This window comes from Triturus cristatus, chromosome 6 (genome assembly GCF_964204655.1).
Source record: "Triturus cristatus chromosome 6, aTriCri1.1, whole genome shotgun sequence".
Lineage (NCBI taxonomy): Eukaryota > Metazoa > Chordata > Amphibia > Caudata > Salamandridae > Triturus > Triturus cristatus.
Genome location: NC_140589.1, coordinates 1,518,813,493 through 1,519,101,850, shown reverse-complemented (window position 1 = coordinate 1,519,101,850; position 288,358 = coordinate 1,518,813,493).

The window sequence follows — 288,358 nt, the reverse complement described above, 5'->3', positions numbered from 1 at the left end:
AGAAAAAAGTGTGGGGGGGCCCAATCCCCCCCACACTGCCCCGGGGACCGCCACCAATCATTAACCGCTTGGTTAATGATTTCCCCGCAGCCCCGGGGACCTCCACCCCCCCGGGGCACTAATTAGTCAAATTAGGGGGTCCGTTACGGACCCCCAAGCCCCGGGGACCCCCCCAGGGCTTTGCATTAAGTGGGAGGGGGGCTGCGGGGCCCCCCTCCTGGAGCCAGTGATGGCCCTGGGGACCGCCACCCCCAGGGCCGGCTCCTGCAGTGTCCCGGGGTGCCCACCCCCGGGACACTGCTGTTTGCAATGACAGGGCGGGAGCTTCGCGGCTCCTGCCCTGTCATTGCAAACTGCTTTGCTTCATTGAAGCGAGAACAGGGAAACCTCTGGCGAGTTGTAAGTTGGGGAATTAATTCCCCTTCAATACTGAGGGTCCCTGGGGGCCACCTAGCCCACCAGGTTCCTCCAGTATGCACCAGGGAGCTGTGTTGCACAGAGGTGTTCAGAGCCCATGCCCCTTTTTACACCTCTGTGCAACGCAGCTCTGTGGCACTTACTGGAGGTACCTAGTGGGTTAGTTGGACCCCACAGACCCGCAGGATTCAAGGGGACTTAATTTCCCAACGTAAAACGGCCACAGGGTGTGTTTGCACACATGTTACCTCAGGACCCCCCTCCCTTCACCACTGTGCAAAAGCACCCCCTGGCACGTTTTAAGAGGTAGTTTTAATCTCCATGCCCTATTATATACTAGGGACTTACAGAGGAGGTCATGCTAATCAAAGGGGTACCCCAAGGCATAGTGTTCCCTAGTGTATGTAGGTGTTTTCACTGTATTCTAAGTTTCTTTTAGCATAGCACTGGCTCTAGGCCAGGTTAGTCAGAGTCAGTTACCATCAGTAGCCATCTGAAAAAGTTGTGGGTACAGGATGATTTTGCAACAAGGCCTCTTTCTGCTCCTCTGTTTGTTCAATCTGGACATGTTTAGCTTCTCCTGCACTTTTCTTTGTCTTTGTGGACTTCGGTTGCCTCTTTCTGCATTTCTTTTGCTTCTTTCTGTGTGTTTTTTCTTCTTTCTTCAGATGTCCAACCTCTGTAGGCATAGTTAGAAACTAGCATTTAAAAAACCTTAGAAATTCACTTAAAAAACCATAGGTTTCAGGCACGTTATAGTTAGAAATTAGCATTTAAAAAACCTTAGAAAGTCACTGAAAAAAACATAGGTTTTAGGGAAAGTTATAGTTAGTTGGACATTTCACTCGTACAAAACCATAGAAATTCCCCCATTATAGTTGTTCAGCTAACTATAACTCGCGCCCCCGCAATGCACTGCTGATGACGTCACATATTACACCACTCATGACATGGTCAGTGACATTACTGATGACATCACTGATGACATCTCAAATGACATCACTGATGACATCACTGATGACATCATCCAGTGACTGTGTGTTTCTGTAAAGTTTAAATATGTTTAATATATATAATGAAAGGCGTATTGAGGAATGAGTGGGTGTGTAAGTGTCTGAATGGATGATTTAGTAGGTGCGTGACGGAGTCTATAAATGAGTGATTAAACGTATCTTACTGAATGCATGGGTTGGTGAGTAAACTGTCTGTTGGTGTGTAAGCGGCTGCATGGGATTGTGATTAGCTACATTAGTGTCAATATGAGTTATTGATTGGTTGTCTGAGCATCTGTATGGGTGCCTGAGTGTTTGTGTGGGTGGGGTGTGTGTGCATAGATGTGTGAGTGGGTGATTCACTGGGTGCATGGTTTCAAGAGTGCATCTGTGATGGACTGCATGGGTGGGTGACTGTGTGTATGGGTGTGTTAGTGAGTGAATGTATATCTCAGTGGTACGTGTGCAAGTAACTACATATGTAAAAGGCAGTATATATGTGTGTTAGAGTATTTAAATGGCTCTAAGTGAGAGTGTGTGATTGTGAGAGTGGCTGTATGGATGAGTGTGTTCTTGTAGCAGTGATTGTATAAGAGCGTAAGAATGTGCTAGTGTTTGTATGTGTAAGTGAGCTGATGTGTGTATAACTGTATAGGTGAGTAAATGGGTGTGTGATTATTTATTTGCATGACTGACTAGATGTGTGAGTACCTCTATGGATGAGTGGCGATGTATGAGTGCATATGATAGTCCTGTACTAATCGACCATAAGTATGAGTGACTGTACGGATGAGTGAGTGGATGTGTGTGTAGACCCAAGAATCAGCGAGTGGGTATGTAGTTATTGCTGTTGGATTGTCTATGGTTTTGTGAATGGCAGTCTGTAATTTAGAGTGGGAGTATCAAAGGTTATATTAGGGTGTGAGAAGATGCATCAATTTATCACATGGATGATGTCTTCAGTGATGTCATTTGAGATGTCATGAGTGATGTCACTGACCATGTCATGAGTGATGTAATATGTGATGTCATCAGCAGTGCATTGCGGGGGCGCGAGTTATAGTTAGCTGAACTAACTATAACAGGGGAATTTCTAGGGTTTTGTACGAGGGAAATGTCCAGCTAACTATAACACCCCTGAAACCTATGGTTTTTTAAGTGAATTGCTAGGGTTTTTTAAATGCCAATTCCTAACTATAACGTGCCTGAAACCTATGTTTTTTTCAGTGAAGTTCAAAGGTTTTTTAAATGCCAATTCCTAACTATAACGTGCATAAAACCTATGTTTTTTTCAGTGATTTTCAAAGGTTTTTTAAATGCTAATTCCTATCTATAACTTATCTCTGAAGATATCATGTTTAATGATTTTGATTGGATTTCTATATTTTTCAAATTCAGTGTGTCAATTTCATTAATAAAATTTTTTTTAAAATACTTTTTTATCACCATTTTTTAAACGTATTATTTCAATTAATTCTTTTAAAAATTAAAAAATATTATTTGAACTTAATAGGTTTTTCAAACATATTTTTTTATATTTTTCAAAATATTTTTTTAACTATATGTGCAAAACTTTATTTTATATATATTTTTTCCATATTTTTGGATCCGCGCACCCTACGCGCACCCTTCTCGATCCCTACGCGATAGCATCCGCGCATGGTATGCGTCGGGGACGTGGTTAGTGCGCGATTCCAATGTGACCGGTACGCGACTCCCAGCCTATACGCGACACGTTCGATGTACGTAACGCGACGATGACGTGCTTCCGCGATGCGTCATCTGCGTCTATGACGCGGTAGGTGCGCGGATCCCGTGAAGTATTTAACATTTAAAAAAACATATTTATGTATTTCATGTGAATATTAGTTGAAGACAAACTCTAAACTAGTCTTAAAAGTAATATATTTTGACATCTAATCCTATATTTCTTTTTAATTCAATTTCACGGATGCGCTCTGGGTGTGTGCTGCGTAAGCGCAGGGTGCGCGGATCCCATGTGACCTGCAAAAAAAGAGATTTGATTGGTTCATTACACTTCCTGTTCTAACTACTGAAAGACCCCACCCATTTCAATCATTCTTCTTTGAGCTTCTTTGGAGAACCATTTCTTTGGAGAGAAGAAGATTTTTTAGACTAAGTTTACACTTAGCTCTAAATATTTTCAACCAAAAATTGCTTCAGGGCAGCAGGCATCACCTGCATCACCTCATAGTTCTGAGGATGAATTTTTGCCGGAGGCACCACTCAAAAAAACGTTTTTCTTCAGTGGTGTGGAAATTTTTTACTTTTCCCGAGGGGCAGAATAAGACCAATGCCACCAGAATATATTGAATTTCACTAGAAATAGTGATTTCAATGGTACTCATCACTTAACAGCGGGCAAAAAAAAAACAATCAGAAGGATTGTTAAAAAAAAAAACAACATACTATTCTCAGTAAAATACCAGAAAATACAAATCATACATATATGAAATGCTTACAGATTACAAAATTTTATAATTTTAACTTGTAAAAACTGTAAATGTTGCCGCATTAAAATAATCACCGAATAAATGACCACCAAAAAGTCCATAATTCAAAAATATACCTTTCCTTGAGGCCAAATGGTATTTTTGCACTTCTTCTTTATGTAAATTGTGCAATGGTAGTCCTATTAAATTATAATAATAAATTCCTCAGAGAGTGAATTATCTTCCTAAAACTTTGGCTTTAAAAATATTAGGTAGGAATTTGGTAATTCACTAGGCAAACGTTGTTTGAAAACCAACTGGGCTTCATTACAAAGTGTCCAGCCTTTGTCACATTTTAGATAGGCAGTGTAATGTCCAGATGTGGTGGAAGGACCATCGTGGAAAATTATTGCAATTGCTACAAAAGTCCTTCCTGATATTGATAGTTGTGCTGCTACAAATTGTTTTATTTGCATCATTAAAATGATGTATTTTCCATATTTTGTCAAGAATAATGTGGATAACATTTCTGATTTACATTGGCTACACTCCATGTTTTGAATTGCACCTTTCACTAATTTATTGAAAGACACTGATTTACAGTCTGGTAATGTTAAATACAGAAATCTCTCAGTGTCTACATTGGTGCTACATGTATACATGCAATTTTCACAATAATGTTCCCATTTGTAAGAAAGGCCAAAAATATTTTCTATTTCTACACCTTCATTTTCAAAAATGGTAAGCATATACATTAAAAATTCCTGAGCATCTTGTTGGATATTTTGTGTAAATTGTGTAGAACCAGAACACACATCCAAAAGACTACGAACATCTGAAACAGATTGCATATTACTTCTATCTGTTGTCAATTTTTCATAAACAGAATGCAACAGAGAACAAAATCTTTTTTCCCGATTCTGCATAATTTGTGCTTGCAAACCTTCCAGATAAAAAACAACATTGACCACTACATTAGCATAGCAGTTGACACCAGAACTATTTTCAAACTGATAACCAACAATCTCTTCAACAGTGTCCAATTTCGTTTTACCTGCAATCACAACATTATCTTGTTCTTTTCTTTTCTTGATACCTTCAGAACAGATAGGGGCAGATTTAAGAGCCCCTTGCGCCTCATTTACGCCGCCGTTGCGTCACTTTTGTGACGCAGCGGCGGCGCAAATCCTGCGCCATGGTGTGGGGTATTTACAACGTGACGCATCTGGCAGATGCGTCACGTTGTAAAGCCCTGCGCCACATGTAGGCGTTCTGGAGCAGGGGGGGGGGCGTTCCGGCGCAGGAATGCCTCCTAAAAGTGGCTGAGTGAAATCTACAAGATTTCACTCAGTCACTTTTAAGACCATGCTGCGTCAAAACCCTTCGCCTTCTTGAAGCAGGCGTAAGGATTGACGCAGCATGTAAGGGATAGGGCACCCCCGAGCCTTGCTGGAGCTGCGTCGCGCTTGCGACGCAACTCCAGCAATGCGCCGCCTTTCCGACTGGAGATGCGTCACGCATCTGCCCATCCGAGTGCCACGGTGCGCCGCATTGTAAATGCGGTGCATCAATGGTGGCGCACGGGTGGGCAGATGCGTCGCAACTCTTCTGGCGCATCTCTGCTGATTAGCAGAGATGCGCCAGACGTCATAAATCTGCCTTATATTCTCTAACCTTCTTTTTCGACCAACCATACGTTTTTCAAATACAGGATATTGACCTAAATTCGGAGCATATACCCTTCTTAACCTATTATACTCTTTTACACAGTTGCATCTGCAGTAACCTTTGTCTCATCAAAATCAATCAAAAACAAACCAGATAATGTTCTGACTCGCGACAAAGCAACATATGCCATACCCTCTTTAAATACAGTGGATCCAATGTTCACCAATGCACTGTCTACACTTAATCCTTGAGATTTATGAATAGTCACTGCATATGCCAGCGACAATGGAAATTGTTTCCTACGGACATATAAATCTTTAACAAGCAAAAAACGAACTGAACAACGACCAATTTCTTTAACTTCATCAATCTGATCAAATTTAATTTTTAAAAATTCAATTCCTTCTTTTTTCTGATAATTCACAAAATCCACCACTTTGCCCATTGCACCATTAACTAAACCTTTCTCTACATCCAAATTACGCCTTAAAATTACCCGACAGTTTACACACGCATACAGTGTCTTTTCCAAACCAGCAGTTTTAGATATTTTTTTTTCAAAACAATCTAGTTTTGATCTCAACTTACCAGTCAAAATAATAGTGATTCCTTCATGTAGTATTTTATCGATGGCTTCCATTTTTACAATGTCTTCATTTTCCAATTTTAATAATTCTTCGTTGAATATTGAACACTCACGCAGTGTCGGGATTAAGCAAATCACTGACTTATTTTTAGCAATTTCCACGTACACTTTTGCAGGAACTGCATTTTCATTTGGAAAGACATTGCAAAGTAATCGACTCTCCAAAGCTTCTTTCCTTTTTTTGAAAGAATTCCAATTCTTATATCTTGAAGAATACTTCCATATTCAACATCATTTGCCTGTTGCATATTTGTTTTCAGTTCTTTGTATTCAAAATTACTCCAAATGTTCACATTACCAACACTGCCAAGAGACTTTCTGGTATCTTCATGGGCAAGTGTTTTAAATACCGGTTGTCCTTTTACCGGTGTCAGTTGTAGTAGATCTCCAAAAACTATGACGTGTTTTCCTCCAAATAACACGTCATACTCTGTTTTAAGAATTTGCTGCATTCTTAAATGCACAAAGGCAAGCATCAAGTTTGAAACCATGCTCACCTCATCAATAATGAGAAGTTTCATTTTCTTCAGCACTCTTGAAATTTCACAACAAGCTTCTCCAGATAGCTTGTGGTATTCCAATTTGTTCTCATGCTCTACTGGCAGCATTAGTAAACGATGTAAAGTAATTCCGTTAATGTTATGTGCTGCCAACCCAGTTGGAGCAGTGACAACACAAGACAAATGCGACTCAGTTGTTTTTTGCAGATAACTTGTAATTACTTTAATTAATAAACTCTTTCCTGTTCCAGCTTGACCACTCACATACATTCGGATAGGTTGAAATGATGTACATGAGCACACTCTTTTTTCATGAAGTAATCCATGGTCAATCTGCTCTTTCACTTGCTGATATATTTGTTTCTGTTCAAAATGTAGTTGCTCTTCAAAGTTTCCTAACTGTATTGCATCTTCTTGTGCTTGATACATTTCTGTTTTCACCTCATTCATTGCAATCGCTGCTTCATTTTCAACAATTGGTTGTCCTAGTGGATCTTGACTCAGTGCAGCAGAACTTTGACTGTCTTGAGAACTGTCTCTAGCAATCTCAGCTGCAATTGTAGCTTCTTGTTCAATTTCATCATTCAACATTTTGACATAATTTGCGAAAGCACTGCATTGTATGCTATCTTTACAAGCATTAAATGAATCTTCATACCTGGAAAAATCTCCAAGTAATTCAAGTTCAGAACGCCATGATTTGAACATTTGCAAAAGGGCTAAATAGTAAAATTCCCTTTTGTCACCTGTGTCGCAACTCAGTTTTCTGTGATTAATTAAATTTCCTTTCCTTTGTTTCACCAGACATCCTTCAGAACCAATCACTCCATATTTTCCATTGTTGATGTTCTCTGTAATATTCCGTTTAAAAGTGTAGTTTTGCAGCACTTCATAGAGACACATGTTCTCAAGATGATGACTTCTCTTTGGATAGTATGTGTCCAACATATTGGTTTTCAAAATATCTGTACTTTCAGGGTCATTTTCTGCTAAAATTTCAATTTCTTGAACAGATTTCAGTACCCGATTTCGCATTCCTGCAAGACCTAGACTCACCCAAATGATTCTTCTACTTTTGGAATATAGACTTGCAGATGATAACCGATCTGAACATTCATATGATCCAATTTCACGATGCGATAACATCTTCAAACTGAAACTGTATAATTTCTTACTTAGAGTGTTCTCGGGAGAAATCTCTTCCCACATTTCTTTCAATTCAGTCTTTTCTGATTTAGTAATGTAAGTCGTTACATATCGAGCAACAGCAATGGAATTGTCCACAACATACTGAATATCCATGTTAGCGTTCCACATGGATAAAATAACTGGATTGTAGTCATTTATGTATTTTGATTCTTCGCTTCTTCTTAAGTTGTAGGTGTTTTTCGGAGACTTTCTTGTGATGGTATGTCGTACAGCTGACATAAAACTGTTCACTCTTCCTTTGGCTAATACAGGACGTGGAAATCCAAAACGACATTTGGTATAGAACTTATCCTTTGACTTGTACTTTCGTCAACAGTATTTTCCACACCTGTGGCTTTGAAATCGTAAGACTTGTTGTTTAAGTTTTTCTCTTCTCTGCTATTTGGAAGAGCACATGTAGCATAATTTTCAATGAATGACAAAACAGTTTCATCTGAATCTGTTCCAAATTTGGGGGCGTCCTTGACCCATAACAACATATGTATGTGAGGAGCACCTCTTGCTTGATACTCCTTTCTCCAAAAGAAATCCACAACTTCTCCAAGAGGAGGATTCTTTTTATTGCAGATGAAAGACATCATAGCTTCAAATCTATGATTGAAATATCTGCATACATTGACAGGATCCAAGGAGCACAATTCTCCAGATGTCTTGTATTCAATATTTTTTATATTGGAATTTGCCTCTCGAAGAAATTCAAGTAAATCATCCCAAGCATACTCAGCACAGCTTAGTGTAACGAACCATGTAGGAGTTCCCAAGTTCCGTAGCATACATTTCAGTTCTCCATATCGACTGTACCAATATTCATTAGTCCCACGCTGACATGCCATTAGATTAATCAACTGAGATTCTAACTGATCATCTCTCTGATGCACTTTATCCATAAAATCCTTTGCAGTTACATTTTGCAGATGAATTCCAGTTTTTAAAATGTGATTTACTGCATATGAAAGTCCAGACAAGTCACTTTCAAACAGAAGATGAAACATATAAGGGATACATTGTCGAAATCTTGGATCTTCTTCATATAATCTTGTTGTCCGATATTCAGATGCAGGAATCTGCACAGGACGTTCATCATATCGTCCACCTTTTCCCTTTGGAAACAACTGCGGGAAACAATGAGCTTCCAAGCTCTCTCCCATACACTCATGGGACTTCCTGTTGCTTTTTTCATTTGGAACAACTCAATTGTATTCCCCATCACCTCTTTGGAATGAAGTGGATGTACACTGTAATGTTCATAGATCTCTTCACATCTGGACATGTACACTTTTTCAATTTGTCCACTTAATGTTTCACTATCTTCTGCTACATCTATTTCTTCTTCTCCAACAAACACATTTCTATTGTTCTCATTATTTTTTAACAGATACAATGATGCCTTTTGCACTTTTCTAACATCCACTAACTCTTGCCAGATTTTCTTATTCATAGTAGGAACACCATTAACTAGAATGACTAGTGGCTCATTTTCTGCATGATCTACACCAATAGTTTCAACATTTTTCCTTAACCCCTTCAGTGCCACGCCCTTTCCCCCTCCTGTGCCGGGCGTTGCATTAGTGGGTTGGGTTCATGACGAGATAGTCTCATCATGGGCACAGCGCAACCGTGCTCCATGACGAGACTATCTCGTCATGGGCACAGAAGAGGTTAAATCTAATGGTAAATACACAACTCTTCCTTTCAATCCTCTTTGCAACTCTGATGGAGGTAATTTACTTGTTTTGGGCTCCATACGAACAATAGCCTGAAACGGGTGAACACATTGTATCAGAATAGACTCATACGTATTTAAATCTATCAGCTCTGGAAGAATAGCAACCAACTCTAGATCATTATGAACAGCTCTAACAGGCATTTTATTCTCATCTAATTTATTATAACAATATTTGCAAATACGATGCTCACATCCCAAATCAAAACAATCCTCTACCAACAAATAAGTTGCAAATTCCATCCACTTATAATTATCTTCTATTTCACTTTCTAAATACAGATTGACACCCCTAGTCTGATTTTTATAGTGACTTCGCCGACAACAAATACAAGAAACATTTGGTCTTTCACCTGAAATTACCTTAAACTTTGTGATTTCATCCTCAAATTTTTCTGTAATTACAGGTTCTACATTGTCTTCAACATTTTGTTCTACTAATGTGTCAGTTTCTTCACTCTCTTGCTGAGGCCCAAAGTAACAAAACTCAATATCCTCACAGACCTGCTTCACATCTGAAACTGACCCACGTAAAAGAGCACTGTTCAACTCACTTAACTTTAGTGCTGGACTTTTTGCATAATACAACCTTCTCACTAACTTCCGCATTTGAGTATGATGTACTGCCAGCATTCTGAAATGGTGAAAAACACTTTCACAAACTTTCCTAGAAAGACAAGCCAGAGAATGACATTGCAAACCAGTATGTTTTCTCACTCTGCAAAGGTCTAGTCCTTGCAACAGCTTAGTCTTTTGTTTTACACTTTTTTTAGAATAGACTCGTGAAAAACGACATAATGTTTCAATAGATTCCTGTCGTACACTACAAACACTGCTGCAATCCCAAGTGTACACAGGGTTTTTAGCACGTCTCCCTAAAACTTCATCAGCTATCACTTCTTCTGCATTTCTTTCAACCATTTTCTCTTTCTCCATTGGACAACCATCACTAACCTCATAACCTCTACCACTGGTGTCAACTGCATACAATATTTTTTCACTTAGTGAATAACTCTCTTCATTAAAAAACAGGCTCTGAACTAGAACTGTGTTTCCATTCTCCCAAAATAAACACAATTTTTTTTTATTAATAACTCTTTTCCTCCTACTTTTGGCCGTCATTACATATATTGGTTTATCTAGTGATCGAATTCTGTTTAACACTAAAATAAACAGTTTCCTTTTTACTTCAAAAGCCTTTTCCACAATGCTTTCAATATGCTTCTTCTTTTTATAAAATAAAGCTCTCTTTTTATATTTCTTCACATCTTTCAGCAATTTATGCACTACTCTCTTGTAAAATATTTTTTCGCGTAATTCCTTATACTGATTTTGTCTTCTTTTACCATACTTTATCTCCTGTGACTGAACATTTGCTTTTTTACTTTTCCTCTTATTTTGATTTTTTTTCTTACTTAAAAAATTCTCTGAAGTTGCAGCATTATCTACATTCTGTTTGCTCCTACAAACATTTTTAATAAATTGCTTCATGATCTTACCAGAAGATTTTTTCCTTTCAGCCACATTATCTTGTTCATTCAATACTTGTGGTTGATGTTTCTTCAAATAATCCTCCTGTCTCTGTTCTTTTCTTTTTCTTTTTTTTCTGGCATAATTTCTCTATTTTAACGTTAAAAAACAGTATCTGCAAAAAAGAATCAGAAATAAATGTATATTAATAACTTTCAAATTTACAGTATTCCATTACTGTACAAACACACTTTATATAAAAACTGACTAAGAAACTATAGCTCTGAACCACAAGTGTGACGATGATTAAAACACTACATACATAGTGCATACTACTTTGAAGCAGTTCATTCCCTAAAGCCTACCTCACTAAAAGACTACATGCTAACTGACTGAATGATTACAGTACTAAAGGGAGACACACTGGGTGAGTAACAGGGTGTTTGCTAGAAGTGTATGAATACTAACTGGGGAATTGAAGTTGTGAAAGACAACTGTGTAGCTGATTAGAGGACTGAATGCATACTGGATAGGCATTTAAAGCAGTCCATGTGCTAATTCCTAGCTCACTGCATGAGTACTTGGGTACTGACTAAATAATTAGACTACAGCAAGGAGACTGCCTGGATGAATTTATAAGTGGTAGGCTTTTCGCACAGGGAATGGATTAGTACTTGGTACTGAATGGGTCACTAGAAGAGTGCAAAGGGAGTGACAGGATGTCTGCTGGACTATATGGATACTGACTAGGAAATTGAAAGTGTAAAAGACAAGTGTCTAGGTGGTTAGAAGACTGTGTGCATAGTGCATAGGGGTTTGAAGCAGTCCATGTGCTAAGGCCTGGCTCAGGGCATGAATACTTAGGCAGTGACTGAATCATTAGAGTACTGAAAAGACAGTGTCTTGGTGAATTTATAAGTGTTTGGGTTTTGGCACAGTGAATGGATTACTACATGCTGCTGAATGGGTCACTAGAAGACTGCAAAGGGAGTAACAGGGTGTTTCCTGGAAGTGTATAGATACTGACTAGGGAATTGAAGGTGTGAAAAACAACTGTGTAGGTGGTTAGAGAACTACATGCATACTGCATAGACATTTGAAGCAGTCTATTTGGTAATGATTGGTTCACAACATAAGTACTTAGAAACTGACTAAATCATCAGACTACTTCTAGGACAGTGCCTGGGTATAACATTTTAAATTTACAGTTCTGGTGCAGTGAAGACAATACTACATGGTACTGCACTTTAGTGTCAAAGCATGGCTCATTTTATCAATGCATAGGCAAACACTGGCTTCTAATGCTACTAAAACTTGAGAACATGACATGTTTTAAAACAGTTATCTGTCAGCAAATACACGACGTTACCAAACGCTTCTCTCACAGTGGTTCCCAATTGCACACAGACTCACAGTGTGATTCTAGACAAGCACCACTATCCCTAGGAGTTTACCAAAACTCATTCACTACAGTGGAAGTGGTAAGGGAACTGCACACAATCTACATATTTCACAACTGCACTTTGCTGTCAATTCCTGACTCATTTAATGAAAGCATAAGCCATAACTGTCTTATAATGCTACTAAAACTTGACAACATGACATGTTTTAAAACAGTTATCTGTCAGCAAATACACAATGTTACCAAACGCTTCTCTCACAGTGGTTCCCAAATGTACACAGACTCACAGTGTGATTCTAGACAAGCACCACTATCCCTAGGAGTTTACCAAAACTCATTCACTACAGTGGAAGAGGTAAGGGAACTGAACACAATCTACATATTTCACAACTGCACTTTACTGTCAATGCCTGACTCATTTAATGAAAGCATAAGCCATAACTGTCTTTTAATGCTACTAAAACTTGACAACATGACATGTTTTAAAACAGTTATCTGTCAGCAAATACACGATGTTACCAAACGCTTCTCTCACAGTGGTTCCCAAATGCACACAGACTCACAGTGTGATTCTAGACAAGCACCACTATCCCTAGGAGTTTACCAAAACTCATTCACTACAGTGGAAGTGGTAAGGGAACTGCACACAATCTACATATTTCACAACTGCACTTTACTGTCAATGCCTGACTCATTTAATGAAAGCATAAGTCATAACTGTCTTCTAATGCTACTAAAACTTGACAACATGACATGTTTTAAAACAGTTATCTGTCAGCAAATACACGATGTTACCAAACGCTTCTCTCACAGTGGTTCCCAAATGCACACAGACTCACAGTGTGATTCTAGACAAACACCACTATCCCTAGGAGTTTACCAAAACTCATTCACTACAGTGCAAGTGGTAAGGGAACTGCACACAATCTACATATTTCACGACTACACTTTAGTGTCAATACCTGACTCATTTAATGAAACATAAGCCATAACTATCTTCTAATGCTACTAAAACTTGAGAACATGACATGTTTTAAAACAGTTATCTGTCAGCAAATACAAAATTTTACCAAACGCTTCTCTCACAGTGGTTCCCAAATGCACACAGACTCACAGTGTGATTCTAGACAAACACCACTATCCCTAGGAGTTTACCAAAACTCATTCACTACAGTGCAAGTGGTAAGGGAACTGCACACAATCTACATATTTCACGACTACACTTTAGTGTCAATACCTGACTCATTTAATGAAACATAAGCCATAACTATCTTCTAATGCTACTAAAACTTGAGAACATGACATGTTTTAAAACAGTTATCTGTCAGCAAATACAAAATTTTACCAAACGCTTCTCTCACAGTGGTTCCCAAATGCACACAGACTCACAGTGTGATTCTAGACAAGCACCACCATCCCTAGGAGTTTACCAAAACTCATTCACTACAGTGGAAGTGGTAAGGGAACTGCACACAATCTACATATTTCACGACTGCACTGTAGTGTCGATGCCTGACTCATTTAATCAACACATAAGCAATGACTGGCTTCTAATGCTACTAAAACTTGACAACATGACAGGATTTAAAATAGTTATCTGTCAGCAAATACACAATGTTACCAAATGCTTCTCTCACATTGGTTCCAAAATGCACACAGACTCACAGTGTGATTCTAGACAACAACCACTATCCCTACGAGTTTACCAGATTTACTACTATGGAAGTGGTAAGGGAACTGCACACAATGTGCATATTTCAAAAGTGCACTTGTGTGTCAAAACCTGACTCATTTAATCAACGCATAAGCAAAGACTGCCTTCTAATGCTACTAAAACTTGACAACATGACAGGTTTTAAAAGAGTTATCTGTCAGCAAATACAAGATGTTACTAAATGCTTCTCTCACAGTGGTTCCAAAATGCACACAGGCTCTCCTTGTCATTCTAGACAAACAACACTATCCCTTGCACTATACCAAAACACATTTCTTCATCTAGAAGGAGTACTACATTTTACTGCAGAAACATAACTCATTTCACAAATTCATAAACAATGACTGGTTTCTAATTCTACCAAAATATAAAAACTGCGTAGTTATCTGTCTACAAACACATGAAAAAAACAAATCCTTATCACAAAATGGTTTCTACATGCACACACACTGTCAATAAGATTGTAGAGAAAAAAAGTACTCCCTACACTTTAGCAGAAGAAATACATTAGTCTGATTAAACTAAAAATAGTCTACATACATCCCCTCACAATTAAATATCTCACCTTTCAAGATGTTTTGTAGATTAAGAAGTATATCAGTCACACACCAGATATCAGTCACACACCAGATTTTCTTATACAGAATCTCTGCACTGTGCACCTGTCAGCTGAACCAAAGAATGGCAAAGTATCCCTCTCATTTTCCACACATATACATGTAAACATCAAATCACATTCCTTCCCCCATAAATTCAAAAGCAAACACTCATTTCTATTGGTTAAACATTTCAACCCTTTCCAAATGACATAAACTTCAACCCTTCCCCCAATCTGCCTTCTGCCTGTTACCATAGAAACAGGTCATGGAACACTGTACTGAGCACACAGGTCACAAGTTCAGCACACACAATGTTGCTAATCAAAACAGCAAGTGTTCTTGACTTCTCAACATATCAGCTTATCATATATAATGTTACTTATAATCAGTTTTTGTTAACCAATAAGAATCATGCGTTTAAAAAACAGACTGGCTGCTAATGCTACTAAAACTTGACAACATGACAGGTTTTAAAACAGTTATCTGTCAGCAAATACACGATGTTACCAAACGCTTCTCTCACAGTGGCTCCCAAATGCACACAGACTCACAGTGTGATTCTAGAGAAGCACCGCTATCCCTAGGAGTTTACCAAAACTCATTCACTACAGTGGAAGTGGTAAGGGAACTGCACACAATCTACATATTTCACGACTGCTCTTTAGTGTCAATGCCTGACTCATTTAATCAACGGATAAGCAATGACTGGCTTCTAATGCTACTAAAACTTGACAACATGACAGGATTTAAAATAGTTATCTGTCAGCAAATACACAATGTTAACAAATGCTTCTCTCACATTGGTTCCCAAATGCACACAGACTCACAGTGTGATTCTAGACAACAACCACTATCCCTACGAATTTACCAAACCTTATTTACTACTATGGAAGTGGTAAGGGACTGCACACAATGTGCATATTTCAAAAGTGCACTTTTGTGTCAAAGCCTGACTCATTTAATCAACGCATAAGCAAAGACTGCCTTCTAATTATACTAAAACTTGACAACATGACAGGTTTTAAAAGAGTTATCTGTCAGCAAATACAAGATGTTACTAAATGCTTCTCTCACAGTGGTTCCCAAATGCACACAGGCTCTCTGTGTGATCCTAGACAAACAACACTATCCCTTGCACTATACCAAAACACATTTCTTCATCTAGAAGGAGTACTACATTTTACTGCAGAAACATAACTCATTTCACAAATTCATAAACAATGACTGGTTTCTAATTCTACCAAAATATAAAAACTGCATAGCTATCTGTCTACAAACACATGAAAAAATACAAATCCTTATCACAAAATGGTTTCTACATGCACACACACTGTCAATAAGATTGTAGAGAAAAGAAAGTACTCCCTACACTTTAGCAGAAGAAATACATTAGTCTGATTAAAATAAAAATAGTCTACATACATCCCCTCACAATTAAATAGCTCACCATTCAAGATGTTTTGTAGATTAAGAAGTATATCAATCACACACCAGATATCAGTCACACACCAGATTTTCTTATACAGAATCTCTGCACTGTGCACCTGTCAGCAGAACCAAAGAATGGCAAAGTGTCCCTCTCATTTTCCACACATATACATGTAAACATCAAATCACATTCCTTCCCACATAAATTCAAAAGCAAACACACATTTCTATTGGTTAAACATTTCAACCCTTTCCAAATGACATAAACTTCAACCCTTCCCCCAATCTGCCTTCTGCCCGTTACCATAGAAACAGGTCATGGAACACTGTACTGAGCACACAGGTCACAAGTTCAGCACACACAATGTTGCTAATCAAAACAGCAAGTGTGCTTGACTTCCCAACATATCAGCTTATCATATATAATGTTCCTTACAATCAGTTTTTGTTAACCAATAAGAATCATGCGTTTAAAAAACAGAAATATGCACCCTACCTTTCAGTGTAGAAGGTTGTCAAACAACCAATGATTTCTTGTCTTTTTTCAAAATTGCATCTTAGCCACCATTTTAGAAACATCTTACTTTCCAAACTGTCATTTCATTTACTGAGACCATCTGAGTGCATCCAGACCTCCTTACAAGATGCTTATAGTGTGGATTGTGAGACACAGCTACATTTTCTGGAGCCAAAGGTATGCAGAAAACAAAGGCATTCACAAAGACCTAGGTTTGCCAAATGTAGACATTAAATGATTGGACAGAGAGGGTTAAAGTGGCACCAATTGATGCCATTGGTGAAATCCTTCATGCCAATCCAACACCCTGTCCTCATAATAGTGCACTGTGGTGGCAATGACCTAGGCACTCTGACTGGGGTCGGTCTAGAACTGATTATGAAGGACACCTTTGCAGAACGGATTTCACTTTTCCCTAAAACTGCCTTTGTGTATTCTAACATATGCCAAAGGCAGAAATGGAGCTGGTCCGATCATTTTTGTCCACAGATTGAGAAAGCTAGGAAACATGTGAATAAATCTGTTTCTGCTTTTCTCCGAGACTACAGAATGGGGTCCATTTACAATAACAATCTGTGCTTTCATATGCAAGAGATGTATAGGAGAGATGGAGTACACTTTACTGATGAAGGAAACAGAGTCTTCCTCAACAACTTTAGACTCTGTATAGGTACTTACTTATAAGTACCAAAAACTCTCAATGAACACAACGGCTCTTTTTAGAGCCACTCAAGAGCAAAACACTTGAGCTTAATCATTATCTCCCAACAATCTCATTTTTTTCCCCTTGGATCCGCGAACAAACCGCAAGAGAATCCGTGCATCCAACGCGATAGGAAGCGCGCACAGTGCGCACAATACGCTGTTTTTTTTTTTTTAAAAAGGGGGGCCCCAGGGGTTCCTCCTAGGACCCCCTAAGCACCTCTAAAGTGTCAGAGTATTTCCACTCTGCCCCCTTTATATATTTTACACACTTTTTCCCCTTGCTTCTTCAGCCTCGCTTCTACCGAGGCAGAAAATGGCCGCCAACAGTTCCTGGTTTCGAATGTAGAGAGACACTCGACAGCCAATTAGAGGGTGCGCGTACGGTGCGTGTACGGTCCGCGGATCCTCCGTGGCCATAGATATTTATGTACTTTTAACTCTAATTTTCTCAGGAACTACTGAACGGATTCACACCATATATGCAAAAGGCACGAGTCCGAACTGAGGACTACCTCTTTGCCAAATTTGGTGTCATTCCGTTCAGCGGTTCGGGCTGTAGCTGCGACAACTGATCCTTTGGGAAATTGCATGGGGAAAACGCGTTTTGGGACCCCCCTTTTTTCTCGGCCCCCGCTTGACGAATCACCGCGAAACTTTCAGGGTAGGAGCAGAGCAAAGCTGCCCAAAAGTTTGGAAAATGTTGCGAAGATTTGTCAATCAGCGCCAAAGATATTCCCAATAGAATATTGCGGATTTCCTATGGAAAATAGGTCCTAACTATAACTATCTACTGGCGACTGCCAGTAGATAATATATATATTTATATATTTATATATTTATATAAATGCTTAGCGTAAACATATGGTGGGCGACAGTCTGCTACCACACAAGACACAGAAAAAAAGGGTACCACTCCTGTCGGAAAAACAAAATCTTGAATACATATATATATATATATATATTTTTTTTTTTATGTGTTCTTCTAAATTAGAGTGTATTCAAGATTTTGTTTTTCCGACAGGAGTGGTACCCTTTTTTTCTGTGTCTAGTGTGGTAGTAGACTGTCGCCCACCATATGTTTACGCTAAGCACGGGACGGTGTCTGACTTAGTTTGATGGTTCCAAACAGGTAGTGGTTGGGGCTGTGCTGTGCCTCCTGTTGCAGCGTGTTCAAGGGAAGAGGTTGTCAGAAGGAGAGGAATAAGGAGCTGCTTTTCACCAGGACCCCATCATTTCAAGCACACCGTGTCACCCCACAGTTTTCAGAGCCCCAAAAACGCCTCTGCCACCGTTAACCCCGAGCTCCATCCTCACTCACATACTGGACAGGGGTGCAGAGTGAAGCCTAAGGAAACAGGAAATTGGTTGTCGTTTTCATTTTGATTATTTATAAAGGCACAATCTATTTTTCCTAACTGGTGTTGAGAATTTTTGTGGTGTTTTCACTGTGTTACTGTTTAATCATTGCCCAAATACATTACACATTGCTCCTTGAGTTAAGCCTGACTGCTGTGTGCCAAGCTACTTAAGGGTTCGCACAGGTTAATTTTTGGTGTGTATCTGACTTACCCTGACTAGGATTGTGGTACCTGTTTGGGCAAGGTGCATACCTCTGCAAACCAGAAACCCAATTTCTAATACAGGGTGATGTCACTGACAAAACCCTGGCACGAGCAGTATTAGTCTGCCCATCAGCACCGGCTGTGTTCAACAGCCCCTCACCACGCTTCCATCCTGCTCAACCGGTGCAGCAGAGTGGCAGTCTTGAAACTGGACCCCAGGGCTCTTTCAGCTGCATACATCTAATGTGGTGCACAGTCCAATCAAAGTAGGCCTAGGAATTTCACTGTGGAAGAGGTATTCGCACTTTGAATAAAAAATACAGAAATGCTTTTTCTGTTTAGGTAATGCGAGAGGTACTTAAGTTAAAAAAAAATCCTTATGAAATGTAGCTTTATTTTAATGATTACATTTAATCATTTAAATGTAGCAGTGTTTCACAGGGATCCTTTTTTAAATAAATTACATTCTACAAAAACCAGAGCCAAGAACTTTATTTACATAAAATTTTGATGCTATAATGGGAGAAATGTAAAACAAAATTCCTGGCTCTAGTTTGTGCCCAGGAATAACTTGCAAGAGGTTCTTAATTTATTTAAAAATAAAATCCCTGCTTTAATTCAATGAAATTATGGGAGGAATTAACATAAGTCTTAACACTTCACTTTCAGTTTATCCCATTAAAAAACACACTCCCTCGCCCCTCCGATATTTGTTGTATTCTGTTGTGAATGTGACTCAGATATAAAATTAACATGGAGAGGTGAACCAACGGTGAGGCTTAATTCTCTGACTGCTTGCACAAGCAGTCATGAAAATGCTTTGTATTTAAAATAATACAAATAGTGAAACTAATGCCATATATACAAAATATTATCTTTTGAATTCAGAAAGTATATTTCTTTAACAAGCTGAAGCATTTCAACTCAGAACATCAGAATATGTCACTGAATTTAGAGGCATTTTTTTAAAGTGATAGTTAAACACCCTGGTCTCCGTCCACCTGATGCCAATGCTACTAATTAAATAAACAACAAAATAGTGCAGCCAGAAACAGAAGAAGAGCCAGCAAAAGGAGTCACTCTTCTTTTTAAAAAAGAACCCTCACTCACCAACCTAGTTGGTGACATGCTTCATCATTGGGTTCCCATCAGAGATGCCGAGTGCCTCCCTGGTGTGCTACGACACCTGACTACAGCGGAGCTGGTTTTTTGGTGATGCAAGTGTGAAAAAAGTGAGTGAAAAAATGATTTTAAAATGCCTTGGTTTCATCCAAAACAATTTTATTAATGGAAAACTAGGCACAGGTGGGCCTAAGGAAGGGAGTATGCAGGTTTCACTGATTTGAGGTACCCCACACTGCAGAAATGTTTGAAGACCTGTATTAACACAGGAAGGAATGAGCAAGAAGTGAAAATGAATTGTCTTCAGTCAGAGTGACAGGAAGTCAGATGATGAGACAGCAATACATTGTTAAATAGAATGTTCTTTGATGGCTTCATACATACATCTATATGGCTATATGTACAGGCATTCATAGATTGATTAGTATTAGAGGATAAAGCCAAAGAACTTCAGACAATTATGCTTCCTACCATTAAGCATCAGCAACCATTATTCCTGTTTTTCCTGGCTATCTACTATGGTTGAAACCATGAAATAATGTACTGATTCTCTAGAAGTCAATGAAGTACTGGAGTCAAGAACTTGATAGTGGTAGATGGAACAGTCTGAGGGTTTGGAAAGGTATTCCCAGAAGTGTCAGATGCCTTTGGTTTCTACAGAAATGTCTGGTATCATGGATCACTGTTGTAGGGACGGATGGTGCCTTTTTCTAGACTGATGAAACTGATAACTGTCCCAGACATTATACTTGAGCTTTACTGTTCTCAAGGCCTAAAAAAGATTAATATCATCTATATATCTTCTTTTAAGGGCTGTTTCTGCTGTTAATTGATCATAAAGCACCCTTTACAATGTGAACCATCTTGGAGTGTAAAGAAAGCTGTGTGTTTCTTTGCTAGACTTTCACAGCTTAGATTTTGTGACTCCAGTTTATGTGGGGATTCATAGTTTATAGTGATAAAACAGTCCCATTGTTGTGGTTAAACTGTCTGGACAGAGTTTATCTCATTATACATTTGGTCATGCATGTTAGCTCTGTTCCATTTAACATTATTTTCTATGACCAATATCTGGTCAAATACTGTAGCTGGGTCATGCATATAAAGTGGCAACAAAATAAAATTAAATAACTAGAAGTCAAGAATATAAGTCTGTAGAGGACTGTAATGCATTTTCCTTTAAAAGTATATTTTCAATGTGCTAAGACAAGTATACTTGAAATAAACAGACGGAACAATTTGATGAAATCTGAAAGGAAATACATGATCGCTATGATTAATGTATTTTCCAGCAAGTGTTCTATGTAATAAAGTACATATTTTGACAATTTGTCTTTACTTTTCCCCTAATGTTTTTGTCTTTCTTTTATTGCTGACTAAAAGGCTCAGGTATGTTTTAACTAGGTAGTTATTACGCGACCGCTTTGAACATCAGACATATACTTTCCCCTAACGAAGGACTATTATTGCCCGAAATGCATCGGGAGATACATCTGAATAACCAGATGTTTTAAAGCATCCTTAGATGAACTATTCTCGATAAGAAGCTACAATGTCGCAAGAATAAAAACAGTTCAACAAACTAATAATTCATTTTGTTTTATTAAACAAATTTTATTAATTTGCGAAAAGACAGTGAAAACACCCCGCAGGGCATTGTGGAAAGCGCGATGTCCATCCCAGGATTCAACACAGTGGGACACAAAAGTACAGAATAACCCCTCAGAATCGATTGCCAGTTCACCTGTTGGGGAAATACAGGAATGCACATCTCAGGCTCGTGCCCGCCCTCAGCTCGGGATCCTGTAGTGGACATTCATACACTCCATGAGCCCCACTGCCCACCTGGTGGCCTTGCACGAGTAACCACTAATAAACCCCCTCCCGCCTCCCCAACTCCCTCCAAACCCCCTCCCTCCCCACCCCCCAGGCATGTCGCTGACACTACAAATCATCTATATTCGAACATCGTTCAGTTCAACCATGTATTTGGGGCTAAATGTCCCATGTCTCTGGCTTGTGACATCATTGGATGGGATGATGATCATGTCAGCCCTACTCAGAGGCGCTCGTAGGGCAACAAGGCAGTCCCAGGATCATTCACTGCTAAAAGGTCCACCCCTCCCCCCCTCCCCCCCCCCCCCCCCCGGGCCATCTGCAGCATCGTCAGTTGGGTGTTTCAACAGATCAAACTATTAATTCATCATAATTTTTTCATCACAACTTTCACTGAGATTCATAAATCCTGCTTCTGCAGGCTCCACGCTGTGCTCAGGGGGACGTCTCCTATGCAGGAGATGCTACCTACTTTAACTAGGTAGTTGCACATCACCTGCAGCTTTTTTTACAAGTGGGACCTCTGAGGGCAACAACGGGCTTTAGCACCACCCATCAGTCATTCGTCCTATCACCTGCTGTAAGCCACTATACCCACTGGCATATAAATTTGGTAGGCCATTTAATGAAACAAAAAACCATCCAAAGTACTTCTCGACACAGACCCTCACCTAACTGCAGTGCAATGCTTGCTGAGGCCCTGAACCGGCACCCACCCACTGTACCATCTGGAATGCTCTTCTCCGTACATAACTGTGTTTGGTGGAGATTTCACACAACTGCATTTATGTTTCCTTGTCAAAGATGTCCTTCGCATCTAGATCCTCCAGTAGGAAATTGTCATCGGAAGTAGGGTATGCATAGTTGACTAAAATGAGGAAATGCCAGTTGCTGCGTGCAGGAAAATGTTTCTTTGTATGTGCTCACCCTCACTTTTTCCTAGATTTTATAGGAGGTTTTTGAACTCTGCATATTGCGAAACTGATGACCAATGCCCAGTGTATGTGCTCTGATCACTAAAAATTAGCTGATTCGGTATTCACCTAATTGGAATATTTAACTTACTGATTAGTCTATAGTATATGGTACAAAGTGTAGCCAAGGTTTATAGCTTTATTGTCACTTGTGGGCTTCAGTACTCATTAAGCCACCCACTTTAGTAAGAGTGCAAACATGAATGCAGGCATACCATTGTAGACTGGCTGTGCAGTTTTAAACCTCCACATTAGACCAGTCAAAATAATCTTTGACAGGACTGAAACTTTCTTTACAATAATAATAATTCACCCATAAGTCAGGGCTTACTGTCTTACACATCCATAAGGCAAGATGCATGGTATTTGCAAGTAAAATGTAATGTTAAAAATGTCCTTGCAGTGAGTAAAGGCACTAAAAGCTATTTTTACTGTAGCAGGGTTGGCTGTTTCATAGTAAAGCTCTGGGAACAATATTACATTTAATAATCTTATCTCTGGCTAGGACATGCCTACAAATGTAATTCTTTGACTTGTTAAAACATTTATTACAAGCCCGATCCACTGATAAAGTCAGATTGATAATAAATATTTTGGAAAAAGGTACTTTTTGAAAGTTACCTTTTCTCTGCCTAATACCTCTGTCGGACCATTCACATGAGCTCACACTGTCACCTGGCAGCTCAATAATCCCCTTGATGAGATATGAAAATTGCTTCCAGAGGAAAACAAAGGCCGTGAGTGCGGGGAGGTGTTCTGTTCCTGCTGTGCGATGTCCATCTGGTCTGTGCCCACGAACTTGATTAACTTCAAACTGGCCTGGCATGTTGCATGCAATGCTAGCTGGGACCTGAGCAGGGCCCTTCTTTGTTCCCCCAGTCAGGTAGGCACAAGCCCCAGTCGGAGATGAGCTGCCCCCAGAACTGGGTTGAACTGATCACAGATGAGGAGTTTCTCATTACCCTGGTCACACCTTTGGCATGGGCACACAGACTCTTGACAAGGGGAGAAAGGGAGAAGGGTTTCACCTGCTTGGATTTGGGAAGATAGGGTCGCTAAGGGGTTAATTGCAGTAGGGCACAAAGGAACTGCTGCAAGTAGGGTTGCTCTTTTTGCTCTGCCAAAGTGTACTCCTCCTAACACTCTGAAAAACATTGAACTTTTTGTTTCAAAAACCCTCTGGAGGACCTGGACGAGCCTGCCAAGTAAATCTAATGAAGGTACACTTCTTATGTGAAATTTACAGACTAAGTGCCTAATTTATATGTTGACAGAGAGGGAACTCTGTTGAAACGGCAATGGTGTTCCCTCCCCGCCAACATAGTGGTCTGCCCGCCCGATGTAAATGCAGGTGGACCAGGAAATCCCTGGATTTACGGAGTAGTGAAAACTGCTAAATGCTCCCCTTGCCATGGTAGAGGACCCTTATGGTGAAGGGAGCATTTTTTTTTTTTTTTTTTTAAAGAAAATCCTGCTTTGGGATTTTCTTTTTGAAAAGAAAAAAGAAAAATTTGATGCAAGGCTCCATCATGTTGACGGAGCCTTGCTCCAAACTGTGAAAAGCATTTACAGGAACAGCTGTGAAGTGAACGTCACTTCTAAATTAGACAGCAGTATTTCAGTCAGTAATTTACTCCTTCGCCTTGATGGAGAAATGGGCCACACATCTACCTTTAAATTAGGCCCTAATTCACAAGATGAAATAAATGAATGAAATTAAATGAATGAATGAATGAATGAATGAAATTAATGAAATGAAATGTATAAAGCGCGATGGCTACCCTGAGGCCTCCCAGCGCTACGGACAGCACAGCCAGAACCGGTGAGATGCATGTTAGAGCCAGTTTTTGTAGAGCCAAGTTTTTAAGAGCCTCAGGAAGATAAGCAAATTGGGTTCCTGTCAAAGGGAAAGAGGGAGGGTGTTCCAGAGAGTTGATGCGTTGTACATGAAGGACCGCCCGCCACTTCTAGCTCTCTTTAGTCTGGGGGAAAGAGAGAGGGAGGCAGTGGTGGATCGGAGAACCCTTCTAGGTTGGTAGGGAATAATCAAAGATTGAGTGATGGAAGGGCCAGTCTTCCAGAAAGCTTTCTGGGAAAGGCACATGGCTTTAAACTGAATCATCTCTTTGATCAGCAGACAGTGTAAGGCCTTGATGGCAGGTTTTGTGGACTGCCGCCGCGGGGTCTGTAAGAGGAGGCGTGCAGCGCAGTTTTGAACAATCTGGAGCTTATTGATGGTTGAATGAGGGGCACCCAGATAAAGAACGTTGTCGTAGTCGAGGCGAGAGGGGATAAGCGCCTGGACCATGATCCTTCTGGCTTGAAAAGGGAGGAGGGGGAGGATCTTTCGTAGCATTCCGAGTATACCAAAGCAGGAGGTGGAGAGTTTTACCACTTGATGGCTAAAGGTGAGAGAGCGGTCTAGCCATACTCCCAGACTCTTAATTTGCTCTTTAGGGACTGGAGCGGGCCCAAGACAATTGGGCCACAACAAAGCTGAGTTAAATACGGGGGCATTGCCCAAAAGCATAAGCTCCGTTTTGTCCCCATTGAGCTTAAGGCACGAGTGGTCCATCCATCTGGCTATCTCTTCTAGACAGAAGTATCTGCCAGTGGTCTCATATAAACATTAAACAAGGTGGGGCTTAGGGAGGAACCCTGGGGAACCCCACAGTTTAACGGCATCTGGTTAGAAACTGCCTCACCTTCAAAGACCCTGAACGATTGTTCAGTCAAGAAGGGCTGCAGCCAGTGGAGAGCTATACCAGACACTCCAAGATCTCTTAGTCTACGAATCAAGATGTTATGGTTTACAGTGTTGAAGGCGGGACTGAGATCAAGGAGGATGATGGCAGCATTACCCCCTTGATCCAAGATCCTCCTCGCCTCCTCCTTTGCTACAAGCAGGGCGGTCTCAGTCCCGAATTGGGGGCGGAAACCGGTCTGGAAAGGATAAAGATGGTTATGTTCCAAAAAGTCCACCATGATGGTGTTTATATGCTTCTCCACAATCTTGCTCACCCAGGGCAGAAGAGAAATTGGGCGGTAATTGAAAAAATCGTCCGGATTTGAGTTCGTTTTTTTCAGCAAGGCTTTGACTTTGCTGCATTTCCATGTTAAAGGAACTATGCCAGAGGCAATGGAAGAGTTCGCCAGGTCAAGGATAATGGGGGAAATGATTTTAGTGGCTAATGAGAGAATCTGAGGAGGGGCGGGATCTGTGGGGGAGCCAGATTTAAGTTTAATTATAATGGAATCCAGAATGGTAGTGTCAATCGGAGGAAATTTAACAAGGGAGGATTGAGTACGGGGTAGAGACTCTGGTGTAAGTGGACTCGGGATGGGGTTAGGTGAATTGGGAAAAGACCGATAAATGTTTTGGATTTTCTGGGCGCCATCCGGTGAGGGTAGTTTAACAGATACTTTAGTAAGGGACTTGACAATACGGAAAATTTCCTTAGAAGAGTTTGCAGAACGCATGATCTTGTCTTCATAAAACGTGGCTTGGGCTGCCCTGAGTTCAGCCTTATAGCTTCTAATAGCTCTTCTATATTCAGTTTTAAGGGTAACCAAGTAGTCTTTCCTCCATTGTCGTTCAAGCCTTCTGCAGGATTGTTTCATCCCTCTTAATTTGGGGGAGAACCAGGGGGCAGTCTTTTGTCTGCTGATTTTATGTTTTAGTCTTTTAGGAAGTACTGCATCCAATGATCCCTGAATTCACAGGTTAAAATTCTCAGAGGCCTGAATAGGATTGGGATCATTAGCAGGTTTGGTACTTTCAAGGACTTGCTTCCATTGGTCCAAGTGAAGTTTCATCCAGTTGTGTTCTTGTACCAAGGTTATCTTAAGAGGAGAAGAGAAACCAGGTGTTTCCCAGAAAAAAGGGTTAAAAAAATGATCGGACCACGGAAGAGGGATGGGGATACCTACCTCAGTTCCATACAATTACTAAAAACAGGGTCCTACAAATGGCCTTTAGTGTGAGTGGGAGTCAGTACTTTCTCCCTTAGCTGAAGCGCCATAAGGTTCTTGGTCAGCTCTTTAGCCGATTTGTCGGAAGGATCGTCTAAATGGAGATTGAGATCACCAAGTGCCGTAAAATTAGAGGAGATCACAGCCAGACTGGCTACCGTAGTAGGGATTGCATCAAGAAATTGTCTAGAATTTCCAGGAGGACCATAGATAAGGAGACCTGAGAGGGTACTGGTCGGGGATACCTCAATGGCAAAGGTAAGACTTTTGCAATCTGGTAGAGGGTCTGCTGTAATACGGCAATTAAGTTTATTATTAACTAAAATAGCTATACCTCCACCTTAAATTCCTGATCAAGACAAACCTGGCTTATGTTTCCGACTCATGCTCCTTCGTGGTCAGCTTTAAATCAAGCCTAGGTTCTGGTGAAGCGCAATCAGATGACCATAGTTGGTGCTTAACCGTTTTTGGTGCTACTTTTATTTGAAACTTTAAAAATTCATATCTCCAGTTCCCCAGATTGGATTGTTGATATGTTGGTGTTTCTTGGTTCATTAAACCGTTCTCTATGTTTATAATTTGGAATGAGATTTTATTGTGTTATTTAAAAAAAAGAAATTGTTAACTCTTTTGACACTTTTAAATGCTTTGCACATTTTCTTAAGTTAAGCCTGTCTGCCCTTTGCCATAGCTATCAGGGGTCGAGATCAGTTCTAAATTACAGAAACCTCTATTGTACCAAATAAGATTAATGACATTATTAGTTGTGGTGGAGTACCATCCATTCCAAATAATAATCCACTTTCTCACTTTATTTATTACTGCAACTTCCAGGTTTCAGTGAACTGCACATGTACAGTTTGTTTATTTACTTACTCCCCCTAATTTGAATGTAGTACTTTATCATAATAATGACCTTTCCTCTATAGGGAAGTTAGTATTGATGTGTATGGTCACTGTCATATTACCAGAGTGTAACCCATTTTTATTTTTGAAAATACATAAAAACTCATGTATTTTAGTTTTCATAAGCAGAATGCAGAGCTAAAGTTCTGTGAATCAATGGGGCAGCCTAATACATATTACTTCTACTTACAATGTACTATTATATTATTGGTCAATAACGCTGTTAGGTTAGCATTGGACTTGGCCCTTTTTGCAGGGTCACCCCTGAACTTTTTGCCTTCCTCCTAGCCTTTTTTCTGACATGGTGTTGGTGGTTTTAGGACTCTGGGCACTTTAACACTGCTGTCCAGTGTAAAGTGAGTGTGCTCTCTGTGGTAAACATGGTAAGATTGGTCTACACCTGTTTGGCGTATTTAATTTACCTGTCAATCCCTTGTAAAGTGGTATCTTAGATACCCAGGGCCAGTAAATTAAATGCTACTGGTGGACTTCCAGCACTGATTGCGCCACCCACCAAAGTAGCCTTTCAAACCTGTCTTAGGCCTCTGCCATTGCAGGGCTTGTGCGCGCAGTGTACTGCTGCTGTGACGTGACACCTAAAGTGAGTGCCACATCTATGACCCCCCTTTTTCTGCATGTCAGTCACCCCTAATGTAGGTCCCAGCTAGCCCTATGGGCAGGGTGCATTGTATGTAAAAGGTAGGACATGTACCTTAAGTGTGTGACATGTCCTAGTTGTGACAAACAGCCATTTTGGTTTCTCACTGCTGTGAGGCTGCCCTCCCATAGGAATGCGTTGGGGATTCCCTGATAATTGTTTCAGTGGTAATTCCTGATATGAGAGGAGCAGTGTGGTCAAGTTTGGTATGGTTGGAATAGTAATAATAAATGCTTCGCAATGGTGTGCGCAGAGTTATTATCACTATTTTAGAAATGCCACTATTAGAAGTTGGCATTTCTGTGTGCTATGTGTCTGCCTGCCTGATGTGGATTGCATGTTTAACTTTGGAGTGACAGGGGCTGGTGAGGTGTGTGTGGCTCCAGGGAGGGCAGGGTGAGTTAGCATAGGCTGAATAGGGGATCTGCATTAGGAGTAGTGGGGGGAGTAGTCCCCTGACCCTGAATAGGTCTGTGCCTGCCTGGGTGAATGCTGACTCTGCCCCTCTGTGGTGGTCTGATGACCAAGCTCCCACCTGACAATGGGGAAGAGGAGCCCTGTGAACAGAGTGCTCCAAAAAACCCCAGAACCAGTTAAGGCTGGTTCCCCAAGCCCTATGCCAAGGGCAGAACAAAGGAAAATGTGTATATATACTGGGGCTGTGATCCCATGAGTTTGACTTGTACCTGTTTTTGGAGGCTGAAGGACTGCTGGGCAAGGAGGATCCGCCTTGGGACCCAGCTGCAGCTTCCTGGGGGTCCCTACATGCTGGCCTGCCTGTGCCCAGCTCCGCCCCTCTGCATTTTGGACCTAGCACCTCATGAGGGCTACCTTTCTTATCCCCAGGACAGGGAGTGCTGGGGCTTCGCAGAGCTGAGCTGCACATCGCTTCAGAGGGAATTCTCGGTGTAGGGATTCCCCTGTGCAGCTGGTGGACGGCGGGAGCCTACCCCGCATGGTGGGTGCTTCTGCAGCAGAGCGGGAACCCACCCCACACTGCCGCTGCTAATGAAAGCGGGAGCCCACCCCGCATGTATGCCTGATGTCAGCGGTAGTCCACCCCGCTGTTTGTTCATCTCCTGTAGCGGGAGCCCACCCTGCAATTTCCAGTCTGGTGAGCGGGAGCCCACCACGCATTGGCAAAGAGCCACCGGGATCGCTATCTAGGAATTGCCAGCCTGGAATACAGGCGAGGCGCGCCTGACTCGGGGCATTGACAGGAAGAGATAGTCCCAAAGTGGAAGACAGGCGTCGGAAGCCTAACCGTGGGTGGGGCTCCTCGTACGACGGAGGAGAGCCCCGCATATTGCTGAGTCCGGAGGAGACCCACGGGACTATGTTCCCGAAAGTGAGCCTGTTTTGAGAAGAGACGCCCAGAGCCTCCCCAGCGTGGAAGGAGTCCCTAGAAGGAGACCGGAGGAGGCACGTAGCCGGCATGGTGGTGAGGAGTCCTGGGGCTGTTCTTCTTTGTTTTGGCATTTTTTGTGTTGTCGGCAGGGTGGCCTGAGGTGGTCGCCCCGCCAGAGAAGACAGTGCATGTCCAGCATGCCCTGAGGAGTATCGGCACCAGGGAACTGGCAGGAGAGCACTAGGGAAGGAAGCCCCAGGACGGAGGGGCTCCCAGAGGCTTTAAGTAGCGCCCAAGGTTTGTGTGCCTGATTCCTGCACCGTAAGGAGTTCCAGTGAGAGGGACTTGTAAGAGGCACAGGTGGTGCCTAAAGGGTTGCCGTTTTCTTCTCCAGAGGCGCAGTGGTGCCAAGGCCCATTTTCACAGCTGCCCGCAGGAGAGCAGTCAGCTGCAAAGTTGGGTGAATATTTGGTTCCCTGAGTGGGAGCTGAGAGGCACAGTAGTGCCAGTGCTTAATATACCCAGCTGCACTGCGAGAGCGCAGGCAGCTGCAGCGGAAGGGGTCACTTCTTTTAATAATAAGGAGGGGGTGAGTTGAGCCCCACGCCCCCAGTGCATTTTGCACTCTGCTTTTGCTGCATTGGCAGCCAGAGGGACACTTGGAAGGCTCTAGAATTGCGCCCTGACATTCTGGACAATGGGCATTGGGCCCCCTAGACAGGCCAGTTGGCCTTGGGTCATTTCCATGGGTGGTACCTGTGTGTACTGGTAGGGCGCAAGGCCCTAAGGGATTGCATAATATGTTTATGCCCAGTGTTTATGCTTTTGAGGTTTATGCAAAATGTGTTTTATGCATAATGTGATGCAGACATAATGCGTTTATGTTGCTAGATATAATGCTAAGTACAGTATTGTACCAGTAGTTACTGGTTGTGTTTTACAATTGCTACTTGTGCTTTCTAAAGGTTCTGACAGTGGTCCGATTGGCCCTGTCATGTGTATATAATCCCCTGTGAATTTCTGTCTGGTGCCAGTTGGCACAGTGTATATGTGTGATTATGATTCTAATGTGTTTTGGATGATACAAAGGCTATTCTTTTGATATAACCTTGTGTGGAGTCTCTTTTGTGGTGTGCCTAGTGTGTTGCTACTGAGTGTGTGTGTTGTGCAAACGCTTTAAACATTGCCTCTGGGATAAGCCTGACTGCTAGTGCAAAGCTACCAAGGGGGTGAGCAGGGGTTATCTTCAGCATGTAACTCCCTTGCATTGGCTAGAGTGGTGTTCTCTGCCTGGCTTAGGTGCATGCCCTAGCCAACCAGAAATCCCATTTCTGAAAGTTAGTCTATAAGTTCATCTGCATGCCAGCTATTTAATGCTCAGAAAATTATGGTTATCTGGGAAAATTGAGCTTTTCATACATTATATAGCTGTACAAGATGCAAGAGCATCACAGTAATTTACAAAAGAGAAAATGTTCCGGAAATAACAATTGATAAGGAAGTGAATTACCAAGGTTCGGCAGCAAATAGTAACTGAAACATACTTAGTTGTTAAACAATTACATATATATATCTTCTTCTTGATTTAATGTATATGATGTGATTATTACTTTTTAATGTTAAGTACAATAGGACCCACTTGTTCATTTAATGTATGCTGTAACTTGTGTGTCTGTTTTATGAACTTTAATGGTTACGAAAGCCGAAATACATTTTTGAAATAAAATAATTAAATGAAAACTAAATGATTACATATAAAGGCATGTAAGACAATGATATGGAAAAAACAAGTTTTAAATTCATCTGTATTCATATTAAAAACATAGCCTTTGTATAGATGGGTGGAGCACGATTACCGCCAAGTTTGATTATGATGAAACATTCCGTTGGCCTTTTTGCATCTGCTTATGGTCGAATAGTAAGGGAGAGTGGCTGGAAGTAATGATCAAGGGAGATGTCGTTTTAGCTCCTTTTTGAAAGAAAATAAAGAGGCAATTAAATATTTAATAGAGATAATAGAGTTCCCGACGTTGAGCGCCATCTTGAGAATGACTGGTTTAAAGTCAATCGGCCCGATTCACAAAAGTAATCTGAGGCAAAATCCTACCTTTACGACTTTCGGTATTCACAAAAGGCATTTAGTAGTAAAGTTAGGATTCCTAACTTTTAGGAGTAGTAAAGTTAGGATTCCTAACTTTACTACTCCTAAATGACGTTTTGTAAACACCGAAAATCGTAAAGTTAGGATTTTATCTCAGATTACTTTTGTGAATCGGGCATCTGGTATTCAAGAAGAAGTGTGTCTGAGCTCCAAGGGTATGCATTATGTTAGCGCAAGGCAAAGCAACATAGTAAAATTAGCAGCAGTGATTGGTACCCTTTTCAAGGTGCCAGATCTAACACTGGTCTTTTAGTGGAAATCCAGCACCTAAACGAAGCAGGTTCAATTAAAGGGGAATCCATTGGTTTCTCTCATAAAGAGATGCACTGCATGTGTCCTGCAATGCACACCACAAATCTAATACGTCTGACCCTCTTATGGATGTCTATGCATAGAAATTGTTACTGAAAGGATATGTTTCTAGTACAAATGCTACAGTGAGCAGTGCACACTCGTATTTCTCTACTATGGTGCAAGGCTGTGGATGTGCGTCTCACAAGGCAGCCTTTTTGTGGATTGAGAGGACACCTGAAACCGGCTAACACTTGTAGACATGACTATGCAGTGTATTCCGCTTATTACAGCACAGCAAATCTGAATGCTCAGCTGCATTGTGTGAAGTCTAAGTAAAACCGGGCCATAGTTTTGAGAACATTTAAGCTAGTGGGCACTTAAAAGAGTGTGAAAACAATGGCCAAGCAATCAAGAGGCATATTATCAAGAGCTTGCGATAACATTATTGCTGCTTTAGCGTCCGTTTTCGGGCATAAATCGGCGATAATTTTATCGCTTTATTAAGAAGGACACGCTAGCGCGTTTCCTTGCCTTAGCGCCCGTTTTCTTTCCGCCTCACATTGCTAATGAGATGCAAGGTAGGCGTGCCTCGTAAAATTCAGTGTAAAATATCGCTCACGGGGCTTTGCGATATTTACAACAAGGCCGCGTCTGGTGTAGCGCTGATCTTTTTCGCTCTAACTCGGCCTTAACGCAGGAATTTAACATATGTTAAATTCCTGACTAAGGCGTACCTAACGTGGGAGGTCGATTGTGGGGCTAAGACCACAGGGCCCTATCATCAACCATATCGTTGTTTTCCACGGAACATCGCTGGAAAACCAGCGTTGTTCTATGGAAAACGGCGATATCCCCGCTATCGCTGGAATTTTTATCGCCTCGTGATACGCGTTGTTAATAGCGCACTAACTGGGCAATAAATTACAGCGATAGACGGCGATAAATAAAAAAGCACTAAGCGCTCTTTGCTATATTTATCGCCGTCTATTGATAGTATGCCCCCCAGTTTGAAATTAGATTAACACGAACGTTCTTGTAATTTTGGGGATTTCCACAAATATTTATGTAACGACTTTGCTAGGTTTATCTGCACATCTAAACTACATCTGAAAAGGCTATAGCATACGTCCAACGCAGAAAGTCTGTGAAAGTGCACCAAAGTGTACATTTAAGAGAATCTTTATTGGAGGGGAGGTCTTTTTAGAGCACAAAGATTAGCAGTGACAGGTGAAAATTTCAGTTACAAAGTAAAAACAAGACCATAATTTTGCTAATTTCTTACATGCGAATACCATATTATTCATATGTGTATTAAGATATGCCTAGGTTTGCATCCAGCGAGAGGGGCTTTACAACGACTACTTGAAACACTACAAGCTAACGACAATGCATAGGTGCGAAGGATGCATACTGTATTTCACTAATGTTTTTCTTCCCGCTTCTGAATTGTCCCCATGATTTTCATCGACATTATTATAAAGGTGAGACTAATGGGAGTTTTTATTTCAAACAATAAACTTGTCATTTTCTTACCTGTGTGGTCATTGCACTCCTGTTTCATTAAGCTTGAATATGGGGATTGTATATGAAAGGAAACAGGAGATTATTTTTAATATTTAGAAATGAAAAAATAAATGTGAGCATGTTAAGTTTTCTAAGCCAACAGAAAGGTTAAAAAATTATCTGATGGGGGTGAACTCTCCAAAGTTATTACCCCCAGCCGCCAGCCTAGATTTAATTATTCTATCACTTAATCCACGGAAGGTCCTGACTCCCTTCTAATTATAGACTCATCACACTTATCTTTTCAGACAGTAGCGTTTTAGTTAGTGTGCCAGCAAATATATTAGACATTTATAAATTCATACATTCAAATTAGGCAGACATCATTAGAGAATAAATTGGTTGCAGTTTCAGCAGAACGGATCCTAAACCCAGCTGGCAGCAGCAGGGGGGATTCACTTTTTCCATGCGCATTACAGCAAAAGTGTCAGGACCTGATTTTTAGGTCTGGCTTGATAGGTCCCTGTCTGCACGATGACCTGTTCATACCAATTCCTTTAAATATTCAAAGAGTGGTATTTAGCTCTTAGCTTAGCTCTGAGGAGTACCTCCTCATACTGTTTGGTTTATAATCTGCCTCCTTTGGAGTGCTTGTATTGTAATGTATGAGGGAATCAAAAGTACACTGAAGCATCACACATTGTTGGCCAAATGTACTATTTTTTCATGCAATGCAGAGCAGTAACTAAAGATTTGGCATTGCTGCTTCTTTCCCCGGAACTAGTACAGATAAGGACCTCCGCACCATAAATCGGAGGTATCTGTGTGAGTCTAGCTTAGGTTCTCTACTGGAGGGGTACCCTTGCATACAAAATACTATTCTTGCACTTACCTTTAAACAATATTTATGAACTGTCTAGTACTGCACATATGCTTAGCTGTGATGTATTTTCATTGGATTTGTATAGCTCTTACTTGTGCTGAGAAGGCGTTGAAGCACTTTATTAGTGGAGTGTTAGACCTAGGGTTGTCTTCCCCGAAACATTTTGCCTTCATTCCTCCTGTTTTGATGAGTTCATTTCTGTTGGCAGTAGGACTCTGTGGACTTTACCACTGCTAACCAGTGCTAGAGTACTTGTGACATCTCCTTTAAACATGGCAAAATTGGTTTACACTCAATTGTCACATTTACTTGTAAGTCCCAAGTACAGTGGTATTACAATTACCAAAGGCATGTAATTTAAATGCTACTAGTGGGCCTACAGCACTTATTGTGCCACCCACTTAATTGGCCTCTTAAACATGTCTCAGGCCTGCCATTTCTAGCCTCTATGCATGTCTCTTCGATGTGGCAAAATAAACCTTTTACCAGGTCTAAACCTTCCTTTTTAATACATATATGGCACCCCTAGGCTAGGCCCTAGCCAGTGTGCGTTGTATTTAAAGTTGGACATGCACTTTTAGATTTTACATGTCCTGATAGTGAAAAAATCTCAAATTCATTTTTTGGTCTTACAAGGTCTACCTCTCCCATTGTATAACATTGGGTTACCTTCTTACAATTAGTAACGGATAACTTTTGGTAATAAGCACATAGGAAAATCATGTTTGGTGTCTGAAGAATTGTAATTTAAAACCGTTTTTAATGCTGAAGTTACATTTTAAGTCACAAGTATGAAAATGACACTTTTAGGCATTGGCTTTTTCTTGTCCAAACCTTTTGTTGCCGTCAACATGTTCCTGTTTCCTGGTGTAGATTGGAGTGGCATAGAGTGGAGTCGCCTAGAGTGAAGTGGCATAAAGTGTCATAGAATGGAGTGGTGCAAAGTGGCATAGAGTGGAGTAGAGGTTTATAGAGTTGAGTGGTGTAGAGTGGAGGAGCAGAGTGCCTTAGAGTGGAGTAGAGTGGCCTAGAGTGAAGTGGCATAGAGTTTCATAGAGTGGAGTGGTGTAGAGTGGCATAGAGTAAAATCGAGTGGCATAGAGTGGAGCAGAGTGGGGTAAAGTGGAGGAGAATAGAGTGGAAGGGTGTTGTGTTTAGAGTGGCATGCCATGGAGAGGAGTATTATATCGCAAACTAGAAGAGGGACAAGAAATCTTGATAATGGAAAGTTTGTGTGGGGGAAATACACAAAGGTGATTAAAACTGTCCTCACACACAGCAAGCTGTGTCAAGCTTCATCATAGGGCTGCTAACACACCTCCGCGCAGACCAACGCTGGAGGTGGAGCAATAGGGAGGGGGAAGACAATACAACATAAATTCAGAAAACTGGGATCACACGTGAAAAAATGTGCAGATGTAGTGGTTTAAAACTGGTACCAGGGAGTCCCTATTACAATTTTAATACTGGGTACCCTGTCCAGATTAAGAATTGGCTTGTGGATGCTGGGTTGGGGAGCTTATAATGAGATACTCTGCAAAACCATCGACATGTTTCAGGCGGCAAAATGTACTACCCTGGCTTTCATTAGGACTCTCACCAATATTACCCCTATGATACTGACCCTACCTCCTTAAGATCCAGGAGTAAAGGACAAGTCACCCTACTGAGACACTGCTCAGTATCAATGTGATAGAGCACCTTGCTCTCTGAGAGGAACCTGTAAAAGAATTAAAATAAAAACAGATAAAGTACAAAGTGATGTGCCCTTCGTGCAACACTTAATGACAAAACTCACAATGTTTCACCCCCACACACATTAAATAAATCATTTGATTTGTAACACTCTCAGCTCAAGTCCTAGAAAAAGGTACCCGGCGGTGTGTTACTGTAAAGTCAATCGCTCCTAACGTTTGTAAAAAGAAATTTAAAAGCACAAAGTGTTCAGATCACATCATGTTGTTTAAAAATGAAGGTATGTAAATTGTGGGTATCAATGCTAGGAGACACATAGTTAACCATCATTAGTCCATCATGTTGCGCTTACCGAGTTCATTTAAAATCTAGACTTGACCTGGCGGGGGAGTGAGGACAGCTCCCTATGGCCACACTCTTGTACATTGGGGAACGAGAGATGATTAAAAAGAGAAAAAGGTTAAGCAGAGCAAATCCTAATGAAGCAGCATGTGATTGATTCACAGGTAAGGATAAACCGTAGGCGGCTTCCTATTTCTTGAGTCATAAATGCCCCATCGGTACACATTGCCCAGAGGACCCCCGGAAAAGGAATGGATACCGCCGTGTAATTTAAAAATCACCTGTGTCAATCGTATGCAAGTTTTAGCCTTGTCTACCACAATATATTTTAAAAAGCATGAAAAACCTGCCTTGAGCAGTGCCCCCAATCCCTCACTTACTTCATCAAGGGTAGCCGTGGCCACACACAGTTTGACTCTCTCAGTGTCGCGTAGAAGGGCATCGCGATGCTGCCGGGACTCCTGTTATCTGAATCTGGCTACGCCCATGTTAGCGTGAATACCCACGTGACCGTCGTTACCCGGAAGAGGGTTTGAACAAGAACGTCAACTTTAGTTGTGATAAACCTTGATGTTTGGGGCATTCATCTTCAGTTAGTGACAATCCCCGTCTCCCCGCAGTGGCCCATGTGTCGGGAGAGTGAATATAGGGATAATTATAAGAGTCGGTAGTTGATATACATGGAACTACATGGTATGTCTCCTCGTCTGTCCCAGCTGTCTTTGGCTCTGCCCACTGGCGTGTCAACACCCCACATGATCGCTGACCCACAGTAAATGCTAGAAACATTGCTGAGATCCTTGCAGCGATTTCCAAAACCAAGCAGCATATAATATGAGCATCGAGAGTACATAAGGGTCTAATTTCAGGCGGGATTAATTTAGAGGAGCTGATTCCCTTGTTTGTGGCTATGCTATGTCAATCTATATAAAGTTACTCAGTCTATGTGGTCATGGGTGTCAGGTTATCACTATCAACTAGAAGAGCAACCAAGGTAAGGATATACCGATGTATTTGCTTCTCATGAGTGGGTAAAGAGTGGTAAGTGGGGACCCATCCCCATAAGGTTTATCCTTTTTAGAAGATAGAAAGTATGTTGGGATCGGTAGTCAGTCCATCATGTGTACTCTTATGAGACACATATGGGTTAAGAGTTATGGAGACTGTTCTAGGGGATGTCGTCATTTAACCCCTTTGAGTGGCTGCTAACTCAGTAAATCCATTTTTTCTCCCTTATGAAGAGGGCCCTCTCTGGGTTTCCCCTGTTCATGTTCAGGTTGGGTTTGTCTATAACAGTCCAGAAGAAATCCTCAGCCGAGTGATTCTTCTCTTTGTAGTGATTGGTGAGTCGGCATAGGGGGGAGCGCCTGAGAGTGGTGTACAGCGTCCTAGAGTGAAGTAAGTGCAGTAGGGTGTCACAGAGTAGAGTGGCATAGAGTGGCATAGGGAGGAGTAGAGTAACATAGAGTGGAGGAGACTAGAGTGGAGGGTTGTAGAGTGGAGTGGTGTACAGTGGTGAGAGTGGAGTGCCATGGAGTGGAGTGGAGAGGAGTGGCATAGTGTAGAGTGGAGTAAAGGACAATAGAGAGGCATAGCATGAATTTGCGTAGAGTAGAATAAAGTGGCATGGAGTGTCATTGGGTGGAGTGGCATAGAGTGACATAGACTGTCAGAGTGTAATGCTGTAGAGTGGAGCGTCGTAAAGTGAAATGGCATAGAGTGAAGTGTCGTAGAGTGGAGTGGCATAGAGTGGTGTGGTGTGTTTTAGAGTGTAGTGTCATAAGGTCATAGTGTGGAGTGTTGCTGAGTGCCGTAGAGTGAAGTAGAGCCATGGCATAGAGTGGAGCGGCGCAGCCTTGGGTAGAGCTGAGTGGCCTAGAGTGAAGTGGCATAGAGTGTCATAAAGTGGAGTGGCATAGAGTGGAGTACAGTGTCCTACAGATGCCTAGAGTGGAGTGGCGTGGAGTGAACTGTCATGGAGTGTATTGATTTGTTTTGATCATAATTAAATATTTATTTCCACCACACCTCAGAATTACAGAAAAATGTGCTTCATTTGTATTTTCCAGATTCTGACATATTCTGAAAGATTTGTACACTTCCTTTTCAGACATTTAAATTTTGTTATGTACATAAATCCTCTTACTTTGAAGGCAGCGAAAAAAAGGTAAACACCAAACTCCCTTGGAAGACAGAGCCTGATATTTAACCTCTGTCTTTGAATGCAAAACAAATGTGACAGAGAACATAATTCAAAGGCAAGTTTACAGAAACCCAGCACTCATGGAAGAATACAATGTATGATAGTAAACAGGCTATACTCAACGTCACAAAGACATGATGGGCAGCCTAAAAGAAGTAAAGCCAGCAAATTTAAAGTAAGCAAATGTGAGTTATGAACTTTTGGAAATGGCCCTGTCTGTCCGGTCACCCACTGACGTTTTGCCTTCCTCCTCCCCTTTTTGCTGAATTCGTATTTGTTGGCTTTAGGACTCTGGGCACTTTACCACTGCTAACCAGTGCTAAAGTGCATGTGCTCTCTGCTAAAGGCATGGTAACATTAGTTTATTCCCTGAGCACTGCGCGAGACCCGCCTAGCGGGATATAAGGAGTCTGTGAAAAGATCATACGAAAAATAGATAAAATCTCAAATAGTAGCGGTAAATTTGTGAAGATTTTATTAGTAGTTCGATATTAGTTTCTCATATCGCTGAATAATGATATTAACTTAGATGAGGCCATCACAAATTCCAATCGTCTCTCCCGATGCATTTCGGGCAATATAAGCCCTTCGTCAGTGGAAAATATCTACATACTAATAGAGTGGGATGACGATATAATGACAATTGATAAAGTGGGCACTTTGACATAGAGGGAGTAATATTACTGAGGACAACATCAGGTGTGTGAAAAGGTGAGGGTAGACCCATAGCATTGTGAAGTGGCACAGTGATGCCAGTGCAGAATTGTTGAGTAAAAAATTACGAACCTCCCTGTGAACCACAATAGACAAATCCAACTGTTCATTACATTGCCTTGCAGTACTACCATAATGATAAATATTGATATTTCAAGGCCATTTGAGAAATTGGCAATGTCTTCTTCCTGACAGGCAAGATTCAACAGCATTATTAACCATCAAGCAGTTAATATAAAGTGTGTTACTTGTCATCCCCAAAAATTATTTCATTGGGCTCTGCGAAGTAACTAGGAATACAGTATTTCCAATTAGTAGATTCAAGTCAATAAGTCAAAAAAGGTCCAAGAACAAGTTTGGAATACGTCTGGATGTTTGCAAGCATGCAATGGTCTCAAATGTTTTAATATGGTCATGCAAAAAGTATCAGAAAACCATGGAAAATTATGTGTCCATTTGTAGGTCTACGGTCTTCGTTGAATTTATTGATTTTACTACAGCTTTTGATAGGGTAGATCGCCCAAACTTCTGGAGAAAATGGAAGAAATTAGATATGCCTGAAATCCTCCTTACATTAGTAATGTTCCTTCATTCTTCTACCTGGGTGACAGGTGTTATGGGTGGTGATCGAGGCCTTTCTTCCATAATTCCAACCTAAAATGCAACAAGGCTGTTTACTGGCCCCTCTTCTTTTTCTCATTGTAAGCATCAGACCTTCCAGAAAGTTTTTTGAATAGTAAGGAGGATTCTACTAGTATTGATGGGCGATCTTTCCCACATCTGGTGTATGCTGGTGACATTATCATTATGGACCTCACTCCCAAGGAACAAAATTATCGGTTAGCCTCACTTAAGCAGTTTGCTTTCTGTCACTTTTTGAAAATCAATATTTCAAAAAGTAAAGTTTTGGTTTTCAAGCAAAAGTAGGAAGTATGGCTGGTATTTGGGTTCAGAGAAATTTGAGGTTGTAAAATCATACCAGTATTTGGGAAAAAATATGTCAAGCAGCTTGATTGAAAAGGACCATATCAATAATTGTTCCTCTAAGGTCTTATCTCATGTTGGTGATCTAAAATCATTTTATAACTCACGGGATCTGCGGCCCTTTTTACACCTGCTCTCTGGTTATATAAGGTAAAGGTTCCCCTGTCGCCACTGTATGTCATAGAGTCAATTAACCAGTCTAGAGGAGATTCTTTAGAGAGGATGGCAGGTCAAATTTTGAGGAAGTTGTGCAATTTTAACTTGTCTGTCCCTGTTCCCACTTTAAGACTTGAAATTGGATTAATAAGCTGTTATGTTCAAGGCCTTGCCAATGTGATCCGATAGGACCACCAGCTCAAGGAGGGTAGGGGGGATTTTTGTGTGCTTAGACATTTTTTGTTCAGAATCAGGAAAATATTAGTTTTTTAGAGATTTAAAATATGCTGTATGTCAATTTGATCTAAAGCAGAATATACTGGACTCACTTTCTTATACCCAACATAAAAGTTTTTTAAAGCACTCATCAAGTGTAATAAGCAAAAGGTTGGACATAAAATACTGTGAATCAGAATAGATGCGATGTGATAATAGCCTAATGCTTGTTACTGGAAGCGGCAACATCTGCGGTGAAATTTGGGTAGTGGAATTTGTCACTTTTGGACACTATTACGCATAGATTTACTCCCTCTAAATACGTTGATAGCAAAATTGAATAATTCTAAAGATAAGGTGAAAATGTGCAATTTAAGTAAAGTAGGTACCCAAGATTTTAGTCATGTGATATTTGTTTGCCCTACATTACACCTTCCCCGTCGACTAATTTTAAGACCAATGTTTGTAAATTGGAATATTAAGACTGTAGCGTAAGCTGGCAGGTGCTTTTCTCCCCTAAGAATGAAGTCATTTTTCTCGTCCCCCATAAGAATTACCAGAGGCACAAGGCAGGGCTGCCGGCTCTCATCCCTCCTCTATGCCTTAACAGCAGAACCACAGGCATGTGCTCTCAGGGAGCACCACGGGCATCGAGGTTTAAGATTCCCACAATACTCAATAATATTATTTGCCTATGCTGACGACACCTTATTATATGTGCGCAACCCAGAACAGAACTTAACGTCCATACTACAGGAGGTGGTAAGATTCGGTCAACCCTCAGAACTAAGAATAAACTGGAACAAGCCATTAGTATATCCATGAACTGAAAATACCCCTCCCCCCGCACCAGGTAGACTACCCAATATTATGGACCACAGAACCCATTCGGTATCTGGGTGCACAGGTCCATGCAGACCCAGATGTGGTGATTAGAGAAAACCATGGCAGGGCCATACAGAAACTTACTGAAGCTATAGAGAGATGGATCCGGCAGCTATTGTCGATTCTGGGGCGCATATCAATCCCGAAAATGATTGTTCTCCCAAGACTGCTGTTCTTTTTTGTCAATATCCCAATTCCATTACCATTTTTTTGCACGTTGCGTACAATAATGATTAGATCAGCGTGGGCTGGGAAACAGCCGCGGGTACAGTGGGAGACATTGATTAAATCATATTCGGCTGAAGGGCTAAATGCACCAGACTTTGAAACATATTACTGTGCAGCGCAACACATGCATGCCCTACATTGGAGACTCCACACTTATACATTGAAAGAGAAGAAGTGAGCCCGTTAACACTTACGCAATATCTGATGAAGAAGGCACAAAGGAAATATCATGCCATAGACCCAGTTGGGACTTCAAGAGCTCAATTTCACAGGGCGGCCCGATTGCAGCAAACTCGATTAATATACTTCCCGAAACTGCTAAAAATAAGTACAGTGGGAGGCTACTTCACGGAGGGTGTGGTAAAAACTTGGGACCAACTGAAAGACTCTGCATTGGAAGCCACCCAACTCGAGAGATGCCACTTTCAAAGAGCAAGGCACGCGCTACGAGAGATGCTGGGAGAGACTATGCAAAAGCCAAGGGAGTATGCCATATTGACATATCTATTACAAGCACGCTCAGCACGCTCGGCACAGGGGGCAATAACTGCACTATATACACAAATAAGATCGAGCAGCAACTCCTAGGGGCATATCAACAACAACCGGCGATAATTATCGCTGAGCGCACTTAGCGCTCGGATAATTATCGCCGGCTTGCGCCAATTTTTATCGCTGAGATAGCGTGCTATTAGCAACACTTATCTCGTCGGCGATAAAAATCCTAGCGCTAACTGGCTAACGTGAGATTATCGCTGGAAACCCAGCGATAATCTCACGTTAGCTAGTTGATAGGGACTCACAAACTTAGCCATGATATCCACCTTCCATAGGATATCATGGCTAAGTCAGTCCTGAAGCAGGCGTAAGGAAAGTAGCGATAACAGGGGTTATCGCTACTTTTCCTGACGCTATGCTTCATAGCGTTAGGCTTGCTGATAGGAGAAATGTCGCTTAGCGACATTTCTCCTGTCATGCCAGGTCAGGAACGCCCACTTTGCATCTCATTAGAGATGCACAGCTGGGCGTTAGGAATCCTGACGCTAAAGCAAGGTTTCACGCGTTAGCGTGACCTTGCTGATTAGGCAATAAAATTATCGCCGCTTTTTAGCCGAAAACGGCCGCAAAAGCGGCGATAATTTTTTATCGCCTGCTTGTTGATATGCCCCCAAATTTCCAAAAGCCTTGCAGGAATGGCGAGACGAATTGGGGGTAGAAATAACAGAGAAACAATGGCTGTACTGCTGCGCCAGCACTAAAATTGTATCACAGAATGGCAGGCACCGGCTCATCCATTTTTAAATTCTTGCAGAGAGCGTACTACACACCTACCAGGTTGCATAGATATGGACTGAGAACCGACGATAAATGTGATCGATGTGGGCCTGCAGGGGCACATTTCACACACCTGGCCTGGGACTGCCCAACACTCAGGAAGTACTGGAACGAGGTTATAGGGGCACTACGGGACATGACGGAGACACGCATACCCATGACGCCACTGGTGGCACTACTAGAATATGTCAGGACTCTACCCAAAAGCGTTAGGAAATTGACAGCGCTGGGATTACTGATAGCCAAAAGAAGGATATCCTTGAGATGGATGAAAGGACCAGGGCCTACACTGGCAGAATGGTGTTCAGAGCTAGCATATTGTAACAAGCAGTCTAATTGCTACAATGCTCTCATGCCGGCAAGATGTAGACCGAAGAACATTTGGGAACCGTTTCAAGCTTACTTGACACGGAAATCAGCTGCAGAAGCGGACTCGGAGAGTCAGGATAGAACAGGAATTTGTTAGACAGCCGGGCGCTGGTCGTCCTGGAGAGGAGTGTTATCATGTAAGGGATATATAAATCCGACAGGACATAATTAAGAACAAAGGGGCATATTTACAAGCTGGCGATAAAAAATTATCGCCGCTTTTGCGGCCGTTTTCGGCCGAAAAGCGGCGATAATTTTATCGCCTAATTAGCAAGGCCACGCTAACGCGTGAACCCTGGCTTTAGCGTGGGGATTCCTAACGCCCAGTTTTGCATCTCTAATGAGATGCAAAGTGGGCGTTCCTGACCAGACATGACAGGAGAAATGTCGCTAAGCGACATTTCTCCTATCATCAAGCCCCACGCTATGAAGCATAGCGGCAGGAAAAGTAGCGATAACCCCTGTTATCGCTACTTTCCTTACGCCTGCTTCAGGACTGACTTCGCCATGATATCCTATGGATATGGATATCATGGCTAAGTTTGTGAGTCCCTATCAGCAAGCTAACGTCACACTACTTGAGATTATCGCTGGGTTTCCAGCGATAATCTCACGTTAGGCAGTTAGCTGAGGATTTTTATCGCTGAGGAGATAAGCGTTGCTAATAGCACGCTATCTCAGCGATAAAAATCCACGTTACCCGGCGATAATTATCCTCACGCTAAGAGCGCTGAGCGATAATTATCACCGGGTGTTGCTGATATGCCCCAAAATGTGCAATGTTGCGGGTAAGGATGGGGACGGCTGGATGGGGGCTGCACTGTGAACGATTTCACAAGTGTATTATGTTCAGACGGAATGTACTGTTTTTCTTTATATATATAATATTCGTATGGCATTCTCTCAAATGTAATAACACATTGCTGTATGCTGTTTATAACATAAGAAGATGGATCGTGGGCTACTGAAATGCTGTTGAATTGAACATTTTAAAAAAAGTTTAAAAAAAGAATGATGTCATTTGTCAAAATATTTGTACATTTTTCAATGCTTTTTAAATGTATATTAATGTGATCATTTTATTGATACGTGCTAAATTGTTCGATTTTATGTGAATCTCATCTGAGTTCCAAACCCTGAATAAAATTTGAAATGAAATTGCGTTGTCTTCTTCCTAACAGGCAAGATTCAATATCATAATTAACCATACCTTAATTAATATAAAGTGTGTTACTTGTCACCCCCCAAAAAATTATTTCATTGGGGTCTACGGAGTAAATGGGAAAACAATATATCTATTAAGTAGATCTAAATTGTTAAAAATGGGGGTCTCTAGTTGGCAGAGGTAGGTACCTTAAATAGGGGCCCTTGCTTTTAGTCAGGGTAAGGGGGATGCACTTCTAAAATAAACCCTGCTCACCCCCTTGGTAGCTTGGCACAGGCAGGCAGGCTTATCTCAGAGGCAGTGTGTAAAGCATTTGTGAATACATATAGTAATACAGTGAAAACACTACAAATGGACAACACACCAGTTTAGAAAAATAAGTGATCTTTATCTAAACCTAAACAAGACCAAACGACAAAAATCCACAATACAATTATCAAGATATCCTTAAAAATAGGTTAATCACTCAAATATAGCTCTTGTAGCAACAAATAACTGCACCTGGAGTTATAACGACGTTGTGACAGATGAAAATCCCAAAGTATGGCGCCGACCGCGAGGTGCGCAGGGTCGGGCCCAGAGTTAAGCAGACCCACAAAGAACAGTACCTTGGAATTGATGAAAGCAAAGACGGTGCATGGCATTGGGGAGGTGATGCTTCATTGGCGCCTGTGGCGTCGGTTCCTTACGACTCCAGGGGAGGTGATGCCTCTGTTCCTTACTGCAAAAACAACAGTTGATGAACAGAATGCAGAGCAATGTCATACATTCACCCCAGTACAGAGATCTGGGCCTAAATCCATCGTTTTTTTGCTCACCATGCCATTCCAGTTTGAACCCAGCCATAAGCAATTCAGTCTGCCAAGCAAGGTCCTCCCTGAACTGGAAACAAGCATCCTAGGACCGGTTTCGGGGTTTCACCCCTCTTCAGCCAGGATAGCTTGATTCCAGTGGCATGGAGAGCACGGGACTCACGTCTGAGCATACCCGTCCCACTCGGGGTGACAAATGCAAAAACAACAGTTGATGGACAGAATGCAGAACAATGTCATACATTCAAACCAGTACAGAGATCAAAGTTCCATCAATTGTGTGTCTTTTGCTTTCTCGCCCTAAGTGCGCCAGGTATGCTCAGACGTGAGTCCTGGGCTCACTGTGCCACTGGAATCAAGCTATCCTGGCTGAAGAGGGGTGAAACCCCGAAACCGGTCCTAGGATGCTTGTTTCCTGTCCAGGGAGGACCTGGCTTGGCAATTCGGGCTGGACTGTTCCCATGAGACACAGGGTCTAGACTGATTTGCATATAGCCAGGTCTAAACTGTGGTGGCATGGTGAGCAAAAGAATGATGGATTTAACCCAGATCTCTTGACTGGGGGTGAATGTTTTGATTTTTTCTGCATTCCGTCCATCAATTGAGTGTCTTTTGCTTTCTTGTCCTAAGTGCGCCAGGTATGCTCATACGTGAGTCCTGAGCTCACTGTGCCACTGGAATCAAGCTATCCTGGCTGAAGAGGGGTGAAACCCCGAAACTGGTCCTTGGATGCTTGTTTCTGGTCCAGGGAGGACCTGGCTTGGCAGTTCGGGCTGGACTGTTCCCATGAGGCACAGGGTCAAGACTGATTTGCATATAGCCAGGTCTAAACTGGGGTGGCATGGTGAGCAAAAGAATGATGGATTGAACCCAGATCTCTTGACTGGGGTGAATGTTTTGATTTGTTCTGCATTCCGTCCATCAAGTGTGTGTCTTTTGCTTTCTCGCCCTAAGTGCGCCAGTTATGCTCAGGCGTGAGTCCTGGGCTCACTGTGCCACTGGAATTAAGTTATCCTGGCTGAAGAGGGGTGAAACCACGAAACCGGTCCTAGGATGCTTGTTTCTGGTCCAGGGAGGACCTGGCTTGGCAGTCCAGGCTGGACTGTTCCCATGAGGCACAGGGTCAAGACTGATTTGCATATAGCCAGGTCTAAACTGGGGTGGCATGGTGAAGAAAAGAATGATGGATTTAACCCAGTTTTGACTGGGGGTGAATGTTTTGATTTGTTCTACATTCCATCCATCAATTGTGTGTCTTTTGCTTTCTTGCCCTAAGTGCGCCAGGTATGCTCAGACGTGAGTCCTGGGCTCACTGTGCCACTGGAATCAAGCTATCCTGCCTGAAGAGGGGTGAAATCCCGAAACCGATCCTAGGATGCTTGTTTCCGGTCCAGGGTGGACCTGGCTTGGCTGTTCGGGCTGGACTGTTCCCATGAGGCACAGGGTCAAGACTGATTTGCATATAGCCAGGTCTAAACTGGGGAGGCATGGTGAGCAAAAGAATGATGGATTTAACCCAAATCTCTTGACTGGGGGTGAATGTCTTGATTTGTTCTGCATTCCGTCCATCAATTGTGTGTCTTTTGCTTTCTGTTTCTTACTGCAGCGCAGGGGAGGTGAGACCTCAGTTCCTGAAAGTGTCAGGGAGGTGACGTCACGAATGGTGGTGAGGCGTCAATTTCTTATGACGGTGCGATGTTGATGGATTCGGGAGTCACAGACGTCGAGGATCGGCTCCGCGTTGATGAAGCACCAGCGTTGCTGAAGTCGGGGCTGCAGTGCGAGTGGGGGCGGTGAGTCGTGGACATCACGCGCGGTGTACTTGGCTCCGGAGCAGGCAGAGGCCTCAATGACGGCTTCAGAGTCGATGCGGCAAGACGTCAGCAGGCGTCGGGCCTACGGTGCAAATCAGGGCGGTGCGTCGTGCTCTTCATGAGCAGTGTCCATGGTTTCGGTGCAGGTTACGGCGTCACTCGCAGGCATCGGTGTTGCAATTTCCTTCTGTAGCAGCTGAAACAGCAGCTCCAGACACAGAGAGACAGAAGGGATTAAGTCTTTGTGTCCCTGAGACTTCAGAACAGGAGGCAAGCTCAGTTTCAAGCCCTTGGAGATCTTCCTCAAGGTGACAAAGCAAAAAGTAAAGTCCTGTCCTCCTTTCCTTGGCAGCAAGCAGCCACTGCAGGCCAACCCCAGACAGCAAACAGCACAGGGGCAGTATTCCCCCTCAGCTTCTCCGGCTCTTCTCCTTGGCAAAGGTGTTCTTGATTCTCAGAAGTGATCTAAAAGTCTGGGTTCTGGGCCCCATTTTTTATACACACAAATCCTTTGTTCTCTGAAGGCAGAGAGTGTTTGTACCCAGTCATAACCAGTTCTGTCCTCACTTGTGCAGCTTCCTGGCAGGAGGTGGAGACAGCATTGTTGAAGGCAGACCAGGCCCATTCAGGTGAAAAGAAATCTCCTCCCCCTTCTCTAAATGCAGCTCAGGTCTATTCAGTCCAGCCCTGACTCATCAGTCTCCTGGAGCCGCAGCTCCTCTCCAGCCCCTGTCATCCAAAAGCCAGACATGCAATACACAAATCTAGCAGAGGCACACTGGATGGTTAGGCAAGAAAATACCAACTTTCTAAAAGTGGTATTTTCAAACACAAAATGTAAAAATCACCCTCACTAAAAGATGCATTTTAGCATTCTGAGTTCAGGCATACTAAACTTTATTTTTCTACCTTGTTCCCAGGGCCAGTTATGTTTATAAGATGTTATAAACAAACTCCCTATTCTGTCCTATGGGAACTGGTAGCCTTGCAATCGCGAAAAACGAAATTGGCAGTAATTCACTATAAGGACATGCCACACACATCAAGGCATGTCCTACCTTTAACATACAATGCACCGTGCCCACAGGGGTACCCTGGGCCTACCTTGGGGGTGACTAATATGTAGAAAAGGGAAGGTTTAGGGACTGGCAAGAGTGTGCATTTGCCAAGTCGACATGGCAGTCCCAGACTGCACACAGACTCTGCAATGGCAGGCCAGAGTTACATTTTACAGGCTGCTTTTGTGGGTGGCACATTCAGTGCTGCAGCCCATTAGCAGCATTTGATTTCCAGGCCCTGGGCAAACACAGTGCATTATACTGGGTTCTGACAAGTAAATCAAAGATGCCAATCATGGAATCACTAATCCATAACATCAATTTTCAAAGGGAGCACTTGCGCTTTGGCACTGAACAGCAGTGGGAAAGTGCCCAAAGCATCTAGACCAACAAAACGGAATCCAACACACAACAAAAACATAAGAGGCAAAAGCAAAAAATGGAAGGGAGACCCACTCCAATTGGCACCAGGTCTAACATATATCAATAAGTCGTAAATGATCCAAGAACAGGTGCGGAACAATTATAGATGCGTCCCAGCGTCCAATGGTCTAAGATGCTGTAAACATGGTCATTGCATAGTATCAGAAACACATGACATTGGAAAAAGTACAGAGATAAAATACAGATAGGCAATTTCACACAACTTTCACCCTGGTTCGCTCTATATAAAAACGAAACACAAAACAAAAAAGACGAGCTGTCAAAAACTCATATAGAGCAGTACGCAAAAGGGAAATATTGTTAGACAGATTTTAACAAATTTGCACTGTTTGTTCGTATTTTGAGAAAAACCTGTGTGATGCAGCAACGGCATCAGAGCACATAAAATATGATAAAGCTGATAACATCAAGAAAAAAAACGAAGTTGAGCAAAGAGGTTAGGACTTGTAGGGGCATATCAGCAAGGCAGCGCCATGAAATTATCGCCGCATTTGCGTCTGTTTTTGGGCGAAAAGCGGCGATAATTTCATCGCCTTATCAGCAAAGACACGCTATTGCATGTTTTGCTGATTTAGCGCCCGTCACAACAACGCCCCGCTTTGCATCTCTAATGAGATGCAAAGTGGGCGTTCTGTCCCAAAATAACTGGAGAAATGTCGCTAACCGACATTTCTCCAATTATCAATGGGCACGCTATCAAGCATAGCGATAAGAAAAGTAGCGCTAACCGCGGTTATCACTACTTTCCTTACGCCTGCTTTTAGGTTGATTTAGCCATGATATCCAATGGAAGGTGGATATATGGTTAAGCCTGCCCTGCCCTATCAGCAAGGTATCGCCAAACGTTGTGCAATTACCGCTGGATTTCCAGCGATAATCGCATATTTGGCAGCTTGCGCCTGGAATTTTATAGCTTTTGAGATAAGCGTTGCTGATAGCACGCTATCTCAGCGATAAAATTCAGCGCTAGCCGGCGATAATTATCCTCGCGCTAAGAGCGCTGAGCGATAATTATCGCCGGCCCTTGCTGAAATGCCCCCTAATTACTCATAGTATGTGCGAAAGGTAACATCATGAGACAAGACTCAGGTCCCATTCCAAGTTGACCATAAAAGTGGAGTTAGGGTTTTGTACTCAAATCTGCCTCACAATTTGTTCGAAATTATGTCAGATCTAAGAATTGTCTTGATACTTCTGTTGTCTGTAACCATCTTACATTGGGTGTGATTCTAAAGCAGCCCGTCAGCTGATTGCACAATGTCGTGACAGGCACTACAATTGTGAATAAGATAAATAGCGCCAAACCTTTTCTGCCTTCAGTCTCCATTGATTTAATGATGTTGGGGCATATTAACAAGCGGCAGCGATAATTATCGCTGGCCGCTCTTAGCAAGAACATTTTTATTGCTGGCTATCGCAGGAAATTATCGCCATGCTAGCGTTGTATTAACAACGCATAGCGCAATGGCGATAATTTCCCAGCGATAGCGATGTTTTCCATGGAACATCGCTGGTTTTCCAGCGATGTTCCATGGAAAACGGCGATAACCTTGCAGATACGACCCTGTGGTCGTATCAGCATAATCCACCCCCAATGGTAAGTATAACTAAGTCTGCATTTTAGCAGAAGTTAGTTTTTGGAGAAAACAGCTGTTTTCTCCAAAAACTAACGTCTGCTAAAATGCGTGGGCAGCCTTGTAAATATCGCGATGTGTACATCAGCGATATTTACAAGGTTGTACTGCCCAGTGACGCCCACTTTGCATCTCATTAGAGATGCAAAGGGAGGCATCGGGTAAAAGGGTGCTAACATGCGCTAATGCATGTTATCACCCTCTTGTAAATAGGGCGATATTTTTATCTCCGCTCTTTTAAAAGCCAAAAAAGCGGAGATTTGGCCCTTGTAAATATTCCCCGTTGTTCTTTGAAAAATACGATTATTCTCAGATGCAAAAAGAACAGCACATCTTATCCTTTACAAATAATACGACTCCATCCTGTACATTTCCCAGATGCGCTCAGAACAGCAGAGAAAAGACTGGTCTAAATACCAGCATAAATTGAGTTAAAATGCTTCGGATAATCAATATGCCGAAAGGACTGGTTTTAATGAGTATTTTTCACGTGTTTTTTCACACCTTTCATAGCTCCAGCCTTGGACCTGCTTCACTTATTAAACTTGTTTACTTCGTTTACAATAGTTTCCTGTTGCTTTGCAGGTGTTAATTGGTGAAAACAGAGCACCTGTCACGACTAAATTGCTGGCAGAGGTTACAGGTCGTATTTGCTCTCACCTCAATTATTCCATGCGGGCTCCTTAAAGTGGGTATGTCGAATCTACCAATTACTGCATGTGCACAAACTTCTCAGGCGGTCACTCTTCTCAGAATATATGGCTAACAAAATTGCATGGTGTAAGCATAGGAATTTATTTAAAAAACTGGTCAAATATGAAAATATAAGTGTGAAAAATGTAGACAGTTTTCAAACAGAGTGAATATATAGGCAACAAACGAATATACAATTAAAAGAAACATCCTCAAATATTTGACATTCACAATTTCTTGTCAAAAGCAAGACTTTGTTTTTGTAGGGCCAGGGCTAAATTACTATTCTGAATATGCATAGATTTACCCTGATTGGATCTTACTCTAGTGGTGACTCCCGATGTGCTGTATTATCAGCACAAGTCTCCTCTGACCCATAGTTTCTTGCCTCTCCTGATCTGTGTATTTCTCCATGAAGCTGCCTTTCTCCCTGCTCGAACCAACAGATGATCAATAATGGCTTTGGCAGTGTTATTATCCACAAATGGCTCCCAACTTCGATCCTGAGTTTCACTCTCTGGCAGAGGCGTAGCTAGAGCTTGTGGCGCCCGGGGCTATCCCTCAGATTGCCGCCCCTGGGGGGTGGGGGCTTGCTGGGGAAAAAGGACGGCAAGCACTTGAAAGAGGACCGATAGACACGTAGCATCGCCGCTAATAGTTACCTCGATCATGCAAGTTACATGCACATACATGACACGGTCCAAGGCTACACAGTTGAATACACCGGTGACTGGCAGTACAAAAGAGAACACACAGACTGCATGATCTATCTGGGGACTCAGAAAAACCGCATGTGACATCCATCAGAGAGCTGCGTGAACAATTACCTGGTAATCCCCTCAGCACAATGCAAACATGCACATACATGACACTGTTCAGGGATCCATCATCTACAGCTGACATCAAATGACCATTCATCATGGTCCCCCCATTAAAGCAGTGCACTTTGTGATCTGCATAGTACATGTTCTTTGCAGCAGGCATATTAACCCTCTGTGCTACCTTTCCAGGAGTCAACCCTTCCACTAGACAAAACTCGGATCTCTCTCTAGGAAGAACATTAATCACCGAAGTTAACATGACATTTTTATTGTTTCTGAAAATTGCTGGAGGCCAGGAAGGTGGCAGCAAGTTTTTTTTAGACCATAATATACTTGCAAACACTACACACCCACCCGAAATAGGTACCCAGTGTGGTCACACCGTTTGCACCGCCCTAACCTGCTCAAGGTTCATGTGACCTCAGTGACAGAGTCACAGTGACTGGATCACTGTTGCTCTAGGATGTGCTGCTTCGTAGGCCTGCCCGCAAGACTGGAGATGAACTTCAGTATCGATTATGGTGGACAGGCATTCAAGGTTAACACACAATTGACACCACTATGGTACACCTGCTTGTGCTAAGACATCAATCCTTCTAAGGTCTAGCATGGGAATATGATCCCTCAGTAGAGTGGTCTGGTGGACTGGTCATGAAGGCTGAACCCAGTTCCCCAGTTCCAAATTCGACAGCTCTGGCCATAGTGCCACATCCTCTCCCCCACTGAACACTATACTGCCCCACTGAGAGAAACTCGCACTGCCTTCAGCTACAACCTAATTGTGCCCGCTATAAGCACTTGGATGTGGCTCAATTCAAATTATGCACTTGATAAGAGTAATATGCTGCCTAAAATAAAAAAGTAAAAGCAAACACTCATAGGGAATGCAAGATTAAGTAAAGCATGTGAAATGTAAGCAGAAACAACATGGTTACCTTAACGATCTCTCACTCACTATTCAGAAATCAGCGAGAGGTTTTACCTGAAAAGTTAAGGACATGACTACAGGGCCCTCAAGGGAACCGTTTCAATGTCCATTGCTTATATCCTTAATAAATGTAAGCAGTATGGTTTAACCCCTTCCCCGCTCATGACGGAACCACTCCGTCATGAGCCACGGGTGCCGTGTGCTCATGACGGAGTGGTTTCGTCATGCTGCAGCCGTTGGCCACCGCTCCGCCCACGCGGCGCTAATTCCCCGCCTGTGCGGGCGATTAGCGCAGTGGGCGGAGTCGTGACGGAACAACTCCGTCATGAGCACAGCTCAACCGTGACTCATGACGGAGTGGCTCCGTCATGAGCACAGCCCCACTGCGCTGCCCCCAAACCCCCCCCCCAGCGCTGCGGCGGAATTCCTGCCCCAGCCAAGGGGTTAAAAAGACCACATCCATAAACACAGAGCCATGGTGCACATTTTGTTTTCCAATCCATCCATCAACCAGGTATTGCAGTACCTCCAGGAATGGTTGCACTTCCCCACCTGGGGACAACAATGCTGTTCAAAGAAAGACGAGAAAACGAAAGTAGCGCTTCACTGCAAAGTCTGTAAAGTGAGGCTGATGTGTTTGGATGTGAATAAAACCAATCTGGCCACTTTGCAACCACTCTGTCCTGCTTTATTTAGTTATGTATTTATTTTTCATATTTAAAACCTCCTATGTCTCTCCATCCCGCCGCACATTGGAATAGAAAAATGTCAGAAAAAGGGCATTTCCCGCAAGAGTGTTTTTCTTTTTTGGATCCATTTCACAGGGAAGCAACTAAATGAAAGAAGGAAAGAGGTTGTGAACCGTTTCTTCAAATTACGGTTTCCAGTAAGTGAGGAGCAAGACAGAAAGAGAGGGAATAATAGGAAGAGGGGGGGGGGGCAGCTGCCAGCACAAAAAAGAAGAGGACATTGCCCGAGTCCTATTCCTTCTCTGCCCGTCCCCGAACGTCCACGAAAGCAAGCCGAGCCTTATCTGAATGCCTTTATCCGCCCCCAAAATAGTGCCGCCTGGGGCGGACCGCCCCCACCGCCCCCCCCTTGCTACGCCACTGCTCTCTGGGTGTTTTCCACAAAGGTAACTTACATTTCTGGGTAATTTACACGTGTAATTTACTCCTATATTATAGAGTAACTTTACTACTTTTGGCTGCTCAAAAAGTCGAAGTGTAACATTACTCAAAAGTGTAGAATTACATGACTACACCACCTGAGAAAGGAGTGGGGTAAAATGTAAGAGTGTGGGTTACTACTGCCAAAAAAGAAACAGTAATAAATCTAGCACCAAACATGGCCAGCCACTGGTACTTCAACACTCTCTCAAAGAAAATAACTGACTAGGAACTTAAAATGAAAACCCATTGAAAATAATGTTAAATTAATGTCAAATATTTATAACAGTTAAAAATGTAAATGAATATATTTTAATGTTAAAACATCTAAAAATATTTTATTTAATTATAACATATTGTCACACCTTATTTGAAATTATAAATTAATGTAACATGAATTTTTATTAAAAAGTTATTAAGTTACACTTAAATAATGTTATAGATCACTTTAAATAAGTCATAATTCATGATAAAAATATAGTTTACTAGGTGGGATTTCTTTTTTTTTATCTTCAGAAAAAAAAGTAGTATTTAATTTAATATATTTAAATGAATGAAAGATGTATTTCAAGATTATGTTAATAGCTGTAGACATTTTTAAAAGTTTGCTCTACAGTAGGTCAAAGATGCTGGAATTTAATGTGGAAAAAGTGCACGGAATTACCTGGACAAGCCGATTTTAGTGTGTTAAGCAACAAAATCTGAACGTTGTTCCCCATTTTTGTGGAAGAACTTGTAATAGGTGCCAGGGATCACAACAATGCCTCATTAATTGTTACTTATTGCACCCGGTATGTAAAAATCCCTGGGGTATTGTTATTTATCATTCAAAAGATGTCGTACCAAACAGCATTCCACTCATACAGAGGACATCAGCATCATTCCATTTGTGGCAGTGCTCAATTCATCTCAGACTTTCCAAAGACTATAGATCTGGACTTGAGTCTCTGCCCTCTTGTGGCTGTGGCCTTCCAAAAAGTGTTTCCAATCATGGTCTTATGCCAACTCTATAGCACGCTGTTGGAACCAATCATCATGAGTAACTTCATCAACTTCATCAGTGAATAGGCTGACAGGGCATGGGCTTTGGTGAAAAGGTAGGCAGGCTTTTTTGTGTTCTCCACTGCACCCTTTCTGTTTGAAGTAATCTGCCATAGATTGTGAGAAAGATATTGTGTAGAATTGTCCAGCCCATGTATGTAGTGTAGAGCAGATGCCCTAGGGGCAACCCATTCATCACAATAGGGTGCAGTTTCCCTGTGTGTGCCCAGCACACCTGTTTAAACATGTGCCATGACGCAAACAGGGAACGTGCACTCTATTGGTAATACAGGCCCTGGTGTGCATGAGTGTTTGACATGCCTATGCAATCGAGGGCCAGATATTTCCTCTTTGTTGTTCAGGCATGACGACACCCAACCCGGAGAGGCTTGTATCCACACCTAGTTCTGTGTTTTCATTAGGTACTTTATAACTGCACCATGGAACACAGCACCCTTTAGGGTTTGAAATGCTGTTCTGCATAGCTCAATCACTGACCAATCAGCAAAGTATCTCTATTATAATATCTGTGATTGTATTCCGGTTCATAATGAATCAGCCATTTGCATGTGGCCATGTCAAGGAATCTTATTAGGAACACATACATTTTGAGATGGTGCTGCTGTTTTAATGTCTTATACTTTCTTTAGGTTCACTTGGACCTCTTACCCCAAGAAGATGCATCCAAAGAGCTCAATATAATTTTATTAACTCACATCTGTTTTGATGCCATGTGAGACCACATTCAGAGATCAGTTGAAGGTCACATAGATAACAATACGGCCATTCATTTTCATACATCATCCAGTCCCATTTGTGCTTCATGAATGGCTATTTAAAACATTTTGACAGTGGATGAGAATCCAAAAGTTCAAGCTGTTGTGTCTACAAAGTCTGTCAAGTGCTCTGAAAATGTGATGTATTGATTGATTTTAGCTTGCTAAAGTTGGTGAAGACCCTATTCAGGACAAGCTTCAAGACTAATTTTGTCCCATTCGGGTATGCCAAATGTAATGTATTGTGGGAATTAGTTGCAGTTCATGTTTGTTTGAGTGTTTTGAGAGTGGCATATCAATGCAGGTGTGAATGACCCATAGTTGTTTACATTTGCTTGTTACCACCATCGGTGAGACCCATTGGGCGGTGGTCAGTCACTTTTTAAATCATGCTTAAGTCTTTAAGTTCCGTAGCTCCTCTTTGATTTTTGGCCTGATATGGAAAGGCAATGTAAAGCTGGACCTTGGCCAAAGAACAGGTTCTGGTATTGGCAAATTATGTTATTCAGTTTCAAAGCACTGAGAGTCGTGACGGTAGATGAATTTGAGGACCTCCACTGCCTAGCCGCTGAGTGAAGTTCCTGTGCAATATTCAATTACAAAAACTTGGCCTTGATTACCTTGCCTTCTTGTTGTATGGTTGTGATAAAAAGTTCTGTCCCTGAGACAGGCAGTGTATCATTTCTCTCAAAAACATATATTCTCATGGTAGAGAAAAAGAGGATACGAGGATGATTTTGATGTTTCATTTGTTACTTTTCCATTACAGTCACATATATGTCAAGCAATGCCTGCATTTGGTGGCTGAATGGGTGATGTCGCACCAGTGAGGGCAAGAATACTTTGATGTCGCTAACACTGGTGTAGTGAAGTTTCAGCAGTCTAGACATTGACACTGTATGCAATGTTTCTCACAGTCTTGATGCTAAGGGGTTCTCAAGGCTGGGCCGGTCAAGTTGTATGCCACAACATGCCTTGGATAAACGGCTGATATTTTCCATATTCAGCATGTTCTTGCTAGTGTCTGACTTTCATTGCATTAATACATTTCATTGCTGCATACTCACACATTCAACTGAGTTGTGTAAAATCAGGGGAAATTGTGTTGTGGCTTCCATGCTTTTAAGTTGCTTACACAAGTCTACATGCTGTTTTTTCAGTCATGCCTACCAGCATAGATTCCACCGTGAGAGTCAATGCATTTCTAAGTTTACATCTAGGCAAATATGGATCCCGTAGAGATTCAGCTTGCGCAGGATAATAGATTAGCTCCCTTGGAAAAGGTGCAAAGCCACCTGTTTGATGTGGCCATTATCCACAAGTGTGCTGGCTAGCTCTTTGAGACATGCAGGTAAGCTGCACACGGCTATACCTTCTTTCTGCTGTGCTTACCGTAGGGCAATTTTTTGCAATGTAGATTGAGCTGTGGGATAAAGTGTTGCTCCAATAGCTCTGTCAAACTCTGAATCACCTGTGTTGGGTACATTTTTAAGAAGCTTTTACATTTCTTCTGCAGCATAACTGTGAGCATCAACAGAGAGGGCTTTGGCTCCACCCATATATTGGGAGCCAGGAGTACATGTTTTAACTGGGTAGAAGTTGTATGTTTCCCCAAATAAGAACTTGTCCGCCTGAACCTGTGATCATTTGTTTCTTAATCCAGCTATTTAAGCTTGAAATTTTAGGGTCACACACACATGACACTGGAATTCTATTAAAGTGTCTTAGATAACTAGATAATTTATGTTGTTTTTTCTGGCAGCAGCTTAGATGGGAGAAGGGCAGTTTTTAACCTATGTGGATTTTTAGGTCTAGCTTGAAAGTACAACTGTCACCTGACCTTTTAACCTACACCAATATTATTCTACAGTTCTTTGCTTCCACACAAATACATTTTCATTCTCATGCTATTTACCTGTAATGCTTCACATTACCATATAACATTCTTTTAAAGCTAGACCTATTAGCATTGCCAATGCTTGTTACTGTTTGGTGGCAGCATGGGTAGAGCTAAGGTAATTGTTCAGGCACCTAACCAATACTTTCCAGTTGAAGTCAGTGTGTCGGACTGCGAGTTAATTGAAAGGGGATGATGGCTATGGGATGCAATACAACCTTCACTGATTTTTACGTTGATTGTGACCTCTTCATTGCCATTTGGACTTCATGTCTGTTTGGTCTTCTTGTGAGCTTGAGATGCCACCACTCATCAGCAATGATATACTGAGATCTTGATCTCTAGTGTACTTGCGAGTCTGTACTATGACTAGTAACAAAGAGGACATATTTGATCTGAACTTGCACTGGAATGTGCTGAACCCCTTTATTGTCCAGCATAATTGTGCCTCACTGCAGGGGTGTGTGCATGTACAAAGGAGGGGTCTAAGTCTTCATGGGAGACCCAAGCACCCTCTACTAGACACAACAGTATTTCCGGCATTTTGTAGTGTAGGGATCGCTCCAGCAAGAACATTTCTATTCCATCAGAATCACTGAGATTCCTTGCACTTTTCCTGTGTGTTATAAATTGGAATGCAAATTAGGCTAGGAGATCTGAAGTTTCTCATTGGTTCTTACTTAAACCTAAGGAGGAGTGAGAAGCCTCTTGCAGTGGGTATGCCGTAATCTTCCCAATTTTCAATGGTATATCCACAACAAGAGGGGAAACCACACTATTCATGGGGTGCAAGTGTTAAGTGTATCCGAGATTGGTAAGTCATCGCATCCAGATAAATCGGTGCTCACCTCACAATTTCTCCGATTTTCAGTATTGTGTGGTTGTAAGTAATTACCTTTTGTACCAGTATTTATGTGCATATAAATATCTAACTTTATATATTTATATTTTTAGGGTTCTCACCCACAGGTACCACCCATGGCATGCTTCATCATTGGACCCTTACCCAAACACTGAATGTGAATGGGTGGATTCAACGCATTTGTAAGTGGAGTTCTTTGGATGGTAGAAGTGAGTGAAGGAAGTGGATTAAAATAGCCTCTGAATCCTGATTAGCTAACTTTAATAATATGGGATTTAGGACTAGGTTAAAAGAATAGTTTGACGTTCTTAGGATATAATGTACCCGGCTGTTAATTTAGGTCGACATGTTTCAGCCATTGGTTTACCCCGAAGGGTCATTTGGCTTTCCTCAGAACCATGTGTAACCCTGCGTGATATCAATATTAATAACAACAAGAACCCTGAGGTCTGAAGTCACCAAAAAAGAAAAAAGAAGGACGAGAAGGTGGTGTGTAAATGACAAACAAAAAGCCCAATTCAATTAATGAAAGGGCAATCCCTTTTAAGGACGTAATCCCTCACTCACCCTGGGTGACATGCTTCATCATATGGGATTCTCCTCCCAGAGAAAAAACCTAGTTTCTCTGGGGGCTACGACCCCCTCTATGAGAGGGAGGAGCTCAGGGATGTTTTGATTGTGCACTAAAGGATAGACTAAATCCACATATGATGAGCTACGTATGAGTGAGGGGTGCAGTGCTGACCAATTGATAGTGCAGTGAAAGTGTATTAAAACTAGTCACGGGACGGCAAGGAAGATTCTCTTGACACAACCGTGCCGAAGCTAGATTAAAAACATGAACACCACTAGTCGAATGTAGGCCATGGTGTTTAACAATGAAAAAAGGTCGACATGTTTCAGCCTAAACGCCTAAATGGGCTCGGCTTTCATCAGGACCACAAGCTACTGCAAAATGAAAAAAACTGTGTGCTAACTACACAGAAAAAGGATACTGTGAACACCCAATAGTTGCTAGAAGGGTGTACGTCGCTTAGTCATCTCAAACATCACCTAAACAAAGAGAACTCAGTGTAAGAACAAGTTGGTTCGAAATGCAGAGTTAAACAAACATAAAAATAGAAATAATAGCTAATTGCATGAACCACTCACCCGTGAGCACTAGGTGCGACTCTAACCTCCACCTGGCATCCGCTCAGGAAGGGAACACCGCTCTGAAAAGTGATGTAAGAAGCTCAGAATTTGGTACCTACATCTCAGGAGCGAATGTTCAAAAATGTGGACTGATAAACTAAAAAACAAGGGAGACCGGTATCTTCACTAAATGCACAAAGTGCTGTATGCGTGAAGAACCAAAGACAATGCCAAGTTCTTCAAAATGTATGCGCTATAAACAAATCTCGCTGTATTGGACACTCAAATAGAACAAATCCAAGAAAACTATGTTAATTTAAGTTCAAAGGATGAATGAACTCAATGTACTTGCACTCGAGTGCGTGGTACATAAAACGAGTGACCACAAATGCTTAAAAGGTCAAAAGCCGCCTGAGAGACGACTAAGTATAAACTAACACAAGAAATGTTGAATGTGCAGTATATTAAAAAGTAACGAAGAGCTAATTCCAAACGCTTACCTATCCGTCGGGGGACCGAGGCTGAAATGAGCCTGAAGCCGGAGGTCCCGCGGGACGGGTAAACGTGTAATATGAAGCGTCGATGTCTTCGATCAGTGGCCAATGGAGAAGCTCGTTACAAAATAAGCGAAAATGAAGAGACCATTCAGAGCTGTTCTACCGCGCTGTGCTCGTAGTCTTGGCAACGGTAAATGCAGCCATAGAAGTGGTTTCGTCTTAAAGGGACTATACACAAAGAACACAGGTGCTAGCTTGTGTTACTAGGCTCAGGACTAAAGTAAATGCCTAAAACGGAGGGATCCTAGTTATAAAAACACTGGCTCCGTTAAAAATGCAACGAAGAAAAAGCTCGGGCATTAGCTCATGCTATTGAGCTTAACGTCAGCTCCTGAGGCGGAAACGGAGGAAATCCAATTTATAAAAGCATTCGCTCCGTGATTGACGCGCGAACGCTCGTCATAGAACTAACATGAATACCGCCAAAAAGGATATGCAAAGCATAAAAAACCAAACAAAAACGTTCTATTGTGCATGAAAAAAAAAAAAAAAAAAAACAGCGAGACAATGAAAATGTTCAATTAACCCAGAGTGTCAGATTTAATGGTTCCAAAGGGGCAAGCACTAGATAGCACTAGCCGAAACCGGGGTAGAAAACATGGTATATGAGAGCCCAAAGTAAATCGGACCTGCACATAGCTTACTCTCTTAACTAATCCCATATGCATGGTGTGTTGTGATGCGGGACTCGGAATAGACAAAATTTATGAATATCATAGTGACAACCACGGAATGTCGTCATTCAGTCCTTTGACATGCGTGTTAAGTGTGTAAACCCACCGCTGTTCTCGTTTAAATAGAAAGGAAGAGCAGTCTGTCAGATGGGAAGGTATGAAAGGTTTGTCAAGGACCGTCCAGTGTAAGTCATTTGGAGCATGATTAACTGCTAGAAAGTGGTTGGTGAGTTTAGTTGCAGAACGGCCACACCGTATGGTGCTTTTATGTTCCAAAATTCGGGTTTTTACCCGGCGGGTGGTCATTCCAACATATCGTAACCCACACGGACATGTTATTAAGTAAATCAAGTTGGAGCTGTTACAGTTACTGTGACTTTTAAGGGTCCACGGCCTACCAGTGCCAATATCGATCTCTTTAGTCACAGAAGTGTGGCAACAAGCCGCGCAGGAACCACATGGGTAGTGTCCTACGACTGGTGGTAAAACCCACAGGGTATGTTGAGTGCCTGTTTGATGAGTCCGTGGGCGGGTGTGTACCAATTGGTCCCTGATATTACTACTGCGTTTGAAAGCAAAAAGAGGTCTTGGCAACTTGACCTCTCCTATGTTCAAAATTTTCCAATTCGTCAAGATGATTTTTTTGATTTGATTGGAAAACTTGCAGTAAGTGTGTACACAGGTGAGCCTGTTATCAGAGGATTTGGGGACCTTAGGTTCCAGTAGAGCCTCACGATTGTTATTTGCTGCGCGTTTAGAAGCTCTACGGATCAGTTGCTTGGGATATTGTCTGGCCAGTAATTGTTTAGATAAATTGCTCGCATGTTCTTTATACTTATCAACTGAGGAGCAATTTCTTTTTAAGCGCAAAAACTGACCAAAAGGCAGATTATCCCGCAATGCCCGTGGGTGAAAACTGTCATATTTCAAAAGGGCATTCACCGCCATAGGTTTTCTGTACAGTTCGGTACTCAAGCCACCCTCAGAGGGGGTTATCAATATGTCCAGAAAAGGGAGTTGGGTCTTGGAGTACTCGCAGGTGAATTTTAAGAAGGTATCACAATTGTTTAGCCAGTTCTTAAAAGCCAACAATGAAGCCAGTGATCCGTGCCATAGTACGAACACGTCGTCTATGTACCTCTTCCATATCCTTATTTGATCTTTATAAGGATTATTGGTGCCGAACACATGTTGTTCCTCAAAGACATGAACATACAGGTTAGCCAGGCTGGGAGCAAAAATGCTCCCCATCGAAGTGCCTGACACCTGTAGGAACAACTGTTCTTCAAATTGAAAAAAGTTCTCTTTCATGGCTAACTTGGCACATGACATGATGAACGAGACTGGAGTGATGGAGTCCGGTGGATTAGCCAACAGGAGAGTTTCGATGACATCCAATGTCTCATCCTGTGGAATACATGTATAAAGTGACTCTACATCAAATGAGACTAAACATTCTGTCTCACCATCAAAGGGTAGATCTTTGAGTAGGATCAAAATGTCCTTGGTGTCCTTTAGGTACGTGGGCATTTTGGCGACCAAGGGACGTAAAAAATGATCTGCAAATGCCGACAAAGGTTCCAAGAGAGACCCAAGTCCGGAGATAATCGGACGACCAGGAGGGGGACTCACATTCTTGTGCACCTTAGGCAGAATATAAAAGTAAGGCACGATGGGGGAAGATTTAACCAAATACTGAGCTTCATTTGTAGTGATCCAACCATTGGTGCTGGCTTCATTTACCATGATCTGAATGGTCTGTTGTAATCTTTTATTGGGATCCTCAGTGAGAGGTCGGTAAAAATGTACATTTTGCAATTGTCTCAAGCATTCGGTGCGATAGGCGGTGGTGTCCATGATAACCGTGGCACCACCTTTATCCGCCGGCTTGATCATGATTGTTTCATCAGAAGTGAGAGATTTTAAGGCCTGCCGCTCAGACTTAGTAAGATTTTGATATTGACGGCTTTCCGCTGTACAAGTGGTTAACACCTGTGCAGTCACCGCTTTCTCATATGTAAGTACCTGTGAAGGAACTTGACTAGGCAAGGGATTGAATGTTGATTTGTTCCGCAAGCCCGTGTTGAGGTCTTGATCATCAGAACAGGTATCGAGATCTGTTCAGAAAAAGAAATTCAAACGGATCTTTCTGAAAAATAGAGCAAGTTCTTGATTTATAGAGAACAGATCGCCTCTGAAGGAAGGAACAAACCCTAAACCTTTGTTTAAGAGGGACATCTCTTCTTGTGTAAGAACTTTCTTAGACAGATTGATGACTAAGTTGTGCTCGTGCTCGGGACCACTGGAGTCTCTCTCGCAACCGAGGCCGGGGTTGCTGGTTGTTGATCTGCCCAATGGACCTGGTTCCGTCTTCTTCCCCTTGACCGTCCTCGGCCAAACCCTAAAAAAGGCTGGTTGGAGTACATTTGTGGAGGTGGGGGATAAGGACAAGGTTGACCGAAAGGAGGAAAGGGTGGATAGTTGTATGGACCAGGAGGCCACCACTGAGGAGGATACATGGTATTGGGTGCACCTCGCAGGTTTCTCCTGTTACCCCTGCCTCTCTTTTTGTTGCCTCTAAATGAGGAATCTTCACCTGAGGCAGTGTCTGACCCACTAGACCATTCATCACTCCCTGATGTAGAGTAGTCGGACCCATACCTACGACCCTGTCGATTTAATTGTGGGGGCACATAGTCAGCACTAGTGTATGGATACACTCTCTCTAGGGAAAAACGGGCCAAATCCTTTTTAAATTTATTGATCTTAGCCATCAATACTGAATCCTTGAATTCTTTGTTGTGCTTGTTTGATTCCTCTTGTTGTTTTTTAAACAGAGCGCCTGTGAGTGTCACTTTGATTTGAGATTCTAAAGCCTGAATCTCGATCAAAACAGCATCAGCAACCCGTTTGGCAGTGCTGATGATAAGGATCAACCAATCTCTGGTACACTTCCAAGCGATTAGGGACCAATCATTGAGGAAAGTTTTGTCATCAAGGAACAGTCATGGTGCATTAGTCACAATGAGTCCTGTGGGAGCACAATTGGCTCTCAAATACTCAGTCATGATTGCTCCATGGATGAACACTCGTGAATGTGATTTCTTTAAAGTCTGAACCCTGGTCCAATCAACCTCTGCATTGGTGGAAGGACTTTGAAACGTGTCCATAATACTTGGTGTATCTAAAATGGCTTGTGCTATGGTGTCATCAAAGTTTAGACCCAGGCGTTCCGCCATAATGAGAAAAGAAGAAGAAGTCAGTCTCAACCTCAAAATCAGAAAAAGTAAGCCCACGAATCTATGTATATGTGTGTGAAGAAGAACACTGGAAGAAAATTCAACCTGCAGACAATCCTTATTCCGCAATGCAGTTTAGACACTATTATTGTGTCGAATGTGAGACCCACAGCTAACAGCTGTTCATTAAACATACAAAGACGGTTCAAGACCGGAGGGTCAAAGGGAACAAGTTTTAAGACCACACAGGGTTAGATCCCCAATTAAAGTATCTATAACAACAAGAACCCTGAGGTCTGAAGTCACCAAAAAAGAAAAAAGAAGGACGAGAAGGTGGTGTGTAAATGACAAACAAAAAGCCCAATTCAATTAATGAAAGGGCAATCCCTTTTAAGGACGTAATCCCTCACTCACCCTGGGTGACATGCTTCATCAAATGGGATTCTCCTCCCAGAGAAAAAACCTAGTTTCTCTGGGGGCTACGACCTCCTCTATGAGAGGGAGGAGCTCAGGGATGTTTTGATTGTGCACTAAAGGATAGACTAAATCCACATATGATGAGCTACGTATGAGTGAGGGGTGCAGTGCTGACCAATTGATAGTGCAGTGAAAGTGTATTAAAACTAGTCACGGGACGGCAAGGAAGATTCTCTTGACACAACCGTGCCGAAGCTAGATTAAAAACATGAACACCACTAGTCGAATGTAGGCCATGGTGTTTAACAATGAAAAAAAGTCGACATGTTTCAGCCTAAACGCCTAAATGGGCTCGGCTTTCATCAGGACCACAAGCTACTGCAAAATGAAAAAAACTGTGTGCTAACTACACAGAAAAAGGATACTGTGAACACCCAATAGTTGCTAGAAGGGTGTACGTTGCTTAGTCATCTCAAACATCACCTAAACAAAGAGAACTCAGTGTAAGAACAAGTTGGTTCGAAATGCAGAGTTAAACAAACATAAAAATAGAAATAATAGCTAATTGCATGAACCACTCACCCGTGAGCACTGGGTGCGACTCTAACCTCCACCTGGCATCCGCTCAGGAAGGGAACACCGCTCTGAAAAGTGATGTAAGAAGCTCAGAATTTGGTACCTACATCTCAGGAGCGAATGTTCAAAAATGTGGACTGATAAACTAAAAAACAAGGGAGACCGGTATCTTCACTAAATGCACAAAGTGCTGTATGCGTGAAGAACCAAAGACAATGCCAAGTTCTTCAAAATGTATGCGCTATAAACAAATCTCGCTGTATTGGACACTGATCGAAGACATTGACGCTTCATATTACACGTTTACCCGTCCCGCGGGACCTCCGGCTTCAGGCTCATTTCAGCCTCGGTCCCCCGACGGATAGGTAAGCGTTTGGAATTAGCTCTTCGTTACTTTTTAATATACTGCACATTCAACATTTCTTGTGTTAGTTTATACTTAGTCGTCTCTCAGGCGGCTTTTGACCTTTTAAGCATTTGTGGTCACTCGTTTTATGTACCACGCACTCGAGTGCAAGTACATTGAGTTCATTCATCCTTTGAACTTAAATTAACATAGTTTTCTTGGATTTGTTCTATTTGAGTGTCCAATACAGCGAGATTTGTTTATAGCGCATACATTTTGAAGAACTTGGCATTGTCTTTGGTTCTTCACGCATACAGCACTTTGTGCATTTAGTGAAGATACCGATCTCCCTTGTTTTTTAGTTTATCAGTCCACATTTTTGAACATTCGCTCCTGAGATGTAGGTACCAAATTCTGAGCTTCTTACATCACTTTTCAGAGCGGTGTTCCCTTCCTGAGCGGATGCCAGGTGGAGGTTAGAGTCGCACCCAGTGCTCACGGGTGAGTGGTTCATGCAATTAGCTATTATTTCTATTTTTATGTTTGTTTAACTCTGAATTTCGAACCAACTTGTTCTTACACTGAGTTCTCTTTGTTTAGGTGATGTTTGAGATGACTAAGCGACCTACACCCTTCTAGCAACTATTGGGTGTTCACAGTATCCTTTTTCTGTGTAGTTAGCACACAGTTTTTTTCATTTTGCAGTAGCTTGTGGTCCTGATGAAAGCCGAGCCCATTTAGGTGTTTAGGCTGAAACATGTCGACCTTTTTTCATTGTTAAACACCATGGCCTACATTCGACTAGTGGTGTTCATGTTTTTAATCTAGCTTCGGCACGGTTGTGTCAAGAGAATCTTCCTTGCCGTCCCGTGACTAGTTTTAATACACTTTCACTGCACTATCAATTGGTCAGCACTGCACCCCTCACTCATACGTAGCTCATCATATGTGGATTTAGTCTATCCTTTAGTGCACAATCAAAACATCCCTGAGCTCCTCCCTCTCATAGAGGGGGTCGTAGCCCCCAGAGAAACTAGGTTTTTTCTCTGGGAGGAGAATCCCATATGATGAAGCATGTCACCCAGGGTGAGTGAGGGATTACGTCCTTAAAAGGGATTGCCCTTTCATTAATTGAATTGGGCTTTTTGTTTGTCATTTACACACCACCTTCTCGTCCTTCTTTTTTCTTTTTTGGTGACTTCAGACCTCAGGGTTCTTGTTGTTATAGATACTTTAATTGGGGATCTAACCCTGTGTGGTCTTAAAACTTGTTCCCTTTGACCCTCCGGTCTTGAACCGTCTTTGTATGATATCAATATTAGCCTTTTGCTTGTGCAATTAAGTGTGTAGAAAATATACACAATACCTGTATCAAAAGTTGCTGTTGTATTTGAAAGCACCCTACCTCTAAATCCAGACTTATTTCATGCATGATAGAAATGGATCAGTGCTCCTTTTATAATGTAGCCACATATAAAGACAGTAGTGGACACCAACAAACACCAATAGACTTTTAAAGACTCATGACATGCACACTACCTACATGTCTAGTTATTTACAAAGACATCATAGGGAATTTTGGGGGTGGGCCATCCCCGTAGTCAAACACTAGGAAGTAAAAAACATACAACTCCGCTCACAAACGTGTTTAGTCCACCCATTCACATTCAGTGTTTGGGTGAGGGTCCAATGATAAAGCATGTCAGGGTGGTACCCTACAAATGTAAATATATATATTTATATGCAGAGGAATACTGATACAAAAGGTAATTACTTACAACCACACATTACTGAAAAAATGACAAATTGTGAGGGAAGCACCGATTTACCTGGGTGCCTTGACTCTCGGGCTACACTTAACACATGCACCCCATGAATAGTGGGTTTCCCCTCTTTTTGTGCATATACTATTGAAAATTGGGAAGATGAGGGCATACCTGCTGCAAAGATGTATCACTCCTCCTTATTTGTCAAATATCTTTGAATGCAACGGTGACCTACCGGCTGTCCGGAGAATATATACTAACACACTTTAATTAAGTTCTAATAGAAAATAAGATAAAGATAGCAGAAGAAGGACCCAAGTGAGACACAAGACAAATGCAGTCACTACCATATACACACACTCTCTGTTCCCAACATGTCGGAAAATCTGAGATTGACTTTTACAGATTAGGATGTAAATCAAATCTTGGCAGGACCATCATTACTTATGGACATAAATGTAGCACAAATCATTGCCCAAACACATGACTGGGAGTCAATAACAGAAAAATAGAAACATAGTACAATAGTGATACTAAACAGAGTCATTATGACTGAAAAGGTAAGAACCCATGCTGCCCCTAGAGGCTTAATAGTCAACAATGCTTTAGAAGACACATCATTTCGTAAAGAGTGGGCCCAAATAACCTGGCACTGCACCAGGGACTAGTTAATCTTGATCATAAAAACGACACAGAGGTTGTCAGACAAGATCCTGATTGAAATTCAAACCAGTGAAGGAGAGATGAAGGCCACTGCCTTAAAAAAGAGACTGGATGAAATAAATAAAGAGACCAATGAATACAAAGAATATTTGACACAGTCCAAAATTAAAAAATTCCAGAAATATGTCACCCGTTTTGCATTTTGTAAAAGATATCCATTCTCTAATGTAGACTACAGAGTCCCAACAGGCTACAAATCTGACATGTCTGATAATAATTCCTTAGATGGGAGATTAAGGGGAAGTGACAATGACCACAAATGGACCAATAAAAATAGAAATAGGAAAAGACTATGGACCCAATCGTGGCTAGGATACAACTATCCGACACAACCTCCATTTCCCACAAAACAATTTTATCAACCACCTTTTAACCCACAAGGCCCATGCATGCCACCATGGGCACCTCCCTTTAACACAATGTTTCCTGCTAATTTCCAAACCACTCATCACCCCCCTTTTTCAAGGAAGGTCAGAAACGAAGGGGAGGGAGGAGAAAAGACAACAAGGTACATCGGGAAGAGGAAGATACACAAATGCACACCTGGAGCATGTCACCACATCAGGGTGCAAGCACATCCACAACCTAATCACAAACCTATCAGAAAAACCTTCACCAATCCAAATACAAGTACTGAACCAAGGACTAGGTTTTGTTCCCGTCCCGGTTATGACAAGTTTAGTTTACATTGTGAATTAGCGGGCTTCTTTCTTAAATTACGCTTAAAGGCACATTTTGGCAAACAAGACCATTTTGAAGACCCTTCAAATACAGCCTACGAAAGCAATCCACATACTATCCACCTATACACACAACACCAGTAGAATTGTTGACATTTGAAAAGGCAGTTTATACAGAAGCTGAGAACTTAGATCCAAACAAAATGAAGACCTTTCAGAACTTAAGCGAACAGGAAAGGATAGCTCTGACACAAATAGAGAATGACACATGAATAAAACAACACCAAAGACTGACACAGACAATACAATCAATATTTGGGCTTCCCCTGCTCACAGGGCACTATCTATGTGGCCAGTACAGTGTGTGCCACCTGACATCAGAAGCAAAAACTATAGACCTAGGATTGACCAACCCATGGGAACTGAAAAAGCACACAAACTGTAACATCAAACAAGTAATTGATCTCATTAAGTGTCCATGCAACCTTAAGTACATAGGTGTGACAGCTAGGAAAGTAAGCATATCATCGTAGAACAAAGAAGCACAATAAGATGTAAACTAAACACCACCAAAATGGCAGATCATTTCATAACCAAAAATCATACTCCTAATGACATGAGGTGGACAGTTTTGGAACATGTGACTGTGAGACCAGAAATATTGAGATAATCCTCTTTGAGAAAGAGCAGAGATGGGCTTATAAATTATCCACATACACAAAATGGTTTAACAATGAAATCCCATGGAGTAATATATTGTGATCCACCTCCACTTGAAGTATATACCCTTTAAATATGAGGTTCACCAATTTTTGCTTAAGTAAGAAAATCCTATATGCCAAAATAAGCATCGCTGGAAGACTAATATTGTGTCATAATGTTTTATGAAACACAGAACCTCTCCTTGAAATAGGCTTCGAATTTAATATGAGGCGAACATTCTAAGACTCAATGCCCCATAATGCATCTGGACTCCTGTAATCAGTGAGAAAAGACATACATTAACGATACCTATGAAACCATGGTACGTATGAAACCGAAACCGTGAGTTTGTAGATTGGAAACATAAAAATCCCTAAAACTCAGATAGGGGGCAGAGAAATAATGGAGGACACACACTGAACTATTATTCAGAGATCCGATCACGTGACTTATGTACCAAGCCCACAATTGACGCCGAACTAGAGGTGTCCTCAGAAACAGAACAAATAGGCACAGATGCAGGAAAAACACTAAGCACCATTTGATTATTGTGTCTTATTACAGTGTTTGATCTATGGCAAAAAAGATAAATTTCAAGAATGCGGCAAAAAAGAAGCCATGGGGTCAACTCTAGCATGTGACACTACATCATGTGAGGAGAAACGCCTCGCTGCAGTTGGTTTAAAATTCTGAAGTTTACCGAGATGAACTCAAGATGCAGGGAGACAGAGACACTCCTTGAGTGAGTGTGGACACGAACCCTTGACGAAGTAAGGTTATTTCCTGTTAATGCGTTTCCTGAATGCTTGGAAGCACTTTGCAATTAAATTCAGTGTAAATTGTGGGTAACAAACCTGCAGAAAATACGTATTGTTTTTACTTCCTAGTGTTTGACTACAGGGACGATCCACCAATAAAATTCCCTATGATGTATTTGTAAATAACTAGACATGCAGGTAGTGTGTGGACAAGGAAAAGGTCCGTATGGTATAGTGCATGTTTTCTTCAAATTTAATTGCACAAGCAAAAGGCTAATATTGATATCACACAGGGTAATACAAGGTCCTGAGGAAAGCCGAATTACGCTTTGGGGCAACCCAATGGCTGAAACTGGTCGACCTAAATTGACACCTGGGTACATTATATCCTAAGAGCATCAAACTGTTCTTTTAACCTAGCTCGAAATCCCATATTATTAAAGATTGGAAATCAGGATTCAGAGGCTATTTTGATCCACTAACACCCCCTGCCTTGACTCACTTCTACCATCCGAAGAACACCGCTTACAAAAGCGTTTAGTCCACCCATTCACATTCAGTGTTTGGGTGAGGGTCCAATGATGAAGCATGCCATGGGTGGTACCTGTGGGTGAGGACCCTAAAAATATAAATATAGATATATTTATATGCACATAAATACTGGTCCAAAAGGTAATTACTTACAACCACACAATACTGAAAATCTGAGAAATTGTGAGAAGAGCCTTGACTTACCAATCTTGGATACAATTAACACATGCTCCCCATGAATAGTGGGTTTCCCCTCTTTTTGTACAGTTTCTCATTGGTGCGCAGGAATAGGTATCAAATCATAAAGCAACTTTTTGAAACAATGCAAAATTATTAAAGAAAATATAGTTTTCAGATATCTAAGTGAAACACACTTGGTTCCAGTATTTCAATTAAACTCGTTTTGAAACCTTTAAGTTCTTGATAAGCCAATACACGTCAATGAATTGTAGTGATTCCATCGATTATGGTATATTTAATATATCACTTCTTGCTGTGGATTTTCAACGGCATTCTTAATCTGGCTGACAGCCTTGGATTTCCCTTGATTATCACCAGAAAGTCAGTCTGTATTCCCATGCCCAGGCTCACACCTGATTAGCACCTCTTACTTTCTTTTTATTCTTACATTAGGTAGAAACCGGTTCCGCAGAAATCTGCTTCCAGTTTTAGCCAAAATTAATTTCCATTAAGTGATAAGTAATCAATATAAATTCAATATTCTATCAATGTACAGCTCTGTGTGAATTCTGGCTGTTGCTAAGGAATGGTGTGTTAAATTAACATTTTGGGAAAATTATAAAGGACTTTGGGACATTTTACTATCTAAATTCACTATCAAAACTTGAATGAGTAAGAATTAATTTTGAAATGGATAAAATGTACTAGCATTGTGCATCATGTTCCCTGGTGTTTACAACCTAAAGCCATAAGTAAGGAAAGCTAGCATTTCATACAATTCCAAAATATATGTGCTAGATAGGGCACGGTACCAAAGCAATATGCACAATGCAGACAAGACTGAAAGGATGCACACGATTGAACACCCTTGATTACGTGTCCTTGTTTTTTTGCCTGGGTTGTAAAAAGACAACATCCTATATATTTCAAGCAGAAGGGTCTCCTTTGTTTTTGTGGTAACACCGCCTGGGTCTGCATCCACTGCAATCTTTCTCATGTTGACATAAGTAAAGTCAGAAGACTCAGCCCAGCCAGCATTGATAACGCTGAAGTTGTTGTCTGTATGGGACAGGGACAATGAGTTATACTGTACATGTCTTATCACTCAGATGAATGTGAAGGGTAAGTAAAGGGTTCAGCATGGTGCAATGTATAATAATTATATTGCACAGTATAAAGAGGATATAAAATACAGTCTGCATCTTATATTCTACAAGCAGAGACACTCTGATGAGGGAGCTGGGTTTTCTATATACACTGGTTGTATGGACCTTTGTTCGTTGATAAATAGAAATAAGGAGAAATCGTCTACATAATAATAAATCATTAAAGTCTTTAAATCTTGTCAATAAAGAGAGTTAGTGTGAGTTAAAGGGTTTCATATCCAGATTTTTTAGTCTTTATCTATTTATTCATCAGGCATTAATCTTTAGATTTCAGTATTAGAAGTTAATATAGTCGATCATTCGATACTTTATTACAAAATAGAAACAAATATTCATTAATATAACAGTCAAATTAGTAATAATACAACAAACGTGTTCCATAATGAAAATTCTCAATTTTCTCATCAGAGCTTAATAAACTTTCAGACATTAGTCCTTGAAAAGTTACAACATTGTTTTCTTGCAGTCCAAACACTCCTTCCCATGAATCATTCTTCCTGTCGCTTAGTTTCCTCTCCCTGCGAACCTTACTGTCAATTGTCTAATACACAACAAGTGTCTATTCACTATCTAACAGAAGGCTTCTGAAGTAGAAGCATATGCAGTAAAGAGAGGAAAAACATCTTGCGCAAACAACCATTCAAAGTGAAAAACAGGCCGTCCAGTGTTAACGCATTATTTTCAGTTAACATTGGCATCAACAGTTAGGCTAACCTAATTCAGCGCTATATTCTATTTGAAGGTCTACAACATTTAAGCATTATTACCTACCACATTGTTTGCATTTAGCATATGTCTTATCTGAATTTAAGCTTGTGCAAATTATAAAAAAATGTAATTTAGTACCGTGCAGCAGCACTGGTCAATTCAGAAAGGCCATTTCTGTCAGTAGATAATAAGCAATACTTCAACATACATAGTCCCTGGTATCTTAATTCAATAACCATTACAATATATTTCTCTGCCATTCCTGATATGTAACCACGTGCTGATGAAAATGATTCAAACAGTTGTAGAGTACTTGATTACTCTAAAGGGTGCACTTGTCCTAATGGAGGAAAATGGAGAAGTGAACTTTAAAAAAGTTAGATAGAAAGCTAAATTTTATTACATGCAACCTACTTTACAGGCATGGGGGCACATTGTCTCCTGTAAAACTGTAAGGGGCACATGAATCAACATCATGGACTGATCCCTGACACGTGATCATGCATCCGTGCGCACACAACATTATGGATGCGAATGGGTAATAACTGTCAACATTTGTATCACAGGCAAACCCTCCATCTAGATTCGAGGCAACAGTGATATAGTGCATGCACATAGGCTGCAAGGATGAAACTCCTTGATACTTCAGAGATTACGGAAAATACAGACCAGACTAGGGTACACTTTCAAAGATTGCTGGCTTCCCAAAATGAATGATTCCAAAGAGAAGGACAATGGGGCAAGTTTAAAGAAGTCCAACTTACGAGCCACAACAAGGTTGTATACAAGAAGTGTATGGAGTTCCTCTGAGTCCAAGTAAAAGAGCAGGGAGATACTAGAGGTGGGGGTAAGCCATGGGTAGACCCACACAGAAGAGAAAGGAAGGGGAATTCCCCTTTTCGGAACTAGGGCTCTCACACACCTAGCAAGCTTGGTGTCATGCTTCATCATATGAGCCTACCCCTCGTCAGGTCGGCGCTGCAATACCTGATGGGCACCCACTACGGGGCTCTTGGGCAGAGATATTTTGTTCCTGTCGTTGGGTGCAGTGGGGATGAGGGGCCTAGTGTGTGTAGATGTGGGAGGGAAGTGAGTTAAAACAGGTCAGTTAGTCCTAGCAGTCATTTATTCAAAAGGTAAACTGCCTGATTAAAAGTATAGAGAGTGGCAGTGAACTAGAGGCAATGTATCTAGCTGTATGTGCCCTACTCTCGGTCGGTCAACATGTTTCGTGCCATGAGTGTCAGGAGGATCTGGGCACTTCTTCAGGACCAAAGTGAACGCTATCTACACAACGTGGTAAGTGAAAACTACATACCACGTTCTCAGGTCAATAACCTCTACTGTTGTCTATTGATGACTGCAACAGTATCCGGCGGTCAAAATGGATACCAATTTGGGTCCAGCGTCCAAGAGTGCTTCGTCTGCGACCTACCCTGCCGCCAGAAACCTTGGTCCTGAAGAAGTGCCCAGATCCTCCTGACACTACCATAGATTTAATGGACAGAAACATTCCATGGTAGAAGGTGGCCATTGGACAGAGAAGGCTCTTAATCATGGGTGTCTATTTTCAGACATATCACTGACATAAGTATATGTCACAAAGACAATACATTGAGTTTATGCAGTGTTTTTTGTGCAAATGATGCACACTACACAAAAAGATTGTGCTGATGATGCCAGGTTAGAGATCGTCTAAGTGATAGTACAATATTATACATAAATAGGTCCAAAATCTAATTTAAAATGGTCTTGGTCTTCTTAAAGCACTGTTCATGTGTCCACACATGAAGTAGTGGTGCTTTGATTAATATTCCAGAATATTTTTTGAGATGTAGTAAAAATATGCCTCGTTTTGCAAACCAAAGCCCTTCACCATCATCTGACACTGCCTTCAGATGCTGAAGTAGATGCTCATTGTGACATGAAGCAGAAGCAGATTCATAAAGAAGGGAACCACATACAACTAGTTTTAAGGTGTGGAAGAGTCACACTATTTGCGGTAAGACTGCGGTCCCTTTACAGATAATAATATATATTATTCTTCTGAAAACTCGTGGCAACTGATTGATGCCCATTAATTTCTTTCTTTCTAACATTGCAGCTCACATCCAAAATAATAAGGACAATATATGACATGTGTGTATGACACTGATAATAAATACCATAAGTACATGGAACTCTGTTTTCGGGTCATAATGTAGTCCGAAAAATTGGGACTGATGTTGATCCAGGAAGGAAAGTTCATTTTATTCGCTGTCACATCTAACTTCAATTGTTAGCCATGCCAACTCAACTGATACTGATGCTGTGCTTGTCCACTGTGCTGGAGAACTACCACCCGTTGTTTTCACCATTTCTACAGGAAGCAATGGACTTCCAAGAGTTGTATGTTCTATCCCAAGAGTTTCTGTATGTTCTATCCCAGACACTTGCCTTTGTGTGCTATCCATATTTAATGTCACCCATCAATCCAGTATATAGATGAGCTCTTTACAATTCCCTTATGCGGGAAGCCAGGGAATTTTGTAGAGAAGTTGAAGGAGCATAAGTTGTTTTTCATCCTATGACCAGATTCAGGTACACTTCAAGATGTCAGGTCAAGGTGAATACAAGCAGTGCCTTATATAACGCTTATTTTTATTTATTTATGTATTTTTTGGGACATATTTTATTAAGCCTTTATAATATCAGTACATTTTTGTGGCGAATCTTGGCACTATATTGGCGCCGTTGGTTAGATTTGCTGAAATCCAGAAAAGCAAGAATTGATAAATGAGGACTTTAAAAAAAATGAATATTAGTAATAACAATAATAATATCAGCACATTTGAATAATGCAGGTTTGATCTGATAACGTAAGCTATACAGGATTTTATGCTGTAAATATCGTCCATGCTGTTCATTTAGTCTACAAGCTATAACAATCTAACACCCAACATCCTTTCCCTTCCACCCCGCGAGGTCTCCACAGCAACATTGATGGGAGAACGTATGGGCCTGCACATATTTCTCAGCTAGTATGCGATGTCAAGGGTTATGTATTAGTGGGTCAGCATCTATATGATTTAGATCTAGTAGTAGCTATAAGGGCAATCTCTGCTTTATCATCGTGTTCATGGAATGATATCATGCTCTAACCATCTACCTCCCCCGCTTCCTGATTCTCCTGGTCCATGTGTATTAGGTCATGTACAGGGGTCTTCCAGGCTCTGGCTATGCCAATATGCCTTAGTCCTCTCTTTGCTTCCCTCATCAGGATTCTTCCCTCACATTCTACCCATTTTAGGAGCTCCGCCCTCCGAGCATTCACTTTCGGGCCCCTCACTGATTTCCAGTTACTGGTTATTTTACGTTTCGTTAGTATCAAAGCCAAGTCCTGGAAATTGCTAGTAACTTTGTTTTTGGCTGTGTGGGGGGACCACCCTAGGAGACAATGAGCTGGGGAGCAAGGTATCTCCTTGTCAATGACCTCTTCCACTATGCGTGTTACCCCTTCCCAGTATTCCCATAGGTGCGAGCATGCCCATAGCATGTGTAGTACCTGTGCTTGTTCTTCTCCCCAAAGGTAACAAGCAGCTCCTTCTACTTAAAAGTATCTGCTTATGCATTCAGGGGTCAAATAGGCCCTATGTAGAACGCAATATTTTATTAGCCTGAAGCGTGCGTTTCTGGATACTTTAGGTATCCCCATTAATCTGGTGTCCCAGTCCTTTGCTTGTATCAGGGTGCCCAAATCCTCCTCCCACTGGAGACGGAGCGCCTCTAGCAGGTGCAGACCATCTGTAAGTAATGCTCTATAGAGGCAGGAAACTGCTTTAAAGGTGCCCGCCGCCTATGTAGTAACAGGTCTGTTGGGATGTGGTTTCTGTGGTGCCCACCTTCCAGTGTTTTTGTATTGCTGCTGTAAGTGCTCTGTGCAGTACGAAATGTCCTTGTGGTAATCCAAATTAGGTGTGGAACTCCTCGAACGGTAGAAGCTCGTTATCTCATTAAAGGTCACCCACCTTTGTCACCCCAGCTTCCATCCAGCTTCCCAGGGCCCTCCAGTTACCCCCATGTGGTAGTGCATGTAAACATGTCTAATGGTATATCTGGCGAGTATGGAGTTCTTACTCCTATTTTTTGTAGACCTCGACTCCAGCATCTGGTCTGTACTTTAAGTGCCAGGGGTCTGCCCCAGAGGGTCTACTCACCCTGAGGAATATTTACAGTAGTCCACATAATACTGAACCAGGAGCTTCAGATTGGTCCGCTTGTTGCCCCTCTAGAGCTATGTGTTGTACCAGCCACTGTAGATGTGTGCACTATAGTAAAGCTGAAAATCAGGGGCCACCATGCCCCTGGCTTCTGTAGTCCGTTGCATTGGCACTAGGGAAACTCTGCTTCACCCCAAACCCCAGATAAAAGACCGCATCCTGGAGCTCCGGTCGCTAAAAATGGCAACAGGAATCCATAGTGGCAGGGCACTAAAGAAGTATAGGAGGTGGGGGAGGACCACCATTTTAAATAGCGCAATCCTGACGGCTACTGAGAGTGGCAAGGTCCGCCAAAAGTCTATAGATGTCCTCAAGCTCCGTATGGCCCTCCCTTTATTGCCCTCATAGAGATCCACCCAAGTGTGATAAATGTGAACTCCCAGATATGGCAGGCATCGCAGGTTCCCGAGGTCTCCCGTGGGGCATCCCATACACGTCACTGGGAAGAGTCAGGACTTTTTCCAGCTCACATTAAGCCCCAAGACAGTCCAAAATCTCTCCAACAGGGTCCATCCCCACGCAAGTCCTCCTCTCTCCCAGCCAGGATCAATAACAGGTCATCCACGTAGAGCGCGGTGTGGTGGCATACTTGTCCTACAGTCAGCCCTTGATACGATTGTTCCATTCTAGCAGCCAACGCAATGGGCTCCATGGCTAGGACAAATAGCAGAGGGGATAGAAGGCACCCCTGCCTGGTACCTTGCTTCCCCGGCCAACCCTGTAATATGGTCTGCCCCGTATGCAATCTGGCCGTAAGGTCAGTATATATTAGCCTTGTCCATTTTATAAAAGTTTCTCCCAGGCTTGTCAACACTTTGTAGAGGTATGCCCACTCCAAGATGTTAAACGCTTTCTCTATGTCGACAGCAAAAATCGATGCCGTCTCCCGATTTTCCCTATTTGCCTCCAGGACAGTAAGCTGTGCTACAAGTTGGTATAAACCCAGCTTGATCCTCTGCTTGTTACCCTTCATGACTAGCATTGTCGTGAAGGGTAACAGCAGGGTGGTGAGGATTCGGCTCAAAATTTTATAATCAAAGTTCAACATTGAGAGTGGGCGGTAAGCTGTCTTATCATACGCCTGTTTGTTTGGCTTCAGTATAGGGACCACAACAGCCTCTCTTGTAGTGGTTGGGAGTAAACCTGATTCGCCAGCCACCTGATACATCTTTGCAATGTGAGGGATCAATTTGGCAGAATATGTGGCATAAAACTCTACTGGGAGTCTATCCGTGCCCGGGGTTTTGTTACGCGCCATAAATTTAATAGCGCCATCTATTGCCTGGGTCGTTATGCCCCCCTCCCCAGTGTATCTGCATCTTCCTCTGTGATTCGCGGTATCTGGAGGTCGGCCAGAAACTCTTGTATTTCCTGTGGTCCCATAAAGGATTAACTAGTGTATAAGGCTGAATAGTACCTCATAAATGTCCCATTAATCCCTTGCTGTGTATATACTCTGTTGTCATCTTCAGTTTCTACCTCTAATATGTGGGAGTCTCTTTTAGCTGGGTTAGCCAGCCCCGCCAGCAAAGATTTTGATCTCTCTCAGAGTGCATTTTATCAATGTACCTTTTTTAGTTGAAGCAGCGCAGCCTCTCTACCCTCATCGCCACCTCTTCCTTTGCCTCTAGGAGTTCCTGCTGGACCTCCGTGTAATTTGGTAGCCTATGTTCTATGCTCCTTAGGCACCCCTCTGCTTTTTAAATGTCAGTCAATAAGGTCTGTCTAATTCCTTTAGATGCAGCAATGGAGTAGCCCTGTACAACAGCATTAAAGACGTCCCATTCTATTTGGGGAGTTGGCGCTGTTCCGGCATTATCAAGAAAATATTGAGTGATTTTAGTTTTGATTGTTTCTTGGAAGACCTGGCCCTCCAATGCCTTCGGCCTAGGTGTCCATGTCAGTATTGAGGGTCTAGGAAGTGCCCATCTCAGATGAAGTAGTACTGGGTTATGATCCAAGATAGTTCGTGGTAAATATTCAACTGTGCTGACCGCACCATGCTCATCCCGTGAGGAGAGGAACAGATCTAGCCTAACATGTACCTCATGGAGACCCGAGAAAAAGGAATAATCCCAGCTCTGTGGGTTTAGGCGCCTCCAGGAGTCTATCAAACCCTATTGTTTTTGACAATTAGTGAACATTTTAGCCGTGAAGGTTGTTTGGGAATCCCGCATGGGAGGATGTGAGCGGTCTAGCATGGTGTCAGCAACGCAATTAAAGTCCCCACCCAATTATTGTCGTATAGAATGCATTTTGGTCAATATTTGGAAAGTATATATTTATCAGGGTGACCTCCCTACCCTCTAGTCAACCCCTCACTGCTATGTATCTCCCCTCCGTGTCTATTACAGTGTCTCTAAGTTGGAAGCAGACACCAGCTCGTATCCAAATGAGTACTCCCCTGGCATACACTGAGTATGTAGAGAAATATACCTGACCCCTCCATCTTTTCCTCAGTGCCTGCCCTTATTTATCTGTGATGTGTGTCTCCTGCAATAGTGCAAAGTGTGCCCCTCGCCTCTGTACGTAGGAGAACACCTTGTATTGTTTTTTCATAGTACGCATACCTCTGACATTCTATGTCAGGTACTTATATCCCTGAGTACTAGTCATATGCATATAGGTTATGGGGGAAGGACCTCCCTCACCCCCAATGTGCAGATGTGCTTGACCCTCTACAAATGGTCCAATTACGTTTGTGTGTGTTACTGTGTGACTCGCTATGCTCTATTCCCAAAAAACATAAAGCAACTGCCCCAACTCCCCTACCCCAGGACCACTAGCAACAGGCCACCCTCCCAAACCACATTTATGTGCAATATAGTTTGTGGAAGAACTTCAGCGAAGTACTGCAGCATAGAGGGGCATCCCATACAGCTCCTCAGTGACCAAGCCCCCATCCGGCTTGAATAGTCCAGAGTGTGGGACAGTGCCCGAAATCTATGCTCACATCTCATCTTTGGCTCTTGCGGATGGGCTGTTTAACTATATTCACGGTCCTGGTCCTACAGTCCTCTCTGGCCGAGTCTTCAGCACCCTATATGATGTTGTCCACTGTGCCCAGTGTGACTGTGGGCATCTCAAAGGATGTACTTTCAGAGGCATTCGATTCCAGGTCTGATTCAGTTACCTGAGGGAGGGAAACCCGTTCCGATGCCTCCCAGTCTGCCTGGCCTCCACTTAGTTGTGCTATCGTCTCCATGACTCTCTTGTACCCTAGGCTAACATCAGCTTTAGATGGTGCAGCTTGACTACATCGCTCTCGATTCTTGCGAGCCCTCTGTCACCACATCCCCCATTCTCCCCCTTCTGCTTCTGATGCTGGTTCTTTCCAGTTCTCCAACCAGTCCCATGTCTCTAACAGAGACTGAAAAAACTGTACTCCTTCAGGAGATACTACTCTTAATTTTGCTGGAAAGATCACTGAGTAGTGAAGTCCAAGCTGTCGCAACTTCTGCTTTATCTCCTGCTAGGATGGATTGCGTTTCTGAACCTCCCTGTAGAAATCAGGGAAGATGAGCACTGTAGCATTATTGATTCTCAGTTCTTGTTTCTTTCGCGCCTGGGTTAGGATACAGTCCAGATCCCTGAAATGCAGAGGTCTTGCTATTATTGGTCGTGGAGGAGCATTTGGCGGAGGGAGTCTTACTGGGATCCGATGAGCCCTTTCCAGGGCAAAGAACGCTGAGCGGTCCTCTGGGGCCACAACCGTTCTCAGCCATTGCTCCATAAATTGCACTGTTTCGGTACCTTCCAATTTTTTTTAGCATACCCTTGATCCAGACGTTATTGCGGTGTGATCTATTTTCAGCTGCCTGGCTGCCCTCTGTTTTCTTAGTTTCCGGCTATTTGGTGGGAACTCTCACACGTGATTCTATCTGTTTCCCCTAGTTGACTATACCATCTGGACCTCTGTAGAGTCGCCCCATGCGATGTCCGTTCTGCATCCTTTCCTGACTGGGTGCAACAGTTCTCAGGTCCACGGGCCCCCTCATCAGTAGGCGGCAACAGCAAGTGTATTAGTCCTGGCGAATCACTGTTTTTTAGGCAAACAATGTGAGGGAGGTGGTCCGACCCTAGATCCCCTCCTTCAGCTGCCGGCAGGTACCCAGGGTCCCTTAACAGAAACCTCACCAGCACTGGGCTTCACACAGCCGGGGCTCCTCTTTCCCCTGTCTTATCCCAATTGCCACTCGCGTGGTCTCAGCTGGGAGTTGGCAGTCATTGACTGTGTCTCTCTCAAGGACCAGCCACCATGTCACCAGGGTCTTTCTCATCAAGCCCGCTGTGAAGTTCAGGGTGTTCCCCAGTCACTCTGATATTAGCGCGGTGCCTGCAGGCTCCGCAGCAGTCACTGTGTCACTGCTTGCGCTCCTACCTTCAAGTGGGTTCTGTTTGAGGTTTCATGCCACTGCTTCTTCCCCCTAACCCCTCGAGGACAGCCGCCCTGCCAGGCTCCCGTCTCCGGCCACTGTCATCAGTTTGCGCCCAAAACTCCTCTCAGGGTCTACCATTGGACAGCAATCCAGGAACCTCTTCCATCGGTCCGCAGTTATCAGGGGCAGCACCGCAGCTAGCCACCCCCATCTCAACGAGTCACTTTCAAGCTCTTGGTTCATCCAAGTCACGGGATCTCGCTCTGCCCGCTCAAAGCTTTTTCGTTCTCGCTCTCACCGCCCACTCTTCGCCGCAGCCAGCACCTCATGTCTCTGAGCATACCTTTCCCAGGGAAGATCACACCGCCTGCTCAAGTCGGTTCGGTGCTCACCGACTGTCTTTGGGCCTCACTTGCTGTTTGTGATGGCCACCATCTTAGCACTCAGAGCATCGGCCAGGCTCTTCGTCGCCAGCAATCGAAAATCCTGCCGTCACCAGAGTGATTCTCAGCGAGTGTCTGTGGGCCTCACTTGCCGTTTGTGATGGCTGCCATCTTAGCACTCAGAGCATCGGCCAGGCTCTTCGTCGCCAGCAATCGCAAATCCTGCCGTCACCAGAGTGATTCTCAGCTGGTAAGCTTCTTCTCCTCCGATAGGGCACCGCAAGGTTTTAGGGCTCTTGCAGGGCTACAAAAAATCAGGATAACATTAGGCTGCAGTTTCCGGTTGCCGCTATCTTGATGCAGAGGCCGCCTTCCAGGTCCTCCGTCGTCATTAAATTTACAGCTTGCAAGCGTCAGAACTCCCCCTGCCTTATAGAACGCTTATGATAATAAGAAACTATATTGCAGGGTTGACAGCATGGCATTGAGGGCCCATGCACTTCTGTAGAATGAGATGTACAGAGAGTGGCATTCTACATTCACAGATGAGTGGTTTAATTAATGGTTATACATATTTACTAACAATAGTCTGCCCCGTACTGTTGATGTGGTTGCACTCTCATAAGTGGGCATGTTGTTGTCATGGAATGTCTATAAAGGAACATCTGGTAAAAATTGTTCTTGATGTTGAGAGGACTATCTGTTTATCGATACCATCTCAGCATTATTAATTATTTTATGTACGAAGTGTCCTGCTGTGTTGCATGGAATCTGTGAATTGGTGTTGCATTGTAAATTCAATAATGATTCTGCACCAATGATAACTGTTGATAATTATTGCCCCTTAAACAATACATCATTTACCTTGGAAGCAGCATAAACGTTCATGATGCAATTTCGATTAAGTTCATTTTGCTAGAAAGGAAGTTTATTTGGTTTTTATTTAGTTGAATAATGTGTTTTTATGGGTTATTCAAATCATACAAATCTAATAAAATTACAAAATAAATAAATATACACCACAACATAAAAATGGAATTTTCAACGTTATTATACAGTAACTTTAAAACATTTGAAAATGTAACCAGAGCTTCATTTTTTAACCTTGAGCTGCAAATTATTCCTATATTACCGGTGCGAAATGTAGTTATTGGAACATTATAGCAGATAGGTGTGTAAATCCGATATCTAACCCTCAGTTGAACTCTATCACCCTCTCTGGTAATTTAAAGCCACATGAGTTCAGTGCAAATATCTTACTTTATCCCATTTCAAACTTTCAAAACAAAATGCTGATAGTTTTCTATATGTTTTATCTGTGTCTTTGTCATAGTTTAGTTAGTGTCGGAACATTGCCAATTCTTTCCTCATATATATTTGCAACATACGCTGCATTGTTAAACCGGCATATACCCGTCTACCGGTTTTATTATGTTGTGGCCTGACCTGTTATGTTATTTTACATCACAGCAGAAAGTGAGCGACCATAAATGAGCATGGCTATGGTGCACATTTTCAACTGTCTGGTTTAGACAGCCCGTCCTTGTTGGGTCTCGCTTTGCAGTGAAAATGTTCATAGTGGTCCCAACTGACCGTTATCCCTATTTAAAAAAAAAAGGTTCTAAGGAAAACCCGCAGTGCTATCGCTCAATATCACTGATTAATTCAACTGCCAAAATAACGGGAAGAATTTTGCTGGAGCGTTCGCAAACTTGGGCAAGTGAGCATAATGTGCTCTCTGAGCTCCAGTTTGCTTTCCGCCCCGGCTTAGGCACAGTTGAGCAGTGTCTCAACATATATATCCTAATTAGCAAATATACCATGGCCAAGGAGGGTAAGCTGTTTCTAGCATTCAAGGATCTGAGTTCAGCTTTTGATTCTCTAAACAGGACAAAGTAATGGAGCATCATGCTTGGTCTTAGGGTAGAGCTGAATATAGTTCATTTTTGAAAGAATTACATATAGAGGTGACTGCCAATGAGAGGTATGGCCCGGAGTAGGGGGGGGAGACAACTGACCCTACTAAATGTGCCAGAGGCCTACACCAGGGGTGTGATTGGCACTCTTTATTTTTTTTTTGTATGTAAATGGTCCAGATGAGCAACGTTTGGAACTTAAGGGTTGACTGTCCCCGAATTGGCAATCTCAGTGGTCTGCCATTGATTTATGCCAAAGATCCACTCTTAGGGGCTCATTTATGAGCCCCTGCGTCACTTTTGCGCCACCGGTGCGTCACTTTTTGTGACGCACCAGTGGCGTAAAACATGCGCCATGATGCGCCATATTTACAAAGTGACGCATCTACCTAGATGCGTCACTTTGTAAACCCCTGCGCTACATTATACCTGCGTCAGGTATAATGTATGCAGGGTGGGCGTTCCCACGTAAGTAAGCATCGTAGAAGTGACGCAGTGAAATCTACGAGATTTCACTGCGCCACTTCTAGGGTGCAAGTGCGTCAATATCTTGCGCCTGCCTCACAGCAGGCGTAAGACTGACGCAGGCCCTTTCACATGGGGCTTGCCCCATGTGAAAGGACACATTGCTGGAGTTGCGTCACATTTGTGACACACTCCAGCAATGCGTCACTTTTGCGCCTACAGATACGTCAGAAATACTGACGTATCTGTGACTCCTTGCGACATGATGCGTCATACTGTAAATATGACGCATCATTGGAGTCGCAGGGAGGGCGCAGTGAAAAGTGACGCATCACTGTTTTCACGCAGTGATGCGTCACTTTTCATAAATGAGGCCCTTAATATCCAAGATGGCGATTGGCCAACAGCAATTGCTTGATCAGTTTTGTACATTTATGGCCAGTCTGGATCTCATGGTCAGCCAGGCAAAAACTCATGTAATGGTTTTTGGACCCCAAAAGAAGAAATGCTTTGTTCTTAGAGTGAATAACAATAACGTTTGCACTGTCCTCACATTTTCTAATCTTGGGATACAATTTAGCATATGTATTTGTAAAGCGCATGTTCACCCAGAAGGGTATCTTGGCACTGATAAACAGATGTTTATTGTTACCAAACAGTACTTGTTTTATCAACCCCAGAAGGATGAAAGGCTGAGTGAACCCACCAGTATTTGAACCTATGACCATAAGGTGAAACTCATGCCCCTACAGTAGACGCATTAGACCACTAAGCCACCAGACCTGGTAGCTTGATGAGAAACAAACCTGGGGTCTACTAAAGACTATCAGGGCTGCCGCTTTTGCCAAACCATAGGCGTCTTTAGTTTTGCCTCTACTTTAGGAAATAAGCCCATTAGAGAGCTTACCATTATATACAAAGCAAAATGTTGCACAAGTGCCATTTATGGGGCTGGTCTTTGGGCATTTAGTGACCAAATTGGGATAGGGTATATCAGGGATACTATCGAGATGCAGCCACTTCTCCTATGGTTTAAGATCTGGACAAAGAACCAAATCTTTTTTAATCGGGCGGCTCTTACAGACTGCCTAAAGCTGGGCCATTGTTTACAAATACCCTGAGTCTGGTATATTTACAATACTTGCACCAGCTTGAATCTGATTGGTCTTTTTAAACACCCAGGAACATTTGAGACTAGTTTCCTGAGCACACTGAAGACTATGTTTTTATCTAACAGCAACAATAAGAGATTGATTGTGGGTAAAAGTCACCAAGTCCACTGCTCTGGCAGATCTGCACTAGTAATGGCAGTGAGCCATATTTAACTTGGGTGAGTCATTTGCATTACTGTTTCCAGCTAGTAAGGTTAACATTGGATAATGCATATTTCTTAGAAAGCCTATCCATTGCAAGGTACCTATTTTGAAAATGTACTACCATGCCCTTGTGATGGCTGCTGTGCACAGTGCACTTTACACTTTATGCTTTTCTGTAAATGTTATCTGCTGCTAAGAAAGTTGTAAATTTTACCTCTTTTAAGACAGGCAAAAATCAGATATCGCTGGTCCGCTTTGACTTTTCTGCAGTCATTGTCAATGGCGAGGACCTGTGTTTTTTTAACTGCATCCTATATTCAACATGCTGTACGACAGAGGGCATTAGTGTCATTGTCACTTAAAAATTTTCTTTTATCCATGCTTCTTTTACTGTATTGTTTTTATTTGTTTTATGCTACTGGTTTGATGATTCTTTTATGATCACATGTTGACCGAATAAAGATTCTTAATTCTTAACTCGAATGCACTAAATGACAATCTTCTGGTATGCACATATCTGTGTTGTAAAGGATATATGAATGCCTTGTCTGAGGAAGAAGAAATGCCAAGCCCTTTTGGTAGTCAATATGCCTCCTGATGCTTTTTTTGTCCCCGTCCTGTCACCTGCTCCCATATTTCTCCCGCTCTGCTGGTCACATCCGCTCACTTCTACTACACCATCAGGCTGCTCAAATGATGGAGTGAGCCGGCACCCCTGGCCCTATCACTGCGGGTGGCCAATGTCTGCTTTTCTCAGACTCCCGTGCCTTGCTTGGGGCTTTGCAGAGGTGGCATTCAATCCCTGCCTGGTTTTAATCCAGCTCTCTGTTCCCAGGTGATGTTGGGGACACAATGAAGACCCATCGTGGTCCTGCCACTAGAGTCCCAGAAGGCCACTACCAGGCTTAGAGTTGCAGTAATAGACAAGGATTTTTCTTCATTAGGATTTCATTTTCATGCAGATGAAATCATCGGCCACCAGTTTGGCCTCTTACTTTTTGTCTTTTGATAGAACAAACTGTATATACTTTCTTCAAGAGACTGAATTTAGTGTGAAGTCCACTTATATTGGGTTGAGCCATGTCATGCCTGCTTGACTGAAAATGATTAAACACCGTGGGGTCCATGCACAAAAAGTCATAAAAGTGTTGGCAGAGATCTATTCTTGTGCCCGAACTTATCTTTAAGACTTTGTCCTATTCGCTGTCTTTCGCAGAAGTTCAATTTGAAAGCGGCGCTAGGTGCACGTTTCCATGTGTCCTCCTGGGAGGATCATGTGACTTTCCCAGTAGGCTCCTATTCCAGCTCTGTGGAGTTCTTCACAGCAGAGTCCACAAAGGAGGAATTTGATCTCCGGAGCAAACACACTTTTGTTAGTTTTGTTTTCCTCATAGGAAAAATGTTTTCCCCATGGAGAATGCCCTTCCCTTATATCCCTCCAACTCGGGGGATGACATGTTTCCCCCTCAAGGCAAGAAGTGGAATTCCTCCAACTCTGTATTCATATCTCATCGTTTCTAGGGTGGCAATGCCCACAAATGCACGTTTGTGAGTGTGCCCAAACTTCCAAGGCAAACAATGCCTTGGAACGCCCACTTCCCACCCATTGAGTGGGATTGACAGGTGCAGAAATCGCTGCTCTTGTAAAAGTCTTTACACCTGCCAGGAATCCTTTTGGGAATTCCTGTGAGGTATAAAAAAAGTAAAAGGGGCTGTAAAAAGTATGAATTTTCCTTTGTGATTAGGCCATCGGGTTTTAAGCATGTTATATGTGTTTCCTTATATGCCAATTTCACGTTAAACATCTTTGGGGCATATTATCAAGACAGGCGATAAAATGATCGCCGCTTTAGCGGCAGAAAACTGCCGCTAAAATGGCGATAATGGGCTTGATTATATGCTCTATGGAATTCCAATTGAAGCCCATGTTAAATGTGAAGGACGTCTAACATGGGCTTCAATTGGAATTCCATAGTACATATTATCAAGCCCATTATCGCCGTTTTAGCGGCAGCTTTCTGCCGCTAAAGCGGCAATAATTTTATCGCCTGTCTTGATAATATGCCCCTTAGTTCATGACTTGAGAAATATCACTATTAATAGCACTCGTTTCCTGGGAATGAGTTGTATACCTAGGACCATGATATCAGAAACATTGCCTAGTCATTCCTGGGTGGTGTGTAAGCCACACAGATGGAACGCTTTGCTTTTTCTCCATTTAAGGGTAGCTTCAATTGCAGAGCAGCAACGCAAGCGACTGAAAGCCACAGCTCAACAACTTAAATTGTCCCAACAATGGAAGGTGGAAAATCAGCTGCATTCAGATGTTGGTGAGATACAGCTCACCCTTATAAGTCAATGTTTAGTTAACAAAAATGTGGATTTGGTACATTGCACAGCTTATCAGATCTAAAAAAAAAAAAAAGATTTACAGAATGTTCGCCCTGTCGCTATGGGCGCACATTTAATGTGATGACATGCGTGCTAAACAGCCAATTGCCTCAGGTATTCACGGAAGTGATTCGATTCGTCACGCAAGCGGGCTAAAGCGAGGCAACCCTGGCCTCCGAAATAGCAAGCTGCTTTCCAAATAGCATGATTTGCGAACTTTGAGCAAACCCTTCTTCCCGCTCAGTGGGACACCCAACAAAAGGGGAATGGTACGTGGTCGAAATCACAACCATAAGACATGATTCATGAAATTAACTGAGTAATAATTCCAGTCGGATGGTGGTAAATGATAACAGTTCTGGATGACGTGCTAATCAGATTCTAAAATGATTTCCCTGTTTTAAATATATGTCAAAATTTTCTCATATTTCTTATATTATGCCTTTGATATACAATGGTATTGTTGTTATAATTCATATTTTTTTAATTAATTAGTAGTATTATTTCTACATACATTGATTAGTAGTATTAATTAGTAGTATTATTTCTACACACATCTACATTGTGTATGGTAATAATAGGAGAGGATATATATTACCCTATAATTATAGATTTGACAAATTTACCACTTAATGTGCCATATATCTGGCCTTCACCATAGTCCACTGTTGTTATGCATGAAAGATTATTTTTTTTAAAACGCTAAGCATTTTACTTTCAATTAGTATTTATTGTTAGCTGCAATTTGAATGAAATAGCTTTTTGAAGCTAACTTCCCCATGGTAAACATGTCATTTCAAAACATAATGGGTAATGTCTAGAACACCTTGCTAGAAATAATGTACAATAGTTCACAGCACCTGCTATCTATCCTCTTCCATCTATCTTTCTTCATCTCTCTCTACATATATATATATATATATATATATATATATATATATCCATACAAGAACCTCCGGCATGGAGTCCCTGACCCTTCAGGGCGGCTTCTTAGGCGGGCACGGAGGGGTCCCGTCAAATCCTCACTCAAAAGAAACAAGAAGAAGCCCAATACTGAGGAGAGAGGCTTTATTCAGGGTCATGCGGCATACAAAAGCTTCCTAAATTCCAACATGTTTCGGCGGTTGAGCCTTGGTCACGGAAGGAAGTTGACCGCCAAGTGCGTTAATGCACGCATTTAAATGCAAAGTCACGTGACTATCTGTGAGCCTGCATGTTCCATAATGCACTCGGGACAATGTTGTATATATATACACTAAACTCATCCACAAACTTCAGAAACATACAGAAGTTATTATTAATAAAGCAGATAAGGGCGGTAATATTGTCCTGTGGCCTAGATCTCTCTATCTGGAGGAAGCAGGGCATCATCTCAATGATGCCATGTGTTATAGGAAAGCTAACTTCCAGGAATTGCGCCAAATCAAAGACAAAGTATTTGCCGATTTATTGCAATGGAAACGAGTGGGATTATTGACTAAAAATGAATACGACTTTTTAAAGAATGACCATCCCATGACTCCCATTTTATACTTTATTCCTAAAGTGCATAAAAATATAACACCAGTTCCAGGCAGACCCATCATATCTGCGCAAAAAAGTCTACTAGAAGCTATGTCAAAATATGTAGACTACTTTTTACATCAATTTGTGGAAGATCTGTCTTCTTACATAAAGGATACTGGACACTTTTTAACCAAACTGAAAAAGGTCAAATGGGAGAATGATTGTTATCTTATAGTGATGGACATCTGTTCACTGTATACCAGTATTAACCATAGTGATGGTATAAATGCAGTCCAATTTTATCTTGACAAAAGAAGTATACATATGTATGAACATAACAAAATGATCGTAAAAATGATTACCACCTGCTTAACAAATAATTACTTTCTATTTAATAAGGAAGTTTTCCAGCAGCTTCGCGGCGTGGCCATGGGAGCATGCTTCTCCCCCAGCTACGCATGCTTGCATGTAGGCTGGTGGGAGGAGCATGTTCTAAAGGTCGCCCACAAGGTTATGTTTAAACAAAATGTTCTCCATTGGTGGCGATTTATTGATGATGTTTGTCTAATTTGGAAAGGGACAAAGGAGTCAGCTCATAACTTTGTGGAAGAAATTAACAAGAATATATTAAATCTTAAATTTACTTCAGATATTAGCAACACAAAAGTGCAATTCCTGGATGTAGAAATTTTTATTAGGGATGGCACAATAAAGACAAAACTACATAGAAAAGTAACAGCAGGGAACTCTGTATTACATGCTAAGAGTTCCCATCCTCGCCACCTCATTCGCAGCATCCCTTTTGGGGAATTTTTAAGAATTAAGCGTATCTGTAGTCATGAAGATGATCTCATTAACTGCCAAAAAGAAGCATTTGAAAGATTTTTAAGCAGAGGCTATGTGGCTTCCGATTTGCGGATAGCTCTAGAAAAAGCTAACAACATAACTTCAGTTGCCCAGAGGGAACTTGATCATGAGCCCCATAAATCATCAAGGCAGAGTACTAATGAGACCGATACAACTATTGTAGAATCTATAAACAACATTAGATTAATAACAAACTTCAGTATACAAGAGAGACAGATTCGTAGAATTTTATATAAAAATTGGCCAATAATTCGAACAGACATCACTATGTCGCAAATATTGCCAGAACTCCCCCTATTGACATTCAGAAGGGCTCCCTCCATGAGGGATGCCCTAGTAAAAAATAGTCCTGAGGTGTTGAGTTCCAGTACATGGCTAACAGCCAGACATGGTTTTTTTAAATGTAACTCATGCCGCGCGTGCAAATTTGGGAAGAATGTATCTGAGTATGCCACAGCTTTCAGTTCTGATCCAGTTAAGATTAAAGGACATTTTACTTGCAGAACTGAATATGCAATTTACGTTTTAGAATGCACTTGCCAGCTATTATATGTTGGCAGTACTAAGTTGCAAGTTTTTATTAGGATTTTACAACACCTTAGAGCAGTGGTTAATTCTGATCCCACATACCCTGTAGCGCGGCATTTGAAGTTAGTTCACAACAACAATTTAAATGACCTCAGTTACTATGTCATTAGTGCGATACCCAAAAACATCAGAGGGGGCAATAGGGAAAAAAGGCTGAGACAGGTGGAGTCTGAATTCATTATGTTATTAGATACCAAAATGCCAAATGGGCTTAATAACAATGAAGATTTGCACAACTTTTTATGAATTATCTCATCTCTGATTTTATGGTGATGTTGGTGGGTGAAGTCCAGTTTTGCTTTTAGACTGGCGCTTTTATCCCTACGTTTGCCAGTTTTTATCTAGGTTTTCTAGATTTTATCTGGTTTTATGAGGGATTGGTCGTTGGTTTTGGGCTCATGGATTTTGCTCATTTTAACATCATTATATTAATATTTGTGCAATTGTGTAATTTTTTGGCTGTTATTTATTGTTTTTATCTAGACCTATATGTTGATATTTGTAAAATTAACGGGTATTAACATTTTAGGTCTATAATTCTTAACATATAAAATTTGAATGTTCTTTGCCTCTTTAGATGCTACCTTTACGAAAGAACTCTGAAGAAGATGTTATGTATACATATATGAATGCTTCACTCTCAAAATTGAAACATGGGAAAACCGTTGTAAGCGTCTATCACAAGCTGCTATGTATTGTTTATTATATTGTGTGTATATATATAAGTTCACCACGATGATGCACTTTATGCTTAGCACTTTATTTGCACTATTGCACTATTTTTGATAATAACCGCAGATTTTAATAATTAGTTCTTTGGACTTGTGCATGTATAAAAATATCTCATAATTACAATTATATAACAGCAAATTTTGCCAGCAACATTATATCGATATATAAGCACTATGCTGGAATATATAACGATTGATAGATGATATGTGCTATCTATATATGCGAGGTTTTGAATCGTGAAACATTATCAATGAACACTATGTTCTAATGTAATTGTTAGATTTTCACATTCAATTCCACACTATTATGCAGTGTATGATAAGTGTTAAAGGATATGACCCAATCATGGGTAAAACAATTCATAGGAACACTATGTTCCTATTATCCTTTTTCTTTCTTTCTTTCTATCTGTACTCAGATTTATTTAAATCTACATACCTTCAATTGTGCAATACGACCGCTATGCATGCATTGACTGATAATTGTAAAATTGCTGGTAACAAAGAGAGACAATATGTTTATATGCAATGTGCAAGCTTTGTCCTATGTCTATATCCATTTGGAAACTTTATTGACAAATCTGTAAGCGGTACTGTGATTGGGCACCTTATATATAGTCACTCATTGGTCCTGCGCGTCATGTGATCAAGACTGCCGAGAGGCAGTCGAAACGCGTCAGGCTGAGCACTTGCGAGTGAATTTTAGGCACCATGCACTTTAAATCTGCAAACTAAATAAAGAAAAATTTTGAACCCCACGCTGTGGTCCGTACCTGCTTTTGGGTTCTATCTAAACCCGTTCCAGGACTTTTGGTTTTCCATATATATATATATATGTATATATTACCCACTGGCGGTCGCTAGTAAGTAGTTATAGTTAGGACCTCGTTTCTATAGGAAAAGCTTTCTTTTACTTGCCTTTATCTTTGACACTGTTTGACAAATCTTAACGACATTTTCCCCAAAACGTGGCATAGTGAGTCTTGTTGTGCCTGGAAAGTTTCAGGGTGATCTGTCAAGCGAATGCCGAGAAAAAGGGGGTAAAAACAAATAGGATTTCCCACATTAATTCCCACATGAGCTTTGAACACGACTACAGCCTGAACCGCAGGACGGAATTACACCAAATTTGGCAGGAAGATAGATTTTGGTTTCAGCAGTTGTGGAGAAATTTAAGGGGAAGCAAATAAGGATATCTGGGCAGAGTCTAAGCACAGATCTCATGGTGAGATCTGATTGGCTGTCAGCACTTCAACCAGTAAGTGATGGCAGCCATCTTGGGACCAATATCCATGATAGCACCCCATTTAAATGCATTGTGGTGAATGGCAGGTTTAGAGGGTCACAAAAAGGAGAAGATATAGATGGTGATAACAGATTTTAGTTACAAAATAAATCATGTGTTGCTAAGGTGATTTTACCCTGTGAAAAGATTTTTGATGGGATTTCAAGAATAATGTTTGAGAGAAAACGGTTTTCTCATCATTTTCCCATAGAGGTTATAGAAGGTGCTCCAGAAGCTCAAATGAGAGCATGTTTTCTGGAAATTCATACAATGGGCATATTTACAAGGAACTGGCAGAGTGCGGTGTCATGCCAAAATGAGTAACGCCATGCTCCAGCTGTTTCAAAATGTAGGGATGCACTGAATTCACAAGAATGCAGCGCACCTCTGCGTTACCACTAGTGCTGGTGCTAAAAAAGCTGCCTAGCACCAGTGCAGGCACCTTAGCGACATTTTGCTAGGGTATCTGTGCTGCAGGGGTAATTGTTTATGTGCAGAAAGGGACACCTTCCTGCATTTAAACAATCTTTATAGGCAATTTGCTGTATCTATTTGTGCTGTAGAATGCAGCACAAGTGGAAAGAACAAAATACGAGGAGAAATAAAACATTTCTCCTCATATCACTTGCTTAATGCCAGGTAATCCCTGGCAGTATTTTTGGTGCAGCCCCATACTTTGTAAATATAAGGCAGCATCTAAAAGCAATAAGTGTTGTGGCAGAATGCCCACTGCAACACCCACTGCATGCCCCTTTCACACTAAGTACTGCATGAATAGGGGCATTATTTACAAGTTGGTGTTAAGCCATGTTAAGTGTCTTAAAACCGCTTTGTAAATAAGGCGAAGGAAGCAACACCAACAGAATATCGGAAGAAGTGACGTTCTGGTGATGTTAACTCCCTGTAAATATGCCCCTATGTTACTCAGCCATTTGAGAATGAAGTCTGACATTCTCAGTAAAACATGTACTTCCAACAGGAGAAGCCTGTTAGCTGATTACCTTGTGGTCTAGGGCTGCCTCCCAGAGTGTTCTTAAAAACAACTAGAGCACTTGCACTCTTACTTATGACAAAAGTGAGGAACACCTGAATCCATCTTGAGTGAATCAAACTGGTAAAACTTTAAAATATTTAATTTAGAAAGGAACACAATGAGGGGTTTCATTTTGTCATAGAAATTACAGTTAGTGCTGTAGAAAGAAAAATGAGGACACGTTTTAAATGAGATCTTAAATATCTTCCTGTTGTACTTTAACAGGACCAGCCTGTCATTCCCTTGTGTTCTACTGCAGCCTCCCAGAGGGTTAAGAGACTGCAGTAGAATCTTCCTTATGACAAAAGTGGCACACCTGAAGCCATCTTGATTGAATCAAACTGCTAAGACTTAAAACATCACAGAAAGAAAAATTAGGACACATTTTAAGGGGGTTCTCAAAATATCTTCCTCTTCTATTTCATTAAACATTCTGACATGTAGGACGAAACATTCACTTTCAACAACAGCAGCACACTGACAGTTGACTCTCTGGTAATCAGCAGTTTACTACAGTGTTCTGATGAGCAACTAGAGTGCTAATATTCTTCATTTATTGCCAAAAGTGTGCCATATCTGACCGGTATCTTGATGTAATCGAAGTGGAAAACTGGAAGCATTTTCTACTGAGGAAACAGCAGCAAATGAGGAGATTAGGGAGCTTCATACAAAATATGTCTCCCAAGATGGCCACCAGAGAGAAAACATCCCAAATGTAGAACAAATATCACCCAAATGTAGCCCAAGTATAGACCTGTGTCAGAAGTTTGCAAAACACTCAAATGTTTTGGTTTTTTGCAGTTTTATATAATGCAGACTTGACCCGAAGGTATTGAGTGCTTTACACAACCATCAGTTGCATTACACAAGGACATATTCCATTGGGCTTTAGGCATGGGGAAATTAAGTGATTTGCCCAGAATCACACGATGTCAAGCTGACGCTGAAACTCGAACTTAGTTCCCCAGTTGCAAAGTCTGCAGCTTTGGCCATGATGCCATGTTCTCTCCCCTAAGTGCAACCTATAATTAAGTGATCAACTGGATGAAAAAAAATAAAGATAGCAAATAATTTAAAAATGCTTTGTCGTTTTTTGAGAACTCCGAAAATATATCCTAATTTAAGTTTTTTAGAGCACTAACCATAATTTCTATGGTAATAACATCCTCTCATTTTTACCATGTCTAAAGGAAAAGCTTTAGGTATTACAGTTTTGATTACATCAAGATGATGTCAGGGGTGCCACACTTTTATTAATCTAGTTGTTCATTAGAATACTCTGGGGAGTAAGTTGTCAGGGGCACAGACTTGGATAATTGAGGGCAGGGAGGAAGGTGTAGAGGCAACAAGTTGATCACGCTGGGCAGGCAAGAGGGGCAGTGGCAGCACAACAGACCATGGAGGCTGTGAGAAGATAACAGACCTTTGAGGGCAGAATGAAGAGGCAGTGGCAGTACAAGCATGCATGCCAACAGACCTGATTCAGGCAAGAGACTCCCGATTTATTTAAACCCAAAACGGATTTATTTGATCTGTCTCCTGCCTAATATCTACTCTTTTTTAATGAAAGTCAATGGGGAAAATCAATTCCCCAGGTTTGAATTTTTTCAAAATCTCCCTCTTACCAAGTTTAAAATGTTGGCAAATATGGTACATTGGATCACTGAGGGCAGGAGAAATGGGGTAGGGACATGGAGGGAGATGTGCAGGGGAACCAAACTGACCTAACAGGGCAGGCACTAGTGATGGAGCAGCACAATACACCACACAGGGTAAGCAGACTGGCAGTGCAGAACAACGGATAATGGAAAGCAATAGGCAAGGGACAGGACCATTCGCATTGACAACAGAGAGCATAGGGGAAAGAGGCAAAGGCAGCAAGCTGACCATACTGAACAGACAGAAGGGACAGTTGCAGCAGAACAGACCATGAAGGGCAGGAGGGAGGAGGGAGGGACATGACAACAGTCCAGGCAAGGCAAGAGGGAGGGGATAAGGGCCTGCACATGGAAAACAGATGGCAATGGGCAAGGGGGAAGGGCTGGAGCCACAAGCCAACCATGGAGGGCAGGCAAAATGGGCACTTGAAGCACAACACACCATGGAGGGTACCAGTGAGATTATAATGGCATCGACACAGACAATGGAGGGAAGGTGGAAGAGTAGGAGGGAGTCAGGGGCAGCAAGCTGACCACACATGGCAGGTGGAAGTGGCTGTGGCTGTGGCAGCATAGATGGCCATTCATGGCAAGCAGAAGGGTTAATGACAGCACAATGGCCATGGTAGCCCAGAGGGAGGGGGTAGGGGCATGCACAAAGGACCATGGAGGGCAGAAGGAATGGTTAGGGGCTGAACACAGGCAAGAGAGAGCAGAGGAAGGGGCTTCACAACAGACCACGTGGGGTAAGCAGGAGAAGAAGTTGCAGCAGAAGAGAGCATGGAGGGCAGAAGGGAGTGATAGCAAAATGAAACATGGCGGACACAAGGGATAGGATAGGGGCATGGACCTTGGATAGTAAGGGTGGCAGGGGCAGACGACAGTCATCTGACTGTGCTTAGCAGGTGGGAAGGGCAGTGGCAGCTTAACCCCTTCAGTGCCACGCCCTTTCCCCGCCCTGTGCCGGGCGTTGCATTAGCGGGCGGGGTTCATGACGAGATAGTCTCGTCATGGGCACAGCGCAACCGCGCTCCATGACGAGACCATCTCGTCATGGGCACTGAAGCGGTTAACAGAATTCTCAGAGTAGTAAGGAGGGGCAGTGGCAGGTACATGGTGAGCAAAAATGAGAGAGCAGGGGCAAGCAAACAGACATCGGAGGACAGGGGAAGAAGGGTAGGGGCGCAAAGCTAAGCTCAGAGGCTAACCAGGAGGGCAATGATGAGGCATATAATTGGGGAAAGGTGGGCAGAAGGAGTGGGCAGGTACATCAAGCTAAATGGAGGGCAGTGGCAGCACATTGGCCCATGCAGGGCAGGAGAGACAGGGCTGCTGCATGGACTCAGACAACAGAGGGTAAGGAGGAGGTAGATGGGGCAGCAAGCTAACTGTTCATGGCAGGTGGTAAGGGCAGTGGCAGAACAACAACCAAACAATGTAATGAGGGAGTAGGTGCATGAACTTGGACAATGGATAGTACGTAGGAGGGGCCCGATGCAGCAAGCTTGGTTGGGGGCAGCACAATGCCAGGCCAGGCCCTGCATCCAACGCCACTCCCTAGTGTGCATTTGCGATGGGCATTTTGCTTAACATTAAAAAAGACCTTAGAAATTCACTAAACGAACCAAAGGATACAGGGACACTGTAGTTAGGTTCAGAATTCACACACACAAACCCATAGAAATTCAGCTGTGATAATTAAAGTTATTTCAAGTAACTGTAACTCATGCCTTAGGGTAACTATAACTCGTGCCCTCACCACGCACTGCTAATTACCACAGATTTTGAATCACTCATGACATTCTCTATAACATCATTGATAATATCATTGTAACATTTGCAGTAAAATAATTGATGAGAAAACTGTGCAGACCAAATCCTGAACCCAAAAAAATACATTACCACCCAAAAACCAATATCCACCCTAAACTCTAAATAATCCCTTATCACTTAAAAACCCATACCCTTCCCAAACTCAAAAGATTCCTAAGCTACACAAAAACCAACACCCACCCTAAACCTTAAAAAGCCCCTTGCCACCCAGAAATCCATACTCACCCTATACCCTGGAAAATCCCTTGCCACCCAAAAACCAATACCCACTCTAAATCTTAAAAAAATCCTTATCACTCATAAAACCCAAACCCACCCTAAAACCTAGAAATTCATTTGCCACGCAAAAACCCATACCCACCCTAACCCCTAAACTTTTTCTTGCTTCCCAAAAACCCATACCCACCCTAAACCCTAAAAACCTCTTGTCACTCAAAAATCCATACCCACCCTAAGCCCTAAGAAATCCCTTACCACTCTAAAATCCACACCCACCCTAATCTCTAAAAATTACCTTGCCACCCAATAATGTATACCCACCCTAAACTCTACTAGTCCCTTACCACTCAAAAACCCATTCCACCTAAAACCTTATAAATACCTTACCACCCAAACACCCGTACCCACCCTAAACCCTAAAACTTCCACTGCCACCCAAAAGCCAATACCCACCCTAAACAATAAAAATTCCCTTACCACACAAAAACAAATATCCCCCTTAAACACTAAAAAGCTCTTGCCACCCAACAACCCATACGCACCCTAAACCCCCCTTCCCATCCAAAAACCCATTCCCACACTAAACCCTAAAAGGCCATTATCACTCAGAAACTCATTCCACCTGAAACCTTAAAACCAACTACCTTACCACCCAAAAACCCATACCCACCCTAAACCCTAAAAATTCCATTGCCACCCATATACCAATACCCACCATAAACCCCCAAAAAATCTTACCACTCAATTACCCATACCCACCCTAAACCCTAAAAATCCCTTGCCATCCAAAAACCCATACCCACCCTAAACCCAAAATATCCCTTACCACTCAAAAACAAATATACCCCTAAACACTAAAAAAGCCCTTGCCACCCAAACACCCATCCCCAACCTAAACCCTAGAAATCCCTTGCCATCCAAAAACACATACCCACCCTAAATCCTAAATCTCCCTTATCACTGAGAATCTCAAGCCACCTGACACCCTAAAAACTACCTTACCACCCAAAACCCATACTCACCCTAAACCCTAAAAAATCAATTGCTAACCAAAACCAATACCCACCCTAAACCCTAAAAAACTTCCTTACCACCCAAAAACCCATACCCCCCTAAACCCTAAAAATGTAATTGCCACCCAAAAAACAATACCCACCCTAAACCCTAAAAAATCTCTTACCACTTAATAACCCATTCCCACCCTAAACCCCAAAATCCCTTACCACTTAAAAACCCATTCCACCCAAAACCCCCCAAAATAATTATGCCTGAAAAACACATACTTACCCCAAAATCTTAAAAATGTCATTGCCACCCGAAGCCCATAAGATAATATAACGTGTATTAGTAAAGCGCACGTTCACCCCAGCAACGGGGCATCTTGGTGCTGAATAACAGATGTTTGTTGTTACCCAACTCAATGGTACTCATTTTATCGACCTCAAATGGATGAAAGGCTGAGTGGACCCGCCGGGGTTCGAATCTGTGACCATGAGGTCGAACACAGGACCCTGCAGTGGATGTATTAGTCCCCTAAGCCACCAGACCCACCCGAAACCCTAGAAGTCCCTTATCACTCAATGACCCATACCCACCGTCAGCCCTAAAAATTCCCTTACCACCCACAAATCAATACTCACACTAAAGACCAAAAAAGACCTTCCCACCCAAAAACCGATACCCACCCTAAACTCAAAAAATCCCTTACCAGTCAAAAACCCATTCCACCCAGAACCCTAAAGAAAATTATGCCTGAAAAAACCCATACCTACCCTTAACCTTAAAAAGTCCATTGCCACCCAAAGCCAATACCCACCCTAAATCCTAAAAATTCCCCTGCCAACCAAAAACCTGAACCCACCGTAAACCCTAAAAATCCCTTGCCATCCAAAAACCCATACCCACCCTAAACCCAAAAAATCCCTTGCCACCCAAAAAACAATATCCACACTAAACTCTAAACATTCCCTTGCCACCCAGAAATCCATATTCACCCTAAACCCAGAAAAATCCCTTGCCACCCAAAAACCAATACCCACTCTAAACCCTAAAAAAATCCTTACCACTCAAAAACCCCACACCCACCCTAAAACCTAGAAATTCACTTGTCACCCAAAAACCCATACCCACCCTAACCCCTAACTTTTTTTGCCACCCAAAAACCCATACCCACCCTAAACCCTAATAAACCCTTGTCACCCAAAAATCCATACACACCCTAAGAAATCCCTTACCACTCTAAAACCCACATCCTCCCTAAACTCTAAACATCTAAAGAGTGGCTCTATGCTTTTGTGAACATATATGTCAATTGTTTTAGGAATGGTATACTCTATGTAATTCTTGATATAGAGGCCTGCAAGCGCACAAGTTATTTATTCAACTCAAAAGGACATCTGCCAATGTCTTAAACACAAAACAGCGTCCTTTTTGGCATACCTACAGCAGATCTTAGAAGTGTATTATGTGCACGAAAATTTGGGTTAGAGTTTGGGGGTGATGCGTGCAGTGGAGACCAAGAATTTGGGGTGCGAAATAAGGTTGCGTTTGTAATGTGAATTCCCATAGGAACCTTTAGCCACACCTACAGCCCGAACCGCTGAATGGACTTACACTAAATTTGGCAGGGAGGTAGATTTTGGTTCAAGGAAGTGCCTTTTGCGTATTTGGTATCAATTCATTCAGTAGTTGTTGAGAAATGCAAGTTTAAATTAATAGCGATTTCTCTGGCACCATATATTTAGCTGTGTTTAAACACCTTAGAAATTCACTGAAAGAAACCAAAGGCCACAGGGATGTTATAGTTATTCATAGTTTTCACTGGTACAAACCAGAGAAATTCTGCAGTTATAGTTAGCTAACTATAACTCCTATTGGGTCTCACCAATCCTGCTGTGTGGGACTTACTGGCAGTAATAGGAGGGGCAGTTCACCCCCAAGGACATCCTTGGGGGCCAGCTACCCTACTTGTATACATACACCCACTCCAAATATGATTCTCATACCCATTCACACACCCATACCAGTACTTACACAGCTACTCACTGATTCATAGATCAACACACACATCCACTCACTCACCCATACAGCCACTCATACACCCACTCACTCACTAATACAGCCACTGATATATCCACTCATACACCCATAAAGCCACTCACACACTGAGTCAGTCACCCATAGAGCTACTCACACACCTACTCACTCACCCATATGGTCAATCACATAGCCACTTGTACAGTACTCACCCTATACTGTAAAAATTCCATTGCCAACCAAAAACCCATACCCCACCCAAACCCCCCAAAAAACCTTGCCACCAAAAAACCCATACCCATGCTAAACCCTAAAAAATCACTTACCACTCAAAAATCTACACTCACCCAAAACACTAAACAAACCATTGCCACCCAAAATCCCATACCCACCCTAAACCCTAATAAGTGCTTCTATCGCTGTCTCTGTAACTGAAAGAGTGGCTATATGCTTTTGTGAACATCAATTGTTTTCGGAATGGCATAATTTTTTATATAGAGGCCTACAAGCGCACACATTATTTATTCAACTCAAAAGGACATCTGTCAATGTCTTAAGCACAAAACAGCATTGGACCCCCCAAATCTTGGGGACCACCACCTCCCCGGGGCGATGTAATGTTGGGAGGTGGGCCATGCTACCCCCCTCCTGGGATCCCTCCATGGCCCTGGGGATCGCCACCCCCAGGGCCGGCTCCAGCAATGTCCCGGGGTGCCCACCCCCGTATATTGCAGTTTGCAATGGCAGGGCAGGAGAAGAGCTCCTGCCATGTCATTGCAAACACTGCTTCCCTGTATGGGGGTGGGCACCCAGGGACACCCAAGTGAAAGCAGGAAACCGGGTCTCGCTTCCATGAAGCGAAGCAGATTGCTTTTGGACAAGGGGAGCTGCAAGTCAGCAGCTCTCCTTGTCCAAAAGCAATACCGGCTCCTGCAGGAGGTGGGGAGCGGGCTGGGACTGCGGGGCATTTGGGCTTTGCCCGCAGTCCCCAATGTGAGGGCCATCCCCAGGGGATGAGGTCCCCGGGACCAATAGTGGCCCGGGAAGGGGCCACTCAGCCCCTTCCCTTTTAATTTATTTTTATGGTTTTTTTTAATGGAAAGCTTGCCTTGGGGGATGGGGTCCCAGGGGCCATAATTGGCCTCTAAAAATACAAATAAAGGCTGGCCAGACCCTGGGGAATGGGGTCCCCAGGGCCAGAAGTGGCCCCGTGATAAAAAAATAACGAGAGAAAAAAACGAGGGCAGGCCCCGGGGTGAAAAGTGGCCATGCGCCCCCTCCAATAATTAGTAAAAATGTTTAAAAAAAGGTAAAGAGGCAAAGCTCCTGGGGATGGGGCACTGCTGGTGGGGAGATGAGCTCCTCATGTTCTGAGTACTTCATGACAGAAGTGGACTTCATCCCCCGAGCAGCAGTGCACCAGGAGGTGCATTTGCAGAGTGGTGTAAAAAGGGGGCGTGGCCTCGGACCACTCTCACCAATCCAGCTGTGCGGGGCTTACTGGAGGTACCTGGTGGGCTGGTTGGCCCCCAGGGACCCTCAGGTGGCAAGGGGACTTCATCCCCCAACCAAGAGCATGCCAGGAGGCACATTTGCAGAGTGGTGGAGAAAGGAGGCGTGGCCTGTGTCCACCTCTCAACAATCACACTATCTGGGGCTTACTGGAGGTGTCAGGTAGGCTAGTTGGCCCCTAGGGACCCCCAGCAGCGAAGTGGATTTTAATCCCCGTACAAGAGCACACCATGGAGTGCATTTGCAGACTGGTGGTCAAAGGGGGCATGGCCAGCTATGAGTACTTACCAATGCTGCTGGGTGGGACTTACTGGAGGTAATAAAAGGGGTAGTTGGCCGTCAAGGACGTCCTTTGGGGCCAACTACCACTCCTGTTACCTACAGTAAGTCCCACACAGTGGTATTGCTAAAAGGTCTTCGGAGGCCACGCCCCCTTTCTTCACCACTCTGCAAACGGCCCTCCTGGCACACTATGGGTTGGGGATGAAGTCCACTTTACTCCTGAGGGACTTTGGTGACCAAGATGCCCTCCTGGTACCTCCTGTAAGTCCTAACAGCTGAATTCCTGAGCGCTGGTTGGAGGCCCAGCCCCCTTTCTCCTCCACTCTGCAAACGCGCCTACCAGTTAAAGAAGCATTTGTAATGTAATAGGTCTCACATTTGCAACAGTTAGAGCTATTGGCGTTGTAAATGTAAACGTTGTTTACTACAATTTTTGGGCGTGGAGAGGATGTACATTGTGTGTAGTAGAATTATGTGGTATGCTGTGCAGTGAAATTATGTGGATAGAAAGTATGTGGTATTTAGTGTATAGGAATTCTATAGAGTGGATTATGTGTTAAGGAGAGTAATTATGTGGTATGGTAGTCTGTGTTGTGGAGTAGTAACCTCAGGTTTAGTCTTCCTCGTTTCCATAGAAGCTAAACTACGAACTCAATGAGACAAAAAAAGAAGGAATACGAAGGAGCACTTCTGGACCTCGTCAGAGGTATGAGCAGGGCCACTGGAATTATGCGACTGTTTGGCTGCATCGACTTTCGCACAATTATACATTTTTGCATTAGGCACATAATCCATCATCTGCTGCCTAATCTGCAGATTTGAACAAAAAAAGCCTTGTTTCTAACTTAAACGGTACCAAAAATGCAGCGACAAGTGTTACAGAATGGTGGCAGGTCCTTTGCAAACCTAGAATGGTCACCTGTTACATATTGCTATATATGGGTGTTAAATTGGTATTAATGGTGTGCAAGCCACTCTTGCTTCTTTCTGCGCCTCTCTTGCCTCTTTTTGCATTTCTGTTGCTTCTTTCTGCACCTTTCATTCTTTTTCTACACCTCAGTTGCCTCTTTCTGCAACTCACTTGCTTCTTTGTGCACCGCTCTTGCCTCTTTCTGCACTTCTCCTGCCTCTTTGTGCACCTCTCCTGCCTCTTTCTACACCTCTCCTGCCTCTTTTTGCACCTCTGTTCCTTCTTTCTGAACTTCTTTTGTTTCTTTCTGCACCTCTCTTGCTTCTTTCTGCACCATCTTGCCTCTTTCTCCACCCCTCTTCCTCTTTTCTGCATCTCTGTTGCTTCTTTCTGCACCTCTTGCTTCTTTCTGCACCCCTTTTGCCTCTTTCTGCACCCCTCTTCCCTCTTTCTGCATCTCTGTTCCTTCTTTCAGCACTTCTTTTGTTTCTTTCTGCAACTCTCCACCCCACTTCTCCATTTCTACATCTCTGTTGCTTCTTTCTGCACTTCTCATACTTCTTTCTGCACCTCTCTTGCTTCTTTCTGCACCCCTCATGCCTCTTTCTGCACCCCTCTTTCTGCACTTGTCTTGCCTCTTTCTGCACCTCTGTTGCTTCTTTCTGCACATCTTTTTTCTTTCTGAACCTCTCTTGCTTCTTTCTGTACCCCTCTTGCCTCTTTCTCCACCCCTCTTCCCCCTTTTTTCATCTCTGTCGCTTCTTTCTGCACTTCGCTTGCCTCTTTCTCCACCCCTCATCCATCTTTCTGCACCTCTGTTGCTTCTTTCTGCACTTCTCTTGCTGATTTCTACACCTGTCTTGATTCTTTCTGCACCCCTTGTGCCACGTTCTTCACCCCTCTTGCCTCTTTCTTCACCTCTGTTTCATCTTTCTGTACTTCTTTTGTTTCTTTTAGCATGTCTCCAGCTTCTTTCTGAACCCCTAGTACCTCTTTCTGCACCCCTCTTGCCTCTTTCTGCACCCCTGTTGCTTCTTTCTGCACTCCTCTTGCTTCTTTCTACACCTCTCTTGCTTCTTTCTGCACCACTCTTCCCTATTTCTGTACCCCTCTTGCTTCTTCCTGCACCTCTGTTCATTCTTTCTGCACTTCTTGTGTTTCTTTCTGCACCTCGCTTGCCATTTTCTCTACCCCTGTTCCCCCTTTTTGCATCTCTGTTGCTTCTTTCTGCACTTCACTTGTCTCTTTCTCCGCTCATCATCTCTCTTTCTGCAGCCTTCTTCAACTTTCTGGACTTCTTTTGCCTTTTTCTGCACTTTTCTTGCTTCTTTCTGTGCATTTCTTCCTCTTTCTGCACAGGCCCTACCTATGCAGGCATATTTAGAAATTAGCATTTAGAAAACCTTAGAAATTCACTGAAAAAACCACAGGTTCCAGGGACGTTATAGTTAGGAATTAGCATTTAAAAAGCCTTTGAAATTCACTGAAAAAAACATAGGTTTCAGGGACGTAATAGTTAGAAACTAGCATTTAAAAAAACCTTAGAAATTCACTAAAAAAAACACAGGTTTCAGGGGCGTTATAGTTAGTTGGACATTTCACTCATACAAAACCAGAGGAATTTGGCCGTTCTAGTTAGTTGAGCTAACTATAACTCGTGCTCCCGCAATGCACTGCTGATGACATCACATATGACATCACTCATGACATGCGGTGGGTTCGCAAACCCTCCTGAGCACCAGCTTCACTGTGATTGGCTGCCAACACTCCAAACCAGGAAGTGTTGGCAGCCATCTTGTGACTCTGTAGAACCGAGTCACAAGAAAACAGTAGAAAAAAGATTTAAAAAGTAGAGAAGGGGGCAGGGTAGAAACACCCTGACCCCCTAGGCCTGCTGCTCAGGGGATCCCACAAGGACCCCCAGGGCCAAGAAAAGCATATTTTTTTTTATAATTTCAGCGGGAATCATGCTGGGGTCACGAATCCCGCCGACATTATTAAAAAAATTAAGCGCGGTCTCCCGCGCTTCATTTTAATGAGGCCCCCGGGTGAGCCAGGTCCCGGGGGCATTGCCAAAAATCAATAGCGGGCGCCCGCGGGTATCCCCACAGCCCCGGGGACCGCCACCTCCTCGGGGGTTTTCAAAAAATATTTTGTGTTTCTTTTCTGCCTGCCCCTTTTGATCTCTTTAATTATTTTATCTTTGCTTTTAATTCTGTCTTTCCCATTCTGTCTCTGTTTGAATCATGTTATAGTTCTCTTTCCCTATTTCATTTCTCCTGTCTGTGTTCCGCTCTCCCTCCACTCGTACATCTGCTGCACACGATGCTTCATGCCACGGTGCGCCACTCGCTTCACACCCTGGGATTGTTCCTGTCATCCGCGCTCCCAGTGCCCACAGTCCCTTCCAACCTTCTCTGTCTCGCTCTTGATCACATCGTAAACACTGATACGTTTTAAACACACATTAAGCGGCTTCTCTGGGGAAGAATTACACAGGGTTTTGGACTCTTTTTGAAAGAGTTATGAACAAGCTTACAACTTTTCGCGAGCAGAAGGCTGCTGGGGGGAATCTCTCCTGGATCCGGTTGCTGAACTTTTCAAAGGCTGGCTCTTAAAAATGCCATTAAAACAATTAGTGCCCCACGGAAGCCTAAACGTGCTGCTTTCAACAAGTGATTCCCTTTGTCAGGGCAGTAAAAAAAATAAAAAGTAAGAAAGAAAAAAGAAAACACTAGTCGCGAGCAGAGCCGAAGCAGCAGAACCGGCCCTTCGTCTCAGGGCACGGACAGGAGCCTTACTTACAATTATTCATATTTCATTTTCTTCGGCTCTGTGGCTCCTCCCCCCTCTGTGACGTTTCTGGAGCTGCCTGGCCAGGAATGTGTTGTATCCAGCGAGTGACTCCGCTAATGATAGGTTCAGGAGGCAGTTATGTGCAGTCTGGCTGCTGCGCGCGCTTTAATAATGTTTGCAAGGAATTTCATATTAATTGAAAAGCTGGCATCAATCAACCCCCCTAAAAAGAATGCAAGGCTGATTTACTACCGCCCGCGTGTGCACTTATAACCCCTGTTTATTCATGTAGAACTGCACAACATGTAAAATGACTGAATATCTAGCGCTACACAAAACCTTAACTCACCATGAGTGCTGTTGTGTGATGTGCTGCGGCGTTATGGTGTTTATTCAGGGTGACTTAAGGGTTTTGTACAGCGCTATGAGGGAGTGTTTTTTTATACATACATTAAGTAGTATGGAGCATATTATCTAGGGACGGTGATAAATAACGCAAAGCGTGCTTGGCGCTTTATTATTCATCACTGGGCTTTATCGCCTGGGTAGCGCATTATTAACAACGCGTTTCTCCAGGGCGATAAAAACAGCGATAACCTTGCTGATACGACCCAGTGGTCGTATCATCATAATCCACCCCAATGTTAGGGATAGGTAAGTCTGCATTTTAGCAGACGTTAGTTTTGGGTGAAAACAGCGGTTTTCTCCAAAAACTAACGTCTGCTTAAATGCAGGGACAACCTTGTAAATATTGCGATGTGCACATCAGCGATATTTGCAAGGTTGTACTGCCCAGTGACGCCCACTTTGCATCTCATTAGAGATCCAAAGCGAGGCGCCGATAACAAGGCTGCTAACATGCACTAATGCATGTTAGCACTGTCTTGTTAATAGGACTTTTAAAGCCAAAAAAAGCGGAGAAAAGGCCCTTGATAATATGCCCCTACATTCTTCAAAGTCTTGAAGAGACTTGCCTTCTCTTTCTAACCTTGCTGGTAATGCTCTGGAGAGGTTAAGATGACCAGACCGGGCATTTTTTCTACTCCGAAGCATTACAAACAGCTCCTGTCACGTCACTTCCTGATGCGGTAATACCATGAAGAATAACGGTAATACTGCGCACCTTCCAGAAACGGTGGGGAGCACGTATGGGTTTTTTCCTGTTTGAGAAGTCTTGAAGAAATCACTAGTGGGACCAGTGTCAGTCACCAAAACTTGAGGCAAATGCCAAAATATTGCGGAAATTCCTGCTGCTATCCTGCCAATTCCACGTTATAAAATGGAGGCAGTGGACCTACATGTAAAATATTCTTGTAATGCTCTGGCAATTTCTGGCATGGGATGCTGCGACACTAGGGGTGAACCGACATCCTTGCAGTAACACCGCGCACTAATTTTCTGAAGTGACTGGCAAGTTTTATCATCTGGAGGGGATTTACAGAAATGTTCCACAGAGGCAGTGTTTCAAGTCGGCAGTCCTAAAACACGCATGCATTATTCAGAATACTGCAGAGATGCCTGCATGTGGCATTGAACCCAGATCTCTCACTTCCAGACTCATTTGAGGAGCTCTTCTGCTTTGAGGCCTAGAACTTACAGTGTCAATGTTGTGGAAATGGCTGGCGTGGTATCAACAATAGTGACAACTATAGGTGGGAACAGTTTTTCTGGCAGTCTCTGAGAGCCCCACTGACAACATTGTAACTTCCGGCGCTTGGGCTGTATTACTGAGACTGTTATCGCCCCAGTACATTCATATAAGTGTTTAAAAGGTCTGGAGAGGAAATAAAAGACCAAGGGGCATATCAACAACAACCGGCGATAATTATCGCTGAGCGCACTTAGCGCCAGGATAATTATCGCCGGCTAGCGCCGATTTTTATCGCTGAGATAGCGTGCTATTAGCAACGCTTATCTCCTCAGCGATAAAAACCCTGGCGCTAACTGGCTAACGTGAGATTATCGCTGGAAGCCCAGTGATAATCTCACGTTAGCTTGTTGATAGGGACTCACAAACTTAGCCATGATATCCTCCTTCCATAGGATATCATGGCTAAGTCAGTCCTGAAGCAGGTGTTAGGAAAGTAGCGATAACAGGTGTTATCGCTACTTTTCCTGAAGCTATGCTTCATAGCGTTAGGCTTGCTGATAGGAGAAATGTCGCTTAGCGACATTTCTCCTCTCATGCCAGGTCAGGAACGCCCACTTTGCATCTCATTAGAGATGCAAAGCTGGGCATTAGAAATCCTGACGCTAAAGCAAAGATTCACACGTTAGCGTGACCTTGCTGATTTCGGCTTTTCGGCCGAAAACGGCCGCAAAAGCGGCGATAATTTTTTATCGCCTGCTTGTTGATATGCCCCCAAATCAATATATAACCCGCAATATTTATTTTCCGGAGCATAACCAGCAAACTTGAGGGATTATTTTTCCACGTAGTGTTCTTCACTTACTGTAACTTTAGCGCCAACATTTTTTCTTTTAATTAATGTTCTTTTTGGAAGTGAATGACATTGACTATGCAGAGGTGTGAGGTACCCAGGAACAAAGGTGCATATTATCAAGCACGGCGTTAAAAGTATCGCCGCTTTAGCGGCAGAAAACTGCCGCTAGAGCGGCGATAATGGGCTTGATAATATGCCGCAGAGAATTCCAATAGAAGCCCATGTTGACACCAGAACATGGGCTTCTATTGGAATTCTCTGCGGCATATTATCAAGCCCATTATCGCCGCTTTAGCGGCAGTTTTCTGCCGCTAAAGCGACGATAATTTTAACGCCGTTTCTTGATAATATGCCCCAATGTTGTTCAGTCTGGGTATGTGTTTTCTCCACATGCCTTTAACACTATGAATGCCAATGTGGAAATTACATTTTTCATGACAAATTACCTCTTTTTTGCGTTTCACTTCATAAGAGTTTAGTTTACCGATTAACCCTGTGAAAGCTACTCTGTACCAATGTTCGTGCTATTTGATGGATGCTCATATTTTGCCTTGATTGTACATTCAACAGCGCAAAACTACGTTCATTATCACAAATATACTCTGGTGTTTCCAAATGTACACTAATTTCAGCAAGTGTACTTTTATGGAAAATGCCATGGGTTCCAGGTAGGTAACAAAGTGGCTTTGTTCACTGATAAGCACAACAGTGGGGCATGTTAGCAAGGGCTGGCGACATAATTATCGCTGCTTTAGCGTCCGTTTTTGGGCGAAAAGCTGCGATAATTATATCGCAATATCATCAAGGACACGCTAGCGCGTGTTTCCTTGATGTAGAGCCCATTTTTTCACAGCCTCGCCTCGCATCGCTAATGAGATGCAAAGAAGACGTGGCTGTGAAAACAACACATGTTAATATCGTGAAGGCAGCTTCGCGATATAAACAAGGAGGTCCAGCGATAAAAAAAATCGCGCTACCTCAGCCTTAACTCAGGAATTTAACGTCTGTTAAATTCCTGACTAAGGCATACTTTTAATGGGAGATGGATTATGCTGATAGGACCACAGGGTCCTATCAGCAATGTTATCGCTGTTTTCAATGGAACATCGCTGGAAAACCAGCGATGTTCCATTGAAAACACCGCTATCGCTAAAATATTATCGCCATAGCGCTATGCGTTGTAAATATAGCGTTATTATGGCAATAATATTCAGCGATAGCCGGCGATAATATTTCTATCGCTATGTACGGCCAGCGATAATTATCGCTGGCCGTTGATAATATGCCCAAGTGTTTTCTTGGTCGTAACTGGCCAAACATTAGAGTGCTTTTTAGGTCTTGCACATAGAGAGCTATTGCTATCTGTTGTTAAAGACCTACTGTGAACAAAACAATACAATACACAGAGTGGGCTTGGGGATCGCCCCTCGCTCACGAGTGAATGGCTTTTTCATTCATTTCATATACGTGCTCTTGATTCAATTGTTTTTCCCCTTATTTATTTTTTGTCCCACACCTGACGCATAGCTGCTTTAATTTCCTTTTGAGTGGGCGAGATTTATACTTACATCGCTGACAAGGAGGACCTAACTTTTCACTTTATTTTGGATTATCTTTTCCTTTTATCACTGCAAACAAGCATTGGCAAAATCAACTTATTAACAGTCATCCTTTAAAGGCAATACCTATTTGCTTTGTCAGAGCTTGTTCTGTAAAGATGTTTGATCACTTCTATCTAATTCAGAAGTGTACAACTTTTTGTGGCACGTTACACGAACACGTCAAAGTAAGTGCAGTTTCATGTATTTTAAGTTGACTGTGTTGATATGTATTCTATGGAAAATAAATTATCAAAAAGTGCTTAAAACATGTTTTAAACTATGGGTTTTTGACGAGTGTCCACCAAATGTTACATAGGTAAGAAAATGTGTATTCCAGGATATTATTTAAAATGTGTGGAACTGAAGTTAAAGAATTCAAAATATGCAGGAAGGTATGGATTTAAAATCCTCTCTGGAAAGTGCTGTGCAGTAGAAGAAGAGAACATGTTAAAATATTGAGCTTAGAAGTTGAGGTTTTAGTGAAAACCATGGTTTGGCTTGCTAAAAAAATAACACTGTGTATCTGCAGAAGTGAGAGGTATCTGAAGCTGCTCTCTGTAAAGGACAGCTAACACTGGGCCCTGATTGTAAACAAAAATGGTCATGTTTTGCTGCTTACACCAAAGGCAATGGGGAAGTTCAGCAGAGTGGTATTGAGCCTCCAGTACCTGTACACTTTGCCCTGCTTAAATTCTAATTAACTTGGTGGAAGGTCATTAGACTGCGACTAGATGAAGCCAGTATCCCATGGAATAAAATCCAAACCTCTTGGGGATTGTGTCATGCACCCGGATTTGGACATATTAATGGGAAACCCATTATCCTCGTTAAATATGATCAAGACAGCCAGACACCCATGGAATATATATTTATATGTGCATTACACTTTTTTATAATCGTACAAACAGTGGTGTATCCAAAACCCTAATCCGCAGTAATAGTGTCCCCCAATTAAAATGGTTGGCATCATTTTCAGGAGTAGTATAATTTTAATGCTTTTGTGATTTCAACCAATGGCAGGATTAGAAAGAAAAATTACATTTTCGGAACATAATATGAAACATAGTCAGAGTTATGTTAGTATACTGTTCTTCTCTAGGGATGACCCACACACATACATGCTGCCAAATCTCTTGCTGTCAGTGCGTTTTCTCTCACGGTTCAATCTTTCTTCCCGACGCCCATATTTCATCGTTTACTTTCACTGTCGTTCTTTTCTCTGTCCGGCTTATACACTTTCTGTTCTCAAACTCAATTTTTTTTTTCATTTCATTCAACCTCTCGTCACACACCCTTCCACCTGAGCACACCTTTTTCTCTGACATTTCACCCTTTCAGCTTTCACACTTCTCAATTCCCTCAGAACCCTGCTCTCTCTCTCACGCGCGTGCGCAACACACACACACATGTACTATAAAACAAATCTTGCCATCTCTATGACCCACAATTATCTCTTCTCCTTCTCACACATGCTCTCTCCATCCTCTCTACCCTTTCACGCATTATCGGGCTCTCTGACATCCTGACCTTGACTCGATCTCGGCTGCTCATGCAGCAGCTCTCATGTGTGATACACGGCATGTCAGTCGGGCAACAATACGGACATCGCGTTCATCTAACAAAGCAGACAACTATTGTTTACTTCGACCAGGAGCGCTTCTCTATGGTCTGGGACTACCGAACTTCCCCCTCCCCCGCCCTGCGCATAACCACATTTACTAATGATGGACATGAGAAGGGAGTTTCTTTGGAGGCGGGGGTCGTACAACCCCCGGCCGTATTTATTAAAATATGAAAACAAAATTAAAATTGAAATAAACAATATTTACACAATTTACGCAGAAACATAACACGACATTTGATTACAATTCATATGCACAGATATCAGATGGCTAACCTTAACATATTTCTAATACATAGTTTTCCTATCCAAATCTAATATCTGGATCATAATCATACATTAATTACTTTCTGCGTATCCTATTTGGGCCTACGGCAAGGTCGCTAACCGGTGTCAGATCCTTATCAATTAGCCACGCCCTCCGGTAGGAGTTGCGCATGCGCAGAGGGCCCGGTTACCGACAGGGTACTTCCCCCCCCGGTTGCCCCAATACGTTCCCTGAACTCCATTAAATTTGGGGGCTCTTGCACTCTGCGCCATTTAGTGACGTCCATGCCAGTGCGGGGTGGCCAACCAGGCTAAAGAAAGCGTGACTCCCCCCTTTCCCCGCACCCATCCAGCCAACCGGATGTACTGCCTCTGGAGTTATAGGAGAGACCCCTTGTCCCTCCCCCTGGGCGACCCCATCCGAGGATGGCGCCGCCCCCTAAGGACCTTAAATTTACTGCTCACCAGTCATGACCTTACCGCCACAGGCCAGCGTAGTTGCCCGATTATCTGGCCCCCCCTTCCTGTCACCCTGAAAGGTCATGCCCCGCCCTTACACTCCCTAGCCAAGTTATGAAATTTTACAACATTATTTCATTACCTAACCTAGTCAAGTGGACCCCGTCTTTTAAGAAGCATGGTTCTCCCCTGACACACCCATGTGCAATGTTCTGTAATTGAGGGGATCTGAGCAGTTTCCCTATTTTATTGTTGACCCTCTGTTCTGCTTGGGTTTTCGGATCAGATAGAACCCGCTCAGCAGAGCCTCTCTAACCCAAACCAGAACGTTACCCCCTCCCTAGGGCCTATTCACACCTAAATAACCACATATATGTACCACCTAAGGACAGGGAATTCCTACTATATATATATACCAAGACCTACAAGTCACAGCCTCGCGGTCCCAAACGGACCCAGGACTTCCTGCCCAGACGGCAGCCACAGACTTCCTGCCCAGACGGCAGTCACAGCCTCGCGGTCCCAAATGGACCCAGGACTTCCTGCCCAGACGGCAGCCACAGCCTCGCGGTCCCAAACGGACCCAGGACTTCCTGCCCAGACGGCAGCCACAGCCTCGCGGTCCCAAACGGACCCAGGACTTCCTGCCCAGACGGCAGCCACAGCCTCGCGGTCCCAAACGGACCCAGGACTTCCTGCCCAGACGGCAGCCTTAGACAAGTCACAGCCTCGCGGTCCCAAACGGACCCAGGACTTCCTGCCCAGACGGCAGCCACAGACTTCCTGCCCAGACGGCAGTCACAGCCTCGCGGTCCCAAACGGACCCAGGACTTCCTGCTCAGACGGCAGCCTTAGACAAGTCACAGCCTCGCGGTCCCAAACGGACCCAGGACTTCCTGCCCAGACGGCAGCCACAGACTTCCTGCCCAGACGGCAGTCACAGCCTCGCGGTCCCAAACGGACCCAGGACTTCCTGCCCAGACGGCAGCCTTAACACGAGTTCATCCTATAATTACCACGACATAATCAGTGTTACTATATATCAGATCACACAAAGACAGCTAGTTGAGCACAACTTGTTCCCCAGTTTGAAGGGCTCCTTTCTCCCTTATTCAGTTACCACCTACCTGATCAGGATTAACATCTGTCCATGTCAAGTCACAGCTGACTAGAAGAATAGGTTACCCTCTTACACAAGAACACGTAGCACATATTGCTTTACTACTTTATATAGTTATTACATACACACTCACGGAACATAATACATATCACATAACCTGCAAAGAAAAGTGAAAGATTGAGTTGTACACTCTAATAGTAAGGGGTTGACATCACCTTGGTCGTATGTAGCCTGCACTCAATGGTCATCTAGGTTCCCTTCTCGTCTGCGCCTCGGCTTCGCCTGGAAGTCACACCTCCGCAATCACGGGTTTACTCCCGTCTCCCTCTCCGAGTCACTGGGACCTCTTCCTCATCGGCTACTCTCTTCTCTTTGGAATATCTATTTCTCGGTTTTTCTCCACCTCCAAGTTTGTCATCTGTCTTCCCTGGAATAAGTAGCAGCTTTACTACTAACGGCCAGGTGCCGCCCATGGACTAGAAGCAAGTGCCAAGTATCTGCCTCAAACTTTTACTAATATAGACGTGCATTTCCTCATGGAAAATTCCAGCCCGTAACCTGCCGCCCACCAAATTCTTGTACCTCCCCGTGCCAAGGACACGTTCCCAGCCGGCCGGCCTGATGTAGTGTCTTCGGCATGAAGAAAAATACAATCCTTCGATAAGGGCCGGCCTGAACCGGTTCTCTCCAAGCGAATAACACCTCCTAACTAAAACACTGCCTATGACCTAGAAACATCCCGAGCTGCCAGAGCAGGAGGAAAGATGGAGTCTCTCCCGTTTAAGGCCTACCAGGCCTGAATTCAGCACGGCTCCATGAAATACCCTCACTACAGAACAGATTACCCCTAATACTAACGAATCTATCCCCTAGGATGTATATGCAAACCCTGATCTATGGGGAAGAACACAGGATCATGTCGAAGTGCCTAATAAATAGGCTCTATACACTACTCTAACCCTTAGACTTGAATGGGAAGAGACTGAAGTCACCTAAATCACCCTTCAACACAATAAGTCCGGAAAAATCGAGCAGTACACCCTCCTTACCGAGTGATTCAACGCTTTCACAGAATTTTCCCCCCATCATTTAAATCTGGGTATCATCTGCGACCAAACTATGGTGCAGCCCTGGCACGCCTTAGCTAACCAGCCGACTTCGGAGATTATGTCCTCTATCAAGACCCTTCTGCCTAATGTTACCAAGTCATTCCCACCCAAATGCAAAATAACTATTGTGGGCGGAGGACTGTGTCTATTCAGAAGACCCGTCATAAAACCCCTAAACTGACTGAGGCAAAGGCCCCCTTTTCCATGGAAAGATACTTTGAAACCATCCTGCTCAGCTCTTTGTCTGTAATTACCTGAAAGGAAAACAGATTTCATACGCCGTATATAAGAATGACCTACGACTCACACATTCCGTGTTTCTTTGCCCTGCAGTTTTGACAGCCGTTGAGAAGAGTCTTGCTGTTGTGGCAACGGGAGTTTCCCCCCTGTGTGACAGGTTCGAGAAACTGAAAGCAAACAAACAAACAAGACAGGCATCAGTCCACAATTGTATTGTGTATTCACAACATGTGCAGCCGCACATAACGCTTATAACTATTGGAAGCTCATCGTCCAATCCTCTTTACACTACTGCAATGCAACCCCCTAGCCGTTGCCTCAGTGGCAGCCCCTATCCTGAATGAATGCGTCCCAAAATCCTTTGGATTCAGACCTGCTTTGCTGATTGCCATTGCCTATACCTTTTTAAACTGGAACATGGTAAGTGGGGTACTGTCCGCATGTAGTAACAATGTCCCACCTAACGCACTGCTCCTCTGTCTGAGGTAAGTTTCTAGGTGCATCACCGGGCAACATGGATTGTTTTGCACCCTGTGAAGTACCACCCCCTCCCCCTGAGCTTCCTGATCGTTTTTTGATTTTTTAATGGTTAGTAGCAAAGCGTCACCCTGTATCTTCACGTGCTCCAGTAGGAGCCCACCCTGCACATCCAACTTGTTGCGTGCCACCAATTCCCCTACCCTGAATACCCCATAGAAAGCTAATGCAAAGGCAGCTCTGAATAGTAATGTCTCCCCAATTGAACTGCAGATGACGCCCACTGCCGTCAGCAAAGCACTCAGCTGCTCCAACCCAATCGGCTGCCTGGTGTCAGGAGCCGCCCCCTGGATGCGTCGCCACCCCTTCAATGCCTTCCTTACAATTAAACTGTTCGTGGGGTCTTTCGTGTCCCTGATCTGTGCAAAGAAAGAAACTGCTGCTACATGTCGCCTGGCTGCCGCCGCGGAGCGCCCCTCCCTATGCAAATTGTCTAAAAACAAGAGGAATGCACTCGACGTATGCCAGCTATCCTCCCAGTCCTGCCCCAAAAAAGTGCAGTAAGACCAAAACGCCCCTTCGTAAGCTTTCCTGGTCCTGGGTGCTAGGCTAGCAGCCATGAGGTTCTGTAGTTGGGGGCACCAATCTGCCAAAGTACTTCGGGGAAGTGTGCTGATGCTGTCTCTGCAGATGGTAGATTTTCCCTGAAAACCTGCATCTTGAAGCGAGAGAGTGCGTCAGCAGCATTATTCAGCACCCCCGGGACATGTTTAGCCTTAAACTGTATGTTCAGCTTCATACATAACAGCACTATCTCTTTCAACAGGCAGGGAATCATTTTACACCTTGCCGCCTGTTGATTGATGGATTCGACCACTGTCATGTTATCCGACCAGAAAATTACCAACTGATTCTGCAGATGATGGGGCCAAACTGTCAATGCCACCCAAATGGGGAACAGTTCCAAAAAACCTATGTTGGCTGTTAAACCACTCTCGACCCACCAAGCCGGCCACTGTTGGGCCACCCACTGGTTCCCGAGTATGGCACCAAATCCCACACTGCCCGCTGCGTCAGTCCATAACCCCAACTCAGCAGAAGTAGTGGGGGTACCGGGCCACACTACCCTGCCATTGAAACCCTCCAGAAATGCGATCCAAATCCGCATGTCCTGGCGAACCTCAGATGACAGTCTTGTCTGATGATGTTTTTCGTGCAGGCCTGTCATGGCCTGTGAGATGGAACGTGAGAATGGTTGTGCCATAGGTATTACCCGTAGCGCAAAGTTCAACTGTCCCACTGCCTGCTGCAGCTGGTGTAAGGTTACTTTATCCTTTGACAGACACTTTTGCAAAGCTGCACGAAATTTCATTATTTTTTGTTCAGGTAACCTAAAACACCCTTGTACTGAATCCAATTCAATGCCTAAAAATTCAATTGTGGTTGCTGGCCCTACTGTCTTCCCTGGTGCCAGTGGGACCCCAAATTACGCATGAGCACACACAATTCCTCCAATGCCCCTGCACATTCCTGGGAGCCCGCCGACCCCAGAAAGAGAAAGTCATCAAGATAATGCATGACAAATTGGTGTCCAGTCACCTGCCGGAAAACCCATTCCAAAAATAAACTAAATTTTTCAAAGTAAGCACAGGAAACATAACAACCTATGTGCATGCACCTATCCATGTAGTATTTCCCTTGAAATGAAAAACCTAGCAGGTGATGATCTAAAGGATGAACCGGCAGCAGCCGGAATGCAGATTCAACATCCGATTTGGCCAGCAAGGCCCCTGGTCCCAAAACCCTTAACATCTCCACAGCCTGATGAAAGGAAGCATATTTCACACTGCAGAGTTCCTCATTGATGGCGTCATTCAATGAATTGCCTCTAGGGGCTGATAGATTATGAATCAACCTGAACTCCCCCTCTTCCTTTTTTGCGACCACCCCCAGGGGGGAGCAGACAAAGTTTGGCACAGGGACGAAGTCAAATGGACTCGCTATTCTACCCAAGCGCAATTCCTTATTAATTTTTTGCGCTGCCACCCCAGGGTTTGATCTTACCGACAGCTGATTTTTGCACTCTGGTGTCCCTGTGTAATTCCCAACTGGGATCCTGAAACCATACAAAAACCCCATCTGTAACATCATAGCTGTGGCATGATCTGGGTACCTATTTCACCAGGGGGTCATAGCAAATAAGCCAATGGGTGACCTGCATTGCCCGGCTGTCCTGGGCCAAACTGGTCAAACCATGAGATAGAGTCCACCCGGTCCCATGTGAGTGAAGGATCAAATTCTTTTGCCTTCTTGAAATTCATGTCGTATTCTTTCCAACCTACGCCACCATATTTATCATGTGTCATCGTTACCCTGCTCTGATAACATGCCATTTCTGCTTGCAAATTAGGTGACCGTTCAGCTATTATGGCCATAAACACTGAAAAAGCCCTTATCCAGTTGGTCAATGTCTCCTCTACCCTGAATCTTGACATTTCTACCCACCACTCACTGGGAAGCATCCAATCTTTTTGCTTCTTAGCATACTCCATTTCCCTGTTGTCAACCAGTAAAGAAAACATGTTGACATACGCACCAGACCAAATCAATTCCCTCACTTCGCGTGTTACATGCCGTGCTAAATTTTCCCTCCTGGAGGGTAACACCCCTGCGCCCAACAATGGCAAAGCCAGCTCCTTACCTATTGCCCCAACTCCCGCTGGCTCCGCCGTCTTGTCTTTTCCACTGTCGCTCTCCTGCAGTGCTGGTTGGGGTTGACTGGCCTTATTCGTGCCCGGGCTCAACTCCCCGCTCGGGGCAGCCATAATCATTGCCACCATTCATTGTGCCTCTGCCAGTGGGTCATCCCCGACTTCTTTGGCGCCCACGGACAGTGGTAACATCCCCCCCTTACCTAACCAAGGAAGGACTGCCGCTATCTGTGAAGCTAATTCCAGCGGGACTTGCCCACCCCCTGTAATCGCTAAAACCGGGACCGGGGCAGCAGGGTTCAGGACCGGGACACTTGGGCATGATGTGGGCAACACTGGTATGACACTTGGTACCACCGGGTCAGCTGCTGGAGGCACCGGAATTGGTGCAGGTACTGGCACAGGTGTCACTGGGACATTTGGCGCTATATCAGGAATTACTTTAGGGGTCTCTGGCGTAACCGGAAGACCGGAGGGACCACCCCCAGCAGGTGTCTCTAAAGGTTGCCCTGTTTTTGGGTCCTGATTCCTCCCCTTCTTGCTTCTAACCCACTTGGGGAGTGCTTCTAATTTCACCCTGGGCTTTGGGGGCACTATTGTCCGCTTGGGCTTGCCTGAAGGCCTGCCCTGATCCTCCACTTTCTGCCTGAGCTCAGCTAAGCTGTGCCCCATTTGTTCTACCTTTCCCCATCTCCTATCCATTGTCGCCATCCTGCGCATCATGGCCTCCAGCATATGCGGGAACGCTTGGCCCCCCATTTACCCGACATGTTTTTTCTGAGCCCCAAAATGTCAGATAACCCACACACTGATCACTCAATATCCTGCAAATACAATGCTACTCGTCACTTTACCGGGACCCAACAGGCCCTTACCTTACGTTGGGAGTACACAAACTGGCCACAAGCACCACGCAACCGGGACCGCACCACACCAGCTAACCAGGGCGGTAAGGCAAGCGAACTCTTAGCCCCGAGGCCCACAGAAACAGTGAAGTGCAGGCCTGCCTGTGTACCCTCGCTGCGACGCCGTCAGGCACACCCACAGTATTCCTACGGTGAAAATCAAGTTAGCATATTCTTTGTTGCAATATTAAACCACAGTTTGACGATGTGAATAACTTACACTGCCCCCCAGGACCAAAGGTGCTGGCTGGCTACACTGGGACAAGAACCCTGACTCCCCAGACCTTATCTGTTATTCCCACACCTTAAAAGCGATCAAACTGAATAGAATCAATAGAGATTGAACCTGTAACCCTGCGAATAAAGATCAAACTGAAGAGAATCAATGAAAATGAAAATTGCAACTGTAACACCACTATCCGGATGTATGTCGTTACAACGCACACTTTTACAACGCATGCACTTACAACGCATTTTTTACAACGCAAAATCCATTACAACGCACTACACTTACAACGCATGACACTACAACGCATTTTTAAAAACTACCTTTACAACGCATACCATTACAACGCATAATAGTAAATTGCATTTAAGGTAAGTATTAGATAGTATAGGGGTAAAAATTGCTATTCTAACTCCAGGGGGTGCAACAGTAGGGAAAGTGTTGGATAGTATAGGGGTAAAAATTACTATTCTAACTCCAGGGGGTGCAACAGTAGGGTAAGTGTTGGATAGTATAGGGGTAAAAATTACTATTCTAACTCCAGGGGGTGCAACAGTAGGGTAAGTGTTGGATAGTATAGGGGTAAAAATTACTATTCTAACTCCAGGGGGTGCAACAGTAGGGTAAGTGTTGGATAGTATAGGGGTAAAAATTACTATTCTAACTCCAGGGGGTGCAACAGTAGGGTAAGTGTTGGATAGTATAGGGGTAAAAATTACTATTCTAACTCCAGGGGGTGCAACAGTAGGGTAAGTGTTGGATAGTATAGGGGTAAAAATTACTATTCTAACTCCAGGGGGTGCAACAGTAGGGTAAGTGTTGGATAGTGTAGTGTAATATTATGCGTTGTAATGGTAGGCGTTGTAATGGAATGCGTTGTAAAGGTAGTTTTAAAAAATGCGTTGTAGTGTCATGCGTTGTAAGTGTAGTGCGTTGTAATGGATTTTGCGTTGTAAAAAATGCGTTGTAAGTGTAGTGCGTTGTAAAAGTTGCGTTGTAAAGGTTGTTCCCCCCCTATCCACAGTGACTCTCTATTATTTTTATAGGTGCCTGTACTCTTGAATACACAATTAGCATCAACGGAGATTGAACCTGTATGTCCAAACCCCCAGCGCTCTCAATGAACAGAATCAATGGGGATTGAACCGGTATCCTTCGCGTAAGAGTCTCAGACCTTACCGTTAGGCCACAGTGACTCGCTACACATGCCCCGGTCCCCCCTCCTCGGTACCTTATTGGCGCGTGCGCGCGCCTTACATGATACCCCCGGGGCTCTCTGGCCGACGATCCGCTCAAATTGCCTCGCGCCACTGCCTCGCTCGATGCTTCACAGAGCTGCAGATGCCAGGAATTTCTCGCACACAGTCGCTGCAAAACTCTCGAGCTGTGGGGGAAAAAACACCTCCGTGCCGTCTTCGCTTCTCCACGAATCCGCCGCAAACAGCAAACAGCAAACACGAAGACCTGTAATAGAAAAACAAACAAAAGTTAGCAGCCTCCTAGAGGCTGCGTGCAGTATGCCTGAGAGCGCGGGACAAAGAGTCTGAGTCCCGCGCTCACCGGCCTTTTATTCTTACTACTGTGGGCAGGCCAGTTCTAACCGGCCTGCCCCCTGCCCCCCCTCGACCCGGAAGCGGCTTAATCGCTTACGGGCCGACGGATCGCCCCCGCCAGCAAATCCCTGCCGCGGCGCACCGACCGCGTCAGGGATGGTGGAACGCGCCGGGCGAGCAGGCGAGGGGCAGGAGGGGGTCGGTGCTCCGCTATATCTGCGGCAGGGCCGATACCGGCCCCGCCTTTCCCTTATGTGGCATATTTCAAACCCATTGACGTCATAAAAGACGGCATTACTCTTTTTCGAGCTAAAAACTTTTCCAATTACTCCGTCATCTTTAAAAAATACAAACCCATGTTGACACAATTCTACAGTATTGTCTGGGCTGTACTCAACAAGGCATCAGCCAGAACTGTATTTTATTTCGATGCCCCAATGCTAACTAATGTGTTTTGTTAAAAAATCTTCAGGTGCGGCTAATTTCACTGTTCGGAGTACAGCGTTTTTTACACTCGGCCCCCTTCCCGTTTATTTTTTTATTTCTAAAAAAAATAGGGGTCAGGCTCTGGGGATGGGGTCCCCAGCAGGCCCTGCTCCAGGAATTTTTATTTGGGACTGCCAAGGGTGCATTTTGGTGGGCCACTGTGGGCTTGTTTTGTCACATATATGTCTAGGCAGGCCTGCTTCAGGGCCCTCCTTTATCTCTTCTTAGTCTTACAAAGCCCAGTAAAACGCACTCTTTACCAAATCTCTTTCTAAATATTATCACTCTCAAAAAGTGTTTTACCATGTTCCTTTGATGGGAAGAGGAGGTTTCTGAGGTGGGAGTATAAGGCTCACTCTGTGCGAGCCTTCAGGGAGAATCCCTCTTCATTACTACCTCCACCTGACCCCGTATGCTGCAACGCACTCCCATACAGGCTTGATTATCCACTACTCCTCTCCAGTGCACCTTATCTCACAGCTGACCTTGGGTCCCAGCCCCATATCAGGCACCATCGGGCTCCACTTTCATTTTTCCCGGTAAAAACATTAGTAAAATCACCTTCAAACCTAAAACATTGAATATAGCAGTAAATATAATTAGCACGCACTTTAAAGTAAGTTCCACAGTAGCCCTTATGACCCAACTGCTAATTAAATAAACAAAAACAGAAAGACCATGACAGGGCCGGCTTCAGCGCTGATGCGAAAGTCTTTTTTGGTGCCGTACCAATAACCTAATTCTTCGTAAATACCTTTACTACCACCTTCCAACAGTGCCCCTCATCCCTCCATGGCCCCCCTATTGACCTCCTCCTCGGATTCCCTCACTGCCACACGCCACAAAAGCCCCTCATCTCCCCATAGCCCCTCCCCCCTATGACCTCCTCCTCGGATTCCCTCACTGCCACCCTCCACCAGTGCCCCTCATCTCTATGTAGCCCCTCCCCCTCATGACCTCCTCCTCAGACTCCCTCACTACCACCCTCCACCAGTCCCCCTCATCTCACTCCAGCTCCCTCCTCCACCCCATGACCTCTTCTTCAGATTCCCTCACTGCCACCCTCCAACAGTGCCCCTCATCGCTCCATAGCCCCTCCTACTACCTCCTTCTCGGATTCCCTCACTGCCACCCCCTAACAGTGCCCCTCATCTTTACGTAGCCCCTCTCCCATATGCATTTCATTTGTTGTAGAGCGCTACTCATATCAGTGTAGTGTGTGTCAGTACTTAACACCACGCACACATTATACATTATACAGGGACAATGAATCATACAAGTATGTAAATCAGTCTACAGGGAATGTCATATAAGCCAATGAGGATTACAAGGTGTATGAATCACATGGCATCCATACTGGTGGGCATTTTAAGAGGGATTGGTCTGGAGAAGCACAAACTCAGGATTTAAAGAGTATTCCATGGGGGTCAGCTTTACTGCCAAAAATGTATATTTGCCCAAACATACTTATTTTAGCAACATTAGAATAATGAAAGACTGGGGAAGTTCTAACTATATCACAAAACAAAAAAAGCGAAGTTCTAACTATACCATTCATGTTTGTATGGAGCTCTTTGATGACAGTTCATTGGTCACTGTCCTATGCTAGGATTGTAACTTCTGAACTGCAAGTAACACAAGGCTCTCTGCGACAAAGGCAGTAACCTACTGAGCTTCCACATAAAATACAGTTCATCTGCATTTAAAAACTACTAACAGACAAATGATTGCTCTCCAGCGGATCATTAATCACCAGCGTTGTCTGGGCATCTTTTATTGTCTTACTGTTATCCTGCATCGGCCATAATAATGATAAAAACTGTTCAAATGAAGCACACACGAAGTATGTGTCCCGCTGGGCCTGTGCAGATTCAGAAACAACTAGTAACACATTCTCTTACCTACTCCATTAGTCAAACTTTGTGTCACAGCCTGATGTGACAAGCTGCAACAGGGGTCAGGAAAGGTGAATAGGAATAAACAAACTTATTTTCTCCTGCGCTGCATAGAAAAAGAAATATCCAGACAGCAGGACAGTAGGCAAAGGTTACCAGTGCCAAAGAAAGGATTTGTCGCCTTTCGCCATGTGGAGATGAAGGGGTAGAAAAATAAACAAAGCCTCGTTAACATGTAAATGGTCTTTTAAAGACCAGTAAAGTACTCGGGTGCAGCTGCGATAATCTCTAAAGCTGTCTGTGTGTGTGTGCGCCCGGGAAGCTGTCTCAGCCGGGCTGACACACACGAAGGGGGGGGGGGTGGGACGGGTGTTTGAAGCACTTTGAGCCCAATGGCGTTGCACGCCAACCTTCAAGCCCTCACTGCAAGGGCCATGGCTCCTGTTTGGGTGGGCCAGGCTCATGTTTGGGTGGGCCTGGCCCACCCAGCCCACCTGCTAGAACCGGGCCTGGTCCCCAGGGCCCCAAAAATGAGAAAAAAAGGGGGGCTACATAACCCACCTTCTAAAAAAAAGCCTGCATCGCGCCGTAGTCCCTGCCCCCTCCCTGCAGCACTCTGCAAACGCGTCCCCTGCAGGCCCGGCTCCAGGAATTTTTATTTGGGTGGGCCAAGGGTACATTTTAATACATATGTAGGTACCTCAATACCGGTCGGTAACGGCCGAAAATCGGTAAATATCCCGTTACCGACCGGTATTGAGGCACTTGAGATGTAGGTGGCTGATTTCTGGATTCGGAATTTACCGAATCGGAATTTTTAGAAATCAGTAAAATACCGATTCGGTAAATTACCGAATCCAGAAATGCTATGTAGGGGGCACTCAAGTGAGTGCATTATTGGTGTCTGGATTCGTTATTTACCACAAACTAAAAGTTGATGGTAAATGACGAATACCTTTCAAAAAGCATTTTTGTGCTATTTGTAAAGTGCCATGTGGCAGACATACATGCCCTTAGGGCATGTATGTGCGCCACATGTGCACACATGCACGAATCAGGGGTGCAACAGGGTGTCAATGTGACACCCTGCCAGCCATGATACTGCCTCCCCTATTACCGATTCGGTATTTACCGAATCGGTAATAGTAACTGGCTTCCCATTCATTCCTATGGGCCTCCAGGCCCATAGGAATGAATGGGAAGGGATGCATTATTACCGATTCGGTAAAAGCCAATTCATAAATACCGATATTTACCGAATCGGTAATAATTACCGATTATTTACCTACATACTATTTACCGATTCATAAATACCGAATCGGTAAAATTCGGTATTTATGAATCGGTAAATAGTATGTTACCTACATATGGCCCTTTGTCTCTTATGTCTAGCCAGTCCTGCTTCAGAGCCCTCCTTTATCTCTTCTTAGTCTTACAAGGCCCAGTAAAACACATTCTTTTCCAAATCTCTTTCTAAATGTTATCACTCTCAAAAAGTGTTTTTTTCCATGTAATGTCCCTTTGATGGGAAGAGGAGGTTTCTGAGGTGGGAGTATCAGGCAAGTGACACTACTGTGTGAGCCTTCATGTAGAATGCCTCTTCATTACTACCTCCACCTGACCCCAGACTCTGCAGCGCACTCCCTTCCAGGCTTGATTATCCACTTTTCTACCACGCCTCTCCATTGCACCTTATTTCACAGATGACCTTGGGCCCCAGCCCCATATCAGCACCATCCGGCTCAAATTTCATTGTTCCCAGAAAAAAACATCAGTAAAATCACCTTCAAACTTGAAACATTGAATATAGCAGTAGATGTAATTAGCATGTACTTTAAAGTATGTTCCACAGTTGCCATAATGACCCGACTGTTAATTAAATAGCCCAAAACAGAAAGGCCATGACGGGGCCAGCTTTAGCAATGGTGCGAAAGTCTTTTTTGGCGCCCCACCAATGACCTCTTTCTCCGTAGATACCTTTACTACCATCCTCTAACACTGCCCTTCATCTCTTCATAGCCCCTCCCCCTCATGACCTCCTCCTCGGATTCCCTCACTGACACCCTCCACTAGTGCCCCTCATCTCTCCATAGCTCCCCCTCTCCCCATGACCCCCTCCTCGGATTCCCTCACTGCCACCCTCCACTAGTGCCCCTCATCTCTCTGCAGCTCACCCCCACCCCATGACATTCTCCTCAGATTCCCTCTTTGCCACCCTCCAACAATGCCCCTCATCTCTCCATAGCCCCTCCCCCTATTGACCTCCTCCTCAGATTCCCTCACTGCCACCCTCCACCAGTTCCCCTCATCTCTCCGTAGCTCCCCCCTCTCCCTCCCTCCATCCCATGACCTCTTCCTTGGATTCCTCTTTGCCACCCATCAACAATGCCCCTCATCGCTCCATAGCCCCATTCCTATTATCCTCCTCCTCGGATTCCCTCAATACTACCCTCCACCGGTGCCCCTCATCTCTCTGTAGCTCCCCCCCTCCACCCCACGACCTCCTTCTCGGATTCCCTCACTGCCACGCTCCAACAGTGTCCCTCATCTCTCCGTAGCCCCTCTCTCATATATTTTTCAATTGCTGTATATCGCTACTCATATCAGTGTGGGGTGTTACAGTACTTTACATCATGCACACATTATACAGAGACAATAAATCAGTCTACAGGGAATGCCACATAAATTAATGAGGATTACAAGGTGTAGGAATCACGTCATCTGGACTGGTGGGCAATATATTTTAAGAGGGTTTGGTCTGGAGAAACACAAAGAGGATTTAAAGAGTACTCTAGTGGTTGTGGGTTGGCTTTACTGATAAAAATTGATATCTGCCCGAATAAACTCCTTTTAGCAACATTAGAATAATTTAAGGCTGGGGAAGTTCTATCTATATCACAACACAAAAAAGCGAAGTTTGTAGGCAGCTCTTTGATGACAGTTTAGAGGTCAATGTCCTATTTTAGGATTGTATCTTCTGAACTGCAAGTAACACACGGATCTCTGTGACAAAAGCAGCAACCCACTGAGCTATCCCTATAAAACACAGTTTATCTGCATTTAAAAACTACCAACAGACAAATGACTACTCTCCTGCAGGATCATAAATCACCAGTTGTCCGAACATTTTTTATTGTTGTACATTGGTGGCAGATTCATGTTTGGGAGGGCCAGGCTCATCTTTGGGTGGGCCTGGCCCACCTGGTCCACCAACTAAAACTGGGCTTGGTCCCCTGGTGCGTTGTAAGTTGGGGAATTAATTCCCCTTGAATACTGAGGGTTCCTGTGGGCCAATTAGCCCAGCAGGTACCTCCAGTATGCACCAGGGAGCTATGTTGCAGAGAGGTGTTCCGAGGCCACGCCCCTTTTTACACCTCTCTGCAACGCAGCTCTGTGGTGCTTACTGGAGGTACCTGGTGGGCTAATTGGCTTCCAAGTACCCTCAGGACTCCAGGGGAATTAATCCCCCAATTTGCAACGCACCAGGGGGTGCGTTTGCACAGTGGTGCATGGAAGGGGTGGGGCCTAACAAAACAAGTGTGCAAATGTGTCCCCTGGAACGTTGTAAATTGGGGGATTAAGTCCCTGAGGGCCAACTAGCCCACCAGGTACCTCCAGAAAGTACCACAGAGCTGCTTTGAAGAGAGGTGGTCCGAGGCCACGCCCCTTTTTACACCACTCTGCAAACGCGGCTTCTGGCGCACTGTTGGTGGGGCGATGAGGTCTTCTCGTCTCCTGAGGACCCCAGGACACAAGTTGACTTCATCCTACGAGCAGCAGTGTGCCTGAAGCTGCGTTTGCAGCGTGGTATAAAAAGGGGCGTGGCCTCGGAACACCTCTGTGCAATACAGCTCTGTGGTGCTTACTGGAGGTACCTGGTGGGCTAGTTGGCCCCCAGGTTCCCTCAGGATTCAAGGGGACTTAATCCCTTAACTTACAACACGTGAGGGGGCGCGTTTGCACAGTGGTGCAGGGAGGGGGCGGGGCCTGATATAACAAGTTAGCAATCTTGCTGTGTGAGACTTACTGGAGATAACAAAAGGGGTATTTGGCCCCCAGGTTGACGTTGGGGGCTAACTACCCCTCCTGTTACCTCCAGTATATCCCACACAGTGGGATTGCTAAAAGGTGTTTGGAGGCTACGCTCACCTTTGTCCACCACTCTGAAAACAAGACTGCTATGTTATAGTTAGAAATTAGCATTTAAAAAAACCTTTGAAATTCATTAAAAAAAAACATAGGTTTCAGGGACATTATAGTTAGAAATTAGCATTGAAAAAACCATTGAAATTCACTGAAAAAAACATAGGTTTTATGTACGTCATAGTTAGAAATTAGCATTTAAAACACCTTAGAAATTCACTGAAAAAAACATAGTTTTCAGGGACGTTATAGTTAGTTGGACGTTTCACTCGTACAAAACCAGAGAAATTCCGCTGTTATAGTTAGTTCAGCTAACTATAACTCTCGCCCCTGCAAAGCACTGCTGATGATGTCACATATTACATCATTCATGACATGGTCAGTGACATCACTGATGACACCTCAAATGACATCACTGATGACATCACTGATGACATTATCCAGTGACTGTGTGTTTGTTTAAAGTTTAAATATGTTTTATATATATGCCAAGTTGTATTGAAGAATGAATGTGTGTATAAGTGTCTGGATGGAGGATTTAGTAGGTGCGTGACTGACTCTTTAAGTGAGTGATTAAATGTGCGTTACTGAATGCATGGGTTTGTGACTAAATTGTGTGAATGTCTGTATCAGTCTGTCTGTTGTTGTATAAGCTGCTGCATGGGTTGGTCAGTAGCTATATAAATATTAGGAACAGGAAAAGGGTGTCAGGCACATCGGCATCTGCAGCTACCTGATGCGTTTCGGGCATACGCCCTTCTTCATAGGAATACGCTGCTACCACATAGTGTTCACCCTTTTATTGAAAAATTCAATCAGCCAATGACACACAGGTGAGTCACAGTACTGCATTCTGGGACTAGAAGTCCATTCAAATTATTCCCAAGTGGGGCTGCTGGCAATTTGTGGTAATTACCAAATATAATGTCCTCGGTGTGCCCCCAGCACCTTTTCAAATACTGTCAATTGCCTGTTGGTCCGCTCTGCTCCTCGGTTGAAAAGCAGCAGAGCCGCTCCTCTCAGTGGTGGTGCGCCTCTCGACCAGACCGGCCGAATTAGATTCAAACTCACAGTTGCCCAAGGCGAGGCGCACTCCCCGTATGGGTGCCTGAGTGTCTGGGTGGGGGAGTGTGTGACCACCTCCATGGATGTGTGTCAGTGATTCAGTGGGTGTATGGGTTCAAGAATGCATCTGTGAGGCAAAAGATGATCACTAATAGAGGAACTCAGATGGAAAAAAACATTGGGGCTCTAACTAAGTTTATAAAAAAAACTGGCTTAAAACCAATAGATCTCATAAAAACAGTGTACCAAGCCAAGACTGTATCTACTGCTACCTATGGGGCAGCTGTCTGGGGCATGAAAGACTGCACAAAACTGCAGATTATTGAAGACAATTTACTAAAAAGGATCCTTTCATTACCACAGTCTTGTGCTAATTATAAGTGTCACATGGAATTAGGTGCCCCTTATATAACTGATACAATTGCAATGGCCCCTATCCTAATGTGGCACTCAATATGGCGAAAGAAGTCCCTAGCCTTGACAAGAGAGATCATCAAAGATGTCCTGAAACTAGATGGAGTAGGTAATATTGCTTGGCTAACTTATGTCGAAATAACATTGAAGGCGGCTGGGCTTCATTACCTCTTTTTGGAACCTTCTAACTGCAGTACTATGTCCAAAATTGACCTAAAATTTCGACTGCTCTCGAATCGCCAGATAAGAAGGCAGATTAAAAATATTAATCTCCCAACAGTTAAATCTTACCTGGCGTGCCCGACCATAGATTTAACGAACCCATATAGAACATAACTAACCTTCGTTACTAATCTGCAACATAGGTATGTCTTGGTGAGGTTTCGATTAAATTATATACCGTTAATGCTGGGTACTCCTCGCAATGTTTATGTCGTCTCTGAACTCCCATTTTGTACCTGTAATAATCAATCTATGCAGGATGATATACATTTTTTGTTTTTCTGTAAATTTTATTATAACAAAAGGAAACGTTTTATTATCCCTATTATGCGAAAAATGAATTTTAAACAGTGTCGTGTAGCACTTTATTATCTTCAGCTACTACCTGATCCTTTTATCTGTTTCTCTTTAGCATACTTTTTTTTATTGGCACTAAAAAAGAGATCAATAACCATTTGAAATTATATTCCTACAAAATGAAATGATTTTACTATTGTGGAAATGAACATGAATTTATATCTATATTTTTAAAAGTAATGACCTTTTTTATGTGTGTTGTAATGTTGTGAATTGTTTTTATATGTAGTATACTTTTTATGCCTACATTGTGTTGGCGAAATAAAGTTTTCTGACTGACTGGCATCTGTGAGGGGCTGTATGGGTTAGTGAGTGTGCGTATGGCTGTGTTGGTGAGTAAATGGATGTCTCAGTGGCATATGTGTGAGTAACTACATATGTGAAAGGCAGTATATGTGAATGTTGGAGTATATAAGTGACTGAGAGTGAGTGATTGTGAGAGTGGCTGTACGGATGAGTGTGTGCTTGTGTCAGTGATTGTATAAGAGAGTACGTATGTGTTAGTATCTGTATGAATAAGTGAGGTAACTGTATCGGTGAGTAAATGGGAGTGTGATCGAGTATTGGGGTGACTGACTATGGTGTAAGTTTCTCTGTGTATGAGTGGCAGTATGTGAGTGTCTGTCTGGGTGTATGAGTGCATACATCAAAGGTTGTATTGATGAGTGTCTTCCTGTATGAGTGACTGTATCGGTGAGTGAGTGGATGTGTGTAGACCTATGAATCAGTGAGTGGGTATGTACTAACTGGTATTGGTGTGTCTATGGATTCGAGAATCGTAGTCTGTATTTTAGAGTGGGTGTATGAAAGGTTATATTAGGGTGTGAGGAGGTACGTCAGATATTAAGTGGATGATTTCATCAGTGATGTCCTTTGAGATGTCAACAGTGATGTCATCAGTGATGTCACTGACCATGTCATGAGTGATGTAATATGTGATGTCATCAGCAGTGCATTGCGGGGCTCGAGTTATAGTTAGCTCAACTAACTATAACGTCTGAATTTCTCTGGTTTTGTACGAGTGAAATGTCAAACTAACTATAACGTCCCTGAAACCTGTGTTAAATTTTTTTTATAATATATATATTATATATATATATATTTATATATATGTATGTTGTATGTATGTACACATATGTATATATATGTATGTATGTGTGTATATATAAATATATCAAATCAAATCATATCAAACAACACTTTTATTCAAATATTTTCACCCATAAAAGTAAAATATACACAGCAAACATGAACCTACATGTAAACAGATTTCTGTATCAGATAATTGCAAACCAAGTGAAAATACAGCTCTACACTATGTAAAGTTATAATACTTATTTTTAATAAGAGGGATTGAATACTGGCTGGTTTAAAATCAATGAAATTTGCAAAACAGCACAAAATGTATTATTTCTTGGCTGGTTTTGCCATTGCATAGGCACGGAATAGCAGCAAGGTTTGTCTGATATCCAAGCAGGAAACACAGTAATTATTTAACAGATTTAGCTTTAAACCTAAATAACAACAAATGCACCCATTGCCCACATGGCTGCCACAAGTAAACAGGGGGGTAATCTGGAAGTGTCAGAGACAACTATGACATAATCTGAGTTTTCCCTTCTATACATCTACGACGCCTTTCCTTTGCAGGTAACTAGTGCTCCTTTCTTTTTATTAAAACTTGAACATGAATCTGGCTCAACAAAAGCCCTCTGCATGCCAATTCTTCCCATTTCTGATTCAACACATGTCACAAGAGAGACAATTGAATATTATATTACTAGTTAGGAGTAGAATGGACTTCATTCCCAACAAGTAGTGTGCCAAGAGGCACATTTTCAGAGTGGTGAAGAAAGGGGGCATGGCCTCAAAAGACCTCTTAGCAATCCCGCTGTGTGGGACTTTCTGGAGGTAACAGAAGAGGTTCCCGGCCCCAAAGAACCCGCAGCATCCAAGGGGACTTCATCCCCCAACCAGTAGTGCACCAGGAGGCATGTTTGCAGAGTGGTGCAGAAAGGACGTGAAGCCTTCATTCACCTCTCAACAATTCCCTTGTGTATGATTTACTGGCGGTAGCAGGAGTGGTTGTTGGCCACCAAGGGCCCTCTGCAGCCATCAGCACTTAATCCCACAACCAGTTGTCCACCAGGAGGTGCATTTGCAGAGTGGTGGTGGTGAAAGGTGATGAGGCTTCTGGTGACTTGCCGGTCCAGCTTTTTTCTTTAAAATGTTTGGATTAGGGGAGGGGGCGTGTGTCCCCCCTTCCCTGGGCTGATTTTGGGCCCAGGGACCCCACCCCCTGGGACCTGGCCTTTTTATATTGATTGTTTTTTTTAAATTAAAAGGACGGGGCAGAGTGCCCCCATCCTGAGCTGATTTTGACCACGGGGACCCCACAGCCCATGATCCAGCCTTTTTGTTCTTATTTTATAAAAATTTAAGGAAAGGGCCGAGTGGTCCCCCTCCTGGGAGGATTACGGCCCTTAGAAACCCATCCCCCTGTGCCCAGCTTTTTAAAAATGTTATTAAAAATAAGGGGAGGGGCCACATGGCCCCCTACCTGAGCCAGTTTCAGCCCTGGGGACCACATTCCCGGGGCCCGGCCTCTATTCTGGGTGCCCTGGTCCCACCCAAGGCTCCAACTCACAACTGTATGGGAGCACAGGCGGGAGCCTCTAGATACCTGTTGTCCCTGCTGGCACCCCCCTCCTGCAGGAGCCGACATTGCTTTTACAGAGAGGGAGCTGCTAAACATGCAGCCCCCTCTCTGTGAAAGCAATTCTGCTATGCTTCCAGCTAGCAATAGCATGTTTAATGTTCTTGCTTGCTGGTAGCAGAACATCTGCTGTGGCTTGCTGGGAGCGGTAAAGCTCCCACCAAACCACAGAAAACAGCTATGTCCCAGGGGTGGGCACCCTGGGACATAGCAGGAGCTGGCCCAGTGGGGTGGTAATCCCCAGGGCCATCTATGGCTCCGGGGGGATATGTTACCCCTCCCTTCTTCTGTATAGGGCTCTGGTGGGGCCATATTTTTTTCTACGTGGTTGGAGTTGTGGGCCTGTCGCAACGCTCAGCAAGGCCCCCCAATGTAGCATCGCTAGCGCATCACAAACCTAGCCGAAAAAAAATATATATATATACATTCACATATTCAGTCACACATTAATGTATGTACTCACAGACCCACACAAAATCACCCACCCTCTCACAGACCCACTCAGACAGTTATGCACCCACTCACAAACCCACTCAAAGACTCATGCATTCACTCACAGACCAACTCAGGCACTCGTACACCCACTCAGAGACCCATGTACTCACTCAAAGACCCACTCAGAGACTTTCACACCCACCTACAGACCCACTAAGAGACTCACACATCCATTCACAGTCCCACTCAGAGACTCATACACCCACTTACAGACCTACACAGAGACTCAGGTACCCACTCACAGACCCACTCAGACACTCACACACCCACTCATAGACCTACTCAGAGATTGATGCAACCACTCAAAGGCTTACTCAGACAATCATACACCCACTCACAAACCCTATCAGAGACTCATGCACACAAAAACAGACCCACTCAGAGACTCATGTGCCCGCTCACAGGCCCACTTAGACACTCATGCATCTGCTTACAGACCCACTCAGAGACACAAGCACCCACACACAGACCTAGTTAGACACGCACACACCCACAGATTGACCAACTCAGAAACTCACACACTCACTCACAGACCCACTCAGACAATCATGCTCTCACTCACAAACCCACTCAGACACTCATGCACACACTCACAAACCCACTCACTCATGCTTCCACTCACAAGCCAACTCAGAGAATCACATACTCACTCACAGACTCAGTCGGAGTCTCAGGCCTACTCAGAGACTCACACACTCACTCAGAGACCCACTCAGGCACTCATGCACAGACCTACTCAGAGACTCATGTACCCACTCACAGACCCACTCACTCATGTACACACTCATATATCCACTCAGACACTGATGCACACTTACAGACCCAGTCAGAGACTCACATACCCACTTACAGACCCACTCAGTGACTGATGCACCCTTCACTGATCCACTCAAACGTTCATGCATTGAAAATTATTTAGTGTTTGCTAATGGGGTGGCTCTTAGAAGAGTCTTTGGGTTTATTGTTTGTAGATGTTAACTACACATGAAGCAGGATTCAGTCTTTCATGTTGTTAAAAAAATATCCTCTTGCCTTGGCAGAGAAATGTACTCAAAGTGCAAGTTGTTGCAGATGGAGCTCATGCTGTGATCTATAAAGTATGCAGAGCCCTTAATTGGCTAAAGGTCTCCTTCATTGCTATTTCAAATCCTACCCCAGTAAGAGTGCCTAGTTCATCGCCACTGCAGTGCACAATTAAGATGTCTGGATGTTGGCAATCTGCAATGCTCTCAGCCAAAGGCAGCAATTGCTGGCACTTTGACTCTCTCTTTTGGAGCAGCTTGCTCCTTGGTCACAACATGCCAAATATTTAAATTGAACTGCTGTTGAGTGCGTCTTCGTTGAGGATAAAGTTTACTGATAATAAAGATGGCCTTTCCAGCTGTGAAGTATGCACCACTGCGGAAAAGTAAGAAAGTCTGCTATGATAAGTATTGGATTCACAAGCGGAAACAGCAGAGGAAAGTAAGTTTCTGCAGCAAACTGGCTTGAGGTGGCACAAGCAAGCCCACTGGGGTAATTCAATTTTAATATTTGGCATGTTGTGCTACATCGAACCCACTGAAGGGCCGGATTAATTTTCTATGAGACTATACTTACCAGGATGCATTGTGAATCACTGGAGGCCCACTTGGGGGTGGACATGTTATTAAACATATCAACCAGTGCCCGGCATTATCCTCACTGTTTCCACATGCTGGTTAGTGAACAAGGGTTGGGAAGCCCGAAACACGTTTGGCCTCATGTGGTTGGTGGCCATTTGCTGTGTTTGCTGCAGTATTAATAAAGAATTGAACCTGCTGTTGAGTGCATCATCGATCGAGGCTAAAGTATATATATATATATATATATATATATATATATATATATATATATATATATATATATATATATATATATATATATATATATTCAATGAAAAAACCAGAGGTTTCACACATGTTATAGTTAGCTGGACATTTCACTCGTACAAAACCATTACAATTTCCCCGTTATAGTTAGTTCAGCTAACTATAACTCGCGCGCCCGCAATCCACTGCTGATGACATCACATATTACATCACTCATGACATGGTCAGTGACATCACTCATGACATCACTGATGACATCTCAAATGACATCTCACGTACGCGCATGCGTACTTTTACCATGCGCGTACGGTAAGCGTACGGAGCGCGCACGGTAGGTCATGTGATCCAGAAACAACACTTTTCATTGGTTTAAACTTGTTTCATTTCCAGAAACTTCCAACACCACACCCATTCCCCTCATTACTGCTTGTGATTCCTTAGGAGAAGGAGCTGAATTGTCTTTGGGATACAATGGCAGAGCAGCAGTCCTCTTCTGAGAGTGAGCAGGGCAGCAGCATCATTAGACAGAGAAGGAGGAAACAGAAGAATTCTTTTGTTTGGGAGTATTTCACATTTCCTGAGGGGCAGAAAAAGGTAAATGCTCCATTAGTCACCTGCTCACTTTGTGAGCGTGTCTTATCTAGAGGTAATCCAAGGAATAAGTATTCCTTTGGTAATTACACTATGTTTAGACACATTAGGGATGTACATCCCAGGACTTTTGCTCGACATACTGAAGCAAACCCTTCAGTAAGTCACCCGAGCACATCCGCAGAAGCTCAGCCGAGTACATCTTCGGCAGCTGAGCCGAGCACTTCCTCTGTGGTGGGAGCATCACCCTCTTCTGCTCCTCTGGACATCTACCCTCAGTTTCAGAGGGTACAAATAAGGTGCACCACTTGTTACTCTCTTATTGCTATGGGGGAATCTAGTATTCCTCTAATAGATAATAAGATTGAGCAGCACAAGTGCGATCCCTTCTAATATTCCCATTCTTTCTTTCCTCTGTCCCTGTATTAACACAAGGGCTCTTTTAAGAGCCACCCTACCTCCCAATTTTTTTTTTATTTAATTGATCAGTTTTTTTTAAAAAAAATGTTTACGGTGCGCGTACGGTACGCGCACCTTTTTAAAAAAAAAATATTATTTATTACACCCTTTAATGTACTTGAGGGACCACAAGGGAAATGACAAAAGCAGAGTGAGGAGAACTGAAAACAAGGGACTACGAAAGTAAATGTGTGATAAATACAGATATTTCAAACTTACCTGAGCAACTTAATTTTCATTAAATGTTTTTTTTAAATTGCTAGAAAAAAGGATTAATTTTCCTAAAATGTCTTTCTCAATCTGTAACAAAAGAAAAAAAGTATTAATATTTAACAATACATTTTACAATACAGTACACATATTTTCATATTTAACAAAGACATGTTTTGCCCTTTTTTTGCTGTTTTCAGAATATATTGAATTTCACTGCAAATTGTGAAACCAATTGCATTCATCACTTAACAGCGGGCAAAACAATTAACAATCTGAAAGATTGTTTAAAAAAAGCCCTGAATCTCTTCTCAGTAAAACATACCTTGATAGAAATATAATATATATAATAAAAATATCATCTAGCAACAATAACTATTTGTAATAAATAACGTTTGTAAATCTTGTTGCTTAAGCTCATACACCCAAATAATATCTGTCAAAGAAGTCCACAAGAGAAATTTTTACCTTTCCATGAGGCCAAATGGTAATTTTTAAATTCTTTTTTGATGAAATATCCAATGGTAATCCAATAAAATCGCAAAAAATGATTTGTTCAGATGTTGCAATTTGTATCTAAAATTTTGGTTTTAGAAAAAATAAATAGGAATTTGGTAATTCTGCAGGCAAACATTGCTTGAAAATCAATTGAGAATCATTACACAGTGTCCAGCCTTTTTCACATTTAAGATAAACTGTGTAATGACCAGAAGTTATCGAAGGTCCATCATGGAAAATTATTGCAACTGCAACAAAAGTTTTTCCTGATATTGATAATTGTTTTCCTACAAACTTCTTTATAGAAGTGTCCAATTTTGTTCCATCAGCTCTACAACGTTGCATCATTAAAATTACATACTGTCCATATTTCTTTAAAAATGACGTTGAAAACATGTCTGATTTACATTTAGAACATTCCATGCTGTGATTGGCATCTTTAACTAATTTACTAAAAGTGACTGATTGACTCTCTGGTAATGTTAAATATATGAACCTTTCAGAATCAACATTAGAGCTGCATGTGTTGAAACAGTTTTCACAACTATGTTCCCATTTATAAGAAAGACCAAACATATTTTCAATTTCTACCCCTTCTTCTTCCAGTACCATAAGACTATACACCAAGAATTCCTGTGCATCTTGCTGGACATTTTGAGTAAACTGTGTACTTCCTGAACATACATCTAAAGGTTTTCTAACATCAGAAGCACTTTCTATTTTAGTTTTATCATTACTCAGCTTCTCAAAAAGAAAACTCAGTATAGAACAGAATCTTTTTTCATGATTTAGTATTATCTGCTCTTGCAAACTTTCAAGATAAAATACAATATTCAGCACTACATTAGCGTAGCAGTTGACACCAGAGCTATTTTCAAAATGACAACCAACAACCTCTTTAACACTGTCCTTTTTCTTTTTGCTTGCAGTCACATCACTCTCCTTTTGTTTTCTCTTCTGTACATCCTCATTACAGATATTCTCAATTCTCCTTTTCCGACAAACAACACGTTTTTCAAACACAGGATACTGACCTAAATGAGGAGCATAGCTTCTTCTTAATCTATTATATTCCTTTACACAGTTTGCATCAGCACTAACTTTTGAGTCATCAAAGTCTATCATGAATAGACCAGATAATGTTTTCACTCGTGACAAAGCAACATATGCCATACCTTCTTTGAACACAGTTGAACCAATGTTTACAAAAGCACTATCTACAGTTAATCCTTGAGATTTGTGAATAGTTACAGCATATGTAGAGAAAATGGAAACTGCTTCCTACGTACATATAAGTTTTTCACAAGCAAGAAACGAACTGAACAACGACAAATGTCTTTAACCTTTTCAATCTGATCAAATTTTATTTTTAAAAATTCAATTCCATCTTTTTTCTGGTATTTCACAAAACCCACAATGTTAACTATAGCTCCATTCACTAAACCTTTTTCTACATCAAAATTTCTTCTTAAAAATACTCGACAGTTCATACAAACATAAAGATTTTTTTTTAATCCAGCTGTTTTCGAAATATTCTTCTCTAGAGAATCCAATTTATTTTTCAGTTTGCCTGTTAATGTAATAGTAATTCCTTCATGCTGAATTTTGTCCACTGCTTCCATTTTCTTAATCTCTTCCTTTTCCAATTTCAAAAGTTCCTCATTGAATATCGAGCATTCACGTAGTGTTGGCATTAAGCAGATTACAGTATTTTTTTCTGCAATGTTCTGGTATATTTTCTCTGCAACTATTTCTTCATTTGGAAATAAATTATGTACCAACCGACTCTGTAATGCTTCTCTGCCAACTTCTGTGAGTAGTCCAATTCTGATATCTTTCAGAATACTTGCATAATCTTCATCGTTTGCTTGCCTCATATTGGTAGTGAGTTCTTTGTACTCAAAGAATGACCAAATATTCACATTACCAATACTTCCTAATGACTTCTTTGTGTCTTCATGTGTCACAGTATTAAACACTGGTTGTCCTTTAACTGGAGTGAGCTGCAGAAGATCCCCAAAAACTATAACATGTTTTCCTCCAAATAACACGTCATAGTCTCTCTTTAGAATTTGCTGCATTCTTAAATGCACAAAGGCAAGCATTAAGTTTGATACCATGCTTACCTCATCAATAATGAGAACTTGCATCTTCTTCAACACTCTTGAAACTTCGAAGCATGCTTCTCCTGTTAACTTGTGATATTCTATTTTGTTCTCATGCTCCACTGGTAACATTAGCAAGAGATGTAAGGTAATTCCTTTTATGTTATATGCAGCTAACCCAGTTGGAGCAGTAACAACACAAGACAAAGTTGAATCTGTTTTTTGCTGTAGGTAGCTTCGGATGACTTTAATTAAGAAACTTTTTCCAGTTCCAGCTTGTCCACTCACATACATCCTGATTGGTTCAAATGATGCACATGAGCACTCTTTCTTTTCATGTAGTAATCCATGATCAATTTTTTTTGTGACTTCTTCATAAATTTGTTTTTGTTCTTCATTCAGTTGCTGTTCCAAATATGTTAAGTCTACTAAATCTTCCTGAGCTTGATTCATAGCTGTTTCCACTTCAGTCATTGCTATTGCAGCTTCATTTTCTACGATTGGTTGTCCTAGGGGATCTTGACTGAGTGTTCCAGAACTTTGGCTGTCTTGAGAACTGTCTCTAGCTACTTCAGCTGCAATTCTAGCTTCCTGTTCAATTTCTTCATTTAACATTTGCACATAATTTGTGAAAGTACTGCATTCAATAGTATCTTTACATGCATTAAAGGAATCTTCATAGCTGTGAAAATCTCCAAGTAATTCATCCTCTGAACGCCATGGTTTAAACAGCTGTAAAAGTGCTAAGTAGTAAAATTCCTTTTTGTCAGGAGTGTCGCAACTCAGCTTCCTGTGATTAATCAAGCTTCCTTTTGTTTGCTTCACCAAACATCCTTCCTCACCAATGACTTTATATTTTCCATTGTTGATGTCTTCTGTAGCTTTCCGTGTAAAAATGTAGTTCTGCAGCACTTCATAGAGACACATGTTCTCAAGATGACGACTTCTTTTTGGATGATATGTGTCCAACATGTTTGATTTCAAAATATCTGTACTTTCCGGGTCATTCTCTGCCAAATATTCAATTTCTCCAACAGATTTCAGTACCCGATTTCGCATTCCTGCAGGGCCTAAACTTACCCAAATTATTCTTCTGGATTTGGAGTACAGACTTGCAGATGATAACCTATCTGAGCATTCGTAGGATCCAATTTCTCGATGCGATAACATCTTTAAACTGAAACTGTATAGCTTTTTACTGACAGTCTTCTCGTGAGAAATCTCTTCCCACATTTCCTTCAATTCCGTTTTCTCAGATTTAGTGATGTAAGATGTGACATACTGAGCAACAGCAATAGAATTGTCAGCTATATACTGAATATCCATGTTAGCATTCCACATGGATAAAATGATTGGGTTGTAGTCATTTATATATTTTGACTCTTCTTTTCTTCTTAGGTTGTAGGTATTGTTAGGCGATTTTCTTGTAATAGTATGTCGCACAGCTGACATAAAACTGTTGACTCTTCCTTTTGAAAGAACAGGTCGTGGAAATCCAAATCGACATTTTGTGTAGAATTTTTCTTTACTCTTGTACTCTCGTCGACAGTATTTTCCACACCGATGACTTTGGAAACGTAAAACTTGCTCTTTTAAGTGTTTCTCTTCTGTGCTTTTAGGTATAGCACATGTTGCATATCCTTTGATGAAACTTAAAACTGCATTATCAGAATCTGTTCCAAATTTTGGGGCATCCTTGATCCACAACAGCATATGAATATGAGGAGCACCTCTTGCTTGGTACTCTTTTCTCCAAAAGAAATTCACAACTTCTCCAAGAGGTGGATTTTTTTTATTGCAGATGAAGGACATCATAGCCTCAAATCTATGATTGAAATATCTGCAAACATTAACCGGATCCAATGAGCACAATTCTCCTGCTGTCTTGTATTGGATGTTTTCAATATTTGAATTTGCCTCTCGAAGCAAATCCAGAAGATCATCCCAGGCGTACTCAGCACAGTTTAGGGTGAGAAACCATGTAGGAGTTCCTAAATTCCGTAACATACACTTCAATTCTCCATGGCGTCGATACCAATATTCATTTGTCCCACGCTGACAAGCCATTAGATAAATCAATTGAGATTCCAAATGATCATCTCGCTGTTGCACTTTGTTCATAAAATCCTTTGCAGACACATTACGTAGATGTACTCCAGTTTTCAAAATGTGATTTACTGCATAAGATAGTGCTGACAAGTCACTTTCAAATAAAAGATGGAACAAATAAGGAATACTTTGACGAAATCTGGGATCTTCTGCATATAATCTTGTAGTCCGATACTCAGAAGCAGGAATCTGTACTGGACGTTCATCATATCGTCCACCTTTTCCTGTAGGAAACAGCTGGGGAAAACAACGAGCTTCCAATCTCTCCTCCCATACACTCACTGGAGTTCCTTGTGCTTTCTTCATCTGAAACAGATCAATAGTGTTTGCCATAACTTCTTTTGAATGAAGAGGATGTATGCTGAAATGTTCATAAATTTCTTCTTCTTTTGACTTATCCACTTTTTCAATTTGCCCAGCTGATATTCCTGAGTCTGGTAGTAAAACTTCTTCATCTTCATCCATATAAATTGTTTCATACCATTTATTATTTCTTTTCAAATATAAGTTTGCTCTTTGTACTTTTTGTACATCTACCAGCTCCTGCCACATTTTCTTGTTCTTTGTTGGTACTCCATTAACCAAAATAACTAATGGTTTAGTTTCCAATGTATCTGCATCAATAATTTCCATATATTTTTTCAAATCCAATGGCAAATAGACAACTCTTCCTTTTAAACCTCTTTGTATATCCGAAGGAGGTAATTTGCCTGTTTTGGGCTCCATACGAACTATAGTCTGGAACGGATGGACACATTGAATGAGTATAGACTCATACGTATTTAAATCACTAAGTTCTGCAGGAATTTCACCCAATTCTAAATTATTATGTACAGCTCTTGCTGGCATTTTATTTTCTTCTAACTTGTTATAACAGTATTTACAAATACGGTGATATTCACCCAAATCAAAACAATTTTCCAGAAATAAATATGTAGCAAAATCCAACCACTTAGTATTATTTTCTTTTTCACTTTTTTATAGAGATCAACATACCTTGTTTGTTTTTTATAATGGCTTCTCCGGCAACAAATACAAGTAATATTTGGTCTTTTATTAGAGATGATAGTAAATTTTGTCATTTGATCTTCAAAATTTTTACTAATAGTAGGTTCTACATTGTCTTCCACATTTTCTTCAATTGCTGTGTCATTATCTGCACTTTCTTGTTCCGGACCAAAGTAACAAAACTGAATTTCATCAGTAACCTTCTCTACATCTGATACAGATCCACGGAACAGAGCCCTATTCAACTCATTTAACTTTAGTGCTGGACTTTTAGCAAAATACAATCTTCTCACAAACTTTCTCATTTCAGTATGATGAACCACCAGCATCCTAAAATGGTGAAAAACACTTTGGCAAACTTTCCTAGAAAGACAAGCCAGAGAATGTCCTTGCAAACCAGTATTCTCTCTCACTCTACATGGATCTAGTCTTTGAAGCACCTTAATCTTCTGTTTAACACTTTTTTTACTATATTCTCTTAGAAATTCACGTAATTTATCAATAGATTCCAGTCGTACAGTACAAATACTACTACAATTCCAAGTGTACACTGGGGCTTTAGGACGTCTCCCCATAACCTCATCAGCTATCACTTCTTCCTCATTTCTTGAAACCATTTTCTCCTTTTCCATTATACAACCATCTTTAACTTCATAAGCTCGGCCACTGGTGTCAACTGCATGCAGCAAACTATTACTTTGAAGATAACTCTCTTCATTAAAAAATGGTTCAGTACCTGAACTATGCATCCATTCTCCTAAAAACACTTTACAAAAGTTATTTCTTTTCACTACTCTTTTCGTTTTGCTTTGTGACTTCATTACATTGACCATTTTATCTAATGTACGGATCCTGTTCAAAATTAAAATGAATAGTTTTCTTTTTAAATCTAAAGCCTTAGCTACAATTGATTCAATATCTTTTTTTCGCTTATAAAATTTCACTTTCTTCTTATATTTTTTCACATCCTTTAGCAAATTGGACATCACTCTTCTCTGAAACATTTTTCTACGAATGTCTTTAAATGCTGTTTTTCTTTTTAAGTCAATATTTATTGCTTCTAATTGTACATTAGCATTTTCTAATTTCTCACTTTTGTCCTGTTCTTTTCTACTTGAAACTCTATTTGCAGTGGGGACATTTTTCAAATTTTTTTTTTTTTTTTGAAGATATTTAAAAAAAAATCCTTGGTTTGCTTACCAGAAGACTTTTACTTTTTTCCAACATGAGGATCTTCAACTAATTTGGGTCCTTCAGTTGTCTTCAAATATAAATGTTTTTTCTGTTCTTTTCTCTTCCTTGATTTTATAGGCATCTTTAACTTATTTCACTGTTGTTCAGCAATACCTGAAAGAAACTAAAAAAAAAATACCTTTATGTAATTTAAATTTATTACTATTTTTTTTTGTGCTTTTCAAATCTTATAATACTATCTACCCCTTTCCTACCAGTGAAAAACACAATAAACCCAACACGAATTAAAGCTTCCCCTTTCCTATGAATGCAATTCTAAAAGAACCAGAGTACCACAAATGTAATCTCTGACAACAATTCCTGTGTGCGCACAGACTCATGGTGTGATTCTAGGCAGAAAACAAAATTTGATTTGCAATTTGAAAGCACACTTACTGCTGTGGTAGAGCAAGCGATAATTACTCTAACAGTCTGACACATTTTCATTATTTTTTTTCAGAAACAGAAAAGAGCACATGCCCAAACTGCTTTTTGAGACCATGAACATGTGCAACCTGAATGACGTACTACACTCTAGCAAAGGAAATGAGCCTTGGTGCGGTTCAATGTATTAGCGTTACTCACTGCTATCTGAAACGCCACACAGCGCTGAATAGTAAGCTCTACTGTACATGAGAAACAGCTTGCTCTCTGCTAAGAGTGTGCTTCTGGAGACTGTCTACTGTCAAGTGAAAAAGAGATCTGCATTGATCCTTGCGCAACTGCATAAACATTGGAGACATGTATGTAACACTACATGTGTGGTAAGGGTTAATTTGACTTCTGAACATGTACAAACTACATGACCCATTGCAGGAGTGTAAGGAAAATCTACCATGTTGATGTCAAATGTGTTTGCATTGCCCTCTCATTTGTGACATATTAATTTGGGCTCAATGCTAGCAATCACAGTTCAATAATACAAGCTGCCCCTTTCCCACGAATGCAATTCTGAAAGAACCAGAGTAACACGAATTGAATCTCTGACAACAATTCCTGTGTGTGCACAGACTCATGGTGTGATTCTAGGCAGAAAACGAAATTTGATTTGCAATTTGAAAGCACACTTACGACTGTGGTAGAGCAAGTGATAATTACTGTAACAGTCTGACACATTTTCATTATATTTTTCAGAAACAGAAAACAGCACATGCCCAAACTGCTTTTTGAGACCATGAACATGTGCAACCTGAATGACATACTACACTCTAGCACAGAAAATGAGCCTTGGTGAGGTTCAATGTATTAGCGTTACTCACTGCTATCTGAAACACCACACAGCACTGAATAGTAAGCTTGACTGTACATGAGAAACAGCTTGCTCTCTGCTAAGAGTGTGCTTCTGGAGACTGTCTACTGTCAAGTGCAACAGAGATCTGCATTGACCCTTGCGCAACTGCATAAACATTAGAGACATGTATGTAACAGTACATGTGTGATAAGGGTTAATTTGACTTCTGAACATGTACAAACTACATGACCCATTGCAGGAGTGTAAGGAAAATCTACCATGTTGATGTCAAATGTGTTTGCATTGCCCTCTCATTTGTGATATATTAATTTGGGCTCAATGCTAGCCATCACAGTTCAATAAAACAAGCTGCCCCTTTCCTACGAATGCAATTCTGAAAGAACCAGAGTAACACGAATTGAATCTCTGACAACAATTCCTGTGTGCGCACAGACTCATGGTGTGATTCTAGGCAGAAAACAAAATTTAATTTGCAATTTGAAAGCACACTTACTACTGTGGTAGAGCAAGTGATAATTACTGTAACAGTTTGACACATTTTCATTTTATTTTTCAGAAACAGAAAATAGCACATGCCCAAACTGCTTTTTTATGCTGAATACAAACCATCACAGTTCCAAAAAACAATCTGCCCCTTTCCTGCGAGTGCAAGGCTAACAGAGCAAGAGCAACACAAATTAAATCTCTGATAACAATTCCTGTGTGCACACTGTCTCATGGTGTGATTCTAGGCAGAAAACAGTATTCCTGGGTGATACCAGTACACCTTAACTTATGGTGAAGACATACTCAATAATATCTCACAACTTCAAGACAGTTAAATATCTCCCAAAACACAAAATGAGAAAAACAACTTTAAAAGAAGAATCACATTTCTATTATTTATATCAAAATGCTCCACATACATTCCCTCTCAAATTCATAACTCACCTTTAAAAGTAGTTAGTTCAGAAATAAATGTGCCACTCAAACAGCAGATTATCAGAGCCAGAATCTCTGAGCTGTACACCTCTCTCCTCTCACCAGAACCAGTTAATGGCAATGTTTCCCTCTCTTTTTCCACACATATACATGTTAACTACAAATCACAGTCCTTCCCACAATTTTTTCAAATGGAAACACACATTTCTATTGGTTGCAAATTTCATCCTTTTCCAAATGATCCCTTCCCCCAACATGACTTCTGACTGCTACCATAGCAACAGATCATGGAACACTGGTGTGAGCAGAGAGGTCAGAAGTTCAGCACACAATGTTTCTAATCCAAAGAGCAAGAGTGCTTGACTTTTCAAACCTAACAGCAAATCCAAAGTAATGTTCTGTGTAAACACATTTTTCTGAACCAATACAAAACATGCTTGTAAAAATCTAAACATACAGCCTAGTTTTGACTGTAAAATGGTTTGAATCAGCCAATCAGTTCTTAAAAAAAAAAAAAGTATGTTAGCCTCCATTTTACATCTATCTTTCTTTTCATATTGCCATTCTATTGAAAGACACCTTCTGAGTGCATCCAGATCTCCTTGAAAGATGTTCACAGTGTGTATTGTAGGTCACAGCTATGTCTTCTGGAGTGAAAAGTTTGCAGAAAAAAGAGGTATTGTGAAAGACCTTGCTTTGCCAAATGTAGACATTAAATGGATTGGTCAGAGAGGGTTAAAGTGGCACCAATTAATGCCTTTGGTGAAAACCTTTCTACATCTCCCACAGCCTAACCTTATTATTGTGCACTGTGGTGGAAATGACCTAGGCACTTTAACTGGCGTAGGTCTGGAAATGCTTATTAAGGACACCTTTGTGCAATTGTTGTCACTCTTTCCACAAACTGCCTTTGTATATTCTAATATATGCCAAAGGCAAAAGTGGAACTGGTCCAACCAATTTTGTCCGCAGATTGACAAAGCAAGAAAGCACGTCAATAAGTCTGTTTCTGCTTTCCTCAGAGACTATGGTATGGGTTCTATATACCACAACAACTTGCGTTACAACATGCAAGACATTTATAGAGGAGACGGTGTACATTTCAATGATGAAGGGAACAGAGTCTTCCTCTTGAACTTTAGACTCTGCATCGGTACTTACTTATAGGTACAAAAAACACTCCATGAACACAACGGCTCTTTTTAGAGCCAACCAACATCCAAACATTTCATTTTGATTTTTAATTCTATTTTTTTTATTTATTTTTTTCCGCCGTATGCTTACCGTACGCGCACGGTACACGTACCCCGTGATTTAAAAAAACAAACAAACTGTATTTTGCACACTTCTGAGTCCTTTTTGGACCCCCTGACAAAGGCTAGAGGGTCTGCAACTCTGTACCTTGCCCCCTTTTCACGTTCTCCACCTTTGTTTTTTAGTGTGAGACACACAAAATGGCGGCCGACACTTCCTGATTTCGACCGACTGGAATGTTTACTGTCATGTAACAACCAATCAGAATTACGCTCGCGCACGGCAGCATGCGCGTACGGTATGCTTACCGTACGCGCACGATGCGCGCCTATAGATATATATGTACTTTTAACTGAAATATTCTCAGGAACTACAGAACAGATTTACTTCAGATATTCAAAAGGCACACCCCTGACCTGAGGACTACCTCTCTGCCAAATTTCAAATAATTCTGTTCAGCCGTTCGGGCTGTACCTTGGACTAAAGGTCCCTATGGAAAAATGCATGGGGAAAACGCGTTTTGGGACCCCCCTTTTTTCTCGGCCCCCGCTTGACTAATCACCCCGAGACTTTCAGGGTAAGAGCGGAGCGTCCCACCTATTTTGAAAAATTCGCGAGGATTCGTCAACCGGCGCCAAAGTTATTCAAAATAGAATTTTCAGATAGGACCGTGTTTCCATAGGAAATCTCAAAATTCTATTTTGTATAACTTTGGCGCCGGTTGACAAATCTTCGCGAAATTTTCAAAACTAATGGGGCGCTCCGCTCAGCTCCTACCCTGAAAGTCTCGGGGGGATTCGTCAAGCGGGGGCCGAGAAAAAAGGGGGTCCCAAAACGCATTTTCCCCATGCATTTTCCCATAGGACCTTAAGTCGAAGGTACAGCCCGAACAGCTGAACAGAATTACTTGAAATTTGGCAGAGAGGTAGTCCTCAGGTCAGGGATGTGCCTTTTGCATATATGGAGTCAATCTGTTCAGTAGTTCCTGAGAAAATTGTAGTTAAAGCACATAAATATCTATAGCCGCGCACCGTGCGCGCACCCTAACGTGTGCGAGCGTAATTCTGATTGGTGGTTACATGTCAGTCAACGTTCGAATCGGTCGAAATCAGGAAGTGTCAGCCGCCATTTTGTTTGTTTTCAGTGCGAGAGTGAAACAGGAAGGTGGCGAACGTGAAAAGGAGGCAGGGTAGAGAGTTCCTGACCCCCTAGCCTTTGTCAGGGGGTCCCTGAAGGACCCCGAAGGCAGGAAAAAACATTGCAATATTGTAATTTTTTTTTTTAAATCGCGGGTGTGCGCGCACGGTGAAAAACCATAAAAAAAAAAAAATTAATACGTAGTTTATTCAAAAATAAATATATAAACAAGATAATAATACATAACTTAGCATTTTAAAAAACCGTACAAATTCCCTGAAAAAACCATAGGTTTCACACACGTTATAGTTAGGAATTAGCATTTAAAAAACCTTGCAAATTCACTTAAAAAACCATAGGTTTCACACATGTTATAGTTAGGTGGATATTTCACTCGGAAAAAACCAATGAAATTCTCCCGTTATAGTTAGTTCAGATAACTATAACTCGCGCGACCGCCACTCTATCACAAGGATGATGTCATGAGTGATGTCATGAGTGATGCCACTGACCATGTCATGAGTGATGTAATATGTGACGTCATGAGCAGGATTGCGGGCGCGCGAGGATGCAGGCACGTCTAATCGAACGCGAAAAGGAGAAAGAGACCCCGAACACGTCATATCCAACGCGACAGGGAGCAAGAGAACGCGATCATGTCATTTTCGACACGCCATCGACATCCGGCGGAAGTAATGTGAAGCTCGAGAACTCAAACATGTAACATTTTCAATTTGGAGAGGAATATCAGCTCTAGCAGCATGAAACCTTCTGCAAATGCTGATTTTGGATAAAAACAACTCCTCACATTGACATTTGGCTGTCCTTTTTTGTGCAAGGAGTCCTTTTTTAAAAAGGTGGGGAGAGGGAGGAAGTGACACAGAATCTCCAACTTCCTGTTCCTGTCCAGCAGGCTCCTCCCAGTGCTTTGTCCATCTCCTGCTCATTCTGCCTTTGGATTTGGAGCTGAAAAGATCACTCTTTTTGTCTGCTGCATCATTGCAATTGGATTTGAGGATTTTTGGAATAGGATATTTTACAAGTAAGTGGTTGTTGTGTCTGTTTGATTGTGGGCATTGCAGTTGTTGTAACTACAATTTATTTTTCATAACTATCATCATTCCTTTTTTTTAAAAATGTTGTGGGTAGTAGTAGTAGGCCCGAGCTAGTCATGGCCATGGCCTCATGGGTGTGTGCATGATGAAGCAACTGTTCCTTTTGGTGTTTTTTGAATGTATTTCATTTTCAAGCATCATTTAGGGCATGGATGGCATTGGATTGAGTTGGGGAAGTGTGCTTTTTGGGGGTGGCCTTTCTGATGTTGTTGGGCCTGGCCATGTGGCTGGTGGCCATTTTGAAGCCTAGGCCTGCAAGCTTGCCTGGCCTTGTCCACCAACAGGCCTGCTTTCATCCACTAGGATCAGAGCAGGTAGCCACAGCTTTATTAATCAAGTGTTTTCTGTGTGGTCTGTTGAATTTAGACTTCATTTAGGGCATGGATGGCATTGGATTGAGTTGGGGAAGTGTGCTTTTTGGGGGTGGCCTTTCTGATGTTGTTGGGCCTGGCCATGTGGCTGGTGGCCATTTTGAAGCCTAGGCCTGCAAGCTTGCTGGCCTTGTCCGCCAACAGGCCTGCTTTCATCCACTAGGATCAGAGCAGGTAGCCACAGCTTTATTATTCAAGTGTTTTCTGTGTGGTCTGTTGAATTTAGACTTCATTTAGGGCATGGATGGCATTGGATTGAGTTGGGGAAGTGTGCTTTTTGGGGGTGGCCTTTCTGATGTTGTTGGGCCTGGCCATGTGGCTGGTGGCCATTTTGAAGCCTAGGCCTGCAAGCTTGCCTGGCCTTGTCTGCCAACAGGCCTGCTTTCATCCACTAGGATCAGAGCAGGTAGCCACAGCTTTATTAATCAAGTGTTTTCTGTGTGGTCTGTTGAATTTAGACTTCATTTAGGGCATGGATGGCATTGGATTGAGTTGGGGACGTGTGCTTTTTGGGGGTGGCCTTTCTGATGTTGTTGGGCCTGGCCATGTGGCTGGTGGCCATTTTGAAGCCTAGGCCTGCAAGCTTGCCTGGCCTTGTCTGCCAACAGGCCTGCTTTCATCCACTAGGATCAGAGCAGGTAGCCACAGCTTTATTAATCAAGTGTTTTCTGTGTGGTGTGTTGAATTTAGACTTCATTTAGGGCATGGATGGCATTGGATTGAGTTGGGGAAGTGTGCTTTTTGGGGGTGGCCTTTCTGATGTTGTTGGGCCTGGCCATGTGGCTGGTGGCCATTTTGAAGCCTAGGCCTGCAAGCTTGCCTGGCCTTGTCCGCCAACAGGCCTGCTTTCATCCACTAGGATCAGAGCAGGTAGCCACAGCTTTATTAATCAAGTGTTTTCTGTGTGGTCTGTTGAATTTAGACTTCATTTAGGGCATGGATGGCATTGGATTGAGTTGGGGAAGTGTGCTTTTTGGGGGTGGCCTTTCTGATGTTGTTGGGCCTGGCCATGTGGCTGGTGGCCATTTTGAAGCCTAGGCCTGCAAGCTTGCCTGGCCTTGTCCGCCAACAGGCCTGCTTTCATCCACTAGGATCAGAGCAGGTAGCCACAGCTTTATTAATCAAGTGTTTTCTGTGTGGTCTGTTGAATTTAGACTTCATTTAGGGCATGGATGGCATTGGATTGAGTTGGGGAAGTGTGCTTTTTGGGGGTGGCCTTTCTGATGTTGTTGGGCCTGGCCATGTGGCTGGTGTCCATTTTGAAGCCTAGGCCTGCAAGCTTGCCTGGCCTTGTCCGCCAACAGGCCTGCTTTCATCTACTAGGATCAGAGCAGGTAGCCACAGCTTTATTAATAAATTGTTTTCTGTGTGGTCTGTTGAATTTAGACTTCATTTAGGGCATGGATGGCATTGGATTGAGTTGGGGAACTGTGCTTTTTGGGGGTGGCCTTTCTGATGTTGTTGGGCCTGGCCATGTGGCTGGTGGCCATTTTGAAGCCTAGGCCTGCAAGCTTGCCTGGCCTTGTCCGCCAACAGGCCTGCTTTCATCCACTAGGATCAGAGCAGGGAGCCACAGCTTTATTAATCAAGTGTTTTCTGTGTGGTCTGTTGAATTTAGACTTCATTTAGGGCATGGATGGCATTGGATTGAGTTGGGGAAGTGTGCTTTTTGGGGGTGGCCTTTCTGATGTTGTTGGGCCTGGCCATGTGGCTGGTGGCCATTTTGAAGCCTAGGCCTGCAAGCTTGCCTGGCCTTGTCCACCAACAGGCCTGCTTTCATCCACTAGGATCAGAGCAGGTAGCCACAGCTTTATTAATCATGTGTTTTCTGTGTGGTCTGTTGAATTTAGACTTCATTTAGGGCATGGATGGCATTGGATTGATATTGGGGAAGTGTGCTTTTTGGAGGTGGCCTTTCTGATGTTGGTTGTCTTAAAGACATGCTTTTGTTGTATGTGTCTGGTCACTGGTGTGTTGTTGGTGTGCAATGCATGCACCCCGCAGACCTTTTTGGGGCCTTGAATGTTCGTATTTACATTTTGTTGCATTAAAAAGGCAGAGCAGTGTGCTTTAGCATGCATCCTTTACCTGGCTTTTATAGGCCTTTTGTCAGCTCCTGGTGTTCTCCAGTCCCCCGGCTTGTTTGTGATTTGTGAGTGTCCATGTGGGTGGTGGCCTTTTTTTGTGTTTGGACTGGGAGTTATTAGTGTCCTGCTTTTCCCATAGGCCTGCATGGTTTTCCTATTGGCTATTTGGCTTACTGCTTCCATCCATCCACCCCCTTTGCCAGCAGCAGCTCCATGGATGCTGAGATGCTCAAATAATTTAATGGCAAATAGGGTCCACCCCACTTCCATCACATTTGTATTTTGGTGGTTATTATTAACTTTGCTATCCTTACTGAGAGTGTAGTGTGTGGTTGTACACAGTAGTATAACATAGCCCTAGTTAAAAAAAAAAGTCATAAATGGCTAGACTATCTTTTGTTTGCACTAGTACAGTACTAAGTAACTGAACCACAACAACAAATGCAACATTTCACTGATGTTCTTCTCCTGGCTTATTTGCTTTTAGGTGCACAAAAGACAGAGTAGGAGGTGTCATCAGCATCACCCGGCTAACCGTTGTACTGCCAGCCAGACAGAAGTCCTGCTGCGCATCACGTCCACGTGTGACCAGAACTTGTTGTGCATCTGCATCCTGCCTGACATCTGAAGAAGATGGCCCCAAAGAAAGGTACCAAGTCCAGTACCAAGAAAGTTGCCGGTGAGAAGAAGGAACAGAAAAAGGAAGTGCCATTAACCACGACTGGTGGTGTGCCGGCCAATGTTTTTTTGGCCCCAAAAAAGTTACTCCTGCAGCAGCGTTGTCCGGGAACCAAGCTGGGAGCAGCACAGCGGTCCAACCACACCAACCTTGGCCCAAGGGCTTTAGTGTCGCAGAGGTAGCCAGTCTACTAACGAGCAGCGATGTTGAAAAAATGTCATTACCGCAAAGTAGTACACAATCAAGTTCAACGCAGGCGCAAACTCAGCAGATCAGTGTGCAGCCGCAACAAGAACAGCAGTAGCTGCCACAACAAGAACAGCAGCAGCCGCCGCAACAAGAACAGCAGCAGCCACCACAACAAGAGCAGCAGCAGCCGCCACAACAAGAGCAGCAGCAGCTGCCGCAACAAGAGCAGCAGCAGCCGCCGCAACAAGAGCAGCAGCAGCCGCCGCAACAAGAGCAGCAGCAGCCGCCGCAACAAGAGCAGCAGCAGCCGCCGCAACAAGAGCAGCAGCAGCCGCCGCAACAAGAACAGCAGCAGCTGCCGCAGCCCACCATAGTAGTTGTTGCTCCTGACGTAGGGGCATTTCAGGAAATCGAGCTTCCTGCAGACAAAGTGGAGCAAAGTGAAACCACTGTTTCAGAAGATCTATTGTCTTCCAGACCACCAGCAAGGAAAAGGCGGCTTAGTCCATCATCTTCTTCTTCAAGCCCCGCTTCTGATGATCGTGATGCCACTTGGCTCCCACCAGCTCAGTCTGAGAGTGATATACGCCACAAGACAATGCTTCTGAAAAGGAAGGTCCCAGAAAAACTTAGAGTTATGGAGGTAGATGTAGAAGAGGGGGGTGATGATGTTGATGAAGACGAGCCAGTCATCACGCACATTACTCCCACCCCAAAGGGATTGGACACCAACATTCTCACCCTATCCAGAAAGGCTGCTACTGAGCGGGATGTAGTACGGATATCACCAACACAGGTTACACCACCACTACCTCCAGCTGCCATATTTTCCTAGGCCCGGCAGGGACCTACATCTAGCTCAACCATCTCAGTAGGTAGTGGTAGTAAAAGTCACAGTCTAGGTGCACAGGGTTACATTTCAAGCACCCCCTCCAGTTCATCTGGTGTTGGAAGTGGCACATCCAGCAGTGCCAGAAAGTTCTCCTCCCCAGTTTGGGACTTCTTTTCTGTTAGCGCCAAGGAGGAGAACATTGCTATATGCTCAATTTGTCGGCAAGGTGTTCGCGTGGTAAGCTTGGTACAAACTATGGTACCGGAGGACAAGCAAGTCATCTAAGAATACACCACACTATCGTGTGGGATGATCACCTACTTAAGTTAAAAGAAAGTAGAAAAACTCAACCCATTGAAGTTGGTCAGGATGAATCAGAGAGCGATATTATTGCGGTGGCAGGTGAAGAAGAGGGAGGCATTTCTAGCCCTGTCCCCAGTAGTGCAGTGGCAACGCCCACATCCTCCTCAGTAACATCAGAGTGGCACCGCAGTAAGAGCCATACTCAGAGTCAGGGTGAGACACCAAGGCGACCGAGTACCTCAATGAGACAATCTGTGTCGTTGAGCCTTAGTGGGTTAATGAAAACAGCACCACTAAGGAAAGTAAGCCAGCCAACCATTGAGAGCATGTTTAGGTTGGAGGGCAGTTCCAACGCAACCACCCAACGGCACGATTGTACAATGCGAAGCTGGCTAAAATGTTAGCGCTGGACCTTCTTCCTTTTTCATTTGTGGAAGGGGTGGGTTTCCTTGAATTTGTGTCTGCCATCTGCCCGAAATGGAAAGTTCCCAGCCGGTCCTATTTCGCAAGAATTGCTGTTCCGGCACTACATCATGATGTGCTGGAATTGGTTGCACAAGCTTTGCAGCAGAGTGCTGTGCACAATATCCACCTGACAACAGACATGTGGAGCAGTTGCCAAGCCACAGATTACATGTGCATCACTGCACACTGGATCTCTTTTGTGGGGGTTAGAGATAAGCTATCTGCACGAGGTGTTGTTGACACAGCTGCGATTTTTGAAGGTACTCGGAAACATGCAACTGTAGCCATGTTCGCCATGGAGAAATCTCATACGGCTGAAAACATTTTACACGAGTTTCGCAGCAAGGTTTTGGAATGGCTGCGGCCCAGAGGGCTTGGTATTGGTTTGGTTGCCACAGACAATGGCAGTAATGTACTTAAGGCAATGGAACTTGGTTCCTATTTCAGGGTTTCGTGTTTGGCGCACTGCATAAACATTATAGTTCAAGACTTTCTGAAAAAAGAACCCATAGTCAGCAATTTACTGGCCATCTGCCGAAGAATATGCACTCATTTCAGCCATTCTTTTAAAGCTCGGAAGCAGCTGAGGATCATCCAACGTGAACTTAGGATGCCAGTCAAGGCACTCATCCAGGAGGTGGCAACACGTTGGAACTCAACGTATTACATGCTTGATCGTCTGTACGAACAGCACAGGTCACTCCATGAATATGTCTGGTACAGAAGCAGGGATGCTAGTGTTAAAGGCATGAACCTTGAGAGGGATCAATGGACCCTAATTAAATGCCTGACTGAGATGCTGTCTCCTTTTGAGGTCTTCACACGTGAAGTCAGCAAGGAGGACTGTACAATGGGCCAAGCTATGCCATTATTGCAAATGCTAGAGCATGAGCTGAATAATGTGTCTGAATCATACAAAGGTGTAGAGGACAGAAGGCAAGCCCATGACTTGGTGGAGAGCTTATCCCGGCGCTCAGCTGAAAATGTAAGGATACAAAATAAAATTTTGTCACAAGAACATTACATTTGTGCCACAATTCTGGATCCACGTGCAAAATTAGCACTGAAGACATTCTTTGCTTTTTCCGACATTGATGTTGCCCGCTACAAAAGTTGTATAGCTGAAGCAGCCAGTAAGTTGGAAAACGAACGGCAGCTAATTAAAAGCCCGCAAGATCAACCCACAAGAAGTACTGAAGCAGGCCATGCAGGATCAAGTGCAACTTCGTCGGCTAAGGGCAGTGCGTTTGGATCACAATCACAACACTCACCATCACTATCGACCACAGAAACAATAACTGGATCATTAGGCCGAGTACAATCATTATCATTACAGGATTGGTATCTAATTAGGCTTTAATAAGCACAGTGCTGATGCACAGAAAAAACAGCACGAAAGCTTACCAGCAGCAACCCTGAACATTGAGCGGATGGTCCAGGCCTATCTGGACGACCCAACAGAGGTGTACATTGATCAAAACCCATTGCAGTATGGGTATAGGAAAAGGTCTGAATGGCCACAGCTCAGCAGGCTGGCGATAAGCTATCTGGCTTGCCCTGTCGCAAGTGTCTCTTCCGAACGTGTTTTCAGTGCTGCTGGTTACATTGTAACATTGAGAAGGGCCAGTCTATCGCCAAAAAACGTGGAGAGGTTAACAATGATCAAAATGAATCAGCACTTCATACCACCGAATTACACAATACATGAAGCAATGGAGGAAGATGAGGACAGCGGCTCAGGTGACGGAAGTATTGTGTCAGATGATTACCTACTACTGGCTGAACCACCAGAGTTTGAGGACGAGCTATACTTCCCTGACAATTAAGCTCGCACTTACTGTCTTCCTCCCTTTTTTCCCCCTTTGTTTATTTGTCTGTTGTTCCGGTTATAAACTTGTGAATCACAACAAATCCATTACCACCGTCTTCTACTCTTCTAATTTAATATACAAATTTCAGGTGTCTGCTATTTGACAGTACAGTCCTCCGAATCCAGCTCCTCCGCTCCATCATACTGAATCTCCTGCTCAATTCCATTTCCCTCATGATTGATAATTGGATGATGGTAACAACAAATTCAAACTTTCCTAGTCCTTCCAAAAGAAGTGGAGCATGAATCAGATGACTACTATAGCTATCCTCCTTTCAAAGCCGAGAGAGACTGGCCATTAACTGAAAATAAGATGGAACAGGTAATGATTGATGCCATGCATTGGACGCAGAGTCGCAGACTGAATGATTTAGATTTTGTTGTGTTTGTTGTGCATGAATTTATGTAATTGTGCACTGCCACTAATCGACTTTCTACAGAACACACTAAACTTAACGCAAGGTAAATTCAATTGTCCCCTTATTGCAAATATTACATTTGTACTTCTCCTACAGCTAGGTGAGACATTGCTTTTAATTCAATACAGGAAGGGGACTCACTCAATCTGCGCAATGAGTATGATTGACACAACAGACCCGTCCATCATGATGATGGCGAAATAGACGGCCCGTTAACTTAAGATGAGAAGGAACAGGTAATGACAATTAATGGCATGCATTGGACACCTGACTCTGAGCGATTGGTCTTTGTGTTTCCGTTGTTTGTTTGTTGTGCACAAAGTGAAGTCAAAGTGTACTAGTAATCTATCTTTCTGTACACAATAAAGAATGACTCAAGTCAGTAATATTTATATTTCTTCTCTTGTTGTGTCATCAAAATTTTGCTTATACTGCAGGCCGATCTTCACAGTCAGTCAGTAAAAGTATCGGAGATGATGATGAAGTCAGGAGGACGTTTCATGAGTGGCATAAAACGGAACAGCATAAAGGTAAACACGTCAACAACAACCACAGCAGACACAAATGTCTGTGTAGAAGTGGAATAGAGTGTAGCGGTGGGATGACTGCAGTGCATTGATTTTACTAACTGAAACTGTAAAAGCAATGTTTGGAATGGATAATGTGCTTTGCGTTTGTCCAACTCTTTGAGAAAAAAAAAAAAGGACTCTAAAGTATCTGTTAAAGTAGGATGTGCTACTGCTAAGCACTGTGGGCCTGCTCTCTCCTGTTACTGTTGAAGGTTAATGCTGGAAACAGACTAGATTAGTAGAGATGATGCATACATGCCACCTCGGAAAGTGTTCTTGTTGCACTACACCATAACTTGTGCATTTGTTTTAACTTTCTTTCTCAATATCCCCTTTGGTTTTCCATCTACAATTACAGGCCGGGCCTTGCCCTAAACTTTGTAAAACATTACAATGCATAATTACCTTACCAATAAATCACTTTTTTTTTTCCAGCCGGGCAGTGGCGAGTGGCGAGTGGCGAGGCGACACACCCAAGATTGATGGACGAGAGGAGCAAGAGGAATGCCGAGATGCAAATCCAGTCCACATTTTTGACCAGGATAACACAGTAACAGTATCCACTTTTATCTTCTTTTAAACAATTTGATTAATATTTTGTAAACAATCTTTACAACAGTGTGTTCTTGGAGTTGTTATTATCATCATTAGGTTTGCTCTGTGTTTACGATTCTTCCCTAACAATATTTAAAATTTCTATTTGCTATCTGTAAAAGTATTAAGACCGGAACAGAACCATAACTAGAAGTGTATGTTATCCGGGTCTCTCATCATCATGCATGCATTGCCTTTTTCTCCCTTAACATATGGATATGGTAGTCTTCAATGATTGTCGTTTGTTTGTCTATGTATGCATACTGTTTTTCTATGTCAAACCTTTCCCAAAAACCCCCTTCCCATCCATTCAACAAACCCTAACCCTCTTCCCCCAGGCTGTGTGACTTATTGTCGAGGTGTAACTAAATTAAATGTACACACTTGCTGGGGTGGATGTGGTGAAAGCAACACTAATTCAATTTCAAGGCAGAGCGATGATCTTCTTCTGCTTGCCCACCCATGAGTAGGATATTTCAGAGGGTATTTTATTTAACAAAGGAACATATACCTCAGCATGAATTGCCGGCATTGATTGGATTTGTTTGTTGTCATTCCTCATATACAGCACTAACTGTTAGGCTGTAGGCCTAGTCAAGTGACTCGACACAACTATAGATTGTAACTCTGTCTAGTAGGCTATCCCAACCACCATTCTGTTTTTTTGCAAATATTTGAGCATATTATTGTTGCTCGGTAAGTTCTGTACTGTACTTCATTCTACTACTCCTCTAACAGTCTCTCAAAGGCGATTGACGGTCTCCTTTCCTTTTTTTGCAAATGCTGCCGCCCTGCCAGTGTCTACTACTACTACTATGTCACCACCACCCCAATCATGGCAAGTATGAACAAGCATTTGCAATGCAATAGGTCTCGCATTTTCGAGAGTTTGAGCTTTTGGCATTGTAAATGATAATGCTTTTTTAATATGTTTTGAAAAGTTGCAAGCGGTGCGTAAACACGCGCTTTGTACTTATAGTCCTTGCTTTCGAGAAGCAAGGCTAACAGTCAAAAAGGACAACTTTGCTTCTCATAAGCAACGACTACAAGTACAAAGTGTGTGTTTACGCACCACTTGCAGGTTTTGAAAACACAAATAAAGACCTATTGCATTGAAAATGCTTGTTAAATGCTATGCAACCTGCCTTATGTGACTATAGATCATGCATTAGGGTGACTAATATGCATTAAAAAGGATAGGTTTAGGGCTGGCAAAAGGTTTAGTTTGTCAGGTTGAAATGGCAGTTTAAAACTGCAATAAAGGCTGCAGCAGCAGGCCTCGGTGATAGCTACGTTTGTGGGTGGTACAATGAGTGCTGCAGGGCATGGGTAAAGGTAGTACCAGTTTTCTAAAGACTTACAAGTAATTACATTTGCTAAGGCATTGTTACCATGTTTGAAGGAAAGAGCATAAGCCTTTAGTAGTGGTTCGCATTGGTAAAGTGTGCACAGTCCTAAAGCCAACAAAAAACAAATTCACCAAAACTGACAGTATGAAGGCAAAACATTTAGGGAAATACCAGACCACGGATGTCAGATGTAATTGCCTGCCCTCCTAATGTTCCACTATGCACCATCTGATCCATTATAGGAATGCGGACAGTTTCAGCATACTGCTTGTAAAGCTTTCCAGACAGGTGTACTGTTTAAAATGTTAACAAGTATTTGTGTTTCTTGATTTCATATCCACATTTGCCCAGTTTCCTGCCACTTGTCTATTCCAAGATTGATGACAGGTAATTTTAATGGCTGCACTAAAAGGGACTTTGCAAGTTTCTTCCTTGAATGTTTGAACTAACACCTAGTAACTCATTAGGAGCTGAAGACGAATGCAAGCACTTGCACAGCTTTATAATGGCTCATCACTAACAACACTGAAAGAGTCTTGAGTTATGCAGCCATGAATATGGGAAAACAGAAAAATGTAAGATGGAGGTCAGGGGTGAAATGGTTTATTCTGCTTTACCTATCTTTAGTGTGACCTTTCCCATCAGTGCCATTTGCATTCCTAGGGTTAAATTATGAGATCTAAGTAACTAATAAGGAGAAGCAAATCATATTTCAGGCTTACTTTTGAATTAGAACTTGGAAATATCATGACTTTTATTACAAGGAGCACAACAATCTCTTAAGCACAGACAAAGGCCCACAGACCGGAAGTACATTTTACACACACAAGAGGGAGCGGGAGATTAAGCTGAGGCATGCAGCTGATGTTTTGAAGAAATTGTGCACCTTTCAAAATATTTCACGCTGTAGTGGGCATGGTTTATCTCGAGCCAGCACACGTGGAGGAAAACACAATCCTTTAAACGCCAATGCCAGTCACTGGCGATGCTGAAAAGAACCTACAAATTGCCCTACAAATGTACCCTATTTGTAAATGAAGAATTCCTTGAGCACGTAGTGGAAGCTGGTATTCAAAATAGAGCAGGATACCAAAGTGACGCAGCATGTTTGGGGGCCTCTCTGCAAATAGGGAAATGCTGCGTTTATGTGGAAGGGCGCATCAAAGGGCTAAAATAAATCAAATAAAAACCCACTGCTGCAGGGGTTGTGTGCGCTCGGATGGTGGGTGGAGGGCTTATAATGAAGCAGAAGGGGAGTCAAAACGACCAGTGATGGGCCAAATCATAAACATACTGGCATCACGGTGCGAGGAATTCACACTGGAGAAACAAAGGCAAGCTCTCCGACCGTGTTTGTCAATCCAGAATTCCCTGAGAATGTAGCGGAAGTTATTATTCAAAATAGAGCAGGATACCAAAGCGATGCAGAATGCAGCGACCTCTCGTCAAACAAGGAAATGCAGTGTTTGTGTGGAAGGGCGCATCGACGGGCTAAAATAAACAATTACATTAAGTATTAAAGCACTATCATTGCTCAGTGGAGTACTGTGCAGAAGGCATATTATACAGGGCAAACCAACTTAAGCGTCTGGAATGTATTAAAATAATACACGGAAATAATTCACGGAAAGAGCGGAGGGGGCGGGGAGGAGAGATTAAAAAAAGGTTGCTTTCGCTAGGGAGGGGGAGGTTTGAGGTAGCTGCAGTTATCTCTAAATCTGTGGGAAAGAAATGCGTGCATAGTGGGAGAGCAGTGGAGGAGGGGTGGCAGCTGCTCGTGCACTGCAAGCCTGGGACGGAATATTGCCTCACACACAGAAAGCACAAGTCTTGAATACAGGGAAAGTAGCAGCGCCGGCAGTGCTGCTTACAGTGTGTGTTTGCGCGCAATGTGCTGGGGGGACTGGAGCAGAAAATGCGCCGAAAACATTGCTGGGAAGCGCATGGGAGAGGGCACAGCAAAAGTTGCTACTTTTAATGATGCCCAACCCAGAAGGTGCTGGTCACGGTTTCTCCAACAAAACGTTGATTTTTAAATGAATACCGAGCCATAGCCCAGCATCGCGAGGGAGCAGTTACGTACATTTCCCCACCATGTAAATACACTGTCGCCTGAACACGTAATAATTGCTAAGCTTTAAAGACAGCTCTGAATGGGTAATATTGAGCCTACTGCTATGTGTATGAGTTCTCCTCAGCAACACATCAACCATGCCAGCGGACGAAAACTGTAGTTGGGCGGTGCTGCTTCCGTAAATAACGGAAGTGACACATCGGATCTACAGCAAATAATAAGACCGCTAAGAAAAGCAATGCCAGATTTTACGAATGGCAAGTGGCAGGAGAAATTCCCCGGCAAGAGGCGGAGTTTCACCCCTGATACACATTAATTGAAGTCTCGGAGAGACAGCGCATGCGCGCTGCCTTGCGAGACCTAAAAAGGAAACCATCTTCACCATGCAGCCAGTGCTGTGCCACAGTTGGACATAAACATCAAGCACCGGTAAGAGAGAAGTTTGGGGGAGGCAGAATTAATAATGGACATGTTGTCAATGATTTCATTTTCACACACCAGTACAAAGAATGCATAGACTAGAGGACAGACTGAAAGTACTAGAAGGACAAGTCAATGAGTGAGGTGTGTCACATCTATCTGTTTGTGTCTTATACAGTCAGCCAATTATTTAAATCAAACACAGACTATGGGCGGCCATGCACCAGCAAGGAAACAGTGTGATGTAAAACAGTTACCCCACCTACAAAACATTAACAACATTGCATGTAACATAGAAAAATATATTTAATTTACCCTAACAAAAATAAAGTAAACACACAAAAGCTGACCCACCCCCCTCCCTAACCCCAATCAATGTCCATAGGAGAAAAAAGTCTGTAACGCCCAAACAAGTTCCCACCCACCCACCCAAACAAGAATTAAAAAAGGGGCAGAACTGGATGACAGGGACTAAGTGGTGGGGCGGCACTCGAGGAGGACACGCATCTGGCCCTCTAAACGGGCGACGCGGCGTCTAAGGGCGCGGCAGTTGCAGCCACAGTGGGGGGGCACCGGAGATGGCACGGTGGCGGCAGGCAGCCGCCAGACGGTGGCGCCGTACCGCTGGAGGGCGGTGGCTGGGGCCCGGGCCACTGGAGGAGGCTTCAACAATTGCAGCCGCAGTCTCCTCCTCCTCCTCGGCTAAGACCACCAGCCGCCGGTATTCTCGCTGGATTGCCTCCAGCTTTCGGCGCCGTGCCTTGGCGGCCAACTCCTTCCGATTTTGTTTCGGAGTAGCTGTGTATCAAAAAGAAAAAAACAAGACAATTGTAAAATATACTCTTAGTAAAACAGTAAGACAAGTTAATTATTTATACACATAGTGGCATGGTAGAGTAGCACTATAAAATAAAGCACAGTAGTACATAACATTTTAAATGTCGCCCGTCCTTCTTCCTTCCACCCGTCTTTCACTTTTTAGTTGAACAGTGCACCAGGTGCTCTTCTCCATGAAACTTTCAAAGCGGAGTTGAAATCAGATAGATGAGGCCATTGGTTACTCAATACTCCCGCTCCTATGCCAATTAAAGGGAATTCTAGTCTTCTAGTTCACTCTTCAAACGTCCCCAACAACTCATACTTACTCATGACATTAAGATAGCGGGCGGACTTTGTGCAATTAATTAGGATGATGCGCCCGGCACAGTGGCGGGCGCATCCTGTTTTTTTTTACATTCTGGTTGGCGTTGCCGAAAGCAATGCTAAAATGTTGTGCTGCTTTTCCAAGCACAACATGACGGGCCCCGCACGGAACCTGTCACGTTTTGCTTTGAAAGGCGGGGGGGTACCATAGCATAGGTAGGTACCCTCCATGGGGGCCCCCAAGCATACTCTGCAATGTCTGCATGCCTTTCCGTGGCGGACGGCAATGCCGCCACGCAAAGGCATTCCAAAATGCAGATTATATGGCTGGCGGTGTGTTCAGAGAGACACCACCGCCATATTGAACCCTTTTCCGCCTGGTCGACATGTGGGGGGGTCTGAATATTTTCTACAGGGATGGCGGGAGGTTTGCCCCTGCGGTGTCGGCAGTGAATTCCAGCCAACCCGGCGGGGGCAATACGCCCACCATCCTAATGGGGCCCTAAGTCACAACTGTACATTATACAAATACATACAGTACACCCTTGCAGTGAGTGTACTGTCAAGTTCAACAATAGTTAAGGATTATGAATCTAACTTACCACCGCCTGCCACTGGTGCTGCCACTCCCCCTACCGCTCCATCGTCGGTATCGGCAGCAACTGCCGCATCCTCGCCCTCCGCGTCGCCTTGTTCGCTGGCCCCGGCAATGGTGGTCGGTAGTGCGCCTGGAAAAAATTACACATTTATTAGGCGTCATATACACCTCCCCCCTATTGATCAGTAGCAAGGTTGAAAAATGAGTTAATACTAACATACATCACTAGTACAAATCAGGTAGTAGTAGAGTAGACACTAATAGTTATATATGATCATTGAAGCCTTTGCTTAATTAGCCCTAGCCATGCTACCATTTTACCTTTGTGTCTTTTATTTTTGCACATGTGACGTTACCTTGCAGCTTCTTAAGACACCTTTGAGCCCACATGACCTGCCTCACACTGCTACTGTCTAGTCTACGCGCTGCGTACAAGCGGTCAACAAAAACATTAACAAGCCATTTTTTTAGGAAGTACTGGTGTACTACTGTTACTGTTAGTCCATATTGCTTATCCATAAATGCTACACTTTTTGGCACGGCTGAGAAATGCTTGCAAGTTGCAATATACTAACGCACACCATTTCATTTTTCTCATTACAGACGCAAGATTCCCTTCTACGAACCAGAGCTTCTGAATGATGCAACACCTACCAGTACTAGTTTCTTCTAAGGTGAGGGGTCCCTTCACTCACATCTTCATTTATAAATTTATATAAACTAAATTCCTAGGGGATGGTGGTGCTGCCTTCCACCACTGTTCAGTTATCATGATTTAATTCCCAACTGTATAAGTGTAACAATGTATATTGTTTTAATGTTATTGATTTTCCGGTTGGTGCTGCATTTTATAATAAAACAGTGTACAGACCTTCTCAAATTGAAATAAACATTTTGAACTTACATAGACTTGGTGGTATTTGGTGTGGACTAACTTACACGAGTGAGCAAATTAAAGTAAGGGTGTGCATGTGCATTGCTTCCACGACTGAGAGGTTGGATGTGTTATGTTCTGGGTTGTCTACTTGTTGGGTATCTTGGGGGGAGGGTTCCGAGACCTAATAGTTATGACAAGACAGTACTATAGTCAAGCAGTGGAATTGTGGTGGGTGCGGAATTTCTGATTGAGGTGTGTGAGGAAGGTCCAACTTACCATCACCAACATCCTATTTTCTGGTGCAAATGTCTGTGTATGTGCAAGATCCCTACAACAGTAATAAGTCCTATAGGGTATCATATCAAAATAGTAATAAATCTGGTAGGGCTGTTGTTGCTGTGAATTTTCAAAGCCTCAAGATCAATAAGAGTAAAAGTAGTACAAGACGACGACCCAATGGATTGGACTCAATGGCTCGAGCTACTGGTGAATATGAGTTTTATATTACAACCTTTCACAAAGAGTGGCGCTGGCCAACTGGGCAAGACTAGCTACTACAGTACAGACAGACTGATAGTATGTAGTAGTAGTAGTACTGAGAGTCATCATAGCGGAGGCAGGGATAAGATTTTTGAAACCGTTCAGATCGAAGGATAATTGGTGGTAAAAAAATAGCATTTTGAAACAAACAATAGTTCGTGAAAAATATGGGGCAGTAAAAGTTATGGAATAAGAAATATTATTAAAAACAAGAAGACTTACTGGGGCCAGCAGAGGAGCCCTCAGCGGTGTCCTCCTGGTGGTGTTCTGACTGTCCCGCCGACTGCCCAGTCCCTGTCGGTCTGCCCCTGGGTGCTGATGAACAGGAAAGATATAAGAAAGAGACAAACATTGATGGATGGTGCCAAACAAATACAATATTTTTCAACAACGGTCAAAAAACACTTATGTAAACAACAATTGCAATAACTAAATTGACCGATCTCATCTGGTCAACAAGTAATATCGGGGATTCGCAGTTCGACTACTTAAGTTACTATTTATCAACAGTAATCCAGTCTTCCATTCTGATTCCAGAATACTAAGTTACAACTAAGCCTAAGTACAACGTACCACCAAACCTAGCCCACCTATTCCAGGCATGCCAATTGTACATTAAGTATGCATTTCCACTGTATTCCTCAAAAATGCATATGGTCAAATCATGGAGGACACATGAACATGACTACATTTTTTGTATACACCAAATTTTGGCTTGATTGATTGATGCTGATCTGCTAGTGCTAAGTAACTGCTAAGCCTACCACCACTCATTGAACAAACTAGAAAAGGTTCTAATAAAGACTGCCGTACTAGCAGCACGTCACGTAACTGAGTGAGGGGGCATCACGCATACCACTAACAAATTAGAAGCTCATACAAAGTACCTAAACCTAAGTATCAATCCGCCCCTATCTATTAGTGACAGGACAAAGTAAGGAGTGGACTAGAGTCACTGTAGCATTACGTAACTTAATTTCTCTAAAATAAACTCGTAAAGAATCCCGCTAAGCAAGCGCAAACGCAAAGCTGCAAACAAGTAAGATTAGTAGTAGCGCAGAAGAGCACCTGTGTCACAAAAAATCACAGACTTTTAAACGTAATTAACCTGGAATGTAAGCAGCAACATTCTAGCTGGTAGGAAGAAAAAAAAGATATTCGCAATATATAACACAGAGCAGAAGAACAGACACAAAGTAGTAATAAATAATTAAATGGGTACTCACCAAGCCCCGGGACCTCCACGCCTAGCAGGTCCAGCAGGTCCTGCTCACGATCTAAGATGTCGGACCACTGGTGCGTCAGCTGCGCCTGGGTGCGCCGGACACCAGAGAAGCGTGACACTGCCCGGCGCACCTTCCCCCACCGCTGCCGACGCTCCCGGAGGCCGTACCCAGACCCAGGCCTGCCACCTGCTGCCAGGGTTGAGGGGAGGTGGCGCTGCACAAAGAAAATTAGTGCAGCCAACTCCACCTCCCCAAATAAGGCCCGTGCCTGCACCCCTTGTGGGCGCCGCCTTCCGCAAGGAAGGCGGTCGCGGCTCTGGCTGCACCGGCGAACAGCCCTACCCTTAGACATGGTTCTGGGGACGGGACGGGAAAGAAAAGGTAAAATAAATAAAGGAGTAAAGGAAATAAATAGCAGGCAATAGAAAGAGAAAAAGTAGCTAAAAAACAAAAAAAAATAGACAAAAACCAAAAATATAGAAGCAGGAAAATAGTTAGAGAAATAATAAGTAATAAAGATCCAAAAAAAGTGGCTATAAACAAAGGATTGAAAAGATTTTGGGAGGATTCAAAATCAGGCCCCAGAACCATGCAATAGAGTGAAAAACAAGATGGCCGTGCCCATTGCGACCACGTGCGCAAGTTCGCGCAATATTTTCTCCCCGAGCAAGCAAAAAGCAACGCGATCAAGTAAAAGCGGTCACGAACAGGAAATATCGACCACGAACGGGCGCGAACATGCATTGCGTGACCCGGAACAGGAAGTAAGCATCGCGAGAGGGCGGGACAAGTGAAAACAAGATGGCCGCGCCCGTGAGCAACCGCATGGGTAAGTTGGCGACCCGCGATCAAGCAAAAAATACCGCGAACAGGCGGGGAAAAAACGTCCGCGTCTTCACGATATTTCCGGCATGTTTGCGATAATTGTTAACATTTTCGCGATAAATTGCGATAGTTAATATCGCAAATTCCGCCCACCCCTAGTCACAGCCCACTCCCACTCCTTCTCTGAGAGAGAACATGGGACCCTCCGCCACTCCCACTACACCGGGGTGTCACTGGGCTATGAAAAACCACCCCTACCTCACTTGGATGGGGCAAACCTGACCCACCCCCTTCAGAATCACTTCCAATAGCTTCTTCAGACCCTCTAGAATCCACCATAAGGTCTCCCTCCAGTGCAAGCTCCCTGTGGTCAGAGAACTCCCGCTCCACTGGGTGTTGGCATAGTTCTGGAAAACAGGGACTTAAAATATGCTCTCCAACAATTGAATCACACAGCCCCAAACAAATGTTAATCAAGCTATTCTTCACTTCACCATTCAGTGCTTCGCAAAAGTACCTCACATCACCCTCCTGATACTGGTAAGACAGTGCCTGACTGATTCTGTCACTCAACCCACACTCTTGTGGGCGGTCGCCACACACACGTACCAGGGCTTCTACCATGGGGGAACCCCTCTACCTGCAACTCTCATTTAGAGTCAGTAAAGTATCCCTCCCACCACTAGGCATATGATCCCCTGTGCCAGTTCCCCAATCCAACTCAGGGACACTGCATAATGTGAAGTCCCTGGTGTATGTCAAACCCCTCCTTCAAGTCAGGTGCCACATTTCTGAGTGTGTGTACTTCTCCCTCAGCACTAGACACCACATTTTTATTTCCCTCTGCACCCCCTCCCATGTGGTCCGCTCAATATGAGATGGGATTCCAGGACACTAGGAGGAAAAGGTTTAAGACTTCATAGCATTGATGTCATCATAGGGCAGGCTGTAACTGGAATGGCTACTGCTGCTTAAATAATTACTTCACTAACTCAGAGCTATTCATCTTAATGTATCTCCCCTCACCGTTTCTGTTCTTCGAGTTACTTGAGTTGAAGGTCAGACTAGTCAGTTCAGGTTAGGTTTTGGTTCTTAGTTTAGAGTGGAAGACAGGTGCATCTTTAGAGATTTACGTCAGTGCACATGCCGGTGTCGTGCATCAGTATTTTCTTCCCATGTGTCGGGTTGTCTGCTAAATTATATACTGTGTGGGCTGTATCGTTGTTTACACTTAGGGGCCGATTCCGATCCGGGTCGGAAGGGCACCAAACGCGATCCGGCAGGAAAAACTACGAGCCGTACACGTGTTTTCCGGCCGACTCGTACAGCTGTACAAGCGAGCCAGTACGATGCGAGCTACATGATATTCACCGACCGAGTCGTTTCCGGGTCCGAACCGCTCTGTACGTCTCGGTCGTAAGCTAACCATGGCGTGCAATGGATGCGATTCATGACCGAGCCAGTACGATGCACGCGTCGGATAGCCTGTGCGAGCCGGAGTGTCCGGCTCGCAAAAGCTCCTAGAGTCGGACTTCGGGGGTCCGCATCGGACCCCCCGACACCCGCAGCCATACGACTCGCACACAGGGGGAGACCTATGGGTCTCCCCAACACAGGCATGTACGGTGTGGATGGCACCAACGCGTACCCACTGTAGGGGGTGCACTTGTTCGAGACGTACCCATTCAGTCAATGGGAGCGCATGTACGCGTCGTACAACTGGCTCCCATTGACTTCTATGGGAGTCCTACCGAACCGAGTCCGACAGCATACGTGCGTATCGTACTCGCTCGGTCGGACTGTAGGGGTCCGGCTCGGTCGGAAAACACTCCGGATCCGACTCGTCGGAGTGCTTTCCGACCCAGATCGGAATCGGCCCTCAGTGTTTCAAATGGTAAAGCACTATGTCACTAACAAATTACAAGTAACAGTGTGCAGTACATTCTTAAGTACTGGTATCATGCGTGTCATCTATACCTCAGATACTATCAGTTTTACACCTCAGTGTGCGCCTTAAACCCAAATTCTCAGTTCTATAAATGAGCTCTTGAGGTACCTACCACAAGCCCTCTAGTACTGCCTTTTTGGATGGCACTTAACAGGAACCCTGTTGTGTGAGGCCCTTACTGTACCAAGAATACAATACACATACACATGCACAATTTAGTCTTTGCCTGCAAGACTTCTCAGTAAATACGGAAATGCTTACTTAGAAGCGCATCTGTTTTCCTCTGTGAGTACCGTGTCTGCGCCATGATAGCAGAAACTCTACTGTCGTGCTTTTGCTATTTTGACGCACATTTCACACTGTGTGGGAGTCATGGCCTTTTATATTGGGTGGAGCGGAACTCCGCTGAATTCCATTGAGTTTTTATTCAACTCTGCAGAATTCTGTGTAGGTCAACTCCGCAATCTCTGCCCACCCGTACTCCAAAGTTTGATTGAGTTATATGCACACTACCAGACTCTAAGTTCCAGTTGTAGATGCTCTCTTCTACCTCTACTGGAACTCGCATACCTATATATACGTCACTCCTGAGACAGGTTGTACATAGGCGATAGGACAGTGAGCTATGAACTTAAAAGATAAGAGAAGCTTTCCAAGTTTGATTCAGTTATATGCACACTACCAGACCCATATGTATAGTTATAGATGCAGTTTCCTACCTATACTGGGACACACATACTTACTGTTAGACCTGGCATAATTGGCTTGGGTTTTCCCTTTATTTTTGCCTTCACCTCGTTATTTTTGCTGTGTGTTGGACTTTGTTTTTCTGGTCTAGATGCTTTGGGCACTTTGACACTATGATTCAGTGACAAAGTGCAAGTGCTCCCTTTGTCAATTATTTTTATGGATTAGTGTTTCCATGATTGGTTTATTTGGTTTACTGTTAAGTCCCTAGTACAGTGCACTGTGTCCGCCCAGGGCCTGTAAACCAAATCCTGCTTGTAGGCTCGCAGCACTGATGGTGCCACCTACACAAGCAGCCTTGCAACAAGCTCTCAGGCCTGCCATTGCAGTACCTGTGTGCAGTTTAGTAATGCAAAACACACAAGATGATGGACGTAATGTTGCACAATGGCAAAACACTCACCCCCAGTCACAGATCTGGGTTTAATCCATCGTTATTTTGCTCACCACACCACCCCAGTTCAGACAAGGCCATATGCAAATCAGTCTTGACCCTGTGCCTCATGGGAACAGTCCAGCCCGAACTGCCAAGCCATGTCTTCCCTGGACCGGAATCAAGCATCCTAGGACCGGTTTCTGGCTATCAGCCGTCATCAGCCAGGATAGCTTGACTCCAGTGGCGTAGTGAGCACGGGACCCACGTCTGGGCATACCCTTCCCACATAGGGTGAACAGCAAAACACACAAGATGATGGACGTAATGTTGCACAATGGCAAAACACTCACCCCCAGTCACAGATCTGGGTTTAATCCATCGTTATTTTGCTCACCACACCACCCCAGTTCAGACAAGGCCATATGCAAATCAGTCTTGACCCTGTGCCTCATGGGAACAGTCCAGCCCGAACTGCCAAGCCATGTCTTCCCTGGACCGGAATCAAGCATCCTAGGACCGGTTTCTGGCTATCAGCCGTCATCAGCCAGGATAGCTTGACTCCAGTGGCGTAGTGAGCACGGGACCCACGTCTGGGCATACCCTTCCCACATAGGGTGAACAGCAAAACACACAAGATGATGGACGTAATGTTGCACAATGGCAAAACACTCACCCCCAGTCACAGATCTGGGTTTAATCCATCGTTATTTTGCTCACCACACCACCCCAGTTCAGACTAGGCCATATGCAAATCAGTCTTGACCCTGTGCCTCATGGGAACAGTCCAGCCCGAACTGCCAAGCCATGTCTTCCCTGGACCGGAATCAAGCATCCTAGGACCGGTTTCTGGCTATCAGCCGTCATCAGCCAGGATAGCTTGACTCCAGTGGCGTAGTGAGCACGGGACCCACGTCTGGGCATACCCTTCCCACATAGGGTGAACAGCAAAACACACAAGATGATGGACGTAATGTTGCACAATGGCAAAACACTCACCCCCAGTCACAGATCTGGGTTTAATCCATCGTTATTTTGCTCACCACACCACCCCAGTTCAGACAAGGCCATATGCAAATCAGTCTTGACCCTGTGCCTCATGGGAACAGTCCAGCCCGAACTGCCAAGCCATGTCTTCCCTGGACCGGAATCAAGCATCCTAGGACCGGTTTCTGGCTATCAGCCGTCATCAGCCAGGATAGCTTGACTCCAGTGGCGTAGTGAGCACGGGACCCACGTCTGGGCATACCCTTCCCACATAGGGTGAACAGCAAAACACACAAGATGATGGACGTAATGTTGCACAATGGCAAAACACTCACCCCCAGTCACAGATCTGGGTTTAATCCATCGTTATTTTGCTCACCACACCACCCCAGTTCAGACAAGGCCATATGCAAATCAGTCTTGACCCTGTGCCTCATGGGAACAGTCCAGCCCGAACTGCCAAGCCATGTCTTCCCTGGACCGGAATCAAGCATCCTAGGACCGGTTTCTGGCTATCAGCCGTCATCAGCCAGGATAGCTTGACTCCAGTGGCGTAGTGAGCACGGGACCCACGTCTGGGCATACCCTTCCCACATAGGGTGAACAGCAAAACACACAAGATGATGGACGTAATGTTGCACAATGGCAAAACACTCACCCCCAGTCACAGATCTGGGTTTAATCCATCGTTATTTTGCTCACCACACCACCCCAGTTCAGACAAGGCCATATGCAAATCAGTCTTGACCCTGTGCCTCATGGGAACAGTCCAGCCCGAACTGCCAAGCCATGTCTTCCCTGGACCGGAATCAAGCATCCTAGGACCGGTTTCTGGCTATCAGCCGTCATCAGCCAGGATAGCTTGACTCCAGTGGCGTAGTGAGCACGGGACCCACGTCTGGGCATACCCTTCCCACATAGGGTGAACAGCAAAACACACAAGATGATGGACGTAATGTTGCACAATGGCAAAACACTCACCCCCAGTCACAGATCTGGGTTTAATCCATCGTTATTTTGCTCACCACACCACCCCAGTTCAGACAAGGCCATATGCAAATCAGTCTTGACCCTGTGCCTCATGGGAACAGTCCAGCCCGAACTGCCAAGCCATGTCTTCCCTGGACCGGAATCAAGCATCCTAGGACCGGTTTCTGGCTATCAGCCGTCATCAGCCAGGATAGCTTGACTCCAGTGGCGTAGTGAGCACGGGACCCACGTCTGGGCATACCCTTCCCACATAGGGTGAACAGCAAAACACACAAGATGATGGACGTAATGTTGCACAATGGCAAAACACTCACCCCCAGTCACAGATCTGGGTTTAATCCATCGTTATTTTGCTCACCACACCACCCCAGTTCAGACAAGGCCATATGCAAATCAGTCTTGACCCTGTGCCTCATGGGAACAGTCCAGCCCGAACTGCCAAGCCATGTCTTCCCTGGACCGGAATCAAGCATCCTAGGACCGGTTTCTGGCTATCAGCCGTCATCAGCCAGGATAGCTTGACTCCAGTGGCGTAGTGAGCACGGGACCCACGTCTGGGCATACCCTTCCCACATAGGGTGAACAGCAAAACACACAAGATGATGGACGTAATGTTGCACAATGGAAAAACACTCACCCCCAGTCACAGATCTGGGTTTAATCCATCGTTATTTTGCTCACCACACCACCCCAGTTCAGACAAGGCCATATGCAAATCAGTCTTGACCCTGTGCCTCATGGGAACAGTCCAGCCCGAACTGCCAGGCCATGTCTTCCCTGGACCGGAATCAAGCATCCTAGGACCGGTTTCTGGCTATCAGCCGTCATCAACCAGGATAGCTTGACTCCAGTGGCGTAGTGAGCACGGGACCCACGTCTGGGCATACCCTTCCCACATAGGGTGAACAGCAAAACACACAAGATGATGGACGTAATGTTGCACAATGGCAAAACACTCACCCCCAGTCACAGATCTGGGTTTAATCCATCGTTATTTTGCTCACCACACCACCCCAGTTCAGACAAGGCCATATGCAAATCAGTCTTGACCCTGTGCCTCATGGGAACAGTCCAGCCCGAACTGCCAAGCCATGTCTTCCCTGGACCGGAATCAAGCATCCTAGGACCGGTTTCTGGCTATCAGCCGTCATCAGCCAGGATAGCTTGACTCCAGTGGCGTAGTGAGCACGGGACCCACGTCTGGGCATACCCTTCCCACATAGGGTGAACAGCAAAACACACAAGATGATGGACGTAATGTTGCACAATGGCAAAACACTCACCCCCAGTCACAGATCTGGGTTTAATCCATCGTTATTTTGCTCACCACACCACCCCAGTTCAGACAAGGCCATATGCAAATCAGTCTTGACCCTGTGCCTCATGGGAACAGTCCAGCCCGAACTGCCAAGCCATGTCTTCCCTGGACCGGAATCAAGCATCCTAGGACCGGTTTCTGGCTATCAGCCGTCATCAGCCAGGATAGCTTGACTCCAGTGGCGTAGTGAGCACGGGACCCACGTCTGGGCATACCCTTCCCACATAGGGTGAACAGCAAAACACACAAGATGATGGACGTAATGTTGCACAATGGCAAAACACTCACCCCCAGTCACAGATCTGGGTTTAATCCATCGTTATTTTGCTCACCACACCACCCCAGTTCAGACAAGGCCATATGCAAATCAGTCTTGACCCTGTGCCTCATGGGAACAGTCCAGCCCGAACTGCCAAGCCATGTCTTCCCTGGACCGGAATCAAGCATCCTAGGACCGGTTTCTGGCTATCAGCCGTCATCAGCCAGGATAGCTTGACTCCAGTGGCGTAGTGAGCACGGGACCCACGTCTGGGCATACCCTTCCCACATAGGGTGAACAGCAAAACACACAAGATGATGGACGTAATGTTGCACAATGGCAAAACACTCACCCCCAGTCACAGATCTGGGTTTAATCCATCGTTATTTTGCTCACCACACCACCCCAGTTCAGACAAGGCCATATGCAAATCAGTCTTGACCCTGTGCCTCATGGGAACAGTCCAGCCCGAACTGCCAAGCCATGTCTTCCCTGGACCGGAATCAAGCATCCTAGGACCGGTTTCTGGCTATCAGCCGTCATCAGCCAGGATAGCTTGACTCCAGTGGCGTAGTGAGCACGGGACCCACGTCTGGGCATACCCTTCCCACATAGGGTGAACAGCAAAACACACAAGATGATGGACGTAATGTTGCACAATGGCAAAACACTCACCCCCAGTCACAGATCTGGGTTTAATCCATCGTTATTTTGCTCACCACACCACCCCAGTTCAGACAAGGCCATATGCAAATCAGTCTTGACCCTGTGCCTCATGGGAACAGTCCAGCCCGAACTGCCAAGCCATGTCTTCCCTGGACCGGAATCAAGCATCCTAGGACCGGTTTCTGGCTATCAGCCGTCATCAGCCAGGATAGCTTGACTCCAGTGGCGTAGTGAGCACGGGACCCACGTCTGGGCATACCCTTCCCACATAGGGTGAACAGCAAAACACACAAGATGTTTAGTACTGCCATGTCGACCTAGCAAGTGCACCCACTTGCCAGGCACTAACCCTTTTCTTACATGTTAAGGTAGGCCAAAGGTACCCCTTTGGCAAGGGTGCAATGTATGTGAAAGGTAGGGCATGCCCTGATGTATGTGGCATGTCCTGATTGTGAAATGCTGCCAATTTTGTTTTTCACTATTATAAGGCTATCAGTCCCCCCCCATAGGAAATAATTGGGAGTTTGCCCATAACATCGTTTGAGCATTTCTGCACATGGGAACAAGATAGGAAAATAAAGTTTGGTATGCCTGAACTCAGAATGTTAAGATGCATCTTTTAGTGAGGGTGATTTTTACATTCTGAGTTTGAAAACACCACTTTTAGAATGTAGGTATTTTCTTGCCTAACCATCCGGTGTGCCTCTGCTAGGTTGTGTATTGCCTGTATGACTTTGGAGTGGAAGGGGCTGGGGATGTGCATTCTGCTTAGACAGCCACTTGGGGGGTTGAGGTGTTTCCTGCATTTCCAGGGTGAGTCAGGGCTGAGCTGAAAATACCTTGGCTGCATTCAGAGTAGCGGTAGGAGATTTCTTTCACATCTGAATGGGCCTGGTCTGCCAAGGACAATGCTGTCTCCACCTCCTGCCAGGAAGCTGCACCAGAGAGGACAGAACTGTTTTTGGCTGGGCTAAGAGCTTCTGTGCCACATAGATCAAAGGGTTTTAGATTATAAAAAGAGGGGCCCAGACCCCAGACTTTTAAATCACTTCTGGGAATCAAGAGAAACCTTTGCCAAGGAGAAGAGCTGGAGAAACTGAGGAGGAATGCTGCCCCTGTGCTGTTTGCTGTCTGGGGTTGGCCTGCAGTGGCTACTTTCTGCCAAGGAAAGGGAAAAAGACTTTGCTGTTTGCTATGTTGCCTGCTTGAGGAAGATCTCCAAGGGCTTGAGGAAGAGCTTGCCTCCTGTTCTGAAGTCTCAGGGGCACAAAGACTTCACCCCCATCTCCCCTGAACTTCCTTGCTGGGAGTTCTGACCTGCCAAGAGGTGCCTGTCGCTGTTCTGGGCCTTTGGGCCTCTCGAGGTTGTTCTGGCATCACTTTCCCTTTGTGTAAGGAACCAACGCATCACCTTCCCTTTTTATTTGTGTGTGCAGTGCAAGGTGTGAAAAGTGTTGCATCTGCAATTTGCTTTGAACCAAACTATTTCTACCATTTGAAAGTCATATTTTTATTACTGTATTGTGGATTTTTGTTGTTTTGGTCTTGTTTGGTTTAGATAAAGATTACTTATTTTTCTAAACTGTTGTGGTGTCCATTTGTAGTGTTTTCAGTGTATTACTGAATGTGATCACAAATGCTTTACACACTGCCTCTGAGATAAGCCTGTCCGCTCATACCGAGCTACCAAGGGGGTGAGCAAGAGTTAATTTAGAAATGTATCCCCCTTACCTTGACTAGGAAAAAGGGTCCCTACTTGGACAAAGTAACTACCTCTGCCAACTGGAGACCCCCATTTCTAACACTTACATATACAAAGATAGAGTCACTAATATACCTATTCACACAAAGATAGACACTTAAACATTCTCTTACACACACGTAAAGTGTCTATGTATCCAGCAGAAAAGCAAAACGTTGCACACACAGTGAAATACCTCAGTACTTATTAACGCAGCCAGCAAGGGATCCGTGCAGCCCCAAACATACAGCTTTATAGATCCTTAGACTAACTAAGAGGTAGGCATGTACCAATATACTTACTTACATATCCAATTACACACCCTCATAGGAACTGAGACACTCAGTTAGGTATGTACTGGGAAACTGGCACTAACAAGTCATCCATCCACACAAGCAGGTTTCAGGCCTGCTGTAGTAGAGTGTGTATTTACAGTTATCCTGCTAGTCTGCGTTCAAAATCAAAACATGTTGTAAGCTTTCAAGTCCTCTTCTAGTATATATCGGTTACTGCTGAGGTTGGCTGTAGAGCAGGGACCTATCGGCTTAAAATATAAGAGATGCCTACCAAGTTTGATTGAAATATAGCCACACTACCAGACCCATATGTCCAGTTATAGATGCACTCTCCTTCCTATACTGGAACTCACATGCCTACATAAAAAATGCCTGAAATACACCTAATCACACAGCGACAGCAGCACTTAAACATTGACACACACAAAAAGCAATTATGCAATCAGCAGTATGGGAGGCAGTTGCACACAGAGTTAAATATCCCAGTACCAACTTACCCAGCCAGCAAGGGATCCATGAAGGAGGGGGCATACGCATTTACAAATCCTTAGACTAACTAAGAGAGGCTGGCATGCATCAACATACTTTCTTACATATCCAATAACATATCATCATAGGCACTCAGACACTCAGTTGAGTATGTACTGGGAAATTGGCACTCACAAGTTATCCATCCAGACATGTAGGCATTTATACATGTTTCAGGCCTGCTACAGTAGATTGTGTACATGCAGTTGTCCTGGTAGGTTGAGTTACCAATCAAAACATTTTGCTAAGCCTTCAAGTACTACATATAGGATACTCCTAAGATAGCCCAAAGGTAGACTGTAGGGCAGGGACCTACAAGCTTAAAAGATAAGAGATGCTTCCCAAGTTGGATTCAGTTATATGCACACTACCAGACCAATATGTCCAGTTATAGATGCATTCTCCTACCTATACTGGGACTCACATTCCTACACATACAAGGTTAGAGTCACTAATATACCTAGTCAAACACTGACTGAGACACTTAGCATTCTCTTACAAACACACATACACAGCTCGTATGTATCCAGCACTATAGCAAGCAGTTACAGACACAGTTAAATAACCCAGTACTACTTTAGACAGCCAGACGACTGGAAGCATGCAGAAGTCAGACCTCTGCTCAAGAAGCCCACAGCTGACCCCACTGACCTCAAGAACTATTGGACCATCTCGCTCCTCCCCTTCGCAGCCAAAGTTGCAGAGAAAACAGTCAACAGGAAACTGACACGATTCATTGAAGAGAACGCCGTCCTCAACCTGTCCCAATCCGGATTCCAAAGCAACCACAGCACAGAGACCTCCCTACTCGCCACCACAGATGATATCCGCACCCTCCTGGACCAAGGCCACTCCGCAGCCCTCATCCTACTCGACCTATCAGTGGCCTTCAACACCGTCTCCCACCGCACACTAGTCGCCAGACTACACGACGCAGGCATACAAGGAACTGCCCTGGACTGGATCCGATCATTCCTCATCGGGAAGAAGCCAAAGGATCAGACTCCCACTCTTCCTCTCCAACCCCACGAAAATCACCTGCGGAGTCCCACAGGGTTCATCACTGAGCCCCACCCACTTCAACATCTACATGACACCCCTCTAAGCCATCGTCTGACAACACAGTCTCAACATCGTATCCTACGCCGACAACACCCAGCTCATCCTCTCCCTCACCAATGACCCCACCACTGCTAAACTCAACTTCTAGAAAGGAATGCAAGACATTGCAGTCTGGATGACCAACAGCTGCCTGAAGCTCAACGCCGAGAAGACAGAAGTCCTCGTCCTCGGTACCACACCTTCTGCATGTGACAGCACCTGGTGGCCGACTGCACTCGGAAGCCCACCTACCCCCTCAGACCACGCAAAGAACCTCGGCCTAGTACTCGACTTATCATTCACCATTAACCGGCAGGTCAACACCATCACCTCCAGCTGCTTCAACACCCTCCGCATTCTCCGCAAGACCTTCAAGTGGATCTCCCCTGAGTCAAGGAATACAGTCACCCACGTACTCATCACCAGCAGACTGGACTATGGAAGCACACTCTACGCCGGCATCAACAAGTCCCTACTCCGCAAACTCCAGACAATACAGAACACCGCCGCCAGACTCGTCCTCGGCATCCCCTGACATGAACATATCAGTCAACACCTACGAAGTCTCCACTGGCTCCCCGTGGAGAAAAGAGTCACTTTCAAAATGCTCACTCATGCCTCCAAATGCCTACACAACAACGGACCCAAATACCTCAACGACAGAATCAACTTCCACGTAGCCAAAAGAAACCTCCGATCTTCCAACCTCGCACTGGCCGAAACCCCGTGCATCCACAGAGCCAGAGCAGGTGGAAGATCCTTCTCTCACATTGCAGCCAAGACCTGGATTGAGCTACCGGCAAACATCAGACGCGCCCCCTCCCTGAACACCTTCAGGAAGACCCTCAAGACCTGGCTCTTCGGCTAAACAGATCTGTGCCCCCCCTTAGCGCCTTGAGACCCTCACGGGTGAGTAGCGTGCTTACAATTCCCTGATTAATTGAGCAAGAGATCCGTGCAGCCCCATACATACAGATTTAAAGATCCCTAGACTAACTAAGAGAGGCAGGCATGTACCAAAATACTTACTGACATATCCAATAACTCACCCTAATAGGCACTGATAGACACTCAGGGCCTCATGTAGGTAGCGAAATACCGGTCGGTAACGGCCCAATTTCGGTAAATATTCCGTTACCGACCGGTATTCAGACAAGTGAGATGTAGGAGACCAAAAACCACTTTTCGGTAAATATGAGGCGGTAAATACCGATTCATATTCACCGAATACATAATTAACGAATCGGTAAACATGAAGTGGTAAATATGAAGTGGTAAAAAGTTAAAATGACATGTAGGAGCACTCGGTAATTAAGAAATCCAAGAAAATCGGTAAATAAGAGTCGGTAATTAACACGGATTGAAAGCAGGTGGTAACCAACAACAGTGCAGCTAAGCAATCCCAAAATGCAACAGCGTGGACACCCTGGCAGCTATGTACGTCATTGCAATGCGCCTACGTCTACAGGCAGCAGGACTGAGGGTTTGGCGACGGAAGGAACGCATCCACAGACAGCGCATCACACTATTCCAGCTGACTGATGCAGAGATACATGAGAGGTACAGGCTACACCCCGAAACCATCATGGACTCAATCAGGGACCCGCACCCACTCCTGGACCAGCCAATGAGAAGGGCGCACGCCATACCCCCACATGTGCAGGTGCTCTGCAGCCCACATCTGCTGGCATCCGGCATTTCTCAGGTGGTGACAGCTGCGGTGGGTGGTGTATCCCAGAGTTGCCTGTCCCGTTCCTTCAGGAATTACTTCCCCCATTATATTGGCTGCATTGATGGGACACACATCCCACTCTGTCCACCAGCTGACACAGAGCACATCTACAGGATCAGGAAGTCCACCCACTCCATCAATGTGCATACCGAATGGAATGATATTGTGAATGGTCCCGTGGGTGGCAGAACCAAAAGGTGCGCGTATGCTATTGACAACGAGGTCTGCAAGTTGTCGCACAATGAGGCGGCTTCCAGACTGAGAGCTATTGACCAAGCAAACATGGAGAAGGCCTAAGCCGATATAGATATTAGCTCTAGCACTCTCACTTCTAGGATTCATACATGAGACAATAGGCACATGCAAGTACACGGCGCATGCAATGTACAAGCCCCGATTTTGGCGTGCGTCCTACGAGGTATCCCAGTGCCTGTGATTACACCTTCTTTCACTGTGCTTGCAAACGGTATTCATTTAATAATGATTGATGAAGTTTGCTGCGGGATGTGAGTGGTAATCCCGTACATAACTGTCTCGCATGAAGTTGTCTGCTGCAATACTGTTCTTTTTCCACCCCCGCATGGGCGGCGGGATGTTTCCATCTGGCCTTCGATTCCAACCTTGAAAGCAGAGTCCAACAAGTTGAGCAGAATAGAGCGCCATTGTCCCACAAAGAGGTGCCTTTGACTTCCTCTCGTTAAAATATTTGTCCTTCACGTTGCTACTACGCGCACTGAGGAACAGGCGCCTCTGAATACTGACCTCCCCCTGCATTTCGGCTCTTTGATCCAAAGTATTATCAATGCCTCGTCCACGACCGGCCTGGCTCAATTTTTTCTAACATGTGGGGCTCGGGTCTCGTGACCTCTTTCCAAACAATTTGTGGTGTAATTCCGGCATTTGTTCATTCACTGTTCTCGAGCATCTTTGGAGGTGTTCCGCTGCTTCTGGCGCTGGTGGCAGGTGTGCTGCTTGTACTTTTCATACTACGGAATGGCTGCTCCTTCTGTGCCACACGAGCACCTGTCCCGTCTGCATCTTCTTCGTGATAGGATGCTTGACTTCTATGGTACTTTGCCATTGGCGACTTTGAGCCTGGCTTATGGATTATCCTTCAGGTATTCCTACTTCACCTGCGTACAACCTGTATTGCACTGCCTGGATTGTCCCTTTGAATGGCCTGTGGATTTGTGCTTGACCAACATGGTGTCTCCGGTGCCGGATTTCGATCGACTGATGAGGCCCTTAGTGTCTCACGAGTTGTCCTGTTCTGGTGTCCGGATCATGGCGTGTGGAGCGGCGCATGGTATCCTGGGTAATTGGGACATCTCAGCGGCAGCCTACGACTTCTTGTCCATGAGCTATTTGGAGGAACATTCCGGGTGCCCTCTGATTGTGCTAGAGGCTCCGTTGGTTGGAGAACACGTATGTTCCTTTTCTTTACTCAATTGGATGGCTGAGACTTTTAGTGGCCCTGAAAACGATTGCTTGTTGGAAGCCGTGGCCACATATGCTGCCTATACATTCATGGATTAACTGGATTGTCGCAACATTTATTTCTTTTAGTTCTCGTTTTTCTCTTCCTGATGGTCTGCTTGAGTTTTTTACTATACTTGCATTGTGTTTTTGGAATTGTATGCTGCAATTAATTGGACTGTAGGACTTTGGCGCTGCATTGGTTACGCCCTGTTCTGCTCTGACGAAACTGAACTCTGCGTTCTCTCTTTTCTTGCCTATTGCATATTGCTTCGCTCAAGGGGGCGTGTAGTGAGTTCTCCCTGAATACGTACATGCATTGTTCAGTTGGCATTACCACGTTGAATGTTATGTAGCCATGTTTGTGTCTTTGCACACGACACTGCGTTTACATGTTCTTTCTTGAATAAACTGCTGACTCGAGACTTCCTTCAGACGAGTGCATTCTGTTGTTCCCATCCCAAGCTCTGCGCAGCGACCTTGGTCTGTACATGCTGTGACACACAGTCTGGAATTTTACACAATGCATGTTTTCCACTCCAGGTTGTTCGACCCACGATTTAGCCATGGCACACGCGCAGCTGCACATACCTGACAGTTGGTGCTTTTCATATCTCAGACGTCATGTTTATTATTCAGACCGAAGACGAGCCTTCCTGCGAGGAGACTCCTGATGCTCCTGTGATGTGATTTCACTAAGCTGATCTTTGAGGTATGGGGTCCCCTATTCAAGCCTGATAGACCTTCTATGATGACATGATTGTGATATTGGCTACTTAGTTAAGGGAAGGTGGTAGTGTCCTCGGTATTTTCCGATTCGCTAAATGCCACCTCGGTATTTTCCGATTCGCTAAATACCACCTCGGTATTTACCGATTCGGTGGATACCACCTCGGTATTTACCGATTCGGTGACTTCCGATTCGTATTTACCGAATGTTACCGAATCGGTAACTGTTACCGAATTTTTACCTACATATAACTTACCGGTTCTAATTTACCGATTCGGTACGGCTCGGTATTTATGAACCGGTAAAATTTATTTACCTACATGAGGCCCTCAGTGAGGTATGTAGTGGCAAATTGGCACTAACAAGTCATCCATCCAGACAAGCAGGCCTTGTTCAGACCTGATTTAGTAGAGTGTGAATATGCAATTGTCCTGGTAGGCTGAGTTCACAATGAAAACATTTTACCAAACCTTCAAGTCCTCTTCTCCTACATATAAGTTACTCCTGCGATCGACTGTAGATAGGCTGTAGAGCAGGCACCTATCACCATAAAAGATAAGAGAAGCTGCCCAAGTTTGATTGAGTCCATGCACACTACTAGACTCACATGTTCAGTTATAGATGCACTCTCCTATCTATACTGGAACTCACATACCTGCATATTAAAAATATTAAAGTCAGTAATACACATAGCCAAACACTGACAGGGGCACTTAAACATTCACTCACACACATACAGCTTTTATGTATCCAGTGATATGGGAGGCAGTTGCACACAGAGTTAAATACACCAGTACTAACTTATGCAGCCAGCAAGGTATCCATGTAGGCCCTTGTGTACACATTTACAGATCCTTAGACTGACTAAGAGAGGCAGGCAGGTACCATCAAACTTACTTACTTATCCAATAACACACACTCATCAACACTGAAATGCTCAGTTAGGTATGTACTGGGAAACTGGCACTTGCAAGTCATCCATCCAGACAAGAAGGTCTTTAAACATCTTTCAGGCCTGCTACAATAGAGTGTGTATCTGCAGTTGTCATGGTAGGTTAAGTTTACAAACAAAACATGTTGTTGATCCTTCAAGTCCTCTTCTACTACATATAAGTTACTCCTGAGATAGGCTATAGGTAGGCCTATAGGACAAAGAAATATGAGCTTAAAAGATAAAATATTCTTCCAAGGTTTTATTGACTTATATGCACTCTACCAGACCCATACGTCTAGTTATATATGCAGTCTCCTTGCTATACTGTAACTCACAAATATATATGTAAAAGGATGGAGACACTAATACACCCAGTCAGATAGTAACAGATGCAATGAAACATTCACTTGCACACACATACAGATCTTATGTACCCAGCAGTAATGGAGGCAGTTGCACACATATTTAAATATCCCAGTACTAGCTTACAGAGCCAGCAAGGGATCCATGTAACTCCTTACATCCAGATTGAGACTCCCATAAAGTAACTAACGGGCATATTATCAAGCCAGATGTGAAGTACATCTAACATGGGCTTCAATTGGAATTCCATAGAGCATATTATCAAGCCTATTATCGCCGTTTTAGCGGCAGTTTTGTGCCGCTAAAGCGGCGATAATTTTATCGCCTGGCTTGAAAATATGGCCCTTAGAGACTCAGACATATATCAACATATTTACTTACATATCCAATGAGACACTCACATACACTGAGACACTCGGATACATATGTACTGAAGAACTGGCGCTAAGAAGTCATCTCAGTGGGCCTTTAAACATGTTTCACTCATTATGCAGTAGAGAGTGTGTAATCAGTTTGGCTGGTAGTCCGACTTGACATTCAAAACTCTTTGGTAAGCTTTGAACTCCCCCTTTTCTACATATAAGTGTAGGTGTAAGGTAGGCTGTAGGTTGTCCTTATGACAGGATGTTATGTTTTTAGAAGGTAAAACAAGTAGGCGTCTTATATTTGCATAATGGAATAAACTACTGACATTATTAATTATTTATGTATTTAGTTATTTTTAGAATGGAACATAAAATAAATACTATAATTTATTTTCATGTATCTAATTCTGTTGTAAGAGAAAAATGTAAGATGACAAAAAAGGAGCAGAGGACAACAGCACAAAAGAAACAGTACTATGTCCAAGATTTTCTTAAAACAGTGTTAAAAAGAATGATTTTTTTTGTAACCACTTTCATTGCATTTCTAGATACAGCAAGCATTTCCCACACATCCCAATAAATAAGAGAGAAGGAAGAGAAGGATGTGGTTATGTCAGATCAGCAGTAACATTGACAACAGCCCACACAGGGGCCGGTCCCCCCACACAGACAGACCACCATTTCTCCTACACTTTTTCATGTTTTTGAGGACATCAATGGGGGAACAACCTTTACAACGCAACTTTTACAACGCACTACCATTACAACGCATTTTTTACAACGCATAATCCATTACAACGCATGACATTACAACGCATGACACTACAACGCATTTTTAAAAACTACCTTTACAACGCATTCCATTACAACGCATACTACCATTACAACGCATACCATTACAACGCATAATATTACACTATACTATCCAACACTTACCCTACTGATGCACCCCCTGGAGTTAGAATAGTAATTTTTACCCCTATACTATCCAACACTTACCCTACTGATGCACCCCCTGGAGTTAGAATAGTAATTTTTACCCCTATACTATCCAACACTTACCCTACTGATGCACCCCCTGGAGTTAGAATAGTAATTTATACCCCTATACTATCCAACACTTACCCTACTGATGCACCCCCTGGAGTTAGAATAGTAATTTTTACCCCTATACTATCCAACACTTACCCTACTGTTGCACCCCCTGGAGTTAGAATAGTAATTTTTACCCCTACACTATCCAACACTTACCCTACTGTTGCACCCCCTGGAGTTAGAATAGTAATTTTTACCCCTACACTATCCAACACTTACCCTACTGATGCACCCCCTGGAGTTAGAATAGTATTTTTTACCCCTATACTATCCAACACTTACCCTACTGATGCACCCCCTGGAGTTAGAATAGTAATTTTTACCCCTATACTATCCAACACTTACCCTACTGTTGCACCCCCTGGAGTTAGAATAGTAATTTTACCCCTATACTATCCAACACTTACCCTACTGTTGCACCCCCTGGAGTTAGAATAGTAATTTTTACCCCTATACTATCCAACACTTACCCTACTGATGCACCCCCTGGAGTTAGAATAGTAATTTTTACCCCTATACTATCCAACACTTACCCTACTGTTGCACCCCCTGGAGTTAGAATAGTAATTTTTACCCCTACACTATCCAACACTTACCCTACTGTTGCACCCCCTGGAGTTAGAATAGTAATTTTTACCCCTACACTATCCAACACTTACCCTACTGTTGCACCCCCTGGAGTTAGAATAGTAATTTTTACCCCTACACTATCCAACACTTACCCTACTGTTGCACCCCCTGGAGTTAGAATAGTAATTTTTACCCCTACACTATCCAAAACTTACCCTACTGTTGCACCCCCTGGAGTTAGAATAGTAATTTTTACCCCTATACTATCTAATACTTACCTTAAATGTAATTTAATATTATGCGTTGTAATGGTATGCGTTGTAAAGGTAGTATGCGTTGTAATGGTAGTGCGTTGTAAAGGTATTTTTTAAAAATGCGTTGTAGTGTCATGCGTTGTAATGTCATGCGTTGTAATGGATTATGCGTTGTAAAAAATGCGTTGTAAGTGCATGCGTTGTAAAAGTGTGCGTTGTAACGTCATACATCCCATCAATGAGTCTTGAATATGAGCTTTTCTGGCTGCACACATCAGTCCATCCCTGGATGCCAGACTGATATTTCCTGGTAGCAGAGATTGATGGTTTTTGATGATTGTCTTGATTAGATAAGATTGTTTTATTGATTATTGATTATTGGTTCATGTTGATATATGTACTAATACTATATGTTGGAGTCGTAATGTTGAGTTATATGTAGTGCTTCTGGAACTTGGAAGCTGTAGCAGTTCCGTAGTAGGGCAGAGGGAAGTATATGCTGCTCTCGGGAAAGACGGAATTGGGGAATAACGTGTGACAATTGAAGTTGCGCGTCACATTGTCTGGGTTCGGAATTAGTGACATCGTCGTATGTTACTATTAGATATTTCTGGTATATAAGGAGTGTGTATGATAGTGAAGGTTATCTGTGAAACTCTGGTCTTAAGTCCCAGGGATCCGTAAGGATTTCCGTTAAAGCTTATCGCGGGAGGAGTAATAGGTATTCTCTGAGCCTATTTGAGGAACTGGGCAAAGAAAGCTTGCTTAGTTAATGTGTGTAATAATTCTGTAGTGGAGCAGATTGTCTGTTCTCGGGAAGCAGGATTCTGTGCGTATGTACTATATTTCCTTTGTATGAATGTGCGTGAATGTTTGTACATTTAGTTGATTGTAAGACTCTTTGGACAAGTCCTAGAGGAAACAGTTAATGAATGTATGTTAGTAGGGCAGAGTAGTAGAAGTGTTACTGTGTCAATGAAAGGTTTCTTATGAAATAGACTCTCTTTTACTATTCTGTGGTTAGCGAAGCAGACAATGGAGATGTTTTTATGTTGTAACTAATAGATTTTGTAGAAATTTTGACACGAAGTCTACTGAAAAGATTTTGTAAAGGAGGGGTAGACGAGTGACAGAAGACAGGAGACAAACTGCAGCGACTGTTGACGTCAGAAAGACCGCGCTCTGATTGGATGGTAGATCAGAATAGTGCTCGCGCTAGGATTGGTGCGTTAGTGTGAGTCGCGCTGCAATTGGTTGAAAAATCGTATTGTATATTTATAATACGGAAAGAGTAGAGAGTTCTTTGTAAACGCTAAAATGTATTACCAAGAAGAGAAAAAGAAGAAAACATTTTTTGGTAAAGTTAAAAAGTGGTTTAGCAAGGATAAAGATGTTAAAACAAGAGAGGGTGAGTTGTTACCTCCACCGAAAACACCTGCATCCTTCATGGCTGCGAGACATGGGTTTCATACCTGTATATGGTTGGAGAATTGGGTTAGGTATACTAAAGAAGATGGTGTTCTAGCATTTCCAGAACATGGTTCATTTAATCTGGCCGTGTTGAGAAATTTACGGGAAAAGATGCTATGTCTTGACCCGAAACCGAGACCTACACAGTTTGAGGCTTTAGTGGAATGGGAAGAAGAACTACATGAGAGAGAAAAACAAAGATCTGGAGGGTATTATAGGTATATGTTTGGGAGGAGACATGATCGTGAGACTCATCATGATCGAATGAAAAGGTGGCGAGATGTTAGTATGTCAGAGGGATTATATCCGATGAGAACAGTTGAAGGAGGAGCAGAAAGGGTTCCTGAGTCAGAAATAAGAAAATATGGAGTTAATGAGTATGAGGATGAGGTCTTGAATGACATGATTTACAAGAGACCACCTCCATATAGACCAGAACCGGACAAAAGTACACCAGTTGTTTCTCCGATAAGAGATACAGTTTGTGTTAGTGAGACGGAAAATGAGACGCCTGAGGTAAGGAGTGATCATTACCTTGATGAGAATGCCAGACAATTAGCCAGAACTACAACAGAGTTGACAGAGAAGATTAGGGAGTTAACGAAGAATCTAGAAGCTGTTACAGTGCCTGTAACAATAGGTCCAGTTATGCCTGTGTTTGACAAACAGAGGACAGGTGAGAATGGACTGGTGATTCCATATGTTGGGAATAATCTGACAAATTCAGTTGGTCCTTCAGGAGATTCAGGCAAAAGAGCAGAAAGAAATGACCTGAGACAATCAAGACATAACACATGTAGTGAAATATTGGATGCTAGTGAAGCTAGTTGTTCAGGGATGCCAATTTTAGAACCGCAAAAGAGAGTGGTTCCAGTGAGAAAAACTGCTGAAATAACAGTTGATGATTTGAATGATTGGATGAAGGTTCTACAGAAAAAGGATAAAGATTCACAAGTAATTGATGTAGCTAAGTTACGTATAGAACTAGAAGAGCTTGTCACAGGAACAGTTCCAACAGAGATTCTGAAGAGTCATCATGATGGTGAACTAATGTTTATGTGCAAAAGTGTTACCTGGAGAGCAAGAAATACACATGATAGGCTAAGAGCAATAGCAAATGAACAGGGAGTTGACATTGATAAAGTGAAAGCTTTACAAAGAACTTACAGGATGGATTTTACAGAGAAGGACATAGAAAATTTGAATGCTACTGGTAGAACAGGACAGATTAAGGAAATGGTAGCATTATTGCGAAGATGGGGTGATGTAGAAAAGTGGAAGGATAGGTGGTACAAGAAAAGAGATGAGGCTGAAGATAGAACAACTTATTCAGCATTTCCAGTGAGAGAAAAGGAGAAACCAGTGTATAATTATCCTATGAGAGAAATACCTGGAGGAGGATATGTACATGTTCCATGGACCAGACAGGATATTTTATCATTTACGAATGATTTCCCTCGATTGAGAGAAAAGCCCGTCGAGTGGTATAGGCAGGTAGATAGATTTGTGAAATTGTCAAAAGTGCTGTGGGTTGACCTGAATAGTCTGTTTGATATAATTGTTCCAGCAGACTTGTGGACTGAGTGTAAAATAGTTGTGAGTTGGCCTACTGAGGAATATCCAAGAGACCCAAGAACAGGGGCACCAGATCCAGAGGTAATGAGGAAGTATGATCAGGTGATGGTATACCTGAAGAGTAAAGTACCTGCAAAAGAGACAGACTGGGTAAAGATAGATCGAACACAACAGGAAGCGAAAGAATCAGTTCATGCTTTTTACGAGAGGCTGATACTGGCATTTAAACAATTCAGTGGAGATGAACACCTGGGTGACAAAGATTTGAGTCATTTTGTATACAGATTTGTATATGGCCTTAGACCTGAAATTGGTGAGAGAATTCGTGAGCACACAGTGGATTGGCAGAGTAAGAAAGTAGATGAGATCCTGAGACATGCAAAATACTTCAGTGATGAAATTGAAGCAAAACAAAGAAAGCTGAAAGAGAAAGCAATGTGGGCACAAGTGAAAGTTGCGGAGAGACAGGAAGCACAGTTAGTGGAACAGGCAAATAATCCAGGAAATAATGCAGGGAATAGACCTAGATATACAGGAAAAGGAAAAGGAAGTCTTGAGGAAGCGAAGAAAATGTTCCCTTGTCACAACTGTGGCCAATTGGGGCATTGGAGATCGGAGTGTCCTAATCCACCATTAGTGAGTAATGAGAATAAAACTTTAAATCAACAGGTGCAGAACGAAGGAAATAATCAACAGCAGCAACAACAGAAAGTTGTGAGACAGCAGAGTCAAGAGCCAAAACCGCCCTTGCCGCAGAATAGAGGGTTACAAAAGTATAATCAGGATTCAGGATTCTACAATGATGAGCAGGTAAACAAACCAAGACGTTCTAACAAAGTACAGCAGTACTTGTTAAAGAGTGAAGGGAGTGAGTCTGAGGGTGATTATTGACGGTGCCGAGGAGAGGAAGAAGAGTGCATACTTGGTGCAACTCTAGAAATAGACCAGGCAGGACCATTTGTGGATGGGAAAATAAATGAGGAGAGTGTTACTTTTTTGGTAGACACAGGTGCGACAAGATCAACTGTCAGGTCAACAGATGTTAGAAATCTTCCTCTCTCGGATGAAGCAATCCAAGTAGTTGGTGTAGCCAATACACAAATCAAAACACGTCTTACTGAACCTGTAAGAGTACAGATAGGGAAATTTTCAGACATGCACAGATTTATTGTCTGTGACACGAGTCCAGTGAACCTGTTGGGTAGGGACTTGTTGTGCAAAATGAACTGCACAATTTTTTGTACACCGGATGGAATAGCCTTTGAGACACCAGATGAAGATGTTTTGTACCGAGTGACTCTAGAAAATAGAGAAAGTGAGTTAATTGGTGCATTTGCTGTGTTTAATCCGGAGGATTTGCCTCAAGAGCTGAGAGACACAGTGAAAAGGGCAGTTTGGGATTTTACTGGAGAAGATGTGGGATTGATGAATAATGTAGATCCAGTGAAAATTGCAGTAAAAGAGGGAATTACATATCCTAACATTCCTCAATACAAAATGACACCAGAAATAATTGAAGGGATAACTCCTATAATTGAGAAAATGATTCAGCAAGGAGTCCTGAGAGAACTACTGAGTAGTCCGTGTAATTCACCGATAATGGGACTAAAAAAGCCCAATGGGAAATTTAGGATCGTACAGGATTTGAGAAAAGTTAATCAAATTGTGGTGGCATGTTGTCCTATTGTGCCAAATCCATCAGTGATCCTGTATCAAATTCCACATGATGCTGAGTGGTATACAGTGATTGATTTGTGTCATGCGTTCTTTTCAATTCCATTGCATCATGATAGCCAGCCGATTTTTGCATTTAGGTTTGGCCAGCGTATCTTAGCATGGTGTCGAATCCCACAGGGGTATACGGAGAGTCCTTCGATATTCAATCAGTTATTGAAGAAATCGTTGGAAAGTTTGATCATGCCCGAGAGTTCAGTGCTAGTGCAGTACATTGATGACCTATTGGTGGCATCAAAGACACGTGAAGCTTGTGAAGTAGATACCATAGCTTTACTGAATCATCTGGCAGATGGAGGGTTAAAGGTATCTCCAGCCAAATTACAGTTTTGCAAGAAAGAGGTGCATTATCTTGGACACAATATTGAAAAGGGTCTGAGAAAAGTGACTACTGACAGGATCAGAATAATCAGAGAAATGAAAGCTCCAAAAACCCAGAGAGAAGTGAGAATGTTCCTGGGTATGGTGGGTTATTGTCGTCAGTGGATAATTAATTTTTCCTTGATAGCAAAGCCACTGATTAAACTGACAAAAAGTGAAATGACGGATCCATTGGATCTAGATGCAGAACAAATGGCAGCATTTGAAGAGCTCAAAAGTAAAATGTGTGAGGCTCCAGCTTTGGGTATGCCTGACTATGAAAAAGAATTCGAGCTGTACTGCAGTGAAAGAAATGGATGTGCACTTTCAGTGTTAATTCAGAAACATGGATTACTGAGAAGGCCTATTGCGTACTTCTCATCGACACTTGACCCTGTAGCTGTGGGTTTACCAGGTTGTCTAAAATCTGTGGCTGCAACATGCAGGAGTCTGGAACAGAGTGAGGGAATCATAATGGGATATCCTGTAAGGGTATTCGTACCTCACAATGTGGCAATTCTTTTGACAAGAAGCAGGACTCAGTACATGTCACATAGTCGATTGACTAAATATGAAAAAGTGATTCTGGGAGCATCAAATGTGACGCTTGAGAGATGTGTAAATGTGAATCCAGCGACACTTTTACCAGATATTGAAAATCTGGGTGTGAAAATGGAAGATGATCATGATTGTTTGGATGTGCTTGAGTACTGTACAAAACCAAGACCAGACATAAGGGATCTACCCTTGAATGAGAGTGATCATGTGTTGTTTGTGGATGGATCATGCCTGAGAAATGATGATGGTGTGCTATGTGCAGCATATGCGGTATGCAAAGTTTCAGAGCTCATGGAAGCATCACCATTGAAAGGGGTGAAATCTGCGCAAGTTGCTGAATTGATAGCATTGACAAAAGCTTGCGAAATTGGGAAAGATTTGAGGACGACTGTATTGACTGATAGTCAGTATGGATTTGGAGTGGTGCATGATTTTGGCCAACTTTGGCTACAAAGAGGTTTCTTGACATCGAGTGGAACTCCAATAAAGAATGCTGAAATGATTGGTAAATTGCTTGAGGCGATACAGCTGCCTAAGGAGTTAGCAGTTGTAAAATGTGCTGCCCATGGACTAGGGGAGGATTTTATAACGGTCGGAAACCGTTATGCCAACGATGTTGCACAATATTGTGCCAAAACAAATCAATCCATCAACAGGGACAGAGAAGGGGAAATGTCTTTACTCTCTGTGATGTTTACTAATGTCTTAGAGACCTGGGATGAAGTGAAACAGTTGCAAGATGAGGCAGGAGAGGAAGAGAAAAAAGATTGGATTAAGGCAGGATGTGCTCCAAGAGAAACAGACCATGTTTGGGTCTACAGAGATGGCAGACCAGTGATGCCCAACTCCATCTTGTCGTCAATGGCAAGGATGTATCATGGCCAGGGACATTTGGGGAGGGACGCGATGGTTAGGTCGTTCAAGCAAACCTGGTACAATGCAAAGTTCAGGACAATTGCAGAAAGCATCTGTCAGAGGTGTTTAGTTTGTCAGCAATTTAACACTGGGAAAAAGACAGTGGTGAGTCTGGGAACAATAGGCAGAGAAGGAGGTCCTTTTACAAGAATGCAGATTGATTTCATTGAGATGGCCCAAGTAAACAGACTGAGGTATGTTCTAGTGGTAGTCTGTTTGTTTTCGAGGTGGGTGGAAGCTTACCCGACTAGAAGAAATGATGGATTAACAGTGGCAAAGTTACTGTTAAGGGAGTTGATTCCTAGGTACGGGTTTCCAGTAACAGTTGAGTCTGATAGAGGTGGACATTTTCAAAATGAGCTCATGGCTTTGATTTGTGAAGCATTGAAAATACAGCAGAAGCTATATTGTGCATACAGACCAGAGGCTTCTGGTGTGGTTGAGCAGATTAATGGCACAATCAAGAATAGAATTGGAAAAATGTGCTTAGCCACTGGCATGAAATGGCCAGATGTTTTACCTCTAGTTCTGATGACTATGAGATCTACTCCAGATAGAACTACTGGTTTGAGTCCGCACGAGATAATCATGGGACGTGCAATGCGCCATGCATTCGTGCCTGTCAATAAATTGGTGACAATAACTGATGACATGATTTTGGATTACTGTAAAGGCCTGGCTGACGCAGTTCATTCTGTGTTTCACCAGGTTGGAGAAGAAGCTACCACACTTGAGAAGAAGCAAGCCCATGATCTGAGTCCAGGAGACTGGGTGAGGATAAAAGTTCACAGAAGAAGAAATTGCTTGATTCCAAGGTGGGGAAGGCCGAGACAAGTTATTCTGACTACGACGACTGCAGTAAAGTGTGCTGGAGTGAAGCACTGGGTACATGCAAGTCATACTCTGAGAGTTCCAAACCCAAAAGAAGGGACTGGTAAAGAGTATTTTGAAGAGTCAGATTCCAGTGATGATGAAGATACAGAATCAGTGGGGAAAGAAGTAGGAAGAGCTTCGAATGAACCACTGCGAGTATCAGAGAAGAGATCGAATTCTGTAAAAGAGCCTGAAGTTTCAAACAGCAGTGAAGGAAAAAGAAAGGAAAAAAGAAATCACACAGAGATTACTCCTGAATCAGAAGAGGAGGAGATTGAAGAACCACTTGAGATTATACTTGAAGAAGTAGGGTCAGAAGAAGATAGAGAGGGACAGATTGCGGAAGACCCCCGAGGAGGTGTAGGGAATATTCTTGATGAGCCAGGTGAAGGGACAAGTAGACAGCAAGAAGATTGCGTGTCGGAGATCCGAGGAGGGACAGGAGTAGGGAAGTCTCAAACAGTGGTGAAAAAATCTGTGGAAAAGAAGAGAGCTGCTGGAAAACGGAAACAAGAGGCACTTGAAACAGATGATGAAGATGAACAAACAGAGGGTCGAGTTCTGAGAAAGAGAACTTGGATTGGAGAAAGAAGTAATAAAGAAATAAAGCCGAAAAAGGTGTTAAGAGGAGATCGTTGGCCTAACAACAGAGTTAAGAGGCTGAGATACAAAATAATAAGAGCAAATACATCGAAAGCTGAACAAGTGAATGAAGTTTCAAGTCAAAGTTCAAAAGCTGAAGGAGAAGAATCAAAGGAGTCAAACGAACCAGTGGAAATAAAAAGAGTAAGAAGACCCAACCAAAAGTACAGATCACCGGAATGGTCTTATGTGGCACTGTCTGAAGGAGGAAAAGAAGAAGCAGTGACTCGAGATAATCCGGAAGAGATCTTGAGAGAAGTGGTTGAGGAAGATACTGGTGAAATTCTGAAAGTACTCTTGACTGACATTGGAGAAGAGTCGAGTACTGAGGATTTTGATGTTGGAGATCTAATACAATTTGATGTTGAAGAAATTGAAGTGAAGAATGACAAGTATCCAAACTGAATAAAGGAAGGATTCACTTGGATTAAGTGAACGAAGAGATCATTTGGATAAACTGAAAGCTGAAGAATTGCTGAAAAATTGAAATTGAAAAAGTTCAAACAGTAGTGGAGTAGTAGAGGCTAAACTAAAATGGCTAACATAGAGGATAATAGAAATAGATGTGCCTTTTTTAAAAGGTGGTGTAGGATGTGCTGCTGCTGTACTGGATTATTAATGCTTCTATGGGGTGTTTTAGTTTTATTAGTTACTTTTAAAGTAGAGTTTGAGATGCATACAGAGAATGTGACAAATGTAGAGAAGAATTCACAAAAAGTACTTCCAATTAGAATTAGAAATACTTACATACACAAAGATAGGTCAATTAATAACTTTTCTAGTAATGTTTTTTCAAAACTGTTATATGAATATGTGAAGACAATGGAAGTAAGGGATTGCTACGTCTGTATGCAATTACCTGCATCCGTTTCAGAGGGTGTTACTTATCATCATTTACCAGCTACATATGGTATTTCCTGTAGTATTTTAAGTAGTGTTTTTTATTTGTTAGGGAAGGTAGATTATAAGATGTCTAACAGAGATAGTATTTTTGGGCACTTGCCAATGAACAAAGAGCTGAATCCAGCTAAAGAAGCTAACACTTTTGGTGAGATTTTTATTGAAGAAAAAGGATTAACATTAGATTACATTTTTAAGAATAATTTAACTTGCAGTTTGAAAGGAGAGGAGAAAGCTTTCCTGGATATGGTAGAAGAAAGGAGATTGAACATGCATGAGAAAGCAGGAAAATATAAAGTGAGTGAGACAATTTGGGACATTGAGATGGGAAAGGAGTTGAAGAATGGGGCTAGTCCAACTTTAGCTCTAGATGCACCACAGAAGGGTAAACTTTGTATTACAAGAAAGAAATCCCAATATGATACATATTTTGTCGGGACTAGTGAGTGCCATGATACATACTTCATTGCAACAGGTTGGGGTTTCAGAGGTGGAGAAGATACAATTTTTCCAGGAGTATATTATGTTTGTGGGAATAAGGCTTATTACAAGTTGCCTGACCATTGGTATGGCACATGTTATGTGGGCCTAGTTTTTCCAAAGATTTTTCATATAGATAAAATAACAGATGTAGAACATATTAACTTACTAATGCGTTTTAAGAGAGAAACTTGGTCTGAAATAGTGGGTGATATTTTTGGGGTTTTGATTCCAGCAGTGGGAATTTCTTTGAATGCTTATGGAATTCGGAAACTGTCCACAGTGGTTGATCGCTTTTCGACAAATACCGCTGGAGGGTTTCTTTTGGTGAATACGGAATTAAGTGCCGTACGTGCCATGTCTATGCAAAATCGACTTGCCCTTGATATTCTATTGGCCAAGGAGGGTGGAGTCTGTGGAATGCTGAAAGTTCAACATTGTTGCACTTACATTCCAGACGAAAGCAAAGACCTGAAGGTCTATATCAAAAATATTACTGATTTGCATGAAGAATTATTACCACTTGAAGCTGAGAGTTTATGGACTAAAATAGCTAATAAAATGATAGCTGTTAAGGATTTTATTGCAAAAATAGGTAGTACTATTATAGGTAGAATTTTGTTTCCCTTAACTTGTATAATTGTTGCTTTATTAATAATAAGATTGGTGTGTGTGTGTTGTAAAAACAGGGGAGGGAGGAAGAAATTGAATAAAGAAAAGAAAAACAAGAAGTTGAAAAGAGAACCTCAAGAAATTGAACTAGAAGAATTGAGGGAGAGTGTTTACTTAGAGACAAAAAGGGATGATGAAAGAGTGACTGGTGTCTAATGATGTGTATAGGGGAAAAGACATTTCCGATTTCTCCTAAAATAGGGACTAAATTTTCATTAATTTTTTTTTTTTTGGGTTTATTTGGTGATAAAATCACCAAAGGGGGGATTGCTGGAGCAGAGTTTTCAGTTTGAAAATTCTGGGGCTTTTGAAGCTCTGGCATGTCTATTCGTTGTATTAATTTATTAATAATTAATAATTAATTATTTGTCTTGTGCAAGTGTGTTTATATTAATCAATCCGTTTGTCCTAACAAGAGAGAGTTACACGTGGGTGTGCATAAATATGCTGTTTAAAAAATAACGTGCGTGTTTTCATGTTTAAACGTTGCTATGTGCTGTTTATTTTTGAGCACAAAACGCTTTCTGAATTAATGCTTTTCTATGTTGCAAGTGCTAGATAAATGCATACACATAAGGGTATTAGTGGGGTTAACACTGTTTAATCACTATGCTGTGGTAACGTTGTTTTGTCTCTTTTAATTAAGATGGTCTATTGAGGCCTATGTTGGCCTAAGAAAAGATGGCCGAATTGTGAGCCTGGCTGTGATTTGTAATATGAAAACTGTGACGAGGGAGACCCCTGCTGGAAATGGTCCTGAAGCTAACTGACCATGGTCCTTGCTTGAAAAACTTTCCATGAGGACAGCAGCAGTTTTTGGGAGATCTCCAAGTGAAGTGAAAGTGTCCTTGGCAGCCTTGGGAAACAAAGGAGCCTTAGAGAGAAGCTCTGAACTGTGGCTCGATAGCCGAGGAGAAGCAGGATTATTATGATACATGTTTTATTTTCTTGGTTCCTGTTCCGTAGTCTTCATTATGTGTACTTTTCCTGAGCCGAGATTCTCAAATGTAGCGATGTTACATCCTTTCCTTCTCGCTCTGCTCAGCAAGTCCGGCGGACATTATAGTTTTTTCTATGTTCCCAATGTATCTTTCTATTGTTTAGAAACTATAAGATGTTAGCCTAGAGAGGGTTCTTTGCCACTTGCCATTTTGCCTTTGCCGCGTACCGAATCTGCGTTGCTGAGGATTGATGCTGAAGGGACTTCGTCTTGAGAGACATTTACCGAGAGACTTGTCCTGACCCGTTCTGACATTTAGCTAGAATAGGTAACTATGAGAAATGATTTACTCTAATTGATTTCCTTTGACTAATTTTAGATAAAGCAATATAATTTTAAACATGGTGTTGGATATTCTTTCTTGTCAATTATTGGGTTTACGTTATTGATTATTGTTGTATATATTGTATAGATTATGCTTAGGGACAGTCACAAAAACCAGGTCTTATCGACCTCGGTATAGATGCAGGGTGTTTAGGAGTGTTTCCTTCCACAGGTTTATTGGTGGTAGAGTATTTGAGCGTATGTTAGTGAAATGGGCCCTAGCGTATGATGTATGCATGTGCGTGTAACTGTGAGATTACTCTATCCGTAGTAGTGGGAATATTGTACACACCCTGATCTCTATCACCTCCATAAACGCATTATATCATGTTTAGCCACCAGGCAAGCCAGGCTCTTGAACAGTCGCACATTGCAGGGACCCCCCCCCCCCCAGTTCCTCCACCAGCCCCAATAACGCCTCTCTAGGTGTTAATTCGACTGGGTGGCCCAGGATCTCAGCAATTTCCTTCTCCACCCCGGTCTAGAATGCCTTCACCCCAGGGTAGTGTGTGCTAAGGCGTATTGTTCCTGCAACTCTTGGAAGGACATAAGCATAGTCCCTTTGTAAATATCGCCTAAATATGTGATACCTATATGGTCCCATTGATGGAATCCTTTCAGGGCAGAGAGCTGATGGAGCCACGTGCCACACCATAGAGGGCTGCGCTCAGTTAGCCTACGGTCTCAGTGAATTAAGCTCTCCAGAAGTATATCACCACTAAGGCGCAGGAGTGCATCTCCTGGACATCGGGTTTCTATAAAGTGTGCCGAGTAGGCCCTCCAATATCAGTGCATGGAGTTCCGGGCGATATGCCGTGTCATCCCACCCTTCCGTAAACCATTCATCAATGGGCTCTAACTATGCAGTCCAATAGTATATGTAGATATCGGAGCTTCCCAGTCCCCCATCAAAGGGTAAGAAGACCACCATGTGGCACTTCCCAGCCCAGATATAGGAGGTCAGTTTGGAGGTTAGAGAGCAGAACCATTGCCTGGGTAAGGGGTATGGGAAATTTGCTAATACAGAGAGGTACTGAGGAGGGCACATCATCTTAAAGTGCACGCTGCACCCCATCTGGTTGAGTGGCAGCCACTGCCAGTGATGGATGCTCTGTCAAGAGAAGCAGCTAGGCCCTGTAAATTAAGCTTCTACGCCAGGTCTGGGAGGTGGGATATGTGGACCCCCAGGTATTTAAATGTGTTATGCTGCAGTGGAATAGTTGAGCACCAGCAATGACCCTCTGCATCCCCCCTCACCTCCACCAGTACAGATTTGGCCAAGAATAATATGGAGGCCGGAAGCTTCTCCATGGAGGTGAATAATTTAAAAACAATGTGGGTATCGGATCTCAGAGGGTGTCTGCGAAACAACAAGATGTCATCGTCATAGAGTTCTACTCAGTCTTCAAACTCCGCTCTCCACCCACTGACCTGCACATTGCAGCATATGAGGCGTGCCAACGACTTGATGGCTAAATCGAACAACAGAGGAGAGAATTGGCACCCTGGGCATGTCCCCCGTTGGCTTGGGAAGGGAGCCGGTAGCATGCCGTTAACTCCGACTTTGGCCCTGGGGTTGTGGCAGAGGAGGTGGACAATTGATTGAAATCCTGGTCCCAGGCACGCTAGCACGAGGATGGTTTCCAAGAATTCTCAGGAGAGTGTATCAAATGCTTTAGTGAAGTCTACAAACAGGAAGGCTAATTTACCTTTCCACTTCTGCGTTTGGGAGAGAGATACTTGTACTCACCAGATGCAATGAAGTTTGCTTCTACCCGGCATAAACCCACACAGGTCAGGGTGAATGAGATGGGTGAGGGTGCACGTCAAATGAGCAACCAGGATTTTGGCAAAATGTAATGTCTGCATTGATGAGAGAGATTGGCTGGTAGGAGGTACACTGGTCAGGAGGCATACCCTTCTTGGGGATGACCAGAATGGTTGCACAGTCTAAGACCGCAGGAGAGGAGCCAAAGTGTATCACTTTGGTGTAAAAGTTTAACAGGTGGGTGCAATAATGGAGTGAAATCTCTTATAGTGTTCAATGGGGTACCTATCAGGCGCTAAGGTTTTACCTGACTGGAGCGCAGAAATGGCGGAGTCTAACACCTCCTCCATCAGGGGTTTATCTAGGTCCAGGACCAGAGACTTAGGGATAAAGATCAGCAGGATGTCCAGCAGGATGCGGTTTCCCACCTCCAGGGGGGGTGCTGGAGGGCATCCATATAGGTCCTGATAGTATGTCACAAAAGCTTGGGTGATCGCAGGCAACTCCTCCCTAAGACTAACCATTTAATCTTGAATAGCCGGTACCACTCTAGAGGATACTTCGCGAGTCGCCAGCCAATATAGCAGCTTACCTGGTTTGTCCCCCAGTTCATAGACTCTTTGAGTGGAGGCTCTCCAGTACTGTTTTGCTTCTACAAACGAGACCTGCCATAGCTCAGTACACGCAAGGTCTAGTAGACTCTGTGCTTTCCCTTTGTCAGGCCTATGGGTCCGCCACTCCAGGTGTCATATTTGCACTTCTAGGTCAGTCATTCATTGCTGCGACATCACTTATTGTCTCTGAATGTAGCTTTTAAGCAATCCTCTCATGGAGGGCTTGCAGGCTGTGAGAGAATCATGTTTTATGATAATGTGCCCTCGTTAGTTTGGAAGTAATTTTAGAGTTCACAGGAGGCACATTTAGGGACCTTCGGGTACCATGCACTTAAGCGTTATATGGGGCTTAGCGTCACAGGCTGAGTGCCCCATTCCGTCAGAAGGGGTGTGTGATCTGATATACCACATGGGAAAAGTTGGACAGAGCGCAATGCAAGGAGATCTGTCGCCGGCAGCCACAGCAGGTCAATACGGGCTTTAGTGTTATGGCCTGCTGACCGGTGAGTGTAAGCTCATGTCGAGGGGTGCAGGAACTGCAGGCATCGCATAGGCCCATGGAGTCAGCCCAAGCTGTAAAGCATGCAGTTCTAGACTTCCTGCCAGGGTTCGGTTTGGTGGATGTATAGCATTCAGGGTCTGGGACAGCATTAACGTCTCCTCCCACCACAGTGGTCCCCGGGGTCAGTGTCATCAGTAAGGAGCACAGTGCCTGAAGTGTGGGCTGTAGCAATTGCGGAGGGGCATAGCAGGAGATGAACTATATTGTCTAGCAACCATGCAGCACTCAAACCCAATGTATCTCCCCTGTGTATCAGTGTGTACCCTAGTTACCATCAGAGAAAGGGTTCTATGAAGGAGGAGGGCTACCCCCGGAGCCCTGAGCGAAACCCTAGTGAAATACTCTATAGCATCTAAATCGGCCACGAACGGGGCAATGTGATACCATCAGGTGTGTTACTTGTAGGAGGACTGCAGTTGGCTTGCACCTTTTGATATAGCACAAGACAGACAACCGCTTGATATGGTTTAAGATGCCCTTAGCGTTCCATGAAAGAACTGTGATCATGTGGGAAAGTTGTGCAAAAATGTGTTGGCGAGTCAGACCGGTAATGGCTAGAATTATCCATGGGTAGAGTCCTCACTCGCAAGTCTTTACCGCTGTATTGCAATATGAGAAAACCCGCTGACTCAAAACTTGAGGAAAAAAAACATTAGCAGCATCGAAAAACATTTCTATAAACATCAGCAAAAAAAACAACTCCCCCTACACCATACTTCTCCCTATAAAGCATCTGTCACCCTGATTCAAAATGTGGTGAACCTGGAGAGGCAAGGAGAGAAAGAGAAGAAAGAGAAGGGGACACAACGAATAGTAAATTGGGAGTAGTCCAACAGCAGTAGTTACACTTCTGAAGATGGTGCTACGCCTGACGGCACATGTATGATAAAGCATTATTTACAGTCAACCACTGTGGTGTACTCAGTCATATAACATACAACTTACGAAGGGTTTTTAAAACCAGGAGGCTCCGGACGTGGGCTGGTGCAGTCCTCCCCACTCAGAAGATGCAATATGAACACCAGCACCTCCATGGCTACCACTGCATGCCCCTGAAGTAGCTCATGATGCCTCTTGCAGTGGAAAGTCAGTCAGAAATGGTGTGGATCATTTGGATGAGTCTGGGGTAATCTCAAGCAGGCTGGTGAGCTGCAGGGTGGCCACAAGGTCAAAATTCAATGTCTCAGCCGTCTGTGCCTCCATCGCCAAGAGGGCATCCAAGTGCTTGGTCATCGCCCACTGGGTTCTCCTGGAATTCCAGGACCTAGATTGCTTGTTCCATTGTCCACTCAAGGGGGGCGATGAATGGGATCGCCGGGAGTCCTTCGCTCATCGCCTCTCATAGTTCAGGGCATGTAGATTGTTGTCTGCAGCCAACTCCCAGGCCTGCTCTGGGGTATCAAAGAAACAGGTGGAGGATTGGAAGATGACCTTATGGCGGTCTGGGAAAAGGAGCATGTAATGTAGGTTGAGGGCACTGAACTTCTGTTTTACTTTCTCAAGGACCGCCGTCTCTGCTGTACCTCCCTGGTGTAATCCAGGAAAATATTTAATCTTGAGTTCTGGTACCGGAGGTCTGGCTGACTGCAAGCCTCACTCACGATAGCTTCCTGGTCATGGAAGTTCAGAATGCTCAGTATCACTGGGTGAGTGGGTGCCCCGGCATGTGGGTTGGGAGCCATGCAGCGATGCATCCTCTTGATGAAGCAGATACTGGACAATTTGTTCACCGGGACCCAAGTGCAGCACCAGGTTTCAAGGGTTGTACGCAGCACATGATTGTCAAGGCTTTCAGGAAGGCTCAACAGGGGGAAGTTGTTGTGCCTGGAGCGGTTTTAAGCATCTTCAGCCCTTTCGATGAGCACCGCAGTTGGGGTCATCATTTTAGATACTTGACGCTTGAGTGTATTTATCTCATCTTCAGTAGTGGAGATTCAGGTCTCCACTTCGGTCAGACGGTCGACAACCTTTCTCAGATCCTGCCTCATCAGAAAGAGATCAACTTGCAGCCCACCATCTTTGGTCTTAACTGCATCATGGGAGTCCTGTATCACCCTAAAGTCGTTGTGAGATCTGGTAGTGGTGGAGATGTGGCCGTTGGCTCCTAGGTTCCTGTCACATCCCCGGCTCCAGTCTCAGAAGTGGTAAATTGGCCCATCTTAGTTTGATCAGATAGCGGCAGCAGGGGTTTTCCTCTACCCATCATCAGGTGTTCTCAAGCCTTTGAGCAAAGTGCGTGCGACAGGGCCAGTTCTGCTTGCTACTAGGGCAGCCCCTCACTTTCACCATTAGGATACTGCTACCTTTCCATGCCAAATGGGGGTCCCGGAGGCAGGATTTCATTGATGGATAGGAGAGCCAACCTCCCAAAAAGCGCAGGTCCATCATTGGCAAGGGGGGACACCCCACCACAAGTCTCCCAGTTCACCACTGTGTCCTCTCAGATGTAGGCTGGCAGTGTATGTCACACAGTGTTTGTGTCCCCCTGGGTGGCTCAAAAGGGGTCATTTCGGAAGATGGCACAGCCCCATTTTCCAGCACTCCCAACGGTATAGCCCAGACACCTCCGTTCACACCGTTCTGGGCCACGATTTTCAGGGCAGGCGAAGCAGCACAAAAACAGGCAGCACCAGGTAGGACAATGAAGGATGAGGGAGCAGGCCCCTGAGGGTGCCAACCAGGTACAGCACCACGCAGGGTTTGGGCCACTGTCCTGGTCTCATGGTAGCACGCTGCGGGTGGGGAGTGTGCTGCAGGATCTTGCACCAACTGCACAGTGATGGTCTCTCTTCAGTTAGGGGAGTAGGCCTCCAGGCCCAGCCTTAGGGCATCACATGCACTTTTCAGGGCCCTGTTGGGCCTCCTTGCACCAGTCTCGCAGTAGCCATCACCTCCAAGGCAGACACAGACCAAGTGTAGAGCCTCGCAGGTTGCCACGCACCTCACCTGGAATGTCAGTAGCTCAACAGCAGAGCCACAGAGTTGTGCTCCTCCAGGGAGTGAAGTGAAAAGCCAGCAGCAGGGGGAGAGGGGATGAAGGGGGGATAAAGGGGGCACTAAGTTTGGTCTCCCTCCACAGTCCAAGTACAGTAATGCAATATTAGGCCTCCTGGCCCGCCTTGGAGTACACCCTCCGGCAAGCGCCTGATTTGTCCAGACTCACCGGCAGCCACAAGGTACACAGGTTTGGCCCCAGCAGCACCTGACTTGCCCAGCTACATTCCGATTTCAGTGCCGGCTCCCAGAGACAGGCCCCTCGGTGATCACTGCCCAATCCCAACCGACTTAAGAGGGCACCGGGACGTACGTTCGAGGACAAAATAATGTTTATTATAAAAATGTTGATGTTGTTCGAGATGTAACATATGTAGAGGATGAGACAATACCATCAAGTGGACAGATTGAAAAAGATTTACTAACACTGCAGCATTCATCCTTGCCATTCTAAAGAATTCATTGGTGATGCTATTGATATCTTTCAAATGAAGCAAGCAAAATAAGCTCCCATGAGTGTGGGGGAAAATGTTTAGAAGCTCGCTGATTTCCACAATTGTTTCCCACTGGAGAAAGTGGCCGCTTTGATGACCGCCCTGTAAAGATACCAGCAGCTGAATACCGATCAACAAGATTATACTCAGAAGATCCAAGAATTCAACAGTGCATTCCCTACATATTCTATTTTCTAGTTGAGAGTGATTTGTCTGGACTTTTGAATGCTGTTAACCATATCCTGAAAACAGAAGTTAATCTTCAAAATGTCTGCAAAGCAATTCATTGACAAAGTTCATGAGAAGGACGAAAACTTGGAGTACAACTTGATTAATTTATGGCGCGCCAACGTAGTACTAACGAATATTGGTATTATTGTCATTGAGAACTGAAATGTATGCTGAAGAATCTAGGTGTACCTACTTGATTTCTGACACTTAGGTCCTCATTACGATGTCGGTCGGAGTTGCCTTCAACCGACACTGTTGTGGTTTGGGATCCGACAGACCTCAGGTCGACGGTTCTGACCGCCTCATTTGGAAATCACTGCAGCAGAAGCCCCAATTGAAAAAATGGAAGTTTGTATACATCCCTCCACTGTGTGACAGGCACCTCACGGTGCCTGACACACAGTGCAGGAATGTTGGGGCGGCACCATAGGTGCCAAGCCAGCCCAAATTCGGAGGCTATGGATGGCCGATATGGAATGGCTGTCAGAAACCGACATCATAATCCCAACGGGGGAAACGGCGTCTGTAAGGGATTTCTGACCAACAGACGGAACCACAGCAGATTCTCCGGCCGGTTTAAACTCTGACCGCCACCATCATAACACGGTGGTCAGACTTTAATCCGACCATCTCGGTTGGAAAGCCACCAACTGCTGGTCAGAGGCTTTCCATCCGACATCGTAATCAGGCCCTTAGTTGTGCTGAGTACAACTGGGATGACCTGCTAGAAGTTTTGCGAGAAGCAAACACAAATAGAAAGGACATCAAAGTAAAGACAGCAGGCGAACTTTGCTCGTTGTATCCAGCAAATGTTTGCTGATATTTTAACCACACGTTTCAAGCTATGATGTCTTTAATCTGCATAAAACTAATTCTCCTCTTGGTGAAGTAACAGATCTCTTTGGTGATAAGAGTACCAAGCAAGAAGTGCTTCTCAAATTCACATACTGTTATGGATAAAGGATGCATTGAAATTTGGAATAGACAGTGATGAGTCTGTGATGCTTTTTATACAACAGTATGTGACATGTGCCATTCCAAAAGACTGTGGTGAAAAGCAGTTGAAAGAACAAGTTTTAAGGCTTCAAACTCATAGATGTCGGAAATACTGTCATTGGAAATACAGATGCAAAGGGAAATTTTACACAAGATGTCGATTTTGATTCCCACATGTAATTTCACAAGGAAGAGTGAACAGTTTTATGTCTGCAGTAAAACATACATTAACACGGAAATCACCAAAAAAACACATACAAACTGAGAAGAAGAGAGCGCTCTAAATACATTAATGACTACAACTCTGTGATTCTAAAGATGTGGAATGCAAATATCGAGCTACAGTTTGTTGCAGACAACTCCATCGCTGTTGCTCAGTACGTCACTTCATACATAACAAAATCAGAGAAGACAGAGATGAACGAGATTTAGGAGAAATATTCTGCAGAAAAAAGTGCATGTAAGAAATTGTACAGCTTCGGCTTGAAAATTCTTTCCCATAGAGAGATGGACACCTACGAGTCTTGTGACAGGCTGAGCTCAGCTAGTTTCTTCTCAAAGTCAAGGGGAGATGTTTGGGTAAGTGTAAGCCTAGCAAGTACACGGAATATAGTGTTACAATCTTTCCCAGAAATTCAGTATCTAGCAGAGTTTGATCAAGAAAGTACAGACATTGCGACGACAAACATATTGGATACGTACTATCCAAGAAGGAGTCCATATCTAGAACACATGTGCCTTTGTGAAGCACTTGAACACTACAGATACAAAAGGAATGAGCCAGAAAACATAGAAGAAGGAAAATATGCGGTAGTTGGATGTGACGGTTGTTTAGTGAGACACAGAAAAGGAAATCCAATTAACCACAGGAAACTGAGTTGCCAAAATGCAGAGAAAAGAGAGTTTTTCTATTTGGCACTTCTGCAACAGTTCAAGCCTTGGAATGATGAATCAGAGCTTCGTGGAGACTACGACTGCTATGAAGACTCTTTCAATGCTGTGAAAGACACCATTCAGTTTCCAGTCTTTTCAAACTATTTGGAAATGTTGAAAGATGAGATTGAACAAGAAGAAACCATTGCTGCTGAAGTAGCTAAGGAGAGTTCACAAAGCAGTCAAAATTCTGCCCAATTATTCAAAATGAAGCATCCATAGCCACGAGTGAGGTGGAGAATGCAATGCAATAAGAAAGATACGAAAGAGTGGCTTCAAACACCTAGTAGCACAAATAAATAACAAACAGAAAGGAATTAATATCGAAGTAAAAGAAAATAAACCATGGATTTCTCCACATCAAGAAAAATTATGAATGCGCATAATTTATGTTTATTCTACTGTACATCAGTGGTCAAGCTGGGACTGGGAAAAGTTTTTAAATTAAAGTACTCACTGCTTATCTACAGTGGACGACAGAATCAAATTCATCATGAGTAGCCACAGAATCAGCTGGATTAGCTGCACACAGCATTAAAGGAATTACTTTACACCGACTACTTGTGCTACCTGTTGAACATGACAACACGCTGAAATTCCAGAAGTTATCTTATGAAGCTTGACATGAGGTATTAGGAGTTTTGAAGAACTGAAGCTTTTGGTCAAGAATGAGGTGAGCATGTATTCGAACTTAATGCTTGCCTTCGTAACACTTAAGAATGCAGCACCTTTTCAAAACAGAGTATGACATGCTCTTTTGAGGAAGCATTTCATTGTCTTCTGTGATTTACTGCAACTCAGCCCCATGAAAGGGCAGCCTGTTTTCAAGACACTTCTCCATCATGAAAAACGAAAGTCCTTGGGAAGTATTAGCAATGTAAATATTTGGTTAAACTTTGAATACAAGGAACTAGTGAAGGATATGCGTCAAATATCTGATGTGGAATATGGAGATATACGGAAGGGCATAGGAGTAGGAGTCGGAGGGTAAACGTGCTTTGGAAAGCTGGCTTACCAACAATCTATTTTCATCTGAAAACACAGCAGCAAAATTAATGTACAATTTCATTGAAAAAGTGAAATCCATATTCTGTTTACTGCCTACACTTCAAGAGTGCTTGAATTTCAATGAACAATTGCTGAAGCTGGAGAAAGAAGATGTTTTGGAAATTATAGCTATCAATAAAATGGAACACCAGGGAATAGCAATACTACTAACTAAGAAACTACAAGCAAAATGGGATGCTTTGGAGGAGTCTGTGTTGAAGACTGCAGGATTAGAAAAGTGTTTACATGTATTTAAAAAGTCTAGAATAATTTTGCGGCGTAATTTAAATGTAGAGGTAGGCTTAGTAAATGGTGCTATAGGGAAAGTGATTGATTTAATTAATTTTTCAAATAGGGATGAGGTTGAGTACTTAGCCATAAATTTGATCAGATTGATGACATTGAATGACTCATTGATGTATTGTACATTTTTTGCTTGTGAAGGACTTATCTGAGTGACGGCAACAGTTCCTAGTCTCTCTAGCATATGCTGTAACTATCCACAAATCTCAAGGTTTAAGTGTAAGCGCAGTCTTTATTAATATTGGAATTACAGTACGTAAATAACATATGTCATATGTACTTTGCAGCATTATCCCGAGTTAGAACATTGTCTGGTTTGTTTTAGTTGAATTTGATTATAAGAAAGTTACTTCTGATGTAAGCTGTGTCAGAGAGTACAATCGGTTAAGAAGTCCATACGCTTCTCATTTAGGTCAGTACCATATTTATGACAAACAGGTAATCTGTCCAAAGCAGAAGCTTACAGAACAGTTGACTGATGATCAAGAGAAGAAAACAAACCGGCACAAGCTAGAAGGCGTTTAGAAGAAAAGACTGGACAATGAGGAAGATTTTGTAGGACATCAGTTTAAAAACAGTTCAGGTGTCAACTGTTATGGAAATATTGTTCTCAATGCAATGTTTCAATTACCACACCTTGTACATGAAATTGAAGGAAAACCAGATAAGAGGTTATGTTCTGCACAGTATCAGTTGCTCCAACATTTACTCAGTGACAGAATTGTAATAAGATGCACAAGAAATTACAATGGTCGTGCTTGGAGTTTCAGAAGAAGGAAGAGTACATATGGATGACTTATTTGGACTGAGTTATAAATGAACCCATTACTGTGAAGATTGCTCATTTACATCCTCCACTGAAGTATATTCTTAGCGATTTGTGTACACTACCAAATTGCAAAGCTGTGCCTTTTGACAGATTGATTAAAAACGCAAAGCAAAATATGCCATGCCCAATTTGTAGATCAAATTTAATGTCTACATTGCATGTTCAAAGAAATGGGAAATACTTTATATTAATGTTACAACGATGCAGAGCCAATGGATCTAAACTGGAAATCGAAATTACAAACTTCAAAGGTATGTAAATATCAATTTCTGGAAGAACTTATAGTACACTAGCTGTTATCTTTCATGAAGGAGTTAACATACCTTCTGGATACTACACTGTCTATTTAAAGCCTAAAAGTGGATGGGCTGAATGCACTGACAGCAACCTTAAATTGAAACCATAATTGCCTTTCAAACTACCCAATTCATACCTCTTATTTCTTCAACCAACGTTCAAAGGAGTATTTTTTTGAAAAATAATATGCGATCTTTCTTGTACATGGATTGCCAAAGTTTTAGACATCATTCCGCCTATTAGGGATGATGTCTTCAAAAAGTTGTCCAATGTATTACAAAAAAGAGTTAATGTACCAAGTGGATACTACACTCTCTAATAATAAGCTGCAATGGAACACAATGACACAATACAGAAAATGGAATCACAGCAGTCTTCAATTGATACCAAAACTACCTTTCAAGCTTCAAATTTGCCACTTGATGTGTCATCAACCAAACTTCTATGAAGTATATCTGTATAAAAAAATAATGTTATATATTTATTCTACGTGGTTAATCATAATTCTTCATAATACTCGGCCTACTAGGGTTCATATTTTGAAAAGGATCTCCAAAACTCAAGTGTGGATTACATTTATGAGTAGTTGCGTACCAGGTATAATCAGAAAGGGAAACGTTTAAGGTACATTTCTCTATATGACTGTAGTAAGTGTGGGTACAACAGTTTAACAAATTGTAATGAGTTCTATGCATAGTGTAACTTATTTACAAAGGTGTACTGTGCATATATGGCTTCTTTTCTACAATCCATATGATTGTTTTCTTCCTACTGTTCAAGGATAAAGCTTCATATAGTACATCATTCATGGTGTAAAAGTATGAAAGCTGAGAACAGTAAAAATGGAAAATAAATATTTTAGTATATTGTGATATACTGTTACAGCATAAGCAATGTATACTATTATGTTTATTGAATTTTGCAAAACAAATACTAATAGTTGTATTATTTTTATTTTACAACAGGTTTTGGAGTGATATGTGTTTAGATGTATCATCATATGTCTACTGCTCCAGGCATATTTCTTTGACATAGGAATGCAGAGGGTGTCATGTAAAAATAATCAGTAGATGCCCCTTCACACCAGTTTCTATCACCAGGTAGGGATCCTAGAAAACTTCCATGCACTTGAGTACTACTTTTAGGACCTTCAGAAATGGGTTCTACTCACCCATATAGGTACTCACTCATGCACCTACTCTTTATCATTATATATTCACTCATGCAACCTATCACTCACTCATACAACTACTAACACAACCACTTACTCTTCCATACAATCACTCAACACCCACTCACTCACCCATACAGGAACTAATGCACCATCTCACTCATCCATATACCAATCATACTGCCACACACTCATGCATATACCTACTTACACAGCTACTCACTCGCCAATACAGTTACTCACTCACTCACTCAAAACCCACAGACACACAAATTCAGTGACCCATATAGGCACTTAACATCCACTCACTCACCCATGCATACACTTATGCACCCATTCACCTACCCACACAGATAAAGATACAGCCACTCACCCATATAGCCATTCATAAAAGCTCTCACTCACTCATGCACTCACACCCACTCTTTCACATCAACTCATCCACTTGCTTACTCACCCATACAGTCAGCCCCCATACACTCACACAGGCACTCATGCACAGACTTACTCACACATGCTGCACATCACACATATACTCGATCTCCTATATAGACACTCATAAAACCTCCAACTCACTTATACATTCACTCACACACCCATTCATTGACCCATACAGCCACTTAGGCACCCTCTCCCTCACCCATACAGGCATTCAACAGCCATGCACTCACCCATAGAGCCCCTCATACATTGTCTCACTTACACATATAGCCAGTCATGCAGTCACTCACTCACCCATATAACCTCTAATACAACCTCTCACTAACCCATACACTCACTCACATACCCAGTCACTCACACATATAGCCACTCATGCAACCTCTCACTCACATCCCCACACACTCATTCATACAGCCACTCACACACCCACTCACTCATCCATAGAAACAGCCAATACATATACACTCACTCATACAGGCACTAATACACAGCCTTACTCATACATACAGCCATTCATGCAGTCATTCACTCACTCACCCATACAACCACTCATATACCCTTTCACACACTCATACAGATACTCACCTACCCACTCATTTACCCTTACAGCCACTCTTCCACCCTTTCACTCACACATATAGCCACCCATACAACCTATCACTCAGTCATACACTCACTCACATTCCTACTCACTCATGCATACAGCCACTCACTCATCAACTCACTCACTGATACAGCCACTCAACAGCCACACTTACCCATACAGGCACACCCTCACTCACACACATAGCCAGTCACACAGACACTTAAAACATACTTATGGCATATAATTATTTTTTCTTTAACCAGAATAGGTGGTTCTAACAAGAACCCTTTTTAAACCTTTTGAATTTTTTTGTATTTTTGGAACACATTTTAGTTTTTTGGGGTGTTTTTTTAAAAGTCAAACAGAAAAACAAAACAGAGTGCTTTCAAACCTAAAGCACAAAACTTGTGGCAATATTTTTGAGGAAAAACAATACTAACACTGGTTTCTGATGATAGAAGACAATAGGGCAGGGGTGTACTGCTCTCTCATTGTTAGGATAGTACAGCATCTTAAGTAGAAGTATCCAAGAGCCACAAATTTAGGGAGGGACCGTGGTTGGAGCAGGACTAGCAAATGTCAAACCTGCTGATGTACTTGGCAGAGCACCATCTGAAGAAGATGGTGATTATCCCTCTTCTCTTTCCCCATCAGTGCTCTTGATAAGGGGGCGGAATGAATGGTCCGTAGATGCTTTAGCACTCATGGTTCCACGAGTATATTTGTGGTCGGACCCACTAGACAAGACTTTGTTGCACAGCGTGCAAGTCACCTTACGAGCATTGACTGTTTTTTTCTCCACTAGGGATGGTAAAAAGTCTGAGACAATGCTCTGCTTCTTGGGAGGTGTTAACACCTCTTCATCTGAAAAACTGCTGTTGCTGTCCTCAGGTGGTGGTACTGGCACAGATGCCATTTTCCTCTTTAAAAAAACATCAAAACCAAACCAGACTTGAGATCTGGAAGAAAGCTCTCTAAAACACATCCACAGGCCGAAAAAGATAGAAGAAACTGGTTTGGCTCACTGTATTATCTACGTAATGCCTTTTAATCAATGAAATCCATTTATTTCTGAGCCACATGGGGTGCAAGACTCCTTCGCGCTCATGACAGGCAGCCACAAAATACATTAAAATGAAGTTTAAAATTCATTTCCACTAGAATGACAGTAGTTTTGGTATTGTACTATTAAACATCTTACTTTAGCTAAAACTTTAAAGGGGACTATACAATTGTTTTACTACAAAACAAATTGCAAGGGAGTCACACAAACAGCGCCAGTCCAGAAGTAAATGCTGGTATGGTACGCAGAGGAGTCGCGATGCCCTTTAAAGTGCTAAAATGCTTTTTAAGTGGTTTCTCTTAGACATATAGTGTATATATATATATATATTATGTTTCACCAAGTACTTGAAGTACATATGCACTCTTATCAGGAACCAATAACTGCTTCAGAATCCATCCATCATTGATAGTTCATTTTATTTTATAAAGCCACAGCCAGAAAAATTACCCTACGCGTTTCGGCGACACTCGCCTTGGTCACGGGTAAACTACATCAAAGAATACACACGTTTAATACTACTCGTTACGTGCAACGTAACAAAAATAAACAGCAGACTTTGACATCGAAAGCTGTATCCTGATAGTGGCGGCCATCTTGGCACAGTATTGTCATTCAATAAAGATTTTTGACGATTTTACATACAATAAAGTTTGTGTTTGAAACACGCTTATATATTCACAATAAATTTGTAATACATTATTCACAGTCATGTATATGCAACAAAGAACCTCCAAAAAGTTCATTTACATATGATTTACAAATGATTTTCAAAACAATCTGATAAGAGTGCATATGTACTTCAAGTACTTGGTGAAACATAATTGATTATGTGGGTTGCCTCGGACCCACAGTTGCACCGACGCACGAAGTGAACTGGCGTTTTCCGAGGAAGTGAAAAGGTTATATATATATATATATATATATATATATATATATATATATATATATTAACAGAAAAAACCATAGGTTTCAGGCACGTTATAGTTAGGAATTAGCATTTAAAAAACCTCAGAAATTCACTGAAAAAACCATAGGTTTCAGGGGTGTTATAGTTAGCTGGACTTTTCACTTGTACAAAACCATTGAAATTCCCCCGTTATAGTTAGTTCAGCTAACTATAACTCGCGCGCCCGCAATGCACTGCTGATGACGTCACATATTACATCACTCATGACATGGTCAGTGACATCACTCATGACATCACTGATGACATCTCAAATGACATCACTGATGACATCACTGATGACATCATCCAGTGAATGTGTGTTATTCTGAAAATTAAATATGTTTTATATATGTATATCTCAAGGTCGATGGAAGAATAAATGGGTATATAAGTGTCTAAATGGATGATTTGTTTTTGAAAAATTGATTGTGTAACTGACTGATTAAGTGTATCATAGTGAATACATGGCTTAGTGAGTAATGTTTAAAATATGTAAATATCTGTATCAGTCTCTCACTTTGTGTATAAGTGGCTGCATGGGTTGGTGAGTAGCTACATGGGTGTCTATATAGGTTATTAGTTGGTTTTTTGAGTATCAGTCTGAGTGTCTGCATGGTTCGGTGGGGGTATTACGTAGTGCATAGGTGCATGAATGAGTGACTCACTGTTTGTATGTGTTGAACACAGTATGTGTGCAGGACTGTATGGGTGGATGAGTGTGTGTATGGGTGTGTTAGTGAGTGAATGACTGTCTCAATAGTGTCTTTATGAGTAACTACATATGTTTTAAACTAGTATATGTGACTATTGGTGTATATATGTGAGTATATGTGAGAGTGAGAGATTGAAAGAGTTCCTGTATGAATAAGTATGTGTTTCTATAAGTGATTGTTTAAAAGACTAAGTATGTGTAAGTTTCCGTAGAAGTAAGTGTGGTGGTGTGTGTATAACTGTATATGCAAGTAAATGTATGTTTGATTCTTTATTAGCATGAGTGACTATGTGTGTGAGTAACTCTATGGATGAGTGGCATTGTGTAACAGGATGTATAGGTGTATGAGTACATATGATGAGTGAGTACATGTATGAGTGACTGTATTGGACTGTTGGTGAATGAGTGGATGTGTATGTGGATCTTAGAATTACTGAAGAGGTTGTTGTAACTGGTATTGGTATGTCCATTGTTTTGAAAATTTTAGTCTCTATTTTTGAATGTGTGTATCAAAGGTTATATTAGGGTGAGAGGAGGTCTGCCACTCTATCACAAGGATGATGTCATCAGTGATGTCATCAGTGATGTCATTTGAGATGTCATCAGTGATGTCATGAGTGATGTCACTGACCATGTCATGAGTGATGTAATATGTGACGTCATCAGCAGTGCATTGCGGGCGCGCGAGTTATAGTTAGCTGAACTAACTATAACGGGGGAATTTCAATGGTTTTGTACAAGTGAAAAGTCCAGCTAACTATAACACCCCTGAAACCTATGGTTTTTTCAGTGAATTTCTGAGGTTTTTTAAATGCTAATTCCTAACTATAACGTGCCTGAAACCTATGGTTTTTTCTGTTAATTTCAAAGGTTTTTTAAATGCTAATTTCTAACTATGCCTACAGAGATAGGACATGTGAAGAAAGAAGAAAAAATGCACAGAAAGAAACAAAAGAAGTGCAGAAAGAAGCAACAGAAGTCCTCAAATACGAAGATAAGTGCAGGAAGAAGGATAACGTGCAGAAAGAACAAAAAGAAGAGCAGAAAGAAGCCTTGTTGCAAAATCATCCTGTACCCTCAACTTTTTCAGACGGATACTGGTGGTAACTGAGTCTGACTAACTAGTCCTAGAGCCAGTGCTATGTTAAAAGACACTTAGAATACAGTGAAAACACCTACATACACTAGGGAACATTATGCGTTGGGGTCCCCCTGTGATTAGCCTTACCTCCTCTATAAGCCCCTAGTATATAATAGGGCATGGGGATTAAAACTACCTCTTAAAACAGGCCACAGGGCGTTTTTGCACACGTTAACTCAGGCCCCGTCCCCTCCTTTCACCATTGTGTAAACACGCCCTGTGTCCGTTTTTAGTTGGGAGATTAAGTTCATTTGAGTCCTGAGGGTCCCTAGGGTCCAACTAGCCCACTAGGTACCTCCAGTAAGTGCCACAGAGCTGCGTTGCAGAGAGGTGTAAAAAGTGGCACGGCCTGGACCACCTCTCTGCAATGCAGCTCAGTGGCGCTTACTGGAAGCACTTGGTGGGCTAGTTAGCCCCCAGGGGCCCTCAGTATTGAAGGGAAATTATATCCCCAATTTAAAACGTGCCATGGTGCGTGTTTGCACACGTCACCTCAGGCCCCGTCCCCTCCCTTCACCACTGTGTAAACGCGCCCTGTGGCTGTTCTAAGTTGAGAGATTAAGTCCCCTTGAATCCTAAGGGTCCCTAGGGTCACACTAGACCACTAGGTACCTCCAGTAAGCGCCACAGAGCTGCGTTGCAGAGAGGTGTAAAAAGGGGCTTGGCCTCAGAACACCTGTCTGCAGCGCAGCTCCCTGGCGCATACTGGAGATGCCTGTTGGGGGCGAGTTTGCAGAGTGCTGCATGGAGGGGGCATGGCCTCCGGCACGATGCCAGTCTTTTATTTATTTTATTTTTTTAAGAAGGGGGGCTGTGTGGTTCCCCTTCTTATTCTAATTTATTGGCCCTGATGACCCCATCCCCCAGGGCCTGTCTCCTAATTATATTTTTTTGACCCCAATCCCCAGGGCCGGCCACTGTTTTTTATTATTTTTAAAAAATATATATTTATAGACACACCTAGGACATGCTGGACAAACCGTACGTACCTATCACCATGACGATTTGCGTGATATTCATTAAAAGGCGACTATGCATGCAATTAATCCACGTGGAATGTATTTACACCACTAGTGAAGCTCTGACATGTCTGATGCTCTACCGTGCCTAATCCCGGTAGACACCCTTGTCGTTTATTTATACAAACATGGGTAGCTATTGACGGGCACATTTAATACACATGCACACCAAGCCATTCAAAGGGGATTCGACAAAAATTCGACCAAAACTATGCAAGAAACCGCCCTCACAGTTAATAAAACACACATCCACTGCCGGATGTGTAATACTTTTTATTTTACTCTCTGGAAAGGGGACGAACATCACTTGCGAGTCACAGCGCGCTCCTGACAGAGCCCAATGCTGTGTTACACCCACCATTGCCTGCCGAGTGCCACATACCTCTGTATTGTATTCCACTAGCTAGTGCATATGCTATGACACTCTCTAGCCCATGTGCACTGTAACACCACCCCGTGAAAATGTCATGCCACACTTGTCTTCGCACGGGTTATATTGCCCCATCTAACGTGCCTTCCTCGATGCCTATGTTATAACACACAGTGCTATGCCATACATATTACAATTTGGGATCCATATCTTTGTCACAGTGCATATGCAACGTTACACTCCCCAGCACATATTTTATATTACAACTTTAGAGACTAGTTAGGTTACACAACACTGCCCTGTGCATATTACACTCCAAGGCGCATATCGCATAGCACGCACTAGTGCCTGTGCTATCTCGCGCTCTCCAATGAATCTGTCATTGCGCACAATGTATTGCATATTATATTTCACGCCTGGTTCATCTTATATCACACTTTTTGGTGCATAGTTTATACCATACACTATATCTAGTTTTCATTTTCAATCGTGCTCTCAGGACTATGTTCTATATAACACTGTGTTCACCTACCCTTTTCACGGGCATTACATTTTGCGATAGGGGGTGGAGGGTCAGGGGGTGTTTTTGCCAAGTGAGCCCGGAGTCACAGTCACTAACGTCTTCTTCTTCCTGAATAAAAGTGAGATTATGCTGCATACTTGTTCATATTTTAAGTAGTTTGCACAGACAAAATGTTTTAAAAACAATAAAGTTTCTAATACCCGCCTTCTCTGAACAGTTAGCTTGCTGCCCCATCCCCCTCCTCCCTATCCTCTGTTGTGTGAATCCATGGACTAGCCTCCTCCCTCCTGCCATGCATGGTCTGATGTGCTGCCACTGCCCTCAATTTAGTATGATGTACCAGTCCACTCCTCCTGCCCTCCATTGCCCAATTCTATGCCCCATCATTGACCTCCTGCTTAAACTCTGTGCTTAGCTTGCTGCCCCTATTCTCCTTCCCCCTGCCCTCCGATGTCTATGTGCATGCCCCTGCTCCATCCTTTTTGCCCACCATGTCCCATGGACCTGCCACTCCTATCTACTCTGAGTGTTCTGTTGAGCTGCCACTCCCCTCCCACCTGCCTAGCATTGTCAGATGACTGTAACCTGTCCCTGCCACCTCCACCCTGCCTGTCCACATGCCATGCCTCTATCCTCTTCCTCCTGTCCTACATGGTCCATTGTACTGCCACACCCTTCTGCCCTCCCTGGTCTGTTGTGCTGCAACTGCTCCTCCTGCCTGCCCTGTGTGGTCTGTTGTGAGGCCCCTTCCCCTGAACTTTCTTGTCTGTGCACAGGTCCTGACCCTCCCTTCTATCCTCCATCGTCCTTTGTGCATGCCCCTGCACCCTCCTTCTTGCCCATCATAGCCATTGTGCTGCCACTAACCCTCCCACTTGCCATGCATGGTCTTCTGTGCTGCCATGGCCCCTCCCACCTTCCCTGTGTGGTCAGTTAGCTGCCCCTGACCCCCTCCCACCTTCCCTCCATGGTCTGTGTGTATGCCATCACAGTCTCACTGTTGCTCTTCATGTTGTGTCTTGCTTCTAGTGCCCCTCCTGCCTGACCTCCATGGCTATCTTGCTGCTCCTGCCCTGCCCCCAGCCCTCTGTTTACATGTGCAGACCCCTACTCCCTCCCTCCTGGCTTGTCTGTTCCATTGTAATGCCCCTGATCCGTCCCTCCTGCCCTTTATGGTCTGTTATGCTGCAGCCTTCTCTCCTGTCTGTCCATTATGGTCAGCTAGCTACCATTGCCTCTTGCCCCTCTGTTCTCTGTTGTCCATGTGCATGGTCCTGTCCCCTCCCTCTTGCTTTCTATGGATTGTTGTGCTGCACTCCCGTCCTGCATGCCCTGTGTGGTGTATTGTGCTGCTGCAAACCCTGATGCCTGCCCTGCAGGGTCAGTTTGGTGCACCTCTCCATGTCTCTCCTGTCCTCTGTTATCCAAGTCCATGTCCCTATCCCATTTCCTTCCATGATCCAATGTACCATACTTGCGAACATTTTTAACTTGGTAAGAGGGAGATTTTGAAAAAAAACTGGGGTATTGATTTTCCCCTTTGAGTTACATTGAAAAAGAGGATATTGTAGACAGGAGACAGATCAAATAAAGCCCATTTGAGCTTAAAAACATTGGACGTTTCCTGGCTGAATCGGGTCTGTTGGCATGCATGGTTGTACTACCATTGCCTCTTCCTTCTGCCCACAATGGTCTATTACATTGCCACAGCCTTGAAGGAGGGTAGATTTTGTATCACAGGGGGCCCCTGGCCCGTTCTGTCCACACCTGAAGTATGAGACCCTTGTCCTTGCCCTGCCAGCCGCATTTGTTGGCCGTATTAAATTGACCAGCGGGTCCTGTGTTGCTATATAATTATCCTGAGACATCCTTACCACTCAGCCAGCATAAAACCCCTGTGTAGGCCCTTCTGTTCAATATGTAGGCCTCTTTGTTAAATTGACCATAGCTCTGCAATTTTAGTGTATAGCAGTCTGAAGGCAGGTCTGCGAGGCCTTCTGCTCCAAACTAGTAGCCCCCACCCTACCCGAGTGCTCCGTGCTCGGTATCAAAGTTCAACATCCCCCTGAAGCTGTCGACATACAGTAGGCTGCATCCTGGACTGGTACTTGCTTCCTGGGCAGGTTTCCCGCTTTTAAGGAAGTGGCAACCGCAGAGCGTCAAGTTAGGAGAACTGAGGAGATTTTATACATGAATATATTGAATTCCTGTACAATACCCATTATTTTCTGCTTGCTCTATGGAACTTACGATAAGCGATTGGCCTGAGAGACTGACCTTTTCACCCAGTCCATTGTCAGCATTAAGTGGGTAAATGACGAAATGTCTGGTAAAATCTGCAGACAAAGCTTTTGGGTAGCATACGTAGGTAGATGTAGCGTGCAAAGGAGCCCACAAAATGATATAAAAAGGGAGCACCCACAGATATCGACGGACAACCTCGCCGTCTGTATGTAGGTTAACAGGCTGTGCAGGTTTTCCCCAAGAACTGGGAGCTGTCTTCCTTTGCTTAAAATGTCTTGCTCTGCTTTGCTTGAAGTATCTTATTCTATTTTACCTATATGAAATGTCATGTTATGTTTAACCATTGTTCTCTTTACTTTTGCATTTAAAAGATGTTGTATTGTAATTGCAGGAATGCTTGCTCTAAGAGTAAATGTGAGTGTCCCTAGGTAACATTTTCCTTGGTGTAACTTGTTTCTCATGATGCATTTATAGATGTGTTTTCTCGCTCTCTCTGTCAGTCCATTAATTGAGATACAGAGAATATCATGACAGCTGTATGATTATCTGGATTCTGTATTTTGTACTTTATGTCTCTATTCTGCGGTTTCTTTGAAGTTGCATCTTCTCATTAAACTGCCATTGTATTCTGCCTCCAATTCCATGTCTCATATGTCTGTTTTCTTCATTTTTGGAGCAAGCGTTCCTAGGCACCCCGGCTCAAATTAAGGTGCCCCTTTTGTCCCTGACTCACTCTCCTGCTCAGTTCTGTGGTGGCTCCCGGGGCTCTGGGGACCGCCCCTAGCTTCCTTGACCCGTAATAGATCTTCCCTCCAACAGCCTCTCTTGCAAGTCCTGTATTGTTGGTTTGTTGCCCCTGCCCCCCTTTCCACTGCCCTCCATAGTCTGTTGTGCTTCCACGGCCCTTCCTGCCTGCTCAGTGTGGTTAAATTGTTGCCTTTGCACCCTCCTACCTGCCTTCAATTTTCAGAGTCCGTGCCCCTGGCCTCTGCCTCTCAACAGTATCCTAATGAACAACTAGATTGCTAACATTCTATATTTATTACAAAAGTGTGGAACGCCTGACATCATCTTGATGTAAACAAAAGTGTAATACCTAGAGCATTCCTTTAGAAATTACATATATGAGAGGGTCTTATTGGCATCAAAATTATGGTTAGTGCTCTAAAAGACTAAAATAAGGACATATTTTCTGAGTTTTCAAATAGCGACAAAGCACTTTTAAATTATTTGTTATCTTTATGTTTTTTTATCTAGTTGACAACTTGATTAAATGTTGCACTTAGGGGAGAGGATGTGGTGTTACTTCCAGAACTGCAGACTTTGCAACTGGGGAACCAGGTTGAAGTTTCTGCTTCAGCTCGACATTCTGTGATTCTGGTCAAATCACTTAGTCTCCCCATGTCTACAACCAAAATGAATTTGTTCTTGTGTGATGTAACCAATGCTCATGTAAAGCACTCCAATACCTGACAAGTCTGCACTATATAACACTGCAAAAACACAAAATAATAAGTGTTTTGCACACTTCTATCATTGGGCTATATTTGGGCTATATCTGGGTGATTTTGGGCTACATTTGGGCTCTTTTGTCTCCGGTGGCCATCTTGGGAGATTTATTTGTTATGAAGTTTCCTAATTTCCTCATGTACTGCAGTCTCCTCAGTCGGAAATGCTTTCAGTTTTTTACTTTGATTCCATCATGAAGGTATTCAGATATGTCACACATTTGCCATGAATTCTGAATGTTAGCACTCTAGTTGCTCATTAGATCACTGTAGTAAAACTACTGTTCACCATGGAAGTCTGCTCCTGGTATTAAAAGTGCATGTTTCAGTCTGCATGTCAGAATTTTTTAATGAAATAGAAGAGGATTTGAGAAGTCACTCAAAATGTGCCCTCATTTTCTTTCTTCAGCATTAATCATAATTTCTATGGCAAAATGAACCCCCTCATTGTGTTCCTTTTTAAATTAAATGTTTTAAGTGTTACCAGTTTATTCCAATCAAGATGGCTTCAGGTGTGCCATACTTTTGTCATAATGAAGACAGTAAGTGCTCTAGTTGTTTTTAAGAACATTCTTGGACATTCTGTCATTGGGCTATACTTGGGCTACATCTGGGTGATATTTGGGCTACATTTGGGCTCTTTTGTCTCTGGTGGCCATCTTGGGAGACTTATTTGTTAAGAAGTTTCCTAATTTCCTCATTTACTGCAGTCTCCTCAGTAGGAAATACTTTCAGTTTTTTACTTTGATTCCATCAAGAAGGCATTCAAATGTGTCACACATTTGCCATAAAATCAGAATGTTAGCACTCTTTTTGCTCATTAGATCACTGTAGTAAAGCTACTGCTCACCAGGGAAAACTGCTGCTGGTATTGAAAGTGCATGTTTCAGTCTGCATGTCAGGATTTGAGAAGTCACTCAAAATGTGCCCTAATTTTTCTTTCTGCAGCACTAATCATACTTTTTATGGAAAAATGAACCCCCTCATTTTGTTCCTTTTTAAATTAAATGTTTTAAGAGTTACCACTTTAATCCAAGCAAGATGGCTTCAGGTGTGCCATACATTTATCATAAGTAGGACGGTTAGCGCTCTAGTAGTTCTTTGGAACACTCTGGAAAGCTGCAGTAGAACACAAAGGAATCAACTGACAGTCTCTGCCCTTGTTGGATGTACATGTTTTACTGAGAATGTCAGACTTCATTCTCACATGACTGAGAAAGATAATGTGAATTTACAGAAAATAAGCTCTCAGTTTAGCTTATAGATCACCTTCCAAACCTCTGTGGTAAAAGCATGAGAAAATATTTTTCTCTCAATCATGATATCCCAGCAGAAGGCTTTTTCACATGGTGAAATCACCTTAGAACATACCACAATTCCTAAAATGAGTATGGTACCATCAACAAATGATTTATAATGTAACTAAAGTCTTAAAATCTTCTATTAACTGCAATGCTTTTTAATGAGGTGCTATCATGTATATTGGTCCCAAGATGGCTGCCAACACTTCTTGGATGAAGTGCTGACAGCCAATCAGATCTCAGGATGAGATGTGTGGTTAGGCTCCGCCCACATATATATATTGATTTAAATGCTATTTTCTCAGGAACTACTGAACAGATTTACACCAGACCTACAAAAGGCACTTCCTTGACCTGAGGACTACCTCTCTGCCAAATTTCAAGTAACTCTGTTCAGCCGTTCGGGCTGTAGCTGTGTCTAAAGGTCCTATGGAAAAATGCATGGGAAAAAAGCGTTTTGGGACCCCCCTTTTTTCTCAGCCCCCGCTTGACGAATCCCCCCGAGACTTTCAGGGTAGGAGCGGAGCGTAGCGCCCCACCTATTTTGAAATTTTCGCGAGGATTCATCGACCGGCGCCAAAGTTATTCCAAATAGAATGTTGCGGATTTCCTATGGAAACAGGGTCCTAACTATAACTATCTACTGGCGACCGCCAGTAGATAATATATATATATATATAAAATCCACAGAGAAGGGTCATTCTGGGAACAAGCCCGTAGTCAGTCAGGTGGTGCGTAAAGCCGGTATGCCCAAAGCTGGCTATATTAATTCAACAACTTTCCAAATGAACGCACTCTCAAAGTTCTTGGTGCTAAACAGGAAACTCTATTGCTCGTTACGCGTTTCGACAACTTAATGTCTTGATCACATATATATATTTGAATATATATGTATATATATATTCAATGAAAAAACCAAAGGTTTCACACACGTTATAGTTAGCTGGACATTTTACTCGTAAAAAACCATTGAAATTCCCCCGTTATAGTTAGTTAAGCTAACTATAACTCGCGCGCCCGCAATGCACTGCTGATGACGTCACATATTACATCACTCATGACATGGTCAGTGACATCACTCATGACATCACTGATGACATCTCAAATGACATCACTGATGACATCACTGATGACATCATCCTTGTGATAGAGTGGCAGACCTCCTCTCACCCTAATATAACCTTTGATACACACATTCATAAATAGAGACTAAACTTTTCAAAACAATGGACATACCAATACCAGTTACAACAACCTCTTCAGTAATTCTAAGATCCACATACACATCCACTCATTCACCAACAGTCCTATACAGTCACTCATACATGTACTCACTCATCATATGTACTCATACACCTATACATCCTGTTACACAATGCCACTCATCCGTAGAGTTACTCACACACATAGTCACTCATGCTAATAAAGAATCAAACATCCATTTACTTGCATATACAGTTATACACACACCACCACACTTACTTCTACAGAAACTTGCACATACTTAGTCTTTTAAACAATCACTTATAGAAACACATACTTATTCATACAGGAACTCTTTCAATCTCTCACTCTCACATATACTCACTTATATACACCAATAGTCACATATACTAGTTAAAAACATATGTAGTTACTCATAAAGACACTGTAGAGACAGTCATTCATTCACTAACACACCCATACACACACTCATCCACCCATGCAGTCCTGCACACATACTATCTTCAACACATACAAACAGTGAGTCACTCATTCATGCACCTATGCACTACGTAATACCCCCCATCGAACCATACAGACATCAGACACTTATACTGATACTCAAAAAACCAACTAATAACCTATATAGACACTCAAGTAGCTACTCACCAACCCATGCAGCCACTTATACACAAAGTGAGAGACTGATACAGATATTTACATATTTAAACATTACTCACTAAGCCATGTATTCACTAAGATACACTTAATCAGTCAGTTACACAATCAATTTTTCAAAAACAAATCATCCATTTAGACACTTATATACCCATTTATTCTTCCATCGACCTTGAGATATACATATATAAAACATATTTAATTTTCAGAAAAACACACATTCACGGGATGATGTCATCAGTGATGTCATCAGTGATGTCATTTGAGATGTCATCAGTGATGTCATGAGTGATGTCACTGACCATGTCATGAGTGATGTAATATGTGACGTCATCAGCAGTGCATTGCGGGCGCGCGAGTTATAGTTAGCTTAACTAACTATAACGGGGGAATTTCAATGGTTTTTTACGAGTAAAATGTCCAGCTAACTATAACGTGTGTGAAACCTTTGGTTTTTTCATTGAATTTCTAAGGTTTTTTAAATGCTAATTCCTTACTATAACGTGTGTGAAACCTATGGTTTTTTCATTGAATTAGCAAGGTTTTTTAAATGCTAATTCCTAACTATAACGTGTGTGAAACCCATGGTTTTTTCAGTGAATTTGCAAGGTTTTTTAAATGCTAATTTTTTTTTTCTTCTATTTTTTTAATCATATTTTTAATTTAATGTTCTAACCTTTTAAAAAGACTATGATTACATTTTTAAAATTCTTTAATATGTTTTTTTAAATATATTTCATAAAATAAACATGTTATAATTTTTTCCAGTACATTTTTTCCTTTTTTTTTTAGTACGCGTACCGTAAGCTTACGGTAAGCGTACGGTTTACGCAACGCCCGCAATTTATGTACGCTGTTTGCGTATAGTTACGCAATTTGCGTAGCCGCGCGTACTCCGCGTGGGACGCGTACGCGTGTACGCTACACGCGCACGTTACGCGGAAGTGTCGGGTAGTGACTGTTATGCGCATGCGCGCAAGCGCGTGTCTTTTTTACGCGCATGCGCACTTTTGCCGTAAGCGCACCGTAAGCGTACCGTAAGCGTACGGTAGGTCATGTGATCATGAAACACAACTTTTGATTGGATGAAACTACTTTCAGTTCTAGAACTCTCCTACACCACACCCATTCCCCTCATTTCTGCTTGTGATCCCTTAGGAGAAGGAGCTGGGTTGTCTTTGTGATACGATGGCAGAACAGCAGAGCCCTTCTGAGAGTGAGGCTAGCACTAGCAGCACTACCTTGAGGCAGAGAGCGAGGAAACAAAAGACCTCTTATGTATGGGATTATTTTACTTTTCCTGAAGGCCAGCTAAAGGTAAATGCACCCTTAGTGACTTGCAAGCTGTGTCAGCGTGTACTTTCAAGAGGTAATCCTGACAGGAAGTATTCCTTTGGGAATCATACCATGATGAGGCACCTCAAGGATGTACACAAAAGGACACATGCTCGACTTTTTGGAGGTAACCCTTCAGAAAGTCAACCAAGCACTTCCACAGCAGCTCAGCCTGGACCATCATCTGCAGGGCTGACTCCTTCTTCTGCAGGTCAGGTGAGCCCTTCATCTGTGGGGGGAGCATCTCCTTTTGCTGGCCCTCTGGAAATTAACCCTCGATTTCTGAGGGTTGATATTCGATGTGCCTCTTGTCATGATCTAATTTGTCATAGGGAGACCAGTGTTTCCCTAGTGAACCTCAAAATAGATCAGCACACTTGTCACAGAGACTAATTTTCCCATTCTTTCTTTCCTCTCTCCCTGCATGAACACAACGGCTCTTTTAAGAGCCAACCTTATCTTTCATCTTTTTTTATATATTTTTTAAAAAACTTTTTTTTTTTTTTTGTTACCGTGCGCGCAATTTTTTTTTTTTTTTTTTTTTTATAACACTAAAAATCAATAATCACATTACAAGGACTTTGAAACACTACAATTATTATTATTGACTTACCATACCCACTCAAAAAAATATTTATTCATTTGTTTTTTTTTTTTAAAAATTGCTTTAAAAATGGTTCTAGTTTTCGAAAATTTTCTATATCAATCTGAAAAAAATGAAAAAAGTATTAATATTTTTTAAACATTTTAAAATACAGTACACGTATTTACATATTTACCCAAAAATATTTTGGCCTTATTTTTGCTGTTTTCAGAATATATTGCACACTTACTGCTCTTTTTTTTTGGCAAGTGAAAATCACTTTTACAGACTGACACATTATGAAACCACTTTTCAGATTTTTAAAAAAAAACCCATGTCCAGACTGCTTTTTCAGACCACCACCATGTGTATCCTCGGTGACTGCCTTCACTCCAGCAAGGGCAACCAGCCTTAGTGATGCTGAATGTATTTGCATTACAGACTGAAACCTCAAAACCCCACTCGCTTCTAAATACTGTGCATGATTATACATAGAAAGGAGCTGGGTGTGTGCTAAGAGTCTGCTTCTTCCCCCAAAAAATCGCTCCACCTTTTTCCTACTAATGCAACTGTGAAATCACCAGAGCAAAACGCAATAAATCTCTGCCTGTAATTCCTATTTGCACACAGAGTCATGTTTTCACATTAGTCCCAAAACGAAATTTCTTTGCCAATTTAAATGCACACTTACTGCTCTTTTTTTTGGCAAGTGAAAATCACTTTTACAGACTGACACATTATGAATCCACATTTTAGATTTTTTTAATTGCACATGTCCAGACTGCTTTTTCAGACCACCACCATGTGTATCCTCGGTGACTGCCTACACTCCAGCAAGGGCAACCAGCCTTAGTGATGCTGAATGTATTTGCATTACAGACTGAAACCTCAAAACCCCACTCGCTTCTAAATACTGTGCATGATTATACATGGAAAGGAGCTGGGTGTGTGCTAAGAGTCTGCTTCTGCACCAAAAAATCGCTCCCCCTTTTTCCTACTAATGCAACTGTGAAATCACCAGAGCAAAACGCAATAAATCTCTGCCTGTAATTCCTATTTGCACACAGAGTCATGTTTTCACATTAGTCCCAAAACAAAATTTCTTTGCCAATTTAAATGCACACTTACTGCTCTTTTTTTTGGCAAGTGAAAATCACTTTTACAGACTGACACATTATGAATCCACTTTTTAGATTTTTTTAAAAAGCCCATGTCCAAACTGCTTTTTCAGACCACCACCATGTGTATCCTCGGTGACTGCCTACACTCCAGCAAGGGCAACCAGCCTTAGTGATGCTGAATGTATTTGCATTACTGACTGCAACCTCAAACCCTTAAAGTATTCCTTATTTTTACCAGTACACCTTAATTTATCATGAAAAAATAGTATATTATTTTACATGTTCCTCACATTTAAATTTCTCCCAAAACAGAAAATAATAAACACAACTTCTACAAAAGGAATTCCAATTCTATTATTCATTTCTTAATTTACCATATACATCCCCTCTCAAACTCATAACTCACCTTTAAAATTAGTTAGTTGTGAAAGAAATGTGGCACTCAAACAGCAGATTATCAGAGCCAGGATCTCTGTTCTCTACACCTCTCTCCTCTCAGCAGAACCAGAAAATGGCAAAGTTTCCCTCTATTTTTCCACACATATACATGTAAGTTTAAAATCTCAGTGCTTCCCCCTTTTTTTCAAATGTAATCACACATTTCTATTGGTTGAAAACCAACCCTTTTCTTAAAGTACCCTTCCCCCAACTTGACTTCTGCCTGCTACCATAGCAACACCTCATGGAACACTGCTGTGTGGAGTTAGGTCAGAAGTTCGCCCAACAATGTTTCAATTCCACAGAGCAAGAGTGCTTGACTTTTCAAACCTTACAGCAAATCCATAGTACTGTTCTATGGTAACACATTTTTCTGTACCAATACAAAACATGCTTCTATCAATTTACACATACAGCCTAGTTTTTAGTGTAGAATGGTATGAAACAGCCAATCAGTTCTTTTTTAAAAAAAAAAATATGTATGCCTCCATTTCCAAACTGTTTTTCCTTTCTTTTTCCCATTCTACTGAATTACACCTCCTGAGTGCATCCAGATCTCCTTTGAAGATGTTCACAGTGTGGATTGTAGGGCACAGCTATGTCTTCTGGAGTGAAAAGTTTGCAGAGAAAACAGGTATGGTGAGAGACCTTGCTTTGCCAAATGTAGACATTAAATGGATTGGTCAGAGAGGGTTAAAGTGGCACCAATTGATGCCATTGGTGAAATCCTTCATGCAAATCCAACACCCTGACCTCATAATAGTGCACTGTGGTGGCAATGACCTAGGCACTTTGACTGGGGTAGGTCTGGAAATGCTTATGAAGGACACCTTTGCACAACTGTTTTCACTTTTCCCCAAAACTGCCTTTGTGTTTTCCAACATATGCCAAAGGCAAAAATGGAACTGGTCCAATCATTTCTGTCCGCAAATTGACAAAGCAAGGAAGCACGTCAACAAATCTGTTTCTGCTTTCCTCCGTGACTATGGTATGGGTGCCATTTACCACAACAACTTGCGTTATGACATGCAAGACATTTATAGAGGAGATGGTGTGCACTTCAATGATGAAGGGAACAGAGTCTTCCTCTTGAACCTTAGACTCTGCATCGGTACTTACTTGTAGGTACCACTTAAAAAATCACTTCATAAACACAACGGCTCTTTTTAGAGCCCCCTAATATCTAAACTCTTAAATCTGCATTTCATTTCTTTTTTTATTTCTTTTTTCTTCCGTACGCTTACCGTAAGCTTACCGTACGCGTACCCCGTGATTTTTTTAAAAATCAATAAATGTTTTCTTTGTACTTTTCTGTCCTTCTTTGACCCCCTCACAAATGTAAGGGGGTCTGTAACTCTCCTCCTTGCCCCCTTTTCTTGTTTTCACTCTTTTTTTTCTGAGTGAAACACACAAAATGGCGGCCGCCGCTTCCTGGTTTCGACCCATTCGAATGTTTACTAAGATCTAACAACCAATCAGAATCGCGCTCGCGCACGCCACCGTACGCGTACCGTAAGCTTACGGTAAGCGTACCGTAAGCTGGCTCAGATATATATATTGATTTAAAGGCTATTTTCTCAGAATCTACTGAACAGATTTACACCAAACCTACAAAAGGCACTTCCTTGACCTGAGGACTACCTCTCTGCCAAATTTCTAGTAATTCTGTTCAGCCGTTCAGGCTGTAGCCCTGTCTAAAGGTCCTATGGAAAAATGCATGGGAAAAATGCGTTTTGGGACCCCCCTTTTATCTCAGCCCCCGCTTGACGAATCCCCCCGAGACTTTCAGGGTAGGACCGGAGCGTAGCGCCCCACCTATTTTGAGAAATTCGCGAGGATTCGTCGACCGGCGCCAAAGTTATTCAAAATAGAATGTTGCGGATTTCCTATGGAAAAGGGGTCCTAACTATAACTACCTACTGGCGACCGCCAGTAGGTAATATATGTATATATATATATGTATATATGTACATTACCTACTGGCGGTCGCCAGTAGGTAGTTATAGTTAGGACCAAGTTTCCATAGGAAGAGCATTTTGTGTTTTGCTTATAACTTTGGCGTCGTATGATGAATCTTCATGAAACTTCCCAAACTAATTCCTTGTTCATATCAGCTCCTATGTTGAAAGATTGGGAGTGATTCATCAAGGGGGGGCCGAGAAAAAAGGGGGGTCCCAAAACATGTTTTCGCTATGCAATTTCCATAGGAAACTTTAGTCAAGGCTACAGGTCGAACGGGTATTACCCCAAATTTGGCTGGGAGAAGGGTCTTGGTGTAGAAAGCATGCTTTTGTTTATTTGGTGTAAATCCGTTCAGTAGTTTTGGAGAAATATGAGAATTTACAGATATCGATATTTGGGAATTCTGCCATCTGATTGGCTGAGGTGTTACGAGCACGAGCTTGCTGCTTATTGGCTGCGAGCTGTTGCAAATAGGAAGTGTTTCCAGCAATTTTGTGATTCTGTTGAAACGAGGAAGGGGGAAAAAGGGCAAAAGGAGTAGGAAACAAGAGGATAGGGGCACTGTAACCTCTGTGGGGGAGTGTGAAGCGAAGTAGTCACTCCTACCAATCTGAAAGTGCGTTGTTACTCAGAGTGACATGGTGCTGAGATGAGATGCTGCTACACTCGGGTATGAAACCGAGAGCCTAACTTGTGAGGTCATTGCTGTAAAGTGATGAGCTCTGGTCTTTGTAGCATACCTGTGGAAGTAGTGTTAGTAGGCGTTTATACCATACAGGGATTGGGAAGCGAACTACTGACCTCTACCGTGCGTTTATACTATACCAGAAGTGGGAAGCGAAGTACTCATGCCTACCGGTTTGAAGACTCGGAGATCAAACTGAGCTGATTGTTGTAAAATGATGAGATCTGGGCACTGTAGCATACTGGCCGCTGTAGTATAACTGTGTAATCAGTATGCATTTATACTATACAGGGAGTGGGAAGTGAACTACTCACCCCTACTGGTCTGAAGACTCGGGGATTAAACCGTGAGCGCATTGCTGTAAAGTGATGTGCTCTGGGCGCTGTAGCATAAGTGTGGAAGTAGTGTTAGTTTGCGTTTATACAATACAGGGAGTGGGAAGCGAACTACTCATCCCTAGCGGTCTCAAGACTCGTGGTTGAAACCATGAGCTCATTGCTGTAAAGTCATGTGCTCTGTGTATTATTCCATTGTAAGTCATAGTGGAATGTTAGTATGTAATGCTACTAGAATGTAAGTATGTAATGTTAGAATGTAGGGCTGTCATGAGGGGAAATCTCCGGGAGTTTGTACACGGTGCTGGAGAAGACGATTGCCTTGCTGTCTGCTCGTGTTGGTGGCTGTTTAAGCTGTCTTCTTTTCCTGCAATAAATCTACTTATCGGATCCACTGCTGTCTTCCTCTTCACTACATAAATTTGGCGACGAGCGGGAGAAGGTAAAAAGAAGGTAGCACTCACCAATATTTTGAGCTTCCTTGCATTCTGCTGAAGACCTGTTTTCTTGGGGAAGCTGTTTCTACTCATCCCAGGGTCGTCGGCTCATCGAACTATGTGATCTACCTCTGGTAGAATTTATATTTTTTGATTTTGGACTTCCTCTGCCTCTTCACTACACTCTGGTCGCTGTACTACACGTGTGCAAGTAGTGTTAGTATGCGTTTATACTAATTCTGTAGTTATGCAGTAACCAATGCATCATGGCCCTATGGCGCACCACCTCCCAGGCGCAGCTCATACAATGTCCCGGGGTGTGCATCTGCGGGACATTTATGTTTGCTATTACAGAACGGGCGAATGGCTTCCACCCTGTGATAGCAAATCCTTAAAAAGAAAACAGAAAAAGAGGTCCTGCGCACACGTTTCAGGATAATACTTTCATTAGAAACTGATAGAGGAATGAAAAGGCTCAAAGGTTGTAGGATTTCAAAATAATGAAGGTCGACATCAGAAGTCTCAGTGCAAAGCATTCTTTATGTATGTCATTACCTGACCAATACATAATACACAACAAATCAGCCGACACGTGTTTCGTCACACCGTGTAAAGATGTGACTCTTCAGGACTAAGAAGGACATAAAGCAAAGATCGAATGAGTAAGAAATGTAAATACTAAGCAAAAAACTAAAACAATGAGCGGGTCCGAAGTGTGGAAAGTGCTCACATTGCGAAGTGAGACATACGTGCACCAGAATAAGCCAAAACAGAAGACATGGAAAAAAGAAGTAATTAAAACCAGGAAAACACCCTATTGTAACTGGAGTAGCTAAGGACTGGTCCAAATGGGAGAAAGAGAAACGGATTGTGTAGAGAACAAATAAAAAGACCCATTAAGAAATGTGTGTCATTTAAGGGACGCGAGTTGCGTGTCAAAATAAACACCAAACATGCAGGCATAGAGATAACACTAGTCAACATATTGCAATCGATAGTTGGCCAGGAAAGCGCACGGAAGACATAAAAGAGAGACAGAAAATGTAGAAGGATATAGAACAAAACGCCAGCCAAGAACATGACAGAGCTAACAAGAGCAAGAGAAAGAACTGAACAGAAAACAAAAGCATGATGAATTCTAAAAGTATAAGGGGTAGGTAAAGCCACGTGATGATTACAAAAATAATAAATGCAAGAACACAGTAACAAAAGCATGATGAATTCTAAAAGTATAAGGGGTAGGTAAAGCCACGTGATGATTACAAAAAGAAAAATGCAAGAACACAGTATCAATTCAACATGTAGTGAAACGAACAATATAGCAACGTAATGACTGTTGACACCAACCTCCCGGCAGAGCATTATGTCAGTTGTATTCGAAGTAATTAATAAATATTAATGCAATATTACAAACTCACGAGGCAAAAGAAAATCGAAAAGCAGAAGGATAACAAAATAAGGGAACACGCGTTCGATTAATGAATACGTGATAGAAGCAGTCATACGATAAAAAAGACAACATAATAACAAGACAGCCGTTCAGTGCTTATCAGGGGGGATAGGGGGAGCGGGACCGAGCTCTCAGTAAGGGGGAGCAGTGAGAAAAGGGTGGTGTGAAACAAGGGGAGAAAAAGTGTAAAATGAAGCAAGTACCTGGTTGCGCAGATGAGTATGTGCATGGAGACCGATCCTGAGCACGAGAAGGCAAAGGGTGCGGTGCGTTAGGACCGACCTCCCAACGCGGTGAAGTGGGGGGCCATGTGTACCAACCACATGGGTAAATGGCTGCACATTCTATGGATGAATAAAGGCAAAGTGAGCCTAGTGCTTGTCTTATTGTGAAAATGGGTCTAGCGGGGAAGATGCTTACCGAGTATGTGGAGGATCGCGGGTACAGGATCCACCGATTTCCATGATGTGGGAACAGAATAGTCAGGGAACCGGAAGTTTAAGTAGGAGGTACGCGTGTGCCGGAATTGACAACTAGAACGTGCAGTGCACACGGAATCATGACATAGCGGAAGTGAGGACGTGAGTGACCTTGTCGTCATGGTGACGCGTGATTGGGTCGAAATTGGCTCGTGGGGGTGAGCGCGCAAAAGAGACAGCGGTAACAGAAGCACAAAAGCACAAATAAAGTTTGGATAGAAAACAGTCTGTAGTAGGCAAAAATGAGTATCAGGATAGAATTTTTTTTTAAAAATATCAGAAAAGTGAGGGAATAAAGCTCAGATAAACAGATAAGAGCCAAAAGGGAGGCAGGCGCTCTATCGGTCGGTTGAGACAGCAATGAGGTGGAGCAAGTAAAAACATATTAAGTAAATATGAGAGCAAATTGAGAAAATACAGTATACAAGTAACCAACTGGTAATAGTCTCTCTACAGTAAAATAAATATGAGAAAAACAGTGATAAGACATTCGAGTGATAAAGTCAAATTTTAGACAGCTGAAAGAAAACACAATAGAATATTACTTTCATAGAGGTACAAGACTGTGAGTCCTGAGTTGAGAACAAGCATGAATGATAACACTGACTGGGTGATCGGGGTTACAGGAAAGGATTCAAAGTGAAAAAGACCAAGTTGAGGTTCTTAGGTTCCTAGAAAATATTGCAGTTCATGGTCGATGTTAAGACCGTGTTTCACCGACTGTAGACGCATGATCCAAGTCGTCTCTTGTCTCCTTAGTCTTAGTTCACGGTTGCCACCTCTGACATTGCTCTTGGTGATGTCTATTCCAAAGAAGGAGAGGCTTTTACGCAGGCCCTGAGTTTTACATGTTGCTATGTGAGAAGCCATCGGGTATTTAGCATCTTCATTGTGCATGGCACGGACATGCTCGCTGATGCGTTCCTTCAAAGACCTGATCGTGCTCCCAACGTATTGCAGTTTACACGTGCATTGTAGGATATATACAACAAAGGAAGAGTTACAGTTGATGTTACAGGTTATTCTGTGTTTCTTGCCATTTCAACTGCTGAATTCTTTGGTGCCATTCATGGCCCACTTGCAGATGCCACAACAACCACATTTGAAGAAGCCAATAGTGTGAGGTTTGAGCCAAGTAGAGGAGACAGATGCAGGGTGTGGAATTGTCGGACAGATCCTTGTTTGCCTCGTTGAAGCGAGAGGAGGAAAACCTTGTATCGCTTCAATAAAGCGGATCCGGATGGTAAAAATGGAGGAAAAAAAAGAAGCGGGTCTCACCCATTCATTTAAATAAGCCCCCTGGTGGGTAATGTTCCGGGGCCAATCCTAATATTATATTGCGGGGTCTCTGCAGCACTGGAGACCTTAATCTCACATGTAAATTAGGCGCAGGAGGGCACAGAGACGTTTCGCAGCCTAGGGGATCGCCACCTCCCCGGGTATTGTTTACTAATAGCTCGGGGGCTTTGAGGCCAACTCAAGTCCGGGGGTCGGCAACCTCCGGGGCTTTAATTAAATATGCAGGGTGGGCCTCGCCAGTCCCTGAAGCCTCGGTGGCCCTAGGCAGTGCCTTATTGGTTCTGTAATCACATGGGAAGTACTCATGGTGTTATAAAGTGATACTTATGTAATAGTCTGTTGGTTTATATTTGGTAGGTGCACCGCAAAATTACAAATGTTTTCCCTCATAACCTCCTATCAACCGCCGATTTTCACATAAACTACAGACAAGTGTTGTCAGAAAAAGAAGACCCATACACTCACTTATTTATTGGTAAAAAACAAATAACTTTTATTAAAACAACACAAACAAATGGAAACGTAACTTTATTCGAACAAACAACAGTAAAACATGAAATAAGTGGGTGGGACTCCTCCGGAAGCAGTGTACAAAACTTGCAAGAGAAAAAAGAAACATAAGTATGTTTGCCATGTCCAAGAGAAAAAGAAAGGTAGTCAGAATGAAAGGAAGAAAGTGAGAATGGGACAGAGAGCGAGTGGGTTGAAGGGCGAAGGGGAGGGAGAGTCAAAAGAACAGAGGGAGGAGAAGGCAGAGCGGAGGCCTACTGCACCCAGCCCTCACTGCTCACCTCCCGTCACCCGTGTGTCTGGGATGCTGGGGTCCGTGAGAAAGAGCGCGGTCCAGCAAGTCTTTAAAATGAAACAGAGATATGAATGAGGCCAGAGATTACATTATTATCTACGGCAACACCGCTTGCCTGCACCTGTACACCCAGGCTGCTGCACCCCAGTCATTCCCCCGCACTGTGCTCAATTGCAGCTCCTGCGCACCGAGGCTTCACTGCTCACCTGCCACAACTGGTGTGTCCAACGCCGTGCCGGTGGGAGCTCCAACTCCGGGGTGCCGCTCTTAGGGTGGCACAGCAGGTCTCCCATCAGGGACGGTGTCTTGATACCACGATAGAAGGTGTCAGAATGCCCAGGGCCTCATCATGGGCTGAACATCCGCTCCGCCGATTATGGTGCCACTAACTCAGTGTCTGAAAAGGGAGAAATAATATAATGGAAACGTCTTGAGTTAAAGGAAGGTTTATTTCAAGCTTAATAGAGAACACCAGTTGAGTGCATCCTTCCTTCTTGAAGTACGATCTTGGAGTGCACGAGAATACACACGGTTAAATAATAATATATTATGCCAACTTTCACATACAAAGGAACAGAGCGCATGCTAGAAGCATAATGTGCGCGTGCAATGCAGTGGCGCAAGCCTGTGTGCATGTACACTTAGTAGTCAGCTCACTACAGTGCCCCAAAAGCCAACGTCACGTGTCTGTAGGGCAGCGCTGCCCGCTGGCTCAGGCCTACAGTACGGTCCAGCAGGTCCTTAAAATGAGACAGAGATGTGACTGAATGAGGTCAGAGATCACATCATTACACACGGCAACATCGCTTGTTTGCACCTGCGCACCCAGGCTGATGCACACCATCCCATCCGCAGCAACGCGCTAAATTGCAGCCCCTGTGCACCCAGGCCTCATTGCTCACCTGCTATCATTGGTGTGTGTCCAAACACGACGGCCAGCAGGGTTCACAATTCAGATGTAGTTTTGATTGCCAGGATGGTGTACACCTCATGGATCCCTTTTTTTTTATTGTGCATTGTGATGTACAAGGTGGATGCAGCCATATCACCTGAGGCAGTGTGGAAGAGGTGGGACATGTGTCGTCGTCGTTATCCTATTAATACTAATGCAAAGTGGGCTGGGCTTGCGTACGCCAGGCCAGCGTATGGGTGTGAATAATTATTCTGGGGATCTGGGCATTGTTCAGTTCCTGCCTGGGCAGGAAGTGTACGTATGTGTGTGTCCCTGTTGCAGTTTTGACGTTGCACAATCCGCAATTTACATTAATGTAGCATGTACTGGGAGGACGGCAACTATCGCTAATGAGATGCTGTCCGAAAACATTGAATGGACAACATCACATGTCGTTGTCAAGCTGGTGGAGATGCGCAGACACGCATGTCAATGGTGTGCGGTATTATTGAAAGTGTTGCTATCTCGAAGCGCACACATGTGAATGTGTTCGGATGGAGGGAGGATCAGCAGTGAGGTTACATTATACACAGTGATAAAGCTCATTATAGTCAAGCAATGCATGTCTAACGTGAATCTGAAAGTGTCACATATGACACACTACTATACTGGTGAAGCCTGACAACAGAGCATACTGCAACACAAATCTACATATTACTCTCTACTGTTTGTCACATGTGATCTAGTATGTGCACTCTGCCCGTGGCTGATGATAACCCTTTGAGCCACCAATACCCAGGCCGAAAGGCAGCACAATAATGCGCACACACACACACCAGGGGCATCGTGTAACATACATTTTTTTTTTAAATAATTTTTTATTGAGCAGATTCGAGAAATACAAAAGAGAAGTATAGCATTGTACACAAGGGGAAAAAAAGCGATATTCATAGCTTTGAGGTGGCAAAACAGACAACAAGTTCTAAACAATCAAGTAATAAGGTCAGCATAAATTACAATCCGATTTCATTTCTTGGAAAAAAAAAACAAAATAAGCCATTTTGAAAAATGGCATTGAGTGAGTGAAATTCTCTTCGAGTACAATAGAGCAGTTAAACTGAAGAAATCCTTTATATATACATATGTTAACAAGAGGATCTAATTAGTCCCTCAGCTGCTCATACCAATTAGCTATTGGTGTCCAAACTTGTTCCCCATATAACCGGGATTTTTTCCCTCTAGTTCCATAAATAGCTATTTCTTGTTTGTATATTGCTAATAGTCTATTTAGCCATCCTTGGAAAGTTGGTGCTTCAGGATCTTTCCATCTTGCTGCTAAAGTTATTCTATAGACCGCAGTACCTATATAAATAGCAGGAATTTCTAGGTTGGTGAGGCCAAGGGAGTCATCATATCCTAGTAAAAACAGAGTGGTTGATGTTTTTATTTCGTGTCCGAAAATGTCGGCCCAATACTTCGTGATGGCATTTTTAAGCTGTTCTAGTTTAGGGCAATCCGAAAACATATGTATAAGATTAGCAGATCCCAGAGTACATCTGGGACACTTATCATGTGCTATCTTACCCCAAGAGAACAGTTTGAAGGGTGTGTAATATAAGTTGAATATAGTTTTATAGATTTGGGCCTTTAAATTGGAGGCAAGTAGGACTTTAGAGGATAGATGTAGAATCATGTCTATATCAACATTAACATTATTCAATTTATAAGCCCAGCTAGTTTCTGTATATTCAAGGTCATCGGGGTGATTTTTGATAAAGATGTCATATAAATTACTTATTCTGGTAGAATGTTTTCCTATAAGGTCTAGGAGTGGTATGGGTTTTAATTCTATGTCTGATTTAATTTGTCTAAGACTTGTGTAAATTTGAATGAATTTTAGATAGTCTGTGGAATGGATTTGATATTTGACGTATAGTTCGTCAAATGTTATTTTGCCCTCCCTATCCAGAAAATCACCAACGGTTATGATACCTAGCTTCGCCCACCGCCTGGTTATATTATCATTGAGGTAGTGTGGTATGACTGCGCTATACCATAACGGTGTATATTTGGTATATTTTGAAATTGACAGTGTTTTAATGATTCTATTCCAGGTTTTACGGGCATCTATAAAGGTCTTAAATTTAATTTTTTTAAAGTAAGAAGGTTCTACTTGTCTCAGTAGCAGGCCTCTTGCTTTGCTGCCCAACATTATCTCATAGATTGATGGTATGTGTTGACCATGATCGTTGTTATTGTTGGGACCGGGTGTGAGCAGAACCATCATTTGTTGTAGAAAGGCTGCCCATAGATAGTATGTTAGATTTGGGATTGCTAAGCCACCTCTAGAAGATGGTAATGTTAACTTGGCTAGGGCTCTCCTTATCTTCCCGTAGCTCCAGATAAAGGATGATATTGTAAGGTCTAGTGTTTTGATTGTGTCATTGCTAGAAAGAAGGGGAATAGCTCGAAATAAATAGAGGATCTTTGGGAACACCACCATTTTAACATAATTTCCTCTAACAATTATGGAGATATAAAGGTTATTTACTCTGAGTAAATCTGCTTTTATTTTTTTAATTAGACGGTCATAGTTTATTTCATTAATTTCGCTAATTTTTGGCGAGATGTTCACTCCAAGGTATTTTGCTTTATTAGCTCTATATTGGCTTATGAAGGGTGTGTTTACAGTGCATAAAACCATTGTTTTGTCTTGATTCAGTGAGTACCCAGAGTATAGACCAAAAGATCGGCTGGTTTCTTCAATATCAATTATGGCCTCTGTGGGATTAGTTGTTACAACTGCAACGTCATCGGCGTAAGCAAGAACTTTAGTGCTATAAATGCCAACTTCAATAGGTTTGATCACTGGTGATGTTATTAATTTGAGAATTAGAGGGTTAATATATAGTGCGAATAATAATGGAGAGCACGGGCAGCCTTGTCGTGTACCTCTTTGGATATTGATAGTTTCAGACTCACACCCGCCAGTCATTACTTTTGCCTCGGGGTCAGCATAGAGGGCTTTTATAGATTTTATGAAGACCGGACCAATGTTGTTGATGGCTAATATTTCCCAGAGAAACTGCCAAGAGACCCGGTCAAAGGCTTTCTCGGCGTCTAGCAAGATCAACGACATCTGGCCCCCCCCTACTCCCATGATGTCAAAGAGGGAGATCACTCTGCGTGTATGATCTGTGGTACTCTTGCCAGGTACGAAACCATGTTGCCAGGGAGAGACCAGATGTTCGACAATCTTGCTCAAACGATTGGCAAAAATTTTAGCATATGTTTTTGAGTCTGAGTTAATCAGGGATATTGGCCGGTATGATGTTGTTAATTCTGAAGGTTTATCTTTTTTCCTGAAGATGGCTATGTTCGTTTGCTTCCAGGATTGGGGGGGTTTACCATGCCATTGTATCCCAAGGAAAAGATCATGCAGGAATGGGATAATTAAGTTACCCAGTATTTTATAGAGATCGATGGGTATTTTATCTGGTCCCGCCGCTTTTCCTGCTGCTAATTCGGATAAGGCGAGTTCTACTTCTGTTCTGGATATTTCTTTATCGAGCTCTTTTTTTGTATCTTCATCTATGCTGTTAGCCAGATTAGTCTCTCCAAGCCAGTTCTCTAGGAACTCTTTAGTATCAGCTGCTGACCGCTGATCTTCATTTTGATATAATTTTTGATAGTAATCATGGAAACATGTAGCTATATCCTTTTTGTTTTTTGATGTAACGTTTCAGATGCATGGCCATCACACGTGGATGGCTACTGTACAGAGCATGATTATTGATCAAGATGATCGTTGCATGTTGTGTGTACTATAAGATATGTGTACACAGGAAAAAAACTTTTCAAAAAAGCTCTCTAAGCAGAAGAGGTGTCTCTCATCAAACGCTGTGGAGAGAATGATTAAAATGTGTGGGTTCCTCCAACTGTTACAATGGGAAATGTTATGAACCAATCAAATGCTTTTTTTTAAGGTCTCATGGCAATCACGCACCGAGCGCGCAAGGAGGCCGCACCCGACGTGATTTTGAGAAAATATATTTACATTAAAATAAGTTTATTACAGTTAGAAATATATAAATGTTTAAAATATTTTAGATTATCGCTTGCTCTCATATACACTTTTAACTTATTTAGATATAGTTTTGAGACATAAAAAAAGAAACTGAGGGAATGGCGTACCCGGCGCGATACCATACGTCTATGACGTGACACAGGGCTGGCAGTGTGAACTCGTCACATACGGAACGCGCAGCCGGCGCGACCCCATACGTATATGACGTAATGCGTGGTTTGGTACCTCGCACCCGTCGCATACCAAACTAGGAGCTGGCGCGACCTTATACATATATGATGTTAGGCAGGACGCAGTGCTACGAAGCTGTCGGATACAAAATGCACATCCTTTACGAGTTTAGCAATATGGCGGATAGGATTCGCATGGTGATGGAGCTTGGTTCACTACCGGTACGGGAGTCTAGTTTTCTCCCCCCAAAAAATATATACATACTTTTTTTTGAAGATATAAAAAATGACATCATTTTTCAAATAAAAAAAAAGGATAATAGAGTTCCAAAATATTACAAAAAAAGTAGAAAAACATAGGTTTTATAAATATTAAAATATGAAATTAACATTTAAAAAACCCTCGAAATTCACTGAAAAATCCATAGGTTTTACAGACGTTATAGTTAGGAATTGGCATTTAAAAAACCTTAAAAATTCACTAAAAAAACATAGGTTTCAGGGACGTTATAGTTAGTTGGACATTTGACTCATATAAAACCAGAGAAATTCTCCCGTTATAGTTAGTTGAGCTAACTATAACTCGCGCACCCGCAATGCACTGGTGAGGACGTCACATATTACATCACTCATGACATGGTCAGTGACATCACTGATGACATCACTGATGACATCTCAAATGACATCACTGATGACATCATCCACCTGATAATCTGATGCACATACTCTAAAAATACAGGCTACTATTTTTGAAACCATACACACAACAATGCCAGATATTACATACCACCCACTATTTCCTAGGTCTACACTCACATCCACTCACTTATACATGCAGTTACTCATCAATACCATACTATAATATGCACTCATACACCTATACATATAGTCACAGTCCGCCACTCATCCATAGAGTTACTCACACACCTAGTCAGTCATGCAAAGAATCCATCACATACCCATTTACTCATGTATACAGTTATACACACCAACTCCGTTATTTATACACACACCACATCACTTATTTATGCAGATACTAACACATACTTACTGTCTTATACAATCACTGATACAAGCAGACACTCATTTATACACCCACTCTTCAAATAACTTACTCTCACGTATAGTCATTTATATACTCCAACACTCACATATACTGCCTTAAAACATATGTAGTTACTCACACATATACCACTGAGACATTAATTCACTCACCAACACACCCATACACACTTTAAATTACCCATACAGCCCTTCCCAGATGCACTTTTTAATCCATACAACCAGTGAATCACCCACTCAAACATCTATGCACATAGTCACACACCCCCCCACCCACCCACACAGACACTCAGGCACCCATACAGATACTCAGACAACAAATCAATAACCCATATAGACACTTATGTAGATACTCACCAACCCATGCATCCGCTTATACACCAACTGAGACCCTAATACAGACTTTCACACAGTTTAGTCACTAACCTATACATTCAGTAACACATGTTCAATCACTCACTTATACAGTCAGTCACACACCTACTAAATAAGCCATTCAGGCACTTGTTAATCCACTCATTCTTCAATACACCTTGGCATAGATATATATGAAAAATATTTAAACTTTACAGAAATACATATTCACTGGACGATGTCATCAGTGATGTCATCAGTGATGTCATATGAGATGTCATCAGTGATGTCATCAGTAATGTCACTGACCATGTCATAAGTGATGTAATATGTGACATCATCACCAGTGCATTGCGGGCGCGCAAGTTATAGTTAGCTCAACTAACTATAACCGACGAATTTCTCTGGTTTTATATGAGTCACATGTCGAACTAACTATAACGTCCCTGAAACCTATGGTTTTTTAGTGAATTTCGAAGGTTTTTTAAATGCTAATTCCTAACAATATCGTCTGTAAAACCTATGGTTTGTTCAGTGAATATATGTATATATATATATATATATATATATATATATATTTTTTTGTTTTTTTTTACGCAAGTAGGTGCCTCCAGCAATCTAGAAATAAAATCGCGATTCATTCCACAAATGGCATATGATACAATAGATGCCTTCCATGACTCGATGATCAGTGATCTAAAGAAACTACAAACGAAGGGACCTAACTTAAGCAAAGAGAACATTACACAAGCTCAATGGAAGATAATAACGGATTTGAAAAATGATGAGAATTTGATCATTAAACCCTCAGACAAGGGAGGCAACATCGTACTGATGGACAGGAAGCTATATCAAAAGGAAGCATGGAGACAACTCTCAGATAAAGAGTGCTACAACATTGTTACTCGGTCAACATATGAGCAAAGTATAACTGATTTTCATGTGATCTTGAAAAAATGGCATGACAAAGGGATTCTAAGAGACACAGATTACAAATTTATTTTGTGCGAAGCACCGGAAATTCCCACTTTCTATCACCTGCCGAAGGTGCACAAATGCAACAAAAATCCGCCAGGGAGACCGATAGTGTCTTCTTTGAATAGCCTACTGGAGAATGTATCCATTTATATCGATTGCTTTCTTAATCCGTTAGTCCGAGACTTGAGTTCTTATATCAAAGACACAAAAGATTTTCTCCGTGCAATCTCGAACATTCAATGGGAGCAGGACATGTGGCTTGTGACCCTAGATGTCACCAGCCTGTATACGAGTATCGAACATCATAAGGGACTGAAGGCAATTGAGTTCTTTCTAAAAAAACGACATGCGAAGTATTACGAGCATAATGCAATGATTATGGAATTTGCAGAATTTTGTTTGAAAAATAACATTTTCATTTTTGCAGGAGAATTGTACCACCAAGAGCAGGGGACTGCGATGGGCACGTGCTTCGCCCCCAGCTATGCAAATCTTTTCGTAGGCTGGTGGGAGAAGCACGTGGCCTGGGCAGGAGAGAACGAAAAATGGCTAGACAAAATTGCATTATGGGTCCGTTACATAGATGACCTCTTTATTATATGGAAGGGGACATACGAGGAGGTGACTCTCTATGTGGCGGCCCTGAATAAAAATGAGTGCAATTTAAGGTTCACTGAATGCATCAGCAAAACCCAGGTACCCTATCTAGATTTATTAGTCTATATTGAAGACGAAAAGATCCAGACAACACTATATCGGAAACCTACAGCTGGAAACAGTACGCTCCATGCAAAAAGTTTCCATCCGAATAGTGTAATAGAAGGGGTCCCATATGGGGAACTTGTCAGGATAAGAAGGAATTGTACCATTGACAAGGATTTCATCAAAGCGAAAGATGAGGCATTCAATAGATTAAGAGAAAGAGGGTACAAAGAAAGAACACTTAACAGGGCAGAGAAGAAAGGGGAACACCTGAAAAGACAGGAGTTGATAATGGGAGAACGTAAGCCCCGGAGCACAGACAAAAGCAATGTAGTGAGGATGATAACTGAATATTCGGCCCAGTCCTCGGAAGTTGTACAGATTTTCCGAAGAAATTGGAAAATATTAAAAACAGATGTAGTTATAGGGCCACATATCCCTAAGACCCCCCAGATTACATACAGAAAAGGCCCTGCCCTTAAGGATCACCTCGTAAGGAGTCATTTCCCGAAGAACCCCAAAAGAAAGGATTTAATAACTGGGTTTTTCCCGTGCATGAACTGTAAGGCCTGCAAGAATGGAACCAAGGTGAAAGAATTTTCAATTCCTGGCAGAACCACAAAAAGAAAAATTAACAAATTAATGAATTGTAACACCGAATTTGTTGTATACTGCCTGTCCTGTCCCTGCGATCTGAAATACATAGGGAGCACAATCCATCCCACCAAAAAGAGAATTTTAGAGCACATGCGTGCTATAAAAAATTATGATGTCAACTATCCAGTGGCACGCCACTTTAAGGAGTTTCATAAGTCCAATCCGAACCTCTTGAGGTTCTTTTGCCTGGATCACGTCCCAAAAGATGAGAGGGGTGGGGACAGGATTAAGAAACTTAGAAGACTCGAATCAAAATATATATTGGAGATGCAAACAAAGAGCCCCTCTGGGTTAAATAACGAAGAGGAGCTCTGGGTGCATATCACATAAGAATTTGAAGAAATTGAAGATTTGCATCATCGGTACTAACCTTACTTCATTTCTGTGAAAGGTTTGGAGGGTAACAAAGGGGATAGAGCAGGGGAGACATTAAATAACAGAGAAATTAGTTTAGACAACAGGGGTTTTATCCACATCATATAACGTTTTTTCAATACCTGACAATAAGGAACATAGATAGAAGTAGTGATGAAAACCTACTGGTTGCGTATGCCCATTTAGGGCTGAAATTACATAGAGAACATGTACAGTAGGAGATTGGGAATATATATGTATTTTTAACATTAAAATGAATAGCGATGAATGAATTCATTAAGAAATGTACAAATATATGTGCAGTGTCATGGTATGAAATGTCTCCCCCAAAAAAGAAGGGGAGTTAGCCCATGCAGGGCGAAAGTACCTAATAATGAATTCACTAAAAACTGTGCAAATGTACATAATAATGTATGGTGAAACAGCACGCTACAAAATGTCTGCCCTAAAGGAGATCTCTAAGAGTGATACAATGTTTCCCTCCTCTATTTCATTGATTGACAGCGAGCGATCCCCTCTCTCGATGTCGATGGAACTTTATTGTTTGATTTAAAATGACAAAAAAATGTAAACCCTACCGACATTGACAAAGGCGTGTAGCCGAAACGCGTCTGTCGGGTGTTTTCTTGCTCTGTTGCTGAATAAATCTTATGAAGATATTTCCCATGGAGTGCGCCTCATTCATGATCCGAGATTGGATCAACGACTAGGAATATATATATATATATATATATATATATATATATATATATATTCAAGCTCAAGTCTCACCCTTTAACTTAACTGCTGCACTCGGGCGGGTGCTTTCGTCCGCTATAACGTGAAGGGTGAAATCACGAAAAATATTCAGGCTTCAAAGGCAGAGCACTCACGGGACATTTTCAGGATGATTTATAAAAGCAAATGCATTTCGGCATTTTATGCCTTCCTCAGTGCTTATCAATCGGCACTCGCGCATTGTATGTTTAAATTTATCTGTGAATAATCTGATTGGAGGGGCACACAGTCACCGCAAGTAAGGAAGGACTGTAGCGATTCAAGGTCTTTAAGTTTATTTTCTGACTGCCATGTCTGCGTGTGTTAAATTCCGAGCAGCCAGATGAAAACATATCATTTAGCTTTTGAAAAGTCACAGTCTTTCATAGACGATTTTCAAAGTGTAATTACACTCACACGCTGCGTTGCTCAATCAGCCCTTTGAAATTGCTTCGATCGTGGTGCCTCCAGATGTAAGTGCCGTGATGTTATATTGGAGTCCCTCGCCTGCCAAAGTCCAAAGTGTTACATAATCCTACAGGTATCAGTATAAAATTACTTCAATCCTCCAATGTATGATTGTCAGCAAAGCTGGAAGGATGTTATCACATTCTTTCTTTCGGTGGTTCTGGCAGTGTTATAGACTCAAGCTCAAGTCGCACCCTTTAACTGCTGAAAATGTCCCGTGAGTGATTTGCCTTTGAAGCCTGAATATTTTTCGTTTTTTCACCCTTCACGTTATAGCGGACGAAAGCACCCGCCCGAGTGCAGCAGTTAAAGGGTGAGGGCCCGATTCACAGAATTAACTTAAGACTAAATCCTAAACTTACTACATTGTGGTATTCACAAAATGCACTTACTACTTTTGGTATTCACAGACTGCACTTACTACTTTTGGTATTCACAGAATGGATTTACGACTACTAACTTTACGTCCGCACTCGGGCCAGAAATTCCGGCCCGGAGGCGGAGCTTCCGGGCCGGAGGTCGGGATTCTGGCCGGTGGCGGAAATTTAGCCATGGCCGAAATCTCCACCTCCGGCCCATCTAGCGTAACGTGAGCACGCGGTGCGCGTAGTGCACCGCGTGCCCACCGTGCGTGCATGGCACTAACTGCGTAAAGTGGGCGCGCGGTGCGCGAAGCGCACCGTGCGCGCACGGAACGAACTGCGTTAAGTGGGCGCGCACGCCACGAATGGCGTAAAGTAACTTAGCATTTAAAAAACCGTACAAATTCACTGAAAAAACCATAGGTTTCACACACGTTATAGTTAGGAATTAGCATTTAAAAAACCTTGCAAATTCAGTGAAAAAACCATAGGTTTCACACATGTTATAGTTAGCTGGAAATTTTACTGATAAAAAACCAATGAAATTCCCCCGTTCTAGTTAGTGCAGGCAACTATAACTCACGCGACCGCAATCCTCTGCTGATGACATATGTGTCTTTATGAAAAAAAAATATTTGTAATATATGTATAGCTAAAATTTAATGGAAGAAGACATGGGCAAATAAGTGTCTAAATACAGTATTAGCATCAGCAGAAGATTGCGGTCGCGTGAGTTATAGTTGCCTGCACTAACTAGAACGGGGGAATTTCATTGGTTTTTTTATCAGTAAAATTTCCAGCTAACTATAACATGTGTGAAACCTATGGTTTTTTCACTGAATTTGCAAGGTTTTTTAAATGCTAATTCCTAACTATAACGTGTGTGAAACCTATGGTTTTTTCAGTGAATATATATATATATATATATATTACTGCACACACCTCACAAACACCCCACTGACAATACTCTTTCAACTTGTACGCTCTTCTGCAATAAACAAGCAAGTGAGATTCCATTATAACCTTTATGCACGTTCTACAAAAAAAATCAATTGAAACACCCACTCGGACACTCATGCACCCACTCATAGACCCACTCAGACACTTATGCTTCCATTGACATTGACATTCAGGGACTCATGCACTCACTCACATATCCATTGAGACATTTATGCAACTACTAACAGACTTATGCACTCACTCACAGACCCACTCAGACACTCAACCACCAACAGAGACTCATTCAGAGACTCATACGCCTACTCACATACCGAGTCAGACACTCATGCACCCACTGACATACACACTCAGAGTCTCATGCAGCCACTGAAAGACACACTAAGACACTAAGTCACCCACTTACATACCCACCCAGACATTCATGCACCCAGTCATATACCCACTCAGACTCATTCACTCACTTACATATCCATTCAGACATTTACATACCCACCCACAAATACTCATAGACTAATGCACCTAGTCACAGACCTGCTCAGACACTCATCCACCCTCTCAAAATCTCATTCAGAGACTCGTGCACCCATTCACATACCAAGTCGGGCACTCATGTGCCTACTTACACCCCCACTCATACTTTCTCACACCCACTTATAAACTTACTGAGACACTTATGCACCCACTGAGACACTCATGCACTCACTCACACACTCAGTGTCAAGGGTTAGTGGTTAAAATTAGGAAATGAAATTCAAAAAACCTTAGAAATTGACTTAAAAAAACAAAAGTTACAGGGACTTTATAATTAGGAAATAGAATTTTTGTAAAAATTTAAATTCACTGAAAAAAACAAAGTTACAGGGATGTTATAGTTAGGCTAATTTTTCACTCATACAAAACCATAGCAATTAAGCAGTTATAGTTACCTGAGCTTACTATAACTCACGGCCCCGCAATGCAATGTGTGTTCAACAGGAATGCATGGCAGGGGCGTACATTATAGTTAGCTCTGTTAACTACAACTGGTGAATTTCTGTATTTTTACGTTAAATTTCAAAGGGTGTCTTTAAAAACAAAACCAGATCTTTTAATCACACCTAACTATAATGTTACTTTAACCTTTGTTTTTTGTGTGGGAATTTCTAGGTTTTTTTTAACGTAAGGTATTATTTTATTATTATATGTAGAGCCAAACCACTGACACTCATGGCCTTTGGCCGTGCATGACAGGGGTTGTGCTGCTTGACCTGGTGTGGGAAATCCCCTAAGGCAGCCAACCCCACGTTGCATCTGGCATTTTGCCGTGCACAGCAGGGGATTGGCAATAGTAGTCAACCTCATACTGCACACGGCCTTTTGGCACATGTGACATGAGGATGCTGCCAGGTCCTGCACCCAACTCCCCAGAGTCAGCCACATGGAGGCAGCCATCCCTATACCACACACAGTTTTTGGTTGTGTGTGGCATTGGCTGCAGGGCATGTCTTACAGCCAGACCCTTCTTCCAACTTCCTGCAAGCAGCCAACTCCACACTGCACACACCCTTTTGCATAGGGTTGGCCTACAAAGTAGTCAATTTTAAAAATAAAAGTTGTGGTATTTGGGGGAGAAGGTATTTATACTTTAATATATAAACAATAACAAAATATTGGAGATAACTTGAACCTTGGGATTCAGGAATGGAAATTGGATATTGGATTTCTTATTTAGAAACGGATTGGAAATTTTATTTAAAGTTCCCCTAATAACAGTCGGAAAATGGCAGTTTCAATGATCTAAGCTAAGAAACATATAAAAATGTGGATCATCAACCATGCAACTGTACATTTTAAGCATGAACCTCTTTAAGGCTTTTATACAAAGTACTAATACTGAATGCATCCATTTTTTAAAAAGACAAAAACAATGGAAAGACATCATAATACATGTTCGATACCGTACACCATTTTTAAACTGAGTATACACACACTACATAAACAAATTATTAACAATTATTACGTGACCAAAACTACATTGCATAATACGGAATTTGTGTCCAGGAGACAATTTAAAATTCAACCATCTTTGTCACACCTTTAAAGAGCATAAACACAAAACTAGTACTGATATTTATAGACTGATATAAAAGAAAGACACTTACTGGAGAAGCAGGAGAGCATAAACAAGAAACATACTCTATGCTATATACAACATCCCAGTTAGTGGTGGTTGGCATCCACCAAAGAGCAATCAGTACACAATTTGGCTTTTTCATTTTAAATGAAAGCATTCCAGATGCTTGTCTTCGTTATCTATTCAGAAAAGCGACTGATGACATCAGTTCTTCATATTTAGGAGAGAGATCTTGGTCTCTGAGAAAAATCATGTTAACGCTAAGGTAATGCGCAACTATATTTCACCATGTGGCACATCCAATGTACAGTGCATTTTCAACTTCCAATTAATCATCATCAATTTTATAAGCATGCCAGTATAAATATTTATACGTTACCAGTTATATTCCTGCTGTAAACGTGTCATACCCTAAATGACACGTTTATTGGCCACAATGAAAGTAACATCAAACCTCTGCTATTGTGGTAATGGTTTTCCTGCCAAAAATCCATAATGGCATTACAAGAGAACAACATGTGCTTCTTAATTCCAAAGTTGGATTAGGAGTGCTAATAAAGATCAGATAAATACTTAATCACTTTACGTTCTTTCGAAAAAGTTTTAAAAAACCTGTTCATGAGTGAGAAGAGATTCTGAGTGATAGTCGCTTAGATATAAATCTTTAACTTCTGCTTCCAGACTGTCTACTATGCGGCGACATAAAATACAATAGCAGTTTTTCTTCTTGAAATGAGTTTCTTTTTTTCATGAGCTTCTTATAGGATGTTGGAGCATCGGTACGGGGTTGGGGCAAGATGGCAGCTGTGTGATCACTGCTGAAGCCGCTCGTCCAGCGCTCCACAATGGACTAAAACCTCCACTCTAGATGGATAAGCTGAATCGGATTCTGATCGCAACTGTCAACAAACGCGGCGCGACAGGGAAAGTTAAAATACGAATCTTTTACCGACTTACCTGGCCGTTTGTGTGTACACCTCTGAGGGCAGTCCTGAAGGCGTTCGCGGTGTCGGTGGTGCTCGCGGAGTGCTCTGGTGAAAGACGCTGATCTTGGCTCCCTGACCGAAACATGCCGCCAAAACAACCAAAGCCCCCGCAGGATCGTGGTGAGAAAAGCGCTGTGGCTGGTGGTCTACCAGAGGTGGTAGGGGGGCTCGGTGGTCCGCTGCCTCCACAGAGGCAATTGAGCGGAAGAAAATCCAGGGACGCTACTCCCGCAGGAACGAACGAAGGGGAAGTAGTGAAGCCCAAGGTGCGTGAGCAGCGTCTAGCTGAAATGACTGGTGCCGGCTCTGTAAAACAGTGGGTGATACTCGGGATATTTTCTGGTCAGAGCAAACCTGCAGCAAAACCGAAGAGTACTGAGAAGGAGTTGCTCACAGTGCGGTCTAAAGGGTTACTAGAGGAAATAGAGACCCAGGAGACAATAGAGGACACTGTGAGTACCAGTATGAATATTAATAAAGGTGATATCAGTGTGGTGGATGTAGGGGACCCCTGCTCAGTTCCGGTAGATGTGGGGATTCACGAAGCCCTGGTTAGCAGTGGGGCAGATGGTGTCACTGATAAGGATGGAAACGCGGGGGAAACTGCGCATATGAAAGGGAATCCAATTAATAACTCTAACTTTATGCCCATTGTTACACTGGAGGAGTGCGCGCGAACACCGGAATATGGAGAGAATTATTTTTCTCTTAAGGAAGAATCAGAACTGTCTAATCCCAGTGATCTAACTGATCTTGACAACTCAGGGACGGATTCTGACAGCCCTCTCTCTAACCCCAGTACACAAAAGCGACTCCCATCTTTAACCAAATACAGGAAAAAAACTAAAAGTGGCGGAGTATTGAAAGAGTCTGGGCAATCGGGATCCGATCATAGTAAGCTCAAATGGGACTACTCAACCACTCACCTTCTTAGTGAGAATGGCGGGCATGATAACCGAGACACTGATAGCGAATCTATTAAACCGACCGATAAGCTTGAAAATGCAATAGTGCCCCCCTCAATGACTCTGATATATGCAACCCTTAAATAGATACAAGGTGAAGCAAGACGAGAACATAAACGTGCCCATCTCGCAACAAAGAAGCGTAAAGGAGCAATATGGAAAGTAAACAAATCCTGTGCTGAGAATACGGAGAGAACGGCCGCCCTGGAGGAAAGTGTGGTAGAACTAGAGACTGGTGCAGAGAACTCAGCCCGACAATTTTCCTCAAACGAATTCCGTATGATGGACGTTATGTGGAAACTTGAAGATTTTGAAAATCGCCAGCGTCGCAACAATTTAAGACTTCTTGGTATCCCTGAAAATGTGGAGGTGGAAGACATTAGAGGCTTTGTGTTGCGCCTGATGAAAGGGGGTTTTCCTGACCTTGGGCAGTGGGATTGGGAAAAGGAGATTCAGCTGGTTCATCGCTTCCCTCTCATGCCTAAAAAAAAACACAACCCTAACAACTCTAGTGACAAACCAAGGGCCATACTCAATTTTCTCCTGTGCCAGGCAGTGTTTGACAAAGCCAGACCTGAGGCACAGGTTAGATGTCCTTCACATCTAACATGGGCTTCAATTGGAATTCCATAGAGCATATTATCAAGCCCATTATCGCCGTTTTAGCTGCAGTTTTCTGCCGCTAAAGCGGCGATAATTTTATCGCCTGTCTTGATAATATGCCCCATAGTCGTGAAATATACTCAGCAGTAGAGGATTCCCCCATAATACAGTATAAGGATGCAAATCGGGAAATTCGTATGCCTTAGAGATTTTGCGCCATATATTAGCTATGTCCCGAACTATCTTAAATCGCACCCTCTTAAAATAATTCGGATCGGATATTTTATAGATCAGATACCCAGAATCATATCCAGAGGCTAGCTGATAAGAAAGCCAAGTGGGACTGATTTCTAGTCCTTTGACTAAGCTCTGTATTCACCCTGTGAATGCGGCCCAAAAGTATAACTTAAAATCTGGAAGTTAAAACCACCCTGCTTAAATGATCATTTTATATAACGTAAAGTTCTCCAGGCCCATATAAGTCATTGTTGTCCATAAAGCTCCCCAACTAACTCGGTCAAAAGCCCTCTTGGCATCTAACATCAGCATCCCTAGCTGCTGACTTAAATGCCCCGAGATGTCAAATCCCGCGATTGCAGTATTAATATATTCCGCCGTATCTCTTCCGGGGACGAAACCAAGTTGTTGGTCAGAAACCAAGATGGATAATGGGAGCCAATCGTGTAGCAAGAATTTTAGAAAAAAAATTTGCATCAGCATTTATCAATGCTATTGGCCGATAAGAACCCATTTCATCTATAGACTTCCCCTTTTTCGGAAATACCACAATATTCGTGCCATTCCAAGAGGGGGGGACTTCTCCACCTTCCATAATAGAATTACAGAGCTCTTATATATAAGGGGACTTATGTACTTTTAAAGAGTTTATAAAATTTGAGCGGGATCTTATCCTCCCCGACTGCCTTGCCAGCAGGCAAAGCAAAGATTGCATCCTCAATTTCCTGATCCCGAATGTTGTTTTGGAGAAGCCCAAGATAAATAGGATCCAGAACTGGCATAGCACACTCCTGAATATAGGCCTAAGCAACTTGCTGATTGAAGTGACCTGAATCACCATAGAGGTCGGAGTAGAATAACCAAAATTGTCCTAAAATATCTATGGATTTTGTATAGGTCAGACCATCTACACCTTTGATTGTTTTAACAAATGCTTTAGCCCTTCGATCAGCGATTTGACTAGCCAGTAGTCAACCCACTATCTCGCCATATTCGTACTGATTTGTTCTCAATTTATGGTAGCTATAAGCGGCTTTGTCCCGTAACCTTGCCGTAATCTTGGCTTTAGCCTCAATAACCTGCTGGTAAATCTCTTGTTCAGCGGGGTCTTTAGAAACAATGGCTGTTGCATGTAAACGCTCAAGGTCTACACTGCGCCTTTGTTCTTGCTTCGAGTTGGAAGAGTCCTGTCAATTTTGTTTGATAACATATTGGAGCGTGGCACCTCTAACGCATGCTTTAAGACAAACCCAAACTATTGCGATAGCAGCCGTACCCCTGTTGCTGTCTATATACTCGTCTAATATGGTTTTTAAAAAATCAAGATAGTCCGAATTATTGAGGCGATGCCTAGGAAAAGACTGTAGCTGTATAGTTAGCATTACCGGGTTGTGATCAGATGTTATTTTGCGGCATTCCGTAACAAGCGCATTCTCTAAAATAGCCCTGCCAGCAAATATCATGTCTATCCTTGAATACTGTTTATGCGGCATAGAATAGAAAGTGAAGCACGGTATATGTGGAAATAACCTTCTCCATGAGTCCTCTAACTGAAGAAGATGGAGGAGTTCTAAAACTGCGGTCCTGGTTCTTCACATTCTGGACTGTGCAGCAGTATTGGTAGTATCAATTTTCCTATCCGAAATGCAATTAAAATCTCCCATCACAATCTTTTCACCAGGCCACTCAAGGAGCTCAGAAGTTAACTGAGAGATGACATCCGGGCAATCGATATTCGGACCGTATAACATGCAAATTGTAAACATACGCCCTGAAATTATCATCTGAGAGATAGCTCATCCCCCCTTAGAGTCGGCCAAGGATCGAAGGATAATAGCCCCACATCCCTTAGATTTAAAAAGAGCCACCCCACGAATAGAAATAGTTTGTGATGTGCAGACAATAACATCATACCCTAACTGCTTTAACAATGCTCTATCTTTATAGGCAATATGCGTTTCTGCTAGACCCAGTATATGCAGCTTAAATGATGGTAGCTCTTCAGCGACTAAGCGTCGCTTATTAGCTTGGCTAAGCCCGGCTACGTTCCAGCACATGCATTTAAGTTCAGACATCGGTTAATAAAAATGAGCCTGATCCCAACATCCCCCCCAAATGCACATCCTTCCCTCCAATATTCTGCCCATGTGTATTCCGTTAGACTGTGGCCTTTAAAATCCCCCTCCACAACCCCCCATCCCCCACCCCCACACCCCTTCCTCCTTCACCCCCCTTCCTCCCACCCCAGTACCTACGAAAAGGAATCACCCCTTCTTTGCTGTCCCATGATGACAGCGTGCTGAGGACGCCCTAACGATCCCCCAACCAACACCCCGTGCCCCCCTCACCCAAGCCAACCCAGCACAAACTTAAAACTATTTATAAGGGTACCACTAGAATATTCACATCAGAAATTCAAGCTCAAGACTACCTTCATGACATCTCGGAGACTAGGGTCTCCAAGGGGCCGGAAGGATAATTGAGGAATAACTGTGAGCTATGTGATTAGATAGAATCTACTTTTTTTTCTGCTGTTTTTTTTGCGGGGGGAAGGGGAGGGGCTCTGCTAGCTTAACTATTTAAGTTGCTTAACTGCTTTCTATTCTCTTTTGTGCGGGTTCTTTTTAGGGTAGTTTCAGTTTGGTTGTTTGGAGGGTGGAGCTGGACGGGTGACGGGGAGAGCAGCTTCATGCAGGAGGCATCACAAGGGTCTTCGGACCTTTCTTGCCTAAGGATAGAGGGTAGGGGCAAGACATGGGGGGGTGGGGGTGACGACCCAGTTTGTTGTATTTGAGATGTCAGATATGGTAGTTGTAATGTTATTAGCCGTGGTACAAAGGAAGAAGGGCAGAATGGACATGTGATATATTAAATAACGGTGTTAAATAAATTAAGGATAGCCTCAATTAATATATGTGGCCTGAATAATCCCTTGAAAAAACGAAGGATTAATGTGGATGTGCAATATCTGAAAGCAGACATAATTTGTCTCCAAGAGACCCACATTGAGGCCAGTAGACTTAGGATCAATGAACTAGAAGGAGATCATTTGGTTACTGCTTCTACGCAGGGGACCCGCACTAGAGGGGTAGCGGTTATGGCAAAGAAGAACACAGGTCTAAGGTTCCCACGTTCCCAATCCGATCAAAGCGGTAGATGGGTTATTACTCAATGCCTCACCGAGGGCTACACTTTTACTTTATGCTCTCTTTATGGCTCGATACTAGATGATCCAACCTTATTTGATTGTATGAGTGTTGAGTTGGTGGGTTGGCCCCTACCCCTAATCATCTGTGGGGATGCTAATATAAATCTATATGGCCGAATTGGGAAAATAGGTGGAAGCTTGTACGTTGGTAGAAAACCTAAAGCCTTTAAAGCACTTTCTAATTTATGCAAGATCCACGGCCTCTCTGATGCATGGTCCATAATTAAAACTCAGGATGCAGGATTTACCTTCTTTTCGCCCCACATCAGACCCATGCTCGGCTTGATTATTGTTTTGTATCTCAAGAGATTTTAGCAAAATCCAACATACAGAAATACCCTCGGGTGATGTCTGATCACATCCCATTAGTGTTGGAGATCTCATTACAGACAAGAAAACCCCCTCTTTCTCACTGGACTTTTAACAGAGCATTACTATATGAGGATGACTATGTGCCACATAGGAGGGAGTGGATTCCTAGATTTTTGGAAGAAAACAGGGAAAGTGCGCAGGTTGAGATAATCTGGGATACACTCAAAGCCAGGATCAGAGGGGAAACAACTGGATATGGCTGGGCTGCACAGGCTAAGAAGAAAGATTTTCTTCAGGAACAATATCAGAAGCTGAGTGTAGCTGAAACTCAATTGATACAGGCTATCACCAACAAGCGAGAAGTAGAACAGGCATAAAACAGAGTTGCTGCTGCCAAATCCTCCATCATAGAAATATCAGCGAGCAAAGCAGCAGGGAAATATGCTGCTTGGCGGTCCAGACTGTATGAGTGTGGGGAAAGGGCGGGCTACGTGCTGGCGATGCGGGTGAGACAACGCACAACCCAAGGAGGCATTTCATTAATAGATGATCCGGGGCTAGGGTCGGTCACAGAACCTAGTGAAATTCGAGCTGCCTTTCACCATTCTTATCAGAAGCTTTACTGCGAGGATATTTGCAATGATGAGGAGATAATGCAAAACTTTTTGGCTGGAGCTCCAGCAGAGAAACTATCTCCAGAAGAGCGAGAAGCCTTAGAATCTTCAATAACAACAGAGGAGATCCATGGTGCTATCTGCTCATTGGTTAGTGGTACGGCAGCAGGACCAGAAGCTATACCTGGTGAGTTTTATAAAATCTTTGCCTCCTCCCTACAAGAAATATTGAAGCACATTTTTTTGAACGCACAGAATGGCCATGGGGTCCCGAAGTCTTGGGAAGTCTTGGGAAGCAGCTAATATAGTGGTTTTTCCTAAGAAAGGAAAACCACCTAATGAAATGGGGTCATATCGCCCTAATACCTTAATAAACAGCGACATTAAAATATACGCTAAGATATTCGCTGCTTGCCTTGCAGCCTATATTAAGAGATTAGTTTCCCCAACTCAACATGGGTTTGTACCTGGACGTAGTACAATAGACCACATCCAGAGGGTTATTACTCTTTTTGATGCGGCAGGTATTACCGGGGACCCTATTGGGCTTATTCTGCTTGATGCAGAGAAAGCCTTCGATAGGGTCTCCTGGTCTTTTTTATGGGCAATCTTAAAGGACAGAGGATTAGGAGACAAATTCATTATGGCTATGAAATCAATGTATAGAAATCTGACTGCACGAATTTCAATCATGGGGGGGATGTCGGACCCTATATTTATTAGTAGAGGGACCCGGCAGGGGTGTCCCTGCTCACCCTTACTGTTTGCGCTTTATATAGATCCGCTGGTTAGAAGGATTGAAGCTAACAATTTGATTGCCGGAGTGCGAAACATTGGGGGGAATACAAAAATGTTGGCCTATGCCGATGATCTCGCCATAATTACTTCAAATCCCGTGAATGCTTTAATCGAGATCGAGAGAGAAGACGGTATCTTTGGGAAACTATCAGGCCATCGACTGAATCAGAACAAAACTCAGATCCTGACTGGTAATGGTCTTCTGATAAGCGACGCACGAGTGGTTCAGAAAGCTGTTTATTTGGGTGTAGAAATCAAGGCAGATGTCTCCAAAATCATGGAAAACAATTTAAACCCCTTAACTTTTAAATTTAAAACCAAATTTTGCAGTCTAGAGAGTTTAAAGCTTACGATGGTAGGGAGATGAAATGTCATCAAAATGATTTTTTTACCAAAGATTCTATATTTCTTAAGGGCCATTCCCTTGTCCATCTGTAATGCCTGGTGTATTACAATGAACCAACTTTTTTCTAAATTTATCTGGGCCAACTGCCGCCCTCGAAGAAACCACTAACTTTGCCTAGAGATAGAGGGGGGTGGGCAGTACCCAATCTTCAATTATATTATTGGGCGGCTCTGTTGCAGAAAATGGGGATATTGCTTAACGAAAAAGATGATATAATGAGGGTAGGCTCCTCTGTCTCCGTTTTTTAGTTGATTTTAGGAACTGAGGCTAAGAGGTGCCTTTTACGGCACATCGACTTTAACTTACTTTAAACAGGTTACATTTAAAACTCTAATCTGTGCTTTTAAGGTCTGGACTTCAGTCCATGAAAAACTTGGTCTTGGACATTTTAATGCTTATACTCCATTATACAGGAATAATAGTTTTCCGCATATCTTCAATGAAGGCCATATGAGACACTGGCATGATAAAGGCGTATGAATAATTGGAGATCTTACCTACGAGTCTGACCTGTTAGTGTTTGATGTTATAAGGAACAAGTTTGGGCTTGACAATCAACAGTTTTTTAAATACCTCCAAATAAGAGACTTCATAAGCAAAAAGCTGGGGGGAGACTCTGGCTTCTCCAGGGTGAGGTTGATGGATGAATTATTTAAAGGTTCAAGCACTTTAGGGGGATTGTATAAAATGTTAATCGACTTATTACCTGACAACCTGACTAAACATATAGATTGTTGGCAAAATCTGCTAGAGATTAAACCCGGAGAAATCGAAGATTCACTATATCTGGCCCAGACGTCATTTATGGCGACTAGTTTACAACTACAATGTTTTAAAACGTGGTTCAAACTGTATATTACGCCTGCTAAGATTGCTAAATGGGGTAGAGGAGCAGGCTCCACCTGCCCGCGCTGCCAGTATTCAGCAGCAGACAGTGTCCATATATTTGCTACATGTCCTGTCTTAGATACCTTGAAATTAAGTGTTAGAGGATTCTTAACAACCATGTTGGGCAAGGAAATCGATCTTACTCCTCAACTGATTGTACTAGGGGTAGGAGGCTCTCCCTCCTCGAATCAAAATCACTCTTTCTTATTTATTGCTTCTACAGTTTTTAGGTTATGTTTAGCCACTCATTGGATTAATTCTATTCCTCCAACAGGCCAACAGTGGCTTGAAAGATTTCTATCAATATATAGATTTGAAAAATCCGTTTATTTTAGAAAAGGTCATAGACTGAAAGCTAAAGCTTTGGCTATTTGGGCTCCCCTAACACATTGGTCCTTTCTGAATGGTGAATAATGAATTTCAAACATCCTGCTCTGTATTTTTTACTTTTTCTGTAAATGTTCTGTAAATATCTGACACTGAAACTGTACGTACTGTACTAGCCATGGGTGGGCGGGGGGTTGAGGGGGAGGCGGGGTGGGCCTTGTATGAAATATGGAATGTATTTTCTGTTCAGTTTGATTTGGTTATAACTGTGATAATGCCAATAAAAAAAAAAAATGTCCTTTCCTATCCAACCAGCAGGCTTTCAGAATTCATTAAACAATGTGTCTCATTATGACATAAACACACACACACTACCTATTCACCTGTTAGCCTCTTCAAATAAACTAAATACATCATATACATGAGCAAATGGGGTAGGTATATGACCTACAATTAGTTGGGTGCTGTTGGAAAACCTCTCTTCCCTCCAAGACAGTCAATTCTGCATAGAACCCTTACAAGCAATTTAAAAAATATTACTATTTAAACAAATAGAATACTTTAACCAACCCAGTTTTAGTAATAATCTCAGTGCATTACAACAGGCTTTTACTAGCATATTTCAAATCTTAGAATGCAGGCTTTCATTGTCAAGCAGGCTATTACATACAGAATGGTGGTACAAATTCATCTTCCATTTCAAAACCCGTGGGGATCCTAACGGCGTAAAGCTATGGTGCAACATCAGGGGCTTATATGTGTATTTTCATACGTTTGCCAACTTGCAAAGTGTGGAGTTAACCCATCTACACAGCAGTACAACAATGGGAGACAGTAGCATCAACGGTGGGTAGGCTGCAAATGCAGGGCATTCAGTAGCATGTGAGATGTGGGAAGAGTTGCAGTTGGAAATAAGCTGTAAGGAACGGTAGCTGTACCAAGGAAGGGAATGGGGTTGCTGTAGGGAGTACTGACAGGTATGAAGCAGGTTCTCTGTAGGTATATGCAGTCACCAGGTAAGGATTTACTTGATGTGGAGGAGAAATGGTTTAATGTAAAATTTATGTAGCAGTGCAATTAAACACTATTGCACCCTAGTAGTATTAGACCTGACATCCAATCGTTTCTTTTGTGGATTCGAGGTTGCTGATGGTGTTACTGCCTATTTTGCAAAGACACCGGTTTTCATGTCCCGCGCTATGAAACGTGCCGGATCCGGAAGTTACAGACGGAGTCAGGCATGGCGACACAACATCTCCCCCCTTTTTGATTTGTCAACTGTCCCAGCTCTTTTCTTTTCTTTAGAGTTCCTCAATGAGTCGAACTAGTCTCCGGATGGCTCTCTGTGGCCGGTGAGAGGCACGCCTCTCTACAACGTCATTGGTGTCGGTTGCGCAAGGATGTTCTTCAGGATCATCCGCTCCTGGGCTCGATGTGTCTGTGTCCCAACCTGTTTCATTTTCCCGACTGTAGGCCGCTGGGTTGCACTTCTTGAAGTGCGACACGTTTCTTGTGGTCCTCTTGGTTGTGATCATAGTCCCTCTTTTCTTTACCACTTGGAGCGGGTGGGCATAATAGCGGCTGTCAGCTTTGGTTTTCCGTTCTTGCCTCACCACTACCCAGTCTCCTTCTCGGATGTCAGACACCTTGGCGTGTCGACAATCATCAGCATATTTCTTCATTTTTGCTTTCTTGTCCTTGGCGATGTTCACTAGTGTCTCGTGGTCTGAGGTCGGGAGTCTGGATTGTGTGACTGCATCCGAAGTCGGTATCCTGGTGCGTGGGGTTCCCTGAGCATCCGGGCGGCGGGACATCTGTTAGTGGTGCTATGTGGTGTAGTCCTGTATGCTCGCAACACTTCGTTGAGTGCTGGTTGGATGTCAAGTTGAGACAGCTCCGCTTGCTGTATCGATTTCTTCAGAGTGGCCATGAAACGTTCAACCATTCCATTGGCTTGGGGCCACAAGGGAGTGATTTTCCGGTGTTTGAAATTCAGGTGATTTGCGAACTCTGTGAATTTGTGTCCATTGAAGGGTGGTCTGTTGTCTGTCTTCTCCACCTTAGGTATTCCCCATGCTGCAAACACTTCATCAAGAATGGGTATGACAGTGGATGCTTTTGTAGCTGAGAGTTGAAGTGCAATGGGGAATCGGGAATATTCGTCCATGATGACAATGACATATTTTCCGGACTTCAGTGGCCCGAAGTAGTCAACAGCAACTTGTTGCCACACACTGTCTGGGAGGTCCGACATCTGTAATGGGGTGGGTGGTTCTTCTTGCCCCACTAGTTGGCATTGTGGGCAGTGTTGAAGTGCGGCTTCCACCATCTGGCCAAGGGACAGGAACCAGACCCTCTCTGGTAGTGCTTTCTTCGTGGCCACTACGCCTCTGTTGCCTTTGTGCACTAAATTGATGGTCCCTTGTCTTAGTTGGTGAGGGATGACAATTCTTCTGTCTCTCAACAGAAAACCATCTGCACTGATCGTGAGATCATCCTTGACCTGTCTGAAAGATGAAAGTTCTTGCACATTGATGGTGATCTTCGTTTGCAGGTCATCCAGGTGTCTCCAGGAGTCTGTGCGGCTGCGTTGCATGACGTCTTGAAGTGTGGCATCTTTGGCAGTGGCCTCTATGATGGCTTCTAGTGGGACAGTAGGTGGGCGTGCTTGATCAATGACAAAGTGAAGGTACTCTTCGGGTAGCGAGTCACATGTCTGTGTCAGCACTTGTGGATGACGTGATATGTAGTTCGCCGGATTCTCCGCCTTCCCTGGTTTGTGAATGATGGTGTACATGTAGTCTTGCAAACAGATCCCCCACCTCTCAATCCTTGGAGGCATCATCGCTCGTGGGTTGCCAAAGATGGTAATTAAGGCCTGATAGTCAGTGGTGAGTGAGAAGTGTTTCCCATATACGAATAGATGGAAATGCTCGCATGTCCACACAATCACTAGACTTTCCTTATCAGGTTGTGAATATGCTTTCTCCGTGTCAGTGAGGCTCCGGATGGCATAGACCACGATGTGATGCTGATCTCTCTCGTCATCATATTGGGCTAGAATAGCACCAAGTCCGACAGGGCTTGCATCAACTGTAATCTCAGTCTTTCTTCTAGGGTTGAAGTATGCCAGATGAGCGGCAGAGATCACAGCCCTTTTGATCTTGTTGAAAGCGCACTCACATGCATTGGACCAGTGAAATGCTTGCCCTTGTCTCGTGAGTTCTCACAGCGGGTAGCTGATGGTCGCATAGTCCGTGATAATATATCAGGCGCAGTAGCTGGCCATGCCCAGGAAGAACAGAATGTCGCTGACATCGTGAGGTTGCGGAGTGTCGGCCAGTGCTGAGACCTTTTAGGGATCTGGTCTCATGCCGTTTTCAGAGAAGATGTGACCATAGAATTTGAGAGTTGATCTATGGAATTCACACTTGTCTCTGTTGAGTGTGAGGTTGATGTTGAGAAGGGCATGACACGCGATCTAGGGCTTTGTCATGGTCTTCACGTGTTGCACCGAAGATGAGGATGTCGTCACTGTAGTTGAATGAATTTGGGATGTGGTGGATCACGCGCCGAACTGCCTCTTGAAAGATCTCTGCCGCTGAGGTGATACCAAACATGAGGCGCTTGTACCTGAAAAGTCCTTGATGTGTAGTAAACGTGGTGATGTACCTGGATTTTTCATGGAGTTCGAGCTGGTGATATCCTTTATTGAGATCTAATTTTGAGAAAACTGTTGCTCCGTTCAGGCGAGTGATCATGTCGCTGATGTGAGGTCCAGGTTGCCTCTCTCGCTCGATGGTGTGTTTGGGGCACGCATGTCCACGCACAGACACACTTTGTTCTCGTGGCCCCATTTAGGCACAACCACTACTGGCGACACCCATGGAGTAGGTCCGGTTGACCTTTCTATGATATCCGCTCTCAGCAGGTCATGGAGCTCGTCATCAACTGCTTGTTGGAGATGAAATGGTACTTTCCTATGCTGCTGAGCCACAGGCGTTACTTGTTCGTTTATGTGTAGTTTGACCTTGACATTGGCTAGTTTCCCTAGGCCTGAGAATAGTTTTGGGAATTTGTTTATTATGTTGGGTGAGTCATCAACTTTGAATAGAATCTCTACCAGCTTCAGCCGTTCTGCTGTAGGTAAACTGAGGAGGCAGTCAACCGCTTCAGGACCTTCTATTACGTGAAAGTGAGCTTGAATTGTTCTGTCTTTGTAGGTCAATGTCGTGGGAAATCGTCCAAAGCATGGCAGTGGGTCTTTGGACATCCAAGTGTATACGTGCACTGCAGCTGGTCTAACATCGGCTTCGGGCACATCCTTTCATATTCCATCGTGAAGATGTAATTGAGTGATGCTCCCGTGTCTAGAACAAATTTGGCAGAGTGATTTCCCATCCGAATGTCTAGTCGGGGATATTTACTTAAGCGGTCCGGGTCTGCCACCTTGCACACATATTCGTCGCTGTCTTGCGATATGGGAGTGAGGGCAGACGATTCTCTTGACGTTGATCGTTGGAATTGATATGAGGTTGTAACTGAGTGCTGGATCTGGACAAGCTCGTTGAGCGGTCTCTCCTTCCTTGCGCCGCCCTCACGTGGTGGTGTGGTCCAGTACTCTGCTTGGCCGGTCCCACTTCTTTACGATGAGTTTGGCACATTGCTTCGAAATGATTTTTCCTTCCGCATCGGTGACATTGTTGTCCCATGGCCGGGCAGGTGCCTGTGTGAGGGTAGTCCAGACCACAACGATAACATTGTGGTGGTTGCTTCTGGGTGTTGCCGCTTCTGGTCCCACCACGGGATGAGCTTGTGGACTTTCCCGGTCTCTGATGATCCGGCCGACGTCTCGCTTCTGTCTGAGATTGTATTCTCATTTCAATGTCTTGCCTCCTTCCTTGCGCCGCCCTCACGTGGTGGTGTGGTCCAGTACTTTGCTTGGCCGGTCCAACATCTTTACGATGAGTTTGTCACATTGCTTCGAAATGTTTTTTCCTTCCGCATCGGTGACATTGCTGTCCCATGGCCGGGCAGGTGCCTGTGTGAGGGTAGTCCAGACCACAACGATAACATTGTGGAGGTTGCTTCTGGGTGTTGCCGCTTCTGGTCCCACCACGGGATGAGCTTGTGGACTTTTCCGGTCGCTGATGATCCGGCCGACGTCTCCCTTCTGTCTGAGATTGTATTCTCATTTCAATGTCTTGCCGGCTTCCATTTTTTTTGCGTGCTCTTCTGCTTGATCATTTATTCGTGTGAGTTCCTTCATGTCTTCAAGCGAGTAGTGTTTCTTTAGTAGTCAACGTTGTGTTGACTCTGATTGGCACCCTTCAATGATGCGTAGACGAAGGCGTTTTATTTGAGAGATGAAGTCGCCCATGGACTCATCCCGTTCTTGGGACGCGAGGTTGAACATGTAACGTTCGTAGTCCAAGTTTCGCTTGTTAAGGAACTTTCTGTTTAAGGCTTCTCTCACATCTGCATACGACACAGCATTTTTGGGAGGCAATTCTTTGATGATCTGTCTGATGTCTTGCCAACCAAGTTCTTCAATGCTATGAGTTGATGGTCGGGGTCATTGACTCATGAGCCTTTCATGAAATCTTCGAAATCTTCTATCCAGCTCTTCCATCTGGGACCCATGCTGTTCCCAGATGTCAGTGTTAGGGGTTCAGGGGGACGCAGGAATGATACCCCCATTAAGATGGGTCCTTGCGGCATGGCTTGGGCTGGACCTGGCAGTGCATTTTGTGTGGAGTCAGGCTGAGTGGTCATGGTGGCGAGTTATTGTCTTCACTGCCTTCTCTGATGCTCACAGTGGCGTCCAGGAGGCTTTGAAATAGGGTATTTTCTACTTTCACCTGACTTTAAAATGGCCGCCGGGCTGGTGGCAGCATTCTCCTATGAGGGTGCCTGACCTCAAAATGGCCACCGAATGCGACCTCTTGTGCCTATTTATTAGTGGGGGAGTCGATGTCCTTACCCCAATTTGTGCACTGTCTAGTGTGGTTGGGGCTCCAGAGATTCGTTCTGCTGGGTGCTCTGATCACTGCCCGGAATATGGGCTGAATTGCTGGCGCGCTCGCTCTGACGAGTTGCTTCTTTTTTAAAAACTGCACTTGAGTCGCAAGTGGTGATTCTTTCTTGCCTGATGATCCCGAGGGTGTTTTGCATCCCACCCTCGTCGCCAGGTTTTCGTGTCCCGCGCTATGAAACACGTGGACACGAGCTGGGGGTATGCACGTATTACTTTATTTATTTTATTTCCCGACTGGCGCTCCCTCGCGCCTCCCCCCCCTTCCGCTTCCTGCCATGCCTGATCCGGAAGTTACAGATGGAGCCAAGCATGGCGACACGACAACCAGGTCATCAGGTTTGGTTTAGAAATTAATGACTTTAAACTTCTCTGTATAAAACCAACCTGATCTATATTGATTAGGAAAAGTACAAGATGTTCACTCCTTCCAGCTAAGGCCTTAGAAAGTCTGTTATTTGCATTCTCTGCTAATAGACCTTTGGAAAGCCCAGGAGAATCTAGAGTAAAAATTCTCAATAGCTCACTATTGAATGGCTAATCATGTTTTCTTAAATACTATCTAAATTACTAAATATATACTATAATTACCTTGTGCTTTCAATGGGAATGCCCGAAACAAATACACAATTCTCAACTTAATGCCTCCACTATGGATTTATGATAGCTTTTTTTTTAACTTCACAAACTCATTTCAACAGCCCCATATACAATGTTCAGTCTGGCACAACTTGTCATGAAAAGATTTTATTCCATCATTTGTTCTACATTTTGTCAAGCAACAACCAAGAGAAAGATGGTACTGATTGTTACACCTTATCAAAACACCAAACTCGCTCAGATAGGGCACAATTCATGAAGAAGCAAATGCTGCTTATAGTATATCTCACTTCATTACAAAATGGCTACTCCTCTTCTAAATGGTTCTGCTTTACCTGGCAACAGCAACCCACCATGTACATTTAACAAATCTGAAAATCACCCAATCATGCCTGTTGGTCTTATTTGCCTGTTCTGACAGTCTTCTGGATGGAGAACATTTGAGATCACTACCTTTAACCTGTTGTGGTACACATTGTTGGCAATGTGGATTTTTCAAAATAGGATGATCTCACAGGAGTCCCCCTATTTAGTCATATATTTTAGCCCTTTTAGCTTGGGGGTCACAGCGCATCACATTTAAAGAGGCTATTTTTCCGTCTAACGATAGTCAAGACTAGATTTTGCTAAAAAATATATGTATAAAACTCCATTGGTCTGTTTTATACTTCTTCCACCCACTACAGCATATAACATGGGAAAATTAGTCACCTTAAGTTCACCATTGGTCAACTTTGCTGTGAGTGAATGCATTCTTCGTTTTCGCAAGGATCTCATCTACACAAAAAGTAATTCCATTCAGTGTCATGTAATCCTATACAAACATTTTTTAGACCCCCAAAAATTACTTTAGCTTTTAGTCATTTTTTATTTTTATTTTGTGAGGTCCCTGCTGCTACTACAGCAATAAAGTTTTACAAAAATCAAGAGTAAATAAAGCAAACACTGACAAAGGCAAAAGGTTGGCTGACAACACTTGACCTATTGGCTTTGCCAATTCTTGTTACTTTTAGCCACTACCACAATGAAAGAATATAGGGTTATGGAGTGCCAATCAGTTCAATATTTAAAGGGTGAGACCAAAGTGATTGGCATGTCCAGGCTGGGGTTCTTAACAAAAAGCTAGGAGTGACAGAACCCCAGATACAGCTAAAGATACAAAATGGCTGTGCCTGAGGCTTATTCACAAATTGCTGGAGGGGACATATTGCAAGGATAACTAGAAAGGAACCTGCCTTTACCATCCTAGCATATATAGTGATGAATGAAATTTAATTTTATGAGGATGTGTACAAGTATGAATAAAATAACGGAATTGACAAGGGGCTGAATCTCAGATCTTGGCAGTCATACCTTTCACTAGAATGAGTGCCATTTTTACTTGGGTAATAATAACACCTACTGTAGCACATATAAAACACAAGATACCAAATGGACAGGGACACTGAAGGGCTAACATTGAGTGCAAGCTGTCCATGATACTTAACATGAACCTACCTACGTTTGAACAATAAACTGATCGTCACTGCATTGGGCCTTGCTTTGTTAGAGTCCGATGGCTAAAAGAAAATAATCTTTGTTGGTCTTTTTTTTTGCTGGGCTTATCTTTACTATGATGAGCATTTTAAGCCAGTTAATGTGAGATGCCTCACCATTAACGTTATTACATTGAAATGAATTCCCCTCAATAAAACCTTTTTACTGTAGCAGCAGGAGCCACAATCAGAAAATATGTGGACCGAACACCAATGCCAGATTGTTCCTAACGTCGCTAAGTAAGTGCACTGAGCGATCAACCATCACTCAACAAAAAATTGAATCTACCTGGGATGAAAAGAGAGTGTACTTTCATGCATCAGTAGACTCCTACCTACTACTTTTGTAAGGAGAATTTGGGTTGTCCACAGAGCCAGACTGAAAGTGGAGAGACAATGATGGAAAACTATGTTAGAAGCAGCAACATCACACACATCTCTGAAGGGACATAGGGTAACAAGCTCAGCTCCTCGGTCGTAATGTACACAACTGGTAGCACTATGAGTGCCTGTAAGAGTGATGAATGGGCTTGACCTGCACAATCATGATGTACACATCTGGTGGCACTAGGACTGCGTGTCAGCACTGTGTAGAGTGGTGAGGATGGTGATATGAATTTCTGTCTGTCCATTTTGGAGCCAAAAAGTATTCAAAATGTATGATGGATTTGATGGAAACAAGATCTTCCTCCTTCATTCCCGCCAGGACTTCTGATGTTTCGTTCTGCCGGATACAACTTCTCTTCCTACCTAACTAGCATAACTTTATTGTAAATCTTATTGTAATTTATAGTTGTATACTACACATTTTATGCTGTCAGAGAGAAGGTGAATAACAATAAGACCTGTACTTAGAGTGCACGTTGTTTTTGTATGTGTGTAAAATTCCTTTAAATGGAAGGTGACAGTTAAAAAGTAGATGTTGAGTTAATGACACATTATTAAAATGGAAGCTTCTATAGCGGATGTATATTGTGTATAAAGTGTAGAAGATCACACAGTGATGTGGACGAATCGAAAATTCCATCACTGAAAAAGGAGAAGAAAATCACAAAAAAGAGATGAGAAATATTTTAGTGGCTAGTTCATAGATTTGGGTATTGAAGACCTGGGTCTTATCATCTTTTTATCAATATGACCAGCAATTAATGACATATACCAATAAATATTCTGATTATGGATCCCATGTAAGGAGAAAGAGAAGGGCGGTTAAGGATATTTGGCCGATGTACAGGGCACAAGTTGCGGGGGCTAATTGGTGCACCAACCTTTTATGACATATCTCTAATTTTGCGATATGACCTATATACATATAGGTTGAATAACAAAATTTCCAGCTGCAAAAGGTCACAGAAGGAGCTACCCAATGAATATTAATTAGGAAAATTGCTAATTGCAACTTTCTGTGGTTAGCTACAAAAAACGTACTGTGGGCTTCTAGAATCAGCAGATTACTATCCCTCTGTTTGCATTCTAAATGGGAACCAGTTCTGTTTTTAAGAAGAAAATATTTGTTTCTTTTGGAAGACATCAGGAGAAGCAAGCAATGATCCCTTGCACCACTGCCTACTCACCTGAGGCTGGGCTAAACAATTCCTAGATTCACTATTTCTAATTCTCTTTTACTTCTGTGAGGAGTTGGTAACTTATCAATAGCTTGCAACAATAATTCTGGTTAAAAATCATTGATACATCTCACCATGATTAGCAATTGGGAGGGTATCTCCTTTCATTCCACTTTCTAAACACAAATCTGAATGAGCCAGTAAACCCCTTTCATGATTCAGAAAGAACTTTTAAAATCAAAGAAGGGGTTTTGAACATTGTGAAATGCCATCTTGAGATCACAAACACTTTAATTTTGCGAATTGCAAGGGTTGCAACTGCAAAATCATTTCCCACACCTAGCACATTAAGTGCTAAATAAAGTGACAGTAAGGAAACATTTTTTGCTCCTTTTTCATATACATTGTTTTGAGTAGAGGAATGTTTTCATGTGTGTGAATGAGTCAGCATTTCTAGAGCACATGGCTACCCGAAGGCATCCCAGCGCTTGAAGCGGTCCAATCACAAAACTCCGAGACGATCTTCAAGGAATCAGAAACGTTTTTATACGTTTTTGAAAAGTCAAGTAATTGGCCTCCAGACGAATGTCGGTGGGGAGCTGGTTCCACAATTTGGCTGCATTGTAGGAGAACAGACGGCCTCCACTTCAGGACCTTTTTATCATAGGCACTGCCGCCATGTGCTTATTACCTGAGCTCAAGGACCTATTGGGACGATAGGGAGAAATGATAGACCGAATTATGGGCGGCCCTCTTAGCTGACATTGCCTTATGTGCAATACACAGAGCTTTAAATTGGACTCTCTCCTGAATTGGCAGCCGGTGAAGAGTGGCAATAGAAGGCTTTGCTGATTCACGAATAAAGACATTCATGAGCAAGCATGCTGCGCAATTTTGTACAGTCTGCAATTCTTTGATGGTAGAACAAGGGAATCCCAGATAAAGGGCATTGGCGTAGTCAAGCCGGGAGAGAATCAATGCTTGGACCCTCAATCTCCTGGCATTAAAAGGCAGCAGGGGGAGGATTTTTTGTATCATCCTAAGAATCCCATAGCAGCTACCTGCCACCTTCCGTGCTTGCTCCTTGAAGTTTAGATTGTGGTCCAGCCATACGCCAAGGCTCTTGATCTGTTCTTTGGGAAGGGGTATTGAACCAAAACAGCTGGGCCAGAATAAGCTTACATTCGGGGGGTGGGGAGATTTACCTGGAACATCAGCTCAGTTTTTGCTCCATTAAGTTTCAGGTATTTGACTTCTATCCAGACTGACACATTTCAAGACAGCCAGCTAGGTCAGACCCAGCTTTATCAAGCTGGTTGAAAGAGACAATCAGCTGAGTGTCATTAGCATAGGTGACAATCTGGATACCAAACGGCTTCACTACCTCAGCTAGGGGGCTCATGTAAACGTTACAAAGAGTGGGGTTCAGTGACAAACCCTGGGGGACCCCACATCTAAGTGGCATACATTCATAGATTAATTCATCTTCAAACACTTGGAATAATCTATCCTCCAAATAAGACTGCAGCTACTTAAGAGCTGTCCCTGTCACTCCTACCTACCTGAGTCTCTGGATGAGCAGTTGAATGTTGACTGTATCGAAGGCTGCGCTGAGATCTAAAAGAACAATCACAGGACAGCCTCGGGCCTCCAGGATTTTTCTAGCTTCTTCTACTACTATCAGAAGAGCAGTCTCCATACCTTGTTGAGGTCTAAAACCAGTTTGTGAAGGATGGAGACAATCATTATTCCCCAAAAATACAGAGAGAACATAATTGACATATTTTTCAGCAATTTTACTAATTCCCGGCAGTAGAGAGATGGGACGACAGTTTGCCAACAATTCTAGATCCAGATTCGTTTTTTTTAAAGAGCTTTAACCATAGCTCAAGTCCCATTGAGAGTGTAGTATTAATCAGGTCCAAGATGACTGGAGATACCGTGTCAGTGCACTGGTTTAGAATAGTGGGAGGGGCCGCATCTCGAGGGGAAACAGATTTCAGTTGAATGAGAAGATTTTGCAAAAGAATCAAATTCAGAGGAGGAATTTCTGCTAAGGAACAATCTTTAGTTTGAAACTGGTTGACCAAAGATAGAACATTTTCTTGTGCTATGATCTGGGAGATCGAGCAGTAAATGTCTTGTATTAAAAAAAAAAGAATATTGCCAGTTTATTACAACGCAATAATGCATCATCAGATACAAAAGAAGGAGGGGGGGTTTAAGAAGAGATTTTGCAATGCGAACAATTTCACGTGGGGAGTTGGAGGCTGATGTGATCCTTTTTTCATAATAAAGGGTCTGAGCACATCTGATTTCTACCTTATATGCTTTTATAGCCTCTCTGTATTCAATTTTATTATTTGTGGCGAAATCTTTCCTCCATCTTCTCTCCAGGTGTTTACAGTTTTGCTTGCTCTCACAAAGCTTTGGGGAGTACCACGCTATTCTATTGGCTCCTATCTTATTATTAGTCCATTTTTGGGGGAGCACAGTGTCTAATGAAGATTCAAGCAATTTACCAAGCTTATTGTTCGTCGTAACGGGATTAGGATCAAACATAGGTCTGGTGTTGTTAATAATTGGCACCCAGGACTCGGTAGGAAGTTTTGACCATTTGCAGACCAATTTTTTGACTATTACAGCCGGCGCACTAGCGGCCTGAGGGGCCCACGAATATTGGATCAGGTAATGGTCTGACCAGGGTACCGGGATAGAATTCCCGACCATAAGATCTTCAATATTAGAAAAAATAGGGTCGAGTAGATGGCCTTTGAGGTGAGTGGGACCTCTCACTTTTTGATTGAGTAGACAGGCCCCCAGGCTATTGATCAGTTAATCTGTGACAGGCAATGAGGTGTCATCAAAATGGAAATTAAAATCCCCCAATATAGACAAATTAGGTAGGGAGCTGGCTAGATTGGCTATTATCTCAGGTAGATCCTTGCAAAATTAGCCAAGGACCCCTGGGGGACGATATGTTAGAACCCCAGAGAAGGTACAAACATGAGATAGGCCAATTGCAAAGGAAATACTCTCGCAGTCAGGTATAGGGCTTGCTGATATGCGACAATTGAATTTGGCTTTATAAATAACTGCTATACCACCTCCTCTACTAAGTTCTCGGTCAAGTCTCTGGATCAAATACCCAGGGGGGAGAACTTGAAGAGAAACAGGATCAGACACACTAGTCAGCCATGTTTCTGTTAAAAACAGAACGTAAGGTTCTTCTTCTTCCAGCAGTAACAGGATTTCAGTTGCATGCTTAGGCATCGAGCGACAATTAAATAAAAAAAAATTAAAAACAGTCTGGGGGGGGGGCTTTAGCAGGGGGGGCATAATTTAAAAAGACAATGAGGGCATTGATTACCATTGCTGTCAAACGGAAATATGTGACCACACTTACTTGTCGTGGCCTCTCTAAGGTAAAGAAGCTGGTCCGAGGAGTAAGAAAACATTTCTCTTGTAAGACTGGCAGGGGTTCTGACCCGTGGGCGCGGTTGGGCGCAGACAGGAGCAGACGAGCTTGCCTTAGGCATGCCTTTGCCTCAACAGCCACGTGGCCGCATCATCCGCCCCTTTTCTACTTGGGCGTGGGCATCGGCAATGGTGTCTAGAATGCTGACCTTAATGTCAAGATTCCCCGTAAGCTATTGTTCCACCCCCCCAGAGCTATAACACAGCTCCCTTAGTGCAAACAGAATAAAGTGCAAACCTAGCAATTTTTAAACAACATGTAGGCTTTTTCTTCTAAAAATTAAAAGTTAAGAACACGCTAAACAACAGTATGGAACAGTATAGAAACACCGCTCGACTTCAATAAAAGAGCACCGTTGCGTGGCCCCGTCATCCGCCCCTTTTCTACTCGGGTGTGCGCGTCGGCAATGGTGTCTAGAATGCTGACCTGAATGCTAAGATTCCCTGTAGGCTATTGTTCCGCCCCCCGGAGCTATAAAACAGCTACCTTAGTGCAAACAGAATAAAGTGCAAATCTAGCAATTTTTAAACAACATGTAGGCTTTTCCTTTTAAAAATTATAAGTTAAGAACACTCTAAAAAACAGTATGGAACAGTATAGAAACACCGCTCGAGTTCAATGAAAGAGCACCTCTGCACGGCCACGTCATCCGCCCCCTTTGTACTCGGACGTGCGCGTCGGCAATGGTGTGTAGAATGCTGACCTGAATGTTAAGATTCCCCGTAAGCTATTGTTCCGCCCCTCGGAGCTATAACACAGCTCCCTTAGTGCAAACAGAATAAAGTGCAAATCTAGCAATTTTTAAACAACATGTAGGCATTTCCTTTTAAAAATTAAGTTAAGAACACTCTAAAAAACAGTATGGAGCAGTATAGAAACACCGCTCGAGTTCAATGAAAGAGCACCGCTGCACGGCCACGTCATCTGCCCCTTTTCTACTCGGGCGTGCACATCGGCAATGGTGACTAGAATGCTGATCTGAATGTTAAGATTCCCCGTAAGCTATTGTTCTGCCCCCGGAGCTATAACACAGCTCCCTTAGTGCAAACAGAATAAAGTGCAAGTCTAGCAATTTTTAAACAACATGTTGGCTTTTCCTTTTAAAAATCAAAAGTTAAGAAGACTCTAAAAAAGAGTATGAAACACTATAGAAACACCGCTCAAGTTCAATGAAAGAGCACTGATTTTGCTTTGTGCTGGCCTAATGATCTTGCTGTAATGTCCTAACTGAGGGGGACATTAAGTTGGCAGACGGAATGGAGTCCGTCCGCCATCCTGGTGGGAACTGGGACCGTTTGCCATGCATACGGAGGTACCACACACCTGATCAGGACGCGACCACTACCATGGCGGTCGGATCTTGCTCTTTAACATTGCGGTGGGTGCTGCTGACAGCAGCGGTGGGTGCTTCTGACAGCAGCGGCGGGTGCTGCTAACAGCAGCACCCGCCACAAGTACTAGTTACTCTCCCCTGAGGCGGAAGCCGGGGGTTCTACTCTATCCCTTGTGATATTACTGGGCTATCTTTTAACATTTGTAAATATTTTAATTGCTGTGTTTTAATCAGTATATTACTGCGCTTAGTGAGGACAAGATTTGTTAAGCATCGAGGCGCGCTCCTCTCACCTTTCCTCCCGCCGTGGCCGATCAGGGGCTGACGACGCGGGGTAAAGGCGCCATCTTGGAGGGAGAAAGGGTTGGCGGTCCAGTGGCAGGACGCCTCCCACCCTCCCGGATATTTAAGCAGTAAGTGTCTTTCGCTCTGCGTACTAGTCACTCTCCCCTGAGGCGGAAGCCGGGGGTTCTACTTTATCCCTTGTGATATTACTGGGCTATCTTTTAACATTTGTAAATATTTTAATTGCTGTGTTTTAATCAGTATATTACTGCGCTTAGTGAGGACAAGATTTGTTAAGCATCGAGGCGCGCTCCTCTCACCTTTCCTCCCGCCGTGGCCGATCAGGGGCTGACGACGCGGGGTAAAGGCGCCATCTTGGAGGGAGAAAGGGTTGGCAGTCCAGTGGCAGGACGCCTCCCACCCTCCTCGGCACAGTATAAGAATATGGGGTCTTTCCGTCCGCGCAGCGGGCGGGCGCAGCGGGCGGGCGCAGCGGGCGCGCCGGCAGCGCGCCGAAGGCGCGCCAAAGGCAAGCCCGTCTGCGCCCGTCCGCGCCAGACACGGGCCTAGGGCCACCACCCCTGGCCCTACTGAATCAGCCCACCCTCCACCTTACACTTGTTCTTCACTAACCGATCTACGTCCACGAGCCATGGAAGGATGTATCAAACACAGTCCAGAATCCATATCTTCCAAGACAATTCTGAATTGTGAGCACTGTCAGGCGGCCATCCCCCTTTTAAATAAATTGGTGGAAAACAGCTATCCAAATCAGGCAACACAAAATTTTATAACTGCCCTTATCAATGTCCGCTCGCTGGCTAAACATAGGCAAGAAATCGCTGATTTGCTTCTGGACAGGAACATCGATATAATGTTCCTGACAGAGACCTGGATGGATAAAACATCAGACCCAGATCTTGTTATAGCCGTCCCAAAGGGATTTAAAGTATATAGGCTGGACAGAATTAACAAAAGAGGAGGTGGGATAGCAATCATTGCACGAGACACCCTTAAAATTCACATCAAGGCAATACCTACTACTACGTGTGAGGCGCTTCACTTTAATATCTATTTATCGCCCTCTTATAACTTCAGAGGCATACTATTATATAGACGACCAGAAACCCGGTTGGGATTTCTCACAGAAATTGCCACTATTTTAGAACCATCTGCAATTGAGAAATCCATAACATTGCTAGGAGATTTTAACTTCCATCTGGACTGTAAAGGGGATAAAGACACTATATCCCTACAGTCGGTAATGGAGGTCTTTGGCCTGTCACAATTGGTGACAGGACCTACCCACAATGCTGGGCATACATTAGATGGAATATATACCAACTTAGATAATCTCCTAATCACTGACGTCCTCCCAATGACTTGGACTGACCATCACCTGGTACTAAGTACTATAGAAATTAGTGATACCTCCACTGTTAAAATACCCACTCCCAGACAGGAAACCTTTAAGGTATGGAAAGACATTAATATTCCGAACCTTAAGGTAGTCTTAGATAATTCTAAGCCCATTCTGTCTACTGATCCAGAAATAGCCACAAACCAATATCAAGTTTGGCTGGACAAGGCTACTAATAAATTAGTACCAGTCAAACGAATGTCCAGTAACAGAAGCACCCCGTCAGCACCCTGGTACACAAAAGAACTTAGAGAACATAAACAATTATGTAGAAACAAAGAAAGACACTGGAGGAAAAGTTATGACGATGAAAGCAAACATATGTATAAAAAGCTCCAAACTCAGTATAAATTCCTGATCATAGAGGCCAAAAAAAAGTACTACAGCGAGCAAATTGAAAATGCTAAAAACTCTAATAAAAAACTCTACAACATAACTAAACAGCTTGTAGGAGATGTTCCTGATTTAAACCCCCCTTGTTCACAAAGTGTCTGTGACTCACTAGCATCCTTCTTTTTCACTAAAGTGAATGATATCTTCTCAGTATTCAACTCTACTGATACTCAAAACACAGATAACATGCTAACACCACATATTGAAAACACCCTTCTACAGTTGCGGAAATCACAGAAAAACAAATTGAGGACATAATCAAATCCATTAAGTCCGGCTCAGCTCTAGATCCTTGTCCCGTGCAAACTCTTCTCCCATTACTGGACACAGTGGTGCCAATTATAACTCAAATCTGTAATCTGTTTTTCCGCACAGGTATCTTCCCCGCCCCTTTAAAAAAGACCTTGCTAAAGCCACTTTTGAAAAAAGCTGCTCTGAATAAAACAGAGTTAAAAAATTACAGGCCTATAGCCAACCTCCCGTTTCTAGCCAAAATAGCAGAAAAGGCTATGAATGCTCAACTTGCGGAATTTATCGAGCAATACCATCGGCTCGATGATACCCAATTTGGATTCCGCAAGTTCCATGGAACAGAAACTGCTCTGATCAAAGTAGCGGATGATATTCGTCTAATACGAGATCAAGGAGGCTCAGCATTGCTAGTGCTTTTAGACTTATCGGCCGCCTTTGACACGGTCGACCATAAGATCTTGGTCGATCGTGTTGAAGGCATGGGAGTCCGAGGCCTAGCGAAGAAACTACTAACATCATTCCTGGCGGATAGATCACAGGCAGTCGTCCTAGGACAATTCACGTCAGCAGAGTTGTCCTTGCCATGTGGGGTGCCTCAAGGTTCATCCCTCAGTCTGACACTATTTAACATCTACGTGTCGGACCTTGCTAAGACGATCAAAGCACATGGGATGAACCTTACCTCCTATGCGGATGACACCCAGTTGATCCTGTCCGTCAGAGACGATGGGGAAACAGTAGCGGAGAGTTTTAGAACAGGTATGCAGGCCATCGGACAGTGGATGTCAGCAAACTGTTTGAAGCTGAACTCCGACAAAACCGAGGTAGTAACCTTTGGCCATCTCAATCCTAACTGGTCCTCGATATGGTGGCCGGTATCTTTTGGAGCCTTGCCTAAACCGACCACGAAGGTGAGAAATTTAGGCGTCATTTTTGACGATAAATTGAATTTTATGACTCATGCAAACCAGACGGCCTCTACAGCGTTTTATAAATTACGCCTGGTAAAAAAGATCGTTCCATTTCTTCCAAAGAGTGTAGGCAAGACTTTAGTAAGTGCCCTAGTCCTGTCTGCATTGGACTACTGCAATGGCCTGTTCATCAATGCTCAAACCAGGGTCATTAAGAAAATGCAGACAGTACAGAATGCGGCGGCCAGACTCCTTGTGGGTATCCCTAAGTTTGAACCCATAACTGACACATTGAGAAGCCTCCATTGGCTCCCTATCAGGAATAGAATCAAATTTAAAACATTATGTATAGTTTACAAATCGCTACACTCGCAAGGCCCTCAATTCCTGAAAGATCAGCTTATTCCGTATTGTCCTCCTCGACCACTTCGTTCAGCCAAATTGAACGATATAGTGATACCTCGGACCAGATTAGTCAATTGGGGAGACAGACGTTTCCTGGTGGCTGCCCCGAAACTCTGGAACACACTGCCACAATCCATTAGATCTAGCCCAAATCTCCTGTTATTTAGAAAAATGCTGAAAACATGGTTGTTTAACCTCTAAGAGCTAGAAGCCAAGTAAAGGAGAGTTTACATAGTACAGCGCCAAGACGCCTGCGGGCATTTGTTCGCGCTTTATGAAATGTTAAAAATAAATAAATAAATAAAATGCCATGTTGTGCATTTCACTGCAATACGTGGCAGGCACCACACGGTGCCTGCCATGTAGGTACCCCACAAGTGCACCCTCACCTCCCCCAACACATGGGGGCCCGCAACGGACCCTTGTAACAAATCCCCACCAGCCTTTCCATGGCGGCATCGCCGCCATGGTAAAGCCTGCAATAGTCAGCACCCTAATTTGGTGGACGGTGCCTGCTAAGCACCGCCACCATTTTGGCCTATCTGATCTGTCCGCCAGGCAATCTGTTAGATTGCTTTTGGTGGACCCATGGCAGACGGTCTTTGTGTCCGCCACAGTCCGAGCGCGATTCCCTCTGCCATCGTAATGTGGCGGGGGGAATCTCACTGTCCGATTGCGGAAGGACCGCCACCGCATGGCTGGCAGTGACGGGCCTTCCGCAATCGTAATTGGCCCCTGAGTGTTGCATTCACCACACTTTTCACTTGGAACTCTCACACTGGGCTGATTTCTTAGCATCTGACTATTATAATTCTATGAATACAATTACTTTGGTGTCCACCATGATACTCAAATACAACATAAAATATGTTTCTGTTAATTCACCTCTGGTCTATTATGCTAATAATTTTTCATATGAATAGCAACTCAAACCCTTTTTGATAGTCCCATTCTCCAATAAACTGAAGGTTCACATTTGCCTCCTACTATGATTATGCTAATAAGAGTGTGTGGACGTTTTAGTCTCTGTTAACTACATTTTAAAATGAATGTATTTCCTGCTGAAGCTCTGTGCAACCAGACAGTGGAGAGGTAACATGTAGACCATGCTCAGAAGGAAATTTGAATGTGAAGTTAACATTGAGTATATTGTCGCACATTAAACACCCCTAGTTGCAACATCGACAGCTAGTTGCAAGGGAATGTCAATTAAAACAATCATCAAGGAGGTCATATTCTTGACCCCATCTGTTCCAATTTCGCTATCATGGCTGAAGATCCTCTTCCAGTCGCTTTGTCAGACCATTATCTCACCTATTTTTCCTGGGAGCTAGCCTCGGCCTGCCCTTCGGGCCCCTGCTACTGGAAACCAGCTTTCAAAAAAATTGAACCGTCCAAACTGTCCACGGCTCTGGTGGATTCTAGACCCGCACTTACCCCGGATCTTGATGGGAGTCTTGCGTGCTTCTCTAATTGGTTATTCAATTCTACGAACATGCTTGCCACTCCGACCTCGTCCAGGTTAGAATCACCTTCTAAACCCTGGTTTACCCCGGACCTGTCCGTGCTTAAGCAGGAGTGTAAGAAACTGGAAGTGCTTGGTGCCTCAGTGAGTACTGCCCCCTGGCTAAGGCCACTCTCGGGGGCAGACAAAAAAAATCTATTATACTGCGATAACGCAGGCTAAGAGGCAGTACTTTGCAAACCGCATTGAACAGGCACAAAATAACTCCAAGGAGATTTTCTCCATTGTTCAGAGTTTTACGTCCCCTGCAGCACTACCGTGCCCTCTCCCAGCCACTGAGAGCTGGTGTAACACTTTATCCAATTTTTTTATGGATAAAATACGCACGATTCCTGGGAGGTTCCCATCGATCCTACACATATTCTCCTGGGCATCCCAGAGGGGCTGGATGACACCAGGGCTGAGAAACTCTTCCTTAATACAGCGCTATCAGTAGCCAAGAGGGACATTGCAGCTCACTGGGTGAATAATACCGCACCAACATTGGCGCGTTGGCGCAGGGGGTGGACTGGTGTACCGCACAGGAACGGCCTCTTTATGTGGCCAGGGGTTGTCCGAATGTGGGGCAAATGGGTCGGAGTAATAGAAGACTGATTTGGACTGATATGCTCTCTAGCTTGGAAATGGGTTTGCTGATATTGGCTGTATCTACATCAAATCTTTTATATCAATGTGATGTGCTTGTGTCTTAGTCTTGTTTTCTAAGGGGTATTTCTAAATGGTGCTGTGTTCTTTCTTGCAATCAAAAGTCAATAAAATTGGTTATCAAAAAAATACGCACGATTCAGGCTGCCTTCATCTCCTGTCCTGGACCTTCCCCTGTCGCTGCGCCTACTGCCATCTTGCCTGTTGCTACCAGGCACCCCCTGCTGGCTTTTTCATCTATGGATCTGGCCAGCTCTCTTAAAATCCTGAAGGGCTTGGAATCGGGCTTGCCCATGGACCCGTGCACGGCGAGACTGCTTGCCCCAGTCGCGCAGATCATCAACCCCAAAGTTAATTTGATCATAAACGCCTCCCTTTGTAAGGCGTGGGTACTAGAGGCCTGGAAACAGGCTAAAATCCTTCCTCTTTTGAAGAAGCCCACTCTTAATCCCCTGATCCCTGGGAATTATCGCCCTATCATCCTCTTGCCCAGGTTAGCAAAAGTCTGTGAGAAGGTGGTGACCAGACAACTTACAGAGTTTGTTGAGTGGTCTGGTGTTCTGCATCCAGCACAGTCTGGGTTTTGCTCCTCTTACAGCACGGGTGGAGATATCTGAAGCCATCCGCGAGTGCTTAGACGCTGTTGGGAGAGCAGCACTGGTAATGCTCGACCTGTCGGCAGCATTTGACACTGTACCACACTCCCTGCTGCTCACCACTGGTGTCCCACGGGGGTCTTCCCTTAGACCCCTTCTTTTTAACATCTACGTCACTCCTCTGGTCTACTTAGCCGAGGGATTGGGGGCTAAGGTGATAGCCTTCGCTGATGACACCCAGCTTCTCTTTACCTGGGGAAAGGATGAGGACTCTGTATCCTTCGTTCAGCACTGCTTGTCTTCAGTCTTCGAGTGGCTTGTGTTGGCCCAACTCACATGTAACGAAGACAAGTCAGAGATCCTTCTCTAAGGCAAATTCCCCCCTGGCTTCAGAGACTCGATCTGGCCTCATGGGTCCCCCTACCAACCTCTAATGGCAAATCCGCAGAAAACCTAGGAGTATGGTTCGAGGATAACCTCTCCTTTTCCGTCCAGGTGAAAAAGCTCTCAGGCAGCTGCTTCGGCCTCCTTAAAACACTAAGGAGTTTTTTACCCCTCCTCCCTAGGCCGGCCAAAGAGACGGTCATCCGTGCCTTGATCCTCTCCCGATTGGACTACGCTAACGCGTTGTACATAGGCATCCCTGGATATTCTCTGAAAAGCCTCTGGGTCATTCAGAATGCAGCTGCCAGGCTTCTATTGGGAATCGCTAAGAAGTGCAGCGTGCAGGAACATCTCCGCGTTCTCCACTGGCTTCCTGTGGCGGATCGGGTTAAATTCAAATCCCTGGTTATTGCTCATCGGGCCCTCTATGGTCGCGGGCCTGCCTGCTTACAGAAGCGGTTCTCCTTCTATGTCCCGCTGAGACAACTGCGCTCTTCAGCCCTCCTTCAAGCTAGGGTGCCCCGCTTCATCCGGCACAAGATGGGCAGTTGCTCCCTGGCTATTAAGGCTGCCCAGGCTTGGAATGCCCTTCCGTTTTCACTGCGCAATACTTATGATCCGTTAGCCTTCAAGAAACTTTTAATAACCTACCTGGTTCCGTAATTGAGGGTGGTGTAGTTCAGGAACCCCTCTTGGATTCGCGCCGGGACATTCCTTGGAGTAGCTGTTGCATGTTATAAGAGCACTTAACATAACATAATGTTGGACTTGGCCCTTTTGGCAGGTTCACCCCTAAACTTTTTGCCTGTCTCCTAGCCTTTTCCTTGTATAGTGTTGGTGGTTTTAGGCCTCTGGGAACTTTAGCACTGTGGCCCAGTGTAAAGTGCGTGTGCTCTCTGAGTGTGTGTGGTGAGATTGGCCTGCCCTCCCATAGGAATGCATGGGGGATATGTGTGTCCATGGTAATTCCTGGTATGAGAGGAGTGCAGGGGCGAGTTTAGTATGTATGAGTTCGTGAGAAAAAATACTGTGCAATGGTGTGCGCAGATTTATGTTGACTGGTGGAGAAGTGTCACTTTTAGAAGTTGGCATTTCTGTGTGCTATGTGTCTGCCTGCCTGATGTGGAGTGCATGTCTGGCTTGTGAGTGACAGGAGCTGAGGGGTGTGGGTGGCTCCAGGAGGGGCAGGGTGAGTCAGCGCTAGGCTGAATAGGGACATCTGCATCCTGAGTAGTGGGAGGGGACGTCCCTGGTCCCTGAATAGGATTGTGCCTGCCTAGTGAATGCTGGCTCCGCCCTCTGTGGTGTGTCTGATCACTGAGCCCCCACCGGACAAAGGGGAAGAGGAGCTGAGTAAACAGAGTGCTCCAAATCCCCCCTGAACCAGTTCCCCCAGCCCTGTGCCTACACACAAAGGAAATGTTGGTATAAATATAGGGGCTGTGACCCCATGTCTGTGTTGTGCTTGTTCTCACTTTGGGGGACACTCTGCCAGGAGGAACCGCCGCGGGACCCAGCTTCTATATCCTGGGGGTCCCTGCATGCTGGCCTGCCTGGTTGCGCTGTGCTGTGGTCCCCCCCACACCAAGGACTCTTTATTCTGGCCTTTCTGGGGGCACTACCGGGGCTGAAGCTCCTAGCGCCTCGTGAGCGCTCTGAACTTAGTGGCCAGAGAGGAGTCTTTTATTCAAACTCCACCCAGAGGGGAGCATGAGGACACTGCAGCGCTGTGCTGCTGGAGCGGCCCGAGGGAATCCCGACATGGGGATTCCCCCTGCCGAGCGCTGAGAGGAGCGGGAGCCCACCGGGCATGAATGATTTTATATGGGAGAGCGGGAGCCCACCCCACTCTGCTGAGATTGCTAACCAGCCGGTGCCCACCCCGCAACTGTGCTTAATCCTAAGGCGGGAGCCCACCCCGCGCTTACGTGAGGGAGAGTGCTGCCACGGCCGAAGGAAGAGTCTGCCCGGAAGTCAGGCATCCAGAGTGCCTGGTTGTGGGTGGCTAGGTGGCCGCCAATTGCAGCGCGGCAAAGAGGAAGCAGGAAGGTGCCTTGCGGGCTCCACATCGCAGTCCTGAGCCCCAGGAGGGGTCCGGGTGAAGTCAGGAGAAGAGCTGCTGTTTGCGGGGCCCTCGTGAGCGGATGAGAGCCCCGCGTGTCACCAAGCCTGCAGCTTGAGAAGCAGACACAGGTCCCACGAAGCTGAAGAGCATCAGAGGAGACCAGAGGAGCCTCCACAGCAGCCCGGTGAGTGGGGCTCAGTGTTATGGTGGTTGGGGGTGTGTTGGGGCACATTGTCGGTGCCCGCCCCGTGACCAAGCCTCGGGCACTGCAGGTGCTGTGCTAAGTTCTCTTTCCCGCTGCCCCGCTTGACAGTGGGCAGCAGCAGCACCTTGGGGCATTCTTGCCTCATTTTCCATGTTCCCAGAGGAACCCTGCAGTGGCCCCGGGTTGGTTGGGTACAAGTAGTGCCAGTGCCTGTTTTGTGACTTCCCTAGCAGTCCTGCGAGAGCGCAGGCAGCTGCAGCACTTTGGGGCCATTTTCAAGTTACGAGTCCCCGAGTGGGGCTCCACAGGCACTGTGAGTACCAGAGTCTTGGCTGTTTGACACAGCGGCGCCGCAGATGCGGGTCGCTGCAACGTGGGGCATTTTAGTGCTCCCCAGGCACGGTGGTGCCAGTGCTTGTTTGGCACCTTCCCCAGCTGCCCTGCGAGAGCGCAGGCAGATGCAACGCCTTGGGGGCATTTTATTCCTCAGAAGGAGAGAGAGAGGAGTGAGAGACACTCCTGCCCCAGCGCTTTGCGCACTTTTGCTTCGCTGCATTTGCAGCCAGCCCTGACTTTGCGGGACATAGAGCTTTTGAGCCCCTGTGAGAGGCCAGTTGGCCTGGGGCCAGTTCCTGGTTGTGTGCCTCTGATTGGGGCACACTGTGTTTATGATGATTATTACCTAATGTGCTTATGCACCTTGATTCCTGCCTAATGTGTTTTTACGTATGAGGTTGGTGCATAATGTGTGATGCTAATGAGGTTTGGGACTAATGTAGTTTTATGCTTAATGAGATTCATGCCTGATATGATTGATGCATCCTCTGTTTTACGTTGCAGGATCTAGGTCTCAGTTCAGTATTTCACCAGTAGTTACTGGTTGTGCTCTACATTTACTATTTGTGCTACAATTACTGGTTGTGTTCTACGTTTATGATAAATCTTACATTTACTCTTTCCACTTTGTGGCCCAATTGGCCCTGTCAGGTGTATATAGTCCCCTGTAAATATTGCCTAGTGCCAGTTGGCACAGTGTACATTGTCTGATTATGATCTAATGTGTTTATGACAATACAAAGGCTATTTTTTATATAACCTTGTGTGGAGTTCCTTTTGTGGTGTGCCTAGTGTGTTGCTGCTGTGTGTGTGTGTTGCGCAAACGCTTTACACATTGCCTCCGGGATAAGCCTGACTGCTCGTGCCAAGCTACCAAGGGGGTGAGCAGGGGTTATCTTTGGCGTGTAACTCCCTTGCCCTGACTAGAGTGGTGGTTTCTGCCTGGCTTTGGCGCAAGCCTGAGCCAACCAGAAATTCAATTTCTAACACATAACATACCAATAGATCTGGCACTGGCAAGCTCATTCAATGGTTATTTATTTCTTTTTTTAAAGCAAGCATATGCAAAAAAAATACATAGGAAAGTAAGAAAAATATTCAGCTACAGAAATATGGCTGTGTTACAAATGGTGATTGTTAAGTAAAAAATCTTCAAGACACTGTCTTATGAATCTGGTAAGTCGGGTCCCCTAGTATGGCCGGTCAGTTTTAAGGTTTCTTTAAACCTGGCTTTACATAATGCACTTTATTATAGAAGCAATTGAAACCACTTGCTGCTTCTGTTTTAATAGGGCCAATTGCTACTTACCTTGAATATGTAATGTATGCTTATAAAGTGGTTCTGCTGCAATTCAACCGAGATTAACTTTTAAAACGTATTTTGAATATGGATTATTGTTACCTTGTTGGTTTATGCCATGTTGGTTTAACAAAATGTACTTTAGTATTTACTTAAGTAACCACAATTATTTGTTGTACTTCAAAAGACTCAAACTGTTGCACATCTGGAATATGACATGCATGGTAGGATTGTTTTTTTGCAGATCCCACCAAGATGCATTTTCTTTGAAAAGGTATTATAAACGCAGGTTTATATTTGTTTTTAGGTCTGTGTTATGTGCCGGTTGTTTTGATTTGATCTACTTTTATTATTGATGATTTTATGATATTTCTAAATGCTTTGTATCAATGAATTGGGAAACTATGGGGCATATCAACAAGGGCTTTATCTCTGCTTTTTTGGCTTTAAAAGCCAAAAAAGGAGAGATAAAACTAGCGCCCTATCAACAACAAGGTGCTAACAAGCAAATTTGCATGTTAGCACCCTTTTACTCTATGCTTCCCCTTGCATCTCTAATGAGATGCAAAGGGGGCGTTTCAGAGTAAAATAATAGGAGAAATGTCGCTAAGCGTCATTTCTCCTATTATCAAGAATGCCGCTAACCCTGTTAGAGACAAAAAAAGCAGCGCTAACCGCAGTTAACGCTGCTTTTTTACATCTGGTATTTTTCTGACTTAGCCATGATATCCTATGGAAGGAGGATATCATGGCTAAGTTTGCCTGTCCCTATCAACAAGGTAACGTGAGATTATCGCTGGGTTTCCAGCAATAATCTCATGTTAGCCTGTTAGCGTGAGGATTTTTATCGCTATTGAGATAAGCGTTGCTAATAGCACGCTATCTCAGCGATAAAAATTCACGCTAGCCGGCGATAATTATCCTAGTGCTAAGTGCGCTTAGAGATAATTATCGCCGGTTGTTGTTGATATGCCCCCTATGTTCTATTTCTGTAAGAATTTATGTCTTATAAATGAAGAATTTGACTTGACTTAATAAAAAACTTTATTGGTGTCATGTACTTTAATATTTTTGTTTGTGATCAACACAAGCATTAATCACCGCAAAACCAAGCACACAAATCACAGGCAGCTACAATGTTACTATGCTGCTGAAACACTTTATGGCAGCAATTTTAAAAACAAGATAAAAATAAATCGCCAGCTTAGTGGGCCCTGAAAGTGCAGGCAAAATAAGTAGTTGGAGTTTAAAGTTAATATAAAAAATAAACAAAATAAAATGCTTTTTGAACCCGAGAAATAAATTGCTTTTGGTTGGATGTGAATAATGTGCACAGAATTTGTGAAGTCGCACTAAGTGAAGGATGCCAATGGGAAAAGGTGAGCTGACCCACCGCCACATGCTATATGCGGTGGCAAGCGGAAGCAAAATGTAAATGTTCATTTTACAGACTAATAGATGTAGTCTGCTGAACAAAGGCCCCTCTATATATGTAGATCGAGTGTGAGTTTCTTGAAAAAGCAATAGTCAGGCCAGACCATCAAATCTGGTGACTGAATATGCTTTTTTCGGGATGCCTGTATTTGCACAGAAAGTTGAAACATATCAACAAAGTAAAGCTGTGCCCCTCTAGTTAATTAATTATTCCAAATGAAACTGTTGTTAAAACATTGGAGTGGTGAGAGCTACATTGAAGAAGGGATACAGTGGCATAGGACCTTTAATGGTGACAGTGTGGTTGTGTGGGATATTTATCACTTCACTTCATTTTATTGACTTTAAATAGCTTTTCAGCACAAAAATCTACTTTCTAGGTTATAGGCAACAAAATATTGAAAAGATTTGATAAGCTTACTGTTAGACCTGTCATTTTTAGGGTGGGCATCGCCCAAACATTTTGCTTTCCGACTCCTCTTTTGCGGATTCATTTTGTTGGCCTTAGGACTCTGAGCACTTTACCACTGCTGACCAGTGCTAAAGTGCATATGCTTCTCCCCTAAACATGGCAACGGTGGTGTATGCACATCTGGCATTTTTAGTTTACTTGTAAGTACCTTGTAAAGTGGCATACCATACACCCAGGGCCTGTAAATTAAATGGTACTAGTGGACCAGCAGCACTGATTGTGCCACCCACATAAGTAGCCTTTCAAACCTGTCTCAGGTCTGCCATTGCAGGGCCTTTGTGTGTGGTTTTCTGCCACTTTAACTTGGCATTTAAAACTACTTGTCATGCCTTGAACTCCCTTTTTATTACACATAAGTAACCCCTAAGGTAGGTACCTAGGGCCAGGGTACCCTGGGGCAGGGTGCTGTGTACATAGAAGGTGGAACATGTACTTTAACGTTTTCGACATCCTGGATATTACAAACTGCCAAATTCGCCTTTCACTACTGTGATGTCTACTCCTCTAATAGGCTAGCATTGGGAATTCTTTTAAGCTGCAGTTTCTGAATAGAAAGGAGGAGCTGCATCATGTTTCATATTTTTGCAATAGCAATGAAAAATCCTCTTTGGTGGTACAGATGGATTTAACATTACTATTTTAGAAATATTACTTTTAGAAAGTGGGAATTTCTCTGCTTTTAACTTAGCTATGTGTGCCTGCAGCTTGTCTGCGATACATGTCTGGGGTGGGTGACAGCTACACTTTGTATATTCCTTTTAGAAAGCCACAAATACAGGAAGGGTGGTTTTGACAGAGAACTCATTTGCATTCATCTGCATTCTGATAGCTCATCCATGATGACGACACAGCACCTTCATCATAAAGGAGTTAGTTGATGGAGCCTTTATTGACTGGGCAGATCGGTGCCGATGCTTTGCCTCCTTCCACGTGATCGACGCAGCGCTTCCACGACTCCTAGCATCGAGTCTTTGATGTCGAAACTTGCTCCATCCAAGGTACTTTTTCAGCGGGAACTGCGTTAGTCCTGTAGCTGGCCTGCCCTCCATCTCCATCAGCCGGAGCTTTAGATTTACCCTAGTCCAGCGCAACCTCAAGTAACCCTAAGAGCTATCTGCGTTAAGCTCTACTGTTTGATTTGTTCTTTAAAAATTCATAACTCTAGTTCTACTTATTGTATTTTGTTGTTTTGGTCTTCTTTTATTAATAAAATTATTCTCAATTTTTCTAAACCTGTGTTTTGTATTTTTGTGGTGTTTTCATTGTGTTAGTGTGTGTGTGTATTGCACAAATACGTTACAAATTGCCTCTTAAGATAAGCCTGACTGCTCTGTGCCAAGCTACCAGAGGGTGAGCGCAGGTTATCTTTTAGTGTGCATCTAGATTACCCTGGTTAGGATTGTGGTCCCTACTTGGACAGGGTGCACACCTCTGCTAACTAGAGACCAAATTTCTCACATTTACTTTTCCGGTCAGCCATGTAATGGAAGACATTGTTTAATGATCCTACATTCTCGAGTAGCAAAATGAGTAGTAATCTGAAAAATATCTGATGCACTCCACCAATAAAGAGAACCATTCTTTACATACAATGTCCTGATAACTTAATTCTAAAAACATCTCCCTTCTTACTTCTTCAACAAAGTACAGGCTGTCCATCTGATATTACCTCTAAGGCACTTGCTAATCACAGTCTAGCCCACTGCATGGATGGTATGTTGAACACAAGGTCCCCAGTATCTATTAACTTACCTGGTTATACACTGTGCACAAATATGGCACATCCATTTCTCACTATTTTGCTACTTATGTAATATTATAGCCTTATAGCCCGCCGTAGCGGGCTATACTGGCTATTAAAGGCACGCTGCAGTGTTAAAGGCCTGAGCCAAAGGCGAGGGACTTTAACAAAGCAGCTGGACTTTAATAGCCGGTATAGCCCTGCTACGAAGGGCTATAAGGCTATTAGAACATTCTGCCACTAGAGGGCAGAATGTTCTAACAAATAAAACAAAGCCTTCAGGGAGCGCGAGGGGATTCAAATCCCCTCAGGCTCCCTGAAGTCTTTGTTCACAGCCAGAGCTGTGAACAAAGAAACATTGGAATGTTGGAGCTCCGGGTTTATACCAGCCATTATAAGCCCGGAGCACTCCATTGTTTTCAATGGAGCTTCCAACATTACAATGTTCTAATATGTAATATACGATGAAGCAAACACTTTTACCCCAGTCTAATTAAAAAAGCCTTTAGCACTTGGACCATAATAGATTTTGGGTCCATTTTTAAATAAACATAATAACTACTGTGTGATAGAGATTTTAAGAAATAAACCCAAGTCAATTTATGTAAAGCGAAATATGTAAACTGATTTCTGAAGGTTTTGGCAGTTTTGTAATAAAAAACTGAATTAACAAATGCACAGCTTTTAAATTTTTTTTTTTTTTTTTTTAAAGTAACCTTTATTGGACTTCAATGAGTTACAAACAAGGGCCTACAACCCTTTGGGCCGGCCGCTAGGTAGCCTGAAACTTATCATTCACCGTTATACAAATTGATCAATCCGGGTAGCCCGTCGGTCCATCATCTCACCCAATGAAGGCGAAAGCAACAGTTGAGTGACAGTATTAAATACGGTTTCAGTTTTCAATTTAAAATTAAGAAACATTACACACAAACAAGGCAATAGACAGTGTAAATAGCAGGACGCGCTCCCCGAGGTAGGGAACCAATGATCAGCAGCAGAGAAGGAAGGGGGGCACGGGAGCAGAGGAAAAAACAAACTGTAACACACTCATAACTGAACAGACGAGGAATGCTTGGCTAGGGGGACGAAGAGGCATCCAGCCCAACAGCCAGTGGAGGGGCACAGATGTCTCCGCGATAGGCGTTCCACGGACCCCACACCCCAGTCCATTTCCGCGGCTTGCCTCTCGCTACATACACCGTCTTTTCTCTAAACATGCACCAATCCATATTCTCCTTCCACACCGAGACCGTGGGCGGCCTCTGGGAACCCCATAACTGGGCGATGTTACGTTTGGCCACCATATTTCCCAAAGTCGCCCACCGCGTCTGTGCCACATTATAATCGTTTGGCTCCCACACATTCAGCAGGCACCTCCTAGCTTCTGGAAGCAGCGCAACATGAGTGACCTCCTCCATTACCGCATGCACCCGACGCCAAAAGAGCGCCACCTCAGGGCATTCCCATATAATGTGAAGGAAAGTACCCAGCGAACCACAGCCACGCTTACACATCCTATCCACGGAGAAACCCATGCGCATCAGGTGGGGACCAGTAACGTACACTCTATGGAGTATCTTTAGTTGTACGAACCGAAGGCGGTCCGGAATTGCCACCTCCCGCGGGGAGGCTATTGCCGAGACCCAGTCCTCGTCATCTAATTCCAAACCGTCAGCCACCCAGATCTCCCTCAAGCGGGTCAACAGATCCGCCCGATCGTTGATAAGCTTTTTATAGATCAAGGAGATTGTGCTGTCAGGCACGTAGCCATCGAGCACCCTATCCTCCAGCGGGGAATTTTCCGGGATAGCGGTGGCATCAGGGAAAACCGAGCGCAACGCATGACGGACCTGGGCATATCGGAAATACTCTCTATCGTTTAGCTTATATTCCGCTTTCAACATTTCAAACGTTTTAAACTCCCCTTTCACCCAGAGGTCACTCACCTTACATATGCCAATCATATCCCATTTCTCAAACCCTTTGGTTTTCCACAAACAGCCCAGCCTATCCGAAGCATACAGTGGAGTCGCTCGAGTCAGGCGGCCCTTCCAACCCATCGCAGCATTAGCAGCATGCCACACACGTACCGCTATCTTTGTTGGGCCTGTCAACTGCACACCAGGAGACCTCGAATACAGTGCTCTATTATAATCCCCCCCAGGCAATAGCATTTTATCCATCTCGAACGCCGGGTTCAGGGCCGGCCCGTACATCCCGTGGTTCACCGCCGCCAATTGGGACGCCCAATAATATCGCTTGATATCGGGGAGTGCAATACCCCCGTCATACCAAGGGAGTGTCAATTTCGTGAGAGCGATTCGGGATCGCCCGTCCCAAAACAACCGCCTCTGCAAACTCTCAACCTCACGGAAATAGCGGGCCGGTATGACGTCGAGTGTATTTTGCAGTGCATACAGGAATCGTGGCAGCGACATCATTTTAAACAACGCCGTGCGTCCGAGCGGCGAAAGCGGAAGCTGTCGCCACCTCGAGACGTCGGCCCTCAGTCGTTGGAGTGGGGGGAGTAGGTTCCGTTCATAACGGGCCACAGGGTCCAAAGTTATGAACACTCCCAGGTATTTGAACCCTGACAGCGCAATCTGAATAGGGCAGCCACGCGGAAGGAGAGGAGCGTCCCCGGAGAGAACATAGACGCATGACTTGGCCCAGTTAATGACCAAGCCGGAGTTGCGACCAAATGAGTTGAGAACATCGACCAGTACTATCAAAGACTGCCGGGGAGATGTGAGGTACAGGAGAATGTCGTCCGCATAAAGAGAAATGCGGTCCTCAAATTCAGGCGTCCATCTAATGCCGCGCAATGAGGGCTCCCATCGTAACCAGGCAGCCAGATGTTCCAAGGCAAGCGCAAAAAGGAGAGGCGACAGCGGGCAACCCTGCCGCGTGCCTCTTCCCAACCCGAAGGGAGCCGACACTCTGCCATTCACAACTACCTGGGCCAACGGTTCCTCATACAGCAACCTCACCCAACCGATAAACCCGGGGCCAAAACCAAATTTCGCAAGCGCCGCCCAAAGATATGGCCATTCTAGGGTATCGAACGCCATAGTGGCATCCAGGGACGCCAAAACGGCCGGTTCACGTATGTACTCCGCTCTGGCGAGCACTCCATGAAGACGCCTCAGGTTCAGG